Source organism: Eleutherodactylus coqui, chromosome 2 (assembly GCF_035609145.1).
Source record: "Eleutherodactylus coqui strain aEleCoq1 chromosome 2, aEleCoq1.hap1, whole genome shotgun sequence".
In the NCBI taxonomy this organism is placed as follows: domain Eukaryota; kingdom Metazoa; phylum Chordata; class Amphibia; order Anura; family Eleutherodactylidae; genus Eleutherodactylus; species Eleutherodactylus coqui.
The window spans coordinates 133,043,349-133,294,312 of NC_089838.1; the positions used below are offsets into that span (position 1 = coordinate 133,043,349).

General features: G+C 43.8%; 2 protein-coding genes across 3 annotated transcripts; both read right to left on the bottom strand.

Moving 5' to 3' along the window:
- Positions 1–25,185: 25,185 nt before the first annotated feature.
- On the bottom strand, positions 25,186–162,087 carry MSRB3 (methionine sulfoxide reductase B3). 2 transcript variants are annotated; one of them, XM_066591572.1, is made up of 7 exons: positions 161,900–162,087; positions 138,626–138,752; positions 98,320–98,428; positions 86,333–86,410; positions 75,659–75,687; positions 31,074–31,171; positions 25,186–27,730 (listed from the first exon to the last, which is right to left on the bottom strand). In XM_066591572.1, exons 2-7 carry the CDS (start codon positions 138,699–138,701, stop codon positions 27,575–27,577), a joined length of 546 nt encoding a protein of 181 aa, XP_066447669.1. In that variant the 5' UTR covers positions 138,702–138,752; positions 161,900–162,087; the 3' UTR covers positions 25,186–27,574. The 2 variants fall into 2 exon arrangements, with proteins under 2 accessions (XP_066447669.1, XP_066447670.1); XM_066591573.1 differs by lacking the exon at positions 138,626–138,752 and having other exon boundaries at positions 161,900–162,085.
- A 28,285-nt stretch (positions 162,088–190,372) lies between these two features.
- LEMD3 (LEM domain containing 3) lies at positions 190,373–223,841 on the bottom strand. Its single transcript, XM_066591574.1, has 13 exons — positions 222,808–223,841; positions 218,359–218,387; positions 213,288–213,351; positions 211,922–211,989; positions 210,230–210,309; positions 205,133–205,275; positions 203,763–203,864; positions 202,532–202,634; positions 200,513–200,688; positions 197,945–198,026; positions 192,995–193,100; positions 192,839–192,917; positions 190,373–191,609 (listed from the first exon to the last, which is right to left on the bottom strand). The coding sequence occupies exons 1-13, from the start codon at positions 223,754–223,756 to the stop codon at positions 191,455–191,457; spliced, it is 2,136 nt and encodes a 711-aa protein (XP_066447671.1). The 5' UTR covers positions 223,757–223,841; the 3' UTR covers positions 190,373–191,454.
- Positions 223,842–250,964: the final 27,123 nt, after the last annotated feature.

Genomic DNA, 250,964 nt, shown 5'->3' on the forward strand with positions numbered 1-250,964 from the left:
GGCACACGGCCCACGAACTGCTGCAGGGTCTGACAGAGCAGACCGACCGCTGGCTTGCGCCGCTGAGCCTCCAACCGGGCATGGTCGTGTGTGACAACGGCCGTAACCTGGTGGCGGCTCTGCAGCTCGGCAGCCTCACGCACGTGCCATGCCTGGCCCACGTCTTTAATTTGGTGGTTCAGCGCTTTCTGAAAAGCTACCCATGCTTGTCAGACCTGCTCAGAAAGGTGCGCCGGCTCTGCGTACATTTCCGCAAGTCCCACACGGACGCTGCCACCCTGCGCACCCTGCAACATCGGTTTCATCTGCCAGTGCACCGACTGCTGTGCGACGTGCCCACACGGTGGAACTCTACGCTCCACATGTTGGCCAGGCTCTATGAGCAGTGTAGAGCTATAGTGGAATACCAACTCCAACATAGGCGGCGTAGTGGGAGTCAGCCTCCTCAATTCTTTACAGAAGAGTGGGCCTGGTTGGCAGACATCTGCCAGGTCCTTGGAAACTTTGAGGAGTCTACCCAGATGGTGATCAGCGATGCTGCAATCATTAGCGTCACCATTCCTCTGCTATGCCTCTTGAGAAGTTCCCTGCAAAGCATAAAGGCAGACGCTTTGCGCTCGGAAACAGAGGCGGGGGAAGACAGTATGTCGCTGGATAGTCAGAGCACCCTCCTGTCTATATCTCAGCGCGTTGAGGAGGAGGAGCATGAGGAGGATGAGGAGGAGGGGGAAGAGACAGCTTGGCCCACTGCTGAGGGTACCCATGCTGCTTGCCTGTCATCCTTTTAGCGTGTATGGCCTGAGGAGGAGGAGGAGGAGGATCCTGAAAGTGATCTTCCTAGTAAGGACAGCCATGTGTTACGTACAGGTACCCTGGCACACATGGCTGACTTCATGTTAGGATGCCTTTCTCGTGACCCCCGCGTTACACGCATTCTGGCCACTACGGATTACTCAGTGTACACACTGCTCGACCCATGGTATAAGGAGAACCTTTCCACTCTCATACCCGAAGAGGAAAGGGGTTCGAGAGTGATGCTATACCACAGGACACTGGCGGACAAGCTGATGGTAAAATTCCCATCCGACAGCGCTAGTGGCAGAAGGCGCAGTTCCGAGGGCCAGGTAGCAGGGGAGGCGCTGAGATCAGGCAGCATGTACAGCACAGGCAGGGGAACACTCTGTAAGGCCTTTGACAGCTTTCTGGCTCCCCAGCAAGACTGTGTCACCGCTCCCCAGTCAAGGCTGAGTCGGCGGGAGCACTGTAAAAGGATGGTGAGGGAGTACGTAGTCGATCGCACGACCGTCCTCCGTGACGCCTCTGCCCCCTACAACTACTGAGTGTCGAAGCTGGACACGTGGCCTGAACTCGCGCTAGCGTCTTGTCAGAGAGGGTGTTTAGTGCGGCTGGGGGAATCATCACGGATAAGCGTACCCGCCTGTCAACCGACAGTGCCGACAGGCTTACACTCATCAAGATGAACAAAGCCTGGATTTCCCCAGACTTCTCTTCTCCACCAGCGGACAGCAGCGATACCTAAACAATACGTAGGCTGCACCCGCGGATGGAAGCATTGTTCTTTATCACCATCAAAAACGTGGACCTTTTAGCTTCATCAATCTGTGTATAATATTCATCCTCCTCCTCCTGCTCCTCCTCCTGAAACCTGACGTAATCACGCCGAATGGGCAATTTTTCTTAGGCCCACAAGGCTCAGTCATATAATTTTTGTAAACAATTTTTATACGTTTCAATGCTCATTAAAGCCTTGAAACTTGCACCTGAACCAATTTTTATTTTAACTGGGCTGCCTCCAGGCCTAGTTACAAATTAAGCCACATTAACCAAAGCGATTAATGGGTTTCACCTGCCCTCTTGGTTGGGCATGGGCAATTTTTCTCAGGTACATTAGTACTGTTGGTACACCAATTTTTTGGGGCCCTCGCCTACAGTGTAATCCAATTAATTTTTTGCTTACCTGCATTAAAGCTGACGTTACATCAGCTGTGATGGGTACTGCAATGGGATACATTTATGTACAGCCGGTGGGTTCCAGGGAGCCACCCATGCTGTCGGTCCACACGGAGTTGTAACTGCATGTGTCTACTTCTAAAGAACCCCAGTCTGACTGGGGCATGCAGTGTGGGCCGAAGCCCACCTGCATTAAACATAACATTACCTCAGCTGTGCTGGGCACTGCAATGGGATATATTTATGTACCGTCGGTGGGTTCCAGGGAGCCACCCATGCTGTCGGTCCACACGGAGTTGTAACTGCATGTGTCCACTTCTAAAGAACCCAAGTCTGATTGGGGCATGCAGTGTGGGCCGAAGCCCATCTGCATTAAACATGACATTACCTCAGCTGTGATGGGCAATGCAATGGGATATATTTATGTACCGCCGGTGGGTTCCAGGGAGCCACCCATACTGTCGGTCCACACGGAGTTGTAACTGCATGTGTCCACTTCTAAAGAACCCCAGTCTGACTGGGGCATGCAGTGTAGGCCGAAGCCCACCTGCATTAAACATGACATTACCTCAGCTGTGCTGGGCAATGCAATGGGATTTATTTATGTACCGCCGGTGGCTTCCTGGGACCCTCCCACGCTGTCGGTCCACACGGACATCACAATAGGGAGTTGTACCTGCCTGTGTCTACTTATAAAGAACCCCAGTCTGACTGGGGCATGCAGTGTGGGCCGAAGCCCACCTACATTAAACATGACATTACCTCAGCTGTGATGGGCAATGCAATGGGATATATTTATGTACCGCCGGTGGCTTCCTGGCACCCACCCATGCTGTGGGTCCACACGGACTTCACAATAGGGAGTTGTACCTGCCTGTGTCTATGAATTAAAAACCCCGGTCAGGTTGGGGCATGCAGTGTGGGCCGAAGCCCACCTGCATTTAATCGGGCGTTACCTCAGCTGTGATGGGCACTGCAATGGGATACATTTATGTACAGCCGGTGGGTTCCAGGGAGCCACCCATGCTGTGGGTGCACACGGAATTCCCATTGCGGAGTTGTACCTGCCTGTGACTATTTATAAAAAAACGCGGTCTGACTGGCGCATGCAGACACCTTGACAGAATGAATAGTATGTGGCACATAGGTTCCCCATTGCTATGCCCACATGTGCAGCTCCTGATGGCGGTGGCACAGGATTATATTCCTCATTGCTTCTGTACAGCATTGTGGGCCATTGCCCCGCCCCTTTTAAAGAGGGTCGCTGCCTAGCCGTGCCAACCCTCTGCAGTGTGTGCCTGCAGTTCCTCCTCATGGCAGACGCACTTTTAAATAGACATGAGGGTGGTGTGGCATGAGGGCAGCTGAAGGCTGCGCAGGGACACTTTGGTGTGCGCTGTGGACACTGGGTCGTGCGGGGGGGGGGGCAGCATGTAACCCAGGAGAAGTGGCAGCGGAGTGTCATGCAGGCAGTGATTGTGCTTTGTTGGAGGTAGTGTGGTGCTTAGCTAAGGTATGCATTGCTAATGAGGGCTTTTCAGAAGTAAAAATTGTTGGGAGCGGGGGGGGGGGGGCGCTATTGTGGCTTAATAGTGGGACCTGGGAACTTGAGATGCAGCCCAACATGTAGCCCCTCGCCTGCCCTATCCGTTGCTGTGTCGTTCCCATCACTTTCTTGAATTGCCCAGATTTTCACAAATGGAAACCTTAGCGAGCATCGGCGATATACAAAAATGCTCGGGTCGCCAATTGACTTCAATGGGGTTCGTTATTCGAAACGAACCCTCGAGCATTGCGAAAATTTCGTCCCGAGTAACGAGCACCTGAGCATTTTGGTGCTCGCTCATCTCTACTACTTACAAAACAACAAATCTTGGAAACTTTTAGCGTCTTGTCTTAAGGCTGAGCATCTTAAATATCAGATCCTATACCTGTTAGGTCCAAAAAACGCAGGGAAATTAACAAATCCAAAAAAACTATAGCAAATAGCTTTAAAGATTATTCAGCCTTATAAAACCCAAAAGGATGATCCATTCGCATTTCCTAGTGTGGCCCATTACATTCAAAAATGTTTTTTTTTAAAGTTTAAATTACCTACCCTTTCCACAGTGCAGAGAGAATCTCTCGACTCTCCAATGACAATATCAGTAGAGCTTAAACATATTATCTTCTTGCCAGTGGGTAAATCACTACAAACACTTATTACAAACCCTTCCAAGCCATTTTATCTATATATATAAAGACGAAAGCCCTCACTGACTCACTCACTGACTGACTGACTGACTCGCCACTAATTCTCCAACTTCCCGATGTCATAGAAACATGAAATTTGGCACAAGCATAGATTGTGTCCAAAATAGGAAAAGCTAATGGGTCCCAACTCGATTATTCAATTATATGCGCAAAAGAATTAGCGTCCAAATTAAACATACATAATCTAATTCTCTCACTTCCCGATGTCATAGAAACGTGAAATTTGGCACGAGCATTGATTATTTCATAAATAGGAAAAGCTAATGGGTCTCAACTCAATTATTCAATTCTATGCACAAAAGAATTAGCGTCCAAATTTTACGTACGTAATTTAATTCTCTCACTTTCCGATGCAACAAATACACAAATTTTTACTGCACAAATGTGAAATTGGCCATGGCCATTCTTTGCGTACTAAAAATTTGAATTTTAAAGGGTTGCAACTTGATTATTCAATCCTATGTATAAAAGTAAGTGACTGCCTATGTAACGTAACTAATAACACAAATCTGTACTGCACAAACTTGAAATTGGGCATGACCATTCCTATGTTATGTAACTAATAACATATCTGTACCCCGCAGTATATGAGACAGTTGTCCTCTCAGCAAAACAAAACACATTTAGAAATATGAGTACATACTGACAGGAATAAAACTGACTGTCGTATGTACTGAAAGGCTGTAAAGTACAAAAGGAAGTGGACATGGACTGCTGGGATGTAGTATGCCTTTAAGTATAACAAGGGGCTGCAACCTTCAGTCTGGGAAGGAAATTTGAATAAAAAGGGGCGTTACCTTTCAGGGTAAAAATGAGGAGAGTGTGTGAGATGGCACATTCTGTGGGGTGACATTTTCACATACAGTCTGAGATAAATCTCTCTCCTATCTGCCTATACACTGAGAAGAATCTATCTGATCTGTGTGTTATGAGCAGCGTGTGAGAGGTGGGCATACTGTGGGCTGACATTTTCACATACAGTCTGAGATAAATCTCTCTCCTATCTGGCTATACTCTGAGAGGAATCTATCTGATCTGTGTGTTATGAGCAGTGTGTGTGAGGTGGCACATTGTGTGGGGTGACATTTTCACATACAGTCTGAGATTTAAATTAACTCGGGTGAAGCCAGGTATATCAGCTAGTCTCCGTATATGTGTAAAACTTTTAAGCTAGTGGTCACAGAGGGTTCTTTCCCAAATGAAAACCAACAAGCTTTAAAGGCGTTTACCATGGAAAATACTATTTTATTTATCTTCAGGATAGGTTATCAATGGTTGATCGGACCACAACCAATCACCTGATTGTGCGCCCGCTGTCAGCACCGCAAATGCACAAAGGTCAGAGCGGAAGCACAGAGGTCCGCACCAACCTTTGTGTAGTGGCCGGCACTTGTAACTTCAAGCTTTCAATGAGAGCTGTGCCTGCAGTTACAAGCACTGGCCACTACACTTTTGCTCTGACCTATATGTATTTGCAGCACTGTCAGCATGCGCCTACTCAGCTGATTGGTCAGGGTCCTGAGCAACAGACCCCAGCCAATCAACTATTGATGACCTTTACCGAGGACAGGTCATCAATAGTATTCTTCCTGGAAAACCCCTTTAATAGTTATCCTTCCTAAACCTGGAAAAAACCCAGATGTTCCCCAAATTTTTGACCCATCTCACTATTAAACACAGACTGGTACCTATTTTTCCAGCATTAATTGGGGAAGATTAAGTGGGATTCATGAACAGCTGCCAAGCACCAGACAACACAAGGAGAGTACTAAATATTATTCCTTTTTTAGAGTTTAGGAAGATCACTGCAGTCCTGTTAGCTTTGGACACTGAAAAAGTATTTGAGCACATGAATTGGGCATATGCATTTGTAGCCTTGAGGAAAATGGGCTTTTTTTTTCAAGATAGACCTGCATTGTACTCTAACCCTTCAGCCCATGTTTTTACAAATGGGGCCCTGTCAACAGAATTTAATATCATGAATGGCATTAGGCAAAGTTGTCCACTTTCCCCATTGATATTCAAATTATCACTAGAACCACTCCCCCAAGCCCTTGGGAAAACCCCTCACTTCAAGGTATCCTAATTGGAGACTGCAAACACTTAATATCACTATACGCAGATGATATTGTATTAACTTTAACAAACCCTACATCTCTCTAGATACTGCACTGGAGATCATCATGGATTTTGGCAAGGTCTCTTATTACAAAAATCTCAGCACTTACCAATAAACTTCTCTAAAGAGACATTGTATTATCTCCAAAACAAGTGTTTGTTGGCAATCTGGGGGTTTCAAATATCTGCATACTACAATAACCATTTTACACAAAAATTTATACCAATCCAATTTTGAGCCCATACTAAAGGGCACAACAGAAAGAATCTCAATGAGCTGGTAGAAGGATTGCCCAGTAAAATATCAATATTTGCTAATGATACAAAATGATACAAAATTATGAAAGGAAATTAACACAAGAGAGGACGAATTGTAGTTGCAAATGGATATGGATAAGTTGGGGGCTTGAGCGGAAAAGTGGCAGATGAGATTTAACACAAATGTAAACGTAACATAACATAAATGTAAAGTTATGCACATGGGCAGAGGAAATACATGTCACCATTACACACTAAGGGCTCATGTCCATGGGATTCCACAGGGACAGCTTCCACTGAGGTCAATGGAAGCCGGCCGATTCACGGCACACCCACAGCTGTCACTGCAGATGTGCCGCAGATCCCATGGGAAAGCAGTAGATTTAAAAAAAAAATCCATGGCTCATGAGCAGCAGTGCACCAGCAAGCAGGCCCACCCACATCCACAGAGGAGAAGATGAAAAACCTGCACAGCTACGCAGAGGTTTCAGAAGGGTAAGTAATATCCTATTGCCGTGGGCAAGGTGGGATTTCGCTGCGGGCTCCCAGCCATGGAATCCAACCCACCTGTGGACATGAGGCCTAAATGAGAAATCACTGGGTAACACTGACTTGGAAAAGGACTTGGGGATTTTAGTTACCTGTAAACTTAACTGGATCAACCAGTGTCAGGCAGCTGACTGCTAAGGCAAATAAGATCATGGGGTGCATCAAAAGATCATCTTCTACGGGAGGTAAGTTTTAGACTGGACTCGGGAGAATCACTGGATTTTGTGTATTTGGACTCTTCCAAAGTGTTTGATACTGTGGCGCATAAAAGTTAGGTATATAAAATGAGAATGTTTGGTCTGGGAGAGGATGTGTGTAAGGGGGTAAGTAACTGGTCAGTGATAGAAAGCAGAGGCTCGTTATAAATGGTACATACTCTGATCGGGTCACCGTTACTAGTGGGGTACCACAGGGGGCAGTGTTGGGCCCTATTCTTTTTAATATAATTATTAATGACCTGGTAGAAGGATTGAACAGTAAAACATCAATATTTGCAGATGATGCAAAACTATGTAAAAAAATAGGCTGAACTGGAAGTTCATATGTCTTTTTTCAGCCTTACATACTATGTTAATACAGCTAGGTAGAGTACCAATTTTTAAAATGTATTTGCTACCAAAACTCTTATATTTAATTCACACTCTCCATATTGCTCTGCCAAAATGCTTTTTTTGCAGCTGTAAATCAACTATTGTTACAATTTATTTGGGTGCTTACAAAAGATACATGGGTAGGAGGACTCGGCATTCCCAATATTTACAATGGTGGAGGTTTGAAACCCCAAAGCACTGGGTACACATAGAGAACTATTTAGGGTCTCCTGTCTCACTTAAATCTCTGCTCATAACCTGTCTGTCGCAACTACCTATACTATTACATCTCTCCCCATTGACCCACATCTCTTTAAGTGCTTGAAACATATGTCATAATCAAGTGAAACCCCATGGGTCTATTCCATGGGAATACATTCCTGTGAACTTGCTCTAACATGCTATCTCTTATCTGAATATCTCTAAGTGGATCTCATCAGCTATCACTAACTAATCTGGCATACTTACTGTATGGAGAATCACTATATGATCAGTTAGTGTCTCGGTACCATTTAGCCCCTGTAGATCATTACAAATATTTAAAAATCCACCATTTTTTAAAACATTCAGTGATCCAGAATAGAAACAAGCCTTTTATTTAACACATAAAGCACTTAAATGTAGTTCACATGTGAAGACCTTAATGAAAATCACACTAAGATGGTCTTATACTCCAGTCTGATTAGCTCAAATGTATCCTAAGGCCTCATGTCCATGGCAAAATAACATTTAAAATCCGCAGCGTGATCCGCACCCCATAGGGATGCATTGGACACCCGCAGGTAATTAAATACCTGCGGATGTCATTTTCCCCTGAGGTGTGGATTGCGTGTACGGGAAAACACCCGCAGCATGCTCCATTTTAGTGCGGGTCTCCCGCGGGGACAGCTCCCGCAGGCTTCTATGAAAGCCTATGGTAACCGTCCGGATCCGCGGCACACCCGCAGCTGAATTTCTGCTCTCCGGCACGGGAGAGCAGGAGCCCCCCCAAAAAATGGTGTGCCCGGCGCATGCGCGCGGCATGCTGCCGGCGTGCCGAGCACATACGCCAGGCTGAAGAAAGAAGATCTGGCCGCGACGGAGGGCAGATCCACAGCAGGTAAGTAATTTTTTTTTTAGGCCTCATGTCCGCGGGAAAGGAGGGACCTGCTGCGGGATTCTGCATGGAGAATCCGCGGCGGGCCTGATTTTACCCATGGACATGAAGCCTAACTGCACACGGAAGTGCAGAAAAAATTGTGTCAATATGGGTACATTCTTGCATATCTTGTGGAGCTGCTCATGTCCCCAGCAATATTGGGACTCAGATGTTATCTTCCTTGGTGGGTTGTGTGGTACTGAAAACCCTTCCCTTATCTTTGTTGAGTATCGTCTCACACTCAATCCCTCCAGAATTTTGGATACTAGGTTGCAAGATACAGTACTAACTTTATCTAATCTCACCATATTGAGCTACTGGAAAAGCATAGATTTCCCCAGTAGAGGAGAAACTGCATCTTCCATAAATCAAACGTGCGCATATGGGAAAATGCTTCCATATACTAAATCCCCCTGTGCTTCCCAAATTCCATTACATATGGAGAGCATGGTCATCTAGCATTGAATCTGTAACAAGTGGATTAGCTTTCAAATCATTAGTGTAAGTTGGCTAGTGAGTGAAACACTGATTATTCAATTTTTCTACAAACCTGATGACTACTTTTTTTAATTTAAATTTTTTTTATTTTTTTTTTCTCTTTTCTACTTCTCTTTCTTTTCTAGTTATATATCATACAGATTTCAATGTAATCATTGACTTCTGTACAATTATTTTGTATGCTAGAAGATATACTTTGTTTATATTTCCTTGTACATGAAAGATAATTATCCTATTTCTTTAAAAATTGAATAAAAGTCATTGAAGCAAAATGTGTGTATACATTTTTTTGTGGCACCCTGTATATATAACTCGGATAACACCTTTAACTGGTTTCTGAACTAAATGAACCCTTTCAATCTCATTGAACTCAGGTTGCATTCACACAGGCGATAGCAAGTCACGTCAAATGCTCACAGGCATGTCTCACATCACACAGACATCCCCCCTTTGCTAAGCCAGACTCCTACTGTACACTGATGAAGGGCAAAAACCCTGAAACAGCTGTCTGTACATGGAGTCTGGCTTTGCTTTTAATTCCCGGTCATTGTACCAAGGCTTGTATAAAAGGTCTGACTTTGGCTTGAAGGAATGCTGCCTTTCAATAGGTGGCACTGTGAAGGTATTATTCCATCTCCCTTATTTGCATATTACCCAGAAGAGCGTGCATGGCCATTTGAGTCTCCTCAATCACTGTATATAGTTGCTCTCCCTAAGGAGAAAAGATAGCGTTTCTGATCACATGCATTCATGGTAATATCTATGGAAATCTAGACTATGAAAAATTATTAAAATGTCTAAAAACAAGTAAAAACACTTTACCATTATTTATTTTTGAAAGACTCCTCAGCTATTGCATATATATGTTAATGGCTATAGTGATACATAAATTATGTATTTGTATAAACTATATTATGAGACATATTACACTTATCAGATAATAAAGAAAAGAAAATACAAAAAATGACTATTCTAAAATGGCTACATTGACAAAAATGTCATAGTACTAATATGCAATTGTAACAGGACCTCCAACCATGGGTCAGGTTACACACTGCACAAATCCACACTACAGGCTTTTTATTGCAATAGTATTTTCCCAGAAATGTTTACATTAAGTTCAAAGATATTATTGTTATTTCTTGGTGGTTAAAAGTCAGTTGAAAGGATTTTCTTTCCATTTCACTGAAATTCAAACATTCCTGTGGAAGGTTAACAATAGTCTTCATTCATGATTACAAACTCACAGAATGTTTCATGAAAATTGCAGACTACGACATGTTATGAATGAAATGAAATGTTAGACATATGTATTCTAGAACATATTAAAACTCCTGCCTGAAGGCATGTGAAAGAGGACTGACAAATATTAAAAATCCTTGCCCTTCACTAGAATTTTAACTGCTATTGTTCTGTGATAAAAAGCAAATAAGGCCTCATTCACATGGCAATATTTTGGTTAGTATTTCGCTTCAGGATCTGTAAGCCAAAACCAAACAGGAGCCTGCAGAAACAAAAACTAGAATGGAAAGACTTGTAACCATTCTGTGTTTTGGACCAACTCCTGATTTTGGCTTACAAATACTGATCACAAAACAGGTATCTGCCCATTAACCTGTATTGGTCATGCCCATTTCAGCTAACCTGCTGCCTAATAAAATAATTTTGAACTTATATTGATTATCGCTCAAATGTGTTCCAACTAACTAATTTGAGCAATAATTGTTCAGTGTAAATGCGCAAAAAGTGCTCACTATTCGTTCGCGGTTGTTTACAGCTGAGTGAACATCTGCCCAAGCAACAAAGTTTCATTGGTCAGGGGTTTGCGCCACTCAGCTGCTACCAGCTGGCTCCCAAGACCACCCAGAGCAGGGCAAGAGTAAACACAAATTTGATGGGAAAGCTCTGAGCCAAACAGGGTTTAACCCAGTGCTAGTGATTAAAATCCCATGCATTTCGTATGGTGTTTCCATATTTTTGTCTACCCCCGTAGTGTTGTACATTTTCAGTATAGGTTGGTATACTTACTGTATGTCTATTATGAATACCCAGTTTCACCGATATAGGTTCTATGGAGAAGTTACAGTGTCATACTGGTATACCAAACTGAGGAGTGGATTTCACCATTTCTTGAATCCCTTCTTAATAGTGTAACAAATTAGAGACAACATCTGAATAAGATACAAACAAGGCTGCTGATGTTTGTGTGAGCATTGATTGTGACATTTTAGAAGGCTACTTGTATGTTCATTTGAAAGTCATGTCGGTGGGCACAAATTTGTTCCTTACTTTTATTTTAACTACTTCACTCTAGATTTGTTGAGGTATTTGTCCATTCTTAGCTGAAGGCAGGGCTGGGACAAATGAAAATGTAACACACCCAGATAGGAAACAGCCTCTGTTATTTGACAGTCTTTCACAATCTCAGGGAAGTGGAATGATTCTTGACTATGCAGACTCTGGCAACTGCTATCCGGGTCTAGATGGTTTGGCCAATGGAGTGGCAATGTGTAACCAGACAGGGAGTATGTTGACGGAGAAAAGCATAGCAGAAAATTAGGATGTTCTGTCATTGGTAGGCCATAGGTAGGCAGCTTCCACAGCCCCATGGGTGGAGAATTCTTCTTGCTCTATATATGTTAGTGGGCAGATAGAGAGGTCATAGCATGGTAGTCCTATACATAAGGTTTGGACTCTAGTCTTATCCAAAGCTTGTGAGGTCCAATTTTAGGCTAGATAATTCGCTTCCAGGACAATATAGGATGCAATGCTAGGAATTGCTTTTTTATAGAGAGATGTGGTAAACTCAAGAAATGTGATTGTATACATTGCTACAAGTGTACATCCAGGATTTTTCAAAATCTCCAAAGCCCATTCACATTGTGTTGGTTGTACAATTTCTTTGGTATCCCATTGCCTTCAATAACACAGCATGAAAAAATTGACACAACCAAAGCGAGATCAAAACATTAGCTGCATTTTTAAAATGTTCTTGTTGCTTTTTTAATGTCATAGCTGTATCATTAGCGCTCAGAGTACACCTGGCCTCAGCAGTGGCCGTCCTACTTTGTATGACATGTCAACTTGGCAAATACTATTAAATGTAAGATTGAATTTTCATTGTTTAAACTATTAAATTAAGCTCATATATACAAACATACTATAGCTTATCAGAGCAAAAATTATAAATTAGGCGATCCAGCTTGTTATTACAGGCTAAAATAAATTATGATAAATGATGGCAATTATTAACTGGGAGTTCAATAAACTTTTACATCCAAAGAGACAATGATTCTCCTGTCAGTTCCCCCTCTCACTCATTAGAAAAGGAAAACAAAAATGATCTAATTTCCCTTGCTACAGTGCAAAGGGTCTTCTTCTCCTATAAAGAGCAAGGGGTGGATGTACTGTTGGCCTTCTGCACTACAGTGGCACTACCAGGTATATGGTGATATATTACCTGTTCATGATGGATCCTGAACTAGATGACCCCCAAACTTATATATGCTGCACCTAGCAAACATAGTACTTTCAGAATTTGTCCACCAGGGTGTCTGATGTTTCCTTGAAGTTTTAAGGGTTTATGTAATTTACAAAAAGTAATCAATCAAGGGAATATAAGGTATTATCAATAAAAACAACAGTATACAGTCTGGTCACATGCAACATGGAAGGTAAAGGACATGGAGCATAAAGTATATAAACAAGGTTCATCTTCAGGCCTTTCGCATTGTGGACGAGTTAGCATTTACAGGCCACCTAATAAAGGTTTACCAGAAATATAAGTCAAAAACAAGGGTTGAGTTGTGGTGGTTTGGGCAATGGCTGTGGGCCCTTCGTTACCTTCAGACCTAAGAGATCTCCATCATCTGTTGTTTAAAAATTTCTTAAATAAACTGAATGTCACCAATTACAACCATTTATGAACTTGAAATATTATGCAATGATTTGGTTCAAATTACGTAGACAAGAGAGAGTTTATCCTCAGTCCTCTGTCTTTATTGGATGCCAGCACCACCTTGGCCCCTTGATACACTGTGGTTGTGTATTACAAGTCAGTGATAGCATAAACCCCTTTGTATGACATGAGAAATAAAATGTCCACAGCTACATTCAAACGCAGCAGATTTGTTGCAGAAATTTCAGGGAATGTCCCATTTATCTAAAAGAGTTTTTAGGAAAGCTGCACACCTGCTGCAGAAGCACCACCATTCAGATCTATGGAATGGATTTTTCAGTTGCAGAAAGTTTTGCAACAAATCTGCTACATGTTAACTCATTCTAAATGTTCTATTACATCTTAAAAATATATAGGGGCCCCACCCAATGTTGATCTGACCCTAGAGTGTGCTAGAAAGTTTGTGAATCCTCCAGAATTTTCCATATTTCTGATATTTGAACTAAAATTGGTTCAGATTTTCACACAAGTTCTAAGAGTTGATAAAGAAAACCAAATCAAACAAATTAGAAAAAAATATTTCACTTTTTCATTTACTTATTGAGGAAGATGATCCAATATCACATGTCTGTGAGTGGCAAAAGTATGTGAACCTTTGCTTTCAGTATCTGGTGTAACCCGCTTGTGCAGCAATAACTGTATCTAAACATTTCCGGTAATTGTTGGTCAGTTCTGCACATCGGCTTGAGGAACTTTAGCCCTTTCATCTGAACAGAACAGATTTAACTCTGTTATGTTTTTGGGTTTCCTCCCATGAGCTGCTCACTTCAGGTTCTTCCACAACATTTCTGTAGCATTAAGGTCAGGACTTTGATTTGGCCATTCTAAAAATGTAACTTTATTCTTCTTTAAACATTCTTTTGTAGAACAACTTGTGTGTTTTGGGTTGTTGTCTTCTTGCATGACCCATGTTCTCTTGAGATTCAGCTCACGGACGGATGTCCTGACATTTTCCTTTAGAATTTGTTGGTATAATTCAGAATTCATTCTTCCATCAATGATGGCAAGCCGTCCTGACCCAGGTGCAGCAAAACAGGCCCAAACCATGATGTTACCACTACTGTGTTTCACAGATGGTATGAGTTTTCTTTTTAATGCAGTGTTTTTCTTTCTCCAAACATAAGGTTTCTCGTTAAAGCTAAAAAATTCTATTTTTGCTTCATCCGTCCACAAAATTCTGTTCCAATAGCCTTCTGGCTTGTCCAGGTGATCTTTAGCAAACTGCAGATGGGCAGCAATGTTCCTTTTGGAAAGCAGCGACTTTCTTCTTGCAATTCTGCCATGCACACCATTGTTGTTTAGGGTCCTCCTGAGGGTGGACTCATGAACATTAACATTAGCTAATGTGGGAAAAGATATGTCACAGAGAGCAGAAAGTCCACAAGAGATTTAGAATAAAGCCCTTCACAGTTGGGACTAATTAGTCCCAACTGTAATGTTGGAAAAGCCACTAATTGCTTAGCTGTTACCTTGAGTTCCTTTTTGACTTCGCAGACTAATATATGCCTTGATCTTGGCATGACCTTTGTTGGTCGACCACACCAGGGGAGGATAATAATGATCTTGAATTTTCTCTATTTGTACACAATCTGTGTACTGTGACTTGGTGGAGTCCAAACTCTTTAGAGATGGTGTTTCATTTCCAGCCTTTTTCAGCCTGCTGAGCATCAGCAACTCTTCTTCTGAGGTCCTCAGAAATTTCCTTTATTCGTGTCATGACACAATTTCACAAACATCTGTTGTAAAGACCAGACTTTGATAAATCCCTGCTCTCTAAATAAAATAGGACGTCCACTCACAACTGAGTGTCATTCCATTGATTGAAAACTCTTGACTCTAATTTCACCTTCAAATTATCTGCTAATCCTAAAGGTTCACATACTTTTGCCACTCATAGACATGTGATAGTGGATTATTTTCCTCAATAAATAAATGACTAAGTGTAATATTATGCCTCATTTGTTTGATTTGATTCTCTTTATTTACTTTTTAGGACTTGTATAAAAATCTAATGTAGTTTTAGGTCAAATGTACATTGAAAAATTAAAAATTCTGAAGGCTGGGGTGAGCGGCGGCCGGGGGTAGTGGGGGGGGGGGGGGGAGATCTCTCTCACTCTCCCCCCTGCTCTCCTCAGCTTTCCCCCGCTGACCCCCGAGCATGCTCGGAGGAGAAGGCAATTATTCGAGATGAGCAAAGCTCGCTTGAGTAACTGACCTTACCGAGCGTGCTCGCTCATCTCTATTCACAAACTTTCAAGCACCCCGGTACATGCCTGTTAAGTTATAACAAGCTACTGCAACATATCAATAACAGATTTCTGTAATTTCTGATACTGCATAAAGTATCATATATAAAAGACATTTCTCTCTGCAGTACAACAACATTTTAGTCACAGTGAACATAAAGACTAAAGAAAACCATACAAAATCTCAAATTGCAATTTTTGCACCTGTATTATAGATGAGTGCATTGGTCTGAAAATTGTTCTATTGATACTGTGCTTACTGAACAAGAGTCGCATCTACCGATATCTATCTAATCTATCTATCTATCTATCATGTCTGAAAGAACATAACAGCTACCCCCATGTGTACAGTATTCACACAGAAATCTTTGTTCTCCGGAGTGTTATTATGGAAGAATATCACAAAAGTACAATAGTACACTCAAAAAATGTGGTATGAATTGGTTAATACAGACAGATAAAAAACAACAGACACATTCCTAATTGTAAAATACTTCAATTATAGGAAGGCAGATTTATTTAGGATTTATACAACCTCCCCATTCCTAAAAGAGAATGCTTATACATGCCCCTAAAGAATCTAAAGAATGCTCCTAAAGACACATTTCAATTCATCTTAGCATGCTTGGCTTTTAGTCCTTATAGCTTCACAATCACAGTGTCTCACAGTGTCCCTGAAAACACAGTCCTTTGAAGGTATGGTGTCTGTAAGGGCTGCTAAATTCCTTAGAGGTCTGGTCCCTGCTGAAACAACAAACTGTTCCACCCTATCTTGTCTCCACTCATCAGATATGTTTAGCTGAAGAAGCCTCTTCTATAAAGGGTATGTGTCATTTCTTGCTGTAACAATGTATGGCCCAGCCAGACACAATAGGGCATGACGTAAGATAAATAGCAATGGTGTATCATAAGTGCCCGCATAGCTTGAATTCAGTTGAGACTGATTAGATATCATTTGGGTATATAGACATGCCAGTATTCAGGATACATGTTACACAGATCCTGAATACAACACCAGTGGAAATCTATGGATGCATACTGTACCTGCGATATGACAAAGAGGAGCACTGAGTTTTTTGTGGTATACATCATTACATGCCATATCATGGAATGTATTCCCTTCACCACTTCGGGCCCATTTACATGCAAAGATAATCATTCAAAAGAATTTTGAGCGATTGTTTTGCATAAACTGCTAAAGGACACTAATGTCCATTAGCAGCTTAGCACCTTCATTTGCATGTAAATGAGCCCCTGGGAGCTGTATGCAGAGAACAGAAGGTGGTCTATTTTCTGCATACAGCTTTTTTGTTCTGTCCTGGGGCTGCAAGCTGAATACAATATAATCAGCGCTCCCATGCAGAATACAGCACCATGGACAGCAAACATAGCATATGGTCTGTGTTATCTCCTAAAAATCATTGTTCAGCCAAAGAGTGAAAGATGAGGGCATTTACACACAACAATTATAGCTCAAGGATTTTGAGTGAATTTTGAGCAATAATCGTTGCGTGTAAAGGGGCCTTTAGATTCTATGGAATAATACAGTTCCTCATGGAGTGCCTATGGGTCCATATATTATACAGAATTATTAAATGCATGAGGCCTTGCAAACTGCAAGTGAAACTGACTACTCAATAATGACATTTGCAACAATTACAGGGACTGTGATGATGTAGAATAGAGTGTTAACCTTTCTTCATTCATTATCGAATCAGCACAGCAGATTAATTTTTTACTGTTTAAGAAAGGGATCGGTTTCTAAACTGAAGCTTTGCGTGTACTCATCCTCTTGAGCTGTGGTGCTTTTGCGTTTTGCACTTCTTTCAAGATATTGTCTATCTTAGAATTAAATTGACTCCAGTCGCAAAACGGAGTGATTGTGCTTCTTGTTTAATTTTACAAATTCTCCACTTTACCACAATCACAGCAGTCCCGGGCCATCAGATTTCATCCACTATGCTTCAAAAATGGCATAAATCAGTCCTCCAGGAGCTCTTCAATTTCTATGCTCCTCACAAATATTCTTCTCTGTGAGCCAAGAACCAATAAATAAATAAAAACATCTTTATTGAAGATGAGCGAGCATACTCGCTAAGGACAATTACTCGAGCGAGCATTGCCTTTAGCGAGTACCTGCCCGCTCGGGAGAAAAGGTTCAGGTGCCGGCGGGGGGTGGGGAGCGGCGGGGGAGAGCTGGGAGGAACGGAGGGGAGATCTCTCTCTCCCTCTCTCCACCCCCACTCCCCCCTGCTCACTCCCACAACTCACCACTCACCCGCGCCGGTACCCGAACCTTTTCTTTAGGTATTCGCTAAGGACATTGCTTGCTCGAGCAATTGTCCTTAGCGAGTAAGCTCGCTCATCTCTAATCTTTATATATGTGTGTGTATATATATATATATATATATATATATATATATATGCTTTATTAAGGAAAAATTGAAGTTTAAAGAGAAGCTGTCACCTCTCCTGACATGTCTGTTTTGGCAAATATTTGTATTCGCCCAGGAAATAACAATTCTGGAGCATTTTTTCTTAGAACTCTACATTGTGTCGTTCTTCTATTATTTCTCCTAGAAAATAATAAGTAAATTGTCAGCTGTTGTTACAAATTGTGGGTGTCCCAGCACAATCTCATACGGTTCAATCAATGCTGACAGTATCAGACTGTGTACAGTTGTAGAGGGGTGGTGGTTGGTCATGTGGAAGCACTGTTTATTTGCTATTAGTTTATGGGATGCGGTGTTCTTGGTGCATGAAGTAATGTCACCTGGGAAGATGTAATAGGAGAAATGTGTTGTTTAGATGCATATGCATATAATGGTTCTTTGGTGCCATCTACTGGCCAGTATATGTAATAGCAGTTTTTTGGGGGATTAGTTTTCTCATTGGCAGTGGTGGTCATGTGGGCTGGGGACAGGAAACAGGAAGCTGAGATAAGCAGGGGCTTAGTAGATGAACCTATGCAAGGGTGCAGGTGCATCCAGACAAACGGTGGTCCCTTGTACCAAGGCCTCCAGATCAGACTCTGGTATTAAAGAGGCTTTTTTGCCCTAATATTCTGGGTTTTTTTTAGCTGAAGGACTGAATTGGGGGGCGGGGGGGTCTGAGCTGAAGGACTGAACTGGGGGGGGGGGGGGGGGTCTGATTTGTGGGTCTACTGGCCTAATTACATGTATCATAGATTTGATATATAGCACCACAACCAAGCTTATTTCACAAGTACAGGACCAGAACCAAGCTCAGAGCATAAATACAGCACCAGAAGCAAGAACTATATTTCTTTTATATATTGCCAGTTTTAGACAAGTGTATTGTGGGCATATTTTTGGATCTATTCAAATCTATGATACGTGTAATTAGGCCAGTAGACAAACAAATCAGGCCGTTCCACCAGGGTAGCCAATCTAAATTTTTCCTTTTTCTGGACAACTCATCCGAAAAGCATGGACAGCCAACATTTTTTATGGACAACTTAGAAAACCATACTGAATGATAAAGAATATAAATACTTTATTATGGGTAAAATACTGATATGAACTCATTATCAGCATTGACTGTGAGCCGTAAATTCATGATAATTACAATCAAAATGACCACCTCAAGTACCAACAGCCTCAAAAAAATCATGGACGCATCCATTTTTTTTCATAGAAACGGAAAAATGTCCCCTAATTTTACGGACTGTCCAGGAATTTCTGTACAGTTGGCAACCCTGAGTGACACTTGTCCATATTATGGGCACATCCAAAGCTGGGCTAATAGTGATTACAGTGCAGTTATATCCAGTGATCACAGGTGACATCTTCTCAGATTGGAGTCACCCGCTCTCCTTCGACTTTTCATTCTGGGCACAGACAACCATAAAGACTTCTTCAAGCCACAATTCATCTCAGCACATGGTTCTCCTCCTGCTTCTTCTTGACATTTTACTCTCAGTGCTCCTCCCATATTTAAAGTGACAGATTTATTATTAATTATGACAGAAGTTGTTATTATAAGGGAAATCTATGCCTCCTTAATGATAGATTATTAGATCAACAAAATTAATTTCAAGAAAATTTCCAGCCATGCTAGTTTATGAAATTTCATGACTTGCGATGATCTGACTTTGGGTCCTTTTACACGGAGCAAGAAATTGTTCGGACGAGTGAAGGAGTGAAGGCTGACAGAGTTCGGTTGTTAAGCCAGTTTATACTGGCAGATAAATTGTTTATATTTTGTTTGATCATTCAGTTGTTCATTCCTTCACTGTACCAATGAATGTGAATGACTGAATGATCGCTTTTATATCAACAAATTGCAAAAAAGGCAAACAATGATTTTTATACCTGCATGAAATGAACGACAAAGGAGAAACAAATGAATTATCTTTCATTGCTCAATCATTGGCCGCGTTTACACTGAATTTTTATCCTTCAAATTTGCACGATCCACTAATTTTTTGAATGATAATGATTCTGTGTAAAGGAGTCTTTAAAGGATATATCCACCTTCTCAACCATTAGCGTTGTATTGTTATGCAAATGGGAAGATGGAAAAAGGTCAGACATTGACTTGCAGGAATGCTACCGTCTAATAGTTGGCGCTCCAGAGACGTGATTCCATTTTCTTATTTGCATAAATTTCCCATAGGAGCATGTGTGGCCTTATAAGTCTCACAACTACTAGGTGCTCTCTCTAAGGAGAAACTGTAGTGCTCCCAAAAATATCTACAATGCCAAATAGTCATCACTAAAATCTATCTTGCATCTGTAGCCCCTATGTAGACTTATGCGTCTTTATAGTAACAACTACAAACAAACCCTGTGTTTTGATCGTACAGTCCCCCTCACTTTCATTGGTATTTACCTTCTTAAGCCCGATTTACACGTAAAGATGATCGCTCAAAATTCGCTCGAAAGACAGTTTGAGTGACAGTTTTGAGCAATCATTTTGCATAGCTATTAATGGGCACTAATGCCTATTAGTAGCTTATTAGCTTCATTTGTATTTAAATGAAGCTCCCTTTGCTGTATGCAAATAACAGTGGATGGTCTGTTATCTGCATACAGCTCCATTGTTCTCTCTGCGGGACAGCAGCTAAAAACAATTTTATTAGCACTCCCATGAAAAACACAGTGTGTGGTCCCTGCTATCAGCTGGCCAGCTGAAAGATGGTTTTTATGCTGAACTAAAAATCATCGTTGGGCCGAAAAGTTAGCAACGGTAGCATTTACAAGCAACGATTATCGCTCAAAAAACATCATTTGAACGAATTTTGAGCGATAATTGATGTTTGTGAATGGGCCTTTAAGCCCCTTTTACACAGGACGACGGTTGAGCACTACAGTATCATAAGGAAGAAAAAAACTTTTAGGATTTCTGGACACTCATCACTTAAAATATCTAACTGTATCTCAGCACTTTCCATCAAACAATAGCAATCAGGATATTGTCAGCATGGCTGTCTTTTATATTCCATACAACACATTTATACTTTGTGCTTTTCTCTCACAGTCAATAATAATTTATGGCAAAAAAGTCAACATTGTAAGGAAAACAGATGTTGCATTTTCTTAGAGCTTATTTGGTGATTCAACGGGAATGAAAGTCCACAGCTGAGCTGAAATCAGCAGGTGTGTGTGTAAAGTACCAAACCAAAGCCAATATATGAATGAGAATTAATGCCACTTCAACATCCCCACATGCACAAACCCCAGCAAGCATTTGCATATGCGCAGTGGAGTAACCTATGCAATGCCTGGAAACAGCTTTCCTGTTGTGGCTTGGGTGCAGCTGCTAAAATATGTACTTAGAAACAAACACGGTTCTTTACTATTATATTCTGAATTTCCTGAGTAACAGCTGTACATTAATATGATGGTGTAAGTGGCACATTTCATCCAAACTATTTACGATCACACATGGAGAACATATTTTTTCACAGTTATGCTTTGCTTTGGGAGGTGCCAGGGCACGTTGTTTAGGCTCAATGGAACGTTTATTATACTGTGTCCTCATCTTTACAGCAGGTAACTAACAGACACATGGGTAACTCTTGAGTATCATTACAATATCAATAGCCATTTTCTATAGGTCTTTGGTTTAACTTCTTGATGCCATGTGTCGGACATTTAAAGGGCTATAAATGTACAGCATTGATGGCAGAAACAAAAGATGTGCCCTTGCCATCACTTGCAGAACAGCTGTGATTGACAGGCGGCAATGGAGAATGTATATTAAACACTAAGAATGATAAAACTCTTCCCACAAAAATCAAGCCAATTAAATGTATGTATCATGCCAACTGACATTGCCCTCTGACACACAAATAGGAACTTAACCTTGTAATGTAAGGAGCTGCAAGACCTGCTCACATGTACGGACCGCAGACAGGATACAAATCCATAACAGAGAGCAGGACTATAAGATCTCGAGGACATTCACATGTTCCATGTCTGATGTTGTGTACCTGATCATGCGCAGTGAATGTCCTGTTGGAGGTCTTTATATTGGAGAAACAGGACAAACTGATAGCCAGGATGAGGTCTCATCACCACACAATTAAAGAAAGAAAGATAGAATTACCTGTGGCTGAGTAGTTCTCTAATCACGGACACGACATAAAAGATATGAAAGTTATGATACTGAAAGACAATTTCAAGTCACAAAGCCATAGAAGAATTTGAGATTATAAATTCATAAACACTTTTGACACTTTCAATAGAGGGTTAAATTCTTCACGAGGATTTATGCGTGAGTGGGAAGTATGAGAAATCTATAGCACAGATAACACTGCTGGCCTGGTGCCCCTCCCCCCCAACACTAGTTGAGGGACCATAAAACCTTCACTCCCTTATTAGTGACTTTTTAAAGATGATTGTATTTCTGTGGTAGTATTCACTAATTCACGGACCATAAAATTGTCACTCCATTATAAGGGCTCAGTCAGACGGGCATTTTTTTGCCCAATTTGCAGATACGCTTGCGATCTGCAAATATATATACCAAATGTTTTGCAATGGGATCGGTCACATGGCCGTTTTTTATGCGGATGTGCCGAGAATTATATAACACAACGATTCGCAGAACGCATGTGACTGCGTTCTGCGCAAATCGTTGTTCTTGTATATGCGCTATATGGGGTCGGCGGCAGCAGCGCCGACCCCTTTGAGAACATATACTAAAGATCGTACTCCTCTGCCACGGCTGTAAGAGCTATGGCAGAAAAGAACGATGTTCTCCCATTGAATCCAATGAAGCCGGCAATACAGCTGGCTCCATTAAAAGCAATGGGCTGCTGGCAAGTGCTGTATTAATTTTTGGGGAAGGGCTTCAAATATAAGCCCTTCCCTGAAAACCATCCAAAAAAGTGTAAAAAATAAAAAAAATATATATACTCACCTTTTTGCAGCTGCCAGAGATCAGCCGCATCCAGCCCGATCTTCTCCCGAACTGCTTTCTCTAGTATTCAGCAGTCGGGAATTTAAAATCCCCGCCTGCTGAATGGGCTGCCTCTGATTGGTCACAGCTCTCAGCCAATCAGAGGCAGCTCTCACTCACCCATTCATGAATTCATGAACAGGTGAGTGAGTGCTGTGCCTCTGATTGGCTGAGCACTGTGAGCAATCAGAGGCACCTCTCAGCTGTCATTCATATAAGGCAACAAAGACAGTTTCTCTTTTGGACAATGTTATAAATGTGCTCCAATGTTTTTCAATAAAATATGTAAATTGCAAATGGAAAAATTAGATTTTGTATTTGACATGTGCATAAATATCAATTTAATGTGATTTTCCACAACTACATTATCGATGACTTATCTTAGTTGATCGTGGGGGTCCGCTGCTCAATCAACTGATTGAAGTGACAGCTGTTACAGCTCTGAAGTACTTCTAAACTTATGTGATTGAAATGAGAGAAAAAGGCCATAGCTACACTCAAATTTAGTAAATAATATTGAAACCATGTGCAGGTGATAGATCTAGCCATAAAGATATGAGAAATTGCTACTCAAATACCTTCACTAAATGACCTCAATAGGCTTAATAGGTTGCTTTTTGATGGCCGCCATACAGGCATATTTTACTATGGCCGCAGTACAAGGGCCTCTTGTTTTTCTACTCACCCAGAGTTAATATGGCCATCTGGAAGTACCCGCATGCATTCATTAATTTGAGTTTAACAATTGTAATGAATGTTGATAATTTTTGTGGAAACTTGAATTTACTTTGAAATGAAAGTCATTTTCCGTTGATCAGTGTCAAAAAGCCTAATTAAATTCATTGTTATTTAATGTTATTATACAGTAAAACATTAAGTCCAAGAGGCAAATCCTTTTTATAGGCAGTCTAATTTTGGAGTCATTATATTGTTTTTATTATAGGTCTTCTAATATAAATTATCTTTAAATTAATTTTTTAACCATAATTTTATAGAGAAATTTAACACGACAAATTAATAGCCTTGTGAAAAAGTTCTCTTGTGCGTCATAAATACATTTTAGCAATTCTGACAGAGGAAATTTGCTACTAGTATCTGTTAAATAGTAATACGCTATAAATATTTTAAGAAAAAAATCACCTGAGACAGAAATCATTGCAGGGGTATTCTAGAAATTGTTTTCATACCAAAAGTTCTTTGAAACTTACAGTTTTAGCATTAAAAAAAAATCATAATTTTTTTTGCTTCCACATGTCCCCTTTGATGCTGTTTAGGGTGGGCTCAGAACAGAATCAGTCCCCCCTCTTGCAGGTATTAAAATAGTTTCTTCTTACCATACTGCCATGTTAATCCAGATGTGCTTGATCTTTCTCAGACAAGCAGGCTAGAAAGCTATTTCTTTGGGCTGCACTGCATAAACAGAGGATCACTATCCAGACAATTGGCTATAGTGAGAGTGACTGAGCAGGTGTGTCCATCTGTACTTAGCTCGTTAAGTGGACATGCACATTGCTATACACTTTAAACACCAGGTGGCACAATATTATTCTAATGATAGAATGGTAGAGTTGGAAGGGACCACCACAGTCATCTGGTCCAACCCCCTGCTCATTGCAGGATCAATAAATCATCCCAGACAGATGTCTGTCCAGCCTCTGTTTGAAGATTTCCATTTCAGGAGAACTCACCGCCTCTTGTGGCAACCTGTTCCACTCATTGATCGCCCTCACTGTCTAATATCTAATCTGTGCCTCCTCCCTTTCAGTTGACAGAACCCTTCATTGTATCATTTTATTTTTGGGAGTTTAATTACAAAATTGTTTTTTAATTTGGTTCTTTGGTGAGCATGGGGCTGTTTTCTTTTTTTGGCGGAGGGGGGGGGGGTGGAAATTTTTAGATTGTGTGGTTTTGCACAAAGCTTTATTTTTTAAAATTGCAAGGTTTTTGTAGTATTTTTCCACCCTGACAAAAAAACCATTTTCTTGTTACACTCCACAAATTTTGATGATTCACCAACCAACTTATCTCTACAGTGACTAAAGGTATGTGGATATCATCCAGTCCAATCCTGTTACTTCGCATGGTATAGGTGGTGACATACTCTAGGTGCTATTTCCCATCTAGATGGACACAGTACATTTCAGACATGACATTTATTGCAGAGACTTTGCACACAAATAATGGTGAAGGTTCAAATTTTATTTTTGAATTCTAAGAAATATATAACTGCAGTAGCGAACGTATCATAGGTTAGTATTTTGTAACTGCGCATTTAAACACTATAAGAAATATCTTGTATAAAATAAAAATTTTCATTAGCCCCCTCCCTTTGTTCACATGCTGTCATGTTACATTGTTACATATATCTGTTCTTTAGAGCAACTCATTGCACTACAGATACTTATGTGTGTGTTTATATACTTCTATATGTACACACGAGTCTTATTATCTAAGAAGCGGTCTGACTGCTGTCTTTTTAGATTCCCTACATAATCTTAGTGTACATTCTGAAATAAAGCGCACCTATCGGTATACAAAATACATAGTCATATATATATAATATATAGTGCAGCCAGACATTATCACTTTGCATGACTCCTGTAAATCTATTACTTTTGCATGCTTTTTCTGCAGGCACAAAATGGTGTTATGTTTACCCTTACTTTAGTGCAGCTTTCTGTTGTCCAGCACTGGGTGCCAATGAGATGTTTCCCGATAGACTCGCACCATAGAGCGAGAGAAGCCGCTGTTGCAACCCTGCTATCCATCTACTATTAACTGTATTATTGCATGGAAAGGGGGACTGCAGGCTGCTGAAGATGTGACTTTCTCCTAGAAAAATATATTTCATGTATTCGCTGTTAATACTAATATATGCAAAAAAAGAAAGACACGAAAACATGAACACCATGTTTTTACATGAGAAATAAAATGGAACAGTTTTGTGTGATCAATGTATTCCTATACTGATGAATATCTGTACTTTACAAATTGATTGAGATAAACAAAAAAGGTGGTTTGATAAAACTGTAATGTGAAGGCTAGTGTTGAGCGAAGTAACCCAAAAGAACCCTGTTTCAGGTCAAACTTAGAGATGAGCTAGCACCCAAATGCTCGGGTCCGCGTTATTCGAGTTGAGCTTTTCGTAAAATTCGAGATCTCTACTCGAGTAACGAACCCCAGTGACTACAATGGGAGACTTGAGTAATTTTGTATGTGGAACGCCGGGTCCCGAGCTTTTTTTTTTTTCTTGGTTCGTGTGTTCTCTCTCTTTCTCTCTCTCTCTCTCTGTCTCTCTCTCTCTGCCTGCCAAAAAATTTGCCAATGACGAGCGCTGCGTCACGGCGGGGAGGGGCCAAAACAGGCACGTCATAGCTGAGCCAATCAGAGGCAGCACTCACTCACCCATTCATGAATTCATGAATGGGTGTGAGTGAGAGCTGCCTCTGATTGGTGAGGCTGTGACCAATCAGAGGCAGCTCATTCAGCAGGCGGGGATTTTAAATCCCCGGCTGCTGAATACTACTCAGAGCACTTCAGTTCCGTCTGCCGGGACCAGGTGAGTATATATATTTTTTTTGTTTTTACACATTTCTGGATGAATTTCCGGCAAGGGCTTATATTTTTAAGCCCTTCCCGAAAATGCATCGTGAGATCGCCCGCAGCGCATTGCTTTCAATGGAGCCGGCTGTATTGCCAGCTCCATTGAATTCAATGGGCTGGACAGCTCCGGCCCGTTTCTATTGAAACGCGGCTAGGAGCAGATTTTTCGGGCGGTTTTTCGGCCCCAGTCACGCGATTTGCGGATGCGCATCCGTCATGCGATCCACAAATCGCGGGAAAAAACGCCCGTGTGACTAAGGCCTCAGAGACATAAAAGCCCTGCATTACACTCTGAGATAGTTTTATACACCAATTTTAGGGGTTTTGGTGAACTAACTTCGGTTTGGTCTGAACTTATTCACACCGAACCAAACTTTTCAAAAGTTTGCTCATCACTAGTCAAGACAATACTTTGCTTTTACTCAATTAGTGTACAAATAAGTTTAGAGCTTTAACATTGGAAACATTTGAGCTGTCATGTCATTTCCTTCCTTCCGCTGTTTCTTTGGTCTTCCATTGTGTTTTATAGGTACACAAATACTACACACTATAGTATATCAATTAGATATTCTGAAGTTATATAATACACTAAAACACTGTGCCTTAATATTGTTCATATCAGACAAAAGAAAAGAATACACATTATAGAAACAATACACGTTCAGGGGACCCAGATATGAGCAGTGTTGTCATGTTACTTTGGCCCTTTTTGCTTTATAGAACAATACTTCATTAGAGCTTTTTGTTAAATTGTCTCATTTACTAAGTTGTGTATATATCATGAAAGTAAATAAATGTTACATGACACATTCTTTGGAAGAGCATAAAACATGGCTGCAGCTGAAGTATATGTAAATAGTGAATGTACAGTGAGTATTATATTCTGGAGAACAGTTCAGAAAATGCACAGTCCAGAGAATGGCTGTTAGTCGTTGCACTTGGATAAGAACACTTTACTCTGTCTTTACAATTCAGTCTTTCCAGAGACGTCCAAGGAACTACTTTCTTCAACGGCAGCTGACTTTTCCAGTATGAAGTTCAATGATGCAGAGTTTATGCAGTATCTTTTTCCAGTTGGACGTGGACCATCATCAAAGACATGACCAAGATGAGCACCGCACTAAAATGAGAAAATGGTGAAAATCACTTCTTGATGAATCAATGAACATCTATTGTTAGACGTAATATAAAATGCCTAGTTACCAATGCATGGTCTCATAGTTCCTTGAATTCCTCTATATGGTAAACCCAATTTTCTCAGTACAGTCATGTATCCAGCAATGTACAGTATTGCGCTGGATTCTGATTGCAAATGTGTAATTTCTTTGTCTATAAGTTTTAATTCTAGCAAAAAAGAAATGCTTCCTGTGGATCCAACAGCCTTGTTGAACCGCTAGGGACAGATGCAATATTAATAACAAATGTGCACTATGCTTCTAAAAACACACGTTCAATTTTATAAAGTGATGGCTTAGTAAGAACAGACTAAGGACTTATGTTCACTTGCACGCACAGATACCACTGCTGAATCCCGCAGTGGTATCTGTGGTGCCCGCGGCAATGGAGAAGAAAATAATGTTTCTTAGCTCTCCGGATCCAGCGCGAATCTCCTCAGAGCCGGACGGATCTTCTTTCTTCACGTGGCGGATGCGTTCAGGAGCGTCAGGCAACACGCTCGGCGCATGCGCAATGCTCGCTTTTTTGTTTTTGAATCCCCTGCTTTCCCGCAGGGGATCAGCGGCACCTCTACAGTGACAGCTGTGGGTGTACTGCGCATCGGACGGCTTCCATTGACTTCAATGGAAGCTGTCCCTGCGGGATCCGCAGGTGAATGGAGCATGCTGCAATTTCTTCCCGTGCATGCGACACACGCGCCAGGAAAAAAAAAAACACATGCATATGCTTTTACTTGCCGTACGGATACTAAGGCATCCCTATGGGCGGCAAAAGGTGCGGATCTCCCGCACGGGGGCCACGCTCAGATTTTAGTATTAAAATCTGCAAGTGGACATTTAGCCTAACTGTACATGTTTTATGTTCTGAAATTAGTTATTTGTTATTAACCCCTTAAGGACCAAGCTGTTTTGTACCGTAAGGACCAGACACTACCCATGTTGTAGTTTTACTACCCTATTTTGTTTCCTTTAGCTACCAAAATTATTTTTGCTGTGTTTCTTTTTCCATGACATATAGGGCGATTTTTCAAATATCTTTTTCACTAACTTTTTTTTCCGTTTTTTAGTTTTATTGGGGGTAAAATGCTAAAAAAAAGAATTTTTTAACATTTATAGTTTTTTTTAAATTTAGTATATTTATGCTACAATAAAGTATGGGAACGGGTTCCTCTATTTGTTTTGGACGTTTTGATATATAGCATGTATATACAGGGCACACACGGCGATGGTTTTTGTTGGCGTCGGCTTTGTGTTATATTCTTTCTTATGTATATATTGTTGTTTTATTCTGTAATTCTTATTTACTTATGTATGTAATCATGTTGTTTACTATCTATGTCCCCCATGACGTCATATAAGACCTTTGGGGGACATTTTTTAAATTTCTTTGATAATTTGACACTTTCCCACTGTAGCTGGGGCATCCATAGGAGCCCCAGTTACAGGGAGAAGCAACCCCTGTAGTGACATTTGTCACTGGCAGAGCTGGCCAGGGTCTAGTATGACCCTCCAGCTCTGCTGTAGCAGGGAACCCCGGCGGTCATATGACCCCCCGAGCTCCTGTAGTGAAAGTTACACTGTACTTTCACTTTCTAGTACACAGTGCTCAATGAGCGCTGTGTACTTGGGAAAGGAAAAGGCAGAAAGGGTTAAAAAAACTCTCCTGCCTTCTGCACCGGGTTATCAGCTGTCAGTAACAGCTGATAACCCGTCCTGCCTCTGATTGATTGCAGAGACAGGAGGCTTAAAGCCCCGTCATAATTTTACCATCGGCAGGGTTTTAAGCCCAGGACCAGGTGCCGTATATTTACCGCGCCTGGTCCTTAATGGGTTAATGAGATGATTTTCTGTATACATAAAGTATACAAATACAGGGGAAATTCGCTAATGGGGCAAATCATTTTAGACAAATGTATTAATTATTTACACCAAAAAGAACATATGATTGTTCCTTGCTAGAAACTTTTCAAGTGTATAGAAAAGGAGGAAAGAATTTGTCAAGCTGTTAAATGCACCCGTTTAGTACTAGTCTGTGCTAGTTTTTGAGTTGCTAAAAAGTGGTCTAAAGTACATCATCCAATAGGTGGCATGAAGTACGAAATTGAGTCAAACATGAACTAAAAATGTAGCAAATCACTGAAACAGCTTGCAACACTGTGATAAATTTGGTGCATCTTTGAACTGCATCACTAGCTTTACGCTGTTTATATACGACAGCCTCAATAAATCTGTCCCAATGTTCTGAAATACCACAAAAATAGTTTCCTCTTAACTATGAAGCACATGTGGAGTTGTAGGAAATCTTTCCAGCAAATTCTGATACTGCAAAGGCTCTGTTAAGTGCTTGGTTTTGCTATTTTATGGATCCTGGTATAATTAATGACAAGAATGTTCTGCAGCGCTATTCTTGCAGTAAAAAAAATCCTAACAGAAAACTGATGGAAACTATTAATGGGTCAGTGTGATTCAACAGGATTCAGTTGGATCAGTTTGAAAATGGATCCATCTAGCTGTCATAGATTCGTTACAAAGACTGTAGAAGCGCTAAAATTTGATCAGTTTCCCTACATTCCCTCATCTAGATCTTTTATAAAAATGTTGAACCACACTGAGCCCAGCACAGAGCCTTGTGGTACCCCACTTGACACATTCTTCCAATTGGGTGTGCAGTCATTTATGACCACTCTTTGAGTATGATCACAGGGTGGAAAAGTATGTGTAGTTAGTTAAGACTCTTCTGAAGAAGTAAGGTAAAATGGGCTGCAGGATATCTCTCAAAGTCCTTATCCTTGATCTTCATCTTGATCATGTCAAGGAAAACATGGGAGTGTACTAGGAGGAGCAAAATGAGTGCTTCTCATAGGATATACTGGACATGGAATGCCATTACTAAGGGCGGTATAATGAGAACATGGGAAACTACATTTGGACTGATTTGTGAAAGTTATTTACTATATAATTAGAAATCTCAAAAACATTACTTAGGTATTTGTAAATCTTTTGTGGTCATGTTTGTATATCTTTATAATGAATATAAGTAAACGTTTAATCATATGTTGTTTTAGCTGACTTTTTACAAACAAAAAGATGCAAATTTGCATGTTTTCTTATTGAAAATAAGTACATTTGAAAATTGCGCTTTCCTGGTCACAGAAACAAAAGTTTCTGAAGTTTAATAGCAATTAGGAAATATTGCTTACCAGTCATGAAAGAAAAACTGTGTAACTCAAATTTAATATGATGTCAATGTAATGGTTAGTGAAGTTACAGTAATGAAACCATACTGACCTGACTACAACTTGTTTCTACTCTGTGCATCCCATATGAAAAATCATCGGTAAGCGTTATTGCTTCTAGGTTGACAACATCAAAAAACGAAGGCCATCCTGCATATAAACAGAAAACGCAGAAGTGTGAAACATGTACTATAGTAATGAAATAGTATATAAACAATATCTATATTTATCATCATCTTCTCTCATTCTGTCTCCCTAATTTTTATATCATGCAAAAACATAAGAAGAATAGCCGTTGAGCAATACCATGGCATATTATAACATTCTATAAAGATCTATCATCAGTTAGCTGGAGAAAATATCATCACATAGTGCATGTGTTTACCGGACTGAACAAGAATAGAAAGAGAATTTAAGAAGACGATCTACATTGCATACCAATAAAGCTGGAACAGCCAGGATCCATAGCTAGTGCAGGGTATAAAGTATGGCTTTTCTTTTGCAGTAGTATGTTAGTTGATTTGAGCCCAATTTCAGTTAAAGGGTTAGAATTTTATTTTCACTCCTGCATACCTATAAAATAATAAACTAAGCTAGGCTCGTCTTAAAAGGAGTATTCTGAGACTTAACCCTTTCCAATTCAATTTGTATTCTGGTTTTCCTAGGGGGCTTACTCTTTTTCTACCATTATACAATTGTGCTATCTGCTGGCTAAAGCCAGTACTGCATGAGGTGACACGTTGGATAGGCTCTGACAGCAGAGAGGCTGGCAATATACAGTAAGAGAACCCTGATGGACGTCTTCCAACATCAGAGCTGTACAGCCTTAAATCATAATGTCTTCAGACAGTGGATTGGAAAGAGTTAACAAACTTCTAACCTTTTACCACAGCCAGCCTCAATGAAACATGGGTGTTTCACATGACCACTGCTGGCCTGATTTTGAGACTTCTTCTGATGTAATGACCATGATCAGAGGCTCTTAGCTTCCTGTCCTGACCAGTCTGACTCAACCTAATGTTATTTATGAGCTGGGTTGACAGTCAGGTGCAGGCACAGTTGCAACCTCAGCAGAGGGCATTGTGCATGCTCACTAACACAGCTCAGCTTATATAACAGTGGGTAAATGAGCAATATAAGTTACATTTCTGGATAGTGTGTATACAGAGTATACATCTTATTTCACACCATTGCTATTCACTGGAAAAAGGTATGTATTGCTCTGTTTGGGCAATGTAGATGTCAGGACTCAAACCTGGGACCTCTTGTGCCTCAAGCAGCAGCCCTTCCTACTGAGCTATGCAGCCCTCTTACAAGCTCCTCTCCTAACCCTTGTTCTTGTTCCTTGTTCCTAGGTTTTATCCAGTCCCCGTTTCCCTGATTGCACACCCTATATAACTTAGCCTAGCACCTCCCATCCCTGCATGTTTATTGTGCCTTTAACCAAGCTGCCTCCCTGCATACCTGCCTCTCTACAATTAGATTGTCCTCCTGTATTACCATACCTCGACTATCTCCTGACTTTCCTCTGCTCAATCTCTCTATACTGCACCACCATCTTGTGTACCAGACTTCAGCTATTCCTTGATAACGCTATCCTCCAGTAGCGGCTACAACAAGAGATTCCAGTCCTGTGCTGGAATCGTGACAGCAGATACTGTGCGTATGTGCCTATGTAATATGGAGTGTAGTGGCCAAGTATGCAGCTTTTGACAGGGGAGACAAATCCTGGATAAAACCCACCTTATTGATATTGTGTGTGCATATGCTGTATTTATTTAGTCTAAAATAAGTAGATTTTTTTAAAATAATAATCTTTATTTGTATAGCAACTTATTCCGCAGCGCTTTCAGGCATGGATAAATGCAAAACAATACAACAATTGCAACAATTACAATGTGAGATACATTGGGTTAGACACAAATGGGTTGGGTGGTACAGGAGGTGCAAGGGGTGGGGAAACAGGCAGTAGGAAATTTTATGTACAGATCATTTATCAGCAGGCAAACAGGGTGGGGCACCATAGGGAGGGGCGAGGGACTAGGTCAGGAGATTTGGTATGCTTCCCTGAAGAGGTGCGTTTTTAAGGCACGTCTGAAATTTTGTGCATCGGGAATTGTCCGGATGCCTTGGGGTAGAGCATTCCAGAGGATGGGTGCTGCTCTGGTGAAGTCCTGTAGGCGAGCATGTGAGGTTCATATTACAGGGGTGTTTAGTCTGAGTGTGTTAGCTGATCGGAGTGAGCGGGCTGGCTGGTGTACTGACAGTAGGGAGGCGATGTATGGTGGCGCAGCGCCATGCGGAGCTTTGTGAGTGAGGTAGAGGAGTTTAAATTTAGTTCTGCAGTGGATGGGCAGCCAATGCAGCGACTGGCATAATGCAGAGGCGTCTGAATAACGACTGGATAGAAAAATGAGTCTAGCTGCTGCATTTAGTATGGATTGGAGTGGAGCAAGTCTAGTGCGGGGGAGGCCAATGAGTAGCGAGTTGCAGTAGTCAAGCCGGGAGTGGATGAGGGCAACCACGAGCGTCTTTAGCGTGTCCGTGGTTAGGAACGGACGTATTTTAGCAATATTTCTGAGGTGCATGTGGCATGTTTGGGCCAGAGATTGGATATGGGGGGCAAAGGAGAGGTCAGAGTCCAGTGTGACCCCAAGGCATCGGGCATGCCGTCTGGGGGTTATGATGGTGCCAGACACTGGAATGGAGATGTTGAGGGGAGGTCGGTTAGAAGGTGAAAAGACAAGGAGGTCAGTTTTAGAGAGGTTTAGTTTGAGAAAAAGGGAGGACATAGTGTTAGAGACAGCGGACAGACAGTCGGTGTTATTTTGGAGGAATGGTCGAGAGATCTCACGAGAGGAGGTGTATAGTTGGGTGTCATCAGTGTAGAGATGGTATTGGAGGCCAAATTTGTGGATGGTTTGTCCAATTGGGGCAGTATAGATAGAGAAAAGAAGGGGACTAAGGACTGAGCCCTGGGGTACCCCGACAGCGAGAGGAAGTGGAGCAGAGATAGAACCAGCAAAGGAAACACTGAAAGAGCGGTCAGAGAGGTAGGAAGAGAACAAGGAGAGAGCAGTATCCTTTAGACCAGTAGAGTGGAGCATAGTGAGAAGGAGATTATGGTCGACAGTGTCAAATGCAGCAGACAGGTCAAGGAGGATTAGTAGGGAGTAATCACCTCTCGACTTTGCAGTCATCAGGTCATTTGTTACTTTTGTAAGGGCAGTTTCGGTCAAGTGTAGAGAGCGGAAACCAGACTGGAGGGGGTCGAGGAGCGAGTTGTCAGAGAGAAAACGAGTAAAGCGGGAGTAGACCAGGCGTTCCAGTAATTTGGAGATAAAGGGGAGGTTTGAGACGGGTCGGTAGTTGGCAGCATTAGTCGGGTCCAGGGTTGGTTTTTTAAGCAGAGGGGATATAATGGAGTGTTTGAATGAGGAGGGGAAAGTGCCAGAGGTTAGGGAGAGGTTGTAGATTGTGGTGAGGTGAGTAATGAGAGCTGGGAAAAGGGAGCGGAGGAGGTGAGAGGGGAGAGGGTCGCTAGCGCAGGTGGTGGGGCGGGCAGCGGAAAGGAGCCTGGAGACTTCTTCCTCTGTTGTTGGTTCTAGCATAGATAGTGAGTAGGTGCTGGGTGCAGTGCTGATAAAACTGGGATCAGGGCTAACCATGCAGCTTTCAGAGATTTCTTTTCGAAGGTGGTCGATTTTTTCTTTGAAATAGGCAGCTAGTTCTCCAGCAGTCAGGTCTGTCGCAGGGACCTGTTCCTTGGGGCTGAGGAGGGAGTGAAAGGTCTCAAAGAGTTGTTTGGGGTTGTGGGATAGTGAGGAGACAAGGGAGGTGAAATAAACTTGTTTGGCATGGTGAAGGGCTAGGTTATACGTTTTAAGTATGAATTTGAAGTGGAGGAAGTCTGCCGGCAGCTTTGACTTTCTCCACAGCCGCTCGGCGCACCTAGAGCACCGCCGGATGAAGCGCGTTATAAGGAGGTGAGTGGGAGGGGGCAGTGTTTCCAATTGTCTCTGAAAATAAAGATGAACTAAAAGATAAAATTAGTTGCAGGAGTAGAAGAAACTGCCAATAACACTGCAACTATTATAAAAATCAAAGTGCAGTGGAGTGCAGGCCCGCACACTAGGACTATTCTCTTGTAGGAAAGTAAATTACAGATGCAACTATAGCTGGTGACAGCTATACAGGCTCTCTCATCTTATTCAGCTTTGTGAAACAATAAGAGCAGCTAAATGATTATCATTGGTATTCTATACATACATGGTGCACATCCAGAAGGGATTGATATCTTAAGCAAAATTTTCTGCTTACCTAGCATTTTGTACCATTCTCCTATAGTATCCTGGATCCACCTTCTTCCCTTTTTTAAATATAGTCACAAAATTTGCCTTTTTCCAATCATCCTTGACTTCTCCTATTCTCCAGGAATTTTCAAAGATTATGGCGATTGGTTCAGCAATTACCTCCGCTGCTTTTTTAAGTATCCTAGGATGTAATTCCTCTGGACCTTGAGACTTGAATTCATTTAATTTAGCTAAGTGTTCCCTCACCATCTCTCTGCTTATAGATAGCCTGCATTCTTTTATTCCCCCAATAGTACAGGGCAGATCAGTTGATATTAGAGAAAATAGATACAAAAAAGGAATTTAAAAGTTCGGCCTTCTCAACATCATTTTTAGCCAATTCACCATTTTCATCCTGTAAGCATCTGATAGCATCTTTGACTTTTCTTTTGCTTTTGACATACCCCCAAATCCTTTTTTATTGCTTTTGACCTCTGTTGCAAGCCTCAATTCATTATTAGCTTTAGCTTTTCTGACACTTGCCCTACAGTTTTTGCAGACCGCATTATATTCTTCTTTAGATATTCCCCCCTCTTTCCATTTGCTAAACATATTTTTCTTCCATTTTAACATGTGTTCAAGTTCTGTGTTCATCTATCCTGGTCTCTTTAAATGCTTCCCATTCTTCCTTCTTTTAGGGATTATTAACGATTGTGCTTTGAGAATCTCATTTCGCAATATTTCCCAACCTTTTGGGCATTTTTGTCCTTAAGAATGTCCAGCCATTGGATTCTTCCTACCCTCCTTCTGAGTTCATTGAAATCTGCCATTCTGAAATCCAACCTTGAGGTCTGAGTCTTCTCAGGTCTTCCTCCCCTTTGTATCCAAAATTCAAGGATAGCCTCCTAAGGTCCCAGCCACCCTTACTTCCTCAACCATTCCCTCCTTATTGGTAAGAATTAGGTCCAAGTTAGCAGATCCCCTTGTTTTCTCTTCTACCTTTTGGAAGATAAAGTTGTCAGCAAGAGCGAATAAGAATTTGTTGGATCCATTACTTTTACCTGAGAGAGATTCCCAACAAATGTCTGGATAGTAAAATCTCCCATGATCATGATGTCATGCTTTTTTGAGAGCTTTGCCATCTGATGTAGAAAGAGTTCATCCATATCTTCTGCTTGTCCAGGTGGCCTATAGTAAATGCCTACAACGGTGTCCTTTCTGTTGTTCACTCCTTGTATTCTTACCCAAACAGTTTCTACAGAACTCCCATGCTCTCAAGCTTGAATCTCTGTGGCGATGACTGTTTTCCTAACATACAACACAACACCTCCTCCCCTTATATTAAGTCTGTTTCTTAAAAATAAGCTGTATCCTTCAAGACTTGTATTCCAACCATGTGCATCATTCCACCAAGTTTCCATGATGCCTATGACATCATATTTCTCTTCCTGTATTAGGAGCTCTAATTCTCCTTGTTTGTTTCCCATGCTCTGTGCATTTGTGTAAAAACATTTTAGTTTGTGATTGGTGTCTCTTGCTCCTCTACTTTCCTTCTGAATGTTTTGTCTTTGTTCTTTCTTTCCAATTATAATAGCAAGGTCCTCAAATGTATTAATTAGCTGTATTTGTTTACCTGGCCTTTCACTTCCCTTCCTATATTGTAGAAGTTGCAGAAGTTCTCAGGCTGAGTATTCACGCAAACGAAGCACTGAAGCAACGGCTGCTAGCAGAAAAGGTAGCTGCCAGATTATGTGCTCTCGCTGAGGAGGCCAAGAGGCAAAGGTTTGTGGCAGAGGAATAAGGCTGAAACAGGAGGCCTGAAAGAGAAAATAAAGGCTGAAGTCTCCTTGCAACAGGAGGTAGTAGATTGTTGAAAGGGGAAGTGCTCCAAGCGAAGATGGAGATGAAATAAGTCCTCAAGCAAAAGGCTATATTACAAAGACTAATCATGCAGTTGGGCACTGAGGTAAAACACTTGTTAACTGTCAATCAGGTTGTTATTAAGAAGGTTAAGAGACATATAAAACTAAGCTTTCTGAGGTGGGGCGTGGCCGTGGTCCAGAAACGCCGACACTTACAGGGAAAGTGAAGCCATTAAGAAAGTCTGTTGTGCCAGAGTGGGATGAAGATATAACAGTGTTTAAATAATAATCTATGAAGTCAATGGTGAAAGAAAAAGTTAATCAGAGTCCCAAAATGTGAAAGAGGGATGTGATGGGGCTATGGAGCAGAACCTAAAAACAAAGTGAGCCTATTCAAAAATTCAAGCTGCTGGTCAGATGACTGTTGGACAAAATCTGGAAGATGCAAGCATTATAACCAGTGAAGATAATGGTAAATATGAGTTGGTGCCTCTGATAGAAGACCAACAAGTGCTGGAAGTAAAAGCAAAAAATCAAGGAGAAGCATTGGAGTTTGGGATATTTCAGTCACAGAGAGAAGAAGAGTTACAGGGCGCAGAGAATGTACCAGTTTTAGTTAAGAGAAAGTTTAGATCTCTTTCAGATAATGTCTTTGAGGCTAGGAGCTTTGAGCTTGGAGCACTGGCGTAACTATAGGGGATGCAGGGGATGCGGTTGCACCCGGGCCCAGGAGCCTTAGGGGGCCCATAAGGCCTCACTTCTCAATATAGGGAGCCCAGTACTATGAATAAAGCATTATAGTTGGGGGCCCCGTTACAGGTTTTGCATTGGGGCCTAGGAGCTTCACATTACGCCTCTGGCTTGGAGGAATAAATCAAGTGACAACACCTATGGCCTTAGTCAGAGGGAGTGGAGGGTGGGATATGTAGGAATGCAGTTAAGTGATTGGCCACTTGGGGGCTTGATGACAATCTCCTTAAAGAAATATTCACCTGGGAAAGGGTTTAAAAAGGCAACATCTGTCAGGGTGTGGCTGGAGAAAAGAAAACCTGCAGTGTTGTTCAGGTGGGTCTATTGCAGAGCAAGTCATGGTCCACCACTGAACTCCTGCTGCGGGCTGAATAGCCACAAACCTGACAGGGGTGGACAGCCCCTAGGTTGACACCCTAGATAAGTATGATGTGATGGACTTTATGCTATATGTTAAGGCACTAGACCTGTATTGGTAGACAAGATCATGTCTATGTTATGTAGCTCCCAGACGGTCAGGGACTTGTATGTGTCAGTATACACTGTGACGAGTAATAACAGTGTGAAGACTGTGTTAGGCTTGCTCTTGATTTACCACAATAGGAGGATGGATTTATCAAGTTTTACTAAGACTTGTGACCTGAATGTGGTTTACTGGAGTGCAGCCATCAATCTGATGGAGGAAAGATGGCGATCTAATGAGTTGTCACATGAGATGTAAAACTATCATGATAAAATGAGGAACGCTGCCAGGAGAAACTAATAAGGAACAATGTAAATGTTGATGAGAGATGTCACCTGATGAAAGTGTTTACTGTTTACACTTTAAGAGTACTATCGCTTTAAGTCAGTATATGCTACCCATTAATTATGTAACATTAATATACATAAACCCTCCAATGGAGTACAATACTGTTTATTATACAACAGTTCAGTAAAGTTTTTTTTTTTGTTTTTTTTTTTAAACTGTGCCAACTCTGCCTCAGTTTGTCATCGCCATGCCATCCTGAACCTGTGTTTTACCACCACCCGCAAACGATTACAGAAGCAGGAGTAACATGCCAAAAAGGCACTATAAAACAGAGAAAGGAATAATACTGTACGACCCCTGGAAAAAGTGGATAAACACATGCATTATACTAAGGAGACAGGAATCACCAAAGCTGAAATGTCTAACATCACATTGGTATAAAAGAACACTGCATTGATGTTTTCCAGTTTTTTGTTCTAACCTGTATTTCACCTCATTTTAAACACAAAGAAGGTAAAAGGATAACCAGTGCTATTCCTTTTGAATGGCTGGTCCAATATATGTGAAATTCTAGACTGCTTTCCTTACTTCAAGGGACTGATGAAAACCTGATGGGTAGAAGCCTGTAAACTAAATACTAATGGTGAACTATAGAAGTAATTCATAGGATTAGTCACAAACAAATCCAAAAGGAAGCACTCAGGATTCTAAAATCCAAATATGCAGCAGCTTGTGAATATGTAATGAAAAGGTTAAAAAGTTGAAGAAAGTTTCTGAATGAAATTACTCTAGCTAAAATGAAAGAGATCAATTTCCTTGAAAAACAGGAGTCAATCCGTGACCTTTCTCCCCAGGTATTTTACACACAATTCATACAAAAACATCCATTTACACAGCACAGTAACTGGTTCAAGAAGCCAGCTAAAACTACAAAGGCTAGGAACTCCAGTGAAGCAAATCCTTGAGGGAATAGAGGAATTCTATGACTCATGGTTTGAAAATCCCCAGTAACACTCACAAGACAAACTCAGTGAAGGTCCACCACCACAACTGGATGGAAATACAAGGAAAGTGACAATAGGCACATAATGCATTATGACTCAATTTGGAATTATTAGGACACTAAATCTAGTAAATTCTTTTGTTGTGCTTCATGCGTTTTAATTTTAATGATGCACACATGGCTGCTATGGAGGGGTATAATACCTTACTATACCAATAATCCTGGCATTGTATCATCTTTGTTACAGGGAATCTGGCAAGAATCAGAGAGCAGGGAGTAAGAATACCTATATTCAAAATTTTTTTAATAGCTGCTCCAAGAAATTGAAGGTTTAATAACTGCTATGCCACTGCTGAAAGTCATAGTCAGATTGACAACTGTAGTAGTCCTCAAGAGATAGAGAGGAGGGCACTTCAGAGAGAAGACCAGCCCTCATGGTGTGGTACGAGGACTTATAAGTTATTGCCTCTCTTTTATCAGCCAGAGAACTGGAATATATAGGAGAGGGGAGAACTACAGCTGCAAGACAACAAGAAGAATGAAGAACTTATTAAAGACTGTGTTGAGGGTGGTGGGATTACACTATATGGGAAATTTGGACTTGTGTCAATAATTGTGAAAAATGTATGCAAGAAGCTAGAATGGGTACATGCAACACAGGAACATTAGTGTACCATACTTACTACATGGGTAAAGGGAGACAAGTAGGGAGTTGCACATGTAATAAGACCACCTACTACATGTGTGAACATGGTTTACAGATCATATGCTATAATCCTATATATTCTCCCTCTAAAACATGGATAGATACTGATGGAGCACGGGATACACATGCTATACTCAAGTCTATGAGGGCATATACCCCTATATTAGGATTATAGGCTATAAGCCAGTGATAGCTATAAAAGGGAGGGAAATGTGGTACAAGAACAGAGAGGCAATAGCTTATAAGTCATCAGTCAGAGAATTGAAGTATATTGTAAGTCTTCTCTGCTCACACTGTTGTAATTGGAAACCAAAATAACCCAATTCCAAAGCAACCCCCCTTACTGAAATTCTCGTAGAAAGTGATAAGAAATTCTTTCCGCCTTCCTTAGTGTTAACCAATAGTTATGAATCTGTGATTTAGGCCAGACCACACTGTATAAGGCCTCCAGCACACAGGTGGAAATTCCGTGGCAGGATTTCCTGCAGAATTTCCGCTTGTGCACACTGCCATAGGATTGCATTACAAAATGCAATCCTATGCACACAGCCGCGATTTGTCTACGTGAAAACGCGCGGAAAACAAATCGCGGCATGTTCTATTTCTGTGCGGGTCTCACAGAGGCCCGCACAGAAAAGTCACTAGTGATGCGCCGGCTGGGCAGCAGGCGGCACATAGCAGAACTTCGGAGACGTATCAGAAAGGGGACTGTTAATACCTTTTTCATACTCTGTTTGGTATTGAGGAATGTTGCTGTATTGACACAAGTTTTAGGGAGTGCCTAACAGAGCATAATCCCACATGATATAGCAAATGCAGCCACTCACATAGTTGCCATATATCCTGATGTTGACCTGAACTGGGATGCCAAGAGTGACATTAGAAGAAAGTTACAGCACACAAAGGCTGGAGACAAAGGACTGTTAAAAATGAAAAAGATGGCCTGCAGCAATCCAGTCAAGACAACCCCACCCTCGTACAATGCCTGAAACAACCCACCTCCTTTATACGTCTAGAAGGGTAGGCCCCAACACTGCCCCCCTGATGGAGACCAATGCAGAAGGTGAAGGAAGCATGGTCACTGGAGTAGAGACTGCCCCATCACTTCCTCTGCTCAAACAAGAAGAGAAAAAGGAAGGGGCCAAGCCCAAAATGGCCGCTACCAGAGATGAGCAGATGGCAAAGCCACTTAGGCCCGCCCCAACAACCTCCATCTTGTTTTGCTCCTATTGTTCCATGGTATGAAGATAATGATGAATGAGGATGACCAGGTTCCTATCTGTGGGGCCCCCAGGAACCTATGGTCAGAGTAAATGTATGGGGCCATTCTGTGAACTTTATGGTTGATACCAGAGTTGAATATTCAGTTATAACCCAAAGAAGTCACTCATCAATTCCTGCATCTACCGGACTGTCCAATAGCAAAATTGGGACAGGATATGATGAGAAAACTACAGGCCCAAGTGTCCTTTGAACCGGAAGGACAGATGCCTTTACAACTTGAAAAAGATATTCCAACTCCCGCCCACATCCTCTCACTCACAGTGCCTCAGGAGGAAGAATGGAGATTGTTCGCTGTTATTCATGAGTCAGATCGCTCAAGTCCCACCCCAGACTAAGTAATGAAACTGCTAAAAGTATGGGCGGAAGATGATTCACCAGGACTAGCTCAGAATTGTATGACAGCTTGTGGCTGCTGCTTCTACAGTGATATCTGTTGCTATTGATCTCTAGTCTGCTGTAGCTATTTGCAACTTGTATATCTTCCAGCTTGTCTGTTTCCTACGCTCACCCTCAACTCCTGTTCCTGCTTGGTATGACCCACTTTGGTGTTAAGGTCGTGACAGGGTTAGTCAGCGCCCAGGTTCCAGCTCAGGGCTGTCCTTGTCAGGACGATGACCCTGCGCTCTATTAGGCAGGAATTTCCTGTTCCTCACCAGTGCAGGGCTAGCTCAGTCCTAGCTTCCACCTCGTAACAAGCTGCACACTGAGGAGTGAGTATCCGGTCTCTGGGTTAGCTGTAAGTTTTACCAAGTGGTTTTTCTGCCCAGAGGGATTACACAGTGGTTCCACACCAGACTACATAACAAGAATATACCTCCTGTCGCAGTGCAGCAGAAGCCAGGGGCACAACTGGTGTCCATCCAGCAATACCGCCTACCATCTGCTACCTGCCAGGGTATCACATTGAATCTGGAAAAGTTTCTGTAGTACAGCATCCTGAAGAGATGTCAATCACTTCAGAACACCCCTCTCTGGCCTGTAAAGAAACCTAGAAGAACAGAGTATCGCCCAGTCCAGGATCTCAGAACAGTGAATCAAGCTGTAGTTACTTTACATCAAACAGTGCCCGTACACACTGCTTGGACTGATACCAGGAGAAACTATTCCCTTTACTGTACTGAATTTGAAAGACACTTTCTTCACCATCAGGCTGACAAAGGACGGTCAGCTTATCTTTGCCTTCCAAAGGGAAGACCCAAGAACTGGAGAAAAGTACCATTTGCCCCAAGGGCTGAAGAACTCACCCACACTCTTCGGAGAAGCCCTTGCTATGGACCTAAGAATAATCTCTCTCTTCCCAGCCAGGAAATGTATTGCTACAATATGTGGATGACCTCCTCATAAATAAATCTACCTCTGAAAGATGTGTGCAGAAAACTAAGACAGTGTTTCGTCATCTCTGTGAAGCCAGATACAAAGTCTCATGGAAGAAGCCACAGATCTGTAAAGCAACTGTCAAATACCTGGGATTTCATATCTCACAAGGGAAGGTACAACTGGGAGTTGAAAGAAAGTAGGTTGTCTGCAATATCCCTGTACCGACCACCAGAAGAAAAACTCAGAGAATTCCTTGGAGTTGCCGGATTCGGCAGAATATGGATACCTGGCCTTGCTGAAATGGCCAAACTGCTTTATGAAATCACAAAGGGAGGTGAAGATGCCCTTTTCTGCTGGAAGCAGGAACATACAAGGACCTATGACAACATCAAACAAGCTCTGCTAAAAGCACCTGCACTGGCCTTGCCTAATCTGCTTATGCTGTATGTTCATGAGAAGAAGGGACTGGTGATCAGCGTTCTCACCCAGATTATGGGATCATGGCATCAACCTGTTGCCTATTTCTTCAAGCAACTTGATAATACAGCCATGGGATGGCCTCCCTGCCTGAAAGCACTGACAGCAACAGTGATCTTGGTTACGGAGGCTGACGAGCTAACCCTGAGTCAAGATCTTACAGTACGAGTGCCACCTTCTGTCCTAACTCTGATGGACGCCAAAGGTCACCACTGGCTGACAAATGCTTGCATGACCAAGTACCAAGGCCTCCTTTGTGAAAATCCAAGACTGAAGTTGGAAGTATGCACCACTCTAAATCCAGCAACTCTGTTGCCCACCAGAACTGGAACCCCTGACTATAAATGCTGTGAGGTGATGGATGAAGTCTTTAGCAGCCATCCTGATCTACAAGACACACCACTTGAAGCTCCTAATGTCAGATAGTACACAGATAGTAGCAGCTTCATGGATGAAGGCATATGCTATGTTGAATATGCAGTGGTCACCCTACAGACTACTACAAAAGCAGGACCACTGCCCAAAGGAACTTCAGCTCAAAAGGCAGAATTTATTGCACTTATCAGAGCCCTACAGCTGGCAGCTGGGGTGAAAGTCAATATCTTCACTATCTTTACTGAATCAAAGTATGCCTTCCTCACTCTCTATGTTCATGGGGCCCTGAGAAATGAGTCTGATCCCTTCAGCGAGTCAAGAAGTGAAACATGCTCCTCTCATTCCAGAACTGTCAGAAGAGGCATGGGTCATTCACTGTAAAGGAAGACGGAAGGGAGACCCACTCGTTGCGCAGGGAAACAGAGAGGTAGATGCTGATGCCAAGGGGGCTGCCACTCTCCTAAACACCGAAAGTCCTGTCAAGTTACGAGCCTTTTTCCTGGTTCCCTTCAGCAAATGGGCCTCCTACTACAATCAAAGTGAACAGGAGTGGCTAAAGACAGAAGATGGAAAATACACCCCTAAGGGCTGGTTCATGCCCTTGGATGGAAAAAGTGTGGACCCAACAGCACTAGCAACAGAGGTCATCAAGAAAGTGCATGAGGACACACTATGGGTCCACCACTATGGAAGATCTAATCCAAGATGTGCTGTACATCCCAAGATTTACCAGGTGAGCACCAGAAAATGTGTAATTTACGCAGAAAATAGTCCCTGACAAGGACCTCTGAAGACTCCAGGGATACAATCTTATGGAGCTACTCTCTTCCAAGGTATATTAGTAGACTTTACTCATATACCTGCAGCTGATAGATGGAAGTATCTCCTGGTCTTTGTCTGCACTTACATGGAGTGGATGGAAGCCTACCCCACTAGGACTGAAAAAAATCAACTGAAGTGGCCTGAACACTACCGGGAGACATAATTCCAAAACATGGCCTACTGGTGCGGATCGGCTCAGACAATGGACCAGCCTTTGCTGCAGAGATCAAACAAGAGTTAGCCAGCTGCCTCAACATCAGATGGAAATTGTACTTTGCACACTACCTACAGACCTCAGAGCTCAGGAAAGGCTTTCAGGAGACTCACCTAAAATTGCCACAAGTCCTACCCATTGCTCTGCTCCGAATCAGATCTGCCCCCACCAAAAGAACTGGCTATTTCCCTCTTAAAATGATGTAGGTAGGGTAGGCCTAGCCAAGTAGTGTTGGGGATTAGAGCAGACAACAAAATAGTGAAAGAGATGATAAATCACCAGCAGATGCTTGCCCTGGGTAAGACCTTGACAACCTTCTCCAAAAGAGCAGAAGAAAGGTTACCTACTTGTTTGAATATTGTTGGGCAAGAAGTTACCTATGTGTCTGGATACTGCTGTGTACTTTTTTCTTCCAGGCAAAAAAGTCTGGGTGAAAGATTGGCATCAGAGGCCTCGCAAACCTAGATGGAAGGGTCCATACACCGTTATCCCGTCTACCCTGACTGTTGTTAAAGTTGCTGAGATGGGACCTTGAATCCACCAGACCAGAGTCAAAGTGGCCTACACTGACCGTGCCTGCTTACCACACCCGACTGATCCCCTGAAGCTCACCTTAAAAACCTGCACAAGTGCCTTGGACCAGACAAGGACCATGCCCCCTCCTGGAAGCCCAGGAGGCACCAGCTGACAGTGTTTACTACACCGAGATAGTGTTTACTACACAGAGACAGTGTTTTCTTCACAGAGACAGTGGTTTTTGCACAGAGACATTGTATTTCCCTCAAACACCTAGGAGAGGGGAGAACTACAGCTGCAAGACAACAAGAAGAATGAAGAACTTATTAAAGACTGTGTTGAGGGTGGTGGGATTACACTATATGGGAAATTTGGACTTGTGTCAATAATTGTGAAAAATGTATGCAAGAAGCTAGAATGGGTACATGCAACACAGGAACATTAGTGTACCATACTTACTACATGGGTAAAGGGAGACAAGTAGGGAGTTGCACATGTAATAAGACCACCTACTACATGTGTGAACATGGTTTACAGATCATATGCTATAATCCTATATATTCTTCCTCTAAAACATGGATAGATACTGATGGAGCACGGGATACACATGCTATACTCAAGTCTATGAGGGCATATACCCCTATATTAGGATTATAGGCTATAAGCCAGTGATAGCTATAAAAGGGAGGGAAATGTGGTACAAGAACAGAGAGGCAATAGCTTATAAGTCATCAGTCAGAGAATTGAAGTATATTGTAAGTCTTCTCTGCTCACACTGTTGTAATTGGAAAACCAAAATAGCCCAATTCCAAAGCAACCCCCCCTTACTGAATTTCTCATAGACAGTGATAAGAAATTCTTTCTGGCTTACATCTTCCTTAGTGTTAACCAATAGTTACGAATCTGTGATTTAAGATAGCCCAAACTGTATAAGGTTGTTAGAATCTTTCTGTATAGTAACTCTGGGTGAAAGATGCAAATCGACCAGGGTCTGTGTGCACATAAAATAAACACCATTTCCTGAGGAGATCTTGTTTGCCCTGGTAAATGTCATATATCAATGGCGAGTTCCTATTCTTACATTTGCTACCTACTAGTATTGATGTGTGCGCCATATTATTGCTCATTTGACTGGTTGTGATATAATTCAGCCCTACTGTAAGTCCTGGGGGCATCTGAGTACTGGGAGACACTGTTAGTATCCAGGAAAGGCAGTTGGTAAAAGTAAAGTTAAGTTCTATCATCTTGTGTCCAGCCAGCGTAGTTACATCAGCCTATAAAAATATGAACAATAAGAAAAGAAATCAACGTGAGTTTGTTTACATATTTATGTGTATGGCACGAACTCATCCTGCTGTCAGCATTTGCATAAATGCTATTTTAAACAACGTGTTTGAAGCTTTTTGTTTTAGCATCTGGAAAGTTAGCTCAAATTTCATAATAGGATGCAAAAAGGAAAGTAAAGGTCTTGTGCAGAAATCATCTGCTAGAAAGGTTATGCAAGGGTACTCAAATGCAAGAATTAACCAGGATGTTTCACATCACAAATGTAAATAAATATTTAACACTGTTTTATGACAACAGGTTTTCTTTCAAAAAAGCCAAAAACTGGATGTAAATAGACTGGCCTTGTGCGCATGAGTGGTTGCTATAAATAAAGGTCTGGGCAGACATAACAATGACTAATACACTCGCTCCACTACAAGATACTTAAGTTGTGATGATCTTATCACTTCCATGTACAAAGCATTGATGTCACATCTGTATAAGATATGACAGTATATTAAATGGGTTGTAAAGTCAAATTTTGAGGCACTTTTTTCAGTAGAATAACATATAGAGAATGCATAAGAAAACACAGATAAGTCAAGCATTTATTGTGAGTAACAGGCCATCATTATTGTGAATCTTGTGTCATGTAACGACTTTATTGCTTGCTATAAAGGACTATATTGGATACGTTCGCACGTAGTGTAAATGGTGCCGCAGCAGAAAATCCACATCAAAATCCACATCATTGACGCAGATTTTGATGTAAATCCGCAGCAGACTTCACCTCTTCTTCAATTGCAAGGGTGAAATCTGCTGTGCATCTGCATTAGAGATGAGCGAACGTACTCGTCCGAGCTTGCTACTCGTTCGAGTATTAGCGTGTTCGAGATGCTCGTTACTAGAGGCGAGTACCCCGCGATGTTCGAGTTACTTTCACTTTCATCTCTGAGACGTTAGCACGTTTTTCTGGCCAATAGAAAGACAGGGAAGGCATTACAACTTCCCCCTGCGACGTTCAAGCCCTATACCACCCCCCTGCAGTGAGTGGCTGGCGAGATCAGGTGTCACCTGAGTATATAAATCGGCCCCTCCCGCGGCTCGCCACAGATGCATTCTGACAGAGATCAGGGAAAGTGCTGCTGATGCCGGAGCTGCTATAGGGAGAGCGTTAGGAGTGATTTTAGGCTTCAAGAACCCCAACAGTCCTTCTTAGGGCCACATCTGACCGTGTGCAGTACTGTTGAGGCTGCTTTTAGCAGTGTTGCACAATTTTTTTTTGTATATCGGGCGTGCAGAGCATTGCGTCCTCAGTCTGCAGTCCTTGTACATAGTATAGGGCCAGTACTGGTGAGGCAGGGAAAGAGATATACAGGCTGTAGTAAAAAGAGATGAATAAAGTGTCCCCCCAGCTGTCCAGTATCAGTCAGCTGACGTTCAGGGCACTAGGAAAGCTGAGTTGACAACCTTTCCCCTTACTAGATAGAGAATAGAAGGGTAGATAGATACCAGAGTGACAGATAAAGATAAGAGATTGATAGATATGCATTGTGATGTGAAAATTGTAGTCTGTCAGTCATTTTGTATAGTTTGTAGAGAAAAGAGTTAATGGTCTTTCCGCATATAGGAAAGCTGAGTGCTGAGCTACCTTTGAAGTAGACTTCAGGAAAGGCTGTTACACTTCTCCCCCAGGGGGTCTTTGATGTCCTACAGCCCCTCTGGAGCCAGAGCCAGCAAATGTTTGTTAGGAAATAAGGAGAGGAAATAGGCTTCACACCTTAGTAGCTCTTTCCCTCCCTTACTGGTCCAAATGGTCGTAACTGACCTGATAACTTTTGGAGGCAAAGTTAACAAAAGAACGTGCCCTTAAGACAAAGGAAAATGTAATTTAAAAACTATGAAAGATCTGTACGTCGCAGCCCGAGGACGAGGATATTTTGTGGAACGTCGCATCCCCGCCAATAAGATGCAGGGATTCCCGCATTTGCACGACGCTCAGAAACCGAGGATTGCGTATCTCGGATCAGAGGCGTCCAAAACTAATCATGCGTGGGCTCAAAACACACGTAAAATCACAACAGGAAACATCGTTGTCATATTTTCATGGTGGGTCACACCCACACGGAGTTATGAAGGAAATATGTATTTCAGGGAATTATGTGTTCCAAGATGAGCCAACCCCCATGGGGGCTGGAAGGAACTATGTGGGAGTTACCCCAGTGAGAGTTTAAAAATCGCACACGGATGTGTGCTCGGGGTCAGCCCCTTGGAGGTCACTATACGTGAGGTCTGGTCCGCAGTTCTGGCGCGACTCCACGCCACAGAATGGTAACTCTCTTCTTTTAATCCCTGTTATTTTACTGTTTGTGATATCATATGTAAGTCTCTTGCCATTTATCTTGTAACCTCATTTTCGTATTTTTTCTGTAAATAAGCACTGCTCTATTCTTTGAGAATTAAACTTTAAATTAATTAGTGAGCCTCGTCCGTGTTAACACGAAACCATATTCTCCGAAGATTGTATTCATAAGTCATAGATCGGGTTCCAATTTACCGTAACCAAATTGGTGGTGGCAGCGTTTTGTATGCAGATTGTAGAGTTCTGGGGTGCGTTAGAACGGATCAGGTGGGTGATTTGAGTTTCCGCTTCGCATGCGTGCCGAAGTGTGGGGAAGCTAAATACAAATCAGCCTGTATTCTAACGACTGCCAGCTTGCAATACTGCAGAGTGTTGGAGGACCAGAGGCGGGATCGATAGGTATCGTCCCTTCCCCTCTCTCCTCTTGTCCAGTGAGGGACAAATTGTTAATCAGTGCAGGGCCAGGTGGGTTGCTGTAGAGTTGTGGCTGTGGCTCATGGTCGCTTTTCAGGAGTCTGGAAAGTTGGGTACCAGTCACTCCACAACCTAAGAGCCTTTCCTTCCTCGCCCTCGCCCGGCATACGTGACAAATTGGTGGCAGCGGTGGGATAACGTTAACACGTTCGTGCCAGGATTAAGCAGTTAGTCCTCGTACGAAAAGAAGCACCCAGTCTTTGCGAAGATTGGTGCCCTTCTTACGAGGTTTCACTCAGTGCTTTTTGTGTAAGAGACTTACGATATCCCCAGACAGTCCCCTTCCCTTTCTTCTTGTTTTCTATTCTATCTTTTATTTGGCAAAGCAACTGCGGAAATGGCAACTAGAAGCCAGGCCGCTAAGCTAAAGGGGCAGGTGACCGAGGTGCTGGGAGAAGACGATTTCTCACACCAAACCACAGCGAACCCCGATACAGAGATGGATTACTCCATCGGAGAAGAGGACTTTGACTTGCCTATCCGAGAGGCTCTACAACAGCTGAGTGCAAAGAACCCTAAGCGGTACATGCAATTTGTTCGCAAGCTGCAAGAAATCGCAGAGCATGAACGCCAGGCAGAGCGAGAAGCCGCAGAACGCCAGGCACAGCAAGAAGCCGCAGAACGCCAAGCTGAGCGTAAGCACAGGCTGCGGATGGCCGAACTTGACGCACAGATTTTAAGAGCACGGTCATGTGAGTCCAACGGCACGAGGAACGTGCAACCCCAACGAGATTTCTTCCCTGTTCTAGAGGAAGACGGAGACCTGGACATTTTCCTGAGGGACTTTGAATGGGTCTGCCACCAGTACCAGCTGCCCACCGAGCAATGGGCCAAGCACTTGACCCCAGGGCTTACGGGCAAGGCCCTGGAGGTGCTTATGGAAGTGCCCCAAGAACAGAATGGTGACTACGAGGTCATCAAAGCAGCCCTGATCCGGAAGTGGACCAAGGGACAACCCATCACCCAGTCTGCGGACCTGGGAGATATCATGCTGAAGGAGCAGTTCCTGGAGACTGGTACGGAGGACATCCGCCAGTGTGTTCAGGTCTGTGACCCCAAAGCTGCAGACAGCTACGTCGCTGACCAGAGACCGAATCTTCAGATATCTGAAACCAGCTGGAGAGAGGGTAAGCAGAACAGTGACTCTGACCAACTCTTACCCCTTTTGCCTAGATCCTCAGGGGGGTCTGCTCCCTCTCCACCCTCCAAGTCTCATAGGGAGACACGCCAATGTTTTTCCTGCAACAAAGTGGGCCACGTCAGCGCCACTTGCCCTGACGTGAAGACAGCCCCCTTCTCCAAGCCTCCTGAGCCTGCCGCAGGTATTATCCGGGCAGGTGGGGGTAGTAGAAAGGACACTGGCAACTGGCAAACCATGGCTGTAGGAAAGACTGTGACTATGGAGCTGCATGATACTGATGCAGAGATGACCATCATGCACACTGAACTGGTGTCCCCCACGGACATGATTCCTGAAAGGACTGTGACTGTGATGGAAATTGGGGACACCCACCCTACCCTGCCTATGATCCGGGTGGATCCCGATATGGGTGCAGGGAGGGATTTGCGGGAGGTGGAGGTATCTGATGACCTGCCTGCCAATGTTTTGCTAAGATCTGATGAAATGCACAAGTATGAAGTCATTGTTGCTATGAATAAAAATGTTGATGTCATGTGTGTTCCTGCGGAGGTTGGTGGTGCTCTTGAATGGTGTAGCAGTGGCAGCGACGACGCGATGTGCACCACTCTTGAGCTCACTGAACTGACGCAGCCTAATAATGTTGAGGTGTCCTGTGACACGGTGGAACTCAGTGATGTCACACCTGTGTGTGATGTCACAGAGGATTTCCCCATATCTCCGGTAATAAGTACGGACGGTAGTCCAAGAAATAACAGCAATGTGAATTGTGCTCGGTCAGAGCCTGCACGTACCATCGCATGGTGTGATGCGGCAGGTGAAAGCCGACCAGTAAACAACGCTGACCCAGAAGTATGCCCAGTTGGATTGAAAGAGGTGGCATTCCCCCAGAATCCAGCTGACATACTGTCTGACCCCAGTGGGGTCCTGTACTTGACATCGACCCTGGCTGCTCCCAGCCAGGAGTTCCAGGCCGCTGGGCATTCTGATGCCAGCTTGGGGGTGTTGAGGGACCTCACGAGGAAACCTCTCTCTGTGCCCGATGAAGGTAATATCCATGTGGATCTGCTAGCCACCCCGCTGGTGGACGGATCCATCAGGGACACAGATCACAGCCTGCAGCTTTCTGGGGGCCAGCGGTCCCAGCTGCAGGAAGGCCTACTCCCCTTCATGTCTGCTTTCACTGGGAAACCAGGGATGGCCCAGTTGACAGTTCACCAGGTGAACACTGGAAGCCGTCCCCTGGGTAGGCAGTCTGCCTACCAAGTCTCCCCAGAGGTGCAGGCAGATATGAAGTGGGACGATGAGGAGATGTTGCACCTGGACATCTTCCAGAAGCCCCAGAGTGCATGGGCCTCGTCTGTAGTCCGGGAGCCAAAGGAGGACCGGACAACCCGGTTCTGTCTGGACTACAAGTTGAACGTCATCACTGTGTCTGAAGCTTATGCGATGCCCCGCCTCGCTGAGCTATTGGACTGGCTGGCCAAGGCCCAATACATAACTATCATGGATCTGCGCCAAAGGTTTTGGCAGATGCCTGAGACAAAAGAGCATCAGCTACAGTTGGTCAGCTGGACCACCAATTGGGAGTGTTCCTTTTCATCCCTGAAGGCTGCTCTGTCCCAGCAGAGCGGAGCAGAGGTGGGTTTCGTAGGCGATCTGTGGGATCAACCTACTACACCCACTCTAAAAAGGGGAGGTGTAGTAAAAAGAGATGAATAAAGTGTCCCCCCAGCTGTCCAGTATCAGTCAGCTGACGTTCAGGGCACTAGGAAAGCTGAGTTGACAACCTTTCCCCTTACTAGATAGAGAATAGAAGGGTAGATAGATACCAGAGTGACAGATAAAGATAAGAGATTGATAGATATGCATTGTGATGTGAAAATTGTAGTCTGTCAGTCATTTTGTATAGTTTGTAGAGAAAAGAGTTAATGGTCTTTCCGCATATAGGAAAGCTGAGTGCTGAGCTACCTTTGAAGTAGACTTCAGGAAAGGCTGTTACACTTCTCCCCCAGGGGGTCTTTGATGTCCTACAGCCCCTCTGGAGCCAGAGCCAGCAAATGTTTGTTAGGAAATAAGGAGAGGAAATAGGCTTCACACCTTAGTAGCTCTTTCCCTCCCTTACTGGTCCAAATGGTCGTAACTGACCTGATAACTTTTGGAGGCAAAGTTAACAAAAGAACGTGCCCTTAAGACAAAGGAAAATGTAATTTAAAAACTATGAAAGATCTGTACGTCGCAGCCCGAGGACGAGGATATTTTGTGGAACGTCGCATCCCCGCCAATAAGATGCAGGGATTCCCGCATTTGCACGACGCTCAGAAACCGAGGATTGCGTATCTCGGATCAGAGGCGTCCAAAACTAATCATGCGTGGGCTCAAAACACACGTAAAATCACAACAGGAAACATCGTTGTCATATTTTCATGGTGGGTCACACCCACACGGAGTTATGAAGGAAATATGTATTTCAGGGAATTATGTGTTCCAAGATGAGCCAACCCCCATGGGGGCTGGAAGGAACTATGTGGGAGTTACCCCAGTGAGAGTTTAAAAATCGCACACGGATGTGTGCTCGGGGTCAGCCCCTTGGAGGTCACTATACGTGAGGTCTGGTCCGCAGTTCTGGCGCGACTCCACGCCACAGAATGGTAACTCTCTTCTTTTAATCCCTGTTATTTTACTGTTTGTGATATCATATGTAAGTCTCTTGCCATTTATCTTGTAACCTCATTTTCGTATTTTTTCTGTAAATAAGCACTGCTCTATTCTTTGAGAATTAAACTTTAAATTAATTAGTGAGCCTCGTCCGTGTTAACACGAAACCATATTCTCCGAAGATTGTATTCATAAGTCATAGATCGGGTTCCAATTTACCGTAACCAAATTGGTGGTGGCAGCGTTTTGTATGCAGATTGTAGAGTTCTGGGGTGCGTTAGAACGGATCAGGTGGGTGATTTGAGTTTCCGCTTCGCATGCGTGCCGAAGTGTGGGGAAGCTAAATACAAATCAGCCTGTATTCTAACGACTGCCAGCTTGCAATACTGCAGAGTGTTGGAGGACCAGAGGCGGGATCGATAGGTATCGTCCCTTCCCCTCTCTCCTCTTGTCCAGTGAGGGACAAATTGTTAATCAGTGCAGGGCCAGGTGGGTTGCTGTAGAGTTGTGGCTGTGGCTCATGGTCGCTTTTCAGGAGTCTGGAAAGTTGGGTACCAGTCACTCCACAACCTAAGAGCCTTTCCTTCCTCGCCCTCGCCCGGCATACGTGACACAGGCTATATAGGCAGTGGGCTTTTTCAAAAAAATTGGGGAAAAATACTATATTTGGGCTGCCTGTGACCATCTTCAGTTTACTGCGTGTCTGCTGGGGGTAGTAGTCCTAATTCATACGCAGCTAAGCGTTACAGCAGGCTTGCGCAAAATTGTTTCCTGGCTCTGCTGTCTCCGTTACATCACTGCCGTCATCCCGGCAGAGGGAAACAGTATACATAATATTACAGCTGCCTACAGTATCTGTCTGCTGGGGGTAGTAGTCCTAATTAATACGCAGCTAAGCGTTTCAGCAGGCTTGCGCAAAATTGTTTCCTGGCTCTGCTGTCTCCGCTACAACACCGCCGTAATCCCGCCAGAGGGAAACAGTATACATAATATTATATGCTGCCTACAGTATCTGTCTGCTGGGGGTAGTAGTCCTAATTAATATGCAGCTAAGCGTTACAGCAGGCTTGCGCAAAATTGTTTCCTGGCTCTGCTGTCTCCGTTACATCACCGCCGTCATCCCGCCAGAGGGAAACAGTATACATAATATTATACGCTGCCTACAGTATCTGTCTGCTGGGGGTAGTAGTCCTAATTAATACGCAGCTAAGCGTTACAGCAGGCTTGCACAAAATTGTTTCCTGGCTCTGCTGTTTCCGTTACATCAGCGCCGTCATCCCGCCAGAGGGAAACAGTATACAAAATATTATACGCTGCCTACAGTATCTGTCTGCTGGGGGTAGTAGTCCTAATTAATACGCAGCTAAGCGTTACAGCAGGCTTGCGCAAAATTATTTCCTGGCTCTGCTGTCTCCATTACATCACCGCTGTCATCCCGCCAGAGGGAAACAGTATACATAATATTATACGATGCCTACAGTATCTGTCTGCTGGGGGTAGTAGTCCTAATTAATATGCAGCTAAGCGTTACAGCAGGCTTGCGCAAAATTGTTTCCTGGCTCTGCTGTCTGTTACATCACTGCCGTCATCCCGCCAGAGGGAAACAGTTTACATAATATTATATGCTGCCTACAGTATCTATCTGCTGGGAGTAGTAGTCCTAATTAATACGCAGCTAAGCGTTACAGCAGGCTTGCACAAAATTGTTTCCTGGCTCTGCTGTCTCTGTTACATCACCGCCGTCATGCCGGCAGAGGGAAACAGTATACATAATATTATACGCTGCCTACAGTATCTGTCTGCTGGGGGTAGTAGTCCTAATTAATACGCAGCTAAGCGTTTCAGCAGGCTTGCGCAAAATTGTTTCCTGGCTCTGCTGTCTCCGTTACATCACTGCCGTCATCCCGCCATAGGGAAACAGTATACATAATATTATACGCTGCCTACAGTATCTGTCTGCTGTATCAGCTCAGCATTTTAAAAAAATAGAAGTAAAATACTTAAGGCCTACTACTGGCCTTTGGCCACTTGACTGCTTCTGCGCTGTGAATGCCACAAGCTCAGTCATACGCACCTACGTCTCACTACAGGCGTGCGCAAAATAGTTTCCTGGCTCTGCTGTGCGTTCCGTAAGGGAAGTCAGCCTCCAACCACAGGCCAATAAGCGACACATTTAATTACAGCGTTCTGTTTCTGCGCTACTGGTAATACAGCATGCTGAGGGGTAGGGGTAGGCCTAGAGGACGTGGACGCGGCCGAGGACGCGGAGGCCCAAGTCAGGGTGTGGGCACAGGCCGAGCTCCTGATCCAGGTGTATCGCAGCTGACTGCTGCGGGATTAGGAGAGAGGCACGTTTCTGGTGTCCCCACATTCATCTCACAATTAATGGGTCCACGCGGTAGACCTTTATTAGAAATTCAGCAGTGTGAGCAGGTCCTGTCGTGGATGGCAGAAAGTGCATCCAGCAATCTATCGACCACTCAGAATTCTGCGCCGTCCACTGCTGCAACTCTGAATCCTCTGGCTGCTGCTCCTCCTTCCTCCCAGCCTCCTCACTCCATTACAATGACACATTCTGAGGAGCAGGCAGACTCCCAGGAACTGTTCCCGGGCCCCTGCCCAGAATGGCCAGCAATGGTTCCTCTCCCACCGGAGGAGTTTGTCGTGACTGATGCCCAACCTTTGGAAAGTTCCCGGGGTCCGGGGGATGAGGCTGGGGACTTCCGGCAACTGTCTCAAGAGCTTTCAGTGGGTGAGGAGGACGATGACGATGAGACACAGTTGTCTATCACTCAGGTAGTAGTAATTGGAGTAAGTCCGAGGGAGGAGCGCACAGAGGATTCGGAGGAAGAGCAGCAGGACGATGAGGTGACTGACCCCACCTGGTTTGCTATGCCTACTGAGGACAGGTCTTCAGAGGGGGAGGCAAGTGCAGCAGCAGGGCAGGTTGGAAGAGGCAGTGCGGTGGCCAGGGGTAGAGGCAGGGCCAGACCGAATAATCCACCAACTGTTTCCCAAAGCGCCCCCTCGCGCCATGCCACCCTGCAGAGGCCGAGGTGCTCAAAGGTCTGACAGTTTTTCACTGAGAGTGCAGACGACCGACGAACAGTGGTGTGCAACCTTTGTCGCGCCAAGATCAGCCAGGGAGCCACCACCACCAGCATGCGCAGACATATGATGGCCAAGCACCCCACAAGGTGGGACGAAGGCCGTTCACTGCCTCCGGTTTGCACCGCTGCCTCTCCCCCTGTGCCCCAACCTGCCACTGAGATCCAACCCCCCTCTCAGGACACAGGCACTACCGTCTCCTAGCCTGCACCCACACCCTCACCTCCGCTGTCCTCGGCCCCATCCACCAATGTCTCTCAGCACACCGTCCAGCCGTCGCTAGCGCAAGTGTTGGAGCGCAAGTGCAAGTACGCCGCCACGCACCCGCACGCTCAAGCGTTAAACGTTGATAGCCAAATTTATCAGCCTGGAGATGCTGCCGTATAGGGTTGTGGAAACGGAGGCTTTCAAAGGTATGATTGGGGCCGCGGCCCCGCACTACTCAGTTCCCAGTCGCCACTACTTTTCCCGATGTGCTGTCCCAGCCCTGCACGACCACGTCTCCCGCAACATTGTACGCGCCCTCACCAACGCGGTTACTGCCAAGGTCCACTTAACAACGGACACGTGGACAAGCACAGGCGGGCAGGGCCACTATATCTCCCTGACGGCACATTGGGTGAATTTAGTGGAGGCTGGGACAGAGTCAGAGCCTGGGACCGCTCACGTCCTACCCACCCCCAGAATTGCGGGCCCCAGCTCGGTGGTGGTATCTGCGGCGGTGTATGCTTCCTCCACTAAACCACCCTCCTCCTCCTCCTCCTCCTCCTACGCAACCTCTGTCTCGCAATCAAGATGTATCAGCAGCAGCACGTCGCCAGCAGTTGGTGTCGCGTGGCACGGCAGCACAGCGGTGGGCAAGCGTCAGCAGGCCGTGCTGAAACTACTCAGCTTAGGAGAGAAGAGGCACATGGCCCACGAACTGCTGCAGGGTCTGACAGAGCAGACCGACCGCTGGCTTGCGCCACTGAGCCTCCAACCGGGCATGGTCGTGTGTGACTACGGCCGTAACCTGGTGGCGGCTCTGCAGCTCGGCAGCCTCACGCACGTGCCATGCCTGGCCCACGTCTTTAATTTGGTGGTTCAGCGCTTTCTGAAAAGCTACCCACGCTTGTCAGACCTGCTCGGAAAGGTGCACCAACTCTGCGCACATTTCCGCAAGTTTCACACGGACGCTGCCACCCTGCGCACCATGCAACATCAGTTTCATCTGCCAGTGCACCGACTGCTGTGCGACGTGCCCACACGGTGGAACTCTACGCTCCACATGTTGGCCAGACTCTATGAGCAGCGTAGAGCTATAGTGGAATACCAACTCCAACATGGGCGGCGCAGTGGGAGTCAGCCTCCTCAATTCTTTACAGAAGAGTGGGCCTGGTTGGCAGACATCTGCCAGTTCCTTGGAAACTTTGAGGAGTCTACCCAGATGGTGAGCGGCGATGCTGCAATCATTAGCGTCACCATTCCTCTGCTATGCCTCTTGAGAAGTTCCCTGCAAAGCATAAAGACAGACGCTTTGCACTCGGAAACAGGGGCGGGGGAAGACAGTATGTCGCTGGATAGTCAGAGCACCCTCCTGTCTATATCTCAGCGCGTTGAGGAGGAGGAGGAGGAGGAGGAGGGGGAAGAGACAGCTTGGCCCACTGCTGAGGGTACCCATGCTGCTTGCTTGTCATCCTTTCAGCGTGTATGGCCTGAGGAGGATGATGAGGAGGAGGATCCTAAGAGTGATCTTCCTAGTGAGGACAGCCATGTGTTGCGTACAGGTTCTCTGGCACACATGGCTGACTTCATGTTAGGATGCCTTTCTGGTGACCCTCGCGTTACACGCATTCTGGCCACTACGGATTACTGGGTGTACACACTGCTCGACCCACGGTATAAGGAGAACCTTTCCACTCTCATAACTGAAGAGGAAAGGGGTTCGAGAGTGATGCTATACCACAGGACCCTGGTAGACAAACTGATGGTAAAATTCCCATCCGACAGCGCTAGTGGCAGAAGGCGCAGTTCCGAGGGCCAGGTAGCAGGGGAGGTGCGGAGATCAGGCAGCATGTACAGCACAGGCAGGGGAACACTCTCTAAGGCCTTTGACAGCTTTCTGGCTCCCCAGCAAGACTGTGTCACCACTCCCCAGTCAAGGCTGAGTCGGCGGGAGCACTGTAAAAGGATGGTGAGGGAGTACATAGCCGATCGCACGACCGTCCTCTGTGACGCCCCTGCTCCCTACAACTACTGGGTGTCGAAGCTGGACACGTGGCCTGAACTCGCGCTGTATGCCCTGGAGGTGCTTGCTTGTCCTGCGGCTAGCGTCTTGTCAGAGAGGGTGTTTAGTGCGGCTGGGGGAATCATCACAGATAAGCGTACCCGCCTGTCAACCGACAGTGCCGACAGGCTTACACTCATCAAGATGAACAAAGCCTGGATTTCCCCAGACTTCTCTTCTCCACCAGCGGACAGCAGCGATACCTAAACAATACGTAGGCTGCACCCGCGGATGGAGGCATTGTTCTCTATCACCATCAAAAACGTGGACCTTTTAGCTTCATCAATCTGTGTATAATATTCATCCTCCTCCTCCTGCTCCTCCTCCTGAAACCTCACGTAATCACGCCGAACGGGCAATTTTTCTTAGGCCCACAAGGCTCAGTCATATAATTTTTGTAAACAATTTTTATACGTTTCAATGCTCATTAAAGCGTTGAAACTTGCACCTGAACCAATTTTTATTTTAACTGGGCTGCCTCCAGGCCTAGTTACAAATTAAGCCACATTAACCAGAGCGATTAATGGGTTTCACCTGCCCTCTTTGTTGGGCAAGGGCAATTTTTCTGACATACATTAGTACTGTTGGTACACCAATTTTTTGGGGCCCTCGCCTACAGTGTAATCCAATGAATTTTTTGCCCACCTGCATTAAAGCTGACGTTACCTTAGCTGTGCTGGGCACTGCAATGGGATATATTTATGTACCGCTGGTGGCTTCCTGGCACCCACCCATGCTGTCGGTCCACACGGAGTTGTAACTGCATGTGTCCACTTCTAAAGAACCCCAGTCTGACTGGGGCATGCAGTGTGGGCCGAAGCCCACCTGCATTAAACATGACATTACCTCAGCTGTGCTGGGCACTGCAATGGGATATATTTATGTACCGTCGGTGGGTTCCAGGGAGCCACCCATGCTGTCGGTCCACACGGAGTTGTAACTGCATGTGTCCACTTCTAAAGAACCCCAGTCTGACTGGGGCATGCAGTGTGGGCCGAAGCCCACCTGCATTAAACATGACATTACCTCAGCTGTGATGGGCAATGCAATGGGATATATTTATGACTGCCAGTGGCTTCCTGGCACCCACCCATGCTGTCGGTCCACAGGGACTTCACAATAGGGAGTTGTACCTGCCTGTGTCTATGAATTAAAAACCCCGGTCAGGTTGGGGCATGCAGTGTGGGCCGAAGCCCACCTGCATTTAATCTGACGTTAGCTCTGCTGTCCAGGGCACTGCAATGGGATACATTTATGTACAGCCGGTGGGTTCCAGGGAGCCACCCATGCTGTGGGTGCACACGGAATTCCCATTGCGGAGTTGTACCTGCCTGTGACTATTTATAGAAAAACGCGGTCTGACTGGGGCATGCAGACACCTTGACAGAATGAATAGTGTGTGGCACATAGGTTCCCCATTGCTATGCCCACGTGTGCAGCTCCTGATGGCACAGGATTATATTTCTCATTGCTTCTGTACAGGATTGTGGGCTATCGCCCCGCCCCTTTTAAAGAGGGTCGCTGCCTAGCCGTGCCAACCCTCTGCAGTGTGTGCCTGCGGTTCCTCCTCATGGCAGACGCACTTATAAATTGACATGAGGGTGGTGTGGCATGAGGGCAGCTGAAGGCTGTGCAGGGACACTTTGGTGTGCGCTGTGGACACTGGGTCGTGCGGGGGGTTGGGCAACATGTAACCCAGGAGAAGTGGCAGCGGAGTGTCATGCAGGCAGTGATTGTGCTTTGTTGGAGGTAGTGTGGTGCTTAGCTAAGGTATGCATTGCTAATGAGGGCTTTTCAGAAGTAAAAATTGTTGGGAGGGGGCACTCTTGCCGCTATTGTGGCTTAATAGTGGGACCTGGGAACTTGAGATGCAGCCTAACATGTAGCCCCTCGCCTGCCCTATCCGTTGCTGTGTCGTTCCCATCACTTTCTTGAATTGCCCAGATTTTCACAAATGGAAACCTTAGCGAGCATTGGCGATATACAAAAATGCTTGGGTCGCCCATTGACTTCAATGGGGTTCGTTACTCGAAACGAACCCTCGAGCATCGCGAAAATTTTGTCCCGAGTAACGAGCACCCGAGCATTTTGGTGCTCGCTCATCTCTAATCTGCATCAAAAACTGTCAAAAAAATTCACTGCAGATAATTTGCACCATAGTGGAAATAATGCGGGTTTCCTTAATGGAAAAATTGTGAAAAAATGTGAAACATTTCCACCATTGGTGCGGATTTTGACTCTGATTCAGCTGCTCATCCACAGCCAATTTCAGTCTTTCAGCTATTGCTACGACCTAACAGGAGCGAGTAAAGATACTTATGAATTGCTACTCGCTGTCTGCACCAAGAGTGCCACAGCGACTGCTACTCAATGCCACCATCTTTTTTCCCGGTGACAGGCAGCCCACTTCCACATCATCTGACCACCGTCAGCAGCATTCAGTAGCAGATGCCGGAGGCAAGAAAAATGATATAAACACAAACTACTTGTAAAAAATGCAATAACTAATTAATACTTTTATTTTTTTACAAGCCCTAAAAATGTCACAAGAAGACTGTGAGAAGGAAACCTTAAAGGAAACCTGTTTAGTCCCCACAGCACCATAAACTAAGTTACGGTTCTGTTAGAGGAGCGGGATGATGTGTTTTTAATACTCGTCTGCTCTCGCAATCCAGTGCTGTCACATTGTGAAGATTGCGAGGTGCACGGAAATCTGATGCTTTTAAGTTTCCCTTGCATTCTCTCTCCCATACCAGTCTATGGAAGAGCACAAGAACCTGAAGACATGACAGCACTAGATTACAAGAACAAAAATACTTTAAAAATTTTAAAAAATACTCCCTGCCACCTTCCCTAACAGCACTGCAACTTAGTTTACGGTGCTGTGGGGACGTTACAGGTTCTTTTAAATGAGACTTTCTTCTTTCAGTTAATCTTTTTCCTCAAATGCGCTCTTAATGCTGTATTCCAGGCATTTACTATTGATGACACATCCCCGGGACAGTTCATCAATAATTGATCAGCAGGGGTCTGATGCTTGGGATCCCTGCAGATCAACTGATCCTCCAGGTTACTGTTAATGCAGTGAGGTGAGAACTGGAAGTGTAATAGAAGGATTTTATCCCACTGAACTGATACCTTCTATTACACTTTTGGCTCAGACCGCAATGAGGAGCCAGAAGTGTAATGAAAGACATTGTTCTTGTTAATTTCAATGAGAGTGAAGCCTTCTGTTACACTTCCAGCCTTGACCACCCTAGCAGACATCCATCCCCGCTACGGAGAATACCCTTTTAAGCTAACACTAGTTATTAGTATTATTTATAGTACCAGTGTTTCTGGTTAGAATATATAGTGAAAGGGGCTGTTTCAACACTGGACAATGGTTCACGATTAGATGACTGGTGGCGGAATGAGATTGGTGAGATTAAATAAATTTTGTTGTTTGTATAGCGCCAACTTATTCTGCAGCACTTTCAGGTAATTTATTACCCACCAGCAAGCTGGGTACTCCTTTTCCTGACCTCGGAAGGATGGAAGTCAACCTTGAGCCGGCTACCTGAATCATATAGGGTTCATACGGGGATTGAACTCACAAACTTCAGGTTGTGAATGAGAGTTTAGGACTGCATTTCTGCTGCCTTAACACTCTGTGCCACAAGGCTGATGACATGATATCACATTCAGGAGATGTGAAGATATTGGTGAAGGACTGTGCTTCAATGTTGTTGGTCAATATGCACCGCCATCTATGTATGTGAAATTTGTGAGGCGTCATTTATTGGAGTCTCCACACAGGTGTGCTACTGTGTCACAACCAGCTACAAACTGCCAGACTGAGTACTGGTGTATCCATAGCAACTGAGCCCACGGGGTTTTGTGGGGGATGTAGTCCACCCATACGCCTCATTCAACTCAGAGACCATGTGACTGATCACATGATGGTGACATCTTCACAGGTTCTGGTCTTTATCAAGCTTGATGAAGACCAGTCTTTTAGTTGAAACATCGCCAGTTTTATTGTATAGAGGAATAAAAATCTATATTTTTATCCACATTGTATGCTGCCATGGACTTTATGTACTACTCCTGGATGATATCTGGATCTAGGTCCTGATCCTACTGTGGCTTTTGCATTATTTTCCTCCTCACCCTAGGGGGTTACAACACCAAGATGCTATTTACTCTTCTGCTGCTAATTAACCTGTGTGATTCCTCACAGGTGCCATCTTCACAGGTCCTGTCAGCACATGAGCTATGTATGTGTAAATTTGTGAGGTGTCATTTATTGGAGTCCCCACACAGGTGTGCAGCTGTCTCTAAACCAGCTACAAACAGCTAGACTGAGTATTGCTGTATCCATAGCAACTGAGGCCACGGGGGGTTGTGGGGGATGTAGTCCACCCATAATCCCTCATTCAGTGCACAAGGATAAAGGACCTGTGATGACGTCACAGTCATGTGATCAATGGCCAGAGCTAAGAGCCGGTAACTGATTGGCTGCTGTCAGGCTCTGCATGTAACTCAAACTCACACAGCACACACGAACTAACAGACAAGTGGTCGTTAGCACTTTGACTACATACTACAAGAGAGAAATGGGAAAATCATAATCGGACATTGTATTTGTACTGGTGGACAAAGGCTTTCCATAATTAACAATACAACTTTAAAGAACTGTACTACTAAAGCGAAAAAGGTTGACTCACAATAATAGGTTCAACAATTTTGACAATAGACATAATAGATGCAAGAATCATATCTGTACATCCAAATATATGTGCACGGGCAGATCAATGAAATCAGTGGAAAGCTATCCACGTTATATGATCCAGAGAAATTCCTAATACATGAAGAAACCTTATTTATTGAATGAATTCTGTGAAGAAAGAAAAGCATAAACACATGAGTATACGAACGATACAATGTGTGCCAAAATAGTTAAAAATAAGGAAGATGGAAAAAATACCTCTGCAGCGCCACCTATTGGATGGCAGCATTCCTTCAAATTAAAGTAACTTTATAACAAATCTTAACAATGATTGGGATTAGGAAACTAAGCCAGAAGACCATGTACAGACAGACTGTTTCAGGGTGATTACCCCTCATCAGTGTGCAACAGGCTTCTGGCTTAGTTTATGAGAGGCCTGTGGTGAAGGTCAGGAGGGGTGTCATGTTTCCTTAAGGAGAGTTCCCAAAAGTGTGAAAAAGCTGTATGTACATGGTTTTCTGTCTTGGTTTCCTATTCCCAATCATTGTTAAGACTTGTTATAAAGTCACTTTAATTTGAAGGAATGCTGCCATCCAATAGGTGGCACTGCAGAGGTATTTTTCCATCATCCTTAATTGCATAAATTACCCAGAGGATCTAGCATTGCTTTAGGTGTCCCCACACTCCTTTTGGGTGCTGCTCTCCTTGGGGAGAGAGAATACCATCCCCCAAACCTACTCACCCTCTAGGTGTCTCCACACACTTTTGGGTGCTCTCCTTAAGGAAACACAACACCACTCCTGACCCAAAATAATTAGGAACAGTAAGCGCGTCTATCGCATGGCATCAGATGTTAAAATACATGTAGAAAAACAGAAACATGGGGCTGGGTCACTCATTGGATGTAGAACTAACAGAAACTTGAACAGACAGGGGAACAGGAAAGCCAATAAGTGCCAATGAAAGTCAGAACAGAAAGAAGGAGCAGGCTCAGAAAGTGGGTAATGACAAATATGCACCAGCAAACTTTTTAGTTTGTGCAGTTCTTTTTGAATATATGCTGGGGTTCTGGAGAGTCAAACCAGCAGGCCCAGGATAAGTGATAAATGTTTGAGGCTGGAATACCCCTTTGAATCTATACAATTGTTAACACTGTTATTAGTGCATGGTATAATGGCCCTTGTTGGAATATTTGTACAAACAATGAGATGTACAATTAGGCTCCTTTCACAACGTGTTAATGGGTTCCATTAAACATATGAGCTGGGAAAAGCTACTGATAAGTACATTTAACAGAGGCTATAATGAATGCCTAACAGTAGCATCCATCACATATAGGCTATGAGAGCATCCAGTAAAAAAAAGTATTCATTAAACAGTTGCCATTATGGCCTATGGGTGACAGATGCCATAGTTAGACATCTGTTTAGCACATCTGTAATCCATAGGCTATAATAGTATTCATTTAATGGATACATCATGAAAAGCTATTAACAAGGTCATGATAAGCCTATACACTATCCAGCACATCAGATGGGTTTGTGCTCATACATAAATTGCCACCTGTAAAATTATAGCCAGGTACTGGATACCATCTTGCACACCTAATATCTCTCAGGTGATATCTTTAGTGAATCAATACATGCAACATGAGCTTATTTAGGTTTGGATCTGCAATCCAGGATACAATAAAGCATCTGGCTGCCAAACGTTTACATCAAAACTTTACCCAATGCATCATTTTTTTTCTTTATGTACTTTTGTTGACACTGTGTTATTTGATGTGGATCCACTTTGCCATACATTAGTTTGGCTCGGAGCTATCTGAGGTGGCAGCACCTGAGGAACTCCAGTTTTCATGCTTAAAGGGGTTGTCCCGCGAAACAAAGTGGGTCTATACACTTCTGTATGGCCATATTAATGCACTTTGTAATGTACATTGTGCATTAATTATGAGCCATACAAAAGTTATTCACTTACCTGTTCCGTTGCTAGCGTCCTCGTCTCCATGGTGCCGTCTAATTTTCAGCGTCTAATCGCCGGATTAGACGCGCTTGCGCAGTCCGGGTCTTCTTCTTTTCGGAATGGGGCCGCTCGTGCCGGAGAGCGACTCCTTGTAGCTCCGCCCCGTCACGTGCCGATTCCAGCCAATCAGGAGGCTGGAATCGGCAATGGACCGCACAGAAGCCCTGCGGTCCACCGAGGGAGAAGATCCTGGCGGCCATCTTCAGCAGGTAAGTAGGAAGTCACCGGAGCGCGGGGATTCAGGTAAGCGCTGTCCGGTGTTCTTGTTTAACCCCTGCATCGGGGTTGTCTCGCGCCAAACGGGGGGGCTGTTGAAAAAAAAAAAACCCGTTTCGGCGCGGGACAACCCCTTTAATTCCTGCAAATGGGATGCTAGCTTTGCCTAGTTATGTGGCTGCTGATGCTGCATTGGGGCAAGGCGTAGCACCTGTACATCTGAACAGCGGTGTAGTGAGAAAACAAGCTAAAGTAAGGGTTGGCATTAAACAACAGCAGAATCTAATATACAGAGCCAAAGTCAGAATGGTCAAAAGACAGGCAGAGTCCATATCAGGGATACACAGAAACTGGGGCTTTGTCAGGACACTAATTGCTTAGGCATCCTTTCTTGGTTGTGAATGCCTAACATAGGTGGAGCAAGGACAGGATTGTAGGGGGGTCAGGTTTAGGGAGCATGCACTGGCCCTTTAAGAGAAGGGCAGGAGCGCCTATGAGCCCTAGGAGTGAGCAGAGGCATGAGATTAGCATGCAGATCAGTGTAAACACAGTTAAATATATATTCTGCTAAATGGCATCTTCTAACATCTTACTATTAGGCTTTGTTCAGACGAGCGCTGTCCGTGTGGATTAGAGGCGCACACAGGACGTGCTTCTATAGGAACTAATGGGTTCCTATAGAAGTGTTTACATGAACAACTGTTATACGCGCTTAAAATGTGCATCTAACAAAGATAGGACATGCGAGTGAAAGCTCGTAATAAGCTCCGTGGTGCGCGGAAAGATAGCGCCTGTCATATCTTTGCTGCGTGCTTTCCATAGACTCCTATGGGTGCTGGAAAACACGCACCACGGATCTCGGATCGTGTGAACGGGCTACTTCAAGTAGCTGGAAATAGCTTGTGCATGTGATTTTTTAGAGCAGTATAGCCACGATCTTTGCATGCGGCTATACTGCGCGCAGACAGCGCTTGTGTGAGCGAGCCCTCATGTACATTGTGCTGCCCTCAGCATACAGAGATGTTACACTGTGGTCTTCTTTTTTCCTGTGTATATTGAAACATTTCTTCTATAAAAACTACACTGCTTAAAATTACCCTGACCTATTAAACAGATGCCATCCAGTGGCACTCATCACCCATACACTATTAACCCATTTAGGACCAAGCACTGTAAATATACGGCGCTTAGTTACGGGCTTAAAGCCCAGCCATATGTAAAATTACAGCAGGGATTAAAGCCTCCTGCTTCTGTAATCAATCAGAAGAAGAATGGGTTGTCAGCTGTTAGTCACAGCTGATAACCCGGTGGAGGAGGGAGAAGTGGGTTTTAACTAGAGATGAGCGAACGTACTCGGTAAGGCCGATTTCGCAATCGAGCACCGCGATTTTCGAGTACTTCACTACTCGGGGGAAAAGTACTCGGGGGCGCTGTGGGGCGGGGCGTGGCGTGGTGGAGCGGGGGGTAGCAGCGCGGAACAGGGGGGAGCTCTCTCTCTCCCTCTTCCCCCCACTCCCCTCTGCAACCCCCCGCTCACCCACAGCGCCGCCGAGTACTTTTCACCCGAGTAGTGAAGTACTCGAAAATCGCGGTGCTCGATTGCGAAATCGGCCTTACCGAGTACGTTCGCTCATCTCTAGTTCTAACCCTTTCTGCTTCCTCCTTTATTCAGTACACAGTGCTCAATGAGTGCTATATACTAAAGTGAAAGTGGAAGTATTTCTTCCACTACGTGGCGGTCCCGTGACCGCCGGGATTTCCTACTACAGCAGAGCTGCAGGGTCCGAGCCAAAATCATACATATTCTATATCAAAACATCCGAAACAAAATAAGAAACCCGTTCCCATACTTTATTTTAGAGTAAATATATTTATTTGAAAAAAAAAAACTAGAAATGTTTAAAAATATATATTTGTTTTTAGCTTTTTACCCTCAATAAAACTAAAAACCAGGGAAAAAAAGTCAGTGAAAAAGATATATTAAAAATCGCCCTATATTGTCATGGAAAAAAAACGCAGGAAAAATAATTTTGGTAGCTAAAGGAAAAAAATAGGGCAGTAAAACTACCACATGGCTAAAATCCCTAAAAAGTGTCTGGTCCTTAAGGTACAAAACAGCCTGGTCCTCAAGGGGTTAAAGTATCTAATTAACAGATATGTTTTTATAGGATATTTTTTACTGGAATAGCAAAGTCTGCAGCACTATTCTACAACAAAATCAAAAACAGTATCGCCAATTGATGCTAGCCGAGCAGTGGCCTAAAGAGCCTCTGTTTGATGGATGAGGGTCCATCAATCCATTTGACATGTGCGACGGGAGCCTTCCAAGCGTATAAGTCAAACAGATAACAAAAATGCAATGTGAAGTAGCCTTAAATGGGTTGTCCAGACAAGGGGAATACCTGGTCCAGTGGTGTTAGAACCTCCAGTTCCAGCTCAGCCCTGAAACTCTGTCATATAGTATGGCCGTTCCATTGCCCATTATGTCATCGAAAAGGGCTGGCTCTCCGATTAATTTAAATTACTAAGCCAGCTCCCTTCTCAGTCATGGCCAATGCAGACACAGAAAAGGGGTCTCACTTAGTTAATTAAATGAATCAAAGAGCCAGCCCCTTGCAATGATGCCACAACAACACAAAGGTCTATGAGGACGGAAGGAAGCATGACCCAGTGTTAGAACCAGGCTGGAAGTGGAGGTTCTGGCACCGCTGGACTGGGATTTCCCCTCCCTGGACACCTAGACAACCCCTTTAATTAGCCTGATAGTGGCTGATCATAATCTATTATGTATGGTCAACTTCTTAGTGCTGTGAGATATATATATGTATATATATATATATATATATATATATATATATATATATATATATCACATAGAAAAACTGTAAGAAATTAGTAAATAATCCAAGGAAAAGGGAAGCTGATGGTATAGAAGATTCTTTAGCCTTTATTCAGTTAGTGCCATAAAAATCAGAACTTCGGACGTGTTTCGGTACAACTAGGACCTTGGTCACCTCACTGCTACTATAAACTCCACTTCCTTAAAAGATATGTGCCATTAAAACCAAGAAAAACTGCTGATTGTTATCTCTCACTCTCCTGATCCATTTCATGCTATACATGCATATTAACCCCTGTCCTTTTAAATGGGAAAAATCTAGCTAATAGAGATGAGCGAACCTACTCGGACATGCCCTTTTTTCGCCCGAGCGCCGCGATTTTCGAGTACTTCCGTACTTGGGTGAAAAGATTCGGGGGGCACCGTGGGTGAGTGGGGGGTTGCAGCGGGGAGTGGGGGGAGAGGGAGAGGGGGAGAGGGAGAGAGCTCCCCCCTGCTACCCCCCGCTCCACCACGCCTCCTCCCACCCTCCGGCGCCCCCCGAATCTTTTCACCCGAGTACGGAAGTACTCGAAAATCGTGGTGCTCGATTGAGTAATTATACGAAACGAGTATATTCGCTCATCTCTACTAGCTAACCATCCTAATTCAAAGATATGTTCAGTACATTAACAGAGGTCTGATAAGAAAATGAAATATAATTTCAAATAATGTAAAAAAATGTGCTAAAAAGAGAACATATCCTTCAGTTTGCTTTTTTTAACATGACTAGAGATCTTGGCTGCAGACAGATCTTATAAGAAATCAGTAAAGAAAAAAAGATTTAAAGGCAAGTAGACCACCAGCCGAGAAGAAAGGCTTGTCATCTACTAGGGTTCACAAACTATTCATGTTAACTGTAGAGCGATAGACACAAACAAAAGGTTTTACTGTCATAATCCTTTCACACAAAGCTTCCAATGGGATCTGTTACCATATAGCACAGACACTGGCTTTTCTTTCAATAATAATGACACTTACAGAACCGGAAAGTCAAAAATGGTGGATGAGAAGTAGATTATGTGGAACAGAATATATTATCTGTCATTATCTGTTGCCTTTTTAATCAACAATGTATCTGCATCTCGTTTTAAGTTTAATTTGGGAATCCATTTAAAAAAGGCAGTGTTTACGTTACAAGGACATGAGAATGTGAGAAATACTTCTGCTGTCATGAATGTTGTGAACCATTGCAGCTGCTACAGGAATGTAGTCTGAGCCAGGACATTTACCTTGCCCTGAAGTTATTAACTATGTTAAATATTGTAATTAATGGTTCATGTGCCTGGCTGAATGGGCTTTAAATGGAACTAATATTGCTCAAAAAATCATTCAAACAAGCGAAAGTGTAAAATCGTTCGGTCTAAACGCGAGCCAACGGCCGAGCGATGAACAATAATCACTCACTTTTCATTTGTTGTTTATTTTATGCAGGCATCAAAATCATCGTTAGATCATTCACTTATCGTTTGGTATGCACAGTGCTCATTCAGTCCTTCTCATTCACTTATCCCTTCACAGATATAGATATAAAATAAATAATTTTTATTAAATTGTTCTAAAAACATGGGCTTACACTGACACTAACAAACATAAATCAAGACGAAACAAAAGAAGAACCAAAAAAGAGGGGGGTACCCTGGTTTAGGATTGAATAGGGGATTCACTTCCTCTATACTTCGTGGAGATAGATGTACAATCCCTCCCACTTTGTCTAGGGGTATCCCTTAGCGGTTAGTGCGTTGCAGATACAGATAGATGTATAGAGGTTGATATTGTCAATTGGCAAGATTCAACTGAATTCCGCTAATTCAGGTGTAAGGAGTTCTTAGAAATTCACTGGGTGAATGTGCGGTCTTCTAGTGAATCCCCAATTATGCCACAATGTTCCTTTGCATATTCATTATTTTGTTTGAGGATCTGGTCATAGTATAATAAGGCTTTTAAATGACCAGATCTTTCAAACAGATTCTTGCACGTTAATGGTGCTAGATCCAATAGCTCAGAAAGAGCTTACAATAGCATTAGGCAGGTAAGGGTCTGTAGATTCCCGTCCTGCAATAGTGCCATGCAGCAACAATCACTGGTAGGCTTTTTTTTCTCATTCACTTATGCAGCGAATGTGAAAGACTGAACGATTCTCAATGATTTCTTATTTGAATGAGCCAACGATGTATCTGCCTGTCTCACCGTACTCACTCGTTTGCTCGATAAAACGATAATCGGCTCGTCTATTCCATGAGAATAAAAGCAATCTCCTAAATAGTAACAAATGGCAATGAAGATGATAGTAATAATAATAATAGTACTATTAGTAATAAGTAGAGATGAGCGAGTATACTCGCTAAGACTAACTACTCGAGCGAGTAGTGCCTTAGCCGAGTATCCTCCCGCTCGTCTGTAAAGATTCGGGGGTCAGCGGGGGTCGGGGAGTGGCGGGGGAGAGCGGGGAGGAACAGAGGGGAGATCTCTCTCTCCCTCTCTCCCCCCGCTCACCGCCGCAACTCACCTATCACCCGCGCCGGCAGCCAAATCTTTACAGACGAGCGGGAGGATACTCGGCTAAGGCACTACTCGCTCGAGTAGTTAGTCTTAGCGAGTATACTCACTCATCTCTAGTAATAAGCCTTATTCCCTAAAATAAAACATCTGGAATCAGGCCAAGTAAAGAAATTTGGAATAGTCTCTTCAGCCATGGTGCGGCTGGAAGCTTCGGGGTCCCAATTGTAAAACTATACCGGGGTGCCCAAAGTTGTCATATGTCTTCTCTATTATTGCTGGCTGTGTTTGTGATGAGTGGCAGGAGCTATCACCTACTAAATTCAGAAGTGGCTTGAGCAATGACATAAATTTTATCATGATACTGATACAATGTTTCTGGAAATCTTCAGTAGTTGCTAACTTTTAATGGCTAAACAAAAAGATGATGACAAACGGTGAACTTTCAAGATTAGTTAGGCCTCTTCATCAGGCTAAATAACCACGTACAGGATAAATGCAGGAACTACATTTTAACAAAGAAGTCATTTTAAGTAGGGATACTGAGTAACTCATAGGTTTCCCTCTTCCTTTTAATGGTTAAAGGAGTTTTCCCATAGCATAATAATTTGTAGTAGAATACAGAAAGAATCACCTCCTAACTGTACTGATCTATAAGATATTCACCTCTTTCTAATACCCTAACCGGTTAAAGGAGATGTCCCGAGGCAGCAAGTGGGTCTATACACTTCTGTATGGCCATAATAATGCACTTTGTAATGTACATTGTGCATTAATTATGAGCCATACAGAAGTTATAAAAAGTTTTATACTTACCTGCTCCGTTGCTAGCGTCCTCGTCTCCATGGTGCCGACTAATTTTCGCCCTCCGATGGCCAAATTAGCCGCGCTTGCGCAGTCCGGGTCTTCTGCTTTCTTCTATGGAGCCGCTCGTGCCAGAGAGCGGCTCCGTGTAGCTCCGCCCCGTCACGTGCCGATTCCAGCCAATCAGGAGGCTGGAATCGGCAGTGGACCGCACAGAAGAGCTGCGGTCCACGAAGACGGAGGATCCCGGCGGCCATCTTCAGCGGTAAGTATTGAAGTCACCGGACCGCCGGGATTCAGGTAAGCGCTGTGCGGGTGGTTTTTTTAACCCCTGCATCGGGGTTGTCTCGCGCCGAACGGGGGGGGGGGTTTAAAAAAAAAAAAACCCGTTTCGGCGCGGGACATCTCCTTTAAGCAATCTGAAGCCAGGGAATAGCATTTCATGAAGCACCCACTTAACTATGTCAAGCTGATCATGTGATTATATCAATTGGGTCAGGAACACTACCTTTTCTCCTTAGTGACAGCACCTAGAAGGTGAGTGAAGTCCATTCATGCTCCTCTGGGTAATATGCAAATAAGGGAGATGGAACAATACCTCTGCAGCACCACCTATTGCAAGGCAGCATTCCTGCAAGTCAATGTTAGACTCGTTAGCCTTGTAACAAAGACTGGGAAATGAAAGCCAAGTCAGAATCCATACACAGACAGCTGTTTCGGGTTGTTTGCCCCTCATCAGTGTGCACTAGGTCTCTGGCTTGGCTAGCCAGAGGCCTGTGATGGGGGTCAGGAACGCTATCTTTTGTCCTTAGGGAGAGCACCTAGAAGGTGAGCGAGTAAGGAGACTTATAAGGCCATTCATGCTCCTCTGGGTAATATGCAAATAAGGGAGATGGAACAATACCTCTGCAGTGCCACATGACATTCATATGAGTAGGAGTAAACCTGAGGACTTAGAAAAGTACATTTTAGGCCCATAGAATTCTATGGCCACAGAATTCAAGATTCATTTGATACAGTTTCTGTATATGGTCATGTACATGAGGCCTAAGAGATGTATTATATATTGGCAGGTAGGTGAAGAGCTACTAGAGGGGATTTGTATGGTATTATCTGGTTCTGTATAGAGGCATTATTTAGACAATGATGTTAAAGTTCACTTAAAGTATTTTGCACAAAATGTTTAAATATGTTACATTTATTGTTCGTTTGTGCAAAATATTACAAAACACCTACAGGATAGAACATAGGCTATGAAATTACAACTTGCACACCCTTTTTGATATAAATAGGCATACAACTGTCTGACCTTCCCCTTTCTAAAAATACATTTTGATTAATGCTGAAACCACAGCAACCTAAATAAATATATTTTACAGCACAATTTAAAAAAAATTAAAACACACTTTTGTAAGCTATAATGCATGAAAAGATGAATGTAGATACCCATGGAGGTCTAATTAAATCCAGGTTTCTAAATTTTCCTCATGATTTCATGGTAGCAGTATGCAGTTCAGGCTTGTTAATGAAGGCTATGCACCTGGTGGATTCTAGATGTCACGTCCTTGCTATAATTTCTCATTAGTCCAAATTTATTGTACATAGTTATGCTAGGAAAGTATTTTATTCTTTCAGAGCCTGTTTATATTTGTTCCTGCTTGTTTAGGTGATATAAAACATATTATAATGTACTTTAGTTACCATTTGACAATATATAATAAACCACCATTTAGCAATAATTTGCACCAATCAAAGGATAGGGATTCATATAGCAGCCGTGAGCGCTGCAGTCATGCAAGCCAACGTAACTTGCAAATGAAATGAATGGTAACTGAGTGTAGATTGTTAATGGCTGTACAGTTTGCTTAGAATCGGTCAGTTACCACTAAATGCATTTGCAATCATGCAAAATTGCATGGCTCTCGGGTTCATGGCTGCAAGTAGCCTGTTATGTGAGACCCACCCTTATATTTCTAACTACTACAGTAAGTAGAACCTGTTGGCAGTTTTATCATTCGCGGAGAGTAATTGTGAATGATCGCGGAAGATCACTGATGAGTGTTTTTTTTCCCACGTGGATGTAGACAATGCACAGCGTATTGCCTGCGTGAAAAAAAGAGCTCTCCCCCCCTTCCAGCCGGCACTCTGGCTTTTCTATCTATTTTCCTCTGAAGTTACGAGTGTTTCGGCTATATTAACAGTAGTTTGAAGATCTGAAACATTCAAGTGTGACAAATATGCAAAAATAGAAGTAATTGGGAGGAAGGCAAATACTTTTTCACAGCACTGTGTTATCCAAATATTACAGAATTCTGGTGTAAATCATGTCAAAAACCGGCATACATGCTGTGTGTCAGATCTGTCATGTGTTTTAGATACTTTGTGGCTAATTAAAGTCTTAAAATGTGCCAGACTTATTGTGCCAAATTGTTGTTGCAAAATACTGGTTTAAAGAAAGATAACACAGTGATGGGATAGGCTTGAAAAAAAAGTTTCCAACATGTCTATGAAGATGTGCCAGCTATCGCACAGCCTGCACCACTGCGACAATTTGGCAAATCATGAGCTGTCTCCTCTAGATTTGTGATGCCTGTATTTTAACCAATATTAACCCTTTCCAATCCAATTTGTATCCTGGTTTTCCTAGGGGGCTTACTCTTTTTCTGCCGTTATACAACTATGCTATATGCTGGCTAAAGCCAGTATTGCATGAGGTGACACGTTGGATAGGCTCCGACAGCAGAGAGGCTGGCAATATACAGTAAGAGAACCCTGACGGACATCTTCCAACATCGGAGCTGTACAGCTTTAAATCATAATGTCTTCAGAGGTCAGACAGTGGATTGGAAAGGGTTATTAATTCTGCTTAAATTTGCTTGAAAGGGCATCTGCACCCGCTAGAAAACCCCTATGTTCAGCTTGTTGGGCAAAAATGTGCATGCCTTTTGTGCTAATGGAGGAGATAAGAGTCCTCTCAACTAATCACTTTTTGACTTCATACTACTGGGTAAACCCAATAACAAAAGCAAAAGCAACTCCAGATGCATCAATTAATCGGTCTAAATAATGCAAAACAAGAAGAAGAAATTCAACACCTTCATTAAGAGACCTCACAGGATCCTGGAAAGGTGAGTATCTCCTTGACAGCCCTAGGCCACCAGGGAATTTTCAACTATGTCACTGTGAACTAGATCACCTAATAATTTAGAATAAATTACTAATTGTCCTCCCTAGACCAACAGGAATTATAATTACATATATTACATATAAAGGTAAACGTACGGGCTCAAAGTAGTTGGTCTGCTGAATCCAGGTATGTAAGTTTTATACTTATTTGCCCACCATTCCCCAGTTGTCAGCACTCAAACCTGCCCCTGAATGCATTAAATGAACTATATGGCACACGCAAAGTAGTCTTTGAGGCCGTAGTGTTTGCCCCACAAGTGGCTACCATTCAATATGTCATAACACATGCTAACTAGTCCATCTCGGCTGAAAGAGATGATTCAGTTAGCATTTAAATACTCTTCATATACCCTGTTTCCCCGAAAATAAAACAGGTTCTTATATTATTTTTTTCTCCAAAAGATTTTATTTTTTTACATGTATAGCTGTCTGGACACTATTTACATTGACCTTTTTATATTAACTGTAACCATGGCTTATTTTTGGAGTAGGGCTTATATTTCAAGCATCCTCAAAAACCCTGAAAATCATGCTGCATCCTCAAAAATCCTGAAAAAGTATGCTAAGGCTTATTTTCGGGGTATGTCTTATTTTCTGGGAAACAGGGGTATAAGCACTACAATACTTCAATGATTCCAATGTAATTAATACAAGAGTAATTTAATGGTCAATCATACCTGAGTTAGAGTCAAATTTTTTTTCAGACCTAGGCGAAAAGAAACAAAAAAAGTGTAAAAGACTGTAAATAAATGTTATATTCAAATAGAATGCACAGTGAGTATAGCATAGTATGTAAGGCCGAATGAAGACAATGTCCATCTAGTCCAGCCTGTTTTGCTCCTGTGTTGTTGATCCAGAGGAAGGTAAAAAAAAAAAACAAGAGCAGGAGCCAATTAGCCCTTTTGGGGAAAAAATTCCTTCCCGACTCCCTAATGGCAATCAGACTGTTCCCTGGATCAACCCCTAATAGTTCCTACCTGCCTGTATACCCGGATTAACAGGCTAAGGATTACCTAGGATTTATATCTAGTAATAACATTCCCCTCTAGAAAGACATCAAGCCCCTTTTTAAACTCCTCTATGGATTTTGCCATCACCACATCCTCAGGCAGAGAGTTCCACAGTCTAACTGCTCTTTCAGTAAAGAACCCTTTTCTGTGATGGTGATGAAACCTGCTTTCCTCTAGATGTAGAGGATGCACTCTCGTTACCGTCGCAGTCCTGGGTATAAACAGATCATGGGAGAGATCCTTGTATTGTCCCCTCATGTATTTATACATAGTTATTTGATCACCCCTTACCCGTCTTTTTTCTAAAGTAAATAATCCCAATTTGGATAGCCTCTCTGGGTATTCCAGTCCCATCATTCCATGTATTAATTTAGTCACCCTTCTTTGAACCCCCTCCAGCACTGTAACATCTTTCCTGAGCACCGGTGACCAGAACTGTGCGCAGTATTCCATGTATGGCCTGACAAGTGCCTTATATAGTGGAAGGATAATGTTCTCGTCCCTCGCCCCTATACCTCTTTTAATGCACCCCAAGACTTTATTTGCTTTTGCAGCAGCTGACTGGCATTGGTTACTCCAGTTAAATCTACAATCCACTAGTACCCCCAGGTCTTTTTCCATATCACTTTTCCCTAGCAGTACCCCATTTAGTGTGTATTGGTGACATCCGTTTCTCCTGCCCATGTGCATAACCTTACATTTATCAACATTGAACTTCATTTGCCATTTTGGCTGGCACACAATACCAGTTAAACGTTTGAACACAGTCGCAGTGGGGGTTTTCTTTATTTTATTTTTCCTTTTTCTACACATTAGGAATAAGAGTAAAGTCATTGTAACTCAGAAATAATACAAATTGAATTACACAGTGGCCAAAAAAAGACAATACAATTCAAAATTAGGATTCCTCAATGCAGCCACACTTTGCCTTGATAACAGCTTGATACACTCTTGGCATTCTCTCAATCAACTTCAAGACATAACCATCAGGGTTGTTTTCCATGTATGAGGAGCATTTGTCAGCTGCTTTTCAACTTTCAGTCCAACTCATTCCTAACTATCCTAGGTCAGGGAGCGGTGTCACCATTTTTGCCAGGTAGCTCCTACAGAGTCTGCGGTTGTGTTGTGGGTCACTACTCTGTTGAAAACAAATGATGGCCCAACCAAGAGCAAGCCTGATGAAATGGTATGTTACTGCAGAATGCTTTGATAGCCACGCTGGTTAGATGGGCTTATTTCTATATCTAAAAGAGTCACCAGCAAAGCATCCTAAAACTCTTTCCTTATAGTACACTTGCTAAATATTGGAAACCCACATCCAGCAACTGGTTCACCATCTCTGCATCTAAAAAGACATGGTTGTTAGAACCAAACATCTCAAATTTGTATTTATCAGACCAAGATGTGCATTGCCAATGTTCCTTGCTCCAAGCAAGTCTCTTCCTATTTGTTTTCATCATTAATGGTTATATTGCAGCAATTCTACCATGGAGGCCTGGTTCAGACAGTGTAATCTGAACAGCTGATGTTGATCATAAATGAACAGCAGCCTTCAAATTAGTAATCAAGCAGCAGACAAATCTCATTTGTCCTGTGCAGTAGAGGTATCTCTTGGTCTGCTATTCCTGTGGTGATCCTCATTAGATTCTGTTTCATCATAGCGCTTAATAGTTTTTGCACTGCACTTGAAAAAACTTTCAAAATTCTTAGGACTCGTTTAAACGAGTTTGGTTTACACGCTGCTACAGCATCGTGTAAACCATGCTGCTGCTCCATGCTCCACAGAGCAGCCCGTTCACATGTCCGTGCTGTGAGCAGAGTGCTGCCGCGGCTCCCATAGGAGCCTGTGGTCAGCACCACGACAGCGCTGCAGCACAAAGATGACAGGCGAGTCGGCACTCACTAGCCTATCTTTTTTACCAGCGCAGATTCTGCGCTGGTAAAAAAAAAGCTCCATGTGAGCGCTTCCATAGCAACCTATTTTGGATATACCCCAAATGTCACTAAAGTTCCAAATGAAATGGGTGTGTGAAAAAAAATTATCCTTACAAAACGTATAATTGTTTAATACATATCTTCAGGTACATTATTTATATCTATGTAAATAATTTCAAACATTTGAAGGAGTTATCCAGACAGGGCCTGCTGAGATACACCGTGGTCGGAGGGGAAGCACTGCTCTGACCTCTGTGTAGTGGCTGGTGCTTGTAATTGCAAGCGCAGTTCCCAATGATTTCAATGAGAGCTGCGCTTGCAATTACCAGCGCCGCCCGCTACAGGGGTCAGAGCAGTGCTTCCACTCCGACCACGGTGTATCTCATCAGGCCCTGTCTGGATAACTCCTTTAAGCTATAGACCTTTAGATTAAAATGTCTCTAAATCAAGAAAAAAAACAACATTCAGTCAGGAGTGTCCAAACTTTTGACTGGTACTGTACATAGTTATATATTTGCCTTAACCATATTGCAAAACAATTAGGAAGAAGTAAATAATTTAAGTCATAAAGAACTATTGCAGGGTATTGTACAAGCAATCAACTGATTGTGTGTTCAAGCCCCAGTAGATGACTAGAAAAATTATTTTGAAAAGATTTTTTAAAAATATTGAATTAAAAAACTTTTACCATTCCAGACTGCTAAAACATTACATTTATCCCAGATGATGACTGCCTTAAAAATTACACAATACCAGAAGTGCTGTTTTAGAATAAAAAATGATCAAGTAACCCAAAGTGGTACCACTAAAAATTATGGCTCCACCCCCCCCTCCAAAAATAAAAGCCCTCCCACATCTCCATCTACTGAGCTCAGAATTTGGCAACACAAAGCAATTTCTTTTAAAGCTTTTTATTTCAAGTAGTAAAGTATAACAAAATCTATGTAATTTTTGTATCGCTGTCCTTGTAAGGACCCATGGATTTAAATTAACATGTTATTTTTTTTTAACGCAAAATGAATGCCATAAAAACAAAACCCTAAAAGCAATGGTGAGAATTCACCCAACATAAACTTTCTAAAGACTTTCAATTAGAGATGAGCGAGCGTACTCACTAAGGCAAACTACTCGAGCGAGTAGTGCCTTATGCGAGTACTTGCCCGCTCATTTCAAAAGATTCGGGTGCCGGCGGGGGAGAGCGGTGAGTTGTGGGAGTGAGCAAGAGGGAGTGGGGGGAAGAGAGTGAGCAAGAGATCTCCCCCCCTGTTCCTCCCCGCTCTCCCCAGCCGCTCCCCGCCCCCCGCCGGCAGCTGAATCTTTTGAGACGAGCGGGCAGGTACTTGCATAAGGCACTACTCGCTTGAGTAGTTTGCCTTAGCGAGTACGCTCGCTCATTTATACTTTCAATACATTATATGGTACCATTAAAAAATACATCTTGTATGGTTATGTAAAAAAATTAAAAGGTCATAGTATTTGGAAGTTGGGGTTGAAAAAACAACAACAAAATGACTGCAACTTGAAGGGATCAACAGACTATGAATTCTTTTATAGAAAAAATATTTTTTCAATATTTAGGACATTACTAAATTGTATAATCTTGTATAGTGGTATAATACTGAAAGCGATGGTATATAGACATAAAGGGTTAAATTATATGCCAATATATCATGTACAATTTTGTACATACACACTTCTAAACATACATATGCATACATAAAGATGATAAATTCTAAGTGGCACTTCGGCAATAAGATTGTCTTCTATTTTGGGCCATATGGGAGGCATGGACAAAAGTCAAAATTTCCAGATGTTCACATCTTTCAAAAATAAATAACAGCATGATATGAATAACTGTAGAAAAAATGGTGTCACATCACACTGGAATTCACACACAACCACCAGCTGTTCCAGTCTACACCAGCCAACTTGTCACTGTATCACAAACAACAACTGCTCCATTTTTCTAAAATTGGCTAGTGGTTTCTGCCACCAGCAATAGTTTAGCAATCCACACAAGCCCCAGACCAGGGGATGGTGTATTCTTTATGGGCTTTATGAAGTTTTAAGTGTCCCCTACATCCCAGCTGTTTAAAGGGAAAATTTCCTTTTAACTACCATAACCTAATTTGACTGGGTACCTGAAGTGTTATAAGTAGTTATAAGTTTGTTAAGAAAGGGTACTTACTTATAAAGTAAGTCGGTGGAGTTCTCTATCGGGATTTTAGGCCTTTCAGGGATTTTAAGTACCTTTTCTTAACAAAACTAGGCTTGAAAAAGGGTCTAAACAACCCTGAAACGCGTTGCCTTGTATACCCTGTCTGCTTGTATGTACTCTTTATAATAAACCACTGGGTAAAGATTCCTGGGATCATCTAATTTAACTGTCCATCGGCTGACCTGGATTGGGGGAATTGGTAGGAATCCTAGTCCCCCAAGTGAAGTAAATTCTAAGATACCATAAATGGGACTGGGCTGCAAAGAGCTGAATTACCAGGCACAGGTGTTAAAATGGTGGGGGTGCCATATAAAAGTCCATTCAACACCTTCACTCCTGAGCTAGTTTTGTTGTTTTATTGACCCCGATTATCAAGAGGCATCTTTTTTATTTTTCTGTCAACATAGCCATATAAGGGCTGTTTTTTTTTGGTGGGAATAGTTGCATTTTATGATGGAACTACTTAGTGTACTATAGTAATCGTATAATTGTTCTTTGGCATAATTTTTATGGAATTTATGGTTTGGTGAAAATAACTCATTAGCTATATGTCATTATGATTACAGAAATACCAAACTTAGGCTACTTAAACATGGGTCAGTGTGATATTGGGCTGAGAAACGTGGCCTGATATGGGGTTCTTGAAAGTGCAATTTACCTGCAGATAAGATGGAACGCCCAGACATAGGACATGCTGCGATTTTGTTTCCTCTTACTGCATTCACCATTCAGGATAAACACTGCAATATTTTAATTAGTTCAAGGACTTTTATTGATGTGGTAATGCCAAAATAAATTTTAATGGGAAATGTTTTTTTTTATTTTAATATTTTATTCATGTATTATTATACATAGTTTTACAATTTTTTAATTAGTCCCCATAGGGGACTGGAACTTGTGATTGTTTGATCACTTGTATAATACACCGGAATACCTCTGCATTGCAGTATATTATGTATTTATGCTTTTATTGTAAGCCTAATAAACGGTGTCACATAATAGAGGAGCGATGGGGTGACTGAGGGGCTCATCCATTACCAGAGAGAATTGACATGTAAGGCCTCTTGCGATAAAGAAGGTTAAAATAGGCCATCAAACTAAAAGTCCTGGAAAATTGTTATAAAATTAACGACAGTAAGGAAAAATAGGCATCATAAAAGTTTCCACCATCATTCAATTGAATGTATTAATAAAAGAATTCTATCTCTATCAGCAGCCATCTATCAGACTAGACAGTAAATAATTCCAAGAGTTTATGTATTTTATAAGGTGCTAGTGGGGGAGAAACTCAGCCTTTGTGGGAATGTCATGTTTCAAATATAGGTTAATACTTGTTGTAAATTCAGGAGCCTTTGAAGCTGTGGGAAAACTTTACTTTGATAATTACAAGATGCTGCTGATGTGCTGTCATGCAGAATTAAACCAATGCCTGGGTCTATCTACTCTAACCTCTATGTGGAAGTATTGTCTTCAAACAACTTTCAAATCAATTAGTGCAGAAGTTTGAAGCATGCTTATGGTATGAATTGCATATTGTCGAATGACTCTTTAGCAATATGGTTACAAAGCAGACAGAAACCAGTGAATATATTTTTTTATGTAAGAAAATCATAAAGTACAAACAGTGCAGAAGTTGTAAACATGTTGAAGAGGTACATGCATAAGAAAGAAAAACACTACATAGAAATAAGGACAATTTGGCACTAATATGGCATCATGGTCAGTACTCAATAAATGGCAATTTAAAGTCTTCAAAAGGACAAAGACCACTAAAAAATATATGGCAGATTATGGAGAAGGGAGGAAAGTTACAGTATTAGCTAAAAAGTGATAGCAACTATCTAGTGGCCCTAGGGAAGTAAGGGCAAAAAGGTCTGGTCTTTGTGTAGGACTTGTATCTGACTTTCTTTCCATGGCAAAAAAATGGAATTTACCTTATTCACACAGGCTACAAAATCACAAGATTTTGTAGCGCTACAAAAACGCATGTATCTGAAGCCCATGGTTTCCAACGGGTTCTTTTACATGAGAGATGTTTCACATGGGCGACATGGCATCACCGCAAGAAAATCACAGCGATATCGCATCACTGGTTCATGAGATATCGCTGCATCTTCTCGCAGCAATACCGCGATTTTGTAGCACTACAAAGTCGACTTCGTAGCAAAATATGCAAGGGTTTTCCGGGCTAAGGCTTGAAATATAAGCCCTATCCCGAAAATCAGCCATAGCTGAAGAAAAATCTTTTTAAAAAAGTATACAATAACCTCTCCCGTGCTGCAAGCACTGACTGTGATTGGCTGATGCTTAGCCAATCACAGTCAGCACTCGATGAATGGCTGTGATTGGTTAATGGAGAGCTGGTTATGATTGGCTAAGCGTCAGCCATTCACAGCCCGTGCTTCCAGGAGGAGGGGATTTTTTCAATTCCCGGCCAGAGGATGATGAAGAGAAACAGTGCTGGAGGCCCAGGGAGAAGACACGGCCGGGCTTAAGGCGCTTCTAAGGTGATTTATGTGTTTTTTTAAATTTTAGCCTGCAGTAAGGGTGCATTCACATGAGCGTGTGCGTACATAGGTGTGCACAAAACCGTGAACCCACGTATGTGCACAAACATGCGTGAATGCAGGTCCGTCCAGCAATGGTACCGCAACTGCTGCCAGCAACCCCACTGAAAGCAATAGGATCCTGGCAACCCCGCAGTGATTTTCAGGGAAGGCCCTTCCCTGAAAATCATCCCTGGCTTATGTAAAAAAAAAATAAAAAATTATATATATATATATATATATATATATATATATATATATATATAAAACTTACCTGTCCGCCGCTGCTCTGTAAATATTCCCCGTTCCCCGTATTCAAGGTGTTCAGCGAACAAGAGAACTCCCTTCGGGGAGTGAAGAATCCCCTGATGTTCTTCCATCGCTTCTGCAGGGATTTTCAGGGAAGAGCTTTAAATATAAGAGCTTAGATTAGAGCTTTGACAGCAGGATTTCCTACTGTCAAAGTTGCATCGCACTGCACGAAAATTGCGTTTCATGCAATGCGATGCAACAGAGAGGAAGGATCCATAGGGAAACAAGGGATACAAAACCTCATGAGTCGCGGGCATATCGCCGGACCCGCAAGGTTTTTGTGTCGGGCTGTTGTACGCTACAAAACATTGCATGTGTGAAGTAACCCATAGGAAAGCATCGGCTTCTCATACATGCGATTTGTAGCATTGTAGCAACGCGTAAAAATTTGTTGCCCGTGTGAACAAGGCCTAAGGCCTTACAAGATCTCTCCACATGGGCTACAAAATTTTGCTACAAAACCATCACTACAAAACACATGTATGTGAAGCCCATGGTTTGCAATGGGGTTTTTCAGGGTACAAAACATGGCTCATGTGAAAGAAGCAATTGGAAACCATGGGCTTCACATACATGTGTTTTGTAGTAATGATTTTGTAGCCCATGTGAAAGAGGCCAATAGCAGACTTAGGGTGCCTTCACATTTGCGATTGCGATATCGCTGCGCTTTTCATTCTTATGCGTGCTCTTTACAGCCCTCCTATTTGTTTCTTTTCTTGGAAGGGGAGCGCTGCGGGTTTGCAAAGCATATGTAAATCTATCAACTAGTAGGGTACCATACTGATACCCTAGTTTAATGCATCTGTCCAATAGGAGGTTTTTTCCTTCAAGTGCTAATGACAGAAAATGATTTGTTACATCTGCAAGATGCCCATTACATTGTTAAATCAACACCCGCTCAGAGCTCCCTCACTACGGCCCCTAAATCACAGAGCAGTAGTACTTTACTATCTCTGCAGTTCTTATAAAAAGGACACACAGGTACACCTTTGTGAGGAGATCCCAGTCAGTCACCAGCTATGGTCTAAAATAGTGTGTCTCAAGTAAATAAAAAAACTGCTGTGGCCCTTAGAATAAAGTGCACTGGCTACCACTATGCAAGGAGCCACAGCTGAGCACCATTCAAGAGAATGGGATCATACTGTAGTACTCCGCACAACTGAAGGCTGGGAACAGCACTGTTAGGGGAAAATGCTGAATGCTAAATCAGTGCTGTGGCTCCTTAATTCTGAAGATCAGCACAGCTCCGAGAGGGTGGACCCGCTCATATTATAAAGTGATGTCATATCCTAGCTTCAATCTCACTTCCTATATAAAGATATTATCAGATAATCTGAACAAAGAGAGACAGTAAATTAGTTGGGTTGTTTCAATCCCTCCTGTCCATACATCACCCAACTCACGCACTTCGCTCTGCCAACACAGTCAGACTAGACGTCCCCCTAATATGAATCTCACATGCTCGCCTCCAGGACTCCATCAGGGCAACACTTGCCCTATGGACGCTCTACCCCAAGACATCCGGACAATCCCTGATGCACAACATTTCAGACGTGCACTAAAGACCCACCTCTTCAAAGAAGCATACCAACTCTCCTAATTTAATCCCCGCCCTCAAATGATGCCCTCCTTTATACTCCCTGTCACCACATCTCCTGTACCACCCCACTCCGCCCTCATTGAGCTCCCCCATGAATTAAAGTGCTGTGGAATAAGTATACAAATAAAGATTATTATTATATTATATATCATTGATTTTTCTGATGAATTTCCACAAAAAGTGAATTCCGCTGCAGCCTGTAGAACAATTCCATTCCATCTGGAAGGTCCCATAGAATGCAGTGAAACAAAAAGAAAGCGTTTTTTTTTTTTGTTTTTAAGTTTTAAGTATATATAATTTGTATAGCCGAAATTCAATAACTTGCAGAATGATGTTAACAGGCAGAATAAAGCAAACCTTTATACCATATAATTGTGTCACTTTAAAAAGTTTTTTTTATACAGCGTACATAGGAATATGAAGACTTTCAACCTAAAATGGATACCCCCATTTATCCTGTGTTCAGAAACATACCCATTGTGGCCCTAATCTTATGTCTGTATGCTCCACGGGGCCCAAACCAAAAGGAGCAGCCGGTGGCTTTCAGAACAGACATTTTGCTTGAAGGTGATCTAGGCTCCATTGCCCTTTTGTAGAGCCCTGGAGAAGCCAAAATGATGGAGAAACCCCATTTTGAAAACTAGACCCCTAAACAAATTCATCTAATGTTGTACTGCGTATTTAACCCCATAGTTTTTGAATTAATCTAAGCAAAGCAGTAGGCAAAAAATTACGATTTTCATTTTTTTGGCAATTGTGTCAATTTAAAAAGCAGGTTTTTTTGTACAACAAAGTAGTTGTTCAGTAGTTTTTTGTTTTTTTTACAGATTTTTGCGTGCAGGGTACATATTGTGTTCAATTTACTGTACAGGTCATTACAGATTTGATTATACCAAATATGTGTATTTATTTTTATATAAAGAGGGGAAGTTTTTAAAAAAATATTTTTACATGTTTTTTTTTACTCTCTTTATTATTTTTTATGTCCCTGTATGGGACTTGAACCAGAAAAGCTATTATCATTATTATAATGCATTGATTACTTCTGTATGGCAATCCTTAATTGCTTACAATAGCAAGATCATTGTCTAACATTCGGTTGCCATGGCAACCCAACTGGCCCTCCGCAATTACATAGCGGAGTGCTGATGACATCACAGAGTGAGCGTGCGCTCACTCTGTGAACCTTTTACATGGCGCAGCATATAAGGGGTTAACAGCAGGAGGCTGGCTGTCAATCAGTCTGAGCCTGTGCCATCCACAGGATGTAAATTTACGTCCTACTGCATTAAATACTATGCGCCCAGGATGTAAAGTTACTTCCTGCAATGTTAAGGTGTCAATATTTCCACCATCTTGGGGGGCTTGGCCTGAGTACCTGAATGGCCGCATAGGTGGAATCCGACCCGCCTGTGGACCTGAGATCTCAAATAACAGTCATCTTTCCTTGTATCTAATTACAGCGTTGGGCGCGTGATTACCACACTGTGCCATATACCTACCTCAGCGCCCCCCCCCCCCCCTTCCCCTAACACTGACACTGGTGGATAATGGAGCACAATCTGTACATAAAGTGAAAACCTCACTCATAAAAGAGTCATGAAGCTAACATGTGAATGTAGTTCAACAATTAGGGGAAAAAATAATAATAATAATTTGTGTAATTGCGTAAAGTTAAGGCTTGAATGACTAGAATGGATGCAACGATTATATTTAGTGCGCCGACTTACCTGAAAAGAGTTGCTCCACAGACAACACATTTGTATGTCCCAGTTGCTGTGTTGTACGTGTATTCTCCGGCAAAGGCACTGCAATAATAGTGTGTTTACAAACATGAGAGTTGGAAATGTTTCAACATAACACATTAAATAAAGTGAAATATGCCTAGTGGAAGTGCACATCCTCAGTACAATGCGCTTTCTCAGTACCTAGTTAAAATTCTCATTTTACATGGGATTTTAAGAATGACCTAATCTCTCGTTGCTGGCATGCACTAAATCATTCTGCTAGTAAGTGATCTGAATGGCAAATCTTCTGAGCCAAGGTTATGATCTGCTGCCAACTCTTGATGGTCTGTATTGCCAGTGATTCACATTGGGCAAATAGTCTGCTGTCCAAGGAAGAGAGCATTGCCTATTAAATGAGCCCCCATGTGTGGTACAGAGCCTTTTCAGGTCATGAATGGAAACAAGCAGTTACATCATTAATACATTTGGATCAGAGGTAAGCCGGGGCTCGCTGCCAAGCTGCATGGTATAAATTAGACAACAAAATGGTTAGTCCTTGGCAAGCTATGCTTCATGCTGGAATCAGCTGAGACAGACTTTATTCACTAAAAACACTTTTGGAAGGGAACACTTTTTTTCTTCAGGACGCAGGGCTCGCGGCCAAGGACTAAAGCCATGTGAGGGCAGTTATTGAACATTTTTGACATTCCAACCACAAATGAGCCAATAAATATTTTCTCCACATGTGCTTCAAAAAGAAATTGGAGTGGAGTGGAAAGGAACTGAATTATGCTACCTTCTCACCCAGCCAAAACGTCTATGCTTACAATGACCACCTTCAGAATCAAGTCTTTCTGGCACACGGCCACTGTGTGCTCGGTTATGCCTTTCAGAAATATGTACCCAAACCCTTCTCACTTCCACACATTCTGCAGTAAAGTAAAACAGACCTTGCATGCTGCATTAGTAGTTTCATTGACCAAATAGAAAGCATTTGCAAGAACACAGATCTATGTGTGTTCCAGTAAACATGTACATTAAAAAAATAAAAGCAATACATAAAGACACTAACCTACATATACCAGTGTGTTCCGAAGTGAAATATATACTTTTTCACAGCTTACAAGCAAAAACTGGAAACAGGATAGTCATGCTTTTTGACAACCCCAGTTGCTCCTCCTCCCAGCAACTCCCTCAAATTAGACCCCACCCTAATTTATTCAAGCAAGTTGCTTTCCAGCATGGATCATTTAGTTAGTGAAACAATCGGTGTGACATTCCTTTCTTCTCCTTTTTTGAGAGTCTGGTTGAACAGTACCTCTGAAGGACTAGACCACTACACACACAGCAGCAGATGCAGAACTTCTTGCCAGCTGTGCATGGAACCTATAGGTCTCTAGCTGGTTTTAAATTATATAGCATATCTTCATTTTATAATCTCACAAATTTTACAGGGGTTTGCTGAGCTTATAGAAAATCTAGAAAAGTACTTAAAGTTTCTAGAAAGTAAGTGAGCCCTTTTGAATAACTTGGATTTCTGCATTAATTACTAATAAAATGTGGTCTCATTGTGAGCAAAGTCACAATTATAGACAAACACAAGCTAGTTAAACTAATAATAATAATCTTTATTTATCTGTAGCACCAACATATTCCACAGCGCTTACAGAACAGGGGGAATAGAAACAAAACCACGGTTACATGTAGTAATCAGTTGGAGACAGTAGGGGTGAGGGTCCTGCTCCAACGAGCTTACAAACTACAAGTAAAGGGGTGATACAGAAGGTAAAGGGCTGGAGGTGTGCACGGTATGGCGAGGTGGAGAGTGAGGGATGTTATACACATAGACAATGGTCAGACATTTAGCCGTTTGACGGCAGAAACGGTGTGACTGCAGGGGTGGTTAATTGCAGCTAGCAGGGATTGCAGTCAGTAGGTCAGGGAGCATGTTATCAGTTATAAGCTGTTGTACTATTCATGTATTTTAATAAGCTTGTTGTATAAATATCCACAATGCAGAAAGAAAAACTAAGTAAATCATTGAATTTAATAACCTGTACATCCCCTCTTGGCATGCTGGCACTACACATCCCACTGCCACTCCACATCCTACGGTGTTTTTTACCCTTGCTTTGTCTGGGCGTCTATTTACCTCTCTCTGCATGACCCTTTATTACAGGATGTAAGGTAGTGCTATAATTATTTACTGTGTTTACACACAAAAAATCTACTAGTGAAACATCGCTTTGCTGCCTCCCTACTCACTGGACCCTGCACTACCTGCTGCCCAGAATATGAAACACAAGCTCTGCAGAGCACTGGCGTAACTATAGGGGATGCAGTTGCACTCGGGCCCAGGACCCTTAGGGGGCCATTAAAGCCTCTTTTCTCCATATAGGGAGCCCAGTACTATGAATAAAGCATTATAGTTGGGAGTCCTGTTACAGGTTTTGCATTGGGGCCCAGGAGCTTCAAGTTAAGCCTCTGCATTAAGTGGTAAAGAGAAGTGAGGGTTTCCCCAAGATAAACTTTTGCACCCGGTTCCATGAGTCTTTGGCTACGCCCCTGCTCCAAGGACAGAGGGAGACCACAGCCATGTGATGTGAGAAGCCTCATACTACAGGGAGGAGTAGGAAGCTAACCATGTGTTCAGAGTACAGGACATCACACAAGCAGCGGACTGACATACGGATCATGGTAAGGTGACTGCATGCGAGACTGGCTATTTTTTTTCCTCACAACTCCCCCATGGCATAGAACACCCCCTATTTACTAAAAGAATGAAAACTGTTTTTACATGGAGCTGTGAACCAGGGTTTTCTATAAGAAGCAGTTCTGTGAACACACACTGCATTAGTACTTGTCACTTGTTGTCCCCTCTAAGTATACAGAACACAGCCAATAATATAGAACCAAGCCTAACCATTTATACGGACCCCAGAACAGTCTCCTCCTTTAGACTGACTCTGGTACCTGCGTAAACAGAACCTGCAAGCTACTTGGCTTAAATCAAGAAACCAGTGTGGGATCCCTCACTACTCTGCAATACACTGTCTAAAATACACTCCTTGTCAAAAAAAATCAAGCAACTAGAAGAAGTTGTTGGAATTGCATGAAACTTTCTATGTGATTGCAACATTGATAAAAGTAAGTGATTACAATATCAGAGCAAAAGGATAATGTTTTGAGAAAAAGAGAACACTTGAATGGTGGTTCTAGTACCCTGTTGTACCGCCACTAGCTTGGATATAAGATGTGATACAGGCAGACATGGAGGCTCTAGTACCCTGTTGCACCGCCTCTAGCTTGGATACAAGATGTGATATGGGCGGTCATGGAGGCTCTAGTACCCTGTTGTACCACCTCTAGCTTGGATGCAAGATGTGATACAGGTAGGCATGGTGGCTCTAGTACCCTGTTGTTCCGCCTATAGCTTAGATACAAGATGTGATACAGGCAGGCATGAAGGCTCTAGCACCCTATTGTACCGCCCCTAGCTTCGATGCAAGATGTGATATGGGCGGGCATGGAGGCTCTAGTACCCTGTTGTACCGCCTCTAGCTTGGATACAAGCTGTGATACGGGCAGGCATGGAGGCTCTAGTACCCTGTTGTACCGTCTCTAGCTTGGATACAAGATGTGATACAGGCAGGCATGGAGGCTCTAGTACCCTGTTGTACCGCCTCAAGCTTGGATACAAGATGTGATATGGGCGGGCATGGAGGCTCCAACTTGGAAAGGGCATGAGTTTGCACGATCTAGAGGCTCAGTTACAGCAAATGTGTAGCGATATTCTGCAGGATACCATACAGAGCCTATATATATCCATGCCTGCCTGTATCACATCTTGTATCCAAGCTAGAGGCGTCCCAGCAGGGTACTAGAGCCTGCATGCCCCCCGGTATCACATCTTGTATCCAAGCTAGAGGCGGTACAACAGGGTACTAGAGAAGTCTATGGGAAAGCATGCACACAGCAGTTTAAAAAGAGTCAGATTTTCACGCCATGCGAGAAATTCACTGGCGGACATCACGGCAACAGGAGAGCGGGTGCATATAAATTAAAAAAACCTCCCCGACTCCCTGTCACATCCCTGAACAGCACCATAACTTAGTTTATGGTGCTGTTCCAAGGTGAAAGATTCCCTTTTACAAAAGAGCTTAAAACTGGGACAAAAAAGCCTGTCTTCTGACTGACAACCAAATCACAAAAGGTCTCTGCATCCAGATATCTATTCAGCAGCAGAGATGATTTCCATGGTAGTATGTGCACTGATAGGCTAAGTTCACCTCCGCAAACTATTTTTATTTTATTGTTCCAATGCATCTAAAATGGAAAAGGCTTTGCAACTTGTTGATTTCATGTCTACGGCTCCTATGCATCACCATTTTAATTTTCCACAAACTACTGTGTAGTCTGATCCTGCATCTATACTCCCCTTCATCTGTTTCCCATTTGTTGCCAACATACTCAACACATATTGGCAAGACGTAGAAGACGGGTGGAAAGTAGTATGACGGTAGAGAAGGTAGCAATAAATGCTATAATAAAAGAGATTCAGTACATAATTAAACCCCAAAGCACTCACTCTTATACATAATAAAGAACTATTTGTCTGTAAGATAGACAGAGAGAAAATTAATAACTCCTGAATAGTACTCTACAGTCAAGCCAAAAATTCTATTCACTTTTTTTTATTTCTATCCATTTATTGGAATGTGGGGAGGCTGTGTGCCAACCAGTCAGAAGCCGATCCAGGAAGGAGAGCGGTAACGGGCCAGTAAAGACTGTTCATGCTGCCCACAATCTTCTCCCTTCAGCTCTGAAAACTGAGTTCAGCTCAGGAAGTAGAAGTCACACATAAGTAGCCACGAGCTAGCAGTTTACCGATGAGATCTGTTTGGTGGAATAAGGGAGGTTTCAGACAGCCATATGCAGAACTACGCCCTCTACTATGGAGCGTAGTAGCGCATGAACGACTTTTTTCTCCCCTCCCCAGGCTTTTCACACTCCGCACCATAGCTCAGGAGTTTGAAAAAAATGCAGGAAGATAGGTCCTGCCCTATCTTTCCCACACGTAGTTTGAATTGTAGATCTGCCTAGTTATGCAGTTACGCATGGATACAGAACATAGGCGATTTGATATTTATAGTGTTTTAACACACCTGTGAGAGTTGACATACCAGGTTTCCCTGAAAATAATAGCATAGTAACGTAGTATGTTAGGCTGAATGAAGACAATCTCCATCTAGTTCAGCCTGTTTCAACACCCCCCCCCCCCCCCCTTTTGGTCCAGAGGAAGGCAAAAAAAGAAAAACGCAACTCAATTTAGCTCATTCGGAGAAAAATTTTTTTCTTCCAGCCAGAGTAATCCCTGCATCAACATTTCAGATAAACAACCCCGCTGGTCACCTAATGTCTTTATCCTGTAATATCATAGCGCTCTAGGAAGACATCTAGTCCCCTCTTAAACTACTCTATGGATTTTGCCATCACCATGTCCTCAGGCAGAGAGTTCCACAGTCTCACTGCTCTTACAGTAAAGAACCCCCTTCTGTGTTGGTGATAAAACCTGCTTTCTTCTAGATGTAGAGGATGCCCTCTAGTTACCATCACAGTCCTGGGTATAAACAGATCATGGAAGAGATCCTTGTATTGTCCCTTCATGTATTTATACATAGTTATTTGATCGCCCCTTAACCGTCTTTTTTTCAGGGTAAATAATCCCAATTTTGATAGCCTCTCTGGGTATTCCAGTCCTCTCATTCCATTTATTAACTTAGTTGCCCTTTTTGAGCCCCCTCCAGCACTGCAACATCTTTCCTGAGCTCCGGTGACCAGAACTGTGCGCAGTATTCCATGTAGGGCCTGACTAGTGCCTTATATAGTGGAAGAATGATATTCTCAACCTTTGCCGCTATACCTCTTTAAATGCACCCCAAGACTTTATTTGCTTTTGCAGCAGCTGATTAGCATTGATTGCTCCAGTTAAGTCTACAGTCCACTAGTACCCCCAGGTCTTTTTCCATATCACTTTTCCCTAGCAGTACCCCATTTAGTGTGTATTGGTGACATCCGTTTCTCCTGCCCATGTGCATAACCCTACATTTATCAACATTGAACTTTCTTTGCCATTTTTCTACGCAAGTCTCCAGTTTATCTAGTTTGTAGCCGTACATTGTCCTCTGTTGTATTAATTGTCTTGTATAATTTAGTATTATCTACAAATATTGATATTTTTCTGTGCAATCCCTCTGTCAGGTCATTGATAAATATATTGAACAGAATGGGGCCTAGTACTGAGCCCTGTGGCACCCCACTAGCAACGGTGGCCCAATCAGAGTACGAACCATTTATTACCACCCTCTGTTTTCCATCTTTGAGCCAGTTCTTAACCCAGATACATACGTTTTCGACCAGTCCGAGCTTTCTCATTTTATCAACCTATTATGCAGCACAGTGTCAAATGCTTTAGAGAAATCCAGATATACGAGATCAATAGACTCTCCCAGGTCCAGCCTAGAACTTACTTCATAGTAGAAGCTGATCAAATTGGTCTGACAAGATTGACCCTTCATGAACCCATGCTGATGAGGAGTTATGCAGTTGTTTTCCTTGAGGTATTCTAGGATGGCGTCTCTCAGAAACCCCTTAAATATTTTTCCAATTATTGAAGCGAGACAAACCGGCCTGTAGTTACCAGGCTCTCTTTTAGACCCCTTTTGTATATTGGAACCACATTGGCAATGCGCCAATCCAGTGGTACAACCCTGATCTCAATAGTGTCCATAAATATAAGAAATAGTGGTCTAGCAATCATGTCACTTAGTTACCTTAAAGGAGATGTCCCGAGGCAGCAAGTGGGGTTATACACTTCTGTATGGCCATAATAATGCACTTTGTAATATACATTGTGCATTAATTATGAGCCATACAGAAGTTATAAAAAGTTTTTTACTTACCTGCTCCGTTGCTAGCGTCCTCGTCTCCATGGTGCCGACTAATTTTTGGCCTCCGATGGCCAAATTAGCCGCGCTTGCGCAGTCCGGGTCTTCTGCTTTCTTCTATGGAGCCTTTCGTGCAGGATGCCGGCTCCGTGTAGCTCCGCCCCGTCACGTGCCGATTCCAGCCAATCAGGAGGCTGGAATCGGCAGTGGACCGCACAGAAGAGCTGCGGTCCACGAAGATAGAGGATCCCGGCGGCCATCTTCAGCGGTAAGTATTGAAGTCACCGGACCGCCGGGATTCAGGTAAGCGCTGTGCGGGTGGTTTTTTTAACCCCTGCATCGGGGTTGTCTCGCGCCGAACGGGGGGGGGGTTTAAAAAAAAAAAAACCCGTTTCGGCGCGGGACATCTCCTTTAAAACCCTTGGGTGTATTCCATCTAGGGCCAGCGATTTATCAATTTTAATCCTCTTTAACCAGCTTTGTACTTCCTGCTGTGTTATGCATGCAATATTTAGTGGGTGAGGGGGTCGTTTTATTCCCCTGCATCTCGTGTTACATTTCTTTTTCATTCGTGAATACACTTGAAAAGAAACTATTTAATAGATCTGCCTTCCTCCCATCATTTTCTATGATTTCTCCTGCATTATTTGTTAAAGGGACAGTGCTCTCAGTGCAGATCCTTTTACGGTTTATATAATTGAAGAATAGTTTAGGGTTATTTTTGCTCTCTTTGGAGATCAGTCTTTCTGCCTCCTCCCTAGCAATTTTTATATTTTCTTTACATGATTTCTTTTTTTCCCTGAATGATTTTAACGCTTCTTCTCTGACTTCTTGTTTTAGTAGTTTAAATGCTTTCTTTTTTTTTATTGTCCTCCTTACAGTCTTGTCAAGCCACATTGGTTTCTTTCTACTTGTAGTTCTTTTATTTTTAAATAGTATGAACTCACATAAGGTAATTAGGATGTTTTTAAACTTTTCCTATTTGTCGCCTGTACTGGTATTTATGAGGATGTTGTCCTAATTAATGTTACCGATAGTAGTTCTGAGCTGATCAAATTTAGCTTTACTAAAGTTTACTTTTTTTGCTGCTCCCTGATAAGGCTTCTTATTGAATGAGAGCTGGAAATTAATTATATTGTCGACACCATTTCCCAAGTTTCCCTCCACCTGCACCCCAGTGATTCTGTCTGGTTTGTTAGTTATTAATAAGTCCAGAGTAGCCCTTCCTCTAGTTGGCTCCCGCACAGGTTGGGTAAGGTAGTTATCTTTAATTGTTCTCAAGAACTTATCACCCTTGTGAGATTTGCAGGTTTCGTCTTCCCATATTATATCCAGATAAATAAAGTCCCCCATAATAATTACTTCATTGCGGTTTGACACCTCTTCTATTTGCCTTAATAATAAGATTTCAGTTTCTTCTGTTGCTTTTGGTGGCCTCTAGAAAATGCATATCAGGATTTTGTTATTTTTTTCTCCCTGTATTTCTACCCACAGGGATTCCACGCGATCATCTCCTACATCTATATATTCTCGTAGCCTCAGCGTTAAGTACAATTTAACATACAGACATACCCCTCCCCTTTTCTGAATTCCACGGTCTCTTCTGAAGAGAATTATAGCCCTATAAATTCACCGCCCAATCACACGTATTATCAAGCCATGTTTCCGTTATTTCCACTATATGGTAATTTTCATCAGACATTCTCACTTCGAGCTCACCCACTTTACTGATCAGACTTCTTCCATTCGTTGGCATACAATTTATATGGTGATTGTTGTTCTTTATATTCATTGCGCTACTAATGGTACGATTAGCTGTTCTGTCAGTTCTAATTGTACTAACCCCACCCTCTGCTCGACCCCCATTCCCATTACTTGGTCCCAGGTCCCTATCTACAATGTCTACGCCCCTGCTTCTTTTTGCTCTCCCCACCTTTCCCTAGTTTAAGCCCTCCTCCAGCCTTCTAGCCATCTTCTCCTTCAGCACAACTGCACCCTCCCCATTGAGATGCAGCCCATCCCTACAGTAGAGCCTGTAGACGACAGCAAAGTCAGCCTAGTTCTTCAGAAACCCAAACCTCTCCTTCTTAAACCAACTTTTGAGCCACTTGTTTACCTCCCTAAGATCCTGCTGCTTTTCTAGTGTGGCTTGTGGTGCAGGTAATACCCTGTCTTATAATAATTTTTGCCCCAAAAGAGGCACTAGGTCTTATTTTTTGGGGGTGCCTCATTATACTTACCTAGCAGGCTTGGTCTAGGTTCTCCTGCTGCTCTCTGAAGCGCCAGTACGCTTCTTGCAGTCCTCGGCTGCCCACAGAAGATCGTTTTCTGGTTATAAGATTCATAAATCCCACCTCCAGAAAGCAATGGCTCTGATTGGTTCTCGAGCGCTGCTCAGCCAATCAATGCAGTGCTCAATAAACCAATGCGATGGCTGTGATTGGTTCATCGAGCACTCCATTTATTAGCTGAGCATGCTCGAGAATCAATCAGAGCCATCATTTCCTGGAGGCGGGATTTATGAATCCCGAAACCAGGAAGCAATCTTCTGTGGGCGGCCAAGGACTGCAAGCAAGCACGCCGGAGCTCCGGAAAGCAACGGGAGGACTAGACCACGCCTGCTAGGTAATATATTGATTTTTTAATGTAATGCAGTTAGGACTTATTTTAAATCCCCAAAAAATCAGGTTAGGGCTTATTTTCAGGGTAGGTCTATTTTTGGGGAAACACAGTAGTAGTCATATTGGTTTTCTTTTGAAGACTACAGCAGCATTTTACACTGTACCCTTACTTACTCTTCAGGGACTGCTGCATTATGATGTTGCCATTATGCTTGAAGTAGAAGATTGCATGTTTTTGATAGGATGCAGTGTTTCATTTCGGATATTAAATTGTAGTGCTGTGGGTGATTTCCTTTTGCTGACCCTACTGACATGTTAGCAGATGCAGGTTGTTTTATGACATCTTGTGTCTGCATTACATTGGGAAAAAGCTTTCTAAAGGATTCTTCAAGCTTACGGAAATTAAAATTAAGTTTCTGGAAGTTATCATCAAAACAAAGGGCAAAACATGGTATTTTGGAATTGTTATTTCTGCAGTTCAGTGTTAGGCACCTGAGTCTTGGTTTTAGCTTCTACCAGGTGCAATATCTACAGGGTGGCCCAGAAAATGTATACACACTTCAACATGAAAAATATCTGCATAAAAGCTTTATTTACCAGAGTTATATAGACATCAAAGGATCGCTGTAAGTCATGTTTGACTTCTGCAATCACATTAGGTACTCAAAGTGGTCACCATTAACACCCATACATTCTCAGATTTCCAATACCACTTCAAGATGGTCTTGCATTGCTCAAATGTCAAGCGTGTCTTCGCCATTTTATTTGATTCGCCTAACGGTGGCTTTAGCAATTGCGCGACTAAACACAACATAATACTATATATTACCTCCATAATTCAATTTGTATTAAAAAAAGGCAGAGATAATCCTATGTATGTATATGAAATTAGTATTTTCCTGCAATGCTGGCATGCATTTCCTTCAAGCTCTTTTTAGGTTTCTGCCACATGCTAAAACTGTTTAAAAAAGGTTAAACAATACGTTTCTACGAAATTGGAAGTAGTGGATGTGAGTGAGTTTGGAAAATTGTAAGCTACTACTCAGGCCAGGAACTCATATGAATACTTATTCTCTGTGCACAGCACTGTGTGGTATGTTGGTACTATATAACTCTCTCATGACCAAAGTCCTGCGATGCCTAAGTGTTCTCAGCGCCCTTTCAACTTATCGAATGTATCATTCAAAGGCCCCCTTCACAGGGGCGTATTTGTGCATGCAAAATCTCTGATTCAGAAAATAGAACTCATTAATTTCAATGGGTTTGTTCATATGAGCGGAATTTTTCTGGTTGCACAAAAAAAATGCAGCATGCTCTATTTTCCTGCGCATTTGCGCACCAAAAGTCCCCATAGAAGTCAATGGGGATGCACAAATACACGCAAAATATTCAAGGAGATGCTTGAAACACTGCGTAACTACGAAGGAAAAAGAACACATCTGGAACTCATGACACTAATTAGCTATTTCAATCTGTACGTCTTTGTTTGCCATGTGCAAATGAATATGCCTTGCACACTGAAAAACTACAGTAAAATACACCAATGTGCATGCAAAAAAGCATAGTTGCTTCTGCCAATACACAGCGTTCAGGCGCGCACAAATACATGCGAGTAGGGGGCCTAAGGCCTTATTCACATGACCGTATGCATTTTTCATTAGCTTGTTTGCGCTGTACAATTGCATGAATGAAGAATTGCCGCAATCAAGTCCTGATCTTAATTAGTATATTTCATGCCATTCACACGGGCGGCTGCTGCATATGGGCAAAAAAATACACTACAGCGTTGAAAACCATTGATCATTGTACACAGGATAACTCCCTCACCCTCCTTTTTTTTCACTTTCATAGAAGTCTATGGGAGTTTCCTACGCATTTCGGCAAAAGATAGGGCGATACCTATCTTTTGACATGGCATATAAAATCGAGACCGAAAACAGTCACCAATGTGCTACTTTTCCCAGCGTGATTTTTTTTACATGACCAATAATCCCTCATATCTGAGTGAAAACATTGGAATCCAATGGTTTGGATGGTCACGATTTTTGGGCGTTTTTTACGCGGCTAAATACCGGCATAAATACAGTCGTGTGAATACGGCCTAAGAATGCTTTTTCTTAGCATTTTATACTTTGCAAAAATATGTTGTTGTTTTTTTCTTTAACCACGTAGGTTTTAATGGGCTACAGATTCTTTAAATTTTTTTAAACAGGGAGAAATAGAAAAAAATGGTAAAAAATCCAATTTCCTTCTGTATTTTAATGTAATTAGTTTCACAGATAAATGGATGCCCCATAATAATCCTTGCACTTTACTTTGAAAAACAATACAAAAAAATTCTCTTTCCATTTCCACCATTGTTTACTTTCCTAACATTATGTTTCCACCTTAACCAATGCCAATTGTTTGTGATGTAACTCACCTTTCTGTCCCCTTTTCTTGGGTGACATGATATTGCTTTGGTGTCAGCCGTTGCCTTAATTCTTTCTCAGTAAATAACACCTTGCAAGGTTTTTTTTCCTTCCGTGTTCCTGGAAAAAAAACAAAACGACTTAGTTGAATTTTAATTGCAAAATAATTACTTTGGCACTCAGCAACTTCTCAGCTTCTGCATTTATTCGTCAATTATTATACCGGTTCCTAAATTACAATGACAGTTTAGCCAGGGAATTCCACTGGAGCAAGGACAATATGCTGCAGCCAAAGCCTTTCCTGTGCAACATTAAACAGTCTCAAACAGCCATTCACAAAGAAATAGTGAATGGTTCCAACCACAAACTTCCCAAAAGGCAATGAAAAACAAGCTAAAAAGCACAGCTTTCCTGACAAGGGGATAATGGGCTTACAACATTCATACACTAAATACACCAAGAGCTTTTTGTGCTATAAATGTTTCTATGAACAATAATTTCTCCAATTCATTGCTATGCATAATCCAACACACAGTCTTTTAGATTTTCTCATGTTTTCAAATGAAGCTTAAAAGGGGGTCTCCGGGTTATTACAATTTTTTTAAGAAAGCTAAGAATAGTGTATAATAATAATAAAATAAGTCATACTCACCTTATCGATTCTCTGCCACTCCCATTGCAATGTCTCTTGGTTCCCATGCTGGTCTCTCCTGATCCCTCTTGACATGTCCATGTGGAGAGTGAACAAGAAGTAGAGACCAATGGGGGTCCTGGGAAGCGTTGGAATGGGAGCAGCAAGGAATCTCTTATTTTACACCTTTTTGAGCCTTTTTATTAATTGGCCGCACAACCCCTTTAATCACTGAATAAATGAAAAAGTTTGGCATCTTCCTATACTTTGTCTTTCAGTACCTCAACATTTTAAAGATTTTAGTTTACGGTGAGTGAATTAGAACACAGTTACAGATGCATCGAGTGCCAAACCAACTTTGTGGGCACAGAGTCATGTGCAGATAACTTTACTTCTTAATGCCTTTTCTTTAAGTTTGAATGAAGAAGATTCTTTCATAGAGCCGGAGTTTTCTCTACCTATTTGCATAGGATTTCCTAAAACCAACTACCATTAGGTGGTTTAGATCATGGAATATTAATGAAATTTATCCTGATGCTTTTCCTCTAGATAGGGAAATAGAAATAATTTGGATTCTGTAAATGTCTGGAATTAGAATGCTGCATAAATACACAAATACCTGTTGCATTCAATTAGGTTATATTCATACATGGCAGATTTTATGTTCCATATATGTGAATGAGGCTTGTAAAATTAGTGTACACGCTGCAGAAACAACCATTTTCAGATATATGAAACCAATTTTCTGCTGCAAATTCTGCAACAAATTCTAACTTGTGTGATCATATGCTTAGAAAGCTCCAATTTGCATGAATATTTTCTAAAATAATGACATTTATATAAAAAAATTGAATTCCATATGCAGCTTGTAAAATAAAATGGATGTCATTATCTCATTACAGATCTTGAATAGAGATGAGCGAGTATACTCGCTAAGGCACATTACTCAAGCGAGTAGTGCCTTAGCTGAGTATCTCCCCGCTCGTCTCTAAAGATTCGTGGGCCGGTGCGGGTGACAGGTGAGTTGCGGCGGGGAGACGGCAGGAGAGAGGGAGATCTCCCCTCCATTCCTCCCTGCTCTCCCCCGCCGCTCCCCGCCCCCCCCCCCCCCCCCGAATCTTTAGAGACGAGCGGGGAGATACTCGGCTAAGGCACTACTCGATCGAGTAATGTGCCTTAGCGACTATACTCACTCATCTCTAATCTTGAACCCAATACAGGATAGCTACTTTAGACCTCATGCAAACGGGAGGATTTTTGCTGCGGAATACGGAGTGTGCATTCTGCTTCCGATTCCGCAGCAATAACCCTCCATAACATGCTATGAAAAAAGATTTTTCATGTACACAAGCGAAAACCAATTGCAGTTTCTGCTCATGGATGAAAAATCGCAGCATGCTCCATTTTACTGCAGTTCCTGCACAGATGGCTTCCATTGAAGTCAATGGAAACCTTCCGATCTGCGGCCTGTCCGTAAGTAAAGTGAAAGGCTAGGCAAAAATATACAGCTAAGCAACACAACCAAGAACTTTGTTTTCTCTTTCCACTTCTAATAGCAAATACAAAAAAGTCAGAAGGAAAGTAGAGGAGTTAGAGACACTGATCACAAACTAAAATGTTTCTACACAAATGCACAGATCATGGGAAACAAACAAGGAAAAATAGAGCTCCTAACACAGGAAAAGAAATATGATGTCATAGGCATCACGGAAAGTTGATGGGATTATAGACATACTTGGAATACAATGATTGAAGGATACAACTTATTTCTAAAAAGCAAACATAATAATAGGAGATGAGGTGTTGCATTGTATGTTAGGAAAACCTTAATCTCCACAGAGATTCATGCTTCAAAGAATGGTAGTTCTGTAGAAATTGGGTAAGAATACAAGGAGAGAACAGAAAGATCACTATTGTAGGCATTTACTATAAGTTACCTGGACAAGCAGATGATATAGATGATCTCTTTCTACATCACTACATGGTGAGATACTCAGAAAAGCATGTCATAGTGATCATGGGAGATTTTAACTAACCAGACATTTGTTGGGAATCTCTCTCAGGTAAAAGTAATGGGTCCAACAAATTCTTATCCACTTTTGCTGACAACTTTATCTTCCAAAAGGTAGAAGAGAAAACAAGGGGATCTGCTATCTTGGACCTAATTCTTACCAACAGGGTGGAAATGGTTGAGGAAGTACGGGTGGCTGGGACCTTAGGAGGCAGTCATCATGCCATCATTGAGTTTTGGATAACAAGGGAAGGAAAACCTTAGAGGACTCACACTTCAAGGTTGGATTTCAGAAAGGCAGATTTTAATAAACTCAGAAAGAGGGTAGGAAGGATCCAATGGCTGGATGTTCTTGAGAACAGAAATGTCCAAGAAGATTAGAAAATATAGTGAAATGAGATTTTCGAAGCAGCAGAGAGAATTGCTTAACCACTTGCTGCAATCTGAAAATTCCTGGAAAACAGAAGTCCCAGAAGATTGGAGGAGAGCAAATGTTGCCCTTATTTTCAAAAAACGGAAGTAGGTGGACTTAGGAAACTACAGGCCTGTAAGCCTGACTTCTATACTGGGAGATATCTTTGAACAAATTATTAAACAGCTTGTATGCAAGTACTTGGGTGAGAATAGAGTAAATAACCAGAGACAGCATGGGTTTGCAACAAAGAAGTCATGCCATGCTAATCTAGTTTCCTTCTATGACAGAATCACCGAATAGGTTGGTTAGGGAAATGCAGTAGATATAGTATATCTTGACTTTAGTAAAACATTTGACAAAGCATCTCATACCATCTTTATTGAAAAAGTGACAAAATATGGGATTGATAAGGCAACTGTTTGGTAGATTCACAACTGCCAGAGTGATCGTACTCAAGAGTGGTCATAAATGGCGGCACATCCAATTGGAAGAATGTCTTAAGTGGGGTACCACAAGGCTCTGTCCTAGGCCCAGTGTTGTTCAACATTTTTATAAATGATCTAGAGTAAGGAATTGAGGGGGAAATGATCAAATTTGTTAACGACACAAAGCTAAGAGGGATAACTAACACTAGAGAAGATAGAGACAGGATTCGAAAAGATGGGTGGCGACTAACAGAATGGTATTTAACAGGAAGAAATGTAAAGTCCTACATCTGGGTAAGAAAAATTTAAACAGTACATAAAAAATGGGAGGAATTGAGTTAAGCAGCAGCACATGTGAAAAAGACTTGGGTATACTAACAGATCACTGACTGAACATGAGTCAACAATGTGATGCAGCAGCCAAAAAGGCAAACACAATTCTGAGATGTATTTAGAGAAACATACAATCAAGATCACGTGAGGTAATTATCTTCCTCTACTCTTCCTTGCGCCCCATTTACACGGGACAATCTGTAAGGCAAACAGATTTACGTTCAAATACCCACTGGAGCACTGGAATTTAAACAATTCTGAACGCTAATTTTCATAACCATCATCTGGAATACTGTGTCCAGTTCTGGGCACTCCAATTTAAAAAAAAGACAAACTGGAGCAAGTTTAGAGAAGAGTTATCAGCAAGATGAGTGGTCTGCAAATCATTTCCTATGAGGAATGGTTAAGGGACATTGGCAAATAAAAAAAAACAGGTCCCGGGACAGAAATTAGTCCCGAAAATAGAGGGGGGGGGGGAGGTTGAGCTACAGAACTGGATTCTTCAAAGTAGACGTCAGTGATACTGTGACAGATTAACCTGGAGTGCTTCTTTGATAACCATCATGAAATTCTCATGCAATTGTCAAAAACAAATATAACAATAAGAAAAAAATATCATTGTACTGCCTTATTGGCTCTATTGGGTGCCTTATTGGGGTGCATTAAAAGAGGTATAGAGGCGAGAGATGAGAACATTATTCTTCCACTATATAAGGCACTTGTCAGGCCTCACATGGAATACTGTGTACAGTTCTGGACACCGGTGCTCAGGAAAGATGTTGCAGTGCTTGAGGGGGTTCAAAGAAGGGTGACTAAATTAATAAACAGAATAGGAGGACTAGAATACCCAGAGAGGCTTTCAAAATTGGGATTATTCACCCTAGAAAAAGACGGTTAAGGGGCGACCAAATAACTATGTATAAATACATTAGGGGACAATACAAGGATCTCTCCCACGATCTGTTTATACACAGGACTGCGACGATAACAAGAGGGCATCCTCTACGTCTAGAGGAACAAAGGTTCCATCACCAACATAGAAGGGGGTTCTTTACTGTAAGAGCAGTGACACTGTGGAACTCTCTGCCTGAGGATGTGGGGATGGCAAAATCCATAGTGGAATTTAAGAGGGGACTAGATGTCTTTCTAGAATGCTATGATATTACAGGATAAAGATATTAAATAACCAGCGGGGTTGTTAATCTGGGTCTTGGAGTCAGGTAGGAACTATCAAATCATTGATCCAGGGATTATTCAAACTGCTATTATGGAGTAGGGAAGAATTTTTTTCCTCCAAATAGGCTAAATTGGCTTCTGCCTCATTGTTTTTTTTTGCCTTCCTTTGGATCAACAAGGGGGGGTTAAAACAGACTTAACTAGATAGACATTGTCTCCCTTCAGCCTAACATACTATGTTACTATCTTATGCATGCGTCACGTCTGTCTCCTGAGACCTGTCGTTTTACAGGTACTCTGGAGTTCTCCTGCTCAGGTGTCGGGGATTGTGCTGGCTGGGTGTGTGTGTGTCTCCAGTCAGCCAATCACACCAGGTCGGTACACATGGGGGCTGTCTTCCCAGAAGTGGGTGTGGTTGGCTTTCTCTGCTCTCGCTCTCTCTCTCTGAGGTGTGAGCAGGTTCTATGTGTGGTGGCTGCAAGAAAGGTTTGTGTTTTCGGTTTTGTTTGGTTATGTCGCTGGACTCCTGGTTAGTGTAGGGACTAGTGGTACTGCCGGGAGCTGTGGCGTGGCCCGCTGGCATCCATGTTTTGGTCAAAATGTCAACTAATATCTGGCATTTATAGCATTAACATCTGCTACTAGTGTTTGTGTATTGGCTGCTGTATGGTGTGATTATGGCTCTCTGTGTCTCCTTATCCTGTCCAATTGTCCCTGTCGGTGGTGGCATGTGTATGCATCCTAGAAATAGGAAAGTCCCGCAGCACACCTAACACATGCACTTCAGTGCAGAGGTTCCAGTCTGTATATGCCAAGCCACCTGTGGGGTCATGAACCAAACCCCAAATAAATGCAATGGTATCCAAGGAGGCGGCAGCATCAACAGTGTAGAGAAAGACTTGAAAAAGACTTAGATTAAGTCGAAACGTCGCCATTTTATGGAGCAATAAAACCCTTTTTTTTACAATCTCTACACCGTTGATGCTGCCGCCTCCTTGGATACCATGTGTATGCATCCTAGCGTGGGTTGCTAAGAGCAGCAAGGGCCCAGATCTGAAGACCGCTGGGCCACCCTTTATTGGGGCAATGTCTCCGCCTAGGTAGGTGATTGTCATCTTCCTTTGTAGAAGATAGGGAGAGGTGTTAATCGGTGGTTGTTTCACCTGGTGATCCCTATCTAGGGTAACGTTCCTGTGGGGCCCGGTGCTCACTTGCCCACACAAACATAACAGTATGGAAATATACTCTTTTAGAAGCAATGTTTTTAGAGGGGAATACTTTTGTACATAATGGCAGCTGATGGAACATGCCAATAATATTTTGCCATTGTAGAACAGAAAAAAAATGGAGGCTTCCAAAATTGAAATTGGAGGTATATGTATAGTAGATGTCCATACACCTCTATAAGTGACCTATTGATATTGGTATGTGCATTATTCCCTAGACAAATGTTAGTGTTATTTTATTTATTTTTTAAGAATTATAGTGGCATTGGTGGACTAATGCCACATAGTCACCTATAATGATTGTCATATTGGATGTGTAGCTCATTTACATCATGACAAGGGATCACTTGACATTAATTTTACCAAGTTTGACACTGTTAGCCATTACTTAGCTGTTTGCACTTGTAGGCAATGCTGACACCTAATGGTGAGAAAAGTTAACAGTGAGAAGCAATAAACCAACAAATCTTACATTTCATTACTTCTACTCTATCACCTAGAGTACAAGTCATCAGCATAATGTATCTGCACCTATCGACTTGTACATTGTGCAGTGACGTCATATAGGCAAAGGTTTTGAATTTGTTTTCAACTTACTTAAAGGAAACCTGTCAGGTCCTTTGAAACTCATAATCTAAATTAATGGTCTCATAGGAGCATTCCCGAGTCAGGGGTCCTATTTTTATACTCACCTGCCTCCCCATTCTGGGGCAGTCAGCCAGCAAATTTGCTGCTTTTCGGGCAGAACAAACTCCGTCAGCATGTACATGCACTGCACTCTCATTATATACATAACAATGAGAGGACAGTGAGAGCACATCCTGAATGAGTGGTGAATTTGCTGTCTGAAAGCACTCAAAAGCAGAGGCAGGTGAGTATTAACCCCTTAAAGGGGTTGTCCCGTGCCGAAACGGGTTTTTTTTTTTTTCAACCCCCCCCCCCGGTCGGCGCGAGACAACCCCGATGCAGGGAGGTAAAGAAAGCTTACCGGAGCGCTTACCTTAATCCCCGCGCTCCGGTGACTTCAATACTTACCGCTGAAGATGGCCGCCGGGATCCTCTGTCTCCGTGGACCGCAGCTCTTCTGTGCGGTCCATTGCCGATTCCAGCCTCCTGATTGGCTGGAATCGGCACGTGACTGGGCGGAGCTACACGGGGCCGGCATCCTGCACGAAAGGCTCCATAGAAGACTGCAGAAGACCCGGACTGCGCAAGCGCGGCTAATTTGGCCATCGGAGGGCGAAAATTAGTCGGCACCATGGAGACGAGGACGCCAGCAATGGAGCAGGTAAGTATAAAACTTTTTATAACTTCTGTATGGCTCATAATTAATGCACAATGTATATTACAAAGTGCATTATTATGGCCATACAGAAGTGTATAGACCCACTTGCTGCCGCGGGACAACCCCTTTAAGGACATGGCCTATTTTGGCATTGAGGATGCAACAATTTTGGGGGGATTTTCACTTCCACTTTTCAAAAGCCATAAGTTTTTTTTATTTTTCAGTTAATACGACCATATGAGGGCTTGTTTTTTTGCGCGGCGAACTATAGTTTCTTTTGGTACCATTTTTGGGTGCATATATTGTATTGTAAAACTTTTATTATATTTTTTTAGCGCAGAGAGAGAAAGCGTATCAATTATGCCATTGATTTTTCTTACAGCATCAATCATACAGAATAAATGACACAAGACATTTTTCTGTGGGTCAGTACGATTATGACGATACGAAAAATATCATAATTTTTTTTAGGTTTTTTCACTTTTGCTCAATTAAACCCCTTTTTTTTGGAAATCACTATTTTTACATTGCTGCATTCAAAGTCTCATAATTTGTTTAGTTTTCCATGGATGGAGTTCTGTGAGTGCTTGTTTTTCATCACGAGCTGTAGTTTTTATTAGTACCATTTTGGGGTACAAATAGCATCATTTTTACAGCTTTTGCTGCGCCCGATTACTAGTGTGCTCAAATTATAGTACAGTTCATTACAGACATGATGATACCAAACATGTGGGGGTTTTCTTAATTTTGTTTATACAAATAGGAGAAAATGAGCAAAGTTTTTTTACATGTTTTTTGTTACACTATTTTTTTTTTTTCTAAGGCCTCATGCACATGGTGATCCACTGCTCAATTTGCCCATATGTTACGTTCGTGTGGGCTAGTGAGCACCAGCCCACACAAACATTACCACGGATTGATAGGGAACACCAGGTGAAACAACCACAAATTAACACCTCACTCTATCTCTACAAAGGAAGATGACAAGGACCTGCCTAAGCTGGGACATGGCCTTAATAAAGGACGGCCCAGCGGTCTTCGGATCTGGGCCCTTGCTATTCCTGGGAACCCACACACCCTGGATAGGACACATACACATGCCACCACCGACAGGGACAACTGGACAGAGTAAGAAGACACACAGAGCCATGATCACACCATACAGCAGCAAACAGTAGTAGCTGATGTTAATGCTATGAATGCCAGGTATTAGTTGACATTTTGATCAAAATATGGAAGCCAGCAGGCCACGTCACAGCTCCTAGCAATACCAGTAGTCCCTACACTAACCTGGAGTCCAGCAACATAACCAAACAAAGCACAAACATTTCTTGCAGTCACCACACATAGAACCTGCTCACATCACACACAGAGAGAGAATGAGAACAGAGACAGCTGACCACACCCACACCTGGGAAGACAGCTTTTATGTACACTGACCTAGAGTGATTGGCTGACTGGAGACACACACACACCCAGCCAGCACAATCCCCCACACCTGAGCAGGAGAACTCCAGAGCACCTGTAAAACCACAGGTCTCAGGAGACAGACGTGACACCATAGTTGTGCGTGGAGATTCCACTCTACACGCGCACAAGCATATTTTATTTGCGGCCGCTCCATGCCAAAAATAAAATCGCAGCTTGCACTTTTTAAGAGCGGATATGCAGGGACGGCTTCCACTGAAGTCGATGGAAGCTGTCCATGCCACGGCACTTCTGCAATAAGCATTGCAGAAGTGTCGTGGATCTGCGTCATTGCCTTGGCGACGGCACAGGAATATCTGTATTGCGCATATGCGCCGGTGGCACATCCGTATTACAGAAGAAAAATAATTCTGACGGGTCAGCAGAGTCGCCAGCAGCGGAGAAGGGAGGTTTCCGTGCGGGATTTCCCGCACAGAATCCATGCGTACCCGTTTGCATGTGGCCTTACACTGTTTGTGTCCCTGAAGAGGATCTGATCCATAGCAGCTATGATCGTTATAGTAAGGCATTGCAGGAGTTCTGTACTGCAATGCCTTATCGCTTGCAATAGCGATCATAGGCAATGGCAAAGCAGAACGCCTGTAGCTGGCATCCCGTTGCCATGGTAACCTTTCGGCCCCCCGAACCCTCCCTCTGTGAACCCTTTACATGCCGCAAGTTGCATAGACCTTACGCCAGGTGGCATTAAGCTGTGAAAATACTACCTCCGGATTCTATAAACCTGGTTAGAATGAGCCCATAAAGAAAACCTGCCATATTGAAAATAGAGGCATCATGTTATAGAGTAGCAGGAGTTGACCAGATTGATATAAGGTCTTGTTGGAAAAGATTCAGTATGACTTGTATTTTATTCATTTAAATATCTGTCCATTCTGGGCTGAACAGTGGCTTCACATGGGATAACTATCACCTGAATAGTGGCTTGAAATAGTCAACAAAGAACACAAATGACTTTAATTTTTTGATCACTTAGGAAATTTTTGGGAGCAATATTGTGCATCGACTAGCTGGGGGGGTTTCATTGGTGGGTTTTTATTCGAAAACACAATCCCTACCCAACACATGTTCATTGGTTGCAGAGTCCACCGAATGCACATGGGCGGTATTTGCTGCAGAAATCAGAGGCAGATGCCTGCTCCGGATTCCACAATTCAAATCCACCCATTTGCAGGTCAATACATGGTCTTTCATTGGTTCAACTGAACAGCCAGTGCTGTGGCTTTTTGTTCTTCTCACCTACAAGGACTTTTTTCTTTTTTATTCGAGCCCTAATTTTCACTCTCAAACGTAAGTGGAAAGGGGATATAGGTAATGAATTTATTTTCCAGTTATGTGTAATTTCAGATAAAATTAAAATTTTTGAGCGTTTCTATACAGGTCTGCAATCAAAACCGAAAGCGAAACTAGTGATCGCTGTGCGTAAGAAGCTATGAAGGCGCATGGTCTAGTCATTTTTTTGTTTTTATCTTTTTCTGACAGCAGAGGTAAGCACATGTGTACTAGATGAGATGTTTGTGTAGCAAACGTACATAAATGCGTGTTTTCCCCTTTTGCTTGACGTTTTGTGTACTAAACAAGGCCGCCTGCACACGGCCAGATTGGATTCCGCATGCAGGATCCCGCAGCAGAATCCGCCCCTGTGCCAGGCCGGTGAACCCCTCGTACCTGTCTGCAGTCTTCATAGTCAGTACTGTGGGTGTGCCGTCGCTAGCCGATGATGTGGATCCCGCAACCTTTCCGCAATGATGATTGCGGAAGGGCTGCGAGTCGGACGTCTTCCATTGACTTCAATTCCATTGTCCGCACGGAATCCGGCTCAAAATAGAGCATGCTCTGATTTTCTCACCATGAGTGGAAAATTGCGATTGATTTCTGCTCGTAGGCAGGAAAAGACGCTTTTCCATAGCATGCAATGGGCGGTATTTGCTGCAGAATCCAGAGGCGGATGCCAGCTCCAGATTCCACAATGCAAATTTGCCCGTGTGCAGGCGGCCCAAAGCACATATTTGTCGCCGGATGTTTGAAACCCTTAGTGCTTGATTGCAATGTGGTTACAACAAAGGAGGTTCAATGGTTAGTCATATTAGTGATTGACAGCTATTTCTGTATGCAGTCAAGGTATGTTGTCATACTCAAATTTATACTGAATCTCTTCCTATAAAATTATATAACAATCTGCTCAGCTCCTCCTGCTCTAAAACATACTGCCTGTAATTTGAACAGCACGTTCAAACTGACAGGTTCCCTTTAACATCCCTACTGATTACCCTGAGCCCTGTTCATTGTATAGGAAAATGACATTAGTTTTGGACAAACAGAGTTTGTTTTACTGCAAACTGCTGTAGCTCTGGTTATGTTATGCCTACAGACATGCCTTTGGTCTTATGCTTTAAGCTTTAAATTGAGACCAAAAGCTTGTCTGTAGCCTTGTAGCCTAGCTATGCTAGGCTACAAACTGTCAGTCTTCTGCCTACCCCCCTGTCCCAGGTGAGGGGCAACATGGATTTTTTGTTCACATTATTATTACCCCCCCCCATTATAAGGGCTTATTTAGACGGCACTTAGCTCCGCCCCCATCTTGCCCCCTCCTATTGCAAATAGTGGAAAGGGGCGGAGAGGGGGCAGGAGCTCAGTTCCTGCTCCTGGCTTTTCCATCCTCCTCCCCCTGCAGACAAGGGCACCGTATATCGGCTCGGCGTGAAAACCGAGACGATATACGGTCGTCTGAAATAGCCCTAAATCAGATAACATATTTGCTCTCCTATTGTCACATATAGGTGTCTTGCGCATCTAATTACTTCTTTATGCTGTTTAACCCTGAAAATGCCTTGGTCATTGCTGGCCACAGCATCTACTTGGTTTTACAGAAAATATGTAAAACACAGTTTCTTCCATTCTTTCTTACACAATTCTCTGAATATTGAAAAAAATGATACACGTAATTGGTATCGCCACATCTATAACAACCCATACTATCAAATATTACGCTATGCAGCACAGTAAATTCCATTCAACAATGCCAAAATATACATTTCCTATTCATTTTGCTTCCCTAAAACAGGAATAAAAAGTAATCAAAAAGTAATATAAAAGCCTCAAAATGGTGCCAATAAAAACTAAACTACAAGTTGTCTCCCAAATACAAGTCCTCACACAGTTCTTCTAAATTGAAAAATAAAAATATTATGGTTTTGGAACGTGATGAAAAAAACCCAACTTTTTGTAAATTAAAAAGTTGATATTGTGCAAAAGTACAATTCCAGTTTCAAAAACATTGTGGCAACGTGTGGCAAATGTAAATAAATGTAAAGAAAAAAATGACTGCAATTAAATGGAAATCTCATACAGCAATATCTTATTCACAATAGAACATAGAACACATATCAGAAGGTGAAAGTGAGACACTTTTCCCAATCATTCAAAAAAATTAACTCATTTAAAAATTGGAAGCAGCAACACCTCTCACAAAATTGGAGCAGTGGAAAAAAAATTAAGTGGTACTAATGAAAAACAGCAGGAGGGTCAATTTTCTACTAAGTCACATGACTGTTTATAAGAACATGTTGAGAAGCAGAGTCTTTCAGAATCAAAGCTGGTCAGAGGTTCACCAATCTGTGAAAAACTGCATCTAAAATTGTGGACCAATTCCAAAAAAATGTTTCTCAACTTGCAACAAAAAAAATGCAAAAAGTTTGAATATCCCATCTAAAGTACATAATCTCAAAGAATTCAAAGAAATTCATGTGTACAAGGGACAAGGTTGATGGTCAATATTGGATGCTTGAGATTTCTGGCCCTCAGGCAGCACTGCATTAAAGATAGGCATGATTCTATAATGCAAATCACTGCATGGGCTCAGGAATACTTCCAGATATCATTGTCTGTGAACACCGTTCACCAAGCAATGCCCAAATGCAAATGCTGTACCATGCAAAGAAGAAACCATATATCAATACAATCCAGAAACGCTGACGTCTTCTTTGGGCCAAAGCTCATTTAAAATGGACAGAAGCAAAATGGAAAGCTGACTTAGCTTTTTTAAATGAAAAACATCTCACTTTCACTGATCTGATGTGTTCTATTGTCAATTAGATATGGTTATATGAGGTTTCCAAATCATTACATTCTTTTTTCTTTACATTTCTTTTTTGGAATTGGGGTTGTAGTAACACATAATAAAACCTAAATGAATTTGGTGGTGTTCTAATCATAATGACCCGCAGAGTAACGTTAACATAATATTTATATCACATGGTGAACATCATAAAAATACAACCCATAAAACTATGGTGGAATAGCTTTTTTTCCCTTGCCCCCTGCAAAAAGTTAATAACATTTATTCAATACAATATATGTACTCAAAATTGGTTCCTATAAAACCTGGAACTTGTCCTGCAAATGCAAGATTTTAGGCAGCCACATTGACCAAAAAATTAAAAAGTTATGTCTTTGGAATACAAAATGGGAAGCAATTTACTGGTTCTTTAATGGGGGTTGACTGAGAAAACAAAAAATAAAAGTATTAAAAACGAATTAATATGTCATAAAGAAAAATGCAATTACATTCCTCCTTATTAAGGTGCTTTCACCTTACATATGCAAGCACACAGTGGCATCCATGGCCCATAGGCTCCCTTATTAAAAAAATGTGTATTGAACATTTTACTATTTTTTTCTAGATACCTCTGTATCAGAGGCGTAACTTGAAGCTTCTGGGCCGCAATGCGAAAACCTGTAACAGGGCTCCCAACTATAATGTTTTATTCTTTATTCATAGTACTGGGCTCCCTATATGTAGAAGAGAGGCCATATGGGCCCCCTAAGGCTCTAGGGCACGAGGGCAACCGCAACCCCTGCATCCCCTATAGTTACACCAGTGTTCTGTATGGAACAGCACAGCAGACACTGATGTTAATGGCTGCATGGGTTTGCAGGCAAAACTGCTTTTTACTTGAAAAATCCTGCAGCCAATAAGCAATCTATTTGTAAATCCTGCCCATGCGGCTGCTGTTACATGGGACTGTACAAATCTAAGGAGCCAAGAAGCTGGATTTCTTTCCATTTTTGCTAATGTATAGAGGCGTGGATGGAATGGACATTTAGGCTGCTTTCTCAGACACCTTTTGTTAAAACACTGCATTTTAAAGGGGTTGTCCCGCAGAAGCAATTGCAGTTATACACTTCTGTATGGCCATATTAATGCACTTTGTAATATACATCGTGCATTAAATATGAGCCATACAGAAGTTATTCACTTACCTTCCCTGCGCTGGCGTCCCCGTCTCCATGGCTCCGTCTAACTTCAGCGTCTATTCGCCCGATTAGACGCGCTTGCGCAGAAGGCTCTTCTGCCTTCGGCTCGGTCTGGCACGAGCGGCGTTCTGGCTCCGCCCCTTCTACGCGTCATCGCGTAGCTCCGCCCCGTCACGTGCGCCGATTCCAGCCAATCAGAATAATGGTAACACCCATAAAGAATAGCAGACGAATGGCACAACACAGAGTTATGAGAAAAGATGATCTAGAATTGTTAGTGTATTGTTTAAAGAGACATGTCAGGAGTAGTGACAGGTCCTCTTTAATGGATTTTACTAAAAAGCTACGAGTAAAATTTCAAAATGATTTTGTCGGGAACTGCAGCTTTTTAAATAAAGTAATTTTTAAAATACAGGTTGATTGATAAAAACAAAGACGTCTGTTGTAACAAGAATAAAACTTTTCTACTGGTCTAAAAGTGGCGGGCTCACTCAACTTTTTTTTTCCAGTGGTCTCACTCATTTGTTAATTCAACTTCCCAATGTACCATGTTTCATTATAACTGATAGTAGTGAACTATATACAATGAGAAGTAAATGCTGACACAAATCTAGTATGACCAGTGTGTGTGTGTAAAACTATAAAAAGGCCAATTGTGTTTCCAACGCTTAAAGGAGGTTGACCATCTGTATGTCATTTAGAATAAGAGAAGGGACTTCAGGTTTAAATTACATGGTCTTGGGTTGCAATTTCCTAACATTTTCAAACTTTTACTGCTTTTTTCTCTTTCTATTTCATTTTCTGATTTCTGCCATTACTAAGATTTGACAATAACACATGACATATTTCACTGCTGATCATGAAAAAAATATGTTTTACATGGTACATACAGTGTAATCATTGTGATTATTAAACACCTAACTATGTATGTATTATTCTAAAAAGTCCTTTTTTGCGTGTTCACATCTGCATTGGGCTTTCCGTCTCAATTAGGTCTCTCTGTTCTGCTTTTAGAACAAAAAAACAGAATTAATGCAGAATTGAACATTTCCATTTTTCCCATTGATTTCAATGCTAAACTGCTAAAGTCATAAACAGCAATCACATAACATTGAATTCCCTTTCTTTACTATTATTTTTTGTATTTTTTTATTGCTTGTATTATCTGAGGCTCATTCCAGGTTGTAAGGACCATTAGGAATTGGATTCTCTCAAATTCTGCTGGAATGTGCCCTGTGTCATAGCCTACAAACTATTTGGTTTTGGTGCACTTAAAGGTCACTATCCAAATTAGTTAAATTTCCCAACATCCTGTCGTTTCAACCTAAAGTATAAAATGTTGTTTTCCTAATTGCAAGTGAGGTTTGGCCTTTATAAAGCTCAATTGCTTATTTAAAGTTGTCAAACTTTGGAGGCTCTCATTCTCAGGGTATATTAAAATCTTAAACTAATAAGCAATTGCAAGTATAGCAAACTGTTAAAGGAAACGTGTGCATTACATAAACAACTTAGTATAGCATTAGGTAACATGGTAAGTAAGTCAAGTATATCACCAGTGAGGAGTCTTTTTTAATAGCATAATAACCCCAATCTTCCATCATCCTCCTAAGTTCCTAATCAAGTTATATTAAACTAGTAGATGTTTTAATGCTACTTTATGGTCCATTCAGCCTGTTAGTCAGAAGACCACCGATATATGGCTGCTTGCCCTTTAACATTTAAAGAATGCATTTAACAATTTATGATTCTGTAAGTAAATAATCTATGACTGACACATAAAGTACAAAGTCATGATAAAAACCCTCTTTGAATTCTATGATTTTACATATCAGGACAGGATAAGAAAAATAAAAAAAAACACCTGGTCCTTAACCCCTTCCCACCCCTGGCTTGGCAGGGATTCCTGTGATTGGATGTAAACCTACATCCTACGGATGCCGCAGGCTCAGAAGCTGAGCCCGTGCCATCTGCAGTGGGAGTCAGCTGTGACTGACCGTGATCCCTGCTGTTAAACCCTTACATGCCACGATCAATGCTGACAGTGGTATGTAAAAGGTTCACAGAGGGAGGGCACTCCCTGTGATGTCATCGACCCTCTGCCATGTAATTGCAGAGGGCCAATGTGTTGTTGTGGGAACCAAATGCTAGTCAATAGCATCCAGGTCTGCCGTGGCATGTAATTGCTATGATAAGAAATAATACATGGCAGTACAGACGTACTGCCATGTATTATCAAAACAATCATAGCATCACAGGTTCTAGACCTCTACATAAAAAAATAGTTTAAAAAGGCAACATTTAGGAAAATCAAGATAATCATGCATGGCAAACAATATAAAAACTATTTTAAGACAGCGCCAAAATTATGTATTTTCTCTTTTCACCGCCCAAAAAAATCTGCAATAAAAATGATCAAAAATGCCATAAGTATCCCAAAATAGTACCAATAAAAACTACTCAGCTTGTCATGCAAAAAACAAGCCCTCGCAGAGCTCTGACAGTGGAAAAGTAAAAAGGTTAGAGGACTTTGGATGCAGCGGTGCAAAATAAATCCAAGGAAAAGGGTTTTTTATTGTGCACCTTGATTCTTTTCTTTTTCAACCATTCTTATGTAGACTTGCTCATGTGCTTGGGATCATTGTCCTATTACATGACCCAGTTTCAGCCAAGCACTCGGTTTTGGATAGATGGCCTCATATTTGACTATAGAATACTTTGGTATACAGAGGAGTCTGTAAAGCCTTAGTCAGACAGGCGTTTTTTCGCGTGATTTGCGGATCACATGACGGATGCGCATCCGCAAATCGCGTGACCGGTGCCCGAAAATCACCCGAAAATCTGCTCCTAGCCGCGTTTCATTAGAAACGGGCCGGAGCTGTCCAGCGCATTGCATTCAATGGAGCCGGCAATACAGCCCGCTCCATTAAAAGCAATGCGCTGCGGGCGAGTATGGGATGAATTGTCGGGAAGGGCTTAAATATATAAGCCCTTCCCTGCAATTCATCCAGAAAAGTGTTAAAATAAAGAATATATATATACTTACCTGCTCCCGGCAGCCGGAGTTCCGCGCGGCCGGCCTGCAGTGGGTGTGAAGGGGGTGTGAGTCAGACCTGCCCCCTGATTGGCTCAGCGCTGAGCCAATCAGGGGACAGGTCTGACTCACACCCCCTTCACACCCACTGCAGTACGGCTGCACGGAACTCTGGCTGCCGGGAGCAGGTGAGTATGTATATATTTTTTATTTTAACACTTTTCTGGATGAATTGCAGGGAAGGGCTTATATATTTAAGCCCTTCCCGACAATTCATCCTGCGCTCGCCGGCAGCCCATTGCTTTCAATGAAGGCGGCTGTATTGCCGGCTCCATTGAATTCAATGGGCAAACATCGTTCTTCTCTGCCACAGCTGTTACAGCTGTGGCAGAGAAGAATGATTTGTCTTCTATATGTTCTCAATGGGGTCGGCGCTGCTGCCGCCGGCCCCATTGAGCGCATATAGAGAAGAGAACAGGAATCGCAGATCGCAGATAGGTGCGATCTGCGATTTCTGTTCTATAATTTATCGGACGAGCGCATAAAAAGCGCTCATGTGTCCGATACCATTGTAAAGCAATGGTTTTATAAAATCGCCGGACGCATGCGCATGCGCAAATCGTGGCAAAAAACGCCCGTCTGACTAAGGCCTAATAAAGCAATTTATCTGGGTATTGCACGTTTTGAACTTAGGGTGAATTTGCTGGGACATCCACTCTTGGGGAAATTGTAAACTATCTTGAATGTTTTCTACTTGTAAATAATCATTCTCACTGTAGAATGATGGACTCCAAATTGTTTGGGAATGGCCTTGCAACCCTTCTCAGATTGATGTGCAGCAACAATTGCTTCTCTAAAATCATTACTGATGTCTTTCCTCCTTTGCCTTGTGTTGATACATTGCTGAATGCTCCAGCCCAGCAAACTGCAAAAACTTCTGCTCTTATAGAGGTGGCAACACTTAGTGATCAATTAATCCAGGGCATTTGATTAGCAGCACATGGTTACCATTTACCCTCCTAATTTCTATGGAAGCAGTAAAGGTATACTTTTTAACACATCACTTCTGCATTTTGTCCTAGGTTTTGTTAAATAAATGATGACAGTGTGTAATTTGTCATGTGTTACTGTTCATCTGGGGTTGTATTTACCCAACTGTAAAACCTTCTAAAGGACCAGATGTTTTTAGACTATATTCTGATACATGAAACTATAGAATTCAAAGAAGGTGTTTTATAGTATTTAGTTTTCCTCATGACTCTGTTACATACAAACAGGCTGAAGAAAGTAGTAAAATGAGACAACATTCCCTATATCAGTAAACTTACTTCACATACCGTGTTTCCCCGAAAATAGGTCCTACCCCGATAATAATACCTACCCTGGTTTTCAGAGGAGGCTTGAAATATAAGCCCCCCCCCCTCCAAAAAATTAAAAAAAATACCTAGCTGACATCACTGAATGGCTGTGATTGGCTCATCGAGCGCTGGCCGTGATTTGCTGGAGGCGGGGTATTCAAAGCCCCATCACTAGAAGAAGCTGAGATGGCAGACAGGGAGATCACTGCAGTTTGCCTCAGCGCCGCCGGAAAACATCGTGAGGCATCAGGACGCTGCGGACCAGGTGAGTACCCCCCCCCCCCCCCCTCCCGAAGAATAAGACACTGTGCCTCTTTTGGGGCAAAAAATAATATAAGACAGTGTCTTATTTTTGGAGAAACACGGTATTTACTTTAGAGCACATTATCACAAAAAGCACCATTAAACATCCTATGCACCACTCTGCCATGAGATATCTGGAAGATGCTCATATTTTTTAAGTAGTAGGGCCTAAGAGTTCTCAATAAAAATTTTGTACAATCAAAGCTTAAGAACCTGTATTTTGTGCTTGTCACCAGATCAAAAAGGAGATTTAGCATTTTGAAGAAAATCCTTTTCTATGAGTCGCTCAAGCAGCACTGGTGAGAACACTAATGGTAAAGCTGTATGGTACTACTAAGCCCTGCTGGGATCACAGAAATGGGGCACTATTGAACTTTTTATTTTAGGACATTTTAGTAGAATTTAATAGAAACCAGATAACTACTTAAAACATCTGTAGTAAAACACAGAGAACAGACCTGCTGGGCAATTTACTAACAGTAAAATTACTATGTCAAAATTTTACATAACATGAAATAAAATGCCTGTAAAAATGAGACAGGGTTGATTACTGGGCTTTAACAATGTGAACACTGTAGGCAACATTTACCCTTGGACCATGTGTCAACTTGGAATCTAAAATCAGTAGAAATTCTTCAGGAATTTTTCATTTGGTTTTACCATGCGGCGCAGAGCGATAAGGTGGCAGAATACAGTCCTAAACTCTCACTAACGACCTGAAGGTTGCAGGTTCAATCCCTGCATGGTTCAGGTAGCCGGCTCAAGGTTGACTCAGCCTTCCATTCTTCTGAGGTCGGAAAAATGAGTACTCAGCTTGCTGGGGGGTAATAAACAAATGATCTGAAAGCACTGCAAAATAAGTTGGCACTATACAAATAAGAAGTCGTCCCCCCCTTTCCCTAAAATGAGCTCATTTATGAAAGGACGTGTATTAAAAAATATGAGATGATGTCCTTTGCCACCAATTAGTTCACAGCTTTTATTTTTGGACCTAAAATAAAAGTTGAAGTCTGATAAGGTACTAATTGCAATACCTATACTTTAAATCTAAAGGTCTCTGTAAAGGGTCCACAGAGATCACTGTAAAATATGTTGTATCATAGAGGGCCTGTCATGTCTTCATGTCAGCAGTGACACCTGCATAGTTTTGCAGCCAGGACCCCTCTGACTCCAACGAACTATGAATGTGTCAAGTAGGCGGTCCACAATGCTCATTGTTCATGGGTGATGTCAAACTTGATTTAGAACAAATAGTGGGAACTGCCTACTAGGCATATTCACAGGGCTGGAAGCCAAATATAAGAGGAATCCATACAGGAAAACAGAGGTTTGTATAAACAAAAGAAAGACATTGTAGGAGTCAGTATGGCCTTAGCTGCAAACCTATGCAGCTGGCTCCGCAGTGAAGAGAACATGACAGGTCTTCCTTAAGCAGCATACTTTATTTTAAAATTGGTAGAACAAATGTTCTTTCATTAGGCATACTGGAATGAATGCCAAATACACTCATTGTAAAAAAAAGGCAAGCATCTAGAAGTTGTCAGAATCAAAAGAAACTTTCTATGTGTGACTGTAACGTTAATATAAGTGAGTGATTACAGTATCAGAGTAGAAGGATAATTTATTGCAGATAACTTAACGCTTGAAGGGAAGCTCTAGTACTCTGTTGTACCACCTCCTGCTTGGATATAAGACATGATACGGGTGGGCATGCAGGCATACCGGTTCTGTATGGTATCCTGACGCATATCAGTCCACATTTGCTGTAACTGAGCCTCTAGTGCAAACTTGTAGGGTTTTGAAATTGGCGTCTCAGTGGTTCCCAAACATATTCTATTGGCAATAAATCTGGTGTGGCAATGTTATCGGGGCATTCCTGTGACACACCTGCTGTGTGTGACTGAGCATTATGCTACTAGAAAATGCCTCCTGAATTCCTACCATGAGAAGCAACACATGGAGCTGCAGGATGTCCTGTATATATCGCCAAAACCACTACTAGGGATGAACGACTGTTGAATATGATGACCCCCAGACAGTGTGCCGCTCCACAGCAAAGGCATGATTGAGTAACTCATCCCTAGGTTTCCGGACACGAATACAGCCATCTTCAGTGGCCAAACTAAACCTAGATTTGCCTCTGAAGACTACCTGGTTCTACTCCGTAGCAGTCCAGTTTCGTCATTCACGACACCACTGCAAATGGTGGTGATGGTGCGTGTCAGAGACAGTACATGTAATGGGTGCAGTGAGACCAAATGTTCTTCAGCCAAGCTCCTGGAAGTGCTTCTGACAGACACGGGGACGATATTGATAGTGCCACCTATCTCTGGATGGCGGACAGTAAAACAATTGGAGATGCTTGTCGGATGATCAGAAACTCTACTGGTGGTCTGCTGAGCCCGAGTTGCCTTGTATGTGTGCCCTCATGCATCCACTGGTCCCGGCATCTCCTAACAGTCTGATCAGAACTGCCCAGTTGGTGGTAAATTCATGGATACAACCATCCAGCTTCTCACATTCTAATAATGCACCCCTCTCAAACTCTGTTCACTGGACAAAATCTCTTCTCTACGTCATAGAGGCGTCTAGTGGTCAACAAGCTCTACACAAGCGAAAAAAAAGAAAGATGTCCACTACATACAAGTAGCCTCTGAGAACCTTTTTAAAGGCCAAAGCTGATACTACTTTTAGGGCCTCAGGTGGCAAGACCGTTTATCTAATCACTAGAGATGAGCGAACGTACTCGTACAAGCTTGATACTCGTTCGAGTATTAGCGTGTTTGAGATGCTGGTTACTCGAGGCGAGCACCACGCGATGTTCGAGTTACTTTCACTTTCATCTCTGAGATGTTAGCGCGCTTTTCTGGCCAATACAAAGACAGGGAAGGCATTACAACTTCCCCCTGCGACGTTCAAGCCCTATACCACCCCTATGCAGTGAGTGGCTGGCGAGATCAGGTGTCACCCGAGTATATAAATCGGCCCCTCCTGCGGCTCGCCACAGATGCATTCTGACATAGCTCAGGGAAAGTGCTGCTGATGCTGGAGCTGCTATAAGGAGAGTGTTAGGAGTGATTTTAGGCTTCAAGAACCCCAACGGTCCTTCTTAGGGCCACATCTGACCGTGTGCAGTACTGTTGAGGCTGCTTTTTGCAGTGTTGCACAAATTTTATTTTTTTTTGTATATCGGCCGTGCAGAGCACTGCGTCCTCAGTCTGCAGTAATTTTACATAGTATAGGGCCAGTAGTGCTTAGGCAGGGACAGTGAAAAACGTGAAAGACATATACTGTCTATATAGGCAGTGGGCTTTTCCAAAATAATTTGGGACAAAAAAATATATTTGGGCTGCCTGTGACCGTCCTGACTGTACTGCGTCTCTGCTCGGGGTAGTAGTCCTAATTAATACGCAGCCAGGTAAGTGTTACAGCAGGCTTGCGCAAAATTCTTTCCTGGCTCTGCGTTGCCCGTTACATCATTACTGTCATCCTGTCCAGAGGGAAACAGTCTGCAGTAATTTTACATAGTATAGGGCCAGTAGTGCTGAGGCAGGGACAGTGAAAAACGTGAAAGACATATACTGTCTATATAGGCAGTGGGCTTTTCCAAAAAAATTTGGGACCAAAAAATATATTTGGGCTGCCTGTGACCGTCCTGACTGTACTGCGTCTCTGCTGGGAGTAGTAGTCCTAATTAATACGCAGCCAGCTAAGTGTTACAGCGGGCTTGCGCAAAATTCTTTCCTGGCTCTGCTCTGAGGAGCAGGCAGGCTCCCAGGAACTGTTCTCGGGCCCCTGCCCAGAATGGGCAGCAATGGTTCCTCTCCCACCGGAGGAGTTTGTCGTGACCGATGCCCAACCTATGGAAAGTTCCCGGGGTCCGGGGGATGAGGCTGGGGACTTCCGGCAACTGTCTCAAGAGCTTTCAGTGGGTGAGGAGGACGATGACGATGAGACACAGTTGTCTATCACTCAGGTAGTAGTAATTGGAGTAAGTCCGAGGGAGGAGCGCACAGAGGATTCGGAGGAAAAGCAGCAGGACGATGAGGTGACTGACCCCACCTGGTTTGCTAAGCCTACTGAGGACAGGTCTTCAGAGGGGGAGGCAAGTGCAGCAGCAGGGCAGGTTGGAAGAGCCAGTGCGGTGGCCAGGGGTAGAGGCAGGGCCAGACCAAATAATCCACCAACTGTTTCCCAAAGCGCCCCCTCGCGCCATGCCACCCTGCAGAGGCCGAGGTGCTCAAAGGTCTGGCAGTTTTTCACTGAGAGTGCAGACGACCGACGAACAGTGGTGTGCAACCTTGGTCGCGCCAAGATCAGCCGGGGAGCCACCACCACCAGCCTCACCACCACCAGCATGCGCAGACATATGATGGCCAAGCACCCCACAAGGTGGGACGAAGGCCGTTCACCGCCTCCGGTTTGCACCGCTGCCTCTCCCCCTGTGCCCCAACCTGCCACTGAGATCCAACCCCCCTCTCAGGACACAGGCACTACCGTCTCCTGGCCTGCACCCACACCCTCACCTCCACTGTCCTTGGCCCCATCCACCAATGTCTCTCAGCGCACCGTCCAGCCGTCGCTAGCGCAAGTGTTTGAGCGCAAGCGCAAGTACGCCGCCACGCACCCGCACGCTCAAGCATTAAACGTACACATAGCCAAATTGATCAGCCTGGAGATGCTGCCGTATAGGCTTGTGGAAATGGAGGCTTTCAAAAGCATGATGGCGGCGGCGGCCCCGCGCTACTCGGTTCCGAGTCGCCACTACTTTTCCCGATGTGCCGTCCCAGCCCTGCACGACCACGTCTCCCGCAACATTGTACGCGCCCTCACCAACGCGGTTACTGCCAAGGTCCACTTAACAACAGACACGTGGACAAGCACAGGCGGGCAGGGCCACTATATCTCCCTGACGGCACATTGGGTGAATTTAGTGGAGGCTGGGACAGAGTCAGAGCCTGGGACCGCTCACGTCCTACCCACCCCAAGAATTGCGGGCCCCAGCTCGGTGGTGGTATCTGCGGCGGTGTATGCTTCCTCCACTAAACCACCCTCCTCCTCCTCCTCCTACGCAACCTCTGTCTCGCAATCAAGATATGTCAGCAGCAGCACGTCGCCAGCAGTCGGTGTCGCGCGGCGTGGCAGCACAGCGGTGGGCAAGCGTCAGCAGACCATGCTGAAACTACTCAGCTTAGGAGAGAAGAGGCACACGGCCCACGAACTGCTGCAGGGTCTGACAGAGCAGACCGACCGCTGGCTTGCGCCGCTGAGCCTCCAACCGGGCATGGTCGTATGTGACAACGGCCGTAACCTGGTGGCGGCTCTGCAGCTCGGCAGCCTCACGCACGTGCCATGCCTGGCCCACGTCTTTAATTTGGTGGTTCAGTGCTTTCTGAAAAGCTACCCACGCTTGTCAGACCTACTCGGAAAGGTGCGCCGGCTCTGCGCACATTTCCGCAAGTCCCACACGGACGCTGCCACCCTGCGCACCCTGCAACATCGGTTTAATCTGCCAGTGCACCGACTGCTGTGCGACGTGCCCACACGGTGGAACTCTACGCTCCACATGTTGGCCAGGCTCTATGAGCAGCATAGAGCTATAGTGGAATACCAACTCCAACATGGGCGGCGCAGTGGGAGTCAGCCTCCTCAATTCTTTACAGAAGAGTGGACCTGGTTGGCAGACATCTGCCAGGTCCTTGGAAACTTTGAGGAGTCTACCCAGATGGTGAGCGGCGATGCTGCAATCATTAGCGTCACCATTCCTCTACTATGCCTCTTTAGAAGTTCCCTGCAAAGCATAAAGGCAGACGCTTTGCGCTCGGAAATGGAGGCGTGGGAAGAAAGTATGTCGCTGGATAGTCAGAGCACTGGCGGGAGCACTGCAAAAGGATGGTGAGGGAGTACGTAGCCGATCGCACGACCGTCCTCCGTGACGCCTCTGCCCCCTACAACTACTGGGTATCGAAGCTGGACACATGGCCTGAACTCGCGCTCTATGCCCTGGAGGTGCTTGCTTGTCCTGCGGCTAGCGTCTTGTCAGAGAGGGTGTTTAGTGCGGCTGGGGGAATCATCACGGATAAGCGTACCCGCCTGTCAACCGACAGTGCCGACAGGCTTACACTCATAAAGATGAACAAAGCCTGGATTTCCCCAGACTTTTCTTTTCCACCAGCGGACAGCAGCGATACCTAAACAATACGTAGGCTGCACCCGCGGATGGAAGCATCGTTCTCTATCACCATCAAAAATGGGGACCTTTTAGCTTCATCAATCTGTGTATTATATTCATCCTCCTCCCCCTGAAACCTCACGTAATCACGCCAAACGGGCAATTTTTCTTAGACCCACAAGGCTCAGTCATATAATTTTTGGAAACAATTTTTATAGGTTTCAATGCTCATTAAAGCGTTGAAACTTGCACCTGAACCAATTTTTATTTTAACTGGGCTGCCTACAGGCCTAGTTACAAATGAAGCCACATTAACCAAAGCGATTAATGGGTTTCACCTGCCCTCTTGGTTGGGCATGGGCAATTTTTCTCAGGTACATTAGTACTGTTGGTACACCAATTTTTTGGGGCCCTCGCCTACAGTGTAATCCAATAAATTTTTTGCCCACCTGCATTAAAGCTGACGTTACATGAGCTGTGCTGGGCACTGCAATGGGATATATTTATGTACCGCCGGTGGGTTCCAGGGAGCCACCCATGTTGTGGGTCCACAGGGAGTTGTAACTGCATGTGTCTACTTCTAAAGAACCCCAGTCTGACTGGGGCATGCAGTGTGGGCCGAAGCCCACCTGCATTTAACATGACATTACCTCAGCTGTGCTGGGCAATGCAATGGGATATATTTATGTACCACCGGTGGCTTCCTGGCACCCACCCATGCTGTCGGTCCACACGGAGTTGTAACTGCATGTGTCCACTTCTAAAGAACCCCAGTCTGACTGGAGCATGCAGTGTGGGCCGAAGCCCACCTGCATTTAACATGACATTACCTCAGCTGTGATGGGCAATGCAATGGGATATATTTATGTACCGCCGGTGGGTTCCAGGGAGCCACCCATGCTGTGGGTGCACACGGAATTCCCATTGCGGAGTTGTACCTGCCTGTGACTATTTATAAAAAACCGCGGTCTGACTGGGGCATGCAGACACCTTGACAGAATGAATAGTGTGTGGCACATAGGTTACCCATTGCTATGCCCACGTGTGCAGCTCCAGATGGAGGTGGCACAGGATTGGATTTCTCATTGCTTCTGTACAGCATTGTGGGCTATCGCCCCGCCCCTTTTAAAGAGGGTCGCTGCCTAGCCGTGCCAACCCTCTGCAGTGTGTGCCTGCGGTTCCTTCTCATGGCAGACGCACTTATAAATAGACATGAGGGTGGTGTGGCATGAGGGCAGCTGAAGGCTGCGCAGGGACAATTTGGTGTGCGCTGTGGACACTGGGTCGTGCAGGGGGGGGGGGGGGGTTGGGCAGCATGTAACCCAGGAGAAGTGGCAGTGGAGTGTCATGCAGGCGGTGATTGTGCTTTGTTGGAGGTAGTGTGGTGCTTAGCTAAGGTATGCATTGCTAATGAGGGCTTTTCAGAAGTAAAAATTGTTGGGGGGGGGGGCCTACTCTTGCCGCTATTGTGGCTTAATAGTGGGACCTGGGAACTTGAGATGCAGCCCAACATGTAGCCCCTCGCCTGCCCTATCCGTTTCTGTGTCGTTCCCATCACTTTCTTGAATTGCCCAGATTTTCACAAATGGAAACCTTAGCGAGCATCGGCGATATACAAAAATGCTCGAGTCACCCATTGACTTCAATGGGGTTCGTTATTCGAAACGAACCCTCGAGCATCGCGAAAATTTTGTCCCGAGTAACGAGCACCCGAGCATTTTGGTGCTCGCTCATCTCTACTAGTCATACCACAACTCTAATCATGTTTCTATATGGCTGAGATGTAACTGCATGCCAGGTTTTGCAGCAAAAATCACAATTCCTAGGTGCTTGATTTTTTTTTACAGACTGTATATAGAGTACATAAATAGAAGGTAGTTATGCAGATATCATCGCTCAAATTTGTAGAGAAGGTGAATACACAATGTCATAATGGAAACATGTTCATTATTCAAGATTATATAATTTTATTTAACTTTTTTTTTCAATTTTTGAATACTAGAAAATATGTTACATTATCTTCTAATGCAATGCAAAATTATATATAATTATACTTTGAAGATGAAAATGCTCAGAGCAGAACTACTGTACTTATAGTTCGAACATTTACAGTTCTGTCGGGGGCAAGCAAGGTCCTAAAACACTTAAGCTCAGAAGACCTAAATCCTTCTAAGGCCATGACAGCAACAAATCAAATGTCCATGGGCGTCTCCAGTGCGTGAAATCCACAGATCAATTTTACCATAGGGAATCACTGACAATCCGCGGTTAATTTAACAACCGCAGATGTGATTTATTTCGATTTGCGAATTTTACGCACAGGAAAAAAAACGGAAGCATTCTCCATTTTAACGTGGATCACGTGCGGATGGGCCCCATTGATCTCTATGGGTGTGGGAGATCAAGGGATTTGAAGGTTAAATTCAATTAGGAAGGTGGGAAAAAAACTAGGAGGTGGGATTACGTTTTTTTCACGCGCAATAATCTGCAGTGCATCCGTGCGTGAAAAATCTGCAATCCGCGATCTCCCGCAAGCCAAAAAAAATACAATTTAAAGAACATCCGCAGTGCATCCGCTGCAAAAGTCTACATCAAATATCCACGCGGGCCTTATTATGTCCGTGGACATGAAGCCTAAATAGGTCTCATGAAATGTAAACCTGTATCTGTAGGATCTGCTTTTATTTGACACAAAGTGATGAAGCCTATGCTTACATTCTTCTGCTTTTTATTGATTGTTTTTATTTTACTCTTTGTTGTCATTGTAGTCAGAAGGGAGATAGAAAATACCTTGCTGGCTAGTCACGATTCATTGTCACAAACAGATGCAAGTAAGGAAGATGGAACAATAATTCTGCACAAAAGAACACTCAAATCTAAAACTATGAGAGTATATGTGACGTCAAATACTCTCATATAAGAAAGACAAAAGTAGTAAAGAGGTGATACCTTTTTTGGCTTACTAGAATTATATTTGCAAGTTTTCAGAGCACAGAGGCCCCTATTGGTAACTGCCTATATTAACTGCATGTGGCATCTGTTGTGAAAAACTGCAATAAATAAGATTTTCAGAAGTGTTATTGCCACTCAGAGCTGTGCACATTCTAAAGGTGCATTTAGACACAAAGATGATTGCTCAAAAGATGGCTTTTGAGAGATCATTTTGCATAAACTACTACTTGGTACTAATACCTATTAGTACCAATTAGTAGTGTGTGAGCCGCTGGGAGCTGTATTCAGAGAACAGACCACTTGCTGTTCTCTGAATAAATTTCCTTTGTTCTGTCTCGGGACTAACAGCTGAGACAATGTAATCAGCGCTCCCCAGGCAGAACCCAGCGTGCGGACCTTCTTACCAGCTGTTCTGCCGAACGATGGATTTCATGCCAAACTGAAATCCATAGTTCGATAGAAAAGTGAAAGATGGGCACATTTACACGCAATGATTATCGCTCAAAATTAGCTGAAAAACCATCTTTTGAGCGACAATCATTGCGTGTAAATGTGCCCATCTTTCACTTTTCTATTGAACTTTTTCAGCTAAGTTTGAGCGATAATTGTTGCGTCTGAATGGGCCTTTAGAAACGCTGTAATAACGAACTGCACGCAGAACTATACAGTCTCACATGGGATGCTTTGGCTACACAGTTGAAGTCATTTTGTGCATCTCCACACAACTTTTGAGGTGTACACAAGATCTTAAGGTACTTTTTAGACTGAACGCTTATTCTTCAAACGAGCAAAAGTGAATGATAATCGTTCAGTCTAAACACGTGCCAACGACCGAACAACGAACCATAATCGTTCATTCTTCGCTCGTCATTCATTTTATGCAGACAGAAAAATTATCATTGGCTTGTTCACTAATTGATCAGTATAAATAGCGCTCGTTCAGTCCTTCTCATTCGCTTATACAATATGAAAGACTGAACGATTCTGAACGATTTCTCATTTGAATGAGCCAACAATGCATTTGCCTGTCTAGACAGGCTGATGAGAGCGAATGAGCTAACTCGGGTGTCATTCGTTAAACTCACCCTTAAGCTCTGTTTACATTTCCCCTAGTTCTGTCAGAGTTAACTAAAAGCATATATTTACTGCTGAAGGTCAGCATGCTAATGTCATATTATTATATTACATGACTGCTTGACAAGATATTTTAGGGACAGAATTTATCCTTCTTTTTTTTTACATAAGACTATGGCCATTCTGCAGCAGGTTCCCATGATAGAATTCATTACTATATCAGTGCCTTAAATTAACATTACATGCTCATAAGTATTTTATTGAAATTTATGGATAGTACTTCTAATGTCTAAACCTAACTATACATTTTCTACTTAGATTTCCACCATCGCTGTTCACTGTAAATTCACAAGATGTCATTAGAACACAACCAAACATTTAGTGTGTGTGTATATATATATATATATATATATATATATATATATATATATATATATACCTTGTTTCCCTGAAAATAAGACCATAAGACCTACCCTGAAAATAAGACCTGGCATGATTTTCCAGGATTTTTGAGGATGCTAAATGATTTTTCAGGATTTTTGAGGATGCTTGAAATATAAGCCCTACTCCAAAATCAAGCCCTGCTTACAGTTAATTAAAAAAGACAATTTAAATATTGTCCAGGCTGCTATACATGTAAAAAAGTTAAATCTTTTTGAGCAAAAATTTATATAAGACACTGTCTTAGTTTCGGGGAAACATGGTGTGTGTGTATATATATATATGTGTTTTTTTTATATTTTATTTTATTTTTTTGAAAGTTGTGTAAGGGGGAAATTCCACTTCAAAGCATGATTCAAAAGAAGTGGAATTAAAATGACTACAGTTGTTACACTTTATGGCCCGGCTACTCTTTCCGTACCATTATAATAAGTTCTTTATGAATAAATAAATTAAGAATCGCTTAAGGGAAAAAGAAGCTCTTGATAACTGCAGAGGGCGGATATTTATGCTTGTAGATATGCCACTTAGATTATTAGAAAATACTTGCAAATAGCAGAATGCTTCCATTTCTTGATATGGATATACCAGAAATATGAGTAACATTAATCTCAATAACTGTGGGTTTTACCCCGGCTATAAATAACATAATGTATGTATCCAAGAGCAAGTAGTGGTCAAGATCATTTCAAAACGGATTCTTTTTTTATTTGGCACTGAAGCCCGACTTTAAATCTTTTCGACTAAAGTAATGTCAAATGTACAGGCTGGGTTTCTTCATTCAGAATCTAACTTCAATGGTGTAACTTAATATGCTCCAAAGCGGCCAATCAAACTGACTTGAATGGGAGTTTCTGGGTAACTGCAGAGGGATCAGGTACGTACAGCATTACTCCCCAAGTTTTGTTTTCATTTTTAAAGGTGTTTTTAGGTTAACCAAATCCTCCCATGAAAGTAAATTTCAGGTTTTTCTAATTTCAAAGCAAATTTAGCCCTAGAGCCTGTAATAACATATTTTTATCTGGAGAATGTACTGACATTTATCAGGTAACCTTGGCTTTAGAGAGTAATTACTCAAGCGTACAAGACTGTGCTTGGAACCATGCCACACTCAAGTAAAACAAGGAACACAAAACATTCTTTGTTTCTTCCCTAATGTAAATGTATGTTGGAGAAGAAACAATGAGAATCGGATTATTTCACCTTCAGCTTGAAGCATTATTTTACAGTACACATGTTGTACACCACATTAGTCATGGTCTCATGATCTCCTGGTTAACACTGAAAGTACATGCCTTTACACAACACAAAAATGATCCCCAATACATTCACTAATTAGATCTCCATTTCCTACGTAGAAATCAAATTTTAAACCTTGTTCTATGCTTAGGAGTCCAGTAGGCAGCCCTATTGAGGATTTCTCATCTAACCCTGTGTCCACACTCATACAGGGAAGGGGGAAGGTTGGTAATTATTGATTAGGACCACCCACTGGACTCCTGAGCATAGACAGAGCAGGGATTTAGATAAATAAATTACAAGTTATACTGAATTCTTTCCCACAAAATTATATATGAGTCTACTCAGCTACTCTATAACATGTTGCCTGCAGAAAGGACTGCATCTTCAATGTTATATTTAAAGGGGTGGTCTCGCGAAAGCAAGTGGGTCTATACACTTCTGTATGGCCATATTAATGCACTTTGTAATATACATCGTGCATTAAATATGAGCCATACAGAAGTTATTCACTTACCTGTTCCGTTGCTAGCGTCCCCGTTGCCATGGTTCCGTCTAACTTCGGTGTCTTCTTGCTTTTTTAGACGCGCTTGCGCAGATGCATCTTCTCCCTTCGGCTGGTCTTGGAAGCATCGGCGTTTTGGCTCCGCCCCTTTTTCGCGTCATCGCGTAGCTCCGCCCCCGTCATGTGCCGATTCCAGCCAATCAGGAGGCTGGAACCGGCACACGTCATGGGGCGGAGCTACGCGATGATGCGTACAAGGGGGCGGAGCCAAAATGCCGATACTGCCGAGCAGAGCCGAAGGGAGAAGAAGGGAGAAGATGGATCTGCGCAAGCGCGTCTAAAAAGGCAAGAAGACACCGAAATTAGACGGAACCATGGCGACGGGGACGCTAGCAACGGAGCAGGTAAGTGAATAACTTCTGTATGGCTCATATTTAATGCACGATGTATATTACAAAGTGCATTAATATGGCCATACAGAAGTGTATAGACCCACTTGCTTTCGCGAGACAACCCCTTTAATGAAATAAACTCACAAAACTGAGGGAATCCTGATCAACTGATCATTCCTTGCTTATATCATGTGATATAAATCATCTAGCTACCGGTAGTTATATCAGTGGTCAGGTGATCATTATCCAATACCACGTTATGTTATATCATACCATGTGATATTCCAGCCTCTATATTGGCTGTCAGAAAAACCAGATGCTGAAAAGACACACCTAGCTCTGCTGTTTTCACACCTTATTTCTGAATAGTAAGGGTTAATTCTCCGGTGAGCTTGTGGCCTTTAACTATATTATCTGGCTATATAACTAAGTTACTCCAGAGCAGGGGTGTAACTAAACGCTTAGGGGCCCTGATGCAAAACATGAGCTGGCCCCCCCCCCCCCCCCCTGTGTCTGTATCTGTACCCGTACCCATACCCATAGCTAAACCATGCTGCACGGAGACATAACTTGAAGCTTCTGGGCCCCAATGCAAAACCTGTAAGAGGGCCCCAACTGTAATGCTCTATTCATAGTACTGGGCTCCCTATATGGAGAAGAGAGGCCTTATGGGCCCCCTAAGGCCCCTGGGCCCGGGTGCAACCGCATCCCCTGCACCCTCTATAGTTACGCCCCTGCTCCAGAGCTTTGCTGACAGTTATAATTGCTGCTAGTCAATCTGCTCTGTTGTGGTATATTCTGCTTGTCCTCCTGTGTTTCTGACCTAACTTATTTTGGATCTCCGACTATGCTGATATGGATATATACCTCAATCTGCCTGACTTCGATTTCTGGCTGCCATGCTGTGTTCTCCTCTTGGTTTTGACCCTGCTATGCACTTCCTATTGCCTCCTTTTGATTTGGCGCTTTCTTCTGACCTCTCAGTATAGACCCTTAACTTGTTTTCTAGATTTTCTCTGGATCACATTCTTCCCATTTGCTCAGTGGTCATCTTATGGGCATAACCAGGGAGTTCCTTGCAGACAAATCGACCCCCTATGAGGGAAGCAAGGAAGAAGACCGTGAGCCTTAAAGACTCTACTAAACAAGGTGACTCGTTCAATTACCGAGGCCTTTTTTGACGAATGAGCTGGACCTTATATGTTACAACTTGTGTGGATCCAATTCACCAAGAACATGGCTGAAGATACAACACATGCAGATATTGTTGGATTTGATCATTTGTTAACCTTTTTATGTACACTAAGAGGCCTTTTTATTTTCTTTGTGTACATACATTTGCTGACTACAGCATATACCAATGAACCAGGATAGTTTATGCTCTGTGGTAACTAGTTTTTAATTAAAAGTAAGACATAGTCAGATATGGTCAATACTGGCTGGGTAGACATGAGACATTTACATGGAAAGTACTAGTACTTACCAAAACAGGTATGTCAGGAGAACTGACAGGTGGTCCTCAAATGCGCATATGCAGCAGATTCATTGCAGGAATTTCTATGAGTGAAAAATCTGTTCCATATACCTGAATGGGGTTGTTTCTGCAGCATGTGATATTTACAAACCCCACTGAGACCTGGCACAGATTTTTTTCATTCAGATTATATTCTTGAAGGGGTTGTCTCATGAAAAAATATTGTTTCCAATTAGATCCAGCACATAAATTATGAACATTTTTTGTATTTACACTTATTAAAGATATTCCTGGACTACCGTTAGAATAGCGCCACCTGCTGTTTCTATTCTTTGTCCAGCTCAGTAATTGTTCCACCTACTCAGTCTAGCTTCTCTCTCTGCTGCACAGCATAGAAGTTAGACTGAGCATATGTGACCGCCTTGTAACATTTACTGAGATGGACTGGACACAGAAGGGCTGTTAAATAGAAACAGGTGGCGCTATTCTAACATTAATCCTGGAATATCTGGGGATAAAACAGCTTAACAGAATTCAAGAAAAAGGAAAGTTTCTGTTCTGTTTAGTTTTCTTTTTTTTTATCCTTACTTGAAGAATAGGGCAGTAGATTGCACAATTTGTTGTGGTTAAGAATTGAAAAGCCAACGGCATGGAGCAGCTCATTCTACAGGCATGATGTTATAGAGCAGGAGGAGCTGAGCAGATTGATATATAGATATATGGGGAAAGATTCAGTAAAACTCGTATTTTACTCATTTATATCTCTGCCCATTCGGGGATTAAAGGGATTGTCTGAGTTGTATTTTTTCAATAAGGCCCTGTTCGCTTTGCTATAACATAACAGTCATATACTCACTTCTCCCTGCTGTATCAAATAGCATTGATCACTCCTTTGTTTGTTGCCAGTGATCTCTTCCAGTCGCCCACCTCCATTCACTATAAACAGGAGTCCGTTCATATATTGAGTGATTCCTGTTGATTCCAAGCGACTCCGACCAGTAAACAATTTGTTGCTCAATGCCATGCCAGCGGCTGCTTGTACATGGAGCAACTATTGCCCGCAGTCGCAGTTTGCAGCAATAATTTGGGTGATAATCGCCCTGTGTAAAGGTACTTTTAGGTTAATTTCACACGGTTGAGTGCGATATCAGACCGTGAAACTCATCGCTATTTCACGCTTGCCAACGTGCGATTTCTCCACGGAAGTAGCAATCAAAAGAATGGGGTTCATATTTTTTCGGCTGTGTAAACACAGCCTTGGTTATGTTATAGCATGGGAAACAGGGTTTTACTGAAAAAAATACAACTTGAACAACCCCTTTAGGCCAAATGTCCACGGATGGATTATCGCTGCGGAATTCACGGTCAGACACCCGCCACAAATTCCGCAGCAATGTCCGTCCATAGACATGCCATGTTAAATGATTTTCCCCTGCCCGCGAGCAGAAATCAACTGCGATTTTCAACTCGCGGGGAGAATCACAGCATGTTCTATTTTGTTTCCATCGCAGTCAATGGAAGCCGTCCGTCCCACGATACTTCTGCTGTGAGCACTGCGAAAGTATAGCGAGAACCTGCGTCACCGCCCAACGCTGGCGCGTCATGCGCGACGGCTTGCCAACCGAGACACTCATGGCGGGACTGGGCAGGTGAGCATATGTCTCTGCTGGGTGCCGGGTCTGATTCCGCTGCAAGATTTTGCAGTTAGAATCCGACCCGGCCGTGGACATGAGGCCTTAAAGGTCCAGTGAGCGGTCCAATCAGTGATTGACAGGTATGCATGTCTGCGTGTGTGTGTGAGGGGGGGGGGGGGGGTTTGATTTCAAAGTGCAATTGTTGCAAAATGTTCAGAGCATGTTCTATATCTGTATATGGATGCCAGATATGACCATCTCCATGGATGTGACAGGTGGCACTGCTCACTTTTGCTTTCCATTGTCCTTACTGACAGTTTCCTCCACTCATTAGCTCACACTTCTGGTCTTGTGTAATGCAGCCCATGAGATAGCATCTGCACATTAGCACGCTGTAAATTAAAAGCTGTTCTCTGGACAAATCATTTTCTTTCTAACTACAGACAACACAAAGTGCACAGTAATGATCAGCTCGGGGTCTGGTGCCAAGTTCTTTACAACTGCGCACACCGAGTGTTCGCACATCCGCAACCGCACACTCAAGAAATAAAAGCGATACATGCAAAGTACAGGTGATGCAGGCAGCAATCAATGTGAAAAGCAGAAAAACACATGGCAGATGGGAGCCCCTAACAAAGAGAAAAGAAGGAAGAAATAGCTGTTCATAATAGGGCTTTAAACCCTGGGTGGTCTGATGCAGCAACCATACCTGAAGACCCTCAGTACGAGCACTGTTCACTCAATGGATTTTTGGGACAAACAAGAAGAAATAAGAGATTTATCTTAATGTCTTACAAAGTTTAAATGTGACTCCTGCTTAGGTACAAAGCAAGATGTTTTAATGAATCACAAATGGGGTATTTCCAGTACACCCCATGTTTTGTGGCTCAGCATAGCTGCAGGAATTCCTTGCTTCATTCTGATATCTGGAATGCATTAAAGATCTGCTAAGCTACTTTCATTGTTTCTAATGCTGGAAAAGGTCTGTGATATATCAGGAAATAGTCTATTTGTGAGCAAAACTGTGTGCGTGACAGATTAACTCCTACTGTGCTGGAGTAGAACACAATGCATACATACAACTGCCCGAAAAAATGTAGGCCTAAACATGTGGACAAAAATAAGTGTGTAGTGCCATCTAGTGGTAAATAGCTTCTTAGGATATTGAAGAATGGGATAGCATTAGAAAATGCCTCTCAAAAAAAACACCTTTCACACGTGCGGAATCCTTCTGCAAGACGCACTTAGGCCGAATGCCCACGGACGGATTATCGCTGCTGAATTCGCCACCAGATGCCTGCCGCGAATTCCGCAGCAATGTCAGTCCATAGACATGCAACGGTATAAGATTCTCCCCTGCTCACGAGCGAAAATTAACTGTCATTTGTTGCTCGCAGGAGGGAATTGCAGCATGTTCTAATTTGCCCGTTAAACAAAAAACCGTATTGGACATTGATAGTATAGTCACCAATGTCTATTATAGGACAACCTCCTTAAGGCTTTTAAAACCATTTTTCAGCCATCAGAATACCTTTCAGGGAACATTTAAAAACTAAGCTCAAATAACACATTGGACCTTAAGGGAAACCGATCAGTACCTTTGACTGCCCCTATCACTACCTGGTACACATTGTGCATCGATAGTCTCAGACACTTCACGCTGCTCTAACTGGCCAGCATTGCTCACATGAGTAGAGCTGGCCAATCAGAGCAGCGGGTAGTGTATTTGACTACTGATGCACAACCAGCACTCAGTGTGCATTGGGAAGTCTGAAAAGTACAATAGCCATCTTGAAAAATTTTAAAAAGAAGGGTCCTGTGAACCTGTGGATCCAGGAAACAACGGCACAAAGGGAGATTGCCAGGTAACATTACTCACCCGTCTGGTCTCAGGGCAACGTTGCCCCAGGATCAGAGCAAGGACAAGTTAAGCAATACTTAAGTTACTCTATACTGCTGTTTGCCAGTACCTTAATCCAAGGCGTTGCTCTAGCTATCCATGTGGCTACAGAACTGGCAAAGTGGGAATAGAGTGGTCACTGCTAAATTTCTTTCCCTCTCAGTTAGCTCTGATCCCGGCAGTTACATTTTTAGGGACCACAATCAAAGTTAACTGTGCATCTAAACAGTTAGCAAGGGGGACCCCTTCCTGCACCTCATAGGCACCCCCCACACTGCAATCAGGGGGGGTGGCAGTGGGCTAGCATGGCCCCTCATAAGTTGCTATATATGGCAATACTGATGCCAAACTCAAGTTCCCTGTGTGGCCTAAATAAAAGTGTAATCAAATATTTAATTACGTTTTTTTATAGTTAAAAAGGTTTTTTTAAATATTAAAAGCTACCCCCCCCCCCTCTCTTTTCCCATAAAAAGCTAAACATTTTAAAATTCCAGTATTTTTATAACACTGTGAGAGGTTGTTGTTATGAACAGACTTTTCAAAGCTAGATTTTTAATAGTACTATATCAGATTGCCCAAATTTTAAGGAACAGTGCTCTTTACTGAAAATAATCAAATAATGAGATTTTAGCCAAATTGCTGTATCATTTTATAATAGTAATTGATAAATTTATAAATCATTTCCACATAAATTGTGAAGAAAGTCCCAAATAACTGCATACATATATACATTACAGTTCATTAAAGGGCTTGTCCAGCTGTAAACTATTGGCGGCATATCCTCAGAAAAGGACTGTCAGCAGGGACCTCTGCAAGATCAGCTGTTTTCTGAGCCAATGTGCTCCTGCACTGAGCTGATATCTGCAGAAAGCAGACTGCTCCATTCCCACTGCAGTGGCCAGGCTTGGTATTATAGGCACAGTTCACATTCACTTCAATGGGAACTTTGCCTGTAATACCAAGCATATCCACTACTGCGTGAAGGGAGCTGTCTGCTTCCTGCCCACATCAGTTCAGTAGCAAACCACTCCCAATCTACTATTGATGGCCTATTCTGAGAATAGGTTAGCAATAGTTTACAACTGGACAACCCCTTTTAATTTCAATGCACCACAAATAAGACAAATAAACAGGTCTTCTACCAATACATGATTTTTACAAATTTATTGAGCCTTGATTTCCTTAACTTTTTCTCAAAGAAACATCCAAGTATCCACCCTTATTGGTGATCACAGCAGGGGCATATTGGCCATTGAACACTCTGGAAAAAAAACCCTCTGCAGTCCATGCTGCTCATACTGCTCACCGTAGGACTTCCCTAAAGAGTGACCACGTGACAAGCGCAAGTGATCGTTGCGGCAAATCTGCTATATGGTCTATGTATAGTGTTTTTTTCAGCAACATTATGGTGTGGAAGTATTACTTGGCCCATATATTGTGTTAGTATTGGTAATATTTAGCTTTGTACTGGTATTTATCCACTGTCAGTATGTTTGTACTAATCTCTATGTGATAGTGATATGTGTTCATGGTGTGGCAGAATTATTTGTCTTTATATAGCACTATCTTTGATAATGTTAAGGCCCATTTAGACCAAATGATTCTCGCTCAAAAATTGCTCAAAGCGGTCTTTTAAATGAGAATCGTTGGGTCTAACTTCACGGACAGTTTTCATTAACAAGTCGTTCATCGTTGTCTTTCAGCAAGCTGAAAGAGAACAATGAGCCTTATCAGTGCCGTGTGCTGAGTTCTCAGCGAGATACCGCTGATACTATTGTTTCAGCTGGTATCCCGCTCGGAGAACACAGCCAGAGTATGAAAAAGACAGCTGTATACCAGCTGAGCACTCCAAGAAGACAAGAGCTGTATACAGAAGACAAGCAGCTCCGCTTATCTTCTGCATACCCCGCTCGGAGCGCTCAGCTAGATACCAGCTGAGTGCTCCGAGAAGACAACAGCAGTATGCAGAAGATAGAGGTCCTGCTTGTCTTCTGCACACAGCGGGAGCCTTCATTTACACACTTATGCAAAGTAAAACTGTCACTCAAACGGCCGTTTGAGCGAATTTTGAACGATCATCTTGCTGCATAAATGCGCACAACAATTATCGCTCAGGAGATGTCTTTTGAGCGACTTTTGAGCGATAATCGTGTCTAAATTGGGCATTAGTCTTGGTATAGTGGGTTTTGTTCAGTGATAGTATGAAGGTAATTATATGGGTTATGATGACTTCAGTGATACTGTGTGTGTTTTTTCCCCTTTAATCATGCATTTATAGGCACACCGCATTGCGGGCAAAAAAAATCAAAAATAGAAAGAAAAAAAAAATCGCATGAATGAATAATAGCCGTGATCAAGTCCCAATTTATTTGAGTGTTTTCTCGTTCATTCACACAGGTGGCTGCAGCGTGAAAATCCCTCGGTCACCAGAAATCATCAAATTACTATTAAGGCTTAAATAGGGGCACCTACCTTCTTTTCTCGGCATTGCACGCAGTTAAATTCCCTCCCCCTCCCTTTTTTTAGTTCCCATAGAAGCCTATAGGAGCCTCCAGTATATCTCGGCAAAAGACAGGGCAAGACCTATCTTTTTCAGACATCGTATAAAATCTGTCACCGTTTTCGGTCGCCGAGGTCCTATTATTCCCAGCGCAATGTTGGAAAACAATGCTTCAGATGGAGAGATTTTTAATGTGGCTAAATTAGCCAGATATATACAGTCAAGTGAATAAGGCCTAATAGACATATCTGTGACATGCCAGGAGGCCTTTTTAGGCCTCTAGCTGCCCTGGTTGCTCATTAGCATGCTGCAATTGCATTTGTGGGGTAGCCAATTCTGTCACAGGGAGCCCCTATCTCTGTCTAACCACCTGGCTGCCATGGCATTACAGGGAGAGCCCGGATGTTAGAGGTTACAGGGCTCTTACAGTGATCATGTAGGCACTGGACCCATGACTTAAATGTCCATCATGGAGGCCTTAGACAAGCCAATCTATGACGTTCATTTATGTCATGGAGGCTTAACAGGTTAACAATAGGTGACCACCTAATATACACCTCCAGTTATAACCTGTTCTGTTCTCTGTAGAAAATCTGCTGCAACAAGTTATACACACCGCGTAGGCTTCTCCCTTCTTGCTGCCAATGTGGCTGCAGCTGGCAGTTTGCTGACCCCTGCTTACTTGTATTCGCCCCACTTGTAGGTGGTTTGGGCCCAACTGCAACATTGGGTTCCCAATCCGCCCCTACTGTTATTTATGTACCCCCACAATGTGGTGGCCCTTGTGGGAGTATGTAAATAGCAGTATTTAATTATGTGCTTCAATAAATCCATATTCATCACAGACTAGTTTATTTTGTTCATTTCTGAGAAATGGATGATTTGGGTGGTGTATTGAAATTAATGAGCTGTAGTACATATAGAAAAATGGTAGCAGTATTTATAGAATTGCTGCACTGATAAAATGAATCACTACAGTTTCAGAAAGTTATGTGTAATGTATATATTCCATAATATGGAAGTGGTTGTTTCCTGCAGCAGACATGAAATGGTTAAGGGCTCCCAGTAGGCATCACACAACAAGTAGCACCCAGTCAACCTGAGGGAAGCCCACAGGCCCGCAGCGCCACTGGCTGGCTCTTTGTCACCAAATGGAGCAGGTTGAATGCAGACATCACTTTGATATTCTCACCAACAAAACGATGAGGCAAAGAACAGGACAACAGCTGAGTGGGAGAAAAAGAAAGATTAATTCAGCATGACAAGTGATACAAACAGTACAGCAGACTCATGGCATGACTTATCTTACAACAGTGGTGGCAACAGAGATCCTCAAGTAGATCAAATCAAGCAGCAGATTACGATCGTTAAAGGCTTTAAAGTTACTTTGCTACAGTAATCCTATATTTGAGGTAGATACAATATGAATGTTTTACTCTACTGGCTAACACCGTACCAAACCTTTGTTTTACCCTACAGTACAGAGGCTGAAATGGAGATGATTGGAAACAACTGCCCACCACTGGTTTTAAACACAAGTCACATCAAGGGTGTACACAGGGGTGTAGAGGTAACTCATTTCAGACTGGATGAAATGTAACAATACATTAAAATGTTATGTCAATCAGTATCTTCACTGCTATCTTGTCACGAGGCATTATGTTTGTGGCAAGGGTAATGCTCATTAAAACATCTGAGAAGTACATACAAAAGAAAATATGCCCTCATTAACCCCTGAGAGACACGGCCTATTTTGGACCTAAGGATGCAGCAATTTGGGGGAAATTTTCATCACCACCTTTCAAAAGCCATAACTTTATTCTCCCATTGATATGGCCATATGAGGGCTTTTTTTTGCATACCTCTATTAGCGATATTGATCTGGATTTAACCCTATCCTCTCCAATCGTATTCTATCCATTGGAGGTTCTCCTTAACTCCTAAACATCGGGTATGGGTGTTCGTTTATTATTTTTTTGTTTGTTCGAATAAAATAATAAAATTCTAAGCGCTAACAATAGGCACCCACCTTTTCATCCATCCACCCCCCTTCATATGAAGATCTTGAACGGGGGACTACAATTATAACAAGGGGTCGCAAGTTTGTGCAGATTAAGCACATAAAGTCGATTATCTTCTCTGACTCTCTGAAAATTATCTTAATCTGGCGGTCCCTGGAATGAAGGGGTCTCTTTCAAGATTGCAATAAAAAGGCTTTGCCTTCCCGACCTAACGACCATGTCTGATCAACGACTGGAGGTCACTATTCCACATATTGTATAAAGGCTCATCATAGTGGTTTAGTGCTCGGTATCCGTTGGATAGCGTGGTCTCTGGAATACGAGTTTCTACTGTGGAACTAAGGGATATATCTATCAACTAAAACCCCTAAGGTTCCCATTCCCACTATATATGTTTTGTTCTGTCCACTTCAGATTTTAAATTTTCTAATAAAGTTAGTAAGTTTTAATAATAAAATTCATACTGGAATATTCTACAACACGCAGCAAAATATTCAGAGAAATGGAAAAATTCTCAACAAAATCTGCATGTCAACCTTGAACCAGCGCATGCACAGAAGAGTCTGTACGGCATATACAGAGCCATCCAAATCTTGCATCAGCATGGACTACAGCATGTGCACATAGACTAGCCTTGTTGTGGGCAGACTCCACTAAGGCACACAAGCGGAAATTCCGTGGCGGGATTTCCTGTGGGATTTCCGCCACTGGAAGCCTGCATAGGATTGAGTTAACAAACGCAATCCTATGCAGACGACCGCGGTTTGGCCGCGCAAAATCTCGCAGAGCCCCACACAGAAACGTCCCTCATCCGCCGCCGGCTCCAATCTGCGCATGCGCCGGCTGCCCGGCAAGCCGGCACATCAAACAGCTGGAGCCGTGGGCGCGGGTGAGTACACGCCGCTCTCTGCAGGCGCTCGGGTCCCGCAGCGGCGAGAATTCTCACCGCTGGATCCGACCCGCCCGTCTGCAGGCGGCCTAACTCTTCTGCTTGCTGCTTTTTGTTAGAGTCTACGGCCATTGTGCCTGCTCACCGGAGATTGTGCCTGCTCTGCTCCTTATCAGGTGCTGCAGTTTTGGTTCTTTTCCTGTTATTGTATAAAAATGCAATTATGTAACGGAGATCCAGTTTGACAACTAGTTGAGTCTATAAGTTTTAAATTCAATAAATTAAATAAATAGCAGAATTTGTAGGAGATTGTAAAAATTAGAGAGGACAAAAACTATGAAAAGAATGCAGATTGTGTAAAAAATGAAAAATTGATGAGTTGTGGGTTAAATAAGAAAAAAATATTACAAGCATTGCTTGTCTTTGATTAATGAAAGTTTATATTAATAAAAAAATCTAAAATAAGAATGTTTTTTATTAGTTTTTTTTATATAAAAAGATTTTTAAAAGGAAGGGGAGAGAAATGAAAAAAAAGATGATCTTACATTAGTTTCAATTGTTTCGTTTAGTCCATTCGCAACAATGTACAAAGTTTATATGTCCAGAAAGACTCTCTGTCACAATTTGGTAAGTCTTTGTCGCAATTAGGTAGCTGCAGGGATATATGTAGATATATAGTAATGGAATCTGCTCAATGGGAGGGATTCTTATTTGGTCATAATCTGAATTGTGCACAGCTGTAAACTGTCTGGATACATTATGCTGCATAAATCCATTAGAAATGTTGGATCTGTGTATTTAAACGATTGTGAAGTGGCTGGATCGTTTGTCCTACAAATTGAAGGTCACATGAGCAGTGCATTATATATCTTACGTACTCAGATCTGCAGTTAAGAAATTACTTAGTAGTAAATTGCTCTTCAGTAATATGCAAACAGAAACTGTTTGTCCAATACGTGATGGTTTGACAACATAAACAGTAGAGATGAGCGAGTATACTCGCTAAGGCACATTACTCGAGCGAGTAGTGCCTTAGCCGAGTATCTCCCCGCTCATCTCTAAAGATTCGGGGGCCGGCGGGGGGCGGCGGGGGAGGGCTGGGAGGAACGGAGGGGAGATCTCTCTCTCCATCTCTCCCCCCCCCGCTCCTCCCCGCCGCAACTCACCTGTCACCCGCGCCGGCCCCCGAATCTTTAGAGACGAGCGGGGAGATACTCGGCTAAGGCACTACTTGCTCGAGTAATGTGCCTTAGCGAGTATACTTGCTCATCTCTAATAAACAGCGATTCTTCCCACAACTAAATGCACTTGTTCATGAGGGAAGCATGCCGACTAGAGATGAGCGAGCACCCAAATGCTCGGGTCCGCGTTATTTGAGTCGAGCTTTTCATAAAATTCGAGAGCTCTACTCGAGTAACGAACCCCATTGACTACAATGGGAGACTCGAGCATTTTTGTATGTGGAACGCAGGTTCCCGGGGTTTTTTTGTTTTTTTTTCTTGGTTCGTCTCTCTCTCTCTCTCTCTTTCCCTGCCAGACCAAAAATTTTCAAATGAAGCGCGCTGCGTCGTGGCAGGGAGGGGCCAAAACAGGCACGTCACAGCGGGGAGGAGCCAAAAGCTGGGGCGGGGTCGAACGCAATTTGATGCTCGTTCGAGTAATGAGCACCATTGAGTACGCTAATACTCGAACGAGCATCAAGCTCGCCAGAGTATGTTCGCTCAATTCTAATGCCGACGGAATTGATGGTTGTGACTTTATATAGATAGCTTGGTGCCAATAAGTTTGGTAGGGTAACAGATTTCCTAGGTATGATAAAGTTGCCATCTTCTGCATGCATTTTTTAACATGAGTCTGAATATTTGAAATAAAGATTTAAAAGAGAAAAATCGCATGTAGAAGCTGGCAACTTTATCATACATTGGATTCATTGTCTGTTGCTGCTGAGACGTGCAGCTGGCCAAGACTTCTCACAGGGATCTCAAGGAGCAGTGGTTTCCTTAAGCCTAGAATGATGGTGAGACTTTTTTTTCTTTTTTGAGATACAAAGTTCAAGTTAACAGATTTCCCAAATGTGATTCGAAGAGCCTTATAGACATTGTGTTTGGCTAAAATATTTTTCATTGACCTGTACCTAGAGTTGAAAGTAGTAATAAAATTCTGTGCGTATATCTGATAGTTATTGCTTGATGCTTTTGTTTGTAGAGTCAGGTTAGTAGCTCTACCTAGAGTGTTGTTAGTCAAAATTTAGGTAACTATTCAGCTCCACATTTTAAAAATTGGTTCAGGTTTGTATTATCCCTTGATGATCCACGTATAATTCTAGAAAATCTTTTTTGGTGAACCAAAGATTTGTCAGTGAAACAGAGACCAAAGGCATTATTGTTCATCCAGCCAATAAATGCATCAGCCTCTTTATCACTGCCTGACCACAAAAATATAGGTCATCAATGTAACGCCAGTAATATAAAAGCTTATTAGTAAATTCATGTGTTGGATATAGAATCTAGCATTCGACATAACCCATGTACAGGTCAGCATCAGCAGGGGCAAAACACATCCCTATAGTGCATCCTCTTACTTGTTGGATTAAGGAGCCTTGAAATTCAAATACATTACTTGCGAGGATAAAAGAGATAATATGCAGTAAAACCTTATGTTGTACAACTGACATCTGTGTGCCTAGTGAAAAAAATTAGCCTTTGTTGTGTGGAATATTCATGTATAAAGAAGACACATCAACTGTTAGAAAATGGAAGGGAAATAGGTCTTGTGAGATTTTTAAGCTCACGGATAACCCATTTCTATAAGTGTAAATCAATGAAATGTGATAAATTGCTGGTAAAAAAAATAATACCCTAGGATCAGTGATGGCGAACCTTTGGCACGCATGCCAGAGACGGCACGCAGAGCCCTCTTTGCTGGAATGCGTCGCCATTGGCTGCTCACCATGGTAGTGATTACCCTCTGGGGTGTCGCAGCTCCCCACCGATAATCAAGCAGCGACGCAGCTGGCAGCACTGATCCCGGCGCACACTCTGACATCAGTGTGCAGCTGGGATCCTCCTCCCCTGAATCCTATTCTCCTTAGTTCTGCAGGAGAGGACAAAAGAGGAAACATTCCAGGCTCACACACGGACGTCCGTGTGGACCTGGGCTCAGTGACGAGAAGAGGAACGGCACTGACTACAAGGAGGAGATAACTATATGGGTTGGGGGAAATATTACTACGGGGGCTACTGAAAGGGTTAATATTACTACTGTGGCTACTTAAGGGGTTAATATTAGTACTGGGGCTACTGAGAGGAAATAATATTACTACTAGGGCTGCTGAGGGGGTTACTATTATTACTGGGGCTGCTGAGAGTGGTTAATATTACTACTGGGGCTACTGTGGGGAATATTATTACTACTGATGTGAGGGTATATGTATATATTGCCATATGTTTTTTATGCTTTTATACCTGTATGCAAGTTCTATTCAAAGTTAAAATGAGAAAAACTTAATCTGTCGCCTTACATCAGATATTCCAAAGGCCTTGCAAGGCGAAGACAAAATGTATCTTGAACATCGCAAGGAGGAACCAGATACGAAGGCCATGTGCTTGGCCGTTTTCCCAGAAGCGCCATATCTAGATAACGACTGTTGAACTACGTATATAACTATCACTGCCTCAGCCGGAAATCCGGACTTCACATATATGGTTATGCGGTGAATTTGAGCCAATGAGACCATTACCCATTCCTAGTGATGTGACCAAAGGGTATAAGATCCCATGTAATCTGTCATAAAGTGCGCAGTTATGTCCCCGTGTGAGGAACTATACCAGACCTCCGTGTGTGGTGTCTCTTCTTTACCGCCGGCAGCGGGGCATTGGGGTGGGCCTGATTGGTGCTGTACGCAGAAATTTCCCTGACACTGAGGGTGTTAATATTACTGGGGTTGCTGAGGGGGTTATTATTATTACTGCAGCTACTGTGGGGTTAATATTGCTATTGAGGGGGTTATTATTAGTGGTGCTACTGTGGGGTTAATATTACTACTAAGGGTCAATATAGGGGTCCCTGTTACTACTGAGGCCACCGTGGGGGACACTATTGTTACCGAGGCCACCGTGGGGGACACTATTGTTACCGAGGCCACCGTGGGGGACATTATTACTACTGAGGTCAATATAGGGGTCACTGTTACTACTGAGGCCACTGTGGGGGACACTATTGTTACTGAGGCAACCGTGGGGGACACTATTGTTACTGAGGGTATGGGGGACATTATTACTACTGAAACAAAATGCAAAACCTTTATTTTTTTGTGTTTTTAATTTGCTTTCTGTCACCATATTCTGAGATCCTACTTTGGGATGCTGTGCGTATGATTTTTTTTGATTACCTTTAATTCCAATTTTGTTGGTATGTGAGGGGACTAAGAAGAGCAATTTTGGCTTAGTCTGTGACATTTACCAATAGGTATATGCCAGAATTCTGGCGTAGAAAAATAAAAAATATTTGTGCAAAGCCAGCCTTTTTTTTTTTTTAAGTAGGTGGGGCTTGTAAGAAGAGGGTGTGGCCTCTCAAGACTGATAAATTTATGTATAATTTATTCCACAAACGTGGCGTAAATTATGCCAGAAATGCACGCCTGGTCGGTACCTGGCATACATTTCTTTGAAGGCACACAAAGCTGCTGGGATGCGCTGAGTACATGAAAAGGCCTGCACCTTCTCATGTGTTCAGTGCACCATGAGAAATCATGCTAAGCTCAGCACAGGAAATGTTGGGCTCAGTCGTTTTTTCCCCAGGTCTTTTTTTAAAATTTGTTTTACTGAGTTTACCATAAGGAATAAATACATTGTATAGTTCTAACTTTTAGGGGCACTGTGATACCGATTATTTAAATTTTTTTATTGTCTAGATTTTTTAACATGATAAAAATGAGGGTGTTTTTTAGTTTTTAATTTTTTTTTTTTAATTTGTAAAAAATGTCATACAAGTTTTTACATTTTTTGGTCCCACGAGTATTGCAGTGTATGTTGCTTCTCAGTGTATAAGTATATAGAATAGGCTCACCTCCTGAGTCCATGCCATATATTCCCTGCACAAATTCACTGTAAATATACAGCGGATGATGCTAATGGGTCATACAAGGTGGGCCACAGACAAGTAACTTACCTTTGACAATACTGCGACAGAAAGAGCAAGCAAGTGGACTGTTTTTTTCCAAAGCTTAATTGATTTACCCACATTTTATAAGATGGTTAAATGAAAGCTGTGCTGTGATTGGTTACTAAGTGCAGCAAAGAAAGAGCTGATAGTCAATGGGTACGGATCCCGCTCCATACGCCCTTCATAACTCCTTGACATAATGTCGTCCAAGTCTAACATATACGGTGGGTTTAGGCCCTGCCAGATGAAGGTTTTAAGACGCCTAACTGTCAGTAAGCAAAATTATATTTGATGACAATATTCTGCAGTGTAACTAAGCAACCAAACAATCACAGGTTGAAGTCATTTTTGCAATAAAAACAAAACGAAAAGACCCCTTCAAAATTGGTATTACCCAGTTCATAATAACATATGCTTTTTAACCCTGCATGGTGAACACCATAAAAAATGTTGATTTTCCATGTCCAAAAACTGAATAGAAGAAGATCATAAAGCCAGATGCACCCCAAAAACCTACTAATGAAAATGTCAGCTTGTCCTCCCCCCCAAAAAAAGCCCCTACACAGCTCCATAAAATGGAACAATAAAAATACCTTGCTTATCTGAATATGGTGATGTTAAAAAAAAATCCTCGCTCCTCTGTGTCTTTGTTTAGGAACAGCTACCACCTGACAGATTCCCGAAACAGCAACAGAATCCTAACAAAAGTTTTTTTAGTTTTTTTTTCTGCAAAGGTAGTAAAATATACATAAACTAAATAAATGTGGCATTACCATTAGGGCTGGCTCACACGAGCGTACGCGTAAAACGCTGTGTGTATAAATCAGCGGTTTGCCACTGTGTGAGCCGGCGGAGGGCCCATAGAGAACAATAGGGCTCTATCATGCGTAATACGCTGTAGAATAGAACATGCTGCGTTCTTCTTTTACAGGCGAATAATAGGCAATTAAAAATGCTAGTGTGAGTGCGTTACTAAAAAGCAATGTACTTTAATTGCCTATTCACCGCTTATTACGTGAGTGTACATCACGCATGTAATACGCAACAAAATGATGCTTGTGTGTGTCTGTCCTTATTGTATTCATCCGCAGGATAAAATGTACGTCATTTATTCTCCAAGGTAAACTATATAAAATTAAAAACAATGCCAAAATTGCTAATTTTGATCACCTCGCCTCCAAAAACACAGAATGAAAACTCCAAAATAATACTATTGAAAACTGCAGTTCATCCCGCAAAAAACAAGCCCACACAGCATGGCACCAGAAGACCACCAAAAGGAGCACCAATGCTTCTTTTGACCTGAGCAAAGGTGATCCCAAGCTAATCCCATCATCATTATAAACACCTTCATGCTGTATATAGACTGGAGTCCAAAAGTGTATGCTGCCATCAATAATATAACTGCAGGCTCTATTATCATTATAGAAGTTAAGTTGAGTCTACTACAACCATGAGACCCTCAAGCTGCAGACTGGAAGCTCATGGATCAAAAGTTAGAAGACCTACTAAAAGAGGTCACATAGCCCCTCAGGATAGGTCACCGATATCCTAATGTCAGAAAACCCCTTTAAAAATTAGGTTTTGGATATTTTCTACAGAATTATTAAAATTGCTACTATAGTTATAAGCCTATTGGCATCCAAAAAAAAGAGCATGCTTAAAACAACACTATTGACCACGGCATGTGGGGATCATAGACTCAGAAGTTTCTTCACTCCCAGTGATTAGAGTAGGACCCCGGCTGCTCCTCAACATAGTAAACCTGTGTCGGGCTAAACATGCAACGCCATATAAAGTCTTATGTGCAGATTTAAAGGCCATTAGTGATGGCCAAAAAAAGGCATAATAGTGGTCCCTTATGGGTTAAAGTGGCAGCTCTATTTCAGGCCGAATACAGTACATAATGTTTTGTACGATGTATTAAAAGCAGATTGGATTAAAGAGATTTATAAACTCAAGACAAAGTCAAGATGTACCACATGATCATCTTAAAGGCTTTGTAATATTAGCACATGGTAAGAGGTGATATACCAGACTTAAGAGTTTAATCCTTAAAGAGTCAGATAGACAGTGCAGCAGACAGATAATTACACTGCAGTGCCGCTAAGTTCACACTTACCATCTATATTAAGTATTATTGTAGATTTATAGTCATGTACGGTAAACATTCTAGGATTCTATGAAACATTTATTTTCAGCATCTGCACATGATAACCTACTGATGAGTCACTAGACATTTTTTGCTTATTGCGTCTAGTCTGGGTGAAACTTCTCAGCAATGAACTGCTAGTTCGAGTGTACTACGAGTGGGAAAAAGAATCAGTGCTAGACATGGCAGTCATTCTTGTGTTTAGTTCTGTAGCCCTAAACCACATTTAGGCCACAGTATTATCTTAGATTATATCCATAGGTTATTGTGTGAAATTCTCAGACCAACACGATTATAATCATGTGTCTTTCAACCCCTTAAGCCCCATTTACACGCAACGATTATCGCTCACAATTTGTCCAAACGACGGCTTTTGAGCGATAGCAGTTGCGTGTAGTTGCACGCCCATCGTGCTCTTACCGCGCACTCTTCGTCCATCGCTAAGTTCAACTCAGCATAAAATCCGTCATCCCTGATAAGAGGGACAGCATGCTGTGTTCTCCACTGGCAGCGCTGATAGCATTGTATGCAGCTGGCAGCCCACGGCAGATGTATTTAGAGAACAGACCACCCGCTGTTCTCTAAATACATGCAAATGTAGCTAATACAAAATGATCGCTCAAAACTGTCAGTTTCTGATGAATTTAGAGCGCTCATTTGTGTGTGGCTTTATGTAGACACATATGAATATTACAATAAAATATATTGTAATACATTAATAAGAACTTGAGATTTCATTTGCCATATAGAGGTGATCAATTTGTATCTTTATGATTTTTATTTTTTACATTTAACCATTCTTGTGCCACGTTTACTGACTATTTTATATGTGACATGCATGACATTATTACATTATGAACGGGCTGCAGGACTGATTTCAGCAGGACACATCCCCATAACTTCAGTTTATTTACTACCATTTTGTGTCTACAGCTTATATGTTTGCATACAGTAGACGGTGTTTTTAAGACATGTACCATTATTAAGAAAACATAAGTGATCAGTCAAAAAAATCTATTATTTTTAGGCTGCGTTTAAACTTTGTTTTTTTGTTGTTTCTTTATGTATTTCTGAACCAATTTATTCCGGAGGCTCCGAAAAGAGCCTTCAGTCCACATGTGAACCTAGCCTTATCAAGGAGCTTCTCATTTCTTTGGGACGCACTGAAGCTATGCAAATTGCTTAGTCATTGGAATCATTAGTTAAGAACGGCTTTTCTCTTTCATTACACATTTGGGCTTCATGCAAGTTTTGCTATCGTAGATGAAGTTGCATCTTTTACACTACGTATTGGAACTTTATTATATTCAGTACACGTACTTGTTATTACAAGCTCCTGCTTATTGTTGCCATTCAGTGGGGCAGAGGTGTCCTCTATTTTGCATATGGGCAGTAGTTCCACTGGATGCCTGTATCACATGACCTAACCATATATAACATCAACACAGTGTAACCAGTGGCTATTTTGCAAATAAGCACAGAACAGAGAAGCTGCATCATGTTTATATGCCTATGTTTGTTGTTAGGGACATATATTCTGCAGAAGATATATTGCTGCTGCAATATATTACTGCGGGAATGCAGTGCGGCTTGTTGTTCATCACTCAGGGGGTGCTATGAGTTGCACTGTTATACAGAATTTAGAGGAAACCACATGTGGCACTATTAAAAATTTATCTAAATATCAGGATTATGAATATTAAAAAGCCAAAGACATCTGTGAGGCAACCTCTGAAGAGACAAGTTGTATTCAGGAGAAGTAGTCATGTTGGTCTGGACTGGATGGAGATGAAAACGACAATGCTTACTAGAGATGATGAAATGTCACAATGTGATTGTTTATTCTGCCACTGGCAGCCTCTTTAGTCACCGTATGGCCAGTAGAGTGATGATAGGTAGTAGCATTCTTATTTATGAATAAAATTCATAGCAGCATGCATTGCATGCCACTATTTTTCCTGTGGTTTGGAGGTACAATATTGTATGATGGCTGGTGAGGTATATGGGTAGTGACCTGGAGTGTGGCTCTACAGAATAAAAGTACTTAACTGCAAGTCGGGAGCAATTTTAATCCCAGTCCGGCTCTGGTCTACATTTAGTGGACAGCTGAGCATAGAGGAGCTACAAAGTGTGTATGTATGTATGTAAATATGGCAAGATGAATGTGTGCTAATCAGCAGGGACAGCTGTATGGGTGTGTCTGGATGAGTTAAAACCTCCAGACACATTGAATTCCCTGATGAAAGCCAGGGAAATAGGCTGCTGAGGTTTGGTGCACACCAGACAGTCTGCATTATGAGTCTGACAGGGAAGGACGCCCCTAGACTAGACACACCGGGTGTGGTGACACGGACCCTGCGGGTTGGAAACCCAGAACTTGTGTTATATTTTGGGATATATACGGTAGGTGATGCTGTAAACCTTTTGCTACGTGCTCTAAAGCTAGCGAAAGCCAGATCCTTCAAGTATTCCAGTGGTCTAGCGTCTATACGAGAGTGGTGCCAACCATCTTAAGGGAGAAGATGGCAATTTCCGTAAACTAGTAACCCCCCCCCCCCAAGTTACCACAATATATTATTCACATGCACTTTTTCTTTCTTGTCAGTGAAGTAATGCTTTTTTGGGGGATAGGAGAACCATGTTGCTTCTCAGGCAGCAGTAAGGCTGGTGGCCAGCAGTTTGGAGTGATTTTGTAGCATACAAACGTTATTTTAAGTAAATAAAAAAGTGATTTGCACTTTTGATACGTTAACACATTGGCTATCACATAATCATAAAGTTGTTGAAAAAGTTGTGATGATTTAAAAGATTGAAAGATCAGCGATCGCTTTGCATAAAAGTACTAATAGGCACTAATTGTTATTAGTACTTATCAGCTTATTTTACATGCAAATGAACTTGTAGGAGCCATTACAGAACTCAGCAGGAGGTCTGAGCTCTGAAATTAGCTCCATTGTTCAGCCATGGGCTCCCCATGGAGAATTCAGCACCATGGACAGCAGATACAGCCTGTGGTCCTGCTAATCAGCTGTTCTACCTCCCAGGGTAAAGAACTAAGAACAGCTGTAACATTGTTATCAGTTATTATCAGATCTCCACTGACAGAGCACAGCTTGCGGTCCTGCTTATCGGCTGCTCTGCTGAATGATGGTTTGCAAGCAGAACTGAAAACTGAAAGATGGGAACATTTAAGACACAAAGATTATCGCTCAAAAGACGGCTTTTGAGCGAATTTTGAGCGATAATCGTTGTGTCTAAATGTGTGGATAGCTGAAGAGGGAACAATTTGAACAATGTCACTATTATCTCTGCATTCACTTTTACTTCTCCACAGTAAATCCTCAAACAGCCCATATATCTGTATGCCAATCAAGCTTATAGGAGTCTAATGAACTACTTCTCTGATCATAGAGGTCCAGGAGATTACACTACAAAGCATGGGCTGTTTTCAGGCTTACTTCAGGTCAGTAAACATGAGTTTAGAGATAACACACTGTTCAGACCTGTTTAGACATAACGATTATCGTTCAAAATTCATTCAAAGGAGCGAAGGGGAGCGATAATCGTTCAGTGTGAAAGTGAAAATCTTGCTCACTGGTCATTAGCGGTTGTGCAAGCTGACTTTTCAAACAGCTTAAAAAGCCTTGTTAGCACTTGCTGGCTTGTTGTTCCGTGTGAATGCTCCCGACTCCCTATAGGAGGGAGAAGCAGACGAGAAACCTGCGGGCCACCGCAGGCCTTTCAGTATGAATGCTCGGCACGACTGCTGATGACCTTAGCGGTGACGTCAGCGCTCGTCCAGTCATCCAAAGACTGTTGGCCTGTGTAGAAGGGCCTTTAGAATCTGCCTCTCTTGAACTATTCACATCAGGAGTGCCCCAAGTCCTTAGGCTACATCATCCTGCCATTCATTTTGTCTAAATTCCCTGCACCACTTTAGCTCTCCCTTTTCCCCCAAAACAGCAGATATCCATGCTTCCCAGCAGGGATGATGTGCTTTTCTTCATAGGCTTTGTTGTCTCCTCTCCAAACATACTGCTTATGGTTGTGATCATCATGTTCAATTTTGGCTTTGCATGTGGTTGTAAACGGCTGTTTGTGCATAGGATATGGCTGAGCGCTACTTGGCTTTCGGGAAGCAGATGTTGCTGGAATAGCTTTCATATGGACCACAGTGCTACAGACCCGAAAAATATATGCTCCGCCTCTCTACCACAACTTGATGGTTAGAGCATGGTCGGCCTTTTTCCTATTCAAATGCTGGTCGGAATTGCTGTGATTGGTCCTCTGGTACTTAGTGATGACCACTACTGTGTCACCGCATCACATCACAAAGTGACACATTAAAGTCATGCTGTAAATATACAGCCGTGTGTACTTCCCACTTGCGACATACATGTACAGCGTGGGGCGGTTAATAGGACAACTTTCAAATAAATTTGTAAGTAGTCTCTGGAGTTGCTGTTTTATCACATGGGGTAAAATGAGATATGTAATTTCATTATAATAGAAGTGCATTAATTATGGGGACGGGCGCTGTGCTCACATCTGTTATACATGATGTCTTGTGCAGGAGCACTTAAAGGGAAGGTGTCATCAGAAAACAACCTATGATATGTTATATTTTTGTGTTACACCTGTTGATTTTTTCTTAATCTATATTTTTTTTAAAAATCTTAAAATTCAACATTTTTTTTAATACTGTCCACAGAGCCTACAGGTATCCTTACAAAGGACTATAGACGCCTGAATAATTACTCAAAATAGCGATTTCAGGCAGCTGCTGGCCTGTGTATATGCAGCCAGCGACAGGGCATTGAGCGAGAAGTTGCTTAGTTGTCACTAGTTGTTCTGTTTCAGCTCACCTCAAAGCGACTCACATAAGCATTTGTAAAACTGCTGCGTTTTTTATACAGTGTTTTACTGCTTTTGTGTGCATTTGCCTGCGTTTCTACTGTGTATTTTTGCGCAGTAACAATGCAGGCAAGCAAGTTCCCTGCTTTGGGACCCTGTGTTCTGCTTTCCCCCGCGACCCTAGCGGGACAGCCATTTCTCTCGCTTTCAGGAGATTTGTCCCACTTTTGTGATGTAGGGTTACCATTATAGTAATTACAAGCTGGGGCGCTGCAGCTCCCCGTCTGGTAGTCACTCTGAAGCGCGCTGGCAGGAGCGCTGAGAGGAGCAGCGACCCTGTGAAGACCAGGAAGAGGCAAGTGGTACTGTTGTACCTTGATGCCACCAGAAGTGGTGGGTGTACACTACTGCTAGGCTGCTTGACAGCCAGGTGACACCCCCACTTTCTGATTGGATATTATCAGCAGGGCCGGCCAGATTGACAGCGGGGGATGGAGAGCGGTGGAGCAGCAGGGTAGAAGGCACAGTCCCGGCGGCGCCGGGGACCTTGACAGCATGGGATGGAGAGTGGCAGAGCAGCAAGGTAGTAGGCACAGCAGCGGCCAAACAGCGGAGGATCCTGCGGCAGCAGGGAGATACACAGCAGGGGATGGAGAGCGCCGGATCTGAAGGAAAGATGGCAGAGTAGCAGCCAAACTTACAGGTGCCAGACAGCAACATAGCACCCGGGATGGCATCCGGAGCGATGGCAGATGTGGGCGGGGGGGGGGGGGGGGCTTCAGACACGACCGCGTAAGTTCTGAGTAGTGTGGCCCAGGAGCATGGAAGTAGTTTTGTCATGGATGGAGGGTTAGGCTTAGGGGTTGTTTCACAGTTAGCCATACATAATGAGCGGTAAATGCTTCCATGTTAATGCCAGGCGGCTCACACATTGAAAGATTTACAGCTAATAGTGTATACCTAACTGTGAAACAACCCCTAAGCCTAACCCTCCATCCATGACAAAACTCCTTCTACGCTCCAAGGACCTTGCAGCAGGCAGGCAATCAGGAGCTTTTCAGCCAATCAGGCACAGGGGCATCACCTGGCTGTCAAGCAGCCTAACAGTGGTGTACACCCACCACTTCCGGAGGCGTCAAAATATAACAGTACCGAGGCAAGTATATGGGGCTTATGTGTGGAGGTCACTATTACTGCTGGGGCTACTGTGGGGTGCCACTACTATTGCTGGTGCTGGTGCTACTGTGGAGGGGGGGGGAGTTTACTACTATTGCTGGAGCTTATGGGAGGGGTCACTATTATTGCTGGGGCTTCTGTGGGGGGGGGGTCCCTATTATTGCTGGGGCTTCTGTGGGGAGGTCACTATTATTGCTGGGGCTTCTGTGGGGAGGTCACTATTTTTGCTGGGGCTTCTGTGGGGAGGTCACTATTTTTGCTGGGGCTTCTGTGGGGAGGTCACTATTATTGCTGGGGCTTCTGTGGGGAGGTCACTATTATTGCTGGGGCTTCTGTGGGGAGGTCACTATTATTGCTGGGGCTTCTGTGGGGAGGTCACTATTATTGCTGGGGCTTCTGTGGGGAGGTCACTATTATTGCTGGGGCTTCTGTGGGGAGGTCACTATTATTGCTGGGGCTTCTGTGGGGAGGCCACTATTATTGCTGGGGCTTCTGTGGGGAGGTCACTATTATTGCTGGGGCTTCTGTGGGGAGGTCACTATTATTGCTGGGGCTTCTGTGGGGAGGTCACTATTATTGCTGGGGCTTCTGTGGGGAGGTCACTATTATTGCTGGGGACTCTGTGGGAAGGCCACTATTATTGCTGGGGACTCTGTGGGAAGGCCACTATTATTGCTGGGGACTCTGTGGGAAGGCCACTATTATTGCTGGGGACTCTGTGGGAAGGCCACTATTATTGCTGGGGACTCTGTGGGAAGGCCACTATTATTGCTGGGGACTCTGTGGGAAGGCCACTATTATTGCTGGGGACTCTGTGGGAAGGCCACTATTATTGCTGGGGACTCTGTGGGAAGGCCACTATTATTGCTGGGGATTCTGTGGGAAGGTCACTATTACTGCTAGGGCTACTGTGGGGGGGGGGGTCACTATTACTGCTGGGGCTACTGTGGAGGGGGGGGGGTCACTATTATTGTTGGGACTCGTATAGGGGAGCGCTAATACTGCTGGGGTATTGTGGGGGTCCCTATTATTGCTGGGGCTGGTATAGGGGACACTATTACTAGTGATGCCAATCTGCACGTGGCTGCAAACCTCAAGCTGACTATGGGTATGTTTACACATGTGGGAAATGCTGCAGAAATTTTCCGCAGCAAATTCTGCAACTAAAAAACTGTCAAAATCTGTACCATTAGTGCAGATTTTGACTAGAAATTAGCTGCAGCTATGCAGCGGTGCTCTCCCTCACCTCCTCTGAGGGCTTCCCACTGTCAGGGCTCCCCAGCGGCCTGGTCAGGTGCGATGATGCTGGTCAGGTGAGGTCATTACAGGCCGCTGAGAACAGGAAGCTGGGGAGCGCTGACAGCGGGAAGCCTTCAGAGGAGGTGAGGGGTAAGCGCCACATGGTATGAAATCGGGTGCGGATATGCAGCCGATTTCCGGTCAAAATTCGCACCAATGTTACATATTTTGACTGTTTTTTGGATGCAGAAATGCTGCGGGATTCGCTCCCTGTCTTTTTTTAAAAACTGGACCTGTATTTTTTATAACAACTGAGTTAAAATCATATATTGTCATAAGCCCCGCCCCTGACCACACCCCTTTGTCACGCTTTGACCCATCTGGTCACCTTAGCTTATGAATAATGTCAGATAACAATCATCTCAGTATAGAAACATCCTGCAGAACTGCAGCTGTTGTCACCATCATAAACTGCAGTGGAATCAGAGTGGACAGCAGGATGACCATGTGTGTAGTGGGCGGGGTTTAGCAGTCATAAGGTGTGGGAGGAGAATACTATACTGTCTGAGATGCAGCCAAGGGGATTATGGGAAATGTAGTTGAAGCGGCCCAGAGGAAGTCAGTGAACAGGATGTAAACAAGCAATGCCAATTCCTCAGAATGAAAAGTACAAAACCAAGAGGAACGGTAATGGATGGACTTACTATAGGATTGTGTGATGATTTATAACTATTTTGAAGTTTAACTTTGGTCTTAAAAAACCCCTTTAAAGATTTAGTCTCTAAACTCATCATTGTTATTTTTTAAATGCAAATTAATCATGTCTCTGCTCTTTTGTGTATACTCGTATATGTGTTTCTTCAGATATTTTGTTATACCAGCCTGATGAAGAGGCCCAAGTAGCCTCAAAAGCTTGCTGTAACATCACTGCATTTTTTTAGCCATTAAGGCTGGGTTCACACAGGGTGGATTTGCCACCGAAATTCCGCCTGGAATTTCGCTGCGGCAAATCCGCCTGCGGATTAGCTTACTCACATGTTTCTATTGGTCATATAGACACCAACGAGGCAGTCAATAGAAACATGTGAGTAAGCTAATAATTGGTTATATATATATATGTGTCATTTATGTCTGTTAGTATATCTATTTGGAGCTTGAAAAAGGCGATTGTTTTCGCTGAAACGCGTTGCTCGTACCTATATGATTAAATTCATTATAATTACATTTGTCATCTTTTTTTCCCGACGAGCGCAAAAGCAGCTTTTTATTTTTTTTATTTTTATTTTACTACTATTGTCTACTAAGCACCTACGGGTGCTTTGTATGCTGTATACTTTTGCTGCTCTCCGTCTTGCTGCGGATGTGGGATTGAAAGAACCTGTTTAAAAGCCTTCGTGGACATCGGTGCCGACGGGGTTTATCAGGCTGATTTCCCCGTTTGGCACCAGGTGAGTTCTAAACTGAGTTTTGTGGTACATCTGTTGTTCCTTCACTTGGCGCATTCCTGATTTATAACTTAGATTATGTTGTTTAGAGGGGGTGACAGGTTCCCTTTAATATTTTTTTAATATATTCTATGCATTTATATATTGCTATATTAATACTGTACATGTGCCCTTTTCCTTATTTTTTTCTTTTTTCTCCTACGTGGCCTTTTTCAGAACCTGCGTTGGAATCCACGTCAATGAAACTCTGCATGAATGAGGCCAAATAGTGGAGGAGGAGGTTTTTGCTGATAAAATATGTTACAAAGTTTCTAATGTTTGCCTGTTCTATTGATTTATGCAGTTTGTTGAAAAGCATCGCACTTATGTAAATATTTATATTAAAGGACTCAATAAAGTAAAATGCTTTTAATAAGAAACTAAAATCTAGAACAAGGGGGCACAATCTGGGGAGATCATAAACAATCTCAGAAAACATTATTTCACGAGTGGCGGATGCTTGGAACAAACTTCCAGCAGTTGTGGTGGGAAAATAATCAGTAAGGCCGCTCTCACAGAGGAGTAAGTAAAAACGCAGTTTTTTTTAATGTGTCATTGTACAGCGTTTTTAAACACATCCCATCATTGCAATGGGTGATGTGGTGCGTCAAAAACAAAAAAAAGACAAAAAACAAAATCCACTGAAGCACCCTAAAATAAAACAGGCAGCATTTGAGAAGCGCAGCGCTAGAAATTCCACGCTAAAATGCTCATCTGAGAAGCCCAATTGAAAATGGGGCTTAATACAGCATTTTTGGAGGGCATTTCAAACGCCGCGCTAAATGCTGCAAAAAAACCACATGCATGTGAGAGAAGTCAAAGGGGTCATTCAATCAGGCGTATGCAATTGGGATGCATGAAAATTTTTTACTGTTTGCGCATGTTGCATGTTCGTATGTGTTTTTTACGGCCGTGTGTCATCTGTTTTTCATATGTCCAAAAAAAAAACACAAGAAGGCTCAATTTTTTTTTCAGTCTCCTGGCAAGGCATGTAAGCAACGCAGCGCACATACATGTGATATCCGTGTTCACTGTAATTTTTACCCTCTCATAGGCTTTCATGGGCAATTTTAGTTCATAAATAAGGACAAAAATAGGACTGTGACCTTTTTAATATGGAAATGACTTCATAGTCGCTGACTACTGTTTGGACGCCTATAATCTTTCACGCCGGTAATATTGAATGTACTCCACCTTTTTCCTTTGGAGAGAGGTTACATATAAAAGAATTAGGGTCACATAATAATGAAACAAATGATCCGTTACCAGAAAAAAAAACGCTGCAGAAGGGAATGCATTATTAATGAAATAACACTGTGTGCGGCCGGCCTTGTGACAAGTGACCACTGCTGACTAATGCCAGCATTATCGCCAGGACCTTACCCGACAGCGGTTAGCTCATCCCCCATGACATGGCATCACAGACACCTTGCCACACTTGTTCCTGCTAAGTTAAAGGCCTCCATAGTGACAGCTGGCAGAGGAGTTGTGTATCCTGTGGGAGTCAGCTCCTGTCTGAGAGCCCCTCCTGTAAGGTACAGGCTGTAACCCTTTCATTGTTGGAGAGGTGACATGTGCCCCTCACAATGCAGTGAAAACAATTAGGAGTTTAATAGTTATTATATACAATGTAAACCTTGCACTGTAGCAGGTATACCACATTTAGCAGGAGGCACATTATACACTGCGCCCACGAAGGAATTTCCAACAGACGACCACTTATAGGCCTTTTGCAGTGACAGAAAGAAGGCAGCAGGTTGTCTGTTATTTGTAGGTTGATGTGGGTCTTCCACACAGGGAAGTGCAGTCTGTGGGGGCGTATATGTCATCGTTTATTACATTCACTCCAAGCAACAAGTTGCAAAAGAGGATAATAAAACCTACGTTACATATGGGAAAAAAGACATTAAGGTAAGAGGAGCACATGTCACCTCTTCAGCAGTAAAAGGGTTACAGCCTGTATCTTACAGGAGCCCTTTTTGGAGACCCCCAAAAGCCTCCAGAGCCCTAGAGATACAGGTCCTGCACAACATGCAGTAACCATAGTAGGTACTGCAGGGGTCATAAGTCCTGCTTGGAGGGTCCGTACTGGCTGGAGTCGGGAGTCTTGCCCGGGGGGTCCCTACTGGCTAGTGTCGGGAGTCTTGCCCGGAGGGTCCCTACTGGCTAGTGTCGGGAGTCTTGCCCGGAGGGTCCCTACTGGCTAGTGTCGGGAGTCTTGCCCGGAGGGTCCCTACTGGCTAGTGTCGGGAGTCTTGCCCGGAGGGTCCCTACTGGCTAGTGTCGGGAGTCTTGCCCGGAGGGTCCCTACTGGCTAGTGTCGGGAGTCTTGCCCAGAGGGTCCCTACTGGCTAGTGTCGGGAGTCTTGCCCGGAGGGTCCCTACTCGCTAGTGTCGGGAGTCTTGCCCGGAGGGTCCCTACTGGCTAGTGTCGGGAGTCTTGCCCGGAGGGTCCCTACTGGTTAGGGTCGGGAGTCTTGCCCGGAGGGTCCCTACTGGTTAGGGTCGGGAGTCTTGCCCGGAGGGTCCCTACTGGTTAGGGTCGGGAGTCTTGCCCGGAGTGTCTCTCCTGGCTGGAGTCGGGAGTCTTGCCCGGAGGGTCCCTACTGGCTAGAGTCACGATTCTTGCCCCAGAGGGTCCCTACCGGCTGGGGTCAGGAGTCTTCCCCCGGAGGGTCCCTACTGGCAGGGGTCGGGAGTCTTGCCCGGAGGGTCCCTACTGGCAGGGGTCGGGAATCTTGACAGGAGGGTCTCTACTGGCAGGGAATCCTGTCTGGAGGGTTCTTACTGGCAGGGGTCTGGAATCTTGCCCAGAGGGTCCCTACTGGCAGGACCTAGAGATACAGGTCCTGCACAACATGCAGTAACCATAGTAGGTACTGCAGGGGTCATAAGTCCTGCTTGGAGGGTCCGTACTGGCTGGAGTCGGGAGTCTTTCCCGGAGGGTCCCTACTGCCTAGTGTCGGGAGTCTTGCCCGGAGGGTCCCTACTGGCTAGTGTCGGGAGTCTTGCCCGGAGGGTCCCTACTGGCTAGTGTCGGGAGTCTTGCCCGGAGGGTCCCTACTGGCTAGTGTCGGGAGTCTTGCCCGGAGGGTCCCTACTGGCTAGTGTCGGGAGTCTTGCCCGGAGGGTCCCTACTGGCTAGTGTCGGGAGTCTTGCCCGGAGGGTCCCTACTGGCTAGTGTCGGGAGTCTTGCCCGGAGGGTCCCTACTGGCTAGTGTCGGGAGTCTTGCCCGGAGGGTCCCTACTGGCTAGTGTCGGGAGTCTTGCCCGGAGGGTCCCTACTGGCTAGTGTCGGGAGTCTTGCCCGGAGGGTCCCTACTGGTTAGGGTCGGGAGTCTTGCCCGGAGGGTCCCTACTGGTTAGGGTTGGGAGTCTTGCCCGGAGGGTCCCAACTGGCTGGAGTCGGGAGTCTTGCCCGGAGGGTCCCTACTGGTTAGGGTCGGGAGTCTTGCCCGGAGGGTCTCTACTGGCTGGAGTCGGGAGTCTTGCCCGGAGGGTCCCTACTGGCTAGAGTCACGATTCTTGCCCCAGAGGGTCCCTACCGGCTGGGGTCAGGAGTCTTCCCCCGGAGGGTCCCTACTGGCAGGGGTCGGGAGTCTTGCCCGGAGGGTCCCTACTGGCAGGGGTCGGGAATCTTGACAGGAGGGTCTCTACTGGCAGGGAATCCTGTCTGGAGGGTTCTTACTGGCAGGGGTCTGGAATCTTGCCCGGAGGGTCCCTACTGGTTAGGGTCGGGAGTCTTGCCCGGAGGGTCCCTACTGGTTAGGGTCGGGAGTCTTGCCCGGAGGGTCCCAACTGGCTGGAGTCGGGAGTCTTGCCCGGAGGGTCCCTACTGGTTAGGGTCGGGAGTCTTGCCCGGAGGGTCTCTACTGGCTGGAGTCGGGAGTCTTGCCCGGAGGGTCCCTACTGGCTAGAGTCACGATTCTTGCCCCAGAGGGTCCCTACCGGCTGGGGTCAGGAGTCTTCCCCCGGAGGGTCCCTACTGGCAGGGGTCGGGAGTCTTGCCCGGAGGGTCTCTACTGGCAGGGAATCCTGTCTGGAGGGTTCTTACTGGCAGGGGTCTGGAATCTTGCCCAGAGGGTCCCTACTGGCAGGGGTCCTGCCCAGAGGGTCCGCACTGGGAGGAGTCAGGGGGCCAGCCCGGAGGCTCTGTACTGGGATGGGTCAGGGGTACAGCTCGGAGGGTCTGTACCGGGAGGGGTCAGGGGCCCAGCCCGGAGGGTCCGTACCGGGAGGGCTCAGGGGCCCAGCCCGGAGGGTCCGTACCGGGAGGGCTCAGGGGCCCAGCCCGGAGGGTCCGTACCGGGAAGGCTCAGGGGCCCAGCCCGGAGGGTCCGTACCGGGAAGGCTCAGGGGCCCAGCCCGGAGGGTCCGTACCGGGAGGGGTCAGGGGCCCAGCCCGGGGGTCCGTACCGAGAGGGGACAGGGGTACAGCCCGGGGGTCCGTACCGAGAGGGGACAGGGGTACAGCACGGAGGGTTCGTACCAGCAGGTGACAGGAGTCCAGCCCGAAGGATCGGTACCGACAGGGTACAGGGGTCCAGCCCGGAAGGTCTGCACTGGCAAAGGTCCTGCCCAGAGAGTCCGTACTGGCTGGGGTCAGGAGTCTTGCCCGGAGGGTCCCTACTGGCTGGCATTGGGAGTCTTGCCCCGGAGGGTCCCTACTGGCAGGGGTTGGGAGTCTTGCCCTGGAGGGTCCCTACTGGCAGGGGTTGGGAGTCTTGCTCCGGAGGGTCTCTACTGGCAGGGGTCGGGAATCTGGATAGGAGGGTATCTACTGGCAGGGGTTGAGAATCTTGCCTGGAGGGTCCCTACTGGCAGGGGTTGGGAGTCTTGCCCGGAGGTTCCGCACTGGGATGGGTCAGGGGTTCAGCCCGGAGGGTCCGTACTGGGAGTGGTCAGGGGTCCAGCCTTGAGGGTCCGTACCGGCAGAGGTCCTGCCCAGAGGGTCCGTACCGGCAGGAAACAGGAGTCCTGCCCAGAGGGTCCGTACCGGCAGGGGACAGGGGCCCAGCCCAGAAGGTCTGTACTGGCAAAGGTCCTGCCCGGAGGGTCCGCACTGGCAGGGGTTAGGGGTCCCGCCTGGAGGGTCGTGCAGCAGAACAGCATTAGTATTAAATGAAGAACCAAGAGAGTCGACTCTTTGGCGAGCTGAGCTAAATGCTCCGGGTCAACAAGCCCAGCCAGAACCCCCCTGACTGTAGCAGCGCCGGAGCTGAGTCACTACTTTGCCGACTTCGCACAGCCCGTCATCACGGCGCTCTACCTGCGGGCTGCGCATCCTGCTGACAACACGCCACTGCCAGCAGCTGACTGCGCCGCCTCTACAGCCCCAGTAGCAGGGGAGACATCAGCCGGGGACTCCTCTCCGCCACCCGCAGACACTCTTACCTGCTATAGAGGCAGTGAGCAGGAGGACAAGGAAGAGGCGCATATGTCTGCAGGGTACCTGCCGCACTTGGCCGTCTCCCGGGATAGCTGCGCGGCCGTCTCCTCCACCTTTCCTTCGCTGTCTCTCCCTCCCCTTGTGGTGTCTCTAATGTCAGTGCAGGGTGACAGACATGCGTGTGAGGGAGGCCGGGAAATTCCTGTGCAGCAGCACCAAATATGAGCATGGAATGAACCTGGGAAGCTCCGACACTGGGGCTCCTGTTTTTTGGCCCAGTACCCGCCTCCTCCGAGACTACAGCCCCCTCCATAACGAGCACAGGAGCCGGCGGTCGGGAGCTCGGAGTGCCGGCAGTCATGGAAGTCACTGCTATATATAATACACCCAGATGATGGGGGGCTTTAATAGTGGAGGGGAGTTTGGCATATTTGTTAAAAAAAAACTGAGTAAATTAACTACAAATGATCAATTTATGTAATTAGTGGTGGATACTTGTAAAACTCCAGTAGTAATTCCCCAGCCCAGCCGTAATACTGGACTGATCAGAGATGATGATCCATCCAAGTCGGGGACTAATAAAGATGCCTGACAATCAAAGCAGTAGAACTACCGAAACTTATAAAAGGGACTGGAACTTACTGAACACAACATTCTGGCACGACTAGGATCTCACGTGGTTCCCTCCTTAACCCCTTAACTATATGGCCTATTTTGGCGTTGAGGACGCAATGATTTTTAGGAGATTTTCATCTCCGCTTTTCAAGAGCCATAACTTTTTATTTTTCCGCCAACACAGCCGTATTAGGGGTATATTTTTTGCTTGGCGATCTATAGTTTTTATTGGTACCATTTTTGGTGCATATAATGTATTATAAAACTTTTATAATTTTTTTTAAAGCAGGCAGAGAAAACACATTCATTCTGCCATTGTTTTTTATTTAATTTTTTACAGCATCATTCATGCAGCATAAATGACACAATACATTTTTTCTGCGGGTCGTTACGATTACAACGAGAACAAAAACACTATCATTTTTAGAGATTTTTCCACTTTTGCACAATAAAAACCTTTCTTTTGGAAATAATTACTTTTGCATCGTTGCATTCAAAGTCGCATACCTTTTATTTTTCCATGGATGGAGCTCTGTGAGGGCTTGTTTTTTTTTGCGTATCGAGCTGTAGTTTTTATTTGTACCATTTTGGGGTACATATGGGGTTTTTTGATCGCTTTTATTGCGCTTTTTGGAAGGTAAAACAAATAAAATAAGCATTATGCCTCCGTTTTCTTTTTTTACGGCTTTTGCTGCACAGGATAGTTAGTGTGCTCAAATTATAGTACAGGTCGTTGTGGACACGATGATACCACATATGTAGGTTTTTGGTTTTATTTTATCTATTTTTTAATACAAATAAAGGACAATGAGCAAAAAAGTTTTTTTTGTTTTTTTAACACTATTTCTTTTGTTTTTTAAAACTCTATCTATATAGATAGTGGCATGTAAGGGGTTAACAGCGGTGGGTGCTGTCCTTATGCTCCTCCGCTGTTGCAGCGGGAGGCTGGCTATCGACAACAGCCGGCTCCTGCTCCCGGATGGTGCGGGCTCCCTTCTGATCCCACACCATCCACATGATGTAAGGTTACGTCATGTTGCGTTAAGTACCCCGCTGCCATGACATAACCTTATGTCCTCTGGCGTTAAAGGGTTAAAGCGGTTGTCCAAGGTTAGAAAAACATGGCTGCTTTCTTACAAACACAGCGCCACTGTTGTCCATAGGGCTGTGTGTGGTATTGCAGCTAATGTCCATTCATGTGAATGGGAGCTGAGCTGCAATACCAGACACAACCCACAGACAAGGGTGGCGCTATGTCTGGAAAAAAAGCAGCCATGTTTTTCTAACTCTGGACAACCGCTTTAAGGTTCAGGATCCTCACATGAGAGTATAAATCATAGAAAATACTTCAACATGCATACTCCTATAGCCAAGCAATGAAATAAAGGAAGACACGTGGAGACTTTAAAGGGCCTCACACACAGGCAAAATTAGCCTGCAGGACGCACCTCAAGTCGTGATAAATTCTGCAGCAAAATCCACTGGTTACCTGCGACTTTGATGAGAAATTGAAAATGGCTTTAGGGCGGCTTCACATGGGCATATGTGTTTTTGCGCGCATCTAAGCCCAACACATTTGCGCCTTGATTGAGGTGCTTTTGGGTGGTTATTGGCGCATTTTTCTGAACTTTTTTGCACATGCAGGGCATATTTACAGGAACACAGGACAGCCCCCCTCCAAATGATCCAAGAGGCTTTTTAGCCTAATGAATTCCAGGTGTGTTCTTTTCCCGAGGTTTTGTGCTATAGGTCACACATGCCGTTACGCATTGCGTGTGCATTTGCGCACCCTCATAGACTTCTATGGGGAACTTTGCTGCGCAAATTGAGCATGTTGTATTTTTTTGCGCAATTGAGAAATACGCACACAAAATACTAAAAATGAGAATGAACCCATTGCTATCAATGAGTTCTATTCTCTGCGTATTGCGCAATCAAATATGTCCGTGTGAAGCCGCCCTAAGGCTTCTTGTAATCACACATCAAAATCCACAATTAGACTGCAGTTCCATAGTTCTGTGTCTTGTGGTGTGTCCTGGAAGAAATATTCCACCTGTATGAAAGGACCCTAATAGTGAAGGTAAATTGGGCCACTTCCATCATTATTAAAGATCACTTAACTAAATACATTAACTTCAACTTAAATTATTTCTAGATACTTTTATAACTCAAATAGCAATTCAACCATAAGTTCAGACTAACCAAAAATGATCAATTTACATCTACTCACAAGTGAGCAACTACCGCAAACGGCCTAAGCTGACTAAACAGGAGACGGGGACCCCAACGCCAATCCTACTACCGGTATTACATGCAAATCTAAAACATTAAGACCGATTTCGGAAAGAAATCGGCCTTAAAGATGCACCCCATCGTGAAACTACAGGCTGGGCAAACCTTCCTTCAAGTCCACATGCCTAAAACATATACCCTAGATCAGTGTTTCCCCAACTCCAGTCCTCAGGGCCCACCAACAGGTCATGTTTTCAGGATATCCTATAGTAAGAACACCTGTGGTAATGTCTGAGGCACTGACAATAATTACATCACATGTGCAACACAGAGGAAATCCTGAAAACATGACCTGTTGGCGGTCCCTGAGGACTGGAGTTGGGGAACACTACCCTAGATCAAATGTATACATTTACACATCAAAAAGTTGACCCTTTTGGCTATAGGTTGGAGGAAGACAACAACAACAACCATGGGATGATCTCAGAAAACACCAGGCACGTATCTAGAAATAAATGTCAAATGCGCTAGGATTCTCTTCAACTCGAAAGTTAGGCGAAATGCACCCAGCTTCTCAAAATAATTGCCCCCAATATTCATGACTATGACATTGGGATCAGGACAGACATCAAGCATACTAAGTATTACATGAAACAGAACTTCCAAACAAAGACCTCAAACGTCAGCCCACCAGATCCGGACCACCGAAGAATCTATTGGCAGGTTTACACAAAGAGAAAAATTAACAGACCAGCAAGTTGATGAACATATAGCTTATAGCGATGAGATGACCACCTGCCTAGTTTCTTGATGGCTGGAATGGGAAGATCAGCCCTGGAAGCAGAAGTGGCCACCCCAGTCCTAAAAGAGTGGGAAGAAAAAGAATGGTGACTGAACCCCAGGTTCAAAAACAGTTTGCCAGGAACGCTCAAAATTGAAATTGGGTCAAGGGTGACAGATCTTGCATTTAAATAGCTTGACGCCATACTCCCCGGCAGTTGTATGAGGACTTGTTTTTTGCGGAACGAGTTGTATTTTTTAATGGTGCTATTTAATGTACCATATAATGTACTGAAAAAGTTTTAAAAAATTCTAAGTGGAGTAAAATGAAGAAAAAAAGGACATTCCACCATCTTTAAGTGTGACTTGTTTCTACGGCGCACAAACTGCAACGAAAATGACATTATAACTTTATGGGTCAGTACTAGAGATGAGCGAGCATACTCGTCTGAGCTTGATACTCGTTCGAGTATTAGGGTGTTCGAGATGCTCGTTAATCGTAACGAGTACCACGCGGTGTTCGGGTTACTTTCATTTTCTTCCCTGACAAATTTGCGCGCTTTTCTGGCCAATAGAAAGACAGGGAAGACATTACAACTTCCCCCTGCAACGTTCAAGCCCTATACCACCCCCCTGCAGTGAGTGGCTGGCGAGATTAGGTGTCACCCGAGTATTAAAATCTGCCCCTCCCGCGGCTCACCACAGATGCATTCTGACATTAGTTCAGGGAAAGTGGTATCTTGGTGGAGCTGCTATAGGGAGAGTGTTAGGAGTATTTTAGGTTTCAAGAACCCCAACGGTCCTTCTTAAGGCCATAGAAATCGCAGATCGCACCTATGTGCGATCTGCGATTTCTGTTCTCTTCTCTATATGCGCTCAATGGGGCCGGCGGCAGCAGCGCTGACCCCATTGAGAACATATAGAAGACAAATCATTCTTCTCTGCCACAGCTGTAACAGCTGTGGCAGAGAAGAACGATGTTTGCCCATTGAATTCAATGGAGGCGGTATTACAGCAGGTTCCACTGAAAGCAATGGGCTGCCGGCGATCGCCGGCAGCCCATTGCTTTCAGTGGAACCTGCTGTATTGCTGGCTCCATTGAATTCAATGGGTAAACATCGTTCTTCTCTGCCACAGCTGTTACAGCTATGGCAGAGGAGAACGATCTTTACGCTGACAGTGCGGGGGGGGGGGGGGCACTCTTGCCGCTATTGTGGCTCAATAGTGGGACCTGGGAACTTGAGATGCAGCCCAACATGTAGCCCCTCGCCTGCCCTATCCGTTGCTGTGTCGTTCCCATCACTTTCTTGAATTGCCCAGATTTTCACAAATGAAAACCTTAGCGAGCATCGGCGATATACAAAAATGCTCGGGTCGCCTATTGACTTCAATGGGGTTCGTTACTCGGAACGAACCCTCGAGCATTGCGAAAATTTCGTCCCGAGTAACGAGCACCCGAGCATTTTGGTGCTCGCTCATCTCTAGTCAGTACGATTACTACGATACCAAACTTGTATATTTGTTTTTTTTGCTGTACTAGTTTTATTTTTTTCAGACATTTCATTTTTTTAAATCATTTTCTGCTGCCATCTTCTGCGCGCAATAACTTTTTCATTTTTATGTCGACATGGTTGTGAGAGAGCTCATTTTTTGTGGGATGTCCTGTGGTTTACGTTAGTTCCAATTCGGAATACATATGACTTTTTGATCCCTGACATCTCAAGCGGGGTGGGGGGGGGGGGGCGTACGGGACCACCGAACATCGTTCTGGGTATTAAAATGCCGCGCAGCCGATTGCAGCTATTGACCGTGGGTGTGAGCTGTAATAAACAGCTGATGCCCGTGCTATATGAAGAGAGGTCGCGCCGCGGGAAGGGGTTAATAGAGTGGGATGTTAGCTGTGCATTCTACTAACAGAACCAAGTTTACTACATAAATACGGTGCCAAAACCAAGCTTGATATGTAGATACGGTACTAGAACAGAGCTTACTACATAGATATGGTACCAGAATCGAGCTGACTACACAGATGCAATGGTAGAACCAAATTTACTATATAGATACAATACCAGAACTGAGCTTACTACATAGATACAGTAATAGAACCAATTTTAAGACAGACAACCTTTTTTTACAGACACACTGGCAAACCATAATCTTTGGTCATTTATTATAAATCACAGATCTCTATAGATCAGATACAGATATGATTTCATTACCAGCATTTACTGTGGACTGATGATAATCACAGACATAATAACCTCAAGTACCAACAGCCTCAAAAAAATCACAGATACTATTTTTATGGACTGTCCAGGAATTTCTAGATGATTGGCATAGCGCTATATAATTTGGCTCAGTTCACATTTTGCTTTCAGCTGAGTTGCCAGCTTTCGTTACAGAGTTTCATCTCAAATTTCGAAAATTGCCTTGAGACAGAACCATAGGCTGTAATATTTAAACCGGAGAACGCTTTGGACAAGAATTCCATCCCTTTGCAGCTTTTCTATTCTCCTAAAAAGCCATAAAGGGGCAGACACCTTATGAAATGAAGCCTGAAGTGGTTATGGTTGTATCTCAAGACCATTTTTGGCATTTGAGATGGAACACTAACACGGAAGTCGGTGGCTGAGCTGAAAGTGAAATGTGAACTGGGCCTTAAAGGAGATGTCCCGCGCCGAAACGGGTTTTTTTTTTTTTAAACCCCCCCCCGTTCGGCGCGAGACAACCCCGATGCAGGGGTTAAAAAACCCACCCGCACAGCGCTTACCTGAATCCCGGCGGTCCGGCGTCTTCATACTCACCTGCTGAAGATGGCCGCCGGGATCCTCTGCCTTCGTGGACCGCAGCTCTTCTGTGCGGTCCACTGCCGATTCCAGCCTCCTGATTGGCTGGAATCGGCACGTGACGGGGCGGAGCTACACGGAGCCGCTCTCTGGCACGAGCGGCTCCATAGAAGACTACAGAAGACCCGGACTGCGCAAGCGCGGCTAATTTGGCCATCGGAGGCCGAAAATTAGTCGGCACCATGGAGACGAGGACGCTAGCAACGGAGCAGGTAAGTATAAAACTTTTTATAACTTCTGTATGGCTCATAATTAATGCACAATGTACATTACAAAGTGCATTATTATGGCCATACAGAAGTGTATAACCCCACTTGCTGCCTCGGGACATCTCCTTTAATACCCTAATATGGGCCCATGTTACTCTCTAATTACAAACCAATTTTTTAGTTTTTTTTGTTGTCACATTCCTAGAGTCATAACCTTTTAAGTTTTCAGTTGGGATAGCTGTATGAGGGCTTGTTTTTCGTGAGGCAAGTTGTATTTTTTTCAATGGCATAATTTTTGGGTACATATAATGTATAACTTATTACAATTTTTGGAGGGGATTGAGAAAAAAAAGAAATTCTGCCTTTTTATGTCTTTTTTCTGTGTTGAACTTGCAGAATAAATAATGTGATAACATTATTTTCTGGCTTAGCATGATTCTGGTGATACCAAGTTTATACAGTTTTTCTTGATTTTGTGCCAGTGCATTCCATAACATTTTTATTTTTCCATTGACTGAACTCTATGGGGGCTTGTTTTTTTGCGGAAAAAGCTCCGTCTTCATTGATCCCATTTCTGGGAACATATAACATTTTGATCACTTTTTATTTCTTTATTCCTCTTAATTCTATTTTTTAGATAGATTTACAAAATCTGCAACTCTGTTTTTTTATTTTTCATCACTTTGTGGTATGACTAATATATTAAATCAATTCTGTGGGTCAGGACAATTACGTGAACACCAAATTTATTTAGTTCTTTATAAATGTTTTGGTACTTTTTCACACTTTTTTTTTAAGGTGCATTTTTTTTATATTGTTGCACTCCCAGATCCCTAACATTATTTTTCCATTAACCCCTTAATGTCGCGGACCCTTTTTTTTCCATTTCCCTTTTTTCCTCCCTCTTTAAAAAAAATCGTAACTCCTTTATTTATCCATCGACGTCGCTGTATAACGGCTTGTTTTTTGCGGGATGAGTTGTATTTTTAAATGGTGCCATTTAGTGTACCATATAATGTACTTAAAAACTTTAAAAAAAATTCTAAGTGGAGTAAAATGAAAAAAAAAACGACATTCCACCATCTTTCAGTGCGTCTTGTTTCTACAGCGCACAAACTGCAACCAAAATGACATGATAAGTTTATTCTATGGCTCTGTACAATTACATCAATACGAAACTTGTATAGTTTTTTTTTTACTGTACTACTCTTTTTTTTCACAGACATTTAATCTTTTAAAATTATTTTCTGCCGCCATCTTCTGCACGCAATTACTTTTGCTGCCATGACACCCATACGGCTCCTTGCGATCTCACGTGGGGGTGCCGTACAGAACCCCTGAACATCATTCGGGGGATTTTATTTATATCTATATATTCACACACACATCATGCCAACTTTATATGTGATTTCTCTGGTGTACCTTTCCTGTTTTCAGAAACTTTATTATGATGATAATAAGCTTTGCCTTGGGTCTTACAGATGTCCTTGCCTCTTGGGTGAATGCCACTACATACCGCATGCAAAGCCAGATGTACTCAAGCAGCAGCCGGTAACAAGTGGAGGCAGTACAACATGTGCTGTTAAGGAAGCATGGCCCATGGAAGGAAGAGATGGACCTTGCTGACAACAACCACTATATGGTGTGTGTTTACTGCTTGGGGGGAGCGCAGAGTTGTTATCCAGCGATGTCTCTACTTCTCAGCTTGGGGGCCCAGCAGGGACTCCATCGGCTCTCCGGCGCGCCAATCAGAGCTTGCTCACCAGGCAGATATCACAGTTGACACCTTCCCCACACGAAGCCAATAGCCCCTACCATCTCTATCCATTTTGGATTGTGGGAGAAAAAATAGAATAGAATTAGAGAACAACTGGTCATGGTGCAATATCAGTTTTAAACCACCTATTGCAAGGCAGAAGCTCCCCAATCCTGAAAGCACCAAAAAACTTACAACAGAAAGTAACAGAAAACAAAATTGCTTCATAAAAGCAAGAACAGAGTTAGTCTCCGCACATAAGACAGACAACAAACTCTGAGAGATAGGAAGTCTGCCTCTCCGAAAATGACTATTCTTTTTATAACCTTTCAACATTTGTTTGATAAGGAAAGACACAGCAAAGGACCTAACGCTAAGAACTCTAAAGAAACAGCTAAAATCTGAACAACACAGGTATACGCTAGGTAATCCTGAAAAAGGTGCAAGCAAAAAGCCAGAGAACAATGGGCGACCAGTCCACACTGGCAGCAAAGTCACACCATCTCATCTATGCAGAGTTATAACGCAACCATGTTGACGGGGCTACTGACTGTTCAATGTAATCCATCCCTAGGACCAGATTGCTCTCCATAGATTCCCTGGGCACACCGCCCCACCTGAATACGCCCACAGAGCCAAATTTTAATGTAATTGGAAACTAACAATATGTTTGGCCTTAGGCTAAATATTTAACTTAAGACACAACAAAACCACATGGTGATGAAATTTAACAACCATTTCGCAGTGGGAAGACAAACAATTGAACTTATTAAGACCCTTCTGCTCCAGCTCAAGAAGTTGTCATAGACAGGGCCCATAGGTTTCCAAGACCTAAGGCTTTGTCAGAAAATATCCCTCAGGATGTGCTCACCAGGATTCTTTCTTTTCCATATAAAAGAATCTCTCATGTTTGCAGTGAGAAAAGCTCCTACTATGCCAGAGCCATACAAGGACATTCGACAAATCTTTCGCAAGCTACAATCCAAGCCAGGAGGAAATATCTACATATTACCTCAGCTTGCTAAAATCCCATAAGAGTGTTTCCCCATTGAGCTAATAATTCATAAAGATGGCTCATTGCATGTCCATATAAATTTCGAAGATGGTAGTAAGCTCCTGCTATTCTGGGGAAAGTCCCCTTCTATTCCACATGATCGAAGGCTTCCAAAAAGCTCTTGCAAGATACCCGTTTACTGGTCTACAACATCACCTTCCCATTAGCAGCTCTTCCAAGGCTCTTTAAAGGCTCTTCTAAGATACCGTTGACTGGTCGACAAGATCACTTTTATAGAGCACATGGTCTACAAGATAACCTTAATCCAGCTTTATATCTGGAGATCGCACTTATTTTCAGGTAAACTTTTCTGGCCGAAATAGCGCATTACGCGGAGGCTGTGACTCATGTGAAAGTAGCTTAAGGCCTCTTTCAAGCGGACGACAGCGATTCTGACGTGAGAAAATTTCATTTTTGTTCCCGCGATTTTTCAGCACCATTGCCGCTTTTTCGCGAGAATAATCTCGCACCACAGCCACTTGTGATAAAATCGCATGTTAGAATCAATAGACTTTCTAAAATTAAAAACGAATTGCACAAAAAATCGCAAGTTCGTCCGATGTGATGTGATAAACAAGGCTCCATAGCAAAGCATGGGCAAAAAAAAATTGCAAATTGTGGCCAGATAAAGCATGCCGCGATTTTTTTTCTCACAAGACAGCATCAAAGAAAACATCCCTGATGTGAAGGAACCCATTGGAGAGCATGAGCTTTACATACATGCGTTTTCTTGTGCTATCATATTGCGACAAAATCGCACAATTTTATCACCCATGTAAAAGCAGCCTATGTGATAAAGTACTGCAAAATAGTGCTAGTAAAAAGTACAGCTTGTTCTGCTAAAAACACTGACACCCATAAAAAAATGTTATGGGCTTTTTAATGCAGCAAAACAGAAACAAATTATTTTTTTTAAAATTCTGCAAAAGTAGATACATTTTGTATCACTATAATCAACCTGCAGTATAAACTCACCATGCCATTTATATAGAACACCTGAAGAACACCTTCGACCCAGATACGATCCCAGAATTGCGGTTGCTTGCCACCACCTCACCCTCTTGCTATTAAAAAGACAACTTGGCCTACAGTAAACAGGCACTTGGACACGTCCCCACGCCAATGGAAGAAAGTTATAGCTTTCAAAATGCAGAGAGAAAAAAACCTGAAAGCAATAGTCATCATTACATACCAAAGCCATGTCATTAAGAAGTTACATGACGAGGCCTCTTTCACATGGGCGACAGCGATATCGCCGCTACAAAATTGCAGTGCTGTTTTTTGGAATATAATCTTGCATCGTATTGCTGCCGCCTGCAATAAGAAGATGCTATCGCGAAAGTCAAAAGTTTCTACTGTTAAAATCGCATTGCATAAAAATCGCAAGTTCATGTGATGCGATAAACAAGGAGGCTCCATAGGGAAACATAGGAGAGAAAACAATAGCACATTGCAGAAAGATAGAGCATGCCGCGATTTTTTTTCTTGCACCATAACATCAGTGAAAACATCACTAAAGTGAAGGAACCCATGGGAAAGCATAGTTTTCACAAATGTGTTTTATAGCGCTGTCACATCACCGCAAATCGCGTGATTTTGTAGCCCCTGTGAAAGCAGCCTTAGGCTCCATTCACATGAGCGTTTTCATGGCCGGCTGATAGACACAACCCATCTAATGGATTGGTTTCCAATGCATAATTTTCTGGTGTGTAAAAATGGCCTGCGGGCAAAGATAGCGCATACAGTGCACATTCCAGTCGGCCATTTTTACGCCGGCCCAAAAAGACAGTTCTGGAACTAACTTCCGGCCACAGTACGGTGGCCGGTACCATACAATACTATGGGCGATGCGGAAAAAGAAAGGTGGGAGGAGCTTTAGCAGCGTCTCTGCTAAACTCCCTCCCCTTCTGCGTCCCTTGCCGGCTGTTGGCAAAGGGAGGGGGCGGGAGATTAGCACACTAGCTCCCGCCCCATCCCACCCCCTCCCATTGCAGACAGCCAGCAAGGGGCAGCAAGGAAGTGTGAGTTTAGCAGAGCTAAACTCTGTCCCCCTGCCCGACAGTATTTCCGGCTCGGCGTATATTTGCCGGACCCGGGCCATCTGAATGGGCGCATAAACGGGAGATGCAGCCATGAATTGGTCACGACTACCCCTCATTCATGCAATTTTCATTCGCGCTGTGGCTGTGACACGGGCAGCCGAAAATTGCAGCAGCCGTGTGAAAGAGCCCTTAAACTGCTTTTACATGAGTGCTAGTGTTTTCCTGGAAAATGATGGGCAGCAAGTGCAAGTGCCGCCCGGTAATTAGTGCTACTACACCAGTATTAGGGTGACTACCCACTAGCGGTTTTTTTCTGCTGCGAATTTGCTGCTTTTTTTTCTTCCAATTGTCAATGGGACTTTCTAATGTTAAAAACGCAAAGTTGCGTTGCGTCTCGTTACGTCGCGTTGCGGTTTTAACATTAGGAAGTCCCATTGACAATTGCAAGAAAAAATAGCAGCAAATTCGCAGCAGAAAAAAAAACTCTAGTGGGTGGTCACCCTTAAGCGTTGTGTAATACCACTAACTGGTGTGCTGCCAAGCAATTATCAGGAAAAACATGAGCATTAGCAGCTGCTACTACCGGTAGTACTCATGTAAGAGCACCCTTGGGGCCCTTTCACACAGGCAACATTTTTTCACATTTCTCACTGCAAGGCGTGGTACATTCTGTACCCTAATCCACACAGCTCCATATGGATTTTGAAATGGAATGGAAATGGCTGTGTTCTGCCAGCAATTTCACATCAAAATCCGCAATGGGACTTGAGGATTTTGGTGCAGAATTCGTAGCAGCAGGTTTGTGGTTTAAATTAGTATATACATTTTTTTTAAATTTATTTTTGTAACCATTTATTTTTTCACCATTGATGTCCCCCATGATGTTATAGAAGACCTCCAGGGGTCATTCACATTGTCTTTTTTTTTTTTAAGTTTCACACTTTTCCATTACAGCATGCATATGAGCCCCAGTTACAGGTGGGAAAAAAAATCACCCTGTAGTGACAATAGTCACTGACAAAGCTGATCTGGGTCTGCTAGGACCCTGCAGCTCTGCAGTGACAGACAGCACCTGTTGGTCACGTGATCATCGGGTCGCATAGTGGAAGTAATACTTTCGCTTTCACTCTTTAGTACATTGAGTTCTTTGTAGCCTGTGAAGGAAAAGGCAGAAGGAGTTAAAAACCCGCTTCTCCCTTGCCCTCCAGGTCCTCAGCTATTTCTGACAGTTGAGGACCCAACCTGCTCCTGCTTAATTGCAAGAGCAGAGGCTTAAGGCCGCATCCACAAGGGTGACGTGATTTAGACGCAAGTAAATTGCAGCGATATTGCATTGGTGGTCCATGCAATATCATTGTGTTTTCTCATGGAGATAACACGATTTTATGTGGCTACAAAGTCTCACGTAGTGTATACTTATTTTTTTTCAGACCATGTTCACCGTGCGAGGTAAATAACGCATTACTTTGATAGATGGGACTTTTACAGATGTAGCTACACCAAATATGTTTTTTGTTTTATTATTTAGATTATTTTAAAGGCAAAAGTTTTTTAACCTTATTACTTATTTTTTTTAATAATTAATAAAACTTTTTAAAACTAATTTTCACATTTTTTTTTAGTCCCATAGGGGACAAGAACTTTTTGTTAAAGAAAACCCTCACACCAAGTTTAACCCGCCTTTAGATTTTATACAAATTTTCTAAACAAAGCCAAACGCAAGAGTAACAGGATTCCACAAAACATTTTTTCCGTATCGTCTATGTGTACCCAGGCAGTATGATTTTACATAATAAATAGAGTTGAGCGAACGTACTCTACCAAGCTTGATGCTCGTTCGAGTTTTAGTGTACTCGATGGTGCTCGTTACTCGAACGAGCATCATGCCGTGTTCGACCCAGCCCCAGTTTTTGGCTCCTCCCCGCCGCAGCGTGCGTCAATGGCAAATTTTTGGGCGGCAGGCAGGGGCAGGGGCAGATGGGGAGGGAGGGGGGGGAGGGAGAGGGGGGGGAGAAGGGGGGAGAGAGAGAGACAGGGGGAGAGAGAGAGAGGCAGGGAGAGAAAGGGGGAGGGAAAGAGAGAGGGAGAGAAAGAGGGAGAGAGGGGGGGGAGAGGGGGAGGTAGACAGCGAGAGGGGGGGAGAGAGAGAGGGAGAGAGAGAGATGGGGGAGAGAGAGAGGCAGGGAGAGAGAGGGGGAGGGCAAGAGAGAGGGAGAGAAAGAGGGAGAGAGAGAGGGGGGAGAGAGAGGGAGAGAGAGGGGGGAGAGAGAGAGGGAGAGAGAGGGAGAGAGAGAGAAAGGGAGAGAGAAAGGGGGAGAGAGAGAGGGAGAGAGAGGGAGGGAGGGAGAGAGAAGGAGGAAGAGGGGTAGACAGAGAGGGGGGACGGGGAAAGAGGGGGGAGAAGGGAGAGAGAGGGAGGGAGAGAGAGGGAGAGATAGAGAGGAAGGGAGAGAGAGGAAGTGAGAGAGAGGGAGAGAGAGGGAGGGAGAGAGGGGGAGAGGAAGGGAGAGAGAGGGAGAGAGAGAGAAGGGGGAGGGAAAGAAAGAGGGAGAGAGAGAGGGGGGGAGAGGGGAGGGAGAGAGAGAGGCAGGGAGAGAGAGGGGAGGGAAAGAGAGAGAGGGACAGAGAGAGGGGGGGAGGGGGAGAGAGAAAGTCAGAGAGGGAGGGAGAAAAAGAGGGACAGAGAGAGGGGTGGAGGGGGAGAGAGGGGGGGAGAGAGAGGGAGGGAGAGAGAAAGGGAGAGGGAGGGAGAGAAAAAGGGAGAGGGAGGGAGGGGGAAAGAGGGGGAGAGAGAGGGGTAAGGGGGAAGAGAGGGAGAGAGAGGGAGGGAGAGCGAGGGAGGGAGAGAGGGGGAGGGAGAGAGAGGGAGGGAGAGAGGGGGAGGGAGAGAGAGGGAGGCAGAGAGAGAAAGGGAGATAGAGGGGGAGAGGTAGGGAGGGAGAGAGGGAGGGAGAGAGAGGGGGAGAGGGAGGGAGGGAGAGAGGGGGAGGGAGGGGGAGAGAGAGAGAGAGAGAGGGGGGAGAGAGAGAGAGAGAGAGAGAGAGAGAGGGGGGAGAGAGAGAGGAGGGAGAGAGAGAGAGGGGGAAAAAAACACACACGAACCAAGAAAAAAAAAAAAAGAGCTCGTGACCCAGTGTCCCACATACAAAAATGCTTGAGTCACCCATTGTAGTCAATGGGGTTTGTTACTCGAGTAGAGCTCTTGAATTTTACGAAAAGCTTGACTCGAATAACGAGCACCCGAGCATTTCTCTAATAATAAAGCCTGTACAGCTTCAGGACCAGCCCTTAAGGCCCATTTACACGGGACGACACTCGTCCCCGCATACACTTGCTCCTGCTATTGCACGGGAGCTAGTATCGCTGGCTCCCCACAGAGTGGCCAGCAGGGGGGGGCTGCAGGAGATTTCTCTCCTCTTGCTTCCCCGCCCCTCTCCATTGATATAACATCGCTTATGCAGCATAAATGATGGTAATTTACCTTATTTGTTCTTCTTTTGAGCAAACAATTGGTAACAATTAGGCCTAGTGCCCATGGCCGTGACGGGCTCCGCAAGCAGAATTTCGCAACAGAGTCCATCACGGCGCCCCCCCCAGAGACCCTATACTCACCTCCGGATCTGCTCACCTCTGTCCCGCATCCCGTGCCAGCACGCATGCGCAGTACAGTGCATGACGCGCCGGCCACGTCATATGACATGGGCGTCGGTGGGTGGGGAAGCGGTTTCACGCTGTCTACCGCTGTGTCACAGCGGAAGATAGCGCGATGGACGGATTCCATTGACTGCAATGGAAGCCGTCCGTGCATACGCTTGCGGCATGTGATTACGGGTTATTTCACGGGGCGGAATTCCACGGTGGAATTCCGTACCATGAGCATTGCGCTATTAGGTTCAATAGAACCGAATAGCTGCGGGGAACGCCGCGGATTTCCATCCGACCGTGGGCATTAGGCCTTAATAGACAAACTCAAAAAACAGGATGCAATCACACTCACTGCTCCTACTGGCTTTCTCCACAATTGTGGAGGGGCATCGTTAAGCAGCACAATCACCTACCGTAATCACACATACATATTAAAAAATATTAGTAACATCAAACAACCACTCCAGCTTCTTAGGAAAACCATACTTATGGTAAAGAACAGTGGGAAAATAGAAACAGAAGAGGGAGTGTTATGAGATCAAATTTCTCACCTCTTTATGGCGTCAATTCAGTCTCCAGTCCTCTGATCCAAATCCTGGTTCTTTTCAAGCCACTTTTGGATGCTGGTTTTGGCACCCCTAAATTGTCATGGATAAATTACTTGTCCCAAATATTTAATTTGCTTAAGCAATATACAGGATACAAGTAACATAGGCTTATGTCATTTTATCATGCAACACAAGAGAAAATTGGCAAATGTGTTTCAGACAAAAGGATGTATGCACTTGTACACCTTTTGGATTTTAGCATATGCCCTCCTGTAATTACATAGTATAATTAGAACTTAACCAATCATTTTAACTTCACATGTTCCACCCCCTACTTTAAAGTTCAGTTAAGCATAGATTCTGTTGACCACATTTGACCTATGCTCAAAACAAAGGATTTTAAGCCCCATTTACACGCAATGATTATCGCTCAAAATTCAAACGAATGGCATATGACCAATAATCGTTGTGTGTAAATGCTACCATTGTTTACTTTTCGGCTGAACAATTATTTTAAGGTGAGTCGGAGAGTAGATAACACAGACTGCACGCTGTGTTCTGCACGGGAGTCGGAGATTACATTGTCTTCAGCCAACAGCCCGTGCGAGAAGAATGGAGCTGTGTGCAGAGCTCAGACCACTTGCTGGGTTTTGCAAACAGCTTCCGGATGCTCATTTACACGCAAATAAAGATTATAAAGTGCTAATGGACATGCAAAACGATTGCTAAAAGTGACCCCCACCTTTAAAATTTATTTATACTACTCAGCCAAGCAGAGATATATAGTTTGTAGTCTTAGTACAAGAGACAATATGGTTGCTGATGACAACGGCTTTTTCGTAAAAAGCTTTACAAGACCAATATTTCTAAAGCAACCAATGGTGTGTTACAGGATCATATTTTCAAAGGATAGTGCATCTCTTACAAATTTTGCCAGGGATATGTAAGCTGACATCACTATAGTACCTTATTTTATGGCCCTGCCACGACCTTCAGAGAGGTCATATGACCTAACTCACTCAGATTGTGTTACTGTGGCCTGACAGGACCTAAGCTACGCACTCAGTAATTGAAGGGCTTGGTAGAAAAGTGATGTCCTGTTTCGAGCATTAACCTGTACTGGTGAGAGCTGGCACTGCAGACAATATGGTGTGCTGAGTATGGACACAAGTGCACAGCAGAAACAGAACTCAAAAGTGGATCAGATCCCTTATAATGACCAAACTGATAGTTGGAGACTAACCATGTTAGCATCCAGATACCTAGTTTTGGAGGTGCCTGATGATGACTAAAGTCACTCTGCAATACCCCGCCTCTTGGAAAGAGTCACCTATAAAGGTTAATGTGCAGTTTGAGTTATCGTGCACACGTTAATGTGTGGATAAGGACTATCTTTAAGGAAATTGCATAAACTGGGAGATAAAAAGCTGCTGTAGACTATTGCGGCCTAAAGTCTCATCAGCAATTGCAGAGTACACCAACAGAATTTTAGAGGCACTACACTTCAGTGCAAACCGATTCAACGTGTTGCAACCTCTGGCCAGCGTGGACTTTATACTGATTTATAGACTTTATACTCATTTGAGGATGCGCTTCCTGCCATTGAAGGTACCTGTTATTAAGTGATGGTTAGAAATACAGTTTCCCCCGAAAATAAGACAGTGTCTTATATAAATTTTTGCTCAAAAAGATTTAACTTTTTTACATGTATACCTGCCTGGACACTATTTAAATTGACTTTTTAATTTTACTGTAGGCAGGGCTTAATTTTGGAGTAGGGCTTATATTTCAAGCATCCTAAAAAATCCTGCAAAATCATTTTGCAACCTCAAAAAATTCTGGAAAATCATGCTAGGGCTTATTTTCAATGAAGGTCTTATTTTCAGGGAATCAGGGCATGTACACATATATTATTCTATTACAAAATAGAATAGTTGTCTATGAGCACAATCAATTCCCCATATAACTTCATTATTCAACATTCAGTAAAGTTGTGTATTTAACAAATATTGTGCTTTGTATATTAGGGAGAAGCCTCTCCATAAGCATCATATTCCACACCTCGCACGTGTTTCATAAGAACAGCTGAATGATGTTGTTGTTTATTCGTTCAGTCGCTTCTGACTCTTCGTGACCTCGTGGACCAGCCCACGCCAGAGCTTCCTCTTGGCTGCCGCCACTGCCAACTCCACCAAGGTCCAGTCCGTCACCTGGAGGATATCATCCATCTATCTTGCCCTTGGTCGGCCCCTCTTCTTTTTGCCTTCCACTTTCCCCAACATCAGCATCTTCTCGAAGGTATCTTGTCTTCTCATTACATGGCCAAAGTACTTCAGTTTTGCCTTTAATATCAGTCCCTCCAGTGAGCAGTCTGGCTTTATTTCCTGGAGTATGGACTGGTTTCATCTTCTTGTGGTCCAAGGCACTCAGAATTTTCCTCCAGCACCACAGTTCAAAAGCATCTATTTTCCTTCGCTCAGCCTTCCTTATGGTCCAGCTCTCACATCCATAGGTTACTATGGGGAATACCATTGCTTTACCTATGCGTGCCTTCATTATCAGTGTGATGTCTCTGCTCTTAACTATTTTATTGAGATTGATCATTGCTTTCCTTCCAAGAAGTAACATCTTCTGAATGATAGCTATTCATTTAAATGTTGCCATTTGCTACTACAAATAAACTAATAGGAGCTGTACTGTGGAAACCACACTGAACTAGAACCATCTCAGCAATTCATTACATTGGGGAACACAAGTTTTAGTGACCAAGATGTTAGCACATTTTAGAGTCATGTATTCTGAAAATGACATTAGTTTTTCTCATCAGGTCTGCTAAGATATAACATATGTTCATATAAATGTACACATATTGTATTATATAAGTAATGACTGCTAATCAAGAGCTGAAGATACAAAAATAAATCCCAAGAAGCCTAGAACACGAATAAAACAAAAATCTCTTCATTGAGAAGTCAATGAAACAGCATTTTTGTGACTTCCTGCGATATCATCCCTGGACATTTGCGCTGGATGTTTCTCCATTAGTCGGCCAGCATATATGTATCCCATCGTCCGCAGTCCTGCTCTTCCACGGTCCTTATTTCCTGGTGAAATCATTCACCCTGTTCATCACTTACATCACCAAGACAATCTGGAAATCCATCCAAAATGTCTTCAGGTCCCGCAATCTGCTGCTCACATTACAGCCAAGTAATCAAAAACAGAAGTGAGCGTATTCTCCACAAGTTCACCGGAGTTTGCAGCCTTATAGTTCCCAATGAAACTCTTTACCACCATACAAAACAACGATCACCTATGCCTCAAGTGGGCCACTGTGTCTTGGAAACACTGGTCTTTCATGAGTTCACAGATTCCTTTGGAATTACCTGCTTTAAGCTTCTACATGCTTATTGCAGGAAATGTTCTACAGTTGAAGCCAAAACAGATTCCCTTTCTCTTCAAGGTCTTTTTTTCCTTCATCAACCCAAGTTTGATGCGCAGTGGGGGCAATATGTATCATATGTAAGGATGAGAGAGTATACTCGCTAAGGCACTACTCGTCCGAGTAATGTGCTTTAGACGAGTATCTCTCTGCTCGTCCTTAAAGATTCGGGGGCCGGCGCGGGGCAGGGAGCTGCGGGGGGGGGGGGGGGGGGGGGGGGCGGGGAGGAACGGAGGGGAGATCTCTCCCTCTCTCCCGCCCGCTCTCCCCTGCTCCCCGCCGCGACTCACCTGTCAGCCGCAGCGGTCCCCGAATCTTTATGGACGAGCAGGGAGATACTCGTCTAAGGCACATTACTCGGACGAGTAGTGCTTTAGCGAGTATACTCGCTCATCCTTAATCATATGTACTAATAAAAAGCTAATGCTAGCGGGAAAATTAAGTATAACAAAATTAGATATCAGGAATATCTCAAAATGTAGAGCGCCTGGAACAAAATGGATGGTATTTTCAGAATGAGCCGCACAAAAATACCCAGAATAAAGGCCCATTTACACTTAAAGATAAATCGCTCAAATGACAGTTTGCGCCATCTTTGCATAACTCACTAAATAGCTACTTAAGAGTTAATGCAGGCAGAGCAGGACACTGCTAGCTTAGCTTCAAGAACAGCAGCTGTTTTGTATATGCAAACAGCTGCATTGTTCTCAGAGCTTTCAGCTGGTGTCCCTCTGAGAAATGCCAGCGGGATACCAGATGAAAAAAAAATACTATCAGCGCCACCAGCTGAGAAAATCAGTATGTGGCACTGATAAGTCAGTGATGTCTAGCTTGCTAGACATCACCGATAAACGAATCGTGCACGATGGTTGGGCGTTTATAGACGCAAAGATTAATCGCTCAAAAGATTGCTTTTGAGCGAACATCTTTGTGTCTAAACGGGCCAAAAGGTCTAAAATTCAAGGCACGAGGAGGAAAAATAAGTGAATAAAAATAGTGTGTTCCCCAGTGTTATCACTCAGTGGTGGAGTGATATGCTTGTCATATGTTAAATCGAGCACGGCACTAGGTGGGTGATGTGAAAGTGAAGAAACATACCACACTTTAGTTGCAGACATATTGGGATTTCTGTATGGGGTGTGGAACAGGGATTTGTATCTCATGTTAATTTTCATTTGGATCTACATTAGATATAGTTTTGGTATTCATATACCACATTCACCAGTTATATGGAGTGTATTTGAAAGTAATATATAGTATTTTACTATGCTTCCAGTCCCAACTTTAAGGCCTCATGTCCACGGGGACAGATCTGCAGCGGGTGTCCCGCATGTGTGATCCGCACCCCATAGAGATGCATTGGACACTCGCAGGTAATTAAATACCTGCAGATGTCATTTTCCCTTGAGGCACGGATTGCGTGTGCGGGAAATCACCCACAGCATGCTCCATTTTAGTGCGGGTCTCCCACGGGGACAGCGCCCGCAGGCTTCTATTGAAACCTATGAAAGCCGTCTGGATCCGCGGCACACCCGCAGCTGAATTCCTGCTCTCTGGCGCGGGAGAGCAGGAGTTCCAAAAAAAAAAAAAAAGATGGAGTGCACGGCGCATGCGCGCAGCACGCTGCCGGCATGCCGAGCACATCCGCCCACGACGGAGGGCAGATCCGCAGCGTCCGGAAAGGTAAGTATATCTGATTTTCTGGCTTCATGTATGCAGGAAAGGAGGGACCCGCTGCAGGATTCTGCATGAAGAATCCCCGGCGGGCCTCATTTTCCCCGTGGACATGGGGCCTAACTGTTTAACATGCCATGTACAATAGGTTTTCGTAATTCAGTATTTTTTTAAAGCTGTTTAGCCTTTATGTACATTGCTGGGTGGCTCTGAACCTGTGTTCATCCTAAAACGCAACCCCTGGCGCTCAAAGTAGCTGCAGTCAATCATTCTGTGGGGGTGGAGTTTAGAACAAAGCAGGAGAGAGTAGACCATCTATCGGGCGACTTACTGATGTTTTACATGTAGCAGGGGAAAAAAAAAAAGCACACAATCAGGAGCATGCCAGAAGTTTGAATTGACACAGCAGTATGTATTTACTCCCCTTCACATCCTCCACCTATTGTGCTTGATTTACAAAGATGTAGTTACAAGAAGTCTGTCAGTAAGAACTCCTAGAATGGTAGAGTTAGAAGGGACCTCCAGGGTCATCGGGTCCAACCCCCTTCTCAATGCAGGATTTACTAAATCATCCCAGACAGATATTTGAACACTCCATTGAATGAGAACTTACCACCTCCTGTGGTAACCTGTTCCACTCATTGATCACCCTCACTGTCATAAATTAGATATTAGAAAAAACTTTCTATCTTTTCCCTTTCAGTTTCATCCCATTGCTTCTAGTCTTTCCTTTTGCAAATAAAAATAGGGGTGATCCCTTTTGTCCATTTAAACCGCACTGCTCCCTGTCTGCACTCAGCTCAGTTACAGCTCTAAACTGCACCGAAGACTCAAGTAAAATGCCATATATGAGTGCAGTCGTATATCACATTCAGGGCTTCCATCCAGCATGCTCTGTCTGGATCGCAAAAAAAAAAAGGCATTGAAGAGGTTTGGTAGGCAAAAAACATTGGACCTTTCTTCAGCCACACAGGATCCCCAGCGATCTCCTGACCCAGCTGTCAGTGCAATGTGTCGAGGGAGATTTGTCAGAGCTAACATGGCTATTACAGAGTCAGTACCCAATGTCCGATATGGAAGGCTAATAGCCACTTTGCCTCTCATGGATTTCAATAGCAGTGAACCAGCTAGGCCACTTCTGGTCCAGTCTATGACCTACATCCAGCCTGTTGCACTAACAGCTGGGGCAAGTGTTTACCAGGGATCCCATCGAGTGGGTCACTGGCGATTAACCAATGATGACCCATCCTGACAATAGGTGATGAAGAGTAGTTACATGGAAAAACCCGATAATCGGGTTTCCAGGAGTCTCCACGACAGCACCACCTGAGATCGCCTCCTCCTGATAGGACAGGAACACACCGAGAGGTTAAATCTCCCACCCGTCCTCCCCTCCTCAGTGTATTATAACAAAACTGCCGGGGTAGGAGCTAACTAAAAAATTTTTACCCATCTGGTATTTTTTTTTTTTTTTTTTGTATATACTTATAACCTTTTTTTTGGGGGGGGGGGGGGGGAGGAATGTACGGGTGCTGTCGTGGAGACTCCTGGAAACCCGATTATCGGGTAGGTATCATCACCCTTTTCCCAGGTCGTCTCCACGACAGCACCACCTGAGACCTATCAACCAAAGTTATTTTAGGGTGGGATTGCCGCCGAGAGGACCTTACGACCGAAGGTCATGTCCTCGTCTAGCTGCACTTTTACCCTATAATGTTTAACAAAAGTGTGTGGCTTTTTCCACACTGCTGCCTTGCATATCTGCTCTACGGCCCATGAAGTCGCTACTGCCCTTGTGGAATGGGCTTTAAGAGCCGAGGGAGCCTCCTTCCCCAAGGTCCTATATGATTCGCTAATGGGCAGGCGGATCCACCTGGCTATAGAGCTTTTAGCCCCTTTCTTCCCCCTTGTTAGGGCCTGAGAATTGGACAAAACAGGTTGTCGTCCTGCCTCCATGGACCTGTGGCATCGATGTACCTCAGGACCGCTCTCCTGCCATCTAAGCAATTTAGGGCTCTCTCTCTCTCTCTCGTCTTTTGGGTGATTATAGAACGAGGGGATTACTATGTTCTGGGCCCTTTGGAATGGAGACACTACTTTAGGCAAGAAGGTCGGGTCCGTTTTGAAGACTAATTTGGTGTCCGTTATCTTGAGGAGCGGGTGTCGGATGGATAGGGCTTGTAGCTCGCTGACCCGTCTGGCTGAGGAAATGGCCACTAGGAAGATTGTTTTAATTGTGAGCATTTTTATTGAGAGCCCCTCAATTGGTTTGAAGGGTTCCGCTGACATGGCCCCCAAGACCAAATTTAGATTCCAGTCTGGGCATATGTTGGTCGATTTAGGTCGTAACCTATCTGCCACTGTCAGGAATCTACTGATCCACCTGTCCCCTGCTAGCTTAGTGTCGAACAGGGCGCTAAGGGCTGCTGTCTGGACCCTTAGGGTGCTCGGGGAGAGGCCCATATCCAGGCCCTCCTGCAGGAAATCCAGGATTAATGGGATGTCAGCGCCGCTGCTCGAGGAGTCCTTCCCCTGTCTCCAAGAGATAAACCTCTTCCAGATTTTTTGGTAGATGCGGTTGGTTGTCTCTTTTCTACTTGCCATTAGTGTCCTGACTACCTTGTCCGAGAACCCCCTGCCCCTCAGTAAGGATTCTTCAGTATCCAGGCTGTTAAATGGAGTCTGCATATATCGGGGTAGTTCAAAGGCCCCTGTGTTAGTAGATTCGCTTGAGCCGGAATGGTGACTGGCTCCTGGATGCTCAGGTTTCTTAGAAGGCTGAACCAGCTCCTCCTTGGCCAAAAGGGAGCCACTAGGATCAGGGTGCATGCCTGTGACCTGAAGTGCTGCAACACCCTTGGGATTAGCGGAATTGGGGGAAAGGCGTACACCAGTTCTCCTCCCCAATCCTGGCTCAGGGAGTCCACCGCTGTTGGCTGGTCGTCCGGTCTGAGGGAGAAGAAGTTCTCTACCTTGACGTTTTGTCTGGATGCGACCAGGTCCAGTTGTGGGAGACCCCACCTGTCCGTCACGATCCGGAATGCCTCCTGGGATAGAGACCATTCCCCTGGGTCTATACGCCTTCGGCTGAGGAAGTCTGGCCTCTGATTCAGGGATCCCTTCAAGTGTACTGCTGATAATGAGAGGATGCGGCCCTCCGCCCAGCGAAAGATTCTTTGAGTGATGTTTTGTAGAACTGGCGACCTCGTGCCCCCCTGGTGCCGAATATGGGCTACTGCCGTGGTATTGTCCGATAGCACTCTTATGTGCTGGTTTTTTACTGCGTCCCCCAGGTGCTGGAGGGCCTTCCAGATTGCCTGTAGTTCTCTGTAGTTTGAGGACTGGTGTTTCATCCCCAGCAGCCATGGGCCCTGTAGGAGCTTGTCTCCGACGTGCGCCCCCCACCCCCAGGAGCTTGCGTCTGTCGTGACCTGCACGGCCGGATTCAGTATCCAGTGGACCCCCCTTCGCAGATTTCCTGGGGACGTGCACCAGCGCAAGGATATTTTCACTGAGTTCCTTATCTGCATTGTCCTTTCTAGTGAGGATTGCTTGCCGTCCCATGCTGAGAGAACCGCTACTTGCAGAGGTCTGGTATGCGCCTGAGCCCATGCTACCCCCGGGATGCATGATGTCAGGCTTCCCAGGAGGGACATAGCGTCCCGGATTGAGCATGACCGTCTCCGAAGGAAGGATTCTACTATCTGTCGGATCTTCTGCGCTTTTGACTCGAGGAGGAAGGAGCATTGAGCTTCTGAATCAAGTGTGATGCCTAAAAACACCTTCTCCCTGCTGGGGTCTAGGCTGGACTTCTCCCAATTTACTATCCATCCTAAAAACTGTAGCAGGTTGAGCACCGTTGCCAGGTCTTCTGCTAGGAGCTCTCTGGACTCGGCTATAATTAAAATGTCGTGCAGATAGGGGACTATCAGAATCAACCTCCGCCATGATCTTCGTGAAGATGCTGGGTGCCGAGGAGATTCCAAAGGGCAGGCATCTGAATTGGAGATGTCTTGTCCTCTTGCCCATCTCTAGCGCGAACCTTAGGTACTTTTGTGAGTCCCTGTGGATTGGTACATGAAAGTAGGCGTCCTTCAGGTCGATCGATGCCATGTAGTCTCCCTTGGGGATCAACCTTACTGCTGAAGCGATCAATTCCATCCTGAACTTTCGATATTTGACGAAGGTGTTCAGGGGTTTTAGATTTATTATCATGCGTGAGCCTCCGCCCGCTTTCTTTATTAGGAAGAGTCTGGAGTAATGCCCCCAGGTCTCTTCTCTCTGTGGCACGAAGGACACTGCCTTTAGACGTTGTAGGTCCCGAACCGCCTGCTGGAGCGGGTGCAGTTGTTGCGCTGGACCTCTGGTAGTAATGTATCTTCTCCTGAGGAGGCACACCAGTTCGATTCGGTATCCCTGCAGCAGGATCTCCGGGATCCACGGGCTCCTGCAAACTGAGGCCCATCGATCCGTGAAGCTCTGCAGCCTCGCCCCCACTGGGATGGCGTCAGGGCTTCTGTTTGGCTGGATCCCCCTGATGAGGGTTGAAGAGGAAGTTCCTCCCTCTGCCGCCCTTGGGGTAACTCCAGTGGCCTGTCTTGCCCTTGCCCCTATATGGTTCCGGCTATTGTGCTGGGGCCCAGAAGAAGGTCTTCTCTTTACACTGTTTCTCTTCCGGGAATCCTTTCTTTTTATCTGATGCCTTCTCTAGGATCTTGTCCAGATCCAGAACAAAGAGGAACTGGCCATGAAAAGGGAGCGAACATAATTTATTTTTTGATGCCAGGTCACCTGACCCTGACTTTAGCCCCAGGACTCTTCTGGCAGAGTTGGTTAGGGCCGTTACTTACGCCGAGAGCTTCACCGACTCCGCCGCTGCGTCCGCCAAGAAATTGGGGGGCCATTTTAGTATAGGGAGGGAATCTATAATTTGTTCCCTCGATGTTTTATTTGAGATATGGAGCTCCAGCCATACCCCCAGGGTTCTAGCGACACACGTGGCTGCGACACCTGGTCTGAGTGTACTGGCGGCTGCCTCCCAGGATCTTCTTAATAGGCCCTCCGCCTTCTGATCCATTGGATCTCAGCTGTGTGGCGTCTTCAAAGGGCAAGGTTGTCCTCTTAGCCACTGGGTTGTCCACTCTAGGTATTTCTTCCAAATTCGCGCATACCTCCTCCTCAAACGGATAGCGTCTCTTAACCCCCCCTGGAGGAGAAGGATCCCGCGTCGGGTTTTTCCCACTCTTTTTTTATCATCTTGGAGATATTGTTGTGGACCGGGAAGGTATGGTTTCGTCTCTCCCCTAATCCCCCAAAGACCTCGTCTTGTATGGTGCGGGGCTCTTTGGGTTCTTCCATCTTTAGCGTGGCTCTAACGGATTTGATGAGTTCCGCTAGGTCTTCTCTATGGAAGAGGTACTTTTTGTAGTCCTCTTCTTCTGAGGACTCCTCGAGCACCAGCTCTTCTGGTTCTGATCTTGAACTCTCTTCAGAGTCTGAGTGCTCCTCTGGGCTATACGCTCTTTTCCGGCGTTTCGCCCGATGCCCCCGTTGGTGGCAATTTTGGAGTTGTCAGGGCTGACTGTACTTCCTCTCGGACAAGCTTCCTGACGTCCTCGAGAAATTCCCCCCCCCCCCCGATTCCTCCTTGACTAGCTTGGCTATGCATGTTTTGCATAATGACTTCACATGCGAAGCTGGCAGTCTTGCTCCGCATTCTGCGCATTTTTTCGCTTTGGTTCTGGGAGGGACATCCCTTTTATCCCCCTGGCAGATAAACAAAATTTTTGCGTATAAGGATGCAAAATTCACAATAACGTACATGAATATGCATGACCTTGTTTGCCCCACTGGCTACTTACGGTTCCCGCTGCGGCTGAACATTCCACAACCTCTGGTGCTGGAGCACTCATATTTTGCTACTGGTGCTGCAGACACTCTTGGGGCAGTAAGCCAAACACTCACTGAATGGCTCTTACTTGATCTGCACCATCTTCTCACAGGTTCCCGGTTTTAATTTTTTGAATTCGGCGCCTTTAAATTTAAGCCCCGCCCCCTCCAAGCGCCGGCCGAGCCTGCCGCGATGACGTCATCGCGCTAGTCACATGGCGCGGCGCCCTGCCCGCCTCAATGCGCGTTAAGGGGATCCAGGAAGCGCTGCGCTCGGTCCTAAGCCGGCATCTGAGGAGAGCTGGAGCCCCGCTTTGAACCCCCCATGGACCGCCGCGTGAGGAACCTGGCTCGGGGGAACCACCCCATGTGGCGTCCCGGGAGTCGCTCTGCAGGAAGGGAGGACAGGCTGACCCACTGCACTCCGATCCGCCGGTAAGATCTTCAGGCTGGCATCTCCACCATATGGTTCCATCAACTAGTCGATGTGGCTCATCAAAACCTGTGTTCTCACTAGAGCCCTGTGATGGAACGAACCTCTTACACCACTTCCAATGAAGCCTAAATCGGACACAGAGCGGTTTCTAGGGACATAAAACATGAGTACCTGTGGTTGCTAGGTGGCCTTTCCCCAGTTACCATAAAGTTACACATGACAAAACATGGCGTGAATTACCGTAGCTGACAAAATGCAGAACATGTGGTACATGAAAAGGTTTTGCAAAGTAATTATCTGGTGAGTTTTTCCCTTGTACTACATGTCATAATGACTACTCAAAGGCTGCACTGAGCCCGTTAGCACCAGAATGTGTTGCGGGGCGGCTGACTGTACTCAATCTGCTGTAGTCTATTAGAAACACAAGACCAGCTAAAGCAAAAATTACTCAGACTATGTAGCTTAACCTGTGGCTAGATCATAAAAGGTCTTAGGTGGCAAACACTGCAGTTTTCTTACCTATTTTTGGGTCAAACACTGGTGTGGATACAAAGAGGAGAGACGTAACATTTTTCCTTCTTTTTGAATCTACTCCTGGCTTTGGTTTAAAAAAAAAAAAACCCTGACCAAAAGGGGTATTCCAACCAGACCACCATTTTTACACTCCTTGATGAGCCAATCACAGCATTCACTGAATGGTTGTGATTGGCTCAGGCTGCACCAATAACAGCATTCTCTTGCTGGAGGCGGGGCATTCAACCCATGTTACCCAGAAGAAAATTCTTTCAGTGTTGAGGATGTCACGGAGCAGTGAGAGGGACTGGGATAGCGCCTGCTAGGTAAGTATTAAGACACCCCTCGAAAATAAGATGGCCTCTTTTGGGGCAAAAATATAAAAGACAGGGTCTTTTTTGGGGAAACCCAGTAGTAAAAGGAACCCTCCGGTTCAGAATACACAAAGATGGCCACACTGCTTCTCTGACTACCTGATAAGACTAATGATGCATACAAATGTACCGTGCGCAAGACAGTACCCACGCTGCCTTGATTGGCCAGTAGTAGCCAATCAGAGCCCCATGTAGTGTCAGACTACCTAATGCACACCGCATTACTATGCATCAGTCTGAGAAGTGGTTCAGCCATTGTTGTTTGTCCAAACCTAGTAATCAACCATTCCTTTAATTGAAATCAAGCTAGCTGAAATCCACTGAAGTTCTAACAATATCCTTTCAGCCAAAGCTGAAGTTTTTGTGTTCACAAAAAACCCAGCTTTGCTATGTACGATGCCGAAAACGAAGTAGAGTAACTGCTTCTTTTAATAAATCAAAACTTTAATAGCGAAGAATACAGGCAACTTCCTTTTTATACATTTACTACACATTTGGGTGTCAAGACCCAATGTATACGAAGGTAACAAAACGCATCGGCTTGATCTTTACATTTGCTCTAGTGTGGAGGCCAACATCGCGGGGAAACAAAAGTTAGATGGGAGACATACTGCAATAGCAGCAATACTTTGTCCTAATGGGGTTGAATAAATACATCGTCTCACAACATGACTTGTCCAGCATCTGCCAATTGCTTATTTATTGCTCACAATAATTTGAATCTTTACAATTGGTATCAGACCTCACATGAAACAAAAAAGTCAGACATTTTATATAAAACCTATAAAAGATATTTAAATTTGTATCTAACACTTTTAAAGGTAACTGGCTGTTTGACCTTTATGAGATGGTGCAGCCAATTTATTATATAAAATAACATTATGTTATGAATAAAATAGGAAGCTTATTTACTGCTTGTAAGCAGACATTTGCACAAGACTTTTGCCGCCACCATCATCATCATCATCAATTACACTTAAATACAAAAAGGCAAAGTACATGTCTTGCAATTCCCATCTTGGTAACCCAAGCCAGATATTCCCTGTACTTCAGCTGTAACAAAATTAAACTATCTACAGCAGCAGAAGTCATACGGTTAACCTCAAAAAGAAAAAAAATGTACAATTTACTATTAAGAGTATAGATATATATGACAAAATAGTGTGCAGGATCCCATAGGAATTCAATAAATTATCTTCCACATTTCAATTCAAGAAAAGTCGTATGGTTCACAAACAAGCCGAGATCAAGCTGGTCGTACAAACGCTGCTGTCCTCTAATACGAGACGTCATGGAAACCACTATTTGCTCTGCTAATCTTGTAATGTCCGTTGGACGATTATTTACCACAAGACTGAACAACCGGTGTTCTCACTGGAATTGTTGATATACTGATGCAGATGGGGAAAATCAAAAAAACGACAAAAATAAAAAAAGGGAAGACAGGTGCAAGTCAGGACCCCCACCCCTGCTGCAGATAGAACAGTCATTCCGACAAGGGCTTCTCATGACGACGGAGATGTGCCTGTTCGTAGATTTAACTGTGACAAAGAGTTAATTTGTTTGTTTAAAGGCTTCAAAGGAGTGTTGCATGTGAGAGCCTGTGGAAAACGATGATGATATCGGTCTAATCGCAGATATTTCACAGTCACCAGCTTTCCTGGAGGAGGCAAAATAAAAATTCATTAAACTGGTTGTCTAAACAATTAAGCTTCCTTATCATATAATGTAATAGATTATAAAAATATATGCCATGCAGTTGCAGGCTCAGAAGCGGCTATATTCGCAACCACTATTTAGATGCTGTGGTCAAAGCTGACCATGTGATGACCAAGTAGTCATCTAGAGCAGGGGTCCCCAACTCCAGTCCTCAGGGACCCCCCCCAGTAGGTCATGTCTTCAGGATCTCCTATAGTAAGAAGACCTGTGGCAATGTCTGAGGCACTGACAATAATTACATCACCAGTGCAATACTGAGGAAATCCTGAAAACATGACCTGTTGGCGGTCCCTGAGGACTGGAGTTGGGGAACACTCATCTAGAGGGAAGCTGTACAGCACCCCATCATCCCCAGGTACATGTTCACAGAGCGCCTATGTGTTAGCATGAACATGTAATAGACAAGTGAAGGCTTAAGGCTGCCTGCACACCGGCAGATTGGCATTGCGGTTCCCCAGCAAATACTGGCCATAGTACTCAATGGAAGAGAGATTTTTTTTTTTTCTGCACACAAGCAGAAATTAATTGCGATTTCACACTCGCAGAGGGAAAAAAATTGCAACATGCTCTATTCTTAAGCAGATTCCATGCGGTCAGCTTCTATTGAAGTCAATGGAAGCCGTCCGACCCGCGGCTCTTCCACAATGATTGCGGAAAGGTCGCAGGATCTGTGTCCTAGCGACCGTGCAGCAAAATCTGTAAGGCACGTATGACAGCTGGACCATCCGCAGTGCAGATTAAGAATCCGGACAAGTAAGCAGGGTCAGATTCCGCTGCGGGATCCCACATGCAGAATCTGACCCATTCGTGTGCAGGAAGCCTTATAGGCAGCATTGAAAAGTACATAATATTGCAGTACAAGAGATCAGACAACTGCAGGTTCATCAAGAATTAAGAACACAATACATTTTTAAGCCTTTTTAAAAAAAAAAAAAATTTTAAGTCCAAAATAATAATAAAAAAACAAAACTATTTCATCGTCCTGCACAGCAACACCGTAGAGAAAAAGAAAAAAAAAAGTACGAAATGCTAAATTATGACAAAAAGCTGTTTAAATCACCCAACTCCCAGTAACCTGTAGTAATAGCACCATAAACTTATTTTATGGCGAGTTAGGGATATGACAGGGTTTCTTTTAATGTACAGAGTACAGAATATGAAGATTCTTACCATCAAACCAAGATCCATGCAGTGCCTTGAATGCCTTTCCTGCATAGTCTGGTGATAGACATTTTACATACACACAGCCCTGGAAAAAAATAGGTGAAAAATTAATAAAAAGAAACATGGAATTCAGTGAAATGTAAAGAAATGAAGTGTAATTACCTCACGGGAATTTTTATCAACTGCAATGTGAACAATCCCGTCATTATCACTGCATTTCTCCAGAATAGCTTCTTGTATTGCCAAATGCCAATGATCTCCAATTTCCCTAAAGAAGAAAAAAAAATAAAATACTTGGTACATGAAGCTCACTCCTAATCAACATTAAGTGCCAATTGGTAACCAGAGAGCCCTTTTAGGCTGCGTTCCCACAGAGCTTGCAGCTGAAACCCTACCCAGCTCTGGCTGCCAGTAACTGCATAATCTTGCTGACATTATTTGCGACATTGTGCAGCATTCAGATGCAAGCGGCTTTTATGGTGTGGGATCGCAGCCAGAAAGTAGGAGACCACATCTAAAATAGTGGAAAGCCCTGTAACTAAAATTTGAGAAGGACACCATATTAGAAATTTTTGTTACCATAAAATTTGTTACGTTCACTGGAGGACACAGCAAGACCTTGGGTATAGCTACTGCCACTAGGAGGCGACACTAAAGCACAAGAAGAGTTTGTTCCTCTCACCATCGATACCCCTCCTGCAGGCACTGAGCTAAATCAGTGGTGGGTGCAGTGTCCCCCAATGAATGTGACAAGAAATGGATTTTATGGCAGGTTACAAAAATCCTGGTTTTCTTGTCCATGTCATTGGGGGACACAGGAAGACCTTGAAATGTTCAAGAGCATTCCCCAGGGGTGGGAGCAAGAACCAAAAAGGAGGCCATAAGCAGTATGTTGTCAGTTGTGGGACTGGTTGAGCGATAGGTGTTGCAGAGGATGCAGGGAAATACATTCTGTAGAACTTGGACAAGGCGTGAGGATTGGGAATTGGCCTTATTACTTGGAAAGTCCAAGCTCTCAAGGATTATCTGTTGTCAGGGGAGGGTCTACCAATCTAGTGAAGAGACACCTATGGGAAGGGACAGTACCCTTGCTTTAACATGGGTACTGTTAGAGGCACAATATGGTTGGTAGGAGACAGGGTGGATTCCTAGTGTCTGAAAATCCCTGACTTTTTTCCCAGAGTGGAATATTCCAAGAGGAAATAGATAGCGGAAGGTACCCCCAACAGGCCATGCCACAATTTGCAGAGGTACCAGACGTGTGAGGGGACTGAAGGAACCGCTAGAACTTGACCTTTAGGAAAGTAAAGGATCTTGCACATATTTTCCAAGTTGTTGAATTTGTGGCCTAATAAAAATACCTTCCTTAACCTTTGCATCAGTTAATCTAGGAAATTTGTCTCTTAAGTACTTAAATGCCTGTCCTTTGATAACATTTTTCATCAAACCCAGCTTTATATGAAGAGGTGGAAGAACAACATCTTTTGGGTCCACGGGGGGCTCGGCAACAACATTTTTCTTGTTAGAGTCAAGATTTGTTGCAGGCCAGTCCGCTTGAATGCAATGCGATTTCCTATCCCTCCTGTCCCACATACATAAAAAGCAACAGTATTTAGTATACCCCAGTTGCACTTCTAAGAGTACAGTGATGGCTTCTAGATGGCCACAGATTTTCCACTTGTGTTCAGCACATTTGATTGAGTCGAGGAGGGCTGTCATGTTTGTACGTCTCCTTCATGTGAACTGCATGACCAACAGGAATAGAAGAAAGATGGTTGCCATTGTGAAGTAATGCAGCTTTCAAACTAAGCTTGGAGGAGTCTATGAATGGCCTTCATTCAGTTGGATCATGGTTCAAATTCAAACATTTCATCAAGCCATTAACATCGCAGCAACAACCAGATGGTTTTTCTTCTCAAAAAAGGAAGCGGATCCCTCTGACGTTCTCTGTACTGTGAGACTGACATCACGTTGGGGAAGATTCCATTGCTGTAGTCTTGATCCTAGAAGTTCCGCATTCTCCTTTGACGAGTCAAGGACTCAAATGATAGCACTCAATTCTGCTTGACTCAGTCTATGCGGTGTATCATCTTTTACCTCAAAGTCAGGGCCATGGATGTGGAAGGCTTGTTGGGTACTTTTTCCACACTTTCTTCATTTCCTACTTCAAGCTCATAATGTTGGGGTGGAGTAGAAACTGGTAAACTATCTGAATGTGGAATAGGTCTAATAGCAGATAGAAGATTTTGGTATTGAATGAACTGTTCCTGTTTTCTTCATTGACAATCCTGCCTTTATAAGCAGAGTCAAGCAGAAATAGCAGTCATCGGTATGGTTTGTAGGCTCCAGTCAAGCCATAGGCACAGCAAAGCTATAGTTCTTTTATTTTTCAGCCGTTCTCGTAGTTGAACTGAAGAAGAGTTGTAACATATGTGGAGCCCATGGCTTATCCTGGTGCCCTACCTTCATACCAAAATAATGATGATAGGCAGTCCTCACAAGAGGCGTCAGATTGCGTTTGTGACGAAAATGTTATTTTACCATAAAGGTAACAAAAATGATTCACTAAATTTACACATTTTTGTGGCATTTTGATATAGCAAATTTTAAACTTCAAAAAAGAACTCCAAAACCAGAAATTCTGGAAAAAAGAACCACAAACAGTAAACTCTAAAAAAAACGACATGTCACTGTGTCTCCAAAGCAAGAGCTAATCTGTAATTTTTATGGCGATTTTTGAATTCAGCAGATGGAAATACATAGGAGTATGCCAATTTTGAGCCCAAAACAAAATAATCGTTGGGCAGTGTAATTGGTACGGAGAGACATGCTGACGTATTCTACTGAACACGGAATATGCTGCCCCCAGTCATGGACATTCCCTAATACAGGGATGCACAACTCCAATGCTCAAGGCAGTCCAACAGGTCATGTTTTCAGGATTTCCTCAGTGTTGCACAGGTGATGTAATTCTTGTCAGAGCCTCAGACATTGCCACAGGTGCTTACCCAGTCCGTCGCAGGAGAGGAGATTTCCATAACCTAAAGTGGCTGTCTCTGGGGGGCACAGCCAAAGTAAGCGGGGAGACATGTCTACTGAGCTGCCAGGGACCACATTAATGGACAGCCATCCATGTAGGTGTCGTCGTAGGCAGGGAGATGGGGCTGGCAAAATCTGTCAATCGCCACAACCCACGAAATGAAGCAACATGGGTCTAGCAAGCGCTTGCCAGATGACCTACCACCAGGCCGGATGTGCCCCGAAGTCCTGCCTGCTGACCTAGGCTAGAAAAAGGTGACCTTAAATTAGGAGCTCAGGCGGGAAAGAGAATCATGGACTTGAATTGCAGCCAACAGCCAAGCATGAGACATCAGAAGGATAGGCAGGAGGCGCTGCCCCACGTAGCAGAAAGGAGTTCAGTAGGTGGCACCAAAGCTTGGCCTTTAACTACGCACATGGCTGGTTCACACCTGCAGGTTGCCAGACTGGTATAAGACAGACAGGAATAGCCTAGGAGACTTACAAGGGGAGCAGGGAACTGGAAAAGAGCTGGGGAATGCTGGCGGTTGCTACAACAAATCCAGTGAGTGTCAGGCGGCCAGATGCAAGGGCTAAGAAAGCCTCACAGTAATTAGGTCAGAGGCTATGACTGAAGATAGAAGGGGAAACAACCAGTCCAGAAACATGCCCCAAGGATGTAAGAGATGGGGTGGGCATCATACCTACCTAATCCTAGTTACTGACCTCCTCTTCGCTTCAGCTTCCCCAGTATATCAGCAGAGACACCCCTTTAGCGAATGTCACAGTGGTGAGAGAACACTGGATAGGGGAAAGGGGGAGGGTGGAGCAGTCAGGAACAGCAGGTGACCCCATTGCTAGCGGGAATCAGTAGTTGGAGCGGCCCTGTTCCATTGTCTTCTTGGAAGAGGGAGTAACCGTGCCTGACGCAGCACTGTTTGTCCCCCTCACCTACAGAGTATCACGCAAGTTAGCTCATCCCCGATTCCCACCTAGAGTGGAAGAAAGGAAAAACTAACAAAAGCAAAGATGATCTGCAGGCCAGGGAAGTCTGTCTCCTCTGGACAATAGGCTAAAACGAATTTAGCTCAGCGCCTGCAAGAGGGAGAAACGAACTCTTGTTCTTAGTGTCTGCCTTCTAGTTCCAGAAGCTATAACCAAGGTCTGTTTACCGCAATGACATGACAAGAAAATAAAAGTTTCTAGGATATAAAAAGTATAGAAGGCCATAAAGATCTCATTTTGCAGAAAAATACTGACATCTGTCACAAGTGTGAACATATATCTTTCAGTAATATTATGGGCCTATGTGTGAGCCATCTATTTACTATTGAAAAGGGGTTTTCCAGGCACTTGAAGTCAATAGGCTCTGACCACAAAGCAAACGTCCAGCTTGGCTGCACTGACAGCAAGCCAGAGGATCTGATAATCAGCAGACTATTCAGATCAACTATTGAGGGCTGATCCTGAGGATAGGTTATCAATAGTAAATGCCCAGAAGACCTCTAAGAATCAGAACAGAGGCAAGGAAAAGCAGGAAAATTAATTAAGTGTTTGGCAAAGTTTAATTTGCTTTATATTTTCTCCTCTTCAATTCAGAGAAATGCCTAATGGCTTTGATAAAGTATGGATTAGAATGAAAGGTAACAAAATAAAACCACCACACTATTCACAACAGGCAAGGATAACAGCTACCTCCCCTCCCTGCATATCACAGAGCATGCATAGAACAATCTTCCATAGAAGTCAATGAGTCATCTCTGGTTCCTATACTTTACAGCAGCCACATGTACCATATCTCTGAATGCCAATGAAGTGGGCAAAGCAAGATGGCCACCCCCAGAATAAATTTGCATAAAATATATAAAATTACACACACACAGAATATCACTATCTGGATAGATAGATAGATATCCTTTACCATATGAATATTGAATCAAAAGGGTGAAATCCCACAATGTGGCTGTCTGCATGTGGCCAATGGCCACACTATTTACTATCAAAATTGTGCAGCTACTGGCCCTGGCACATGTGCATAATTAAATAATGCTGATGTCACCAGAAAAATTTGGTTTTAAATGTTCTTCTACTTACATGACTGGATCAAACATGCTACGTATCTTTAAACAAGGAGTGAGGCTGTTTGGAGGGGAATTTCTTTTATCCAAATGGAAAGCTGTAATAAAAAAAAAAAAAAAATTAAAAAAAGTCACATTTTTAACAATTTTTACATTAAATAGCTTATCAGATTTAAAAGGAAAAAAATGAATAGGAGTGGATATTTCTGCCATGCTTGTTTAGTCCAATATACATTGTCTAGTAGTTGTAAGGCAAGACACTGCTTATATAAGAAACAAGCTGTCCAACAGTATGTTGTAAGGTAAATGCAGAGTTAATCCAATTTGCACAATTCTTTACTGATCTCTATGGTTTCCCTCAAGACAAGACACCTTGTGTGTTAAGGGAAAAGCTGACATTTGTTTTAAAGTGTAACAATGTTTTGTAAAAACATTTGACATGTTCTAGGGACGTCAAAAGCTGTGATTGCTGAGGGTCTGGGTGCTGAGACACCTAACGATTGCCAGAATGAGCCAGCTAAAGGGTTTGTCAGAGTGTTTTACTGCTCGCTAGCTAAAGATGAGCCAATAGACTTAAAAAGGGCCACTCTGGCAAAAACAAGTTTTTTTCATTCCTGCACCCGTATCCCGATTGCCTGACACTCTGGACGTTCTTTATAATGCAGTCACTTCCATGCAGTGCCACCTCCTATTTGATTATCAGGCAGTATCTTGATGCAAAGATTTGTCCATACTTTCACTATTCTGCGCTATCAATCCCACAAAGCATCAGCACAGCATTACATGTATTACCTCTGCCTTCTGGAAAGAGACAATAGGGTCACCTTCTGTATTCACCCAAGTAAGCTACAGACCATAAGTATGCAGGCACAAGGATGGGGGCAGATATTGTTCCCAGCCTCATAAAAAAAGGAAGACGGTGGATCTAAGAAACTACAGGCCTGTGAGTCTGACTCCTATACCAGGAAAGATCTTTGAAAAAATTATTAAGCAGCATGTATGCAAGTACTTGGTTGAAAATTGATTAACGAGAGCCAGCATAATTTTGTAACAGGTCAGGCCAGACTAATCCAATTTCCTTCTATGACAGAATCAGGAAAATGCGGTAGATATAGTATATCTTGACTTTAGTAAAACATCACCTACCATCCTTATCGGGAAACAAAAAAAAAATAAATTATTAAATATGGATTGACAAAGCAACTGTTAGGTGGATTCACAACTGGCTCAGTGATCGTACTCAAAGAGTGGTCATAAATGGCTGCACATCCAAGTGGAAGAATGTATCAAGTGGGGTACCACAAGGCTCTGTCCTGGACCCCAGTAGTGTTCAACATTTTTTTAACGTGATCTGGAGGAGGGAATTGAGGGGAAACTGATCGAATTTGCTGACACAAGGCTAGAAGAGATAGCTAACACTATAGAAGACAGGATTAAAAAATATCTAGAAAAGCTTGAACAGTGGGTGGCGAATAACAGAATGGTATTTAATAAGGAGAAATGCAAAGCCCTACATCTGGGCAAGAAAAATGAAAAAAAAAAAAAAAAAAAGCACATACAGAAGAGTAATTGAGCTAAGCAGCACATGTGAAAAAGGTATACTAAAACATCATAGACTGAACATGAGTAAACAGTGTGATGCAGCAGAAAAACAAAAAAGACAAACATAATTCTGGGCTGTATTAAGAGAAGCATAGTGTCTAGATCACGTGAGCTAATTATCCCCCTCTACTCTTCCTTAATCAGACCTCATCTGGAATACTGTGTCCAGTTCTGGGCACCCAGATTTAAAAAAAATAAAAATAAAAAAAAAATGGAGCAAGTTCAGAGAAGAATTACCAAGATGGTGAGCAGTCTGCAATTCATGTCCTATGAAGAACAGTTAAAGGACGTGGGAATGTTTAGCTTGCAAAAAGGAAGGCCGAGAGGAGACTTAATAGCTGTCTACAAATATCTGAAGGGCTGTCACAGTGCAGATGGATCAGCCCTATTCTTATTTGCACAAGGAAAGACTAGAAGCAATGGGATAAAACTGACAGGGAGGAGACACAGATAGATATTAGATAAAACTTCCTGACAGTGAGGGTGATCAATGAATGGAACAGGTAAACACGGGTGGTGGAGAGTTCTACTTTAATGGAAGTGTTCAGAGGCTGGACAGACATCTGTCTGGAATGATTTAGTGATCCTGCACTGAGCAGGGGTTGGACCCTGGAGGTCCCTTCCAACTCTACCATTCTATGATAACTGTGTAACAGGAGCTGTGTGATCATCAGTAATTGTGATAGGAGTGTGTTTCCCTCTCTAAAGAGCTTCTGTGGTAAAGGCCATGTAATAGCATACCACAGGAGTTATGCTGACTGAGACACTGACTAACTTGAGAACACAAACTCAAGTAAATATGAGCTGGTGAGAATTGAGGTCACATGACCATCTGAGGAAAGGATTGCAGAAGTTTCAGATCAAAGGAAATGAGGAATAACAGCGATCATATTCCTATGTCAAATGTTTAAAAAAAAAATTTAAAAAAAAAAGTTACTTTAATATTTGGGGAGGGGTACAGCAACGCCCACAAAACACATACCTTTCCCTTGCCACACTTTAGATGGGATGACTGAAGGTTTTTCAGAAGTAGAAGGCTGAGTCCATCTCCATACAAGGGAGTCTGCACCTCCTATTTTCCTTGTTTCAGTACGTACACGGGATTCATTTGCAGCCAGGAATTCAACTGCTCTTTCCCAAACTTTCTTCATTTTTTTTCTGAGAGAGGAAGCAAAACGGCAGTGACTTTTCAAATCGTATTATATCTAGCCTCTATACTAAAAGTAATTGACAAGACTGTTCCCAACAGCAAAACAGTATTCAGCCTGCATATACAATATCAATCCTATAAGATTTCTCTTCTCCCTTTACATACATGGCTACATTTAAAATTCTACTGGTTATCTGCAATATCTAAAAAGTTCAATGTCTGCCTGATCCAATTTGGATCAATTGAAGAATGATATCAAGTGCTTTTGACCAGCAGCATTCATCTTTCATGACAGATTAGATTTAAAAAAAAAAAACAAAAAAAAAACAAAAAAAACACCTGCCTACTAAGGCCTTATAGATAGAATGCCTGTCAAATGATCAAAAATAAAATATGTAAAGCCAAAATTGTGCTCTTTTGGTCACCCTGTCTCCAAGAGCAAACTGGAAACCAAAAAAGTGACCAGTCACAGTTACACCAAAACAGAACCAATAAAAACTACAGGCTGCACCACAAACAAAAAAAAAAAAAAGAAACAGACCAAGAGTGAATCCCTCACTCAGCTGCATTGGCAGTAGTCAAAAGATTGCAATCGGGGGAAAGTTTTTTTAGATTAAAAAAAATAAAAAAATTTTTAACTTGGAATGGAAAAAGGCTGCAGCGGGCAGGGTTTAAAATTGGGATTATTCAGCTTTAGAATGGGTGTCCAACACATGCTACCCCAGCCGATCAGCAGTTTGCCAAAGCTGCTGTGTTGCAGAAACACACAGCTCGGCGCACACACTGCAGCCGCCCGGAATGGTATTTCAGGCAAAGTTCCCAAACACTTCAGTTGAGTGCTTCCAGCTCTGTGCGCTGAAGGCCCATTTAAACACAATGATTGCCGCTTGAACAAACTACTTTTTTGCTTTCAAATGCTGAGTGTTTACATGTAAAGATAATCGTTTAAAATCCTCGCCTTTTCCCTTATTAGCTATATACACACACACAACACTGAAGAGGTTTTCTTAGGTGGGCATGTGTTTGAATGTACATTTACACAGATGATCGCTCAAAAATCGTCGGACAGTTTTGAGCGATCATCTTGCATTAGCTACTAGTAGCTAACTAGTTTCATTTGCATGTATTTAGAGAACAGCAGGTGATCTGTTCTCTAAATACATCACTATTGTTTTCCAGAGGGACAGCAGCTGAAAGAAGGTTATCTGTGCTGCACAAGGAGAATTCAGCATGTGGTCCCTCTCATCAGGGACGACAGATTTTAGGCTAAACTGAAGTCAGCAGTGGACTGTAAGTGCACGATGGGCACACATTTACAAGCAATGATTATCGCTCAAAAGATGGCTTTTCAGTGCATTTTGAGTGATCATGACATGTAAATGTACCTTATCTCTCGGAGACAGGGTTTCTAACTAGTGTGCAGAAAAAGCCATTGTCTACTGCTGCATGAGTCAGCAGGCAAACAATCACTCCTTCCCTCAAATTGTTTGAAAGACTGAACGAATGTCATTTAAACCTAAAGACAAGTGAACGAAACAATTCTTATGCAGGTCGAAACTCAGCGATAGACAAGTCAACGAACAGTGCATGATGGTTTCGTGTTAACATGTAATTACTATAACTCAAATTGGTTTGAACGAACTTTGAGCGATATTGTTGTTTGCGAATGGGCCTTAAGGTGGCAGCAGCACCAGTGATCAGCAGGGTTTCTAGGCAGCAGACCTATTGATAACCTATTCTGAAAATAGTTCAATAGCTAAAAGCTGGAAAAAAACAACAACTTTAAAATGTTAGAAAGCTTGTGTATCACCTGTGTTATTTTGATAGTTTTACCATAAACCAGATGCATACCTGTCACATGGAGGTATCAAGGAATCTCTCACATGTGGAATTGGTGTATATGGCTCTAGTTCTTTGTTTTCTTGGCAAGCTTCATTGTGACTTTTTAAAACATCTAAAAAAGTACAATTACACATTTCACTTGTAACTTCAATACTCTTAGCATCACAGTTATGAAGGTACATATTACATTCATTAAACATTAAAGGGGCTATTACCATTTATTGAGTTATTTGCTATCCATAGGACAGTTGATAATGATCTGCTCTTTAACAGTCTAAACACTAGGATCCCCACTGATCACCAGAATAGGGTACCCGTGTTCTCCTGGGTGAATGAATGGAAAAAGAGCATGCTTGGCCACTGCTCAAATCATTTCAATGGGACTGCCGGGGGGTAGCCAGGCACTTGAACTTGGCTGTCTCTGGCAGTCCTACTAAAAACGAGCAGTGGCCGAGTATGTGCTGCCACTACATTCATTGACAGTCATGTAGAGGGACACAGGACCCCCATTCTGGCAACCTGAGAGGATCCCAGTGGTTGAACCGACACCAAACAGTTATCCTCTATTCAATGGATAGGGGAAAACGTGATAGAACCGCACATCACCAAAGCAACACAAACCTGCAAACTATAGAAGCACAGTAACATGAAAATAGGAACAAGAAATCTCAACATTTTACTGTAGTTGAGAGAATGCGTTTCCGAGTGCAATATCAGACCAAGTTTCACGGCCCGATATCGCGCTCGCACGTGTGAAGTTACCTTTAGCTCTCTCTCAGACTTTTTTTAAACAGCGTTTAGTGGACATTTAATGCCTGCGAAATACACTGCACAAAGCCTCCATTTATTTCAATGGGGCTTCTCAGATGAGCGTTATAGAGCAGCGCTTATAACACCCCGCATCGTCCATTGAAATGAATGGGGTGCATTAAAGACACCGTGTACAGCGTTTTTAACGCTGCTTACTATGCCACCGGGAGCGGGGATTCGGACATCAGCTTACTTTGTGCACTAACACAGGCAAACTCTCACCAACACGCTACAGTGTCACTGCTGTGCTCAGCTGCAATTAGGTGTCATTGCAAGGAACAGAATATTGGAATATCCACAATATATTTGAAACGGAGAGTTACTTAATTTTAAAGCTGAATACGGGTTAAAATGTTCCAGCCTGCAACTCCTTGGACACAACTTGCAGTACAATGTACATTACAAGATATTAGACAATCATTCCACCAACCTATAATTTTCGCCACCAGGTCATACATTTGTTTAGTTTCTTCTTCCTCTCTTTTCCAGCGATACCGCATATACTGAAGCACTCCAAAAGCCACAGCAACACCTACACAAATATAAAGAGGAGGGGGAAAAAAAAAAAGGCAAAGCTTTGAATGCCACCATAAATTGATAAATGCGGTTTGTGTCAAAAAACTTTCTTAACCCCTTCTCGACTGCTACACATTCCTTACTGCACTGGGCATAGGGAGAATGTCATATAGACACATCGGTGGAATATGCTGTATACGCAAGCAGGCACACGGCAGGTGTTGGTTGTCACCTCCCCACAAAAGCCATGCTCAGAATTAACCCTTTAAATCCTGCTGTCAATTTGAGAGTGGCATGTAAGTGCCACAATTGGCTCCCATGCAATGAGATTGCATCCAGGTGTCACAGCAGCTTAGGGCCTTCTGGAGGCACCCAGTGCTGTCGTGATTGCTTGCCTATTGAGCTGTACCACAGATAGGTCTTACTAGAATGCCTGCTTAAAAAAAAAAAAAAAAAAAAATTTTCCCAGCTTTAAATGCCATTTGTGAAAAATAAAAATACAACGCAATAATTGTGCTTTTTTTGTTACCTTGTCTCAGGGTGGAGTGTGATAAAGTCATACGCACCGCAAAATGATACCAATAAAAATTACATGCCACTGTGCGAGAAACAATTCCTCATAGTGGTTTATTTTATTTTTTTCCCGATGAAGCCATGTGGGCCAAAAGATGGCCACAGGAAGCAGGTTTGTTTTTTTTGTTTTTTTCTAAAAGCCCCCATAGAACTTGTGGTATTTTGATTGCTCATAGGAGTATAATGCAATACCATACGGTACTAATGCATTATATTGTGTTCTGATAAGCAGCTTATCAAGCCATGCCACAAGACCATTGCTGGTGGCCTTTCAAGACATGCGACCGTGGATCAGGACATTTAAATGCCGCTATTAGAACGGACCGCAGAGTTTAAAAGGGTTAAACAGCCACAATCAGCGTTCATGTTGATCACTGCTACTGCAAGCGGGTGTCAGTTTTCAAAGACAGGCTGCACCCGCCGTGTATGGAGCGGAATCGGATCCCAATCCCACTCCATGAAAACCCTGCGCCTCCATGATGTAAATATACAGGGGGCCAAGACTGAGCAAATATGGTTCAGCTGGTCATCTAAAGAAAGCACAGACAGAGCAGGTTTTACATGCATCAGATAAACGCTCCATCAGCCCTCTAGTACAAGTGTCAGTCTCCCCAATTTATGTTGGACAATGTAAACTAAACAGCTGGTTCAGAGAGCTGCAAAAACAGTACCAGATTAGCAAAGAGCATGGTTCACATTGCGGAAAGTTACCTAGAAGCAAGAGTGATAATCTGTGTGCTACTGTCACAATGGCACGGCGGATGCGACATACAAAGGACATTTGTGGTCGTGTGGATTCCAAGTATTTCACACCCGTTACATTTAATTCATCATCTTCCACATCTCCAAAGCACCTGAACAAAATAAAAGAAAAAAAAGTTTACCATCAGTGGTGTGGCAGAAGACCAGTGCATAAAAACTTATAGTACCGGACAATGACAGAACACAATACCCTCTGCTTGTAATGGATTAACAAACTGCCCTTTATAGGATTAACCACCTATTTACAGCCCATACTAGTTTTAATAGATGTTGCTCAGCTGTATGATGAGTGGGCTCCAGCTCTAATGGCCTGGATGGGGAATATCGCTGACATTCACTGTATAACCCCTTAGATACCATGGTCAGTGCAACTGCTTCATCTAAGAGGCTCTCTCCGCCATGCATTGGCCCCAAAGATGCGATTAAGGGATATGAGTGAGTTGCTACTACACCCAGAGGTCTAGCAATGGCCTATTAGTATTTCAGCAAACACTAAAAAGTAAAAAAGGAGAGGAAAAAAAAACAAAAAAGTCAAAATGAAAAAAACAAAACAAAAAGCACAATAATTTATATGGTGGATAGTGTAAAAGAATTAGGGGGGGGGGGTGCAAGGATTAAACAGGACCATTAAAACCTAAAACTACTCAAACAAAAAAGAGTAAAAAAGCCTCACGCAGTTCTTAATCTATGGAAAAATACAACCATGCAGTAGCGATACAAAAAAACTAGCGTTTTAAGGTTGGGTTCTCACAGGGCGGAATCCTGCCGTAAATCTCGCGATTTTGCCGTAGAGGAGTGCGAAGCCCCAACGGGGAAAAAAAATAAAATAAGATTTTGACATGCTGCAGCCAGGGAATCGGTGCCGCAGTCCCGACTTTGCCGCGACAGATTGGCCATCCCGCGGGGAGGAGATTTTTGACAAACCTCATCCACATGGCTGGCCAAACCAGAGATTAGCGGCCACAGGCGGATTTGCCCCAATTCGCCCTGTGTGAACCCAGACTGTTTAAAATTCAAGACTCCATAGAATGCAATGCTAGAATTGCAGTACTGTTAATCCTCCCCCCCCCCCCCCCCCCCTTCCTTTTCAAAAAAATGTAATCAAAAGTAATCAATGTCATATGTTTCCAGAAATTTGGCATCCCAGTAATTGTGCTGACCCAGAGAATAAAGGTATTCTTTAGATTCCCGAGTTTGGGTCAGGAGACCTACTGTCAGGGCAGGACACGTGTCTATACCTGTAATATGCTCGTGTGAAACCAACTTTAGGTCTCCCTCACACGGGCAGATATTTGTTATGAAATAAGTGTGAACTACTACTTTGTTAACAGATACGGTAGTAATATTATCTACTTCATGATTTAACCAGAGGGGGAATAGACGTCACATGTGCAGTGGAAGAGAAAACTGCATGTATATAAGAGAGGGCTACTGACTACAGTAAGACCCTTTGACATAGAGCAAGTGACTGGTGCTCATTTACTAGGCACTTACAGAGGCCAATTCACACTATTACAGGGATTTTCTGCCCTTTTTTCAACCAATTATCCTATCTTCTGGATAGGTCATTAGTAGCTGATCATCGAGCCCGCTGTCCTGTGCAGCAGGCCGGACGTTGTCAACAAAAAGACAGGGAAGGAAGTGGGAGCGTTGGCTTCGCTCTAACTGAAATCAATTGGAGTGCGATATTTCTCCTCCACCTTCTATGTCTCTCATGGTCAGGACTGTGGAACAGTGTGGAGCTCCCATTGATTTCAACGGGAATGAAGCCAGCGCTCCCCACTCCGTGTGCTGACCACTCATAACAGACGATGAGCTGATGGACGGGGGTCTCACTTGGCGGACCTCCAACCATTAGCTGCTGATGACCTATCCAGAGGGCAGCAGAAAAACCCTTAATGACTGCTGTTAAGGGACTCTATTTTGACGAAATCGTCTTATACAGCATTGCATTATAAAGCCTGACATGCGTCTCCCATGCCAGGGGAAAAGGGTGTTCAGCTGTTGGATAACAGCTTGGCACTGGCTCGAACAGCAGGGACCAGAGAAACCTCAGATTTATGTTTACATTTGACCACAGCATGTAAAAGGCTGACAGAGGTAGGGGGCTCCCTCTGTCACCCATCAAACCCCCTCAATGTGATCGAGTAGTCACAGTGGGTTGCTACAGTCATACTCAAGCCTTCGGTTCAGCCAACTATGTTGGCCTAGTTGAGCTTCATAGGCTTTTTAATACACTGCTATACTGAAGTATTGAAATGTATTATAAGAGTGATAAAAGATGGTGATATTCAAACACCCTAGTGGGACAAGAAGCAGCACAGTACGCAGCACAATTGACAAATAGAAAAATGTTAGGGGGTCCTTGAATAAATCTCTACATACATCATGTGTCTATAATATGCCATTATGGAGTTAGGAAGGAATTTTCCCCGCAAAAAGGGCTAATAGGTTTCTGCCTCATTGGGTTTTTTTCTTCTGGATCAACAAGGGGGATGGAAACAGACTGAACTAGATGGACATGATCTCCCTTCAGCCGAACATTCTAGGTTACCAAGTGTGAAAAAGTTGAAAGAAGAAAAAAAAAATAAAAAAATAAAACCACACGCAAGTTTGGTATTGACGTAATCCTAAGGGCCCACAGAGTTATTTTCACATATTTATATGTTATGTTGATATGTTGAGTACTGTTAAAAAAAAAAAAAAAAAATGTAAAAAACATGTCAGAACTGCAGATTGTTATTCTTGCCCCAGTATAGTGGGCGGTTCTCAGAATCGCAGGCGCAGCTTAGATCGATTTCAACGAGAGATGTGCTTGCAATTACAAGCGCCAACCACTACACAGAGGGGGGTGGAGTTTCTTTTGTTACTTTATCACATGCCCAGCTGTTTAAAAAATAAATTATACTCTGACAACTGCTGTAACTCAAAACTGGCTGTTGGTGCGGCTTTTCTACCTGGCAGACATGATGGATCCAGCTACTCTGAAACTTCGGCCTTCAGTTCCTAGCACAGTACCACCATTTACTCCCAGTGAACATTCGCATTATCTCCAAATCCAACGTTTGGGTCAGTTTTTTCCCCCAACCCTCTTTGTGCAGCTTTAGTAGAAACTGTACTTCTACTGAAGGCCTCATATCCATAATTCATCAAGTTTGACTGATTCCGACAGAGGCCCCTATTCGCCCAAGTATATGCTGAAATGGGAAACCATCTTAGGTTGAACTATTGCTCAGAATCTGGAGCAGCTTATTTGTTATATGGCTGCAAAATCCCCTATTTGTACAACAAGTAAAAGGAGACTCAATACAAAGTTCTAATGGACTGGTAGCACGCTCTAGCCCTTCTGCATATATTGAATCCATTTTCTGGAGATGCCTACTGGGGATAGGTACCCTTTTCCATAATTTATGGAACTGACCCCTCCTCTCTCCCTTCTGGAGAAAGGTAAAAGGTTTATTACTGCTGCTGAATGAAATTTCAAGTTTTTGCCTATTCACTGGATGGATGGATGGACGGACGGACACTGATGATCTGTGGGAATCTGACCGTTGGAATAACGCTCAGCTATCTCCGGCAATCCCACTAAAAATGAATGAAGCGGCAGTGCACTTGCTTCACCTGCCCTCTGTTCAGTGAGATGGGAGAAGCAACCTGGAGAGGAGGACAGAGGAAGTGTAACCTCCCCGATTCTCAGGATCAGTGGGGGTCCCAGTAATCTGACCCCCAACAACCAGTTTTTACCCATTCAGTGGATGGGTGAAAACTTGAAATTTCATTTACTAACTGGAATATCCCTTTAAGGACATTCTCACCTTTGAACCCCCTTACATTTGCTTGGTGCCTCCCTATAGCACTTGAACAAACAGTCTTCCTCCAGGCTGTTCCTTCATATTTGCTTACACGAGACGACAGTGCGCCGGCTGGCACATCCGCATACAGATGAGAAAGTCGGACCTCCCGGGCACAGGATTCCACTGCGGGATCCCGCATGTGGAATCCAACCCGATTGTGTACATTTGGCCTTAGTAAGATACTCCATTGTCCAGACCGTACCAGTATTGCAAAGTTCTTTCGTAAAGGTGCCTTAGCATTCATTTCTCTCTTTTGTACCAATTTGTTTTCTATATTTGCTGGAACCTAGCGGTACTTTTCATACACATTTTTTGGAAAACTTTAAAAAAAATAAATAAATAAATAAATAAATAAAAATAGTTACAGGAAAAAAAAAAGCCCTTAGGAAATTAGATATGCTTACAAAATGTAACATGTTTATGCTCACCGATCGAGTTCTGCACCTCTCTAGGATGGTTATTTTAATCCATATATACTCTAGTATAAGCCTGGTCTTTAACCCCCCTTTTTTTGCTGAAAAAGCCCCCTTCAGCTTATACTCGAGTGAGGTGTAAAAAAAAAACAAACACAAAAACACACACAACCAAAAAACCCTGCAATACTCACCTCCCAGCCTGCATCTGTCCCTGGTGCGATGGGTCTCCCCAGCGGTGCGGCAAGCTGCTTGAGAACTCGCCCAGCTGTCATCTCCCTGCGCAGCTTTGGATTCCCCCGCTGTCAGCGCTGTGTAGGTAAGTGATGTGATTGGATTGAGGGCCAGCCACTCACAACTGGCGCTCGATCATTTACAGCCAGTGAATGACATCACTGCATGGCTGTGATTGGTTTATCGAGCGCCGGCTGTGATTGGCTGGCACTCGATCCAATCACAGTGCTTACTTACACAGTGCTGAGGGCGGGGGAATTGAAAACAGAGCAAGGGGATGAGAGCAGGGAGAAGTCTGAAGCAGCTTGCCGTACCACCGGGAAGACCATCGCGCCGGGGACACAGAATGGGAGGAGAGTATTGCGATTTTTTCCCCCCCTAATATATACTCCAGTATAGCTCTGCTAACTCTAGTCAATAAGCTACCAGTTTTTTGTGGTAAAACCTATTGACTCGGCTTATACTAGAGTCGGCTAATACTCAAGTATATACGGTAAGTGCAATACTGGCAATATGACAAAAATCCTTTGTTAAAATGAACTCACTTGATTCCAACATCTTTTCCAGATTGTAAAATCCACATCAATGAATTGTTCAGCTCACTAACATATTCATGGCCAAACCCCTGTAAATAAAGTTAGCACAATGTATCACACACAACAACAAAAAGAAAATCAAGCTATCAAAGTATTACTACTTGAATTCCAATGAATTAAAGGGGGTTTCCAGGGAGAATACTATTGGTGACCTATCCTCAGGTCATCTGCCATCTGCTTCGACCTCTGTAATGGCAGTGCTGTCAGTGGGTGCACAATCACCTGATCGGTCGGGGTCTCAAATGACAGACCCCCAGCTGCTCAACTATCCTGAGGATAGGTCATCAATACTATTCTCCCTGGAAAACCCTTTTAACTTATAAAAAAAAAAAAAAGAAGAATGCATCTGTGCCATTATGTCCAAGATAATTACTGGAATATCCCAAATATAATTAAGATGTATAATTTAAAGACTTTCTCCCTTCTCTGTTCAGATACTTCTCTAAACAGAGCAAAAGACCAGCGATTCTGCTGCGTCTACATTTAAGTGTATAGACAGCAAGCAGACTCTGGTTTAATACCTCCATCTCAGCCACCGACTTGTGAGATACAGCACAAGCCAAGGGCACTTTGTGAATATCCATTGAACTCTGGAAAATGATGGCAATATTAACATGTCTTCTACCCTTTTCCCTGAATTTAGGGTGAATGCAGACAGCCAGGTCAGATCCTGCTGCGAGAATTCTCACTGCGGGATGCAAGCCGTGCCCCTGCAATGTCCCGCGGCTCACCTCCTCCAGTGTCTTCTCTCTGCTCTGCGATTTGCTGGCTGGTGACAGCCACACATACGCAGAGCAGAGCCGGCGCACGTCAGCGGTGACGTTTCTGTGCGGGCCTCTGCAAGGCTCGCACAGAAATAGGACATGCCGCAATTTGTTTACCGCACAAGTTTTCACGTGGTCAAATCAGAGCTGTTTGCAGAGGATTGTATTATCTAATGCAATCCTATGGCAGCGTGCACGAGCTGAAGTTCTGTGAGAAATCTCGCCGCGAAATTCCCGCCAGTGTGCATTCATCCATAGGCTGCCTGTCCATGGCGTTGTGCTATCCCGTGGCGGAGATGCCGTGGGAGCCGCCGCCAGTACACAGATCTCCGCGGTGAGCCCGACATGCTGCGATTTGCCGGCCGCGAGCGGAGAATCGCTATGATTCTCCGCTCCTGGACAGGGGGTCTGCTCTTTCCATAGCAACACTATGGAAAGCGTTCACTGTGTTCCCTGCGGCTGGATTATCGCCGCGGGGAACGCAATGAAAATACGCTTGTGAACAGAGCCTTAAGGGATTTACAGGGGATCAACAGTCTCCCCATTATTGAAATCCCACTAATCAAACATGTGTGGACATGCCCTATATTATTGCAGATGGCCTATGGTCACATGATCAGGACTTGAGGATTTAGTACAAAATCGATCATCAAATCCTTATCAAATCCGCTGACATTCTGCATCCAATACAAGTGAATGGAGTATATCAAACCTGATCACATGGAGCGGACAAACTGTAGAATATGCAGCATCCTTAACAGGTGAATTCCTTGTAAAATACATGTCAGGTTATGCCACAGATTACCCTTTTGTAGATGTGTTACTACACAGTGCGGATCAAGAGTGTGAAAAAAAATGGAAACAAACCATATCTGACCTGTAAATATTCTGCAGCATCCTGGACGGAAATATGACTGTAGTCGGCATCACCACATACGTATTCTCCTACAGCAATGCCATTACAGGAAAAAGTTAACACATTAAAGAATAGGTTTTCCGGATGTCAAGAGCACATAAGTGGTAATTTAACTGGAAAATATTCTGCGCAGATTGAAATCTACATAATTAAAACACTATAATTCTACCTGCTGTGAAGATGGCTGGAAATACATGCAAAGGTCCCATGTGTCACATACGGATATTACAGCAGATGGGCTGCATCCAATATTAACAACTAATCTGTTGGATGTGAAAGCTGGCCATGTACTTTCGATAGCTGTTCCTATCAATTCTCCCTGCTTACACACACAGCCAAGAGTACAGGTTCATCATGGGGAGATGGGAGTACGCTGCTACAAGAGGGAGCCCATTTCCATTGAGAACAAGACAACTGGACAGGTTGAAATGCAACATCCCAATACCCCACATCCCCCCAGTTACTGCTAGGAAAACCACCCTAGACAGTAGATGGTTCGCTGGTCCCCCTGAAATCAGCAGGCTCAGCCTACATTCAGTTAATGTATATGGGCACTTCAAAGGGCTTGGCCACTTTATAGTAAAAATATCTGCTGGGCAATAAATATTTATTACTCCAGGGACCACCATAGGATCACAGTGCTTACCCAATTCATTATTTTAAGGACACAGTAAGCATTGGACATGGTGCTCCACTCATCAATAAGTATGAAGATAGCCAGAGCCATACAATTTAGCCACATAATTGCTTTCCCGTTTCTTTCACTTTAACTACCTCCGTGCAGAGACCAGTCCTTTTGCAGCTTGTACCTGCACAGATATTGGCAGCAAAAGGACCAGTGTCTGTACAGAAGTGCAGAGCAGAGGAACAGCCAAGGAAGTGGTCACTTTACATAACTTGACCGTCACATCTTCATTCTTATGGAAGGGGATGGGACACAACCACGGCTTAAAATGTGCAGCAGGTGGGTCTTCAAATCAAGAATTGGGAAAGCACTGAGATCCTGGAGTAAAACAATTTATTGCATAGCAGAAAATCTTTACTAAAAAGGGGGTCAAACTCTCTAAAAGGGATTTTTCCAGGGTTTTTATAAAACCTCCCTGATGTCTGTGATCCATTCCGGCAGACAACTGCGGGAAGTAAACGAGCACCAGTAGGGAGAACAGGGATGCAGTGCCGAAGTCAAATTTTAATTGGGCAATGAACGAGAGATAAAATGTATATGTTCAGCAACCATGTAAGAAACATTGTATCGGATAGGTCTCATAAGATGTAAGGCCAGAATGCAGGCTATGCAGAGCTTTTCAGAAAAATAAATGGAATTTACCTGCTTTCTCTGCCAACTTGTCATGCAGTTTATGCAGCGTCTTCACCAGGTTTTTCTCGGCAGTCTGAAATAAAAACATTGACCGTTACACATATATGCAAGATATAAATTGGAAGAAAACCAGGGATTCACTGACCGGCAGGAAAAATATGTAACTATACACGTTGTCACAACCCACTTACAGGCAACCCGTCAGGTCCTTTGAACACCATGCACCAAGGGGACATTTAAGTGTCTACACCAGATCTTTGGCATAGAAGAGTTGCACATTTTTGCACAAGCCCTGCTTGCGCAGAAATTTTGCAAATTTTCTGCCTCCAGGGCCGGCCTTGTCCCTTTTCTGAAAACTGAGAGGGGCTTTTGGGATGGATCGTGCAAGTCCCAAGTAAACAGGTTTATGTGTAATTTATGGCCTAGACTGATGTAAATTATGCCAGAAAAGTACACTTCGTTGGACTAAGCACACATTTCTGTGAAGGCGCACGGAGGAGCCGAGGAAGCACATCTTCATGTAGTCAGCACACTATGCATGGGGGGAAAGCTTACTAAACCCAACGCAGGAAGTGCCAGGCTTAGCAAATGTCCCTAGAAATTTATGGCCTCAGTACTAATCCACCGAGTTTGGAGTGGTGACTTATACTTGCGTGCCTCCCCGTTCCCTCATTGTTGGCCTAGGAGTCCAATGCATGTGTTGGAGTCTGGTCTTCATTTGATGCGCCCGCACACTCGGTGCTCAAAAGGACTTCATGGGTTCACATTAATGGGGTTATCCAGATTTTAACCTCAGGATAGTCCATCATTATCTACTTGCAGAGGTCCAACTCTCAGGACCCCTGCCAATCAGCTGACTAAAGTGCAGTGGTCTCTAGGATTTATACCTGTCTGGTGAGCAGCGGTTCCTTTTAGTGGCAGCCACTCTAAGTGCTGCAGCGTTGTCCTATTCAAGAACGGCGTTCACCATGCAGGATAACATTTTAATAGTTTGGCTATTTACAGATGCAGCAATACAAATGGTATATTTATTTCAGAAATCTATTTATCCATGGCACCATTACATACATATATATAGTTTTACATTTTTAGTATTTGAGGTTTTGTAAATTTTTTTCCCATTTAACCTTTTTTTCCACTTTTAGAATCCATTTTACTACAAAGAATCCCAGTACAATGCTCTCTAATACTAGGATAAGAATATCTTTTCAGTATTAACAATGGTAGTTCTTACTAAATTAAGGTACATTTGCGTAGGTTCCCTTTTTACACTATAACATAAGGCGTTCCCATTCTACTAGTACCACCCTACAATTCCCTAGAGCACAGAAGCATCCACTAATAAAGCACAACTTTAATCTGAATGATGTGCCCTCGGCAGCTTCTGTACTTTTTACTCTTTAAACACCACAATCTTCCAACTGTCACATGCTTAATAATCCCATTACACACATTTTATGTAACCAGCACAGCTAATCCCACCCTTAATCCCCAGGAAATATATGGCGCTTGGTCCTGGGCTTTAATCCCGCCGATAGCAGATGTACGTTGCAGGATTAAAGACCCTGCTCCTGCAATCAAGCAGGAGCAGGTCAGGTTGTCAGCTGTTACAGCTGAGGACCCAGAGGAGAAGCGTTTTTTAAAAACACTTCTGCCTTCTTTCCTAGGTACATATCGCTCAATAAGTGCCATGTACTAAAAAGTGAAAGTGTTTCTTCCTCTATGCGACCCAGTGATCACATGACCTTCAGGAGCCCCCGGGCACAGCAGAGCTACAAGGTCCTAGCAGACAGTGATCAGCTCTGCCAGTGACTATTGTCACTACATGGGAGATGTATTCCCCTGTAACTGGGGCTCCTATGGAGAAAAACATTTCTGTAGATGAGCCCCGAGTACATTTCAAAGGAAGGCTTCAATTCTGCCAGTACTTGTTCAGTAACAGGGCACGGTAAGGCATGAAAACGTACAAGCTGTGTGAAAGCACATCAGGTTGCATCCAAAAGTTCTGGATGTTCAAAGGGAAGGAGACCAAAATGGAGCTCCAGAATGCCTCCCATTTCTGGAAGTTACAGGAAAAGTTATATGGGAATTGGTGCCCCCACTACTGGTAGCACCCAGGGTTACCATCTGTACCTGGATATTATTTACACCAGTGTTCCCCTATTCCAGAAGAACTGTGGCATGTGGCACTGTTAGAAAAACACAGCAAAGCCTCCCTAAGTCACTGCTTGGGCAAATTCCCAGAGGGGTGGAAGGGCCAGGCACTATGTGGCGATAAAGTATTGTGTGTCAAGTATAAGGACAATAGGGATGTCCTTATATTGAGTACAATACACAACTACAGCAGTACCCCCTGACCAGTACGAGGTACCAGGACAGAGACCCCCACAAGCCAGACTCCTTGACTACAATAGGTACATGGGAGAGGTTAACTTGTCTAATCAAGTCATCAAGCCATATAGTGCCATGCAGAAAACAAGGGGGGGGGGGGGGGGTGATAAAAATTATTGGCTGTGTACATCATACAGGTGACACTAATGCCTACGTGTTATACCCATGTGCTGGCCAGAGGGGCACCTATCTTGGATTCCAGGAGGAGGTAATCAACATTTGGGAACTAGGAAATAGGGGGAAGAACACATTTCTGGAAGTGAGGACACACACACTGTACCAGGACAACAGTGAATTTCCCTCTACTGGTAAGAAGGGAAGGACCCCAAAAAGCTGCAGAGTCTGTTACAGAAGAGTGAAAGGAACGACACCCCTCATCACTGTGAAACCTGCCCCACACAACCCGGCCCATGCATAAAATCTACCACTGGAATTGTAATTTTATTAATGTGTCCTGAGATTGCCCCTGGCATAATAAAAAAATAAAATCTGGTGCTAAACCTACGTATTACTGGAAAAATTGGAAATTTTCATCTTCAAATCACAATGTTAATAAAATTCACAAAACAATTCCTGTGAAATAGCTAAAAGGTTAGGCTTCCTAACTGACATGTTGAATATGTTATGGGTACAGTTATTCATGTCGATTTTCTGATATATAGGACTTTAATGCCATGTCAGACCTAAAGTGGTGCTGAAGGATAAAAAAAAATAAAGTTTTCTAATTTACTAGTAAACGTAAAAAATTACTTGGAGTCCTTTAAAAAAACAAAACAAAAACACACACAAAATATGATTCCAATATAAAAGATGTAAAAATTCAAAATCTTTAAACCGAGTTTTAAAAATAAATTCAGTTAATTTTGATTAAAAATTAAGACAATCGATGAAAATTTACTACTAAGGCCGCCTGCAGACGGGCGGGCCGGATCCGTGGGACCCGAGCGCCTGCATGGACCAGCGCGTACTCACCCGCGCCCCCAGCTCTTTCATGTACCGAGCCCCGCACAGAAATAGGACATGCCGCGGGAGATTTTGCGCGGCCGTCTGCATAGGATTGCGTTTGTTAACACAATCCTATGCAGGCTTCCAGTGGCGGAAATTCCGCGGGAAATCCCGCCGCGGAATTTCCACTCGTGTGCAGGCGCCCTAAATAAAATGTGTTGCGTAAAAAATAAGTCTCAGAATCGTGTCAATAAGTAAAAGCCTTCAAGCGTTACCACCAAGTGACAGATTTTAAAAATAGTGCTTGGTCCTTAAGGCCAAAATAGGCCATGTCCTTAAGGAGTTAAAGGGGTTGTCCCGCGGCAGCAAGTGGGTCTATACACTTCTGTATGGCCATATTAATGCACTTTGTAATATACATTGTGCATTAATTATGAGCCATACAGAAGTTATAAAAAGTTTTATACTTACCTGCTCCGTTGCTAGCGTCCTCGTCTCCATGGTGCCGACTAATTTTCGCCCTCCGATGGCCAAATTAGCCGCGCTTGCGCAGTCCGGGTCTTCTCCTGTTCTCTATGGGGCTCCGTGTAGCTCCGCCCCGTGCCGATTCCAGCCAATCAGGAGGCTGGAATCGGCAATGGACCGCACAGAAGAGCTGCGGTCCACGGAGGCAGAGGATCCCGGCGGCCATCTTCACAGGTAAGTATAGAAGTCACCGGAGCGCGGGGATTAAGGTAAGCGCTCCGGTGAGCTTTCTGTACGTCCCTGCATCGGGGTTGTCTCGCGCCGAACGGGGGGGGGGGGGAGGGGGGGGGGGGTTGGAAAAAAAAAAAACCCCGTTTCGGAGCGGGACAACCCCTTTAATAGGGCTGTCTCCTGAGAACAAACCTTGGCCATATGCCCTACTGAGGCTTATTGGCAATATAGGTGGGGCCCCATACTCAGGAACCCCACTATGAGCTGCTGTGTAAGAGTGGCTCTCGTTTTCCAGACCCAGACCATACATTAGGCTGTTTCACACCTGCGTTACGGTCAGTTCAGGGTTTCCGTCTCTCTGCTCTATTTTTTTGGGAGGAGAGAAACAAACAAAGAAAAAAAGGGAACCTTTTTTCCCCTGCATTTATTTCAATGCGGTATCAAAAAGAAACAGAAGGCAAATGGAAAGGCTTCCATTTGCTTTTATTTTGTCGGGTGTTTGTCTTTTTTGCACTGAAAAATAATGCTGCAAACTGCGCTATTTTACAAAAACAAACAAAAAAAAAACACGAGAACTTGATTGCTTTACACTCCATTGAAATCAGTGGGGAAAAACATGGATCCATCTCTTTCAAAAACTGATCAGTGACAGAAAGCAGCCTTGGGTCGGTTTCACATCTGTGTTGGAACCTCCGGACGGGATTCCGTCGCAGATTCAGCTGCATACAGTGCTTTTTCTTCTGTCCCCAAACTGAGCAGTTGGGCGGACCACATTATAGTCAATGAAATCTGCCCAGCGCTCTTCTGCTTCGTCCAGAAACGGAACCATTTGGCTCTGGGGATTCCCCATTCCTGCTCCACAAAGAAAGCAGAAAAACGGAATCCCCAGCGGAAGTGTGAAAGCACCCTTACACAGTCATTTATCTTACTGGCTGCCATCCTCCCCTACAATCTGAAAGGGGAAGTGTAGCAGTTAAAGGGCTGTTAAATAATAAAGCTCTAGAATACCAAGGAGGCATTCACGAACGAAGAAGGAAATACTACTTACATTGCCAGACAGATCATCAGGACTTCTTACTAGGAAGCAAAAAAGAAAAAGAGAAAGTTGTGTAAATAAGCTTGGTAGTAATGCAAAAATTATGCATTGTCTAAATGGTTAACCTGATTATGGAAAACACAGTAACGGCGATCAGATGCACAAATGAGCAGTTTTGAAGTTTTTTTGTAGCAAAGCTCTCATGTCACCAAGCATGGACCAACGCTTTGGGGACATTGCGAACCAAAAAGTTAAAGCTTCCATTCACATCAGCCATATGACAACAGTTGGGTAAGCTGCACCGGCGGTGATGAAAAGAGGGCCTTGCCTAATTTTAGTGAGCAGACAGCCTGCCACTCTCCTATGAGGTCACCGACACTGGAGGCTGCGATACCAGGTGACCACTTGTTGGACGTGGTGGGCCCGGCACGTTATGGTAGGACATTTCAATCGCCGTATATGTTCTACTATAAAAGTTTTGTTTTTTTTTTAAAACAGATGGCCATGACCAAAACTAAAAGCCACAATACTTTCTCCCACCAATAAGCAGCGCAATGATTCCCATTACTCTCCTGATCTGTGTTTACAGCAGAAGTCAGGTGACCACTGGAGCCAATCAGAGGCAACAGCGCTCATATCCTGGGTGCCATGATGCCAGGAGTTTGACGGCGATGCCACCCTCTGCTTACCTGCAGCAGTCACCTTACTTCTGTAAACACAGACCAGAAGAGCTGTAGCGCCTATCTTTTTATAGTGGCCATTCGCTATATAATAAAATGGGTTTTCTAAGGCCACATTCACGTCCGCATTGGAGGCTCTGTTCAAATGCACAGATCCTGCAGGATGCAATGGAGCAGTCTGCACTATTACTCCGGAGGCCATGATATAAGCCCCACAGGTCCGTTCAGCTCCATCCAATGTAGCCATTGGACAGGAAGATCTGTTTTCCTGTTCCCAGTATGGCGTACTAAAAGGGAAGCCCAGCACGCACCTTTCAGATCAGGGTTGTGTATGGATTCGCCACCCATAACCCCTAGTATTGCATAAAGACAGCTTTTCATACTCTGCCTATACCATTGTATGGGGCTCACACCATGTGATATGCAGAGAAAGAGCATGCTGCGATCTATTTCTCGTGCGTATCGCAGTGTCCACACACACATGTGCGTAAATCAATGAAAGACCATAGACTCCATATCACACCTGTGCAAGGCACACATAAGAGGTGAAAACACGGTTATGGACAGGAGCTCTAAGGCTGGCTTCACACGGGCAAGAAAATCACGTGAGATTTTTGCGTTGCAAAGCACACAAATCTCACACATGCATGAATCCCATTTTGTTGTGTATCGCACACAGATGCGGGAAACAAATCGTGGCACGTGCCATCCTTGGACATGCCCTCACAGAGCATCTCCCATTGTTTTCATCAATGTCAGCTGCACCAGAGTATCGCTGCATCCCCAAAGTGAGATGTGAGGCGGTTTTGGAATAAAAAAAGCCTCCCATCCGCAGGGGGGAGCATGTCAGCGAGTGCAACATTGGGCCGTGATTCAGGGCCTAATACCGCACTCGTCTGGGTGAAGTTAGCTGAGGGGTCAGTAGTTTTTTTTATTCCAATCACAACAGGTTGTAGGTTTACTGGGGTTTTTGCAAAGGTCTCTAGAAGGATGAATGCCCACGGACGGATTTCTACCCAGTTTCCCGTGGTGGAAATCCACAGCTATTAGGTTCTATTGAACAGAATGGCTTTCTGGCTGCTAATGCTCACATGTGGAATTCTAATGCGGATTTCTGCAGCAGGAAATAAGTCGTGGCATGTTGTACTTGCCACGGATTTACACCTTCGGGAGGTTTCCATTAATATAGCATTAATGGAGCCCGTGGAATTCCGTGATCACCAGCAGGCACTTTTTGCTTTAAATCGTGGTACTCCCGCAGCGTAAATCTGCAGGCGTATGCTGCAATGCTTGTGGGCATGAGCCCTAAGACATAAAGGGTCGGGGAGGGGGGCCCAACAGAAAAACGCATGTGATATATCCTGTTTGAGGACAACTTTATTGGTAAAAAAAAATAAATCAATCAATAATAGAGAGAATTGTGAGGATATCGGGACTGTTTTCACATACTAAACTCTACCTTTATGGGATGCAGACAGAGATAGATAAGAGATCTATGCGGGGGTTGGGGGGGGTGCATCCCATAAAGGTACAGTTTAGTATAGCAGAGAGGCTCTTCTGGGTAAGCCCCCCCGATATCCTCACAAATGTCTTGTTACTACTAAGATGGTCCTCAAACAGGTTGTGTGGGCTACAGAGGGCTCTACACATGGCCACATCACGGCACTGCACCCTGCTGAAGACCAACTGCAACTCCATTGTATACAGAGGGTTATCTGCGCGGATTGATGCAGAACGTGAAAACTACAGATCTTCCATCACACGCACAGGCGGTCACAGACCTACCGCCTGGCCCACCGGACAGAGTCTTACAGGGGCTCTCCCATCTCAGGAACCTTATTTCAAGGGATTTGAAGTCACAAAATAATGAACTCCCATTTCCAGTGTTCCCTTCTCCATATATTGATCCCTCTGCCCTCCAGTTGTTTACTGCTCGCTGCCATGGAAACCAAATTGGAGCCGAGCACTTCTCACTACTTTCTTTCATCTACATGTGGTGGCAGGAATCTGAGAAGTGTGCACTGCTGCCCGCCACCAGCTGATCCAGTACTCCAGGCTGGTTGGTCCGTTTCCCTGGCAACGAGCAGTAAACAAGAGGAATCGTTAGAATGGAGCATTTCAGAAATAAACATCTTATGGGTGAGTGCATTGTTTTGTAGTTTTGAAGAGACTGAAACAAGATTCCTGCGGAATCCCTTTCAGCCCATGAATGACTCACGCACATTATATTAATGGTAAGTTCACAAGTCGTTGATGCAGCTCCGCACCAAACCAGCTAAACACAAGTGCACCCTTAGACCAATCTCACATGGGCAAGAGTGATATCGGGCCATGAAACTCAGCCTAATATCACACTCGCCAACGTGCGTCCCAACAGCGGTTGCAGGGTGTGTATCAGAAACGTCTCGCATCACTTCGGGGAAGTAGCGATCCATGGGTGTGGCTGGAGAAATGACAGAACTGGTGTGTACGACCCCATTCAAGACAACGGAGTTCATAGTCATTTCGAACGATTTTCTTGGCCGTGTGAAAATGGCCTTAGGGCTTCCACACACTTTTTAATGTGAACATCAATTGGACTTTCTAATGATAAACACACATTGCAATTTTGTCCTTAGCGATTTTTAGTGCGATGCGTTTTTAACATTAGAAAATTGCATTGACATTTGCATTTAAAAAAAAAAAAAAAAAAGGCACGTGTGTTGGAGCTCCGAGAGTGCCATTACATAAGTGTCCATAACTGTGATGTAGTGTCAAATGCCAAGCTGCACAGCCAAGTGCGGCGCAGCAACCATCAGCAGAGAGTAAACACAGGGGCGCAGCGCAGACCGCCAGTAGGATCTACTGTGCAGCCCAAAGGGGGTTGTTTCAGGGCCCTTTTAAACCTGGGTCCACACAGGCCAATTCCCCTCGGACTGTCCGCAGCGGACATTCTACTACAGAACGTTACCTCCCATCTCGTACCATTTGCTGCGGGTTTTTTCACGGATTCCTGTGCAGATTTCAGCCCCTCATTGAGAAAAAAAATGAATATCTGCAGCGGAACCGGCGATAAAACGCACATGCTGCAGAACTGAGTTGTGCACTACAAGCCTATTTCCGCAGGGATGTTGGCGGGTTACCCCCGCAGCTCTTGGACAACATTTACAGACTCTCATCCACTTTGTTGCTACTGTAAGGCCGCCTGCAGACGGCCGGGTCGGATCCTGCTGCAAGGCTTCTCGCAGCTGGATCCGACCCTGCAGTGACCCGATGCTCACCCATTCCCGGGGTTTTGCTCTGCTCATCTAAGTGCCAGCTGCTGCCCAGCCATCGCATGCGCAAAGCGGAGCCGGCGCGTCACTAGTGACGTTTGTGCAGGCCTCTGCGAGACCCACACAGAAATAGGACATGCCACAATTTGTTTTCACACGGACAAATCGCAGCTGTGTGTGCCTAGGATTGCGTTATCTAATGCAGTCCTATGGCAGCGGGCACAGGTGGAAGTTCTGCAGAATGTCCGTGCGAAGAGCCCTCTTGGAAATTCACCCCCATGTGAACCCCGCCTTACACGGATCTCCCAGCCCAGTGGCTCCCAGCCCAGTGGCTCCAACGCCACTACAATGAGGTCCGTTTGGTTTCCGCTCAGCTGACCGCCATCTATCAGAAGAAGGAGCGCTGCATGCAGGGGTGTCTTGTGCCGCAGCGCAGGTGTGATCCCTAAGCACAAGCATGAGGCCGGGGGACATGTCAGCCAGAGCCCCATCACCCCCAGCAGCTGAGAGCCACCTACTGTACTTACTGCCCGCCTCGGCGCTCGGGCCGCCGCCCCGCATCCCCAGGTAGGTGAGTCCGAGCAGCAGGAAGAAGAGGCAGGCGGCGGTGAGGAGGATCATGGACAGGTAGTGCGCGCTGAAGCCGGCGCTGGGGGACACCTCGCCGCCCCTGAACTGCTGCAGCAGCGCCTCCTCCGGCTCTGCCAGCTTCTGCGGCCTCGGGCTGCCGGCCTGCGGGTAGTAACTGTGGTTGGAGCCGGCGTGGTTGGACGGGAGGCCGCCGGTGCTCGGGACGCTGTTGGCCGCCAGGTAGAGCCGCTCCGCCAGGTGGTTGTTGCTCGGCGCCTCCGGAGACTTCCGATGCCGGGGAGAGCCCGCAGCCCAGGCCGGGGCGCCCCGATCCTCCACGCCGTTATCCCGGGCCCGCCTGCTGCTGCGGCGGCCGGGGGGCTCATCCTCCATACAGTCGTCCTCGTCGGAGTCCGAGTAGTCCCGGCAGCAGGTGAGGCGGCTGCCGTTCACAGTCCTGCTCTTAGCCGCCTCCTCCCTGCACGTCCCCCACCAGCTCGGCGCCTTCCGCCCGTCTGTCTCGTCCATACAGTCCCGCCGGGCCAGGCTCCTCTCCCGCCGCCCGCCATGTGCCCCCCGGGCAGAGTCCACGTCCGACTCGTCGGAGCTGAAGCCCATGAGCGGAGCCTGTGTGCCGGCCTGCGGGTAGTGGCGGCCGCCCCGCCGGTGCGTCACATCCCCGGGCAGCGGCCGGGTGCCCAGGCTCTCCGAGTGGCCGTCCACGGCTGGGCTGCTCGCTAGCCGCGTCTTCCCGGGTCGGGGCCTCTGCTCGTCCCGCAGCTTCTTCAGCCGCTTCAGGTAGACCGGCCGGGTGCTGTCCGTCACCGGTCCCGGCATCATGCCGAAGCGTCTCAGCTCACACACCAGCTCCTCGTCCGTTAACTGCGCGGCCGCCATTTTGACCATTCGTCTGGGCTATGTGCCCCCCTACACACGCTGGCGGTGCCCCGGAACTGACGTCAGCGGGCTAGACTGTGAACCAGACCAGCCGACTACCCGGCAGGGGAGGGGTGTGCCGGCGTCTACACGGTCCGCCTACAGCACGGCCGCTACGTACGGCCAGCTGTCTGACCTCACGACACAGAGGCCTGGACTCACGTACTGCTTTACGGCTGCTGCAGCCCCACGGCTCAGTATGGAGAGCAGCTCTAGAAGTACTCTTTCACATAGGAAATTAATAGCAGAAAACGAACACATGGAACATCTGGTCTGCCTTAATGTATGCATGGTCTGCCCTAATGTACGTCTGGTCTGCCCTAATGTACGTCTGGTCTGCCCTCGTGTATGCCCGGTCTGCCTTAATGTATGCCCGATCTGCCCTCGTGTATGCCCGATCTGGCCTTGTGTATGCCTGGTCTGCCAAAATGTATGCCCGATCTGCCCTCGTGTATGCCTGCTCTGCCCCGGTGTATGCCTGGTCTGCCCTCGTGTATGCCCGGTCTGCCCTCGTGTATGCCCGGTCTGGCCTTGTGTATGCCCGGTCTGCCCTCGTGTATGCCCGGTCTGCCCTCGTGTATGCCTGGTCTGCCCTCGTGTATGCCTGGTCTGCCCTTGTGTATGCCTGGTCTGGCCCGGTGTATGCCCGGTCTGCCCTCGTGTATGCCCGGTCTGCCCTCGTGTATGCCTGGTCTGCCCTTGTATTCCCCTCTGAGGATATATATAATTATTTTATACATGATTACATTCATTTATTGCTAATTTTCCAACCACGTCTGCTGGAAGTTTGTTCCATGCATCTACCACTCTTTCAGTAAGGCCGCCTGCACACAAACAGGTTTGCATTGCGGAGTACGCACTGTAGCCGGATAGGGACAGGGACGGATTCCGTTGCGGGCTCCCACATGCAGAATCTGACCCGTTCGTGTGCCACCAGCCCTAAATAATGTTTTTTGACATTACTTCAGATTTTTTTCTCCACTAATCTGGGATTGTCCTCCTTGTTCCAGTGTTTAGTTTCCTAATAAAACTCTTCCCTCCTGATCCTTATTTATACTTCTATTTCCACTCTCACACATGCGTTCAGTTAAACGCCGCTCGAAACCGCAACATTTTACTGCAATTTCGAGCAGCTTTTTTGAACGCATGGCACAGCATTTGACCGCTTTTTAACGCACCCAATCACTGTGATAGGTGATGAGGTGCATTAAAAATGTGAAAACACGCAAAAATAGAACAGTCAGCACTTAAAAATTGTGGCGAGGCCCTATTGAAATCAATGGGAGCATTGTACCGCAAGCGCAGCACTCAGAATGCCAGGCTAATCATGGTAAAAAGCGTCCGGTATGAGAGCGGCCTAAAGGCATTGTCCAATTACTGTACAACATCCCTTCAATAGCAAGCACTGTAATAAAATATCAGACTGATCAGTACTTGCCCCTTTACGGCCACCTGCATCCAGCGCTGCAGCCCCACCATGGTCCCAATGTGTCTGCATGATAGCTGATATCACCGGCAGTCAGATGACTGCTGCTCACATCCTGACTGCCATGATGCCAGGAGTTCAGGAATGTAATGCCTCAACCTCTGATTGGCTGCAATAGTCAGTCACCTGACTTTCTGTGGCTTCAGTTGTCACAACAAACACCACAGCAGGGTGGCCATGGAGGGGTAAGTAATGTTTATTTTTCCCCTGGTGTCCTTAATAAAAATGGTAGTGTGAGGGTATATGTATATATTGCCATATGTTTTTTATGCTTTATACCTATATGCAAGTTCTATTCAATTCCAAATGAGAAAAAACTTATATGTCGCCTTACATCAGATATTCCAAAGGCCTTGCCAGGCGAAGACAAAATGTACAGCAAAGAAGAACCAGACGAAGGACGCGTGTACTTGGCCGTTTTCCCAGAAGCAAGATATCAAGATGTTCAACTATGTACATAATTTTCACTGTCTCAGGCCGGAAATCCGGACTTCCCATATATGGAGAATGCATGCTTGGCCGCTTTCTTAGAATTGAGTGGGTGATTCTTTGCACTGGAGTTAATTGAATACGTGATTTTCTGTACATAAGCCAGAGGCGCCGTAGCAAGATAACGGCTGGTTTCAGTGTCTCAGGCCGGAAATCCGGACTTCCCATATATGGTTATGAGCCCATCACCCCTTGCTGGTGATGAGACAAAGGGTATAAGATCTCATGTAATCTGTAATAAAGCGAAGCGCAGCCATGTCCCGTGTGAGAAACTATACCAGACCTCCGTGTGGTGTTTTCTTCTTATCGCCGGCAGCGGGGCAAGTGGGGTGGGCCTGATTGGTGCTGTACTTAGAATTACCCTGACAGTAGGGCACCTGCTGCGCATGTAGGCACAAGTCCTGAGGAAGGTCTGTGGGTGGCTCCAAAGTTGCCACTCTAGTGGCAACAAGATCCTGCAGGAGTTACATCAGTGTCGCTGCTTGGGAGAGGGGTGTGTCCTTCTTGCCTCTGGGCTTCATGGATGGCGTAATCCAACAGTGCCTCCTGGAGGCCTTCAGGAAAGGGAAATGTGGTGGACCTGTCTCTCTGGATAGAGGCACAGCTTGAGTGCTTTCTAAAAGTAAGGGGTGGTGGTGGGGCAGACCATATGGTCCCTACCTATAGCCAGGCAGTTTGGCGGTTGGAATGTGGTCTGTCTTTAGTGGAGAAGCAGTGACACATGTCTGCCAAGGGGGTGGAGCTTCTCTTGAGGATGGCTTTAGGGCGATTGATATCTTTGCCTGTGATCCATCGCTTAGACACATCTGAGTTCAACATCAGCTTTGTTCGCCTGGAGGGTGTTGAGGTGGTGTAGTGGAATAAAGAGGGTGGACATTTTGACCCATAACGAGAGCTTTTCTTCTTCATGACATCATGATCTTGCTTGGTAAGTGTAGAGAGGTGGTGGACGTACCAAAGAAGAAGAGGGATGAACATGGCATTTGTTCTGCAGCCTGGACATTTATAATAAAACTTAAATGGGCACTAATTTTTCAAACAACTTGTTCTTATATGATAGCCAGTAGAGATGAGCGAGCATACTCACTAAGGCAAACTACTTGAGCGAGTAGTGCCTTATTCGAGTACCTGCCCGCTCGTCTCTAAAGATTCGGCTGCTGGTGCGGGGTGAGCGGTGAGATGCGGGGGGGAAGAGAGTAAGAGAGAGATCTCCCCTCCGTTCCTCCCCACTCTCCCCCCGCCAGCAGCCGAATCTTTAGAGACGAGCGGGCAGGTACTCGAATAAGGCACTACTCGCTTGAGTAGTTTGCCTTAGCGAGTATGCTCACTTATCTCTAATAGCCAATGTGATAATTTGTTAAACTGCTATGTATTTACCTAAAATTATGTTTTTGTACTGACAAATCCCTCCACAGTGCTGTCTCCCTTCTCCCTAATTTGCTGTCCATTGTCTGCTAGCTCTTAATTGAGAAGGAGAAGCTAGAGCGGGGATGAGTCATCATGCTTATTGAACTGTGTGCAGAGAGCAGGGAGACCCACAGAGAGCTGCAAGTAGAGCTAATGGCGAGATGATCTGCTCTTTACACACATTGCTAAATCTTTCTGGTCAGTCCTATAATGAGGTTATGTGTGTGTGTTTAAGATAAAAAGCAAGATCTCTGTAGTTCTCTGTGTACAGTCTATAGAACACAGAACAGCAACAGCTCCTCCTACCAGCCCTAAGAGAATAGATAATCAGATATACAGCCTCTACAGGGGAAAATTGCAGGATATAAGCCACACAATGCCCAGAAAGTGTTATTTCTCATGTACACACACGGCAAGTTATTCTGAAAACGGAGTTACGCTTTAAGCCTTTAGGGAAAATGGCGGGCCACATTTCATCTGTGGCTTTCCTTGGTAGGATTTTATTCTGGCCTTTTACCAGGGGCAACCAAAGCTGTCACAAGTGCAGCGACCCCACACATTTAAGCGCAGCTTTTAAGATAATAAAGTGCACTTTGTGTGATGTTGGTCACGTAGCGACATTCTCTGCAGAGATTAGATGCCACGTGTTGTGATCTTGGTCACCCATTTAGCTGTTGCCTGTGTTTCTTCACTAATGCGGTTGCAGTTCCAACAGAGGTAGTCAAAAGGTGGCCTTTGGGGGGGAGTAAGGGGATCAGCAGAAGTAGTGGGGCTCCGGAGAACAAGAGAGTGTCACTCGCCGAACAAAGTGCAGAAAGAGCAGGGAGCTGGTGGAAGCCAATAAGGCAGTTGGGATGATGCTCCCTGTTGAGAATGCAAATCTCACAACTGAGGCTTCAAGGATAGTGAGTTAGATGAGGTCAGGAGGATTCAGAGGGAGGTAGTAAAGGCCACCTCTTCAGATACCACTAAGAAAGTGCGGATGAGCAAAGCAAAAACTATCTAGCTCTTTTGGCAGGGGCAGTCAGGGCTGGCATAGGGAAAGATGCTAGGCACTCTCTCCATTTCTACCATTGTTGATTACATTGTTATGCACATCTAGCAACTCAGAAAACCCTTTGTATTTTATATGTTATTCAGCCTGTCCACATCCTCTTTCTCTATATCAGTTGGTCAGTTTCCTTGACAGGACTGGACGGACAGACATTTCAAGAGGTTCCCTGAAAAGTGGGCTGCTTTGATGCATTTCCAAAGCCCCTGGCGCTCGTGGATTGGCTGCCTGGACCTGGAAGTAGGGTTATGTTTGCTGAATTACATCAGTGTCCCTTTGCAGTTTTGGGACTTTCCTTGGCGTTGCTCTGACAATTTGAAGTACAGACACTGAGAATAGGGGTTGTCTCCTTGCGATATTCAGAGAAGCATGGGGCATTTCCTGCTTCAGTGGCTCTTTAGTACAGAGGTATACAACAGACTGGGAACCTTCATTGGTTGGCCTCGGCTGGCCAACCAATGGAGATTCCTATGCTGAATGGGCCTATTGAGCATTCATAGACCTCGGTGGCAAGGTGCACTTTATTCCCAGCCAGCCTAGTAGGTAGGTTTCACATTTGGAATGCACAGGGCCTTTTCCTAATGTGGCCAAATATCCTTCCCGTGGATGAGGTGAGTAGAAACAGCCTAGGTGATCTGGTTAAGGTGCGATCTCTGGATTATGAGAGGCTGGGTGCAGGTAAGGCCTATATCCTATGGAGAGGGTTTGTACTTCGTTAGGGATAATGTTTTTCTTTTTTGTTCCTTACAGATAGAGTAAAAAAAAAACTCAGGATAGCTTTTGCAAGGGGTACTGATTGGAGAAAGAATAGGGAAATTTCTTGTTGCAGCCCCTACTTTTTCCGCAACTGTTGTGACATGTTTACACTTTATCATTATGCCTTGATGAAGGACTGAGAGTAAAAGTCCGAAAGCTCGCTATAACATCATGTCTTTTTGTTAGCCATTAAAAGGTATCATATCTACAAGATTACTTGGTTTCTCTTACTGAGAGCAATGACATTTTATCCAACACAATGGCACAGCTGTAGGGGTTGTAATGACTGGGCCCCTAAGCCAGGGGAGCTCCTTGGGTACCCCCTCACCACGGCCCCCGGGCTGCCGAGAGGAACTAGTGTTGTTACTTTGTTGCCACAGTCTACCAAGTACCTTTTGAGGGATGATGGGGCCACATCGCCACTGAGCAGGCAGTGCACAGCACTGATTGGTGGAGCAGAAGTCAATGGGGGCTACTCCACCAGTCAGAGAGTTTACTGAACACTGCCACTGTAAACCTATGGGCAGCACCACTGCGCTGAGGAAGGAAGAAGCGGCGCACCCCAAGTCACCCCTGTCCCACTAGGACACAGTAGAGACTGAGCAAGGGGAAGCCGCATGCTTACAGTCTTTTCTTCCACCTCTCTCGGGATCATGCATCCTAGTGGCGAGAGGGCAGCCATGAGTGCACAGTAGCCAGATGCATGCCAGGCAGTTGAAAGAGTGTGAAGAATGCGCTGCCACTGAGATTTATGAGCCACAGTGTGAAATAAACTTGCAGCACACAAAGATCTTTTACAGCTCAGGATATGTCTGTACTGTATGTAATTAGCCACACTGTTTAAGAGCTCTTTCACATTGGTGTTTAGGAATTCCGTTTTCATCCTCTGTCATAGGAATGGCAAACTGAATCCATGGTTGGAACAGAGCTGTCTTATGATGGAACAAAACTGCTCTGACCAAACCTCATTGACTTTAACCGGATCTGTCACCTTTTGTTATAACTTCCTGCATTTTCCTGGATGAAATATTACTGCATTCAACACTATTTCATTCTGCACTTTAATGGAAATCTGTAATGGAGGCTCCAAACAGAACGCGGATATTATACAGAAGACCAGGAAAGAGCCGAGTGCCCCTGACTGGGCGTCCACTGGGCGGCTTCACCACTTTCTTATTGCGTCTTTGATTTGCATTTTATTTGATGCTAAAACACATTCTGAGAACCACATATGTTTTCCCACAAACTGCTTTTGATTTGCGAAGAAAAACAGCAAGTATCAGTATAGAAATGGGTGATAGTAGTTGGTATCTAAACTGGCTGGGGGTCCCCTCCTATCAAGCTATCTTCTGTCTAATTCTAAGGCGCCATAAGCCGCTAGAGTCCCGGCAGGTCGAGATAACTGGACCATAAAGACTAGGTTCTGAGAAAGCTTTCCGTTGTATCGTCCTTCATTGCTGAAAGTGCTTCATACAGCATTATCTTAGAGAGCCTATCAATGATTGGTCTATTACGTAGAGAAACTGACAACCAAATATATACTGGCCGCCATGCAGATATACTGGGACAATTTATGTTGCTGGTTATTGTATCCTATAGGTTTTTCAGCCAACAGCCACGCCATAAGAGATAAAGGAAACATTTTGCCAATTACTCTAGTTATGATCCTTGCCACCTGCTTCCAGAAGGACTGTTCTGTAAGACATGTCCACCCTATGTTTAATATTGTTCCCAAGGTGTTACATCCTCTACAGCAATCAGGGGATGTATCCCGGCAAAACCTATGAGTTCTAGCTGGGACTAAATAGGCTCTGTGTAAACTTTTGAAAGACGTTTTCACTATAGTGACTTGATGTCTGCCCTTCGATAGGAAGTTGCAGCAATGCTGCCATCGCTCTTTGGAAAGTGGCCTATTCAAGTCTTCCTCCCATCGCAACATAAATGGCAATTTGACACCTTCTGGGGGTCGTTTTATTATGGAATATAGAAGGGAAATAGTGCCTGGGATTAAAGGGTTCCAAAGACATCTTCTCTCAAAAACTGAGGGGTTGCATCTGGTTTGAGTAGCAGGTATTAGGGAACGTATGAAGCAGTAAATCTGGTTTAGTTCCAACCAAAAGTGGTTGGGTACCGACAGGTTTTCTTTGAGTTGTTGTGGTGAGGGAAGACTATTCTGTATTAGAAAATGATGTAGAAGGGTATAGTCCATATTTCTCCACCACAAGTATCCCCATTGTTGTAAGCTTCGTGAGAAGGCTGGGTTGGGGATAATAGCCAATAGAGGAGGTAAATTTGATATTAATAAATATTTGAATTTGTTTTACCTCTAAATTAGAAATAAGTGATATGTTAGGGGTGCTACTTGTTGAAAATTTCCAATGTTTAAGTTTTTGTCCCAAAAAAAGGTGTAATAGGGATTTGGTTTCAACAAGGAGGCTTCTATCTCAACCCAAAGTGGTGCTCTGGCTCCTGCAAAAAGGGGTGGAAGCTGAGATAGGTGGGCAGCGATATAGATTGGGGACTGACAGACCACCTGCCCCTCTTTAATAGATTATTTTCTGCTTAATTCTAGGTCTTTTATATTTCCATGTGAATCAGAAAATAGCCTGCTAAAGATTTTTCATATTAGATATGGGGACATTAATGGTTATGCATCTGAACAAATACAGTCATATCTCTGCTTTCGTCACCTTTAGTCTTTCGCCGGTTTCCAATTTTGCCTATTCTTCAGCCCAGAATCTTGCCTCTTCTTTCGTCACTTGCTTCTGGTTTTGCCGGCCGCCGCCGGCCCACGTGACCTTGCTGCTGATGTCACAGCCATTCATGGATTGCTCCAATCACAGCCATTCATTGGTTTCAAGTTTAGCCAAATGCTTTCGGACGGATTACCAATAAAGCTAGAGGTTTGGCTGTATAGGAGTTTGGGTAGTAATGTCATCCTAACCAAATTAATCCGTCCAATCCAGGATAAATTGAATTGTTCCTACTTTTTTATCTGATTTGAGGGTGGTGATTAATAGAGGATAATTCCATTTATAAATAGAGCCCAAGTTAGGGGGGCTTTTGATCCCTAAATAAATGATAAAGTGTGGGTTGGCTTGAAACTCAAATTTGAGTTCTATTAGCTTTTGTGTCCGTGGGGGGGGGGGGGGGGGGTATTCAGGTATAGAGACTCAGTTTTATCTAAATTTACTATTAGGCCTGATACCGATGCAAAGGATCTAATAGTTTCATGAGATTTGGTAGTGATGTTAGAGGTCTGGTCAGCGTAAGAAGAATATCGTTCGCTAACAAATTTGCCTTGTGTTTGCCCAATGCACAATTCATGCCTGCTATATTGGGGTTCTCTCTAATAAGGCTAGCCAATGGCTCCATAGCTAATGCAAATAAGGTCGGAGACAAGGGGCAGCACTGCCTCGTACTTCTCTGAATAACTGTAAATTTTGGAGTAGATTAAGAGATTTTACTGGGCTGAGGGGTTAGAATAGAGGGCACGTAGCGCTGTACCAGCCTTACAGTTTTATGGAAAATGTTCATCGGTCTCATAGGTCATGATTTCCGTCCCAAAGTTCAATTACTTGCCTCTCCTATCCCATATTTCTCCAGTTGGCATTGGGGCTTTAACCTTTTTCAATCCACTGTCTGCCAAATAAAGACATTCTGGTTGAAGTCTGTACAGCTCCGATGTCAGAAGACATCTGGCAGGGTAGTTTTACTGTACATTACTGACCGCTCTGTTGTCGGGAGGCCTCTCTAGAATGTCCCATACCGCAGTACTTACTGGCTCTAGCCAGCAGATGGCGCCATTGTATAATGGCATAAAGAGAAAGCCCCTTAGGGAACCCCGAATCCAAAATTGGATAGCAAAGGGTTAATAGGGGTGTATTCACAGGTTGAGGCAGAGTCTTCCGTGCCAAGCAGCTTCTGAGTGAGAAAGAATGGGATTAGGGCCGCTTCCACACAGGCGACTTTATTGCATGATTTACTTGCAATGCAACAGTGCTACAAATCACATGTATGTGGAGCCCATGCTTTCCTATGGGTTCTTCCACATGAGCGATGTTTTGTAGCTTGCGACATTGCAAGACTACAAAATCGCAGCATGCTCTGTACAGTTTCGCTTTGCGATGTTTTGCAGCTCATGTTTCCCTATGAAGCTTTGCTTTCTGTTGCATCAAATCGCACAAAAACACGGTTTTCGTGCGGTGTGATGCAACTTTTACAGTAGGAAATTATGCTGTAAAAGTCCTAAACTAATCCCTGACTGCACCAAAAATAAATAATATTACATCACCTAAGTGGCGCTGTTATCTCCTACGCATGCACTTGCCTTTAGTCTTCTGCTAGCTCTTTCTGGATTGGAGGATCAAAATCCCCGCCTCAAGGAAAGGCTGGCTGTGATTGGTTCTCGAGCGTCAGCTCTCGTACGGTTAACACCTGGAGTAACTCGTGCTTATGTTTTTTTATTCATAAGGTTTCTTTTGTCGCATTAATTTTATTTTATATCAATGATGTGTTATGTTGTCTTCTTCCATAATTTCAGAGTTCACTGATGCGTGCCACAAGCTAATATCTCCTCTACATTCTCCCTTCAGTGGTGCAACTATAGGGGATACGGTTGCGCTCGGGCCCAGGAGCCTTAGGGGGCCCATAAGGACTCTCTTCTCCATATAGGGAGCCTAGTACTATGAATAAAGCATTATAGTTGGGGGCCCTGTTACAGGTTTTTCATTGGGGCCCAGAAGCTTCAAGTTACGCCTCTGCTTGTGCTATAAATCTTACTTTTGGACCTGTGCTACCTTAGGGTCCAGTTTATTCAATAGGGTGCTGCTGGCTCTGCCCATCTATCCTGATTGACAGTTTTCTAGCAATTACAGTGGTCAACAAATTATTACAAAAGTCATGTTACTGAAATAAAGTTATTTCTTATCAATTTGTATGTGCTCAACACGAATATGACTTGCATGCCAATAGTGATAGTTCTGGTTAATACCAGTAGAACATCAAGTCATCGGCTACGCCTTAGATTTCTTTACCCGTCTCTTGTCCAGCTGTTCAGGAGCATCTCTGCGGAGTGTCCAGCAGTAGTCAGCCAGCATGGTAGTGGACCATTTTCCCTGGTATCTTTGTTCCATTGTTGCAATATCTCTGCCATAGCATGTCTATGGGCAGTATTTGCTGCGGAAGCCTGCTCCGGATTCTGCAATGCAAATACACCCGTGTGCATTGGGCCTAAGGTAGAGTAGAGGGGAATAATTACCTATGCTTCATTTAATACATCCCTGAAATTAGTTTGCCTTTTTTGCTGCTGCATCACATTGTTGACTCAATCCATCTGAATGGAGTGGTGATTTTGCATGCATACTACCAACTGACAGGAACATGGGACCAACAGAGATTCTCAATCATATGTTTATCAAGATAATTGCTTGTGAGCCATCCCCTTTAACTAATTGTTACTCGGCTCAGACTGGTACGTTGGGGGACCGGTGAATCCCCTGGTGGGCCCCTGAACCAAGAAAGGAAAGTCTCTCCCTGCAGCTCTCCCTTGTTTCCAACACATCCTGCCTAGCAGAGCAGCACACAGAGAACCAGCAAGGGTAGCAAGTGACTTTCATCCTGTACAAGTGCAGTGATAGAGCCCATCTTCTCCCTCCGTGGCCTCTCCTACGGACCTGATCACATCCACAGACAGCCCTCTTCATATTGGTTAGAAATATCTGGCGGTGCAGGTACGATGCTGATGCTGCACACAAGCAGCATATCCCTGCCGCCCGCCCACAGCCTGGAGCAGCGCTGGTATATACCAGTGATAGAAAGAATGGACGCCATGATTAGTCTGGGGCCACTAGGCAGTATGCCAGCGTTGCAAAGAAAAACAACCTAACAGTGTCCCAGACAATCCTCTCCACAGAAGAGGTATTTTAATGGAAATACATTCATTTTGCATTTTCAAATCCTGTATTCCTCTTTCCCCAGGTCTTTCCTGCTCAGGTCTTTCCAGGAACTACAACACCTAGCATGCCATCACAACCACAGACCCTGAGAAACTGCTGGAAGTTGTAGTTTCCCCTCCTGTGATCCAGCATACTATCACGTTACAGTGATGATAAGCGCACAGAAACTGTACCCACGCCAGCACTCGTTGGTGCCAACTATTATACAGTGGCCATAAACAGTAGACAGAATAGATTGACAACTTATTAAATTACCCAAGAAAAGTTACATTTTATGTGGTGAGAATAATAAAGAATCATCCGCCACCAGGCAACAGGTGAATTCCAACATCCAATCCTTTGGTCCCTGAGAAATACGTTGGCAGAGAGCTGCTTGGCTGCAGCTTACCTCCCTAATACACAAATGTTCGGCAGACCTGTGTATGGCGAAGCTGGTGGAAACAGCTGATAGACAAATAATTGTTTGTCTGACAGTTGTTGAAGGTGTATGAATACATTAAACTTAATATACTCGGATATAATCTACTCTATTGCTGACTCCCAAAATGTGCCATACCTTTGTTAAAATCACATAGAGTGTAGTACAAGCATTTGTCTTTACACATTGCCGTATCCAACTGATAACAGGAAGAAAGATTTCTGTGCAGATGTAATAATACAGAACTGGGAAATATATGGTATGTATTACAGTGAAGCATGAGACGGGGACCACTTTTATTGCATTCTACATTCTCCCTTTCATCCTGCAGAGGGCCCCCTTGCTCTGGAATCTTTTGTAATCTCATGAAGTTCAACACTAGTGAATATGTACGGCAGTAGCCCAGCATACCCTTTGATAAACTTGGGAGAAACTCATTTATTTTTCGCATTACACATAAAAATGTCATTTGACATAAGGTATTTCTGTGCCAAATTCATGACACAGGTGCATAGACAAGTGTGAATTATCGCATGTAATGCCCCTCTACAATGCACACATGGTTTGACCTGGCCCAGAGACGCCAACTGAAAACTGCCAGACATGGCAAAATAGGAAAAAACGCAGCTGGACATGGCACCATTTTCTTCTCTAAGGGCTTATTCATATGAACGCATTGGCGCTGCATATTATGCATGCAAAATTTGCGCGCTTAATGCACTGAATAGGACCCATTGATTTCAATAAGGTTGTTCACATAAGAGTATACTGCAGGTACATGTCGTTCACGTAAAAAAAAACAAAAAAAAACGCAGCAAGTTCTATTTTAATGCGTACTGCGCACGAAAACTAACACATATTAAACTAATTACATTTAATTGCCCAGTGAAATCAATAGGAGCATGCTTGCATGTTTTTTTTGCGTGTGCAAATATGCAGGTCATGTAAAATCCGCATGCATGTGCGCAACAACACAGCTCCCATTGCACAAACACACAGCGTAAATGTGCACATAGAGTAAATATGCTTACGCCTGTATGAAGCCAGCCTAAAGGTGCCTGTAACAGGTTTTTGGAATTTGCCCAGCTGTGTCTTCTGTCAGTAAAAAGTGAAATGAAAAAAAGTGAAGTCCATAATATCCAATTAATGAACCACAAGAATAACCTAATAATCTCAATATAATTTATAGTACATACAGCATTTATGCCTCACCCAATTCCTTCTATTGCTAATACATCAAATTTAAAGGTTTCAGATCCCCCAACTAAGGGCTTATTCAGACAAGCTCATATCGGCCGTGTTTTCACGGCCGGCCGATATACGTGACCATCTGATGCATTGAATTCCAATGCATCAGTTCAGATGGCCAATTTTCCAGTGCGTAAAAACGGCTGGCCCAAAAAGATAGCACCAACGGTGTGCATTCTAGACGGACGTTTTTACAGGGGCCGGAAAAGATAGGTCTGGAACTGTCTTCTGGCCAGAATACGGTGGCCGGTGCCATAGACTCCAATGGGAGCCTATGAGAGCTGTCAGAGAAGGGAGGTGAGAGGGAGTTTAGCAGCGTCTCTGCTAAACTCCACCCCCTCTCCTCCCCTTGCCAGCTGTTGGCAAAGGGGAGGGGGCGGGATGTGACATTAATTGATTGTATCACCCTTGGCCATTAGAACTGCAAATGTTTGCAATAACTTGCATTGAGTCTTTTCTATTGCTGTTGAGGAATTTTGACTTGCTCTTCTTTGCAGAATGTTTTTTGTTATTTTTTACTTTCAGCTACATTAGAGGATTTTCAACCATAAACGTCCCATTTAAAGTCTAACCAAAGTATCTCAATGGGATTCAAGTCAGGACTTTGACTCCACTCCACTTTTGAGCCATTCGGAGATGAACTTACTTGTGTACTTCAGATTACTGTCCTGCTGCATTACCCAACTGTGCTCAAGCTTTAGGTCACAAACTGACAGGCGGACATTCTCCTTCAGGATTTTATTATAGACAGCAGAATTCATGCTTTCATCAATTATGAAGCCAAGCAGCCCCAGACTATCATAGTAGAACCACCATGTTGAATTGTGGATATGATGTTCTTAGTCTTTCAATTCTCCCATGGATGCCATTTTTGCCCAGCGACTTTCTTATGGTGGAATTGTGTACATTGACCTCAACTGAGACAAGTTGGACCTGCAATTCTTTAGATGTTCTTCTGGGTTCTTTTGTGATCTCCTGGATGAGTTGGTGAAATCTTGGTAGACCCGCACTCCTGGAAAGGTTTACCACTCTTCCAAGTTTTCTTCATTTGTGAATGATGGCTGTCACTGTAGTTTTCTGTAGTCAAAGAGCCTTAGCAGTGGCTTCGTAACCCTTTCCAGACTGGTAGATTTCAATAACTTTGTTTCACCCCTATATTTGAATTTCTAGAACGTGGCATCATGTGCTGATTTTTCAGACCTTCTAGCCTGTGTTACATTGCCAGACAGGTTCTATTTAAGTGAAGTTTAGATTCAGCAGGTCTGGCAGTAATCAGGCCTGGGCAGAGGCGTAACTTGAAGCTCCTGGGCCCCAATGCAAAACCTATAACAGGGCCCCAACTATAATGCTTTATTCATAGTACTGGGCTTCCTATATGGAGAAGAGAGGCCTTATGGGCCCCCCAAGGCTCCTGGGCCCGGGTGCAACCGCATCCCCTGCACCCTCTATAGTTACGCCCCTGGGCCTGAGTGTGAATAGTGAAACTGAACACAGTTTTGAATTGAATTTGGTCAACTGCTTAAAATAGGTTTTAATTTACTAAAGCAAAATGCTATTCAGCCCTAAGTGGCTCTATGTAAAAAAATCATTGCCCCATAGCTATTAACCCCTTAATGACCACCCATAGTCTTTTGATGGTGGCAGTTAAAGGGCTTTATTCTGTATCGCTGTCTACTGTGCCGGGGGGAGCAGGTACTTGGCTGTTGGGATGAAGAAACTTCAGATGCCACTCCCACCTCCCTTCTCCTGCAGCTAGCATAGGCTCCCATAGGAATCTATGCAGCTGCCGCTGCCCACATGGGTGAGCCCGGTTGAGTGCTTTCACGCTGTGGAGATACGCCCCTGTGCATTGATGCATTGTAAGCCAATGAATTAGAGGGGCAGCGTATATCGGCCAGACGTGAAAACCCGGACGATATACGCCCGTGTGAATAAGCCCCAAGCTTGGTGTCACTGGAATCATGCTGACCCCGAGAATAATGTTATCACATTATTTATTTTGCACCCTAAGCGCTTATTTACATGAGCATATATCGGCCGCCATTTTCACGGCCGGCCAATATACACTTCTATCTGAGCAGTTCCCCTCCTGCCTTTCCCCTCACCAGTGGTTTGCAATGGGAGTGGGCGGGATGGGGGCGGAGCTAAGCTCCCACCCCCTCCCCGTCCCTTGTCCATAGCCAGCAATGTGAGTGGGTGCTTAGCTCCGTCCCTCCCATTGCAAACATGGGCATGGAGGAGAGAGGCAGAGAGCCGGTGAGGTGGAGAGAAAACACCAGCCTATATACGCTCATGTAAATAAGCCCTGAACGCCATGAAAATTAAATTCAAAAAGCAAATGACAGAATTTTTTCCCCCAATTCCCCTAAAAAAAATTAATAAAAGTTCTACAATACTTTATATGTACCTAAAAATGATGCGTTAAAAAGTTCTAGTTTACCCGCAAAAAAACATGGCTATTTCAATGGAAAAATTTAAAAGTTATGGCTCCTGGAATGCAATGATGAAAAATTAGCTGGTTATTAAGGCACAAACAGGCTTCGTCACTAAGGGGTTAAAACACCCCCTTTTTACCCGTATCTATAATAATAAAATCTAAATCATAAAACAAAAATACATATTTGGTATTGCCACATCCGTAAAAGTTCGAGCTATCAAAGCAGTGCATTACTTACCCTGCACGGTGAACGTCGTCTAAAAAAAAAAAAAGAACACCAGAAATACACTTTGGTAACCCTGTCTTTAATTAAAAATGCAAAAAAAAGCAATCAAAAAGTCGTATGTATTCCAAAATTGCACCAACATGTAACCTACAGGACGTCTCGCAAAAAAAAATTAAATGTATTTGAAAAAAAAATACAAGTACCACAGCAAAAAAAAAAAAAACCTACACAAGTTTGGTATCGTAGTAATCGCACTGACCCATAGAATAAAGTTATCATGTTATTTTTGTTGCAGTTTGTGCGCCGTAGAAACAAAACACAATGAAAGATGGCGGAATGTCATTTTGTTTTTCAATTTTACTCCACTTAGAATTTTTTAAACTTTTTTTCAGTACATTATATGGTACATTAAATAGCACCATTGAAAAACAACTTGTCCCGCAAAAACCAGCCCTCATACAACTACGCCGATAGATAAATAAAGGAGTTACAAGTTTTTAAAAGGGGGGTGGAAAAAAACAAAAAAGGAAAAAAAAAGGGTCGCATCCTTAGGGGGTTAAAAACAGCAGTTTGTGATTACTGCATTATACAATTGTGCAAAAATAGTTTTTCATAGCACTGTATAGTTCTAGATACAAATTAATTAGAAATAGTTGTTTCCAATGAATTTTCTGTGCATTGGAGTTTGATGCATCACGTAAAGGTATTTTTAACCTTCCAGTGAATACAATTCTATAAATGTTTTACAAAGATGCATCCATTTTTTCAGAATACATAAAAAGACGGATTTAGATAATAATTTTTTATGACCAATAATCACTCTTTTCTGTGATGTCCTTTTTACAGAATAATCATTCTATCAAAATTTCATTAGAACACCTATCAGTTGTCATTCAAGAAGCATTCAGTTGTACACAATGCATCTGATCTAAGTAGCCAATGTCCCATACAGCAGGTAGCCACTGGTTATTATTAGTATATGCTCAGGGGTGGGATTCAAATTTTTAACAGATTCCCTGCTTGACTGACCAAAATATGCTACCCTGAAATTCACCCTAAACTAATAGTCAAATAAAATTACATTACAACGGCAGAACCAAGCTACTAACATAACTGTAGCCCTAGAATAAGAGCTCATAACATAAATACAGCACCAGAACCAAGCACAAATACAGGAGTGGTGAAGTGTTCAATGTGTGTGAAGGAACATTGGGAGGGCAGATGGACTACATCAGGGACAGTGAGGCATTTGGGGGAAGGAACTGAAGGGCTGGTGGGCTGTATCAGGGGTGGAGTGACGTTTGGTGAGTGAGGAGGTATGTTCTAAATATGGTACAGGGAGGCATTCAGTGGGTGGGCATGCACTTCTACGTCATGGGTGGTGAGTAGAGATGAGCGAGCGTACTCGGAAAAGCACTACTCGCTCGAGTAATTTGCTTTATCCGAGTATCGCTGTGCTCGCCCCTGAAGATTCGGGTGCCGACACGGAGCGGGGAGCTGCAGGGGAGAGCGGGGAGGAACGGAGGGGAGATCTTTCTCTCCCTCTCTCCCGCCCGCTCTCCCCTGCTCCCCGCTGCGACTCACCTGTCAGCCGCAGCGGCACCCGAATCTTCAGGGACGAGCACAGCGATACTCGGATAAAGCAAATTACTCGAGCGAGTAGTGCTTTTCCGAGTATGCTCGCTCATCTCTAGTAGTGAGGCATTCGGTGAGTGCTATTTTTTCTGCCCCCATAAGTAATCATTTTTCCTTTTATGTTGTCAAAAAACCTATATACTAACCTCTTTCGCTCTGCAAGCTGCTCAGGTCTTTCCGGGAATGTGATTATGTGAAAAGACTTGCCATTGTCTCAGCCAATCTCTGGCTCAGAGGCTAAGACCTGAGATTGGTCAGAGTGGTCACAAAATGTCTAGCACCTGATCGTGCTACCTGGAAGGAAGAAGTACCAGACGCCTCCGCAGAAACAGATCAGGCCAACTGGTTCTCACTGGTTCTGCAGAGAAATCCGGTGATCCGGCTGTAATTTTACCACCTGATTCTGCAGGTGAGAATGAGAGTTGCTGCTAAATTTCATCTCTGATTCCATATATCTCATGAAGCTTTCACGATTGAAGTCGAGGAGAAGAATAAGAGTCCTGCTGCAGTTAATATTGACTGTCATTCTGCATGTACCAATTGCTAAGGTATGTCATGCAGATATATCCACATACAAGGACATTACTCTGGGATCTACACTCCTAAAAATGCACCAGTTATCTCCTGCATAACATTTTTGAGTAAAGCCAAGGGTGGCTTCAAACAAACATAATCCGTTGCGTGCCTCCAGCGAGAGACAAGCGCGACACACAGCAAGTACACCATGCACTATCTTGCCGTGTATGCACGCATAATACGCACCAAGACAGAACATGCTGCGATCTTTATTGAGCGTATATTTCGGATAGTATGTGTGAGCGGCAACATGGGAGCTTACAGCAGATTTGTACAGCGTATTACATGTACAAAACCGGTACGAGTAATACGCTGTCACCACACGCTCGTGTGAAGGAGCCCTAAAATGGCAGATTATCTGCACATGGTCCCTAAATTTGATACAACTGATGCCCATAACCTGGCTCAGAACTGGAGAAAATGGTGAAATAGATTTGAAATGAAAGAAATAGAGATGATGAAAGTAAAGAGGCTTTATTACTGCACTATGCTGGTAACATATACAGCATATACCTGCTGCAAACACTGATACACGAGAGTAGCAGCTCAGATGTCTGAACAGATTACTTCAACCCGAAACAAAAGATCTAATATGAAAGACACAAGTTTACAACTGTTTAACAGCTTCCAGAAGAATCATTTTTGTTGCAATTGCTGATAATGATGTACAAACTATGGCTGTTTTCACGGCCGGCTGATATACGCTGCGATCTGATGCATTGGATTCCAATGCATCAGATCACACAGATCACGTGGTTGTATTCCTGAGATGTGAAAGCGCCCGGCCGACCAATATAGCACTGAGTGTTTTCACGTCGGGCCCAAAAGATAGTTCTGGAACTATCTTTTGTCCCGTAATACGTCCCTCAGGTGGAGGGAGTTTAGCAGCATGGCTGCTAAACTTTCTTCCTCTGCTCTCCTCCCCCGTGCAGGCTCACCTGTCCTCTCCTCCCCGGGCGTTCTTTGCAATGGGAGCGGGCAGAGCTAGGCCTTATCCTGCCCTGCCTCCTCCCATTGCTGGCTGTGGACAAGGAGCAGGAGGTTGGCGGAGCTAAGCTTCTGCCCCTTGTGCATAGCCATCAATGGAGGGAGGCGGGATGGTGCTTAGCTCCGCCCCCATCCTGCCCCCTCCCATTGCAAAGAACGCCTGGGGAGGAGAGGACAGGTGAGCCTGCGATGGTGAGGGAGCGAATGGGGCGATGGCATGGTAGTCTCGGTGTATATGCGTCGGGACCCATGCCATCTGAACGGGTGCACAAGTCAAACGTTCACCAGTTTTAGCTCTCTAAATGTAGTGTATATCAGCCGGCCGGGAAAAGGGTGGCTGATATACGCTCGTGGGAAAGAAGACTCAGGCTAATGATTTTTATTTTTTTTTGTTCATTGGACTTTGAAAACTAAAGGATTTTTATGTACAACTTCATGTGGTTAAAAACTTTGGCCAAGTTACTCTAGCTCATAGGTGCATCTATTTCATCTGAGAAAAAAATGGAAGACCTCCAATCTTTAGAAAATCAAGATATTGTTGAAATTGTCACTGGTCGCACCCCACGAGTCTCTCCAATTGTCCAATTGTGTTGGTTATGAAACGAAAACAAAAAATCCTAACAATGTAATACTTTGTGTTGATCTGTACCTTCCAGATTTTGCCATTGAGAGAACTGAGTCCAGAGTCTCTACACATTTAGATCTAAAGAGATTTAAACGGTTAACTTTTTGGATCTGTTCAGCAACATAAAGAGTGTAATTCAACATATTCCCAGTACTTTAAATTACAGTGATGAAATTCAGTTTTTTGGCAAAACCCAAGCTGAACACAATCATGCATTATATGCTGTATTTGAGTGCTTTACATCCCAGGGGCTCACTTTAAACAAAGAGAAATGTAAATTTAACAAAACTTCCTTGGACTTCTAGGGTTATATCGTTTCTGCAGCTGGAACACAGCCTTAGTTCCTCAGAATGTCAGTAAAGTGTGTTCCTTTCTTGGAATGTCCAGCTATTGTGGTAGAGATATCCGACATTTTTCAACAATTAGCGCACCATTGAGAGAACTCACAAAAGAAGGCTGTGAATTCAAGTGGTCTTCAGAATACCAAACCTCTTTTGATACTATTGAAAATGTACTCTGTTCCACAATAACAATGACTTACTTTGATCCAGCTCTATGTATTAAATTGATAGTGGATGCAAGTCCAGTGAGAATGGGAGTCATCCTAGTACAACACAAAACCAACAACTCAGATCTGTACATCATTTTTAAGCCGGCAAAGGCTTAACGAGTACAGAAAAAATACTCTCAACCTGAAATTGAAAGCTTATCAGTTGTCTGTGAATGTGAGCATTTGCATCAGTTTCTCTATGGATCTCCTTCACCATTGATAGAGATCACTAAACTCTCCTCACTATCTTTGGAAACCCCAAACCAATATACTAGTAGCTATTGAACAGTGGTGTTTGTGACTCCAAAACCTTAATTACACAATTGTTCACAGGTTTGCAAAATACAGCAAATCCAGCTGATTACATTTCAAGACATCTCACAAAAGTAGATCATACTATACATCGGTCAACTGAAGACTATATCAAGTTTGTGTTACGATCGTGTGGGCAACTAAGCACGGGGCCCACACGATCATGACCAAAAGACGGATACACACAGGGTTCTGCCAACTAGCCCTGTGCTACACAGAGGAGGATGATATGGCCCTACCTAAGCGGGAACATCGTCCCAATAAAGGGCGGCCCAGCGGTCCTCGAACTGGGCCCTAGCTGCTCCTAGGAACCACGCCACCAGAACAGGACAAATAAACTTGCTACATGACAGGGACAGAGCAATAGGACACACAGAGCCAGAAAACACAGCATACAACAGCCAAAATGCAGCCACTAGTAACAGGTGATAAGCTATAATACCAGGTATTAGTAGACATTTTGATCAAAACGTGGAAGCTAGTGGGCCACTTCACGGCTCCTGGCTATACCGCTAGTCCCTACAGTAACCAAGAGTCCAGAGGCACTGGACACAGTTCACACCGCAAGCTGCAACAGCACAGACAACAGCACACAAGTCACACAGCAAGCTGCAACACAACCTTTCTAGCAGCCACCACACATAGAACCTGTTCACACCACAAACAGAGACAGAATGACCACTGCATAGAACTGCTCACACCAGACTACAACAGGTAGTGTATACAACACGGACTCCACCCAGAGCTCACATGCACACAGATAAAACTCCACAGTGTCCTCATACAGGGGGTTAGACAGTCAGCCACCATGCTGACATAGGGAAACAGTGTTGGGGATTCACCAACTGACACACACACAAGACACAAGATGTTTGGAGGCCGCACCTGTCAGGGGAAGGGAAGAGGGAATCTGCATATGATACAGACAAGGACTACAGGTGTCCAAACTGTCTTTGGGAAACAGAGAGACACAACAGACCTACATGCAAACACAGATCTGAGTGGGAACAGATACATCCAGACAGTACACAGACCAGCATCAACTACTGAGAGATGCTGGTTCTTATTTGCTGCAGACTAAAGGGGATTGGCTGTTGGAGAATACCACACCCAGCCAGATCAATTAACCCCAACCTGTGCAGCTGTGCACCTTAGCACTACAGATCCCAGCAGCACACCTAACAGTTTGTTACAGTCCATGCAGTATCAAACACTCTTTCAGCTGATCATTTTATGATAGCAACTGCAAATGACGAAACACTTTGTGCTTTAGTATACATTATTCAGAATGGAAAATGGCATGAGATTATAAGAACAAAATTTCCAGACCTTGACATAAACCTCAAGGAGCTGAAATCATTCTCAATAAAATGAGAAATGTCTGTCATTTTTCAAGGCACCATGTTGTTTGAGCCTAAAGACCCATTTACACGGAGCGATGATCGCTCAAAAATCGCTAAAAAGCGATCGTTTGAGCAATCATCCATGCGTCTAAACGCGCGGCCATCGTGCACTTTTCGGGCACTGCTAGCTGATCGTTAAATTCAGTCCAACCTAAAAATCGTTGTTCAGCCTTATGAGCAGTTCTCCACGGAAAGTGCTGATAGCATTGTTTCCCTGTGGAGAACAAAGGCTATTAACTGCATTCAGCTAAAGGCTTCATTTGCACACTAAATTGCTATTAAGTAGCTGAGTAGCTACTTAAAAGTTTATGCAAAATGATCACTCAAAGCTGTCACTCAAACTGTCATTTGAGCGATCTTCGAGCGATCATCGCTCTCTGTAAATGGGCCTTAAGGCTTTGCATGACTCAGTAATACAGATTGCTCACGAAGGTCATCTGGGGATTGTTGGTACAAAAAACTAAGTGGTTAGATAGTGGTTGATATGTATGGTCCACTGCCTAATGAGCCTTGACAAAGACTCTAGACAAGGGGTTGGAAATCCATTGATAGCGATTAACAGGTCAATCACCAATGGATGCTGAGAAGATCACAGGATGTACTGTGGTTCACACAGTACAGCAGAATGAAGTTTAATCTGCAGTAATGATTGAATAATGTCCATCTTATGCACTGATGTTAAGCAGAAGCTTAGGAAGAGGGCAGCCTCAAGCATCATACCTGCCTACAATTGTGCCACATGTCCCAAAGTTGTTTCAGGGCCGTGTTGTCTCATAATGTGTGTGGCTGGTCAGGAGGGGGTTCCTCTCCTGTCTCCTCCTCTACATGGATCATCTACCCCTCATGAAGTGCTCTGCTTTGCACACAACTGATTGTAGACTAGCAGTTCTAAGGCCCAGTTCCACCCAGACAAGTGACCGCACCCCTTCTTGCTCTCAGTATGGCAGCACTATCAGTGTTATCTCTCTTGCATGCATAATTTTTATAACATTAAAAGTGGGTACATTAAAAGAGGAACGGGAATATTATTCTTCCACTATATAAGGCACTTGTCAGGCCTCACATGGAATACGGTGTACAGTTCTGGACACCGGTGCTCAGGAAAGATGTTGCAGTGCTTGAGAGGGTTCGAAGACAGGCAACTAAATTAATAAACAGAATGGGAGAATGAGAATACCCAGAGAGGCTATTAAAATTGGGATTATTCACCCTAGAAAAAAGACAGTTAAAGGGGTTGTCCCGCGGCAGCAAGTGGGTCTATACACTTCTGTATGGCCATATTAATGCACTTTGTAATGTACATTGTGCATTAATTATGAGCCATACAGAAGTTATAAGAAGTTTTTCACTTACCTGCTCCGTTGCTGGCGTCCTCGTTCCCATGGAGCCGACTAATTTTCGCCGTCTAATGGCCAAATTAGCCGCGCTTGCGCAGTCCCGGTCTTCTCCTTTTTTCAATGGGGCTGCTCGTGCTGGATGCCGGCTCCGTGTAGCTCCGCCCTGTCACGTGCCGATTCCAGCCAATCAGGAGACTGGAATCGGCAATGGACCGCACAGAAGCCCTGCGGTCCACCGAGTGAGAAGATCCCCGCGGCCATCTTCATCAGGTAAGTAAGAAGTCACCGGAGCGCGGGGATTCAGGTAAGCACTCTCCGGTGATCTTTTTTAACCCCTGCATCGGGGTTGTCTCGCGCCGAACGGGGGGGGGGGGTTGAAAAAAAAAAACAACCCGTTTCGGCGCGGGACACCCCTTTAAGGGGCGACCAAATAACTATGTATAAATATATTAAGAGACAATACAAGGATCTCTTCGATGATCTGTTCATATGCAGGACTGCAACGGTAACAAGAGAGTATCCACTACGTCTAGAAGAAAGCTGTTACGATCGTGTAGGCAAACTAAGCACGGGGCCCACACGATCGTGACCAAAGCGGACTGGGTACACACACGGGTTTCTGGCCAACTGACCCTGCGCTACCAGGAGGTTGACCTGGCCCTACCTAAGCGGGCACATTGCCCCAATAAGGGCAGCTCAGCGGTCTTCGGATCTGGGCCCTAGCTGATCCTAGGAGCCACGCACCAGAACAGGACGCATTCACATGCCACATGACAGGGACTGAACAACAGGACACACAGAGCCAGAATACACAGCATGCAGCAGCCAAAATGCAACCACTAGTAACAGATAGGAAGCTGAATATAAATACCAGGTATTAGTTGACATTTTTTACAAAACATGGCCACTTCACGGCTCCTCCTAGCCCGTACACTAACCAGGAGTACAGCAGAACCGGACAGAGTTCACATAGAACACTGCAACAGGACACAGATAGCTAACACAAAACTGACAGAATATAAACGAACAAACGGACATGAACCAGCAAGACACAGATCACACAGCAAACTTCAACAGACAAGGATTCATGACTGCTCACCCTGAACACCAGACAGAGACTGACCAGGAGCTGGGTTTATATGTGAGCACAGACCCAGGAGATTGGCTAGCAGGAAGTATCACACCAAGCCAGCTCAATCAATTAACCCTGTGAGGGCTGTGCTGCTAGGAAGCTTAGAACTACAGATCCCAGCAGCACACGTAACAGTACCTGCCCTTTAAAAAAGGGGCCTCTGAACCCTTTAAGCATAACAGAAAAATTATGCAACTCCTCCAAACCGCACACGTGTACAGGATTTATCTAAAAAGGACCTGACACCAAGGCAAAGATAGCAAAATGGGAAAGAGTAAGGAAATTACTAAGCAGGACCACTGCATCTTATGCAACAGGCCACCAAACAGCAGCCTGCATAGAATATGCACAATCCAGAGGGGAAAGATGGCTACCCTCCCTACTGACATAGTGTGAACAGGACATATCACTATGGGCCTGATGCGGACGCCAGCCAGTCAGCAGGAGAAGGATGTACACGCTGGTACATACCGCACAGGGGGCAGCAGTAAATTACGTCCACTGGGCGCACCACACCGCAGGACAGAACCTGAGACAGGAATACAGATTGCATAATGCAGGACAGTTAACAGATAGAGATCGAACTCAGACACGACATGCATGCCACCAAAGCTGTATGGAGCCACCACACCCACCGTACAAGGGGAAGGACCGCCAGAACACCTATCTGGCTTATAAGGAAAATTGTGGCCAGCATCACCAGCTCGCACCACGCACACGAAATCAGATGTTTGGAGGCCGCACCTGCCAAGGGAAAGGAGAAACCTGCGAGTGGCTGCACTTGTGCGGTCACTGTACCACACACTACTGAGTGCACCACCCCAGAACGCCAGGAGGGGAGGAACAGCAGGTGTCCAAACCAGGAGCTGGGTTTATATGTGAGCAAAGACCCAGGAGATTGCCTAGCAGGAAGAACCACACCCAGCCAGCTCAATCATTAACCCTAAGAGTACTGTGCTGCTGGAAGCACAGTAGTACAACATGTCTCAGCAGCACACGTAACAAAAGCAGGTTTCATCACCAACATAGAAGGGGGTTCTTTACTGTAAGAGCAGTGAGACTGCGGAATTCTCTGCCTGAGGATGTGATGATGGCTGAATCGATAGAAGAGTTTAAGAGGGGACTCAACGTCTTTTTAGAGCAATACAGCATTATAGAATATAGACATTAAATAACCAGAAGGGTTGTTAATCTCAAATGTTGATCCAGAGATTATTCTGACTGCCATTATGGAGTCGAGAAGGATTTTTTCCCCCCAGAATGAGGGTAAATTAGCTTCTGCTATCTAGATTTTTTTGCCTTCCTGTGGATCAACAAGGTAGGTAGGGGTGGGGGGACAGGCTGAACTAGATGGACATTTGTCCTTTATCAGCCTAGCATACTATGTTACTATGTATTCCAGCATGGAAACAACTCTAAGCAAGCTGAACTTCTCTAATAACCTGTGGTTCAGCATTTGCTGTGAAACTACAACTCCCAATGTGACGTGCAAGTGCAATTATTTTGAAGTACAGTTAGGGCCAGAAATATTTGGACAGTAACACAATTTTCGCGAGTTGGGCTCTGCATGCCACCGCATTGGATTTGAAATGAAGCCTCTACAACAGAATTCAAGTGCAGATTGTAACGTTTAATTTAAAGGGTTGAACAAAAATATCTGATAGAAAATGTAGGAATTGTACACATTTCTTTACAAACACTCCACATTTTAGGAGCTCAAAAGTAATTGGACAAATAAACATAACCCAAACAAAATATTTTTTTTTCAATATTTTGTTGCGAATCCTTTGGAGGCAATCACTGCCTTAAGTCTGGAACCCATGGACATCACCAAACGCTGGGTTTCCTCCTTCTTAATGCTTTGCCAGGCCTTTACAGCCGCAGCCTTCAGGTCTTGCTTGTTTGTGGGTCTTTCCGTCTGAAGTCTGGATTTGAGCAAGCGAAATGCATGCTCAATTGGGTTAAGATCTGGTGATTGACTTGGCCATTGCAGAATGTTCCACTTTTTTGCACTCATGAACTCCTGGGTAGCTTTGGCTGTATGCTTGGGGTCATTGTCCATCTGTACTGTGAAGCGCCGTCCGATCAACTTTGCAGCATTTGGCTGAATCTGGGCTGAAAGTATATCCCGGTACACTTCAGAATTCATCTGGCTACTCTTGTCTGCTGTTATCATCAATAAACACAAGTGACCCAGTGCCATTGAAAGCCATGCATGCCCATGCCATCACGTTGCCTCCACCATGTTTTACAGAGGATGTGGTGTGCCTTGGATCATGTGCCGTTCCCTTTCTTCTCCAAACTTTTTTCTTCCCATCATTCTGGTACAGGTTGATCTTTGTCTCATCTGTCCATAGAATACTTTTCCAGAACTGGACTGGCTTCTTGAGGTGTTTTTCGGCAAATTTAACTCTGGCCTGTCTATTTTTGGAATTGATGAATGGTTTGCATCTAGATGTGAATCCTTTGTATTTACTTTCATGGAGTCTTCTCTTTACTGTTGACTTAGAGACAGATACACCTACTTCCCTGAGAGTGTTCTGGACTTCAGTTGATGTTGTAAACGGGTTCTTCTTCACCAAAGAAAGTATGCGGCGATCATCCACCACCGTTGTCTTCCGTGGACGCCCAGGCCTTTTTGAGTTCCCAAGCTCAACAGTGAATTCCTTTTTTCTCAGAATGTACCCGACTGTTGATTTTGCTACTCCAAGCATGTCTGCTATCTCTCTGATGGATTTTTTCTTTTTTTTCAGCCTCAGGATGTTCTGCTTCACCTCAATTGAGAGTTCCTTTGACCGCATGTTGTCTGGTCACAGCAACAGCTTCCAAATCCAAAACCACACACCTGGAATCAACCCCAGACCTTTTAACTACTTAATTGATTACAGGTTAACGAGGGAGACACCTTCTGAGTTAATTGCAGCTCTTAGAGTCCATTGTCCAATTACTTTTGGTCCCTTGAAAAAGAGGAGGCTATGCATTACAGAGCTATGATTCCTAAACCCTTTCTCCGATTTGGATGTGGAAACTTTCATATTGCAGCTGGGAGTGTGCACTTTCAGCCCATAGTATATATATAATTGTATTTCTGAACATGTTTTTGTAAACAGCTAAAATAACAAAACTTGTGTCACTGTCCAAATATT

Bases quoted from the DNA above. Each gene is read 5' to 3' on its own strand.
- LEMD3 (XM_066591574.1), bottom strand. From the start codon at position 223,756: ATGGTCAAAATGGCGGCCGCGCAGTTAACGGACGAGGAGCTGGTGTGT. The intron at 213,352-218,358 runs GTAAGTAGTATT...TTTTTATTTCAG, and splicing joins CTGATGATCTGTCTGGCAAT to ACTGCCGAGAAAAACCTGGT. The intron at 210,310-211,921 runs GTCAGATATGGT...CTTTATTTACAG, and splicing joins ATGCTGCAGAATATTTACAG to GGGTTTGGCCATGAATATGT.
- MSRB3 (XM_066591572.1), bottom strand. From the start codon at position 138,701: ATGTCTGCATTCAACCTGCTCCATTTGGTGACAAAGAGCCAGCCAGTG. The intron at 31,172-75,658 runs GTATGATTGACC...GTTTATATGCAG, and splicing joins AAAATTTGACTCTAACTCAG to GATGGCCTTCGTTTTTTGAT. The intron at 27,731-31,073 runs GTCAGTATGGTT...TTCTCATTTTAG, and splicing joins TAGAAACAAGTTGTAGTCAG to TGCGGTGCTCATCTTGGTCA.